General features: G+C 42.1%; 2 protein-coding genes across 3 annotated transcripts; one reads left to right on the forward strand and one right to left on the reverse strand.

Annotated features, from left to right (window-relative positions):
* Window positions 1-22,314: 22,314 nt before the first annotated feature.
* On the forward strand, window positions 22,315-145,561 carry PGBD5 (piggyBac transposable element derived 5). Of its 2 annotated transcripts, XR_009762328.1 has the most exons (8): window positions 22,315-23,023; window positions 98,056-98,483; window positions 112,090-112,224; window positions 121,927-122,107; window positions 126,333-126,530; window positions 126,841-126,946; window positions 132,791-138,038; window positions 143,658-145,561. XR_009762328.1 is itself a non-coding variant. In XM_061624474.1 (7 exons), exons 1-7 carry the CDS (start codon window positions 22,372-22,374, stop codon window positions 132,984-132,986), a joined length of 1,896 nt encoding a protein of 631 aa, XP_061480458.1. In that variant the 5' UTR covers window positions 22,315-22,371; the 3' UTR covers window positions 132,987-140,501. The 2 variants fall into 2 exon arrangements, 1 of the variants encoding a protein (XP_061480458.1); XM_061624474.1 differs by lacking the exon at window positions 143,658-145,561 and having other exon boundaries at window positions 132,791-140,501.
* Window positions 145,562-150,965: 5,404 nt separating this feature from the next.
* On the reverse strand, window positions 150,966-232,315 carry GALNT2 (polypeptide N-acetylgalactosaminyltransferase 2). The gene is made up of 16 exons (XM_061624475.1): window positions 232,100-232,315; window positions 195,894-195,987; window positions 189,717-189,870; window positions 187,304-187,402; window positions 187,132-187,199; window positions 186,660-186,725; window positions 183,059-183,180; window positions 180,265-180,352; window positions 171,146-171,233; window positions 168,617-168,720; window positions 167,400-167,526; window positions 165,831-165,923; window positions 165,566-165,649; window positions 164,227-164,353; window positions 160,488-160,607; window positions 150,966-153,822 (listed from the first exon to the last, which is right to left on the reverse strand). The coding sequence occupies exons 1-16, from the start codon at window positions 232,208-232,210 to the stop codon at window positions 153,667-153,669; spliced, it is 1,701 nt and encodes a 566-aa protein (XP_061480459.1). The 5' UTR covers window positions 232,211-232,315; the 3' UTR covers window positions 150,966-153,666.
* Between the last annotated feature and the right edge of the window lie 56,043 nt (window positions 232,316-288,358).

The raw sequence follows: 288,358 nt of genomic DNA on the forward strand, positions 1-288,358 counted from the left end.
TTGTTCTCTGTTGCTCTAGAAGGCAGGATTAGAACTGATGGGTGGAAGTTTCAGGGAAGCAGATTTTGGATAAGGATTAGGAGAAATTTGATGATCCATGGAACAGTCTCTGGGCCCCTCCAGACATCCTTTTTATTTTATGTGCATGATGATTTGTGCTCATGATGTTATTGGGATGGTCATATGCAATCCTGGTTTCAATACTGTTTGTGCATTCAAACATTTTGGCGTGGTCACCAGGTCTGATGCCAGTAGGCGACCATGTTGGGCACTGGCCAAGGGCCCCTGGGCTGGGTGGGCATAGTTCTTGCTCTGTGACTGGTGCTAGCATTGGATCACAGAGCGTGTGCTCTGTGACCCGATGCTTGTACTGATTGTGGAGTGGGAACCACCCTCCCAAGGCTGGCTGTGACAATTCCTGCATTGTCATGTCAGCAAGCTGTGTGCACATAGATGGATGATGACAGGCGTGGATGCACAGTGCACTAATGAGGCCAGGCCTATTTACGTCCCTGGCAGTGGTAGCGGCAGCGGCAGCCCCCACCTTCAAGTACCCTCTGCAGTCTGGTACCAGCCCTGGTGGTCAAACACTTCATTTCCAATCAGAGCATATCTCCAAACTTCCTGCTGAAATCCTGTAACTTTTTATACCATGTATGTTCTGGTTTATTTTTGTTCAACTTTTGTTACGCTATGGCCCCTCTGTGGTAGCATTGGGGAAGCATCGCAGCACAAACTGCAGCAGAATAAATCCACCACTAATGCACTATAATTGTGTGTGGAGAACATGTTGCAGAGTAAACCCCCAATAAAACACCAGTCTGGAGGGACCCTCTATTGACAGAAATTCTGTCTGGAGTGGGGCAAAGTACTCCCACCTTGCTCCCACCTCTCCTGACCTCCCTTTGCCTCTCTCCTCCCCTCTGAACAACAACCATTTTGCTAGTATATGATGAAGTATGAATGACACCCAGTGTGTTTATCAGAGAGAATAGAGGAGGGATGTTAAAAGACCTTGTGACTCAATTTACCATGCAAACATATGTGATGGACTGCATTGCTAACTTAACCAGGAACACGTGAGCCATTGGAGAGGAAGGGTTATCTTTCTGAATGTTACCGAAAGACTCTTAATATTTCAGCTGGTCTTAAAAAAAACCCTCCCACTGTGCATATAATTGGGAATTTTTCAAATACTCATCATGACTCTCACACACATTTATCCCTGAAACACTCAAAAGCAGTGTTTGTCAAATTCGAAATTGTTTTCCTCTCCAGTTTCTCACTAGAACTGTTAAAAAAAATTCAAAAGTATACTTCTATAGTAGAGATGTATTTTTTCCATATGTCTCAGATTGACAAACTCCTTTTTCTTTAACCATATATTTCCAAAAGCAGCATAGTAACATGTGCAGGATGTGTCTGAAAAAAATTTGGAGAATGCATGCATTAGAACTACAGTTGGCTTGAGTTCCAATATTTATTATTTATTTTATTATTACATTTATATGCCACCTTCCCTCCAAGGAGCTCAAGGTGGCATACACACTTCTCTCTCTCCCCCTTACAACTAGAGATGTGAAGGCCCAGGAAAAAATGGGAAAAAATGGGGGGAAATTCCAGAAAAAAAACTTAGAAACAATTTCCCTGCCCCCAATATTTCCAGGTTCTTCCTCTGCATTCACATCTCTACTTGCAGTAACTCTGTGAGGCAGATTAGGCTGAAAGATTATGACTGTCCCAAGGTCACCAAGTGAGCTTCATAGCCAAATAGAGATTTGAACCCTGGTCTCCCAGGTCCCAGTCTGACACTCTAACCACTATACCACACTGGCTGTCCTACATGCTTTCCATGTGTGCCTCCTGTCCACGTGTTATGCTGTTTGTTGGGAGGCAGGGTGCAATGGTCAGTATCTGGGAAAAGCACAAGGAAGAACAGACTCTAGCCCACATCATCCCAGCAGAGGAGAAAATGTTTTACTTTGTTCTTGGAAGACTTTACAGAGTAGTGGCAGTGGGCTGGCTAGGAGGCAAACACCCAACCTAAGATTTTATTTATTTATTTATTTATTTATTTATTTATTATATTTCTATACCGCCCAATAGCCGTAGCTCTCTGGGCGGTGCACAACATAAAAACATCCAATATACAAGTAAAAACATATATCAACAACTTAAAAACAATATACCAAAAGTAGTAGAACATAATTAAACATAGAAACAACTACAACACAAGCCTAAAAATATTAAAACGTATTAAATCAGTTAAAAGTATTAAGATGTTAAGATGTTAAGTAATTAAAATTACTAAAATATTAAGAGCGTAAGTGCAAATGTAGGTGTTACAATAGATGTTAAAAATGTTGTTAAAATGTTGTTAAAAAGCCTGGGAGAACAAAAAGGGTTTTACCTGGTGCCGGAAGGACAGCAATGTTGGCGCCAGGCGTACCTCATCAGGGAGAGAGTTCCATAGTTCGGGGGCCACCACAGAGAAAGCCCGTTTTCTTGTTGTCACCTTCCGGGCTTCTCTCTGGGTGGGCCCCCGAAGGAGGCCCTTCGATGTTGAACGCAGAGTACGGGTAGGTTCATATCGGGAGAGGCGTTCCACCAGGTATTGTGGTCCCAAGCCGTGTCCCAAGATGATGATGATGATGATGATTTATTGGATTTCTTACCCACCCTTCATCATGGGGTCCCAGGGCAGGGTACAACCCTTTAAAATACAATATTAACAGTCAAAACAGATTTGAGTTTATTTGTATGCCATCTTTCCACAGCACACTGAGACCAAAGCGGCTCACAACGAATATTCAAAATATCAAAATGCAAAGCATTGGGGCAGGGGAGAGAAGTGAGTTTGCAGAATTACACTCAGGAGGATGGGGGGGGGGATCTTAAAATATATATCTCAGGGGTCAAAGACAAGATGACTCAGACCTTTAAGAAGCAAGGTGAGGCAGAAGGATGAGGATATGCACTCAGATTAAACGATAGTGAATCCAAATGAAAACCTCAATGAAACACCTCTTAGGACAACTTCTTAAACTGAATATTACAATTAGACATATTTAATAAAAAGTAATATATAAGCTATGGCTGAGTTGAAAAGAGGATACCCTTCCAAGTTTTCTCAGACTGTGAAAAGCCCAAGCCCTTTTGGTGATTTTTGCACATTCACTCTATATGGTTGTCAAGGAAGGGCATGCAAGCTGGCCAATGTTCCTTTTTGCTGTGCTGTGGCAATGAAACCTCCACAGTGCAATGTCACAGAGTGCTGGCCTGACTCCTTTGGGAATGGGCATGCAGTCTCTGTCCCACCCCCACCCCCTTCAAAGTGATGTGTTTGGTTTTATTTACCTTTGACCTGCGACATCACATAGCTGAATCTGATTAGTTCCATGGGGTCATGACATCATTATTGGCCGGGATCATGTAATGAAGTAGAAAGAAGATTCCAAATGCTGTGTTAAACGAACAGCAATACATCCGGGCTGTGAGATGCTTGAAAAACATGAGTTGTCACAAAAGTCAGGCTTTGGAGACAACTTTTAGCTCACTTCAAATGCAGTCTTAACCAAGCCATAAGAAAAATGATTGGGCAAAAATGGAGCCCTTGGGATCACATGGTATCACAGGAAGACAATCTGGTAACACTAAAAACAATAATGTTGTGTTTACCTTCTATAGCCACCCTCCTATTTATCATTCATTTAGCATCAATACTGTGCAAGGCATTGAAAAAGCCACAGATCTGACACTGTCTTTACTCATGCAGTGTCTACTTCATACATTACTTAGGTGCATGGAGTAAGAAGGAATAAATGAAGTGTCTGAATCAGCCCATAGTCTTTATTCATTCTTATCAGGAACTATCTACTGCAGGTGTTCTCAGCTTTTTGTGGACCACAGCTCCCATCATCCCTGATCATTAGCCATGTCGGCTGAGGCAGATGGAGTCCAACAACATCTGGAGGTTCTCAGCTTCCCCGTCCCTGATCTAGGGCCAGCCTGGCATTAGGAAGGGTAGAGCAGTTGTCTCAGGCAACTGAATCTGAGTATCATGAAAGGACAGCAAGTTGTTACTTTTTAATGTATCATAACTGTATTTCTGCTGCCAGAGAGAAAGAGGGAGGTGCTTGTGGGATTTTTCTATCTCAATACCACAATACACTGCCCTGATGTTTTGCAAGGGGGTGGTATATAAATAAATAAATAAATAAATTTGGTACAGTCTGCATCATCCTTGGAATTGTTTTTAAATACGTTTTTGAGATGTTTTAAATACATTTTTTATTGTTTTATCATTAGTTTGCCATCTTGGACTCCTTGGGAGAAAGGGCAGGGTATACTGTAAATGTTAACAACAGCCTGACTAGTCTTGAGTACTCTGCACCATGACTGGAGGGGGTTCCATTTGCTGCTTCACATCAGGTAACAAAATGTTTTGGGCTGGCCCTGTTCTTATCTGTTATTGTTGTTGTTGTTATCTGCCTCCAAGATGACTACGACTTATGGCGACCCTATGAATCAGCGACCTCCAAGAGCATCTGTCAGGAACCACCCTGTTCAGATCTTGTAAGTTCAGGTCTGTGGCTTCTTTTAAGGAATCAATCCATCTCTTTTTTGACCTTCCTCTTTTTCTACTCCCTTCTGTTTTCCCCAGCATTATTATCTTTTCTAATGAATCATGCCTTCTCATTATGTGTCCAAAGTATGATAACCTCAGTTTCATCATTTTAGCTTCTAGTGATAGTTCTGGTTTAATTTGTTCTAACACCCAATTATTTGTCTTTTTTGCAGTCCATGGTATACGCAAACCTCTCCTCCAACACCACATTTCAAACGAGTTAATTTTTCTCTTATCAGCTTTTTTCACTGTCCAACTTTCACATCCATACATAGAGATCGGAAATACCATGGTCTGAATGATCCTGACTTTAGTGTTCATCGATACATGTTTACATTTGAGGACCTTTTCTAGTTCTCTCACAGCTGCCCTCGCCAGTCCTAGCCTTCTTCTGATTTCTTGACTATTGTCTCCATTTTGGTTAATGATTGTGCCAAGGTATTGATAATCCTTGACAAGTTCAATGTCCTCATTGTCAACTTTAAAGTTACATGATCCTGCTTTTACATAGTTCTGCTTTTGTGCTTTCCTAACTTTCATGAGCATTCGTTTCAAATCATTACTGGTTTCTGCTAGTAGTATGGTATTGTCTGCATATCTTAAATTATTGATATTTCTCCCTCCAATTTTCGCAACTCCTTCATCTTGGTCCAATCATGTTTTCCGTATGATATATTCTGCGTACAGATTAAATAAACATGGTGATAAAATACACCCGTCTCACACCCTTTCCGATTGGGAACCAATCGGTTTCTCCATATTCTGTCCTTACAGTAGCCTCTTGTCCAGAGTATAGGTTTCGCATCAGGACAATCAGATGCTGTGGCACCCCCATTTCTTTTAAAGCATTCCATAGTTGCTCCTGATCTACACAGTCAAAGGCTTTGCTGTAATCTATAAAGCACAGGGTGATTTTCTTCTGGAATTCCTTGGTCCGTTCCATTATCCAACGTATGTTTGCAATATGATCTCTGGTACCTCTTCTCTTTCTAAATCCAGCTTGGACATCTGGCATTTCTCGCTCCATATATGGCAAGAGCCTTTGTTGTAGAATCTTGAGCATTACTTTATGTGCATGGGATATTAAGGCAATAGTTCGATAATTACTACATTCCCTGGGATCCCCTTTCTTTGGAATTGGGATGTATATGGAACGCTTCCAGTCTGTGGGCCATTGTTTAGTTTTCCATATTTCTTGACATATTTTAGTCAAAATTTGGACTGATTCAGTCTCAGTAGCTTGTAGCAGCTCTATTGATATGCCATCTATTCCTGGTGATTTGTTTCTTCCAAGTATTTTAAGAGCAGCTTTCACCTCGTATTCTAAAATTTCTGGTTCTTCATCATACGGTTCCTCCATGAATGAATCTGCCATCCTGGCATCTCTTTTATAGAGTTCTTCAGTGTATTGCTTCCCTTTTATTTCATCCCAGTCAGTCAGTGTGTTCTCCTGTGGATTATTCAACTATGTGGTGCATATTGTTCACTCAGTTTGTTGCCTGGATTTTGTAGTTGTAAATTAATCTGCAGGGAACTGACAAATGGAGGATCCTGACTGAAGCACTACACTTGAGGATTTTCTTCAGCCTTTCAGTCCTGTAATCCTATTCTGTTCCATTTGTAGTCAACAGACTTTCTATTAATGAAGTGGAATCTGGATCCCATTGCGGGACAGTGGAGGAGGATTTGAGTCCTAACTCAGTATGGTCTATCTAGTTGAATCTCATCCTATCCCTAGTATCTTGCTGGGATAAAGAAATTCTCAGCATGTGTTTTGTTTTTAATGGGAGGAGGGTTTTAAAAAAAACACGGATAGCATATCACAGCTAAACTGCTAGATGTTTACTGCAGGAATTGAAAGTTGTGGGTTAACATGCTCTTTGATCCAGGAAATCCAACCTGAATCCTACTTGATCTAAGGGTGAAGAATATAAAGGGGGATGCTTTATGTTTGGGAAAGTTAAAAGGTCTACTTCAGGTTGCCATGGATACAATATTCTATTCACTGTTTCAGATCTTGCCTGACTATCCAAACATAGGTATAATAATTATCATGAAAGCAGGATGTGATATGCAATCATCCATTAGATTAAGACAGATTTAGGTTTAGCTGAATTGCAGTGGTATGGTTACTTGCCTTTGGAATGCTGACTTCAGTAATGTTACTCAATAAATTGTATATGGTCTGTACTTTCTAAATTCATAGATAACAGCTTTCTGTTTTCTTTTTAAACTCTAGCCAAATAATTAGCTTGAGGGCTAAAACTAATTTCCCTTTATGTTTACAGACCTGAACATCAGTTTTAAGTACACTTACAACAACCTAAATTAAATAAGTTGCCATCCCTTCATTCTATATAGCGCCTCTCCTTATTTAGGCATTATGCCAGAATAGGACATGTAAACACAAGTAGGAGATGTTGTTGGCCCCTGCATGCTCCACCCCAGCCTTCCAATCATGTGGAGGTTTCTGCATGTTCAGTCAAATGCACTTAGAAGTCCCCTTTACTGGAATAGGATTATTCAGACTTTTGCTTCCATACATAAAACATCAAAAGAATGAGCATAATTAGGCTGCAATCCTATACCCATTTCCCTGGAAGTGCCACGGAACCGAATGAGTACTACTTCTGAGTAGACATATTTTTATTTATTTATTTATTTATTTATTTTCATTTCTAGACCGCCCATAGCTAATAGCTCTCTGGGTGGTGTACAAAACGAGATTAAAATACAATATAGAATAAAATCAGTAACAAAGAGGAACACATTAAACTAAAACATTAAACATAAAACATTAAACATTAAAATGTATAGGATTGCACAGTTAATCTCTTACATTTGTCTTTAACTATCCTAATGGTAGCTACAAAAGAGGTAAGTAGTCTGCATTAAAGAATATTAACTATTCAAAATCAGGTTGTAGGCTGTGGATGCAATTGTTATACTGCAGGCCACTAACTCTATTGTAGCCCTATTAAAATTACATTGAAGAATACACTGTCCTAGGGCACCTCTAGAATAAGTTGTTTGAAAATGTTGCCAGGCACAATAGGTGTGTTTATCTCACTGATTTCACCTTGGAAAAATTCCAGTAAAAGTGGAATATTTTTCTGGAGTATACGTGGAAACAGAAGTACTCCATTTACTTTTTTGGAATCTGCTAGACCTCCAAACATAGACTTACATCAGGTACTTACTTTATTTATTGCATTTATAAACCACCCTTCATCCCCTAGGATTCCAGTGTGGTGAATACACATAATAAAACAATACACATACAAGAATTAATTTAATCCAATAAAAACAGTTCAAAAGCAGTATCAAAAATAGTCACACCCACTCACAGACCTCTCCCAAATGCCCAAGTGAACAGACATGTTTTAAGCTGTTGTAAAAAAAAAAAAACTTCAGTGAAGGTGACAGCCTTGCCTCTGTAAGAACGGAGTTCTACAAATGGGGGGCCACCACAGAGAAGGTCCTATTGCATGTTATCAAATAGCAACCAGAGCTTGGAAAAGTTACTTTTTTGAACTACAACTCCCATCAACCCAATCCAGTGGTCATGCTGGCTGGAGCTGATGGGAGCTGTAGTTCAAAAAAGTAACTTTTCTAAGCTTTGACAACCCATGGTTATGAATGGGACCATGAGACCTCCCCTGCAGATCACAGGGCCCAATCTATTTATTTATTTATTTATTTATTAGATTTCTTAGTCGCCCATCTGGCTGGTTGTCCAGTCACTCTGAGCGACATACAGAAAAAGCATACAAATACATTAAAACAGAAAAATCTAGCAGTTAAGGGACAGGCACTCTATCAATTACATAAGAACATAAGAAGACCCGGCTGGATCAGGCCAGTGGCCCATCTAGTCCAGCATCCTGTTCTCACAGTGGCCAACCAGGTGCCTGGGGGAAGCCCGCAAGCAGGACCTGAGTGCAAGAACACTCTCCCCTCCTGAGGCTTCCGGCAACTGGTTTTCAGAAGCATGCTGCCTCTGACTAGGGTGGCAGAGCACAGCCATCATGGCTAGTAGCCACTGATAGCCCTGTCCTCCATGAATTTGTCTAATCTTCTTTTAAAGCCATCCAAGCTGGTGGCCATTACTGCATCTTGTGGGAGCAAATTCCATAGTTTAACTATGCGCTGAGTAAAGAAGTACTTCCTTTTGTCTGTCCTGAATCTTCCAACATTCAGCTTCTTTGAATGTCCACAAGTTCTAGTATTATGAGAAAAGGGAGAAAAACTTTTCTCTATCCACTTTCTCAATGCCATGCATAATTTTATACACTTCTATCATGTCTCCTCTGACCCGCCTTTTCTCTAAACTAAAAAGCCCCAAATGCTGCAACCTTTCCTCATAAGGGAGTCGCTCCATCCCCTTGATCATTCTGGTTGCCCTCCTCTGAACCTTCTCCAACTCTATAATATCCTTTTTGAGATGAAGCGACCAGAACTGTGCACAGTATTCCAAATGTGGCAGCACCATAGATTTATACAACGGCATTATGATATTGGCTGTTTTATTTTCAATATCTTTCCTAATTATCCCTAGCATGGAATTTGCCTTTTTCACAGCTGCCGCACACTGGGTCGACATTTTCATCGTGCTGTCCACTACAACCCCGAGGTCTCTCTCCTGGTCGGTCACCGCCAGTTCAGACCCCATGAGCGTATATGTGAAATTCAGATTTTTTGCTCCAATATGCATAATTTTACACTTGTTTATATTGAATTGCATTTGCCATTTTTCTGCCCATTCACTCAGTTTGGAGAGGTCCTTTTGGAGCTCTTCACAATCCCTTTTTATTTTAACAACCCTGAACAATTTAGTGTCATCAGCAAACTTGGCCACTTCACTGCTTACTCCCAATTCTAGGCCATTAATGAACAAGTTGAAAAGTACAGGTCCCAATACCGATCCTTGAGGGACTCCACTTTCTACAGCCCTCCATTGGGAGAACTGTCCATTTATTCCTACTCTCTGCTTTCTGCTTCTTAACCAATTCCTTATCCACAAGAGGACCTCTCCTCTTATTCCATGACTGCTAAGCTTCCTCAGAAGTCTTTGGTGAGGTACCTTGTCAAACGCTTTTTGAAAGTCTAAGTACACTATGTCCACTGGATCACCTCTATCTATATGCTTGTTGACACTCTCAAAGAATTCTAATAGGTTACTGAGACAGGACTTTCCCTTGCAGAAGCCATGCTGGCTCTGCTTCAGCAAGTAGTTGGACCCTAAGTCATTTTGGGGTTTATATGTTATTCAACACCTTGGGAATTAGGCCTGGTAACAAATGAACAGCCCAGTTTGTGTGGGATCAATGTTATATGATCTCTTCTTGTTGCACCACTCAAAACTGGTGCTGCTGCATTATACTTTACTGGAATGTACCAGCGCCTAGAGGCATCTGAACATACTAGTGTGTCGCACATCATAGGTTAGGGCCTTGGGAAGTGGGAGACTGGCCTGGTCCAAGGTGAACTGTGCCATCCTTTATTCACCACAGAAGTTCTGAATGCTTCTCTGTGTGCATATGATGTAGATGTGGGTACGGAGCCTCATGGAAACTGCAGGTCTTTGTAGGCCCATAAATACTAGGAGATGTATGGAATGAAACAGACCTTGCAACAGATCAACAGTAAGTCATCCCTTATATCTTTGGGCTGGATGCGCATTTAGAATTTCTGATTGTATCAATGTTGTGAGCTTTATGGGAAGTTTGTGACATATTCTGTTTTGTTATGGCCAGAATTGTATTTGTAATTGTGTAAACAGATTAAAAATAAACATTTTAAATAAAACAAACTTGGAAATTTATTTTATTTATTTATTATCATTATTTTTACCCCGCCCTTTTTCCAGAACTGGAACTCATGGCGGCTTCCAGATAAAAGAACACATATAATTAAAAACATACAATAGATTAAAATAGAATTTAACTATTTACAGTATTAAAACCATTCATACATACAGTTAAAATAATTCAAACTCAGTTTAAAATAATACAATTAGACAATAGCAATGCAGCACCCTTCGAGCCCTGTCCTTAACAGCCTTCAGTTCCAAAGGCTTCTTGGAATAAAACTGCAAGGAGGGGGCCATTCTTGCCTCCCTAGGAAGGGAATTCCAAAGCCTCGGGGCAGCCACTGAAAAGGCCCTATCTCGCGTCCCCACTAGTCGTTTCCCCATGTCCTTCCTTGAGTAAAGTCAGAAATCTGAGGTCACAAAGTCAATGCCTATCAGGCTATGTACATCCCACACCAGCATTGCCCTTTCCAGGAGTTGAGGTAATGCTGGCATAGGAATGAAGATAATTGTATAACACAGCCATTAAAAAAAAGAAGCCTGACTTCTGAATACTTTGGAACCTAGACTTATTTTCCTAACCTTGGCAAGTTCTAGAACTGGTGATAAAGAGCAACCCTTCCCCTCTTTGCAGTCTTTTCCAGACACTATAAAGTGTGCTCTTATGATGCACATGAAAGTGACTTGAAGACTTTCATGACAGTCGAGCGCAACACACCTGGTTGCAGATGCTATTTGAGATGAAGAGTATGTGGTGGGATGCTTATTATTGCCAGCCAATTGCGGCACACCACAGTTCTTGCAGAAAGGCATGCGATTTTTCCTGATTCTTTTCCGGCTCTGGTCCTGCCGGGTCCTGCCGCGTGTTGTCTTTCCATTCGGACCATGTGCCACATCTGTTTGTTATCGGTGGGGAGCTCGCAGGGCGCTGTCAGTTTGAGATGCCTTTCATTCCAGACGTCTTGTGGACGTCTTCCATAGATTGGTGGGCTTCAGCACCAGAGCTGCTGGACAGCTCCCGCGAGCAGAGTAAAGAGGAAGGAAACGGAATACCCCACACGGAACTTTGGAAGGGGTGGCGGCCGGAGGCATCGAGTCGAGGTTACGCCCAGCGCGTCATTTAGTTATAAGAACATAAGAACATAAGAAAAGCCTGCTGGATCAGGCCAGTGGCCCATCTAGTCCAGCATCCTGTTCTCACAGTGGCCAACCAGGTGCCTGGGGGAAGCCCGCAAGCACGACCCGGGTGCAAGAACACTCTCCCCTCCTGAGGCTTCCGGCAACTGGTTTTCAGAAGCATGCTGCCTCTGACTAGGGTGGCACAGCACAGCCATCATGGCTAGTAGCCATTGATAGCCCTGTCCTCCATGAATTTGTCTAATCTTCTTTTAAAGCCATCCAAGCTGGTGGCCATTACTGTATCTTGTGGGAGCAAATTCCATAGTTTAACTATGCGCTGAGTAAAGAAGTACTTCCTTTTGTCTGTCCTGAATCTTCCAACATTCAGCTTCTTTGAATGTCCACGAGTTCTAGTATTATGAGAGAGGGAGAAGAACTTTTCTCTATCCACTTTCTCAATGCCATGCATAATTTTATACACTTCTATCATGTCTCCTCTGACCCGCCTTTTCTCTAAACTAAAAAGCCCCAAATGCTGCAACCTTTCCTCATAAGGGAGTCGCTCCATCCCCTTGATCATTCTGGTTGCCCTCCTCTGAACCTTCTCCAACTCTATAATATCCTTTTTGAGATGAAGCGACCAGAACTGTGCACAGTATTCCAAATGTGGCAGCACCATAGATTTATACAACGGCATTATGATATTGGCTGTTTTATTTTCAATATCTTTCCTAATTATCCCTAGCATGGAATTTGCCTTTTTCACAGCTGCCGCACACTGGGTCGACATTTTCATCGTGCTGTCCACTACAACCCCGAGGTCTCTCTCCTGGTCGGTCACCGCCAGTTCAGACCCCATGAGCGTATATGTGAAATTCAGATTTTTTGCTCCAATATGCATAATTTTACACTTGTTTATATTGAATTGCATTTGCCATTTTTCTGCCCATTCACTCAGTTTGGAGAGGTCCTTATGGAGCTCTTCACAATCCCTTTTTGTTTTAACAACCCTGAACAATTTAGTGTCATCAGCAAACTTGGCCACTTCACTGCTTACTCCCAATTCTAGGCCATTAATGAACAAGTTGAAAAGTACAGGTCCCAATACCGATCCTTGAGGGACTCCACTTTCTACAGCCCTCCATTGGGAGAACTGTCCATTTATTCCTACTCTCTGCTTTCTGCTTCTTAACCAATTCCTTATCCACAAGAGGACCTCTCCTCTTATTCCATGACTGCTAAGCTTCCTCAGAAGTCTTTGGTGAGGTACCTTGTCAAACGCTTTTTGAAAGTCTAAGTACACTATGTCCACTGGATCACCTCTATCTATATGCTTGTTGACACTCTCAAAGAATTCTAATAGGTTACTGAGACAGGACTTTCCCTTGCAGAAGCCATGCTGGCTCTGCTTCAGCAAGTAGTTGGACCCTAAGTCATTTTGGGGTTTATATGTTATTCAACACCTTGGGAATTAGGCCTGGTAACAAATGAACAGCCCAGTTTGTGTGGGATCAATGTTATATGATCTCTTCTTGTTGCACCACTCAAAACTGGTGCTGCTGCATTATACTTTACTGGAATGTACCAGCGCCTAGAGGCATCTGAACATACTAGTGTGTCGCACATCATAGGTTAGGGCCTTGGGAAGTGGGAGACTGGCCTGGTCCAAGGTGAACTGTGCCATCCTTTATTCACCACAGAAGTTCTGAATGCTTCTCTGTGTGCATATGATGTAGATGTGGGTACGGAGCCTCATGGAAACTGCAGGTCTTTGTAGGCCCATAAATACTAGGAGATGTATGGAATGAAACAGACCTTGCAACAGATCAACAGTAAGTCATCCCTTATATCTTTGGGCTGGATGCGCATTTAGAATTTCTGATTGTACCAATGTTGTGAGCTTTATGGGAAGTTTGTGACATATTCTGTTTTGTTATGGCCAGAATTGTATTTGTAATTGTGTAAACAGATTAAAAATAAACATTTTAAATAAAACAAACTTGGAAATTTATTTTATTTATTTATTATCATTATTTTTACCCCGCCCTTTTTCCAGAACTGGAACTCATGGCGGCTTCCAGATAAAAGAACACATATAATTAAAAACATACAATAGATTAAAATAGAATTTAACTATTTACAGTATTAAAACCATTCATACATACAGTTAAAATAATTCAAACTCAGTTTAAAATAATACAATTAGACAATAGCAATGCAGCACCCTTCGAGCCCTGTCCTTAACAGCCTTCAGTTCCAAAGGCTTCTTGGAATAAAACTGCAAGGAGGGGGCCATTCTTGCCTCCCTAGGAAGGGAATTCCAAAGCCTCGGGGCAGCCACTGAAAAGGCCCTATCTCGCGTCCCCACTAGTCGTTTCCCCATGTCCTTCCTTGAGTAAAGTCAGAAATCTGAGGTCACAAAGTCAATGCCTATCAGGCTATGTACATCCCACACCAGCATTGCCCTTTCCAGGAGTTGAGGTAATGCTGGCATAGGAATGAAGATAATTGTATAACACAGCCATTAAAAAAAAGAAGCCTGACTTCTGAATACTTTGGAACCTAGACTTATTTTCCTAACCTTGGCAAGTTCTAGAACTGGTGATAAAGAGCAACCCTTCCCCTCTTTGCAGTCTTTTCCAGACACTATAAAGTGTGCTCTTATGATGCACATGAAAGTGACTTGAAGACTTTCATGACAGTCGAGCGTAACACACCTGGTTGCAGATGCTATTTGAGATGAAGAGTATGTGGTGGGATGCTTATTATTGCCAGCCAATTGCGGCATACCACAGTTCTTGCAGAAAGGCATGCGATTTTTCCTGATTCTTTTCCGGCTCTGGTCCTGCCGGGTCCTGCCGCGTGTTGTCTTTCCATTCGGACCATGTGCCACATCTGTTTGTTATCGGTGGGGAGCTCGCAGGGCGCTGTCAGTTTGAGATGCCTTTCATTCCAGACGTCTTGTGGACGTCTTCCATAGATTGGTGGGCTTCAGCACCAGAGCTGCTGGACAGCTCCCGCGAGCAGAGTAAAGAGGAAGGAAACGGAATACCCCACACGGAACTTTGGAAGGGGTGGCGGCCGGAGGCATCGAGTCGAGGTTACGCCCAGCGCGTCGTTTAGTTATAAGAACATAAGAACATAAGAAAAGCCTGCTGGATCAGGCCAGTGGCCCATCTAGTCCAGCATCCTGTTCTCACAGTGGCCAACCAGGTGCCTGGGGGAAGCCCGCAAGCACGACCCGGGTGCAAGAACACTCTCCCCTCCTGAGGCTTCCGGCAACTGGTTTTCAGAAGCATGCTGCCTCTGACTAGGGTGGCACAGCACAGCCATCATGGCTAGTAGCCATTGATAGCCCTGTCCTCCATGAATTTGTCTAATCTTCTTTTAAAGCCATCCAAGCTGGTGGCCATTACTGTATCTTGTGGGAGCAAATTCCATAGTTTAACTATGCGCTGAGTAAAGAAGTACTTCCTTTTGTCTGTCCTGAATCTTCCAACATTCAGCTTCTTTGAATGTCCACGAGTTCTAGTATTATGAGAGAGGGAGAAGAACTTTTCTCTATCCACTTTCTCAATGCCATGCATAATTTTATACACTTCTATCATGTCTCCTCTGACCCGCCTTTTCTCTAAACTAAAAAGCCCCAAATGCTGCAACCTTTCCTCATAAGGGAGTCGCTCCATCCCCTTGATCATTCTGGTTGCCCTCCTCTGAACCTTCTCCAACTCTATAATATCCTTTTTGAGATGAAGCGACCAGAACTGTGCACAGTATTCCAAATGTGGCAGCACCATAGATTTATACAACGGCATTATGATATTGGCTGTTTTATTTTCAATATCTTTCCTAATTATCCCTAGCATGGAATTTGCCTTTTTCACAGCTGCCGCACACTGGGTCGACATTTTCATCGTGCTGTCCACTACAACCCCGAGGTCTCTCTCCTGGTCGGTCACCGCCAGTTCAGACCCCATGAGCGTATATGTGAAATTCAGATTTTTTGCTCCAATATGCATAATTTTACACTTGTTTATATTGAATTGCATTTGCCATTTTTCTGCCCATTCACTCAGTTTGGAGAGGTCCTTTTGGAGCTCTTCACAATCCCTTTTTATTTTAACAACCCTGAACAATTTAGTGTCATCAGCAAACTTGGCCACTTCACTGCTTACTCCCAATTCTAGGCCATTAATGAACAAGCTGAAAAGTACAGGTCCCAATACCGATCCTTGAGGGACTCCACTTTCTACAGCCCTCCATTGGGAGAACTGTCCATTTATTCCTACTCTCTGCTTTCTGCTTCTTAACCAATTCCTTATCCACAAGAGGACCTCTCCTCTTATTCCATGACTGCTAAGCTTCCTCAGAAGTCTTTGGTGAGGTACCTTGTCAAACGCTTTTTGAAAGTCTAAGTACACTATGTCCACTGGATCACCTCTATCTATATGCTTGTTGACACTCTCAAAGAATTCTAATAGGTTACTGAGACAGGACTTTCCCTTGCAGAAGCCATGCTGGCTCTGCTTCAGCAAGTAGTTGGACCCTAAGTCATTTTGGGGTTTATATGTTATTCAACACCTTGGGAATTAGGCCTGGTAACAAATGAACAGCCCAGTTTGTGTGGGATCAATGTTATATGATCTCTTCTTGTTGCACCACTCAAAACTGGTGCTGCTGCATTATACTTTACTGGAATGTACCAGCGCCTAGAGGCATCTGAACATACTAGTGTGTCGCACATCATAGGTTAGGGCCTTGGGAAGTGGGAGACTGGCCTGGTCCAAGGTGAACTGTGCCATCCTTTATTCACCACAGAAGTTCTGAATGCTTCTCTGTGTGCATATGATGTAGATGTGGGTACGGAGCCTCATGGAAACTGCAGGTCTTTGTAGGCCCATAAATACTAGGAGATGTATGGAATGAAACAGACCTTGCAACAGATCAACAGTAAGTCATCCCTTATATCTTTGGGCTGGATGCGCATTTAGAATTTCTGATTGTACCAATGTTGTGAGCTTTATGGGAAGTTTGTGACATATTCTGTTTTGTTATGGCCAGAATTGTATTTGTAATTGTGTAAACAGATTAAAAATAAACATTTTAAATAAAACAAACTTGGAAATTTATTTTATTTATTTATTATCATTATTTTTACCCCGCCCTTTTTCCAGAACTGGAACTCATGGCGGCTTCCAGATAAAAGAACACATATAATTAAAAACATACAATAGATTAAAATAGAATTTAACTATTTACAGTATTAAAACCATTCATACATACAGTTAAAATAATTCAAACTCAGTTTAAAATAATACAATTAGACAATAGCAATGCAGCACCCTTCGAGCCCTGTCCTTAACAGCCTTCAGTTCCAAAGGCTTCTTGGAATAAAACTGCAAGGAGGGGGCCATTCTTGCCTCCCTAGGAAGGGAATTCCAAAGCCTCGGGGCAGCCACTGAAAAGGCCCTATCTCGCGTCCCCACTAGTCGTTTCCCCATGTCCTTCCTTGAGTAAAGTCAGAAATCTGAGGTCACAAAGTCAATGCCTATCAGGCTATGTACATCCCACACCAGCATTGCCCTTTCCAGGAGTTGAGGTAATGCTGGCATAGGAATGAAGATAATTGTATAACACAGCCATTAAAAAAAAGAAGCCTGACTTCTGAATACTTTGGAACCTAGACTTATTTTCCTAACCTTGGCAAGTTCTAGAACTGGTGATAAAGAGCAACCCTTCCCCTCTTTGCAGTCTTTTCCAGACACTATAAAGTGTGCTCTTATGATGCACATGAAAGTGACTTGAAGACTTTCATGACAGTCGAGCGTAACACACCTGGTTGCAGATGCTATTTGAGATGAAGAGTATGTGGTGGGATGCTTATTATTGCCAGCCAATTGCGGCACACCACAGTTCTTGCAGAAAGGCATGCGATTGTTCCTGATTCTTTTCCGGCTCTGGTCCTGCCGGGTCCTGCCGCGTGTTGTCTTTCCATTCGGACCATGTGCCACATCTGTTTGTTATCGGTGGGGAGCTCGCAGGGCGCTGTCAGTTTGAGATGCCTTTCGTTCCAGACGTCTTGTGGACGTCTTCCATAGATTGGTGGGCTTCAGCACCAGAGCTGCTGGACAGCTCCCGCGAGCAGAGTAAAGAGGAAGGAAACGGAATACCCCACACGGAACTTTGGAAGGGGTGGCGGCCGGAGGCATCGAGTCGAGGTTACGCCCAGCGCGTCGTTTAGTTATAAGAACATAAGAACATAAGAAAAGCCTGCTGGATCAGGCCAGTGGCCCATCTAGTCCAGCATCCTGTTCTCACAGTGGCCAACCAGGTGCCTGGGGGAAGCCCACAAGCACGACCCGGGTGCAAGAACACTCTCCCCTCCTGAGGCTTCCGGCAACTGGTTTTCAGAAGCATGCTGCCTCTGACTAGGGTGGCACAGCACAGCCATCATGGCTAGTAGCCATTGATAGCTCTGTCCTCCATGAATTTGTCTAATCTTCTTTTAAAGCCATCCAAGCTGGTGGCCATTACTGCATCTTGTGGGAGCAAATTCCATAGTTTAACTATGCGCTGAGTAAAGAAGTACTTCCTTTTGTCTGTCCTGAATCTTCCAACATTCAGCTTCTTTGAATGTCCACGAGTTCTAGTATTATGAGAGAGGGAGAAGAACTTTTCTCTATCCACTTTCTCAATGCCATGCATAATTTTATACACTTCTATCATGTCTCCTCTGACCCGCCTTTTCTCTAAACTAAAAAGCCCCAAATGCTGCAACCTTGCCTCGTAAGGGAGTCGCTCCATCCCCTTGATCATTCTGGTTGCCCTCTTCTGAACCTTTTCCAACTCTAGAATATCCTTTTTGAGATGAGGCGACCAGAACTGTACACAGTATTCCAAATGCGGCCGCACCATAGATTTATACAACGGCATTATGATATCGGCTGTTTTATTTTCAATACCTTTCCTAATTATTGCTAGCATGGAATTTGCCTTTTTCACAGCTGCCGCACACTCGGTCGACATTTTCATCGTGCTGTCCACTACAACCCCGAGGTCTCTCTCCTGGTCGGTCACCGCCAGTTCAGACCCCATGAGCGTATATGTGAAATTCAGATTTTTTGCTCCAATATGCATAATTTTACACTTGTTTATATTGAATTGCATTTGCCATTTTTCCGCCCATTCACTCAGTTTGGAGAGGTCTTTTTGGAGCTCTTCGCAATCCCTTTTTGTTTTAACAACCCTGAACAATTTAGTGTCGTCAGCAAACTTGGCCACTTCACTGCTCACTCCTAATTCTAGGTCATTAATGAACAAGTTGAAAAGTACAGGTCCCAATACCGATCCTTGAGGGACTCCACCTTCTACAGCCCTCCATTGGGAGAACTGTCCGTTTATTCCTACTCTCTGCTTTCTGCTTCTTAACCAATTCCTTATCCACAAGAGGACCTCTCCTCTTATTCCATGACTGCTAAGCTTCCTCAGAAGCCTTTGGTGAGGTACCTTGTCAAACGCTTTTTGAAAGTCTAAGTACACTATGTCCACTGGATCACCTCTATCTATATGCTTGTTGACACTCTCAAAGAATTCTAATAGGTTACTGAGACAGGACTTTCCCTTGCAGAAGCCATGCTGGCTCTGCTTCAGCAAGGCTTGTTCTTCTATGTGCTTAGTTAATCTAGCTTTAATAATACTTTCTACCAGTTTTCCAGGGACAGAAGTTAAGCTAACTGGCCTGTAATTTCCGGGATCCCCTCTGGATCCCTTTTTGAAGATTGGCGTTACATTTGCCACTTTCCAGTCCTCACGCACGGAGGAGGACCCGAGGGACAAGTTACATATTTTAGTTAGCAGATCAGCAATTTCACCTTTGAGTTCTTTGAGAACTCTCGGGTGGATGCCAACCGAGCCCGGTGATTTGTCAGTTTTTATATTGTCCATTAAGCTTAGAACTTCCTCTCTCGTTACCACTATTTGTCTTAGTTCCTCAGAATCCCTTCCTGCAAATGTTAGTTCAGGTTCAGGGATCTGCCCTATATCTTCCACTGTGAAGACAGATGCAAAGAATTAATTTAGCTTCTCTGCAATCTCCTTATCGTTCTTTAGGACACCTTTGACTCCCTTATCATCCAAGGGTCCAATTGTCTCCCTAGATGGTCTCCTGCTTTGAATGTATTTATAGAATTTTTTGTTGTTGGTTTTTATGTTCTTAGCAATGTGCTCCTCAAATTCTTTTTTAGCATCCCTTATTGTCTTCTTGCATTTCTTTTGCCAGAGTTTGTGTTCTTTTTTATTTTCTTCATTCGGACAAGACTTCCATTTTCTGAAGGAAGACTTTTTGCCTCTAAGAGCTTCCTTGACTTTGCTCGTTAACCATGCTAGCATCTTCTTGGCCGTGGCGGTACCTTTTCTGATCTGCGGTATGCACTCCAGTTGAGCTTCTAATATAGTGTTTTTAAACAACTTCCAAGCATTTTCGAGTGATGTGACCCTCTGGACTTTGTTTTTCAGCTTTCTTTTTACCAATCCCCTCATTTTTGTGAAGTTTCCTCTTTTGAAGTCAAATGTGACCGTGTTGGATTTTCTTGGCAATTGGCCAGTTACATGTATGTTTAATTTAATAGCACTGTGGTCACTGCTCCCAATCGGTTCAACAACACTTACATCTCGCACCAGGTCCCGGTCCCCACTGAGGATTAAGTCCAGGGTTGCCATCCCTCTGGTCGGTTCCATGACCAACTGGTCTAGGGAATAGTCATTTAGAATATCTAGAAACTTTGCTTCTTTGTCATGACTGGAACACATATGCAGCCAGTCTATGTCCGGGTAGTTGAAGTCACCTTTTCTACCACCTTTCCTAGTTTGGATGCTTCCTCAATTTCATATCTCATCTCAAGGTCTCCCTGAGCATTTTGATCAGGGGGACGATAGATCGTTCCCAGTATTAAGTCCCTCCTGGGGCACGGTATCACCACCCACAACGATTCTGTGGAGGAGTCTGCCTCTTTTGGGGTTTCGAGCTTGCTGGATTCAATGCCTTCTTTCACGTATAGAGCGACTCCGCCACCAATACATCCTTCCCTGTCCTTCCGATATAGTTTATATCCAGGGATAACCGTATCCCACTGGTTTTCTCCATTCCACCAGGTCTCGGTTATGCTCACTATATCAATGCTCTTCTCTAAGACCAAGCACTCCAGTTCTCCCATCTTGGTTCGGAGGCTCCTAGCATTAGCGTACAGGCACTTGTAAGCAGTGTCTCTCTTCAAGTGTCTTTGGCACTTGTGGTTAGGCCTGTGGTAATTTTGCTCTTCTGAATTTATATCCTGTGCCCCTGCTCTCACAATGCCTACTTCTAGGCCTACCCCTTTTAACATTTCATCATTTCTTTGGTTTTTATCCCAGGGGGGAGGTTTATTCCGAACCGGACCTTTCTCAGCTCCTGTCGGGTTTCCCCCCTCAGTCAGTTTAAAAGCTGCTCTGCTACCTTTTTAATTTTAAGTGCCAGCAGTCTGGTTCCATTCTGGTTCAAGTGGAGCCCGTCCCTTTTGTACAGGCCCAGCTTGTCCCAAAATGTTCCCCAGTGCCTAACAAATCCGAACCCTTCCACCCGACACCATCGTCTCATCCACGCATTGAGACTGCGAAGCTGGGCCTGTCTGGCTGGTCCTGCGCGTGGAACTGGTAGCATTTCAGAGAAAGCCACCTTGGAGGTCCTGGCTTTCAGCATCCTACCTAGCAACCTAAATTTTGCTTCCAGGAACTCACGGCTGCATTTCCCCATGTCGTTGGTGCCAACGTGCACCACGACCACTGACTCCTTCCCAGCACTGTCTACCAAACTATCTAAACAACGGGCGATATCCGCAACCTTAGCACCAGGCAGGCAAAACACCTTGCGGTCTACACGCCCATCACACACCCCACTGTCTATGTTCCTAATGATCGAATCACCCACTACAAGGATCCCTCCACCCCCTGGAGATATATCCTCGGCACGAGAGGATAGCTGCTCATCCCCCAAGGAATGGGTCCCTTCTAAGGGATCGTTTCCCTCTTCCTCAGCTGGATGCTCTCCTTCCCCGAGACCATCGTTCTCCATGATAGCAGGAGAGCTATCATCCTTGGAGTGGGACACAGCTATATCGTCCCTGAAGGCCTCCTCCACACACCTCTCTGCCTCTCTCAGCTTTTCCAGGTCCGCCACCTTGGCCTCAAGGAAATGAAGTCGTTCCCGGAGAGCCAGGAGCTCATTGCACCGAGAGCACACCCACGACTTCTGTCCAACAGGCAGATAGTCGTACATGCTGCAGGCGGTGCAAAACACTGGAAAGCCCCCACACCCCTGCTGGCTTCTCACCTGCATAGTTTTGTTTAAGGTTTATTACGTCAATGGGTTGGAGACTGCGGTTTAGTTGAGGTCAGGGAACAGACGGGCAGAGTGGGGGGCCCTGGCCTCCTCGCCCTGCTGCCGAACTCGCTCTGCTGCTTAACTCGCCTTGACGCTTTGTCAGCTGGGGCCTTGACGCTTCGTCAGCTGGGGCCTTGACGCTTCATCAGCTGGGGCTCCCTCTAGCTCGTGGAGCAGGCCACTTATCGTTCGCCGCTTATCGTTTCCTCTCGCTGGGTGGTTGCGCTTTGCGCAGCATCTGGGCTTTCTCAAAACCAAGCCTGTGATTTTAAGCGGGCGGAGACCCTCCCCCTTAGGGGGTGGGGAATGGGTGGGCCCAGGGCGTCCGGAGCGCTCATAAAACCCCACCTCTCGTTTTAGGACTGCGGCTATAATTGGCTAGATGAGGCTCCGGGAGAGATGTTGAGCTGGCTGCTTCCACCCATGGCTCTGCACACACACAGGGGCGGGTTGTGCCGGGGAGAACGGGAGGCTGGGCTCCGCGGTGGCGGAGGCGGTGGAGGAGGAGAAAGCGGCGGCGCTTCCCCAGCCTGCCTGCCTCCTTCGGTGACCGAGCCGCTCCTGCTGCTGGGTTGCTGCCTGCGGCCGGAAGACCCGGCCGAGCGCGGACTGCTGCTGACGCCGACGGGCGAGATGATGGCGGCGGGCGGCGGCGGGGGGCAGCGGCTCAAGGGGCTCTCCCTGCTGGAGGCGGCCCGCTGCCGCTACGAGAGCCTGCAGATCTCCGACGACGTCTTCGGGGAATCGGGCCAGGACAGCAGTGGAAACCCCTTTTACAGCACTACGGCCGAGTCCCGCTCTGCCTCTGAGGAGGATGAGGAGGAACGCGAAGCCCGGGAGGGAGGACGCAGCCACCGGGGCAAGGCTGGGGCGCGCCGCGGCCCCAAGGCGGCGGCGGAGCAACAGCAGCGAGCGCCGGGCGGCTCGGAGGCGGCTTGCCCTGCTGCCGGAGAGCAACAGCAGCAGCAGGAAGAGGAGGAGGAGGACGAGAAGCGCGGCTGGAGCCAGCGCCTGAGAAACACCCCGACTCCTTCGTTCAAGGATAGCAGCGGTAAATTGCCTCGGGTGTGCGTGAATGATGGGTGAGCCTAGGCGACTCAAAATGCGTGGGTCTCTCTCTCTCTCTCTCTCTCTCTCTCTCTCTCTCTCTCTGTGTGTGTGTGTGTGTGTGTGTTCGTGGCGAGGGGCGAGAGAAAAAGAGAAGCGACCTTTCCCCAGCCATTCTGGGGATTCTGTCAAGTGGTGGTGGAGTTGGGTGGCTGGAAGCGGGGACTTCCCCGGCGCAGCCCTTTGCCTTTCCTCTGGCACCGACGTCTTAGGAGGACTTCCAGAATCCCGTCCTGCTTAGAAAAGAGCCGCGAGGTTAGGGAAAGCCGGCCGGGACTGGCTCCCTAATAGACTGCTTCCTCCACTTTGTGTTGGCCGAGTCTCTTGGAAGGGGCGGCCCCGGTTGAAAGGGTAGCATCCTTTGGATTCCCAAAGACGGCCGCCGCGTCCAGTGTGCCGCCCCGCGTGGCTTGCTGAGATCCCGTGGTTGGATGGTCCGCTGTTGCGTGAGGCAGGACTGTGGGGCTCTCTGGCTAGGAAAGGGTCAGAGGTGTGTGTGTGTGTATGGGTTTTAGAAATGGAAAACAGTGGTGCTCTTGTATCATCAAATGGCTTTTATTCTAGCAAAACATTCCCTTGTGGGTGGTGGGAGAAGAACTCCCCCTTCTTTCAGGCACCTTAAGGGGGAAGAAGGGCAGCCCTGCCTGAACAGAGTCATCTTCTGGGTAAGCTTGAGCAAGGGGAGGAAAGAAGCAGATCTTGCCAGTGCCAGACTGCAGGCACCACTGCTGCCTAAATAGGGAGGAGAGGGGAAAAGCTGAAAGGCTCCTCACTATGGTGGAGAATATAGGAAGCTCTCTTATACTGAGTCGGATCGTTGGTCCATCTAGCTCAGTACTGTCGACACTCGCTGGGATTTCAGACAGAAGCCTTTTCCCAGCTCTTCCCGGAGATGCCAGGGTTTGAACCCGGGACCTTCTGAGTGCAAAGCAGATGCTCCACAACTGAGCAACAGACCTTTTCCGTTATTATTCTCTTGAATATAATGCAGAAGAAGAGTGGGAAACTGATTTTAAAGTACTGTATTTTAGTATTGCTGTAACACTTCCGGGGACCTTATGATGAGGGGTGTGGAAGAAATCTAATAAAGAATAATAAATACTGATAAACATAAGGGTGATAATGCAGGCTGCATCCCACCCCCATCAGTTTGGAGGGCAAATCCTCAGAGTCTCAGCAAATCTCATCTGAGTTTGTTCTATGACAATTTCCAGCCCCGGCCTGGCTGTGTGGTTGGGTTTGTAGAGTTTGAGGAAGCTGCGGTGCATTTCAACTCAAGGCACCTATACAATAAAACAATGATCATTTCAAATAACAGCGTTTTGGAAATGCTGCTCTTGGAACCCCCTCGCCATGCTGACTGATGGCAGCCCTGACCGGGTGTTTAACTGTTGAGCCCAGCCGACTTGAATGAGGCAGCAGCTGTAAATTAGCTGACTATTTGCAGGGGTCTGCAAGGACTGCTGGATCCCTAGAGCTAGTGCGACAGCTCAGCCCTGAATGTCTGCCTCCATTCTGGCCTCAGTAAAAGACTAGCTTGTAGGGCAGACTCCACTTCGCCATGTCTGTTAGTCATGAGGGGAATGAGCCTTTTTTGGGCTGAGAAATCAACTGTACACTAGCAGTAGGGAGTGAGATGGCTGTTTGGCCATTTGCCTTCTTTCATGAATGCACATACGGAGGCTCCTGGGCCGAGCTTAAGTTTTCTCTCATTTCACTCTTATTGAGTATAGATTTACATGCTGGTCAGGAATCTCGAAAGCTTAGTCACTGGGAGGGAGGGGGTGGCCAGTTTTGAAAAAATGACAAGCAAGTTGCCTTTGCTTATTGTTTATTTATTTATTTATTACCATTATCTATATTCCGCCTTTTAGGATGCAAATTATGTTAAAGTGCTTCCAAGTAACCTTTAAATGATATTTTTTAAATAAAAAAAAACACAATAGCAATAGGAAAGTATTTAAAAGTCATCAGGATACTTTCCATATGGCAGTTGCTGGTAGAAAGGCCCAATGGTGGCAGATGGAGATAGTCTAGCTGGAGGTGGCCTTTGCCTCATTCTTTTCTCTCCTGGAATCCCAGGATTCAGGAGGGGCAGGGATTAGGATGATCACAAGCATTTGTCATTGCCCTTCTCCTTTGATTTCAAGAGGGAGTTCACACTAGGTGACTGCAACATCGATGACTTGTCTGTACAAAATGGTAATGCATCATGCATCACAAAATTGACGTTTCTGTTGCTCAAACACAATATTTTTTGCCCCATAGAGACAGTTCATATCTTCTGCTAAGAGTTGCTGAGTGCTGAGTACTGTGTGATCTTTGTGCAAGTGTGAACTGGCCCTATGGAGATAAGAGAACAACAGAGTGCATGATATTGTGCTGTCTGGTATTCTGCAGGTTTTTTTCCCTAGCATAATACACATACCTTCTTGTTTTCATTTAGGCTGTGGAATCATAGAATCAATATCTAGGCCAGAGATAGGGAGCCTGTAGCTCTCCAGATGTTGGACTTAAACTCTTGTCATCTCTGCCCATGTTGGATGGGGGTGATGAAAGGTACAGTCCAACAACATTTGGAGGGCCACAGGTTCCTTACCATAGCTCTAGGCAGACATGTGGTGGGTTTTTGATTGTTGACTATGTCAGATGCGATTCCTAGTGACACTGGCTAGGAAATTCAAAGCTCGAGCAAAAGCCTTTGCTTAGCAGAGTATGCTAACACGTACCTCTTAAAAATGCAAAATACCAGATTTTATACATACATTATTATGAGAAATGCTGGCTTTAGCAGGCAATATTTTGTTCTATCATTTTGCCATTTTCTTAATGAAGAACCTCACGGCTATGCTGGATGCATTCGCCGGCTTAATTGTGAAAGCTGGGCAGCAGTTGTATGCCACAGTTCTGTAGCAAACGGTTGCAAATAGGAATGGGTTTTGCTCCATTTGGAATTGGTTTGGAATTGTTTATCAGAATTTGTGTGTGTATTTATGCTCCTCTGCTTTCTGAAAGTTCTTGTCTGGTGCATAATAATAATAATAATAATAATAATAATAAAATAGAGCTGAAATATTGCATCAGGGAGCAAAAATTCCATTCAAACAAATAGCTTGGTGAAATAAGAACATCTTTTCAGCTAGCTAAAATACCAAAAAGGGGGGGGTCAGTAAGGCTTCTAGATGAAGTGAGTTCCACAGTTTAGATGCTGCAATAAAAAAAATGGCTTGGGCCACATGTCAGACAGCCATGCCTCACACGATGACAGAAAGCTGCCTAATCTCCAGTCAGACCATTGGTCCACCTAGCATAGTACTATAGATACTGACTTGCAGAGGCTCTTCAGGATTTCAGGCCAGGATCTTTTCCTAGTGCCAGGGATTGAACCTGGGACCCTCTGCAGAAGCAGCTGCTCTACCACTTAGCTATTTACTAACAGGCAAAAAAAGAGAGGCACATGATACCAAATTCTTCCAAGCTACACAGCAAGTGGATTGGACTGTGAAAACCAACCCAAATTGTGTTTACATTTTGACAAATTTGAAGGGCAGTAAAACATCTCAGAGAGGAGGTCAGGTTTCCTGCTTCCCTGGTGCATTCACTATAGCTGCCCAATTTCCCTGCTTTTTGAAGTTTGATAGAAATATCTGTGGGCTATAGGTACATTCTTTAACAGCAAGATTTTTTGCCTATTAGTGTATTTCTCTGCTTTTTAATCCGGGAGGTAAGAATTGGGATCCTGTGCAAGCTTGCCGAGAATGGATTGATCATTTGCATGCTTATTGAATTCAGTGGGATTTACTCCCTGCAATCATGCTTACGATAGGTGAAACTGACCACAGAGGATGGGGAGGGGGGAGGAGGAGGAAGGGGAGGAAGGGTAGAGGGGAGGAGGGGGATGAGAGCAGGAAGCAGGAAGGAGGGGGAGGGGAGGAGAAGGACAGGTTTGATCATTTGCATGTTTATTGAGTTCAGTGGGATTTACTCCTGTGCAGTCATGCTTAGGATAGGTAAAACTGACGGGGGGAGGGAGGGATGGCTGGAATGGGCAGGGAAGGAGGAAGAAGGAAGAGGGGAGGGAGGAGGAAGGGAGAGGAGAGGGGGGAGGAAGGGAGAGGAGAGGGGAAGGAGGAGAAAGGCAGGTCTGATCATTTGCATGCTTATTGATTTCAATGGGACTTCAATGTAATCATAGTTAGGATAGGTAAAACTGACCATGGGGGATGAGCAGGGGGAGGGGAGAGGAGAGGGAAGGAGAAAGGGAGGAGAGAGGGGAGAGGAAGGAGGGGGAGGGGAAAGGAGGGGATTAGAGGGGATTAGAGGGGGAGGGGTAAAGGAAGGGATGGGGAGGGCAGGTTTGATCATTTGCATGCTTATTGAGTTTAATGGAATTTACTCCCATGCAATCATGCTTAAGATAGGTAAAACTGACAATGGGGAGGGGCAAGAGGGAGGGGATAGGAGGGAGAAGAAGGGAGGGTGGGTTTGATCAGTTGCATACTTTGTGAGTTCAATGGGATTTATTTCTGTGCAATCATGTTTGAAAATGGAAATGGACTGCTTTCAAGTCGATCCCAACTTATGGCTACCCTATGAATAGGGTTTTCATGGTGAACAGTATTCAGAGGTGGTTTTACCATGGCCTTCCTCTGAGGCTGAGAGGGAGTGACTGGCCCAAGGTCACCCAGTGAGGTTCATGGCTGTGTGGGGATTCGAAGCCTGGTCTACCTGGTCATAGTCCAACACTGACCTGGGGGAGGGGCATGGAGGGTAGGAGGAGGGGGAGGGGAGATTGGGTGGGTGGGCACTGGGCAGAGGGGAAGCCCCTTTCTTTTCCAAAAGGAAAACATGAACAGTATCATTGCTTTTCAGGGTTTTCCCCAACTTTTTATTCTACAACAGGCACTTGTAGCCTCCCACCCAAATTTAAACCAAGGCTGTCCCTGGCCACATCCACACCAGACCTTTATTTCACCTTAGACAGTCATGGCTTCTCCCAAAGAATCCTGGAAGTGTTGTTAGTGAAAGGTACTGAGAGTTGCTAGGAGATGCCCTGTTCCCCTCACAGGGCTTCAATCAGAGCGGCTGATGGTTAAACCATTCTGGGCACTGGACCTCTGTCAGGAGAATAGGAGTCTCCTCTCAGCACCTTTCACAGACTACACTTCCCAGGATTCTCTGAGGGAAGCCATGACTGTCTCATGTGAAATCAAAGTCTGGTGTGGGTGTGGCCCCCTGATTAGCCAAGCCCAGCAGCTGTGAGTCTGGCTTTTAGAACACTGACAGTTGGTTCTTACTGAGCATGCCCGACATCATTCGGTTCAATGCAAAATTTATTAAATTAATTAAAAATCAGCCAGGTATTTTTTTAACGTTTAAACTGCAGAAGATGAAGGTCAGAGTATGAGCAAGGTCAGTAATAGGATTACAGGTACTCTGTGAACATAGTTGATTTTTAATGAATTTCAACAGATTATGAGAACTCTGACAGAAAAAAGTCCAAAAGGGGCCTGGGTTTTTTCCCACTCTCTTTAGACTTTGAACTCTCGATTCTCTCTGATTGTTTTGTGTATCGCCATGAAAACTGAGAGGGTTGGTAAGCAAGCGTTTCTGAGTTCAGGACTATAGGTTTTGTAAGGTTTTGTTTTGACATGAGCTTATGGAAAGCATCAGAATTGCATGGGGGGTATTTTCAATTAACATTGTGGAATGTGAAAAATCCACCTTGGCTATAATATACAGCCACTCCCGTGGCTGTATAATACTCCTCTCTGTTAAGCTCATAGGCAACAGGGCATGGGCTGGGGCCATATTATCTCCCCGACCAAAACTCTGTCGGTTCTCTTAAGAAGGTGCGGAGGGAGCCAGAGGAGAAAATATTATAGTGATGGATGATAACTATTTCCATATTTGCTTAGGAAAAGCACATTAAGATGCCAACCAAGAGACAAAATTTCCTTAGAACAGTTAGTCATAGAGCCATTCTTTCCATAAAAATGGCATCAGTCATTCCCTTTCCAGAGAAGTGCTTAAAATAAACTGATTAGAGGAGAAAAAAAGTCAGGTGGATTTTAAAACTGGGCACTAATTGGGCTTGGTGAATCTGTTGTAACTGCCTTCCAGTGAATCAGAGAGACCACCTGTTTGAGAGATAATATAAGTTCTATAATATATCTAACATATAAACCTTTTCACATTCAGTGTAAAGAAGCATGGCCTTTCTTTTCTAGTCTATTTATTTAAAGTTTGTTATCTCTTAACATTATAAGTCGCCTGAGTTTTTTTTTTAAAAAAATCTAGCGGTGCATGATTTCTGTATTGCAGGGTAATTGTCTGGTACTTTTGAGTTACATTTGGTTCTTAATTGCAGAATAGATAATGAAACACAATGTTATTCATTTTTCTTAAGGGACACATGTATACAGCACTTGAGAGATGAAGGAATCTGAGCATATAATCAATATGCAGACCCTAAGGGTGTTTTGGTCTTTCCTTTGCATCTGTCAAATTCTTCAAGGGGCAGTTACAATTAAGAAATATTTATCAAGAGTATTATGATTTTTCTAGAAGGGAGTTAATCTGTCTCATGCGGTTTCTTGCTTTGTTGATCTGTGCTTTAAAAAATATTATTCAGTTCAGTGATAACCAAATAGTGTTTTGACTATAACAAATTTAAGGTGCATTTTTGCATTTTATAAACCAGGCTGGGGAACCCGTCGCCCTCCTAATGTTGTTGGACTACAGTTTCCATAATTCCTAACCCAGGGATAGCCAAAGTGGTACCCTCCAGATGTTGTTGGATTCCAGCTCCCATCAGCCCCAGCTAGCCAGTGGTCAGGGAAGATGCACATTGCAGTCCAGTAACATCTGGAGGGCACCACATTGGTGACCCCTGCCCTAACCATTGGCTGTGATGGCTGGGGCTTCTGGGAGCTGACGTCCAGCTACATCTGGGGGGCTAAAGGTACTCTAGCCCTGTGGCTGGGACCCAAACCACAATGTATGGCGACTTCGAGTGAGAGCTGCTATAGCACAAAGGCTGAGGCAGCAGTTCTAGACTCACTTGCACGCACGCACGCACGCATAGATGCACAATTAAGGTGGGCAGAATCTTTGCCCCTCAGAAGCCCTCCAAAGTTGGAAGATCCTCTGGAGCAGAACCTTGTGAGGAACAATGTGCTGCCACCAGAAGGAAATTTTGCCCCTCCCCATTAGCATGTAAAAGTAGTGCAGGCTGGACCATTAGCGCAAATGGGTCAGTGCCCCACCAACCTCAGCCTGGCTTCTTACTTAACCAGTCCAGGATGTGGTGCTGTGTGTCATCTTCCTCCTCCTTCATCTCCATGTTGCCCTTGTACATCTCAGAAGGGAGGAGAATGGGGACAAAAATAGAATTATCTCACATCCATACCACGCATTTAAAGCACATGGTTTCCCCCAAAAGCACGTGGTTGCCCCCAAAGAATCCTGAGATCTATAGTTTGCTAAGGGTGCTGGGAAATGTAGTTATGTGTGGGGTAAACTGCAGTTCCCAGGGGAAGCGGTTTGGATTCTGTCCCCTCTGATGTGTCAAAAGGCTTATCTATCATAGATTCTACTGGTGATGGGCCATCTCTGGCTCAGAACACACTGGACATTTTGAACTTTATTGTCACTACGAAATTTGAATAAATCTGCTCTTGCACTTGTCAATGGATTGTCCCAAGAGCAGTGCAGCACACTTGCTGGAATATTACAAATAAGGAAAATCTAAACACATCTAGGAAGACACCAGTGTGATTCATGAGCACTTTCAAGGAAGTCGAAAAGGCCAAGGAGGCTTCCTTTTTTAAAAAGTAGAAGACTTGCACCAAAGCAGGAAATAAATAGGATCACAAACTCTTGAAAAACAAATTGCCACCCTGAGCTCCTGCTGGGAGGAAGGGCGGGATATAAATAAATAAATAAACAAACAAATAAATGTAAGCTGATGACAAATTAATTTTAAAGGCATTAAAATGGCCAGTCTCTTTAAATACACCAGAAACAGGAAACCAGCCAGGAAAAGAGTGGGACTGCTAGATGACTGACTGCTAGAGGAACAGAATGGACGTGGAGTGTCTGGAGGCCTGAGCAGAAGCACTTCACACTGCAATATTTTGTTGTAGAGCTGTACTTGTCCGCTTTATCAAGGTTTTGGCAATATGGGAAAGATAAGCCTGTGGTCCCACTATATTGAGTGGTTGCTATATCAGTGTTGTTTCAGTGCAATGTTACTTATTTATTTGTTAAATTTCTCTCCCGCATTTCCTCCCAAAGTTGCTCACGGCATCAAACAATAAAACAGCAAATAAATAAATACATAAATATTTAAAAACAATCAAACATCCTTATCGTTAAATAAGTTCGAGCTTGCTAGCAGCAGCACTATATATCAGCTATCAAACGTTCAGTGAACAGGAATGTTTTAAAACTCTGCCTAAATTTTAATAATGAGGGAGACAGATGCACCTCAGCAGGGAGGGCATTCTAGTTAGTGGGGAACTGCAAACTGGAAGGCCCTGGTAGGGGTCAGCTCCAGCAGGGCAGCAGCACCACCTGCAGGACCTTCCCTGCTGAGCATGAGATGGTTGATCTGAGGGGAGATACGATCACACTCTTTAAGTACTTGAAAGGTTGTCACACAGAGGAGGACTGGGATCTCTTCTCGATTGTTCCAGAGTGCAGGGCACGGAATAATTAGCTCTAGTTACAGGAAGCCAGATTTCGACTGAACATCAAGAATAACGTCCTAACTGTTAGAGTGGTACAACAATGGAACCATTTACCTAGGGAGGTGGGGGGTTCTCCAGCACTGGAGGCATTCAAGACAGCCACCTGTCAAGACAGCTGGATTCCTGCATTGAGCAGGGAGTTGGACTTGATGGCCTTATAGGCCCCTTCCAACTCTACTGTTCTATTATTCTATGATCTTGGGGGAGGTGATCTTCTAGTACTTGGGTCCCAAGCCATTTAGGGCTTTGTACGCTGGTACTAAAACCTTGAATTGAGCCTGGTAGCTCATTGGCAGTGAGTGCAATGCTTTCAGGTCCAATGAGACTTGGTCCTGTCAGGCTGTATCACTCATCAACCTGGCAGTCATCTTCTGTACTAGCTGCAGCTTCCAGAGCACACTGCAGTACCTTGGACGGGAGGAATCCTATCCTTGTGGCTAACCTAAGTACAGGATCACACTGCTAAATAGTTAACAGATGAATCAGTGACATGACGATGTATCAACTAAACTTCTTGAATCTGGTGACACCCATAAATTTAGTTCAGCACTTTAAAGAGTTAAGTATTATGTGGTAGTTTTATGCATTTGAACCAGTGGGAAATGTCTGTGTCTAATCCTTCTGTGCTATGGTAGATCGGTTTGTTAGAGAGAAATCTTGTCTAGAATGATGTGTTCCCATCTTCCCTACAGCCTTGGGGAGGTACACTTGCACTCTGAAGCAGCCTAAGAATATAGGAAGCAGCCTTATAACTGGGCCAGACCATTGGTCCATCTGCCTCAGTATTGTTGACAGTGACTGGTATTGACCCTCCATGGTATCAAGCAGGAGTCTCTGCCAGCCCTACCTGGAAACACCCGGGATAGAACTGGAGTCCTTCAGAATGCAAAGCATGTGTTCCAGTACTGTGCCACATTCTTTCTCTCTGCACCATTGCCCTGCTCGGTATAGAACTGATCAGCCCCTCATTGCCTTGCAGGAGCCTTCTGCTACTCACCTGCACTGTTACAATCAGCTGTGCCCTCAAAACTTCCATCAAATCATAGGTTACCTCTGTGTCCACTTCTAGCACTCGTCATCCTAATTTCCTAAAGACCTTGGAAACCTCCAGTACGTGTTCAGTCTTCACTGGAAAGTGTTTGGATCCATATTTGTAGGAAACTAAGTCTGCAAGCTGCTATATTACCTTTAGGTATAATCTCCTGGGAAGTTATCTGTGCAAAACCCTCTTTGAAAAGGATGGGAACTGTACAAGGGAACAAAATCATCCCCTTTTACTAAAAGAATGACATTGGGCTCCCCTACCAAAAAAAAAAAATGTAAAAAATCTCTGCTGGAGAGATTGTAATCAGGCCCACATGCCTTGCTGTAGCTAGGGTTGCCATCTTCCACTTCCACAAATCCAGGCAGGCTAGTTTGCAGCCCATCTGCTCCCACGGGTGATACATGCTCTGGTCTCCTCTTGCTTAGACTACTGCAATGCGCTCTATGTGGGGCTACCCTTGAAAACGGTCCAGATATTACAACTGATACAGAATGCGGCAGCTCGGTTGCTCATGAATAGCCATCGCCGTGATCATATTACTCCAGTGTTAGTAGATCTACACTGGTTACCAGTTGTTTACCGGGCCCAATTCAAGGTGTTGGTGTTGACCTTTAAAGCCCTATACAGTTTCGGCCCAGTTTATCTGAAGGAGCGCCTCCAGCATCACCAATTATGCCGCCTGACGAGATCAGCCACACAAGACCTTCTCTCGGTTCCACCAGTTAAAACAGCGAGACTGGTGCGGACCAGAGAGAGGGCATTTTCGATTGTGGCCCCCACCCTCTGGAATTCCCTTCCTTTCGATCTTCGCCATGCCCCCTCCCTAATAGGTTTCCGCCGGGCCTTGAAAACCTGGCTATTCAGGCAGGCCTATGGGATCTCTGGGGCGGGTTAGTTATTAATGTTGTTGTTACTAGGAAGAGTGGTGCTTAGATGAATGATGGTCTTATTGATTGTATATTGTATTTTATTGTATTAATGTACGTCGCCTAGAGTGGCCGTTAATTCGGCCAGATAGGCGACTCACAAATAAATTATTATTATTATTATTATTATTATTATTATTATTATTATTATTATTATTATTATTATTATGTAGGTTAAGTATATTAATGGTTGCATTGTCCAGTTGTTTTGTTTTTGTGCCTAGTAATTACCACCCAAAACTGGGGGAGGATATGAGGAATCTTTTTTTAAACCTTACATTTTCAGCCTTAAATGCCTAGTTTCCAATACTATGGAATATTTATTTATTAAGAGGATTTATATCCTGCCCTTCCACTGTTAAAACAAGTCAAAATTCAGATAATAATTTTAGAAATACTATAAGATAAGTTCTAGATCTAAATCCAATGTGCTACTGGTCCAACTTTGTAAATAATATTTCCCTGCTGATTTTGTTCCTTACAGTTCTTTAACGTTGGTTGTAGTTTACTAATTCTGTATTGCAATCATTCATTCATTGGCGATCACTCGTGGCCGAGTAAGATTGTCTTCCAGGGTAAGGTCTTTAACAGTGGGTGATGTTGGTCTGTACAGAAATGTACAGACTGTATGAAATGGTCTGTATGAAATATCTCTCACTGACTTGTGAAACTTTACATTGAACATCTATGCTAAATGAGGCAGGCAGAATAGCCTTAACTGGGAACAATAACAATATATTCCAAGGCTATGGGAAATTCTGATCATATCCTCAGTATGAGGTAGTGAAAGAAAATAAACAATATCTATTTTAATTACTCCACATCTCTCTCTTTTTTAAAATATATACATAGAAAATCTAACAAACATAAAAAATAATTAAGGCTGCAATCCAATACACACTTACCTGGGAGTAAATCTCATTGAACCCAATGGAGCTTACTTGAGTAGACATGTATCGGATTGCACTGTAAATGATACAAGTTTACTAGTCTCAAAAAGCACATCTAAAGTACATTTAGAAGTACATCTAAAGAGACAATCTGATCATATATTCTACTACAGTAATCAACACATTTATTATGTTTCTCTAAAAAGATATATTTTGTCCCTCTACATTTAATATTTACTCCTCATCTTTTTAGTTCCGTTTAAAAAAACCTATAGGATAACACAGGGGCACACAATGCCCTTACATTGATCCCTTTGAGTTGAACATTGCCTGGGACTCAGGAGCTGCCATTTTCCCCCCTCCGTCAGGCCCACAGCACAACTCGGCTCATGCGCAAGAAACACCATCCCCTGGACTCACCATAGCAACCTGACCAAGCAAAGGGCAGCTGCAGTAACAACAAAAAACTACTCGCGGGCAGCACGTGCGCCTGGCAAAGCTCTAAAACAAAAAGGAAGGAAGTGACGTAGGCTTATGGGCTTTATGGATGGAGACTGGCATCACTGTAAAGCCCTGATCATCTCTATGGTGAAAACTCTAAATACTTTGCATTGGAAGTCTGGGCAAAATGGGCAGAAAACTGCCTCCACGTTTTGCTTTCTATCTCTGGATCCACAAGGGCTAGAGACTAGCTTTTTTTTTTAAAAAAAATGGAAGCTGAGAATCCGGGCCACCTAATGGACTAAGCAGGTACCAGGTGGCATGAATACAATCTGGGTAAAACCCAGGTAACCAGGCAATATGGCAACCCTAGCTGTAGCACAATCTAGACATTTATGCCAGGAAATGAGGAGATAACTTGATTAATGCAAGGAATGGGACCTGTTGTTTGGGAGCTAGCCAGGGCCATATTTGCAGGTTCTGCAGTGCATTGCTGAACAAACAGAGTGGAGAGCATTAAAAGTTTTAGTTTAAAGACTCCCCCCCCCCTAATAATGTATTAAAGAGCAGAAAAACATAACAAATGTGTGGAAAGGATTATTTCCTGGTGTGCCATAGAATCACTTTATTCTGTTTCAATACAGTATTCATATGGGCCTTGTCTTTTTCTCAGTTAAAATATTCTGAGTGGTAGTAGAAGTGCGCTGAGCAAGCATATGGGACGTGCATGCAGTGTCCTTGATTATGCATGGAACTTCGGCTTTCATTCATCAAATATTTCCCTGGGGAAATGTTAAGAAGGTGAAATTGGTTGTCTCGAAAAGATGGGTTGGATCAAAGCTTCAGTGCAGTGCTCCTCAACTACATTATTTGGGGCCAGCCAGTTTGTTACCTTGATCTGTCTTCTTTTCCACATATGTGGCACACATATGTATATAGCTTAAAGGAACAGAATAGGGGCTAGGATTTGAGTTGTTGTAACCTCTATGTGCAGCATTGAAAACTACAGCGGCAGTTAAGTAGGGATGCAATGATTAATCATTTGGAGTAATTGATTTTAAATCATTGATCAATTTAAAAAGATCAGTTTATTGGAAAGCAGATTTTAAATATATTATCGAAAAAGTGAGAGGCTGATTAGAAAAGACATTTACCATTCATTCCCTCTCATATAGGAGAGAATGCCTGTTCAAAGATAGTGTGTGCTATTATGTGAGTGCGTCTACTTCAAATATCAACAGGGTTTTTTTTCTTCACAGTGAGTGTGTTTATGCATGTGTAGCGTTTTTTAAAAAAAAGATTTAATTGATTAAATAATGTGTAGTTGCTTTCAGCACTCGCAAACAGGATGGTCCAGCGGATAATAGATCTTAATCCTGTCAATTTAATGGGCTACTAAAAGTAATAACCAAATCAACATGACTTGATAGATTCTTCTTTGAATTGCCCCATGCCCTCCTCAAAACTCACTTTTTTTGCTTCTGATATTTCTCAACAAAAATCTATTAATAATTCTAATGTTCTTCCCTCACCCAATAAGAAACATTATGCCAACGCCCCGCCCTCGGCCCTAACATCGGCCCCCCAGTGGCTCCGCTCTAGACATCTAGATCCAGAAGAATTGGGAAATTATTCTACCAAGGTGCCCCCTCCTGAGCCTAAGCACTCAATGGGGGGTGAGTTGACGAGGGGGACTGGCTCTGTATTCATAGATGAGAAGGGAGAACTAGATCAGATCATCTCCTCAGACTGACAAATTCCGATTTGTATAACCTCCCCTGCTGCTCTTCTATCCGAACATCATGCTGCCCCTTTGAGGATTGCTCAAGGGAAGGAAGCTAGTTCAAATTATTCACTTAAAATCCTTTCTTGGAATATTGCCGTCTGGGCCTCAAAAAAATCCTCTCCGGGTTTTTTGGACTTTCTTGGCAATTATGACGTGGTCTGTCTCCAAGAAACATGGTCTAACAATAACATTCAATTGCATGGCTTCTCTTCATTCGATCTACTAGCTGTGCCCCCAAAAGAAAGAGGCAGACCTAAAGCAGGTTTATCGATCTTGATCTCTACTTCGCTTTGGTCAAATTTCACAGCTCTGGGCACATACACCAATATTGCCCTGGCGGGTTTACTGCAACTTTCATCTATATCCTTCCTGCTGGTCAATATCTATGTTCCTCCTGTGGTCTCCAAGAGGACTACAGAATTGACTTGGGACAAGCTTGAAAGATTTATATTGGACTTGATGTCTTCCCATTCCAGGGCACATCTCATTATTCTTGGCGACTTCAACGCAAGAATTGGCGCCAATACTAAAGCTCTTCTCTCTTCTCCCCTGTGGGGTGAGATTGACCCAGTAAATTACATCCCTTGCTATGAAACGACCTCTAAAGATCCAAAGATAAACTTTGCTGGGATATGTCTACTGCAATTGGTCTCCCGTTTAAATCTGGTGATTCTGAACGGCCATCCAAAGTTAGATAATAGCGATGAATTTACGTATGCGTCCACCCAAGGCAGCAGTGTGATTGATTATACCTTACTCTCATACCCTCTTTTTTTACAGACTTTAAACTTTGCTATAGTTGATAAACATGAAAGTGATCACTTTCCTTTGAATTTCACATTGACCCTCGAGGCCTATACCCATTTGACTTCTTACGTGCAATATGCAGATGGAGATCCCAGTTCTAGCTATAAGAGGCCCCATTGGACCATTCAGTCTTCTAATAAGGTTGCCCGATTCCTCGCCTCTTCCCGAGGTATGCTTCTTAGATCTAAAATCACAAATGTTCGTTCGGAGATCATCACTGATGCCTCTGACATTCTAGATGCCTACTCTTGCCTATCCACTGCTTTATACGAACTCTTAAGACCTAAGTCGCACCTTTGCAGTTCTTTTTCTAGTTCCCGCCCCTCTTATTGGTTTGATAGGGACTGCCTTGAGACTAAGAAACAACTGAGAACGATCTATAATCTCTATCGGAATAATAATGCCCAGGTATTACCATCTGAATACTTTGCTATTAAAAAGAAATATAAGCAATTAATTTCTACTAAAAAGAAAATAGCATTCCAAAATCAATGGAAGGCCTTGATAGGGGCCTCCCTAAATAAGAACTCAAAACTCTTCTGGGCTTTAGTAACAGATGCCTTAGGCTCGTCAAATCCCTCCCAATGCAATATTCCACCTATAACTTGGGAACGTCATTTTGTTGAGCTGTTCTCGGACGATGAGAGCCGATCGCCTGATCCTCTACCTTGTGTGGATCTCTCTCCTCCTATCTGGCCTTTAGTAATGCCAACGGAAATAGCGGCATTGATAAGTAACTTAAAATCTGGCAAGGCGCCGGGTATAGATGCCTTACCAGCTGAACTGGTAAGTGCATACCGCAGATCAGAAAAGGTACCGCCAGGGCCAAGAAGATGCCAGCATGGTTAACGAGCAAAGTCAAGGAAGCTCTTAGAGGCAAAAAGTCTTCCTTCAGAAAATGGAAGTCTTGTCCAAATGAAGAAAATAAAAAAGAACACAAACTCTGGCAAAAGAAATGCAAGAAGACAATAAGGGATGCTAAAAAAGAATTTGAGGAGCACATTGCTAAGAACATAAAAACCAACAACAAAAAATTCTATAAATACATTCAAAGCAGGAGACCATCTAGGGAGACAATTGGACCCTTGGATGATAAGGGAGTCAAAGGTGTCCTAAAGAACGATAAGGAGATTGCAGAGAAGCTAAATGAATTCTTTGCATCTGTCTTCACAGTGGAAGATATAGGGCAGATCCCTGAACCTGAACTAACATTTGCAGGAAGGGATTCTGAGGAACTAAGACAAATAGTGGTAACGAGAGAGGAAGTTCTAAGCTTAATGGACAATATAAAAACTGACAAATCACCGGGCCCAGATGGCATCCACCCGAGAGTTCTCAAAGAACTCAAAGGTGAAATTGCTGATCTGCTAACTAAAATATGTAACTTGTCCCTCGGGTCCTCCTCCGTGCCTGAGGACTGGAAAGTGGCAAATGTAACACCAATCTTCAAAAAGGGATCCAGAGGGGATCCCGGAAATTACAGGCCAGTTAGCTTAACTTCTGTCCCTGGAAAACTGGTAGAAAGTATTATTAAAGCTAGATTAACTAAGCACATAGAAGAACAAGCCTTGCTGAAGCAGAGCCAGCATGGCTTCTGCAAGGGAAAGTCCTGTCTCAGTAACCTATTAGAATTCTTTGAGAGTGTCAACAAGCATATAGATAGAGGTGATCCAGTGGACATAGTGTACTTAGACTTTCAAAAAGCGTTTGACAAGGTACCTCACCAAAGGCTTCTGAGGAAGCTTAGCAGTCATGGAATAAGAGGAGAGGTCCTCTTGTGGATAAGGAATTGGTTAAGAAGCAGAAAACAGAGAGTAGGAATAAACGGACAGTTCTCCCAATGGAGGGCTGTAGAAAGTGGAGTCCCTCAAGGATCGGTATTGGGACCTGTACTTTTCAACTTGTTCATTAATGACCTAGAATTAGGAGTGAGCAGTGAAGTGGCCAAGTTTGCTGACAACACTAAATTGTTCAGGGTTGTTAAAACAAAAAGGGATTGCGAAGAGCTCCAAACTGAGTGAATGGGCGGAAAAATGGCAAATGCAATTCAATATAAACAAGTGTAAAATTATGCATATTGGAGCAAAAAATCTGAATTTCACATATACGCTCATGGGGACTGAACTGGCGGTGACCGACCAGGAGAGAGACCTCGGGGTTGTGGTGGACAGCACGATGAAAATGTCGACCCAGTGTGCAGCAGCTGTGAAAAAGGCAAATTCCATGCTAGCAATAATTAGGAAAGGTATTGAAAATAAAACAGCCGATACCATAATGCCATTGTATAAATCTATGGTGCGGCCGCATTTGGAATACTGTGTACAGTTCTGGTCGCCTCATCTCAGAAAGGATATTATAGAGTTGGAAAAGGTTCAGAAGAGGGCAACCAGAATGATCAAGGGGATGGAGCGACTCCCTTACGAGGAAAGGTTGCAGCATTTGGGGCTTTTTAGTTTAGAGAAAAGGCGGGTCAGAGGAGACATGATAGAAGTGTATAAAATTATGCATGGCATTGAGAAAGTGGATAGAGAAAAGTTCTTCTCCCTCTCTCATAATACTAGAACTCATGGACATTCAAAGAAGCTGAATGTTGGAAGATTCAGGACAGACAAAAGGAAGTACTTCTTTACTCAGCGCATAGTTAAACTATGGAATTTGCTCCCACAAGATGCAGTAATGGCCACCAGCTTGGATGGCTTTAAAAGAAGATTAGACAAATTCATGGAGGACAGGGCTATCAATGGCTACTAGCCATGATGGCTGTGCTGTGCCACCCTAGTCAGAGGCAGCATGCTTCTGAAAACCAGTTGCCGGAAGCCTCAGGAGGGGAGAGTGTTCTTGCACTCGGGTCCTGCTTGCGGGCTTCCCCCAGGCACCTGGTAGGCCACTGTGAGAACAGGATGCTGGACTAGATGGGCCACTGGCCTGATCCAGCAGGCTCTTCTTATGTTCTTATGTTCTTAACTGCTAAAGTCCCATATTGACTGGTGGGCCCCTCTACTGGCCAGTCTGTTTTCCCATATTAACCATACCGGGCAATTTCCTACATCTTGGCTGGAGGCAGTTATCATTCCAGTCTTTAAGAAGGGCGATAGGGGTGACCCCACTAATTACAGGCCTATCAGTCTTCTGTCAGTCATGGGCAAACTCTATGCTAGCTTCCTCAATGCCAAGCTGCTCTCTTGGATCGAGGAAGAAAACATTCTGGGCCGAGAGCAAGCAGGTTTTAGAAAGGGAAAATCCCCCTTGGACCATTGTCTAATATTATTTCACCTAGCAGAGAAATATACCTCTTCCCACAGCAATGGGCTTGCAGTTGCCTTTATGGACCTTAAAGCGGCCTTTGACTCTGTCTCAAGAACTAAGTTATGTCGCTCCACAATTGACAAGAGACTACTTTTTCTTATAAAACACCTATATCAACGCACTACCCTTCGCATTCGTTGTGGAGTGAATGGCAGCCTGACCAGTTCCATCCTAGCCTCCAAGGGGGTCCGTCAGGGCTGTGTTCTAGCCCCTACCTTATTTAACCTCTTTCTTACTGACCTGAAACATTGCTGTTCTTCTCCAAATTTCCACTCGCCTAAACTGGCTGGATCTGATTGTCCCCTCCTTCTATATGCGGACGACGCTGTTTTAATGTCCCTATTGAATGTGGACTTAAAACTTGTTTTAAGCACCTTTTTGAACTATTGTTCTGAGAACTCGTTAACTATCAATATTAACAAGTCTAAGATTCTAGTTTTTTCTCGTCGTCGGTCTGTCCATCCATGGAAGATTAAGGGTCAGACAATCGAACAAGTCAAGCAGTTTAGATATCTGGGGGTGTTATTCCAGTCAACCCTTTCTTGGTCCTCTCATATTTGCTCTGCGATCCAATCTGCTCTCAATTCAGTTAAGGCAATAATCCTTTTTTTCTTTACTAAGGGCGGGCTATACGTATCTGCCACGATTCAAGTGTTTAAACTCAAAACTCTTTCCCAACTTTTCTATGGGGTCCCATTATGGGCCCTGAGCTTTAACGCCAAGGTTGAATCTGTTCTTTCTTCTTTCCTCAGAACAATCTTTGGCATCCCTCGCTGTGCATCCGCTGCAGGCCTCCGTTTGGAGGCTGGGCTTTGCTCAGTTGAATGCACTGCTTGGCTACTGGCCTTTAGATTCTGGCTTAAAGTGGCCTATGCCAATCCTGACATGGGCTATTTACATCTACTATGGAAAGATGCTCATATATTAGCTCATGGTCAAAGAGTTTCCAGGACAAACTAAAGCTGCTTGGCCTTTCAATAGCCTTAGTGTCCTCACTAGATGCCAGTTTAGCAAATCACATTATTGAGCAACGTATTAATGATATTGATGCTCAATATTCCAGATCTAGGGCTTGCAATACTTGCTCCCCTATGTTTTTTTATCTCCAATTCTCATTTCCTGCCCGTGCATCCTATTTGATAAATCTATCTATTCCGAAATATCGTATACTCTTTTCAAGAGCGAGATTCAACTGTTTCCCCCCCGTGATTTTAGACGGCCATTTTAAAGGCATTCCCTATGCAAACCGCATCTGCCCATGCTCAAACTCTGAAGTCGAATCATTGGTTCACACTTTTCTTTTTTGCAACCTTTATCATGCTGAATGGCTTAGATTTATTTCTCCCATAATTAATCGCTTTCCTGGAAGATCAAATAACTGGTATGTCCAGCTCCTCTTATCCGGTGCTGATAAGCTATGGACAGAAATGGTTGTCAAATTCTTAAACTTAATCCAGTTAAGACGAAAGAATTCTTCCTTTTAAACTGTGTTTTTATAGGATTATACTGTTATATTAATATATTATGTTTTTATTTTTTATGTATTTTGTTGTATTTTTTGTGCGACGGGTCTGTGACCGTATAATAAAATTCATTCATTCATAATAACCAAATCAATAAAATAAGAAAATGCAGGTAATTCCATAAGTACTTTGTGATATTCACACTCGTCCGTCCTAGGTGTGAGGTTCAACTATTGTATGAATGTTTTTTAGGCCAATATTGTATGAGTGTTCATTAGAGTAAACGAGGTTTTTCTGAAAGTCTTGTAGTCACCTTTGGAAAGTAATAAATTCACCTCCAGGCAATTGTGCAAGAAGAGGCTTGAGACTTCTACTCTGCACTCTCTCATCATGGTCAAACATGTCAGCATTGTTTTTTCTATAGCTTTTGTGGGGGAGAGTGTTCTTGCACTCGGGTCCTGCTTGCGGGCTTCCCCCAGGCACCTGGTTGGCCACTGTGAGAACAGGATGCTGGACTAGATGGGCCACTGGCCTGATCCAGCAGGCTCTTCTTATGTTCTTATGTTCTTATGACTTATTTACCAAAGCCGTCTGAAATAAGATAAATTCATGTGGCTCTTAATCAACTCTGTGTGTTGTGTGCGTGTGTGCGTGCACACATGAACACGCACCACATAGGGATGGGGGAGAAATTCAATTAAGTTCTCAAAGAAGCCAAATTTATCAAATTCACACTTTCTGAAACAATATGAGAACCGAAACACTGCCATCTTTGAAATTCATACTTATCACAACTTTGCAGTGCAGTTCTCCAACTAGACAGTGTTTACAAAAATGCATATATTAGGGGAAAATGTGTATAAGAAAGAATATATTAGCGAAAATAATATACAAAACTGTGTTATATTGGGAGATATTGCTTGGAAAAAATGTGTGCAGTGGTCGATACTGCATACCAAAAAATGTGTTTATTGGGAGAAATTCACTCTATAATACTGAAGAATTTTCATGAGGATGATTTTTTTTGGGGGGGGGAATCACAAATTGCTGGAGAAACCTGGAGAACTGAATTTAAGATTGGGAAAATGAGAAATGGAGAGAACCGAAACTGACAGATTCTTCCATCCCCAGTACCACATATTAATAATTAACTCAGTACTCTGAATACCTGTCCTTATGTAGCCAAAACAGTGCTATCCAATCACAAGAAGGAGATATCAGCAGGCTGGGGGGAATCCCAAAGGGTGAAAAGGGGAAACTTTTTAAATGAAAAACAAAAAGGCAAGGGGGAAGCACTCTCCCCCCACATCAGTCCAATGTGGGCTGAGCATGCTTAGTGTGCTTGGAATGCTGAGTGACTTTCAGTGGTGGAGAAGAATATAAAAAACCAGAAGAGAAGGAGAATGAAATGGAATATCCTCAACAGGAGCACTCCACCTTGCAACACTTGTGATGAAATAAAGTAGCATGGTCAATGAAACCATACACCCTGTACTCTAGTGTGTGTTTAGGAATTGCACAAAATAACAGTGGGGTAGAGAATTTTAAAAAATGGTTAAAAAGTTTATTTTATCGGAGGAATAGGTTCCATGCCAGATAGAGATACACACAGAAAGGAGAAGAAACTCCCTCCAATGTGTGAAAATCTGAAAAAAAAAGAAAGTATCCACAATCCATGAAGGTTAGCTGGTATGGCACAGTGGGGAGGCGAGCCTGGCTGGGAGTCCAGAGTCTGTGAGTTCAAATCCCTGCTCGTGTCTCGTGGGTGTAAAGGGCCAGCTAAAGATCACCCCCACAGTGAGTGGCTCAGGGGTTACGTGCCCTGCCACCTGTGCAGCCATGGGCAAGCTGCATAGTCCCAAGGAGCCCAGTTGCCCCCCAGTTGGCAGTTGCAGACAAGGAAGGGGCTGGCTTGTGCAGCTCTGACAAGCTGAGCAGGCCCTAGCCATCTGGGGAGGACTAGCCTCAGAGGGAGGCAATGGGAAACCCCCTCTGAATACCGCATACCATGAAAACCCTATTCATAGGGTAGCCATAAGTCGTGATCAACTTGAAGGCAGTCCATTTCCATTTAGCAGAGCCACAGCAGAAACTAGATTTGCAGTGTTGAAGGCCATTTTGATAGACACAGATACATGGGAATAGTGATGGGGGATTTTGTAGTTCGTTGGACTGGGGGTCCTTCAGTAAAATCGAAGAACACAGGCTTGCAGCAAAAAGGTAGGCCTTTATTGGATGACAAGCGTATGCTTGGTCAGTCTCCCCCTGAGTGAGTGGAGAACTGCAACATGACACTGGTTGCCTGGGGTTTTTATACATTTCGGGACAAAGACATCTACCAATCAGGAGGTTACACATCAGTATGACATAGGCATTGCTCAGGTATTGCTCAGCCATTGCATAGGTACTGTACTTTCTGCATCATGTTCTGGTGAATTTGGTAATGTTCAGTACTTCACATAAAAGTACATTTTCACTGTGAGCTAAGCATTCCAGCTAATGCAATCCTTTCTGCGTCTTGGAGAGCACAAGAATGTTCAGAGATGTTCAGTGTCTATTCAGTGTTATCATAATTGTTTAGAGTTCTAGCTGTTCCATACAAACCAAAACAGTCAAGGAAGACAGCTCCAAGAAGAAAAGGGTTCTGGGTGGCTGCTAAACTTATTAAACTAAACTATTAAAAAGTTATAAACCTTTATAGCTTTATAAAAGAATATGTTTTGCTTATTGTTTGTATATAAAGAATTTCCCCAACATTAGCAAAATCCTATGTCAATGTAAGCCATTCAGTTAAACATATGGAAGTACTGTTGTGTACCGTAAGTTGCTTTTCTATTAAAATTACATTCAGAGTGACATACAATATATTAAAAATACTGTCAGTTCATACCAGAAAGGTAAAACAGCAGCATAATCAACATTTCAGTATAAATAAGTTAGTATAAATAAGTTAGTCAATGCCAGAGAAGACTCTTTGCTCTTCAGCAGATGGAGACAGTTTTAGATTAATGGAGATAAGTTGCCAGATACACTTTCCTGAACTGAGGAGTTCCAGAATAGGGACCATCAGGGAGAAAGCTCTTTTCATTGCCCTAGCAGACCGAAAAAAATGCAGAGGTACGGGATTGTGGAGAGTGTGGATTTGACCAAGTCTGAACTCAAGAGGTCCCAGGCTATGGTTTGAAGGCACCTGAGGCCAGCACCCTGCTCAGGTCTGATCAGTGCCTGAATGGGAGACCGCCTGGGAACCATATGTAAGCTGCCTTGAGGTCCTATTATGAAAAGAAAGGCGGGGTATAAATATAATAAATAAACATTAAATTTGCATGCCTGTATGTCTGAAGCAGAATTTGGGGCCCAAATTAGTTTAGTTTTAGTCTAACATTTGTAACCCTGGTTTTCTGCCCAAAGTGGTCGGTGCAGCTTATAAATCAAAACAAAACACATCAAAGCAATTTTTTGTAAAAAAAACCCAAACGAAAAACAAATTAATAAACAGCATTAGGACATTAAATCCAATCATAAGGCATTAAAACAACAAAAACAAAGAAGCAGGAAAAGCAAACAGCCGTAAGAAGCCGTTATAAACAGGTTGAAATGCAGACTGTCCTTAAAAAGCAGACTGGATAAAAGAAGGGGTTTCACTAACACTCTGAACAGAGACCATGAGAAATCCCTGTGGATCGTGAGGGAAAGAGTTCCACAACCTTGGAGCCACACTGAAAAAAGAACCTTGACTCCCATGGCTGCCTGTCTCACCTCCCAAATGGAAATTACTTCTGAGGCTGACTGTTACGACTGAGCAAGCTGGTATGGGAGTAGGCACTAAGGTTAATCTATTCCAAAGCAGGTAAAAAGGTGTAATGGCTTCAGAGGGCTTCTCTGTCTCTCACTGGAGTTTTAAGGGCTGTAAAATGACTTCCAAATGTGAATTGTCCATAGATATTTTACAGATGCATATGCACTCCAGCAAACAGAAGCTCTTTAGGGTTGATAGGTGATTAACAAATTCAATAAATAAATAAATAAAAATATTGAAAGGCATAATTGACATTGATAATAAGACTTATCATTCGTGTGACTCGCTGTGCTATAGTTTCAGAATGTGAACATCCAATTTAGCAAAAGCCTCCTATCATCTTTTATTATTTTCAATTTATATACCGCCCTTAGCAGAATAGCTCTCAGGGCGGTGAACAAACAAGATAAAATACAATATATCATAATAAAAAATCACAAAAACATGTACAAACAAACAACAGAAAGCACAACAAAAACGAAATAGAACACAAATTAAGAAGGATACATGTTAAAAGTAGAAAGATTAAGAAAATTAAAAGATTAATTTTAATTGTGAAATTAGAACATGCATTTCACATTTCCCCTCCCATGACTATCTAGCTACTTTCAAAATAAAATGTGCAGTTATTTAACAGTTTGATTTCTCTCTGCAAAATCTGCATTATTCACTTAGCACAAATTCAGTGACAAAAGGCTGAGTCTGGAGACTTAAGCAGGCATGGAAACCAGTTTTTCTGCTTTGAGAACTACAGTCAATGTTACTTTGGACAGTAAACAAAAGTCAACAAACGCTGCAGTTTAATCTCTCTAAACGGATCTGTTGCTTTATGTGGAACAGTAATGGAAAGAGCCTTGATTTTCACAAGATGACTGTTCCTTAATTAATGCTGGGGTCCTTGAAAAGATGTGGAGAAGGAAGTCACATACCCATAAGACAAGCACAGATCACAGAGCTCATTTTTCTGCAGATCTCTCCTTATCATTCTGCCCTTTGGGGGATCCTTTGGTCCCTCCAGACTGGTGTTTTTTTGTGGGTGTATTCTGCAACATGTCATTGATGCAATAGTCGTGTATTAAGATTGGATTTATAATGGACCATCCACACATCATTCTGCTTTGGTCATTACTCTGTGATGCTTCCACAGTATTACTGTCTGGAGGGGCACTCTTGCAGTACAGTGTAACGAAAGCACTCTTCCCCCCCCCGAACATTGGTGGTATAAAGGTTATAGGATTTCAGCAGGAAGTTACAGGACATACACTGATTGGAAATGAAACAGTACGACCACCCTCAAGCCTTTGCAGGTGCAAACAGTATTGACAGCAGGATCATGTATAACCACCCCATGCCATTGTGAGCATTAATAGTCATAAATGCATAATAAATGCACAATAAACAGGATGTCTGGAGGGGCGCCTATCACAAAAGACTGGAATACCATAAGCCGTGAACTGAAATCACGTTCCTTGCAGTTCTGTGTTATGCATATTTACTCAAAAGGCACTTGAGTTGAATGGGATTTAAGGCCCTTCCAGACTGGTGTTTTATTGTGGGTTTATTCTGCAATATGTTCTTGACCCAATAATAGTGCATTAGTGGTAGATTTATTCTGCTGTCATTTGTTCTGCAATGCTTCCCTGGTGCTACCACATTCTTGCTGTCTCAAAGGGCTGCAGCACAACAAAAGCAGGACAAAAATAAACCAGAACATTCATGAGATTACAGGTTACAGGATTTCAGCAGGAAGTTATGGGATATACACTGATTGGAAACAGCATTGAAAGTGGGATTACCTGTGACCACCCCGATAGCATCATGAGCAGAAAATGTAATGAATGCACAGTAAAAAGGACCTCTAGAGGGGCCCTTACTTAAGAGAAAATCTTCCCCAGCACACCTTGTTGTCACATTTCTTCCCATTCTAGCTTGTCCCTAGTTGTCATTCTGTTATTCCTTCTGTTTGTCCCATAGGGAAAACACGCATCCTCTTGAGGCAGTGGCTCAAGGTTGTTCATTTAAATGATGCTGAGTATGTACGATTTGTGCACTTAAAGCACACACCAAATCATTATGATGTGGTGTGTTGGGGGGAAAAGGTATACCTTGAGAAATGTTACCATGGGATTGTGGGGTGACTAGGGGCTGTGCATAGTCAGAAACAGACCCCTACAAACACACACAAATGAAAGACATCACAGTCTGGCAAACGTGGTGCAAAATCACAATTTAAAGAATTCCCTCCCCTACGATCTTCGACATGCCTCCTCCCTGATGAGTTTTCGATGAGCGTTAAAGACCTGGCTCTTCAGGCAGGCCTACAGGAACTTTGAGCTAGATTAGTTTGTAATGTTTTAACTGATGTTTTGATGTTAGTTTTAATTGATGAATATGGGTGTATTTATTGTATTGTACATTGTACTTGTTGCTGCTGTAAGTCGCCTAGAGTGTCCAAAAATTGGACAGATAGGCGACTAACAAATTAAAGTTTATTATTTATTATTATTATTAAAGGGGAACCTTTGGCCTTCCAGATGTTGCTGAAGTATAGCTCACATCAGCCCCAGCAAGCAGAGCCAATGGCCCGGATGATGGGAGTGGTAGCTTGGTAACATCTGGAGGGCCAAAGCTTCCCCACATCTCAATAAGGGAAAGAGGGTGGGATGGTGGGTTGAGGAATGGCACAAGGTATTTTTCTAAACAGGAGCAAGGTACATCATTGCAGGAAGTTGATTACTTGTATATGGCATCTCTAATAGAAAGGAGAAACAGGAAGTGGAGTACTAATTGTAACAGAAAGTAGCTTCTCCCTCCTCTGCATGCCTGTTGTTTTTGTTCTTGTACAGGCAGCTGAACTGAGTTCTATGGCCAGGAGAAGGAATAAGGGGATATCTTTTTTTCTGAATCAACAAGTCTGTTGGTAACTGTGGGAAAATTATGAAAAAAGGGAACATGATTACAAAAGGAGTACTGCATGCATTGACAGCTGTATGTTTTTACAAAGCAGCTCTGAAAGTCAAAGAGAAAGCAAGGAGTTCCAGGTAATATCTGAACAGTGCAGATATTATGACCCTGTAGACTGTATGTCCAGAAGATGGAGTGGGCTTATGCCTTCTACCTCCACCCATCCCTTACAATTACATCAATTCAGTGTAACGTCTCCACTTAGAACATAGACCCTCTGTGTAAGAGCAGCCTTGATCCCAATTCAGGGATGGGATCCATTGGCTGCTGCTGGTTTGAAAGCAATCCGTTGACCTACGAGGCTGGCATCGATTTGAGTTTGTTCTTTGCTGCTTTTACCAATTTGTTTTCTTCTCCCCTTGGAAAAATATTAATATTGATATTCTGAAATATCAATATTTTGAAAGGAGAGGTCAATAAATTAAAATAAATATTAATAAATTGAAGAAAACCTCATAAAAATAATAAAAATCCATTTCAGGAAATAGCAGTGGAAAATCACTAGATAAAAATCTGATCTGCAATAATAGTGAATAAGCAAATTAATGGAAAATTCAGTACCAAATCCAAACTGGATGGAATTCTAGCACATCCCTAGATCCCATGTTCAAAGCCTACACAAATACAGCTTGTACACATGTAGGCTCTGACCAGATATTGCGCTAAATATGTGTGTGGGGGGGGGAGAGTGGACATTATTCCACTCCCCCCCTGTGTATGGCTGTTGTATCTGCATAGTTCTGTTGTCTGACCAATGTCCAGCCATTTTGCCCCATCTCACACTCTCTACCTCAGGAATGGGGGATTTGTGGCTCTCCAAATGTTGTTGGCCTGCAGCTCCCATGATCTGTGACAATTGGCCATGCTGATGGGAGTTGGAGTCCAACAACATCTGGAAGGCATCCAGTGTTCAAGCCACTTGAACATCTTCAACACCAAGTATGATTCAGTGGACAGACAACTGGGCTTGGTCTAAGACAGGGGCGGGGAACCATATTTAAGCCGAAGGGCTGCATTCTCTTCTGGGCAACCTTCTGGGGGCCACATGCTTGGCCGGGCCGGAGGCAAAAGTGAATGAAGCTATGGATGCACATTTTACCTTTGTATAGTAGACTAGTGTCTGCACACACTCACACACCACTCTGTATCCTCCAGCAAGAGACATGATCAGAGTTCAAGGACACATTCCAGCCTGGCAAAAACACACAAGATTCTAGAGGAAACCCACCTTCAGATTCCTTCCTAAGTATGAGACTTACTGAGTAACCTTCAGCAAGTCACTATCTTTCAACCTCATTAGAGCCAGAAGGTGAGCAATGGAAAGATTCCACACACGCAATTCTATGCTGCAAGATAGAAAATCTGTGTCCAGTTATAAACATTTCACAATACGTGGGGTTGGATCCAGACTTGCTGGGAATGAAATTCCACTAACTGGACACTCCAATGGATGGAAGAGGGGAGATAATTTTTGCTGATTTCTCTTTCCCCCTGCAGCCCCTTTTGTCCCTCAAAAATCTGCTCTAGAGGGCAAGAGCAACTTCTGCAAATGAAAGCATCCCTTTAATTAAAGTAAGATGGCGGCTTAGGCAGAGGAGCCTGCATTTGAAGCTCCTGCTGTTTGTCTTTTTAACATCTTTTTAACATCTTTAACTGAGACTAGAGAAGTTACCTGGTTACCATCTACCATCTACTACCTACCTTGCTGTTGTCGTGCTTGCTTCTCCTTCCGTGGCTTTGTTTTCTGCGGCTTGGGCTCGTTGCTCGGCCTTCGCGTTGCCCAGCCGCCGCCGCCGCCGTTGTGTGTGTGTGCGTTGTTGCGGCCTTCGGTTTGGGCCCTGCTGCCGGGTGGTGTTGTGTCGCTGCCATTGTTTGTTGCCTGCCTGCTTGCCCGCTCGTGTTGTTGCCCGTCGTTGTCATCGTCGGCCCGCTTGCATGCGGGCGTTGTCGCTGCCGGGGGGCGTGCCGCTGCTGGAGACTCAGCTGCCGCGGCCCGTGTCACCGCCGTTGCCGCCGCCTGCCTGCTTGCATGCGGACGTTGTCACTGCTGCTGTGGGGCGTGCTGCTGTGGGGCGTGCCGCTGCTGGGGACTCTGTTGCCGCGGCCCGTGCCACCACCGTTGCCGCCGCCTGCCCGCTTGCGTGCGGGGCGTTTTCATTGCTGCCAGGACCGTGTGTCTGCCGAGGACCTCGTCGCTGCGGCCCGTGTTGCCGCCGTCGCCGCCGCTGGTTGCGGGCGTTTTCATCGTCGCCGAGGGCCGTGCCGCTGTCCAGGATACTACCACTACGGCTTATATCTCCACTGCCTTTGCCGTTTCTCTGCTCGTGTGTGGGCGCTGTTGTTGCTGCTTGGGGCTGTGGTGCCATCCTGGTGCCATTGCTGCGGCTCGTTTTTGGCTGGGAGGCCCGAGACTGCCATTGCTGCTGAAGAGGACTAACTAATTTTAACGGTGTTTGTTGGGTGTGTGTGTGCGTTATTGTCAGGTGAATGATCTGTATGATTGTTTGTCTGTGTGAATTTGTGTATTTTTAACATGTGCCTGGGAGAAAAGATTCCATCCTTCGTGGGGGGGCTTTCGGGGGCCCCAATCAACGTAGTGACGGGTAATGGGAGGTATGGTGTTAGGAGGAGAACATGCCAGGTAAGGGGAACTCGTCCCAGACAAATTGTGTCTGTGCCTTGTTCCGGTTCTCCTCATATCCACAGGATTGTTGGTGGTCCTATCAGCCAGCTCTCGGATCTCCAAGTGCTGCTTTTGATTGCCAGGTCGGTACATAACAAAACCTCCCTTGTCCATGATTTAATTCTGGAGGAGGGTGCCGACCTGGCATGTATAACTGAGACCTGGGTGGCTGATCAGGGAGGAGTTGCTCTTTCCCAGCTTTGTCCACCCGGGTATTTGGTTCAGCACTGTGGTAAATCTGAGGGCCGGGGAGGGGGGGTCGCTGTGGTCTATCGGAGTTCTTTCCCTCTCACCAGGCACCCTGTCCAGACGGCGACTGGTCTGGAATGTCTCCACCTTGTATTGGGCCAGGGAGACAGACTAGGAATACTGTTGGTGTACTGTCCACCTTGCTGCCCAACAGCTTCCTTAGCTGAGCTGACAGAGGTAGTCTCAGAGGTGCTGTTGAGATCCCCTAGACTTTTGGTACTGGGGGATTTCAACGTCCATGCTGAGGCTGTCCTATCTGGCGCAGCTCAGGACTTCATTGCCTCCATGACAACAATGGGGCTGTCTCAATTTTCTACCGGCCCAACGCATGTGTCGGGACATACTCTTGATTTGATCTTCGCCACTGGACATGGAGACGGTGATCTGGTGGTGGGGTGTTTTTCATCTACCCCATTGTCATGGACAGATCACCGCTTGTTGAGATTTAGACTTACAGCAGCTCTTTCCCTCCGCAAGGGTGGAGGATCTATTAAGTTGATCCGCTCCCGGAGCCGGATGGATCCCGTAGGTTTTCAGAGGGCTCTAGGAGATTTTCCGGCTGATAGGACCGATGCTCCTGTCGAGTCCCCGGTCGCACTGTGGAATACGGAAATGACCCGGGCTATTGACGTGATCGCTCCGGCTCGCCCCCTCCGGTGTAGAGCTCATACAGCTCCGTGGTATACCCCGGAGTTGAGAGCGATGAAACATGAGAGGAGGAGGCTGGAGTGCAGATGGAGGAAAACTCCCAGTGGATACAATTATGCTTTGGTAAGTGCCACCAATAAGTTGTATACAAAAGCGGTAAGGACAGCAAAGAAGCTTTATTTTGCTGCCTCTATTAGATCATCTCTATGCCGCCCAGCGGAGCTTTTCAAAGTCATGCGTGGGCTTTTACACTCTGGCCCCCACGATACTATGGAAACATCTGAAGCCCGCTGCAACGAAATTGCTGGACACTTTCAAGATAAGATCGCATGTATCCGCAGGGATCTTGACTCTGATGTTGTGACAGATGAATCTATTGAAGTGTCCGGAGCACGGCCTTGTCCTTCTTTATTGGATGAGTTTCAGTTGGTGCAGCTTGAGGAAGTGGACAAGGTGCTTGGAATGGTTCGGGCAACCACGTCTGTTCTGGATCCTTGCCCATCTTGGCTAGTGAAAGCTAGCAGGGCTGGGACCACTGGTTGGGCCAAGGACATGGTTAATGCCTCCTTGAGGGAGGGAGTAGTCCCTGGTAGCCTCAAGGAGGCAGTAGTGAGACCTCTTTTAAAGAAACCCTCCTTAGACCCAGATAATTTGAACAACTATAGACCGGTGGCGAATGTACCTTATTTGGGCAAGGTTTTGGAACGGGTGGTTGCCAGCCAGCTCCAGGCACTCTTGGATGAAACCGATTATCTAGATCCGTTTCAATCCGGTTTTAGACCCGGTTTTGGCACTGAAACAGCCTTGGTCGCCCTGTATGATGACCTTTGTCGGGAGAGGGACAGGGGGAGTGTGACTCTGTTGATTCTCCTTGATCTCTCAGCGGCGTTTGATACCATCGACCATGGTATCCTTCTGGGGAGACTCGTGGAGTTGGGTGTCGGGGGCACTGCTTGGCAGTGGTTCCGCTCCTATTTCGCGGATCGTCACCAGAAGGTAGTGCTTGGGGAACATCACTCAACACCATGGACTCTCCATTGTGGAGTCCCCCAAGGGTCGGTCTTGTCCCCCATGCTTTTCAACATCTACATGCAGCCGCTGGGTGCGGTCATCAGGAGTTTTGGAGTGTGTTGCCATCAATATGCTGATGACACGCAGCTCTATTTCTCCTTTTCATCTTCTTCAGGTGAGTCTGTTGATGTGCTGAACCGTTGCCTGACCGCCATAATGGACTGGATGAGAGCTAATAAACTGAGACTCAATCCAGACAAGACCGAGACACTGTTGGTGAGCGCCTTCCCTGCTCAGATGGTGGATGTTCACCCTGTTCTGGATGGGGTTACACTCCCCCTGAAAGAACAGGTACGTAGTTTGGGGGTTCTTTTCGACTCTTCCTTGTCTCTTGAGGCCCAAGTGGCCTCGGTGGCATGGAATGCATTTTACCATCTTCGTCTGGTAGCCCAACTACGCCCCTATCTGGACAGGGACGACCTCGCCTCCGTTGTTCATGCTCTGGTAACTTCAAGATTAGATTACTGTAATGCGCTCTATGTAGGGCTGCCCTTGAAGACAGTTCGGAAGCTTCAGCTGGTGCAGAATGCGGCTGCCAGACTATTGACGAGGACAGTCGGTCTTCGCATATAACACCTATTCTGGCGCATCTGCACTGGCTTCCTATTTGCTTCCGGGCGAGATTCAAGGTGCTGGTTTTGACCTATAAAGCCTTACACGGCGTGGGACCTCAATACCTTGTGGAACGCCTCTCTCGCTACGAACCTACCCATTCACTTCGTTCAGAATCTAAGGCCCTCCTCCGGGTACCAACCCATCGGGAAGCCCGGAGGGTGGTCACCAGATCTAGGGCCTTTTATGTGGTGGCCCCTGAGTTGTGGAACAGCCTCCCCGAAGAGGTACGCCTGGCGCCTACACTTCTATCTTTTCGGCCCCAGGTAAAGACCTTTTTATGCTCCCAGGCATTTTAATCTTTTAATCTTCTTAACCTTTCTAATCTTTTAATCTGTATTTTTTTAAATTTGTGCTGTATTTTGTTTTTGTCGTGTTTTTTGTTGTTTGTTTGTATATGTTTTTGTGGTTTTTTATTATGATATATTGTATTTTACTTTGTTTGTTCACCACCCTGAGAGCTATTTTTGCTAAGGGCGGTATATAAATCGAAATAATAAATAAATATAAATAAATAAATAAAATTCACCAAATTCCAAGACTGGATCCACCTCATAAGGCGCATCTTATTTGCTGTTATTTGAGTCATGCTTTGTATATGTTAATTACCATCTGATTATGAATCTAATACTGCAAAAGCATGTAAGAGTGGAGGTCGAAAGTCCAGTCTGCTGAAGCCTGGGTCATACCCCACCCACCCAATTACCTCTGGGAGGATGCAGAGCTCCAACCAAGCTGGGGTGTTATGGAGGCACCGATTGTATGAAGTGATGGGAGAAAAGGTGCACCAGTCAGGCAGGCATCAAATGTAGAAGTTGACTACATGAACAAGCATCTCCCTCAGATGGATGAGGGATACGTTGCTGCCATGATTTCTGCAACATGTGGCACTGGCATGTCCCTGTGAAGGAGGTCATGGGTCATACAGTTGACTTCTGCATATGACCTGCCTCGTTCAGAGCTTGCTCATGACTCTTGTTCTGTTGGAGGCCATTGCAGCAATTATGGGACCAGCAGCTATATGACCTGGCCCTAGGATGGCATGTTTCACTTGAACTGGATCATTTACTACTTGAAATATTCTGTATAGATAAAGCTTCTTCCACAGTCGTTTTCCTCAGATGGTTCCTTTCATCTTTCCATATCAGTTAATAAATCAATCAATTTCTGCGTATTCTGCCCCATTTGAAAATTACTGACTTGGAAGAATAAATCCCCTTGATTCCCTCTGGGACTCGAGGCCTTTGTTCCATTCCATATGACCAAACATTTTCACCAGTGTTCTTTTCTTAAAAAAACACCTTGCAGTAGGTAGGCACTGTGATTCTTTCCTGTTCACTGGGGAAAAAAGAAGAAAAGATACAAGTCCCAATCACTTAAGGTTGTGTGTGTGCGCCACATAAATAAAAAGTGGTGTTTTCAGCAGAAGAGTCGCCCCTTATTTTCTCTGGGCACTGATTCATTTGGGTGGTACCTTCAGCAATAATCAGAAATTTTGGAATGCCACTTTTTTCCTCCTGTGATTCCATCTTTGCTAATACTTTGAATGGAAGATCGAAATGTATTAATGACTACACCTTAACTGGATTGGTTACAATGCTGCTTCCTTGTACTTCTCTTGGAGAGGAAATCCTTATCCTTTTAGGAAATGCGTAGATGGGTGGGGTGGCCAGTCCAGTGGCTCAACCACAATAGGGAAACTGAGGTAATTGGCTATCAAAGTCTTCTCAGGCTGCATATACACAATACATTTAAAGCACACACCCCAAGAATCCTGGCAACTGCAATCTGTCAAGGGTGCTGGGAATTGTAGCTATGTGAGGGGTAGATTACAGCTCTCAAGATTCCTTTTTTGGGGTGCTTTAAATGTATGGGGTGTACGCAGCCTCAGTTTTCTTTCATGATAGCCTGTTGTTTTGCTTCTTCCAAGCCTTGCAGCCTCCAACTGAGCACTTCCAGTCCTGCACATGTTCTACTCAAAAGTCCAGCTAAATACAGTGGGCTTATTCCCAAGCAAGTGTGCATAGGTTTTCAGCCTAAGGTAGTTAATTGCCAGGAGACAATGCCCTGTCCCTGCAAGTTGACCAGTTTTCTTAGCTACTGGATTACAGAGGCTCAGAGTCCTTCTTATAGCAAGGAACAATGCAACTAAATTAGAATTAGCGAAAACAGAAAAGTAGCCTCCTTGTACATCCCTAGTACCACTGCCCAAGTAGAACCATAAATGGGATGAATCCCAGTTCTTGGAGAGCAACTTTGCAATAACCTCTACCCTCAAAATAAAAGGAGCTGCTTTCTAATAAAGATGTGCTGGGAGGGCAGGACTTAGATGCAATTGTTCCCAAAACAAGAACACCGTTAATGTTGATTTGAGCAAAGCTGATTTCAGTGGGAAAACAACCTGGCTTATTAGACTTATTTGCTGGAACTCCGCCATACTGGCATGCCTCACTCCACAGGATGTCACTTTGACAGCAGCAAAACAAACCCAGCCAGAACAAAACCCACACACGAGAATTAAGGCTTAATATGTGTAACTGCAGTTCTGTGTCTTCAGTCCCTCTTACCTTTGCTTCACCCTTTCCTGCTTCCTCTTTGCTTCTCCAGGGTCCTCAAGATATAGATGATAAGCTCCTCAGAGCAGGAACATAATATATTATGTACGCTAATAGCACCAATAATACCAAACAACTTTGTTGCTCCAAATGACCATGTTATTTTACAGCTTAAATCATCTTTCCAGCCCAACTTGAGTACCTTGGCTTCCTTGCTTGCTTGAGTGTTCTGGATCTGCAGGCCAGTACTTTGCTGCTCTCTGTGTCATAACTGTAGCCTGGATTCTGTAGCTGATTTATGCAAGGCTGGGGGTGGATGGTTGTGACATTTTGAACAGGGGATCAAATTAGTTCCCTCTAGAAACTGTGTGCCATACTTTTGGACCAGCTGATATGTGTGGCAGCACTGCTGAATTTCCTATCAGGTTTGTAGGTGTGCACAGTCACATAGAAGTATGCATAAACTAAGTGTACACCGTTATATGGACACATGGGTGATTCCAGTTTATACAGAATTCCCTCCATGTTTGAAGATGTCCATATAAAGTCATGTGTAGAGATTCAGTTCACCTTTAAAGATGAACCTACATAATGTGCACTTTCCAAAACAATACATGAACTAAAAACACAGTCATCCTTCAAAATTTGCACTTCTCTGAATTTTGCAATGCAGGTCTCCAATCAAACAATGTGTACAAGCTCACATATGCTCATGTAAAGTGAGCATAAAGATGCATATATTCAGGGGGGGGGAAACCCATTCAAAAAGCATCATATTAGGGAAAATTGCTTTGCAAAAATGTGTATATTAGGAGAAATTTGCACTAAAAGGCTGATGAATTTGCATTATGACTTTTTTTAAAAAAAACCTCAGACTGATGTGGAAATGTGGAGAACTCAATTTAAGACTGAAAAAATGAGAAGTTGAGAGGAGCTGAAATGGACATATTCACCCATCCTTAATTATGTGGTGGCAAAGTGTGAATTAGTCCTCATGGCAGTAAGAAAAATAACATCTTTGAGTGTTCCCAGTGAAAGGCATATTTGCTGGCTTTCTTTGCTGGGAGATTTCATTTCCGAACAGTACTAAAGAGTGGTGTGTTTACTCTTTGAGCCGTTGTTATTGACTACCTCTTCTCTTTTGTTTTGTTTTAAAATGGAAAATTTGTGCCGCTGCTCTTAACATAAAAAGGCCCCTGCCAGATCAGACCAAAAGTGTATGCCATCCAATGGCCAACCAGTGCCTTTGGGAAGGTTACAAGCAGGACACGAGTAGCCCTCTCTTACTGTTGTTCTCCAGCAACTGGAATTAAAAGAATACTGTCTCTCATCTTGGAGGCAGCAATATAACCATCATGACTAGTAGCCTTTGATAGCCTTATCCTCCATGAATTTGTCTAATCTGCTTTGAGCATCTATTCACATTACACACCTTGCTCATTTTGTTTTTGTTTAGATTCTGCAGAAAGAAATTAATGTGGCTGCTTCACAATTCCCCTTGATGTTATTCCTCACACTGCCTCAAATCTATTTGGGTCTGTATGGATTCATGGATAGAATTGGCTAAAGGCAGCATTGGTTAAGAAAAGCAATTAACTTTTCTAATCTAAATTATATAATGCCACTGACTTAAATTAAAATGCAGGGGTTTGTCTGTAGCACTTGGGTATTTTGTTTCGAATATTCAAATGGTTTGAACAGTGTACTTGGTTCAAAAAATTAATCGGATGAGCAGAAGCCTCACCTGATATATTTGTTGTCGGATGGCCCCATTTTAGAATGCAGGTGAGGAACTGATTATTTGAATCAGTGTTGCCATTGGGGCAGAACGCTGGGACAGACCATCATGGCTCCACTCAGCAAAATGAGCAGCAAGACTGGCCTAACACATTTTAAAATATAATATACATTATATATAGAATATATAAGAGAGAATTATATAGTATATATAATATACAAATACAAGAGAGAATTCCCCCATAAAACCATTAAATCCAGAGTCTAAAATTACCTAATGGCACCATTGGTATTATTACAAGAAAAAACTCAGTGTGGACACAGTGTTAGCTTAGCCTTTTTCCTGACATGCTACTTTGTATGCATTGATAGTATGGCAGGCAAGTATTTGTACATCTGTTTCCACCCTCTGCAGTCTGAAATGCTACATCCCAGCAACAGATATATCGGGGGGTGGGGGGATTTAAGTAAATCTGGTGTAGAACCTTTGCCTGTTTGCTCTTATTTAACATTCATGGTTGAAAACAATTCACTGGGAAACATTTGCATCACCTTTGCACCTGTGAGCTGACCTTTAAAATGTTGTGGCTAGGGATGGGGGAGAAATAGGCTTCAGTTAGCACTTCCAGCTGAATCTATCAAATTTGCACTTTCCAAAACAATATGAGAATGGAAACATAGCCATCCTTCAAAATTCGCAACTAACTGATTTTGCAGTGCAGTTCTCCAACCAAACTGTGTTTGTAAAAATGCATATATTAGGGAGAAACTTATGTAAAAATATATATTAGTGAAAATAGCATAGAAAAATGCATTGGAAAAATTGCTTGGGAAGATGTGTAAATAGGTCAAAACTGCATACAAGAATGTATTTATTAGACGAAATTTGCACTAAAATGCTGAAGAATTTTCCATGAGGATTTTTTTTAAAAAAATTGCAAATTTCTGCAGAATTGAATTTAATATTTGGAGAAATGAGAAACCGAGAGAACTGAAATGGACATATCCTTCCATCCCTAGATGTGGTTGATTGGCTGGTGCCTTGGACTTCAAAAGATACGGGCTGTAATAGTTGCTATTGCCAAGAATAAAAACAGGGACAATAATGGCATTACTATTGACCTGCTTGACTCACAAGGCCACTGAAATAAATGAGTATAAAGTGCTTTTATATCTGCTAATGAGCAAACGCTTTAATGAAACATAGTCCGTTACTGTGGCTGGTGTTCGTGTTGTAAGTCTTGTGTCTTAGCCCAAACTGCAGAAAAGGATAGTGAACTTTTTTTTTATTTAAAGGCAAGTTGCCCCAAAGCTGCTTGTTGATTGTGATTTATGAGTCTCACTCGTAATTGTTGTATTGACAGACAGTATTTGACATATTGCAATTGTTTTTTTTCCTTTCAGTTACTATGAGATACATAGCTAGCTCCTCCAAACAACCTGTTAACTGAGCACTCATCCTGACTTGCTTGCACAAAGCTTACATGGAGGTTAGACTATGTCTGGTCTTTATTAAGCATTCATTATGATTTCTTTGGAGGGAGGTTATACAACAATTAGCATGCATCCTGATTTGCTTGTGCAGTGGTTATATGCCTTACCATTACTCTTTGTTCATCCCACACTTTTCTGTGCATTTCCCTATCATTCTCTTAACTGCAAAAACTCCATGTACCCGCCTCCACTTAACAGAATCCTAAATGACGAAGCTAAATCATGCTAAAAATAATCCTTCCTCTACTTAAGTCCCTCCTGCACCCTGTGTGAATTTTCAAAAGCTATTAGGTCAAGTTTAAGGTTCTTGTATTGATATATAAAACAATGGACAACTTGGGTCCAGGATAACTTAAGGACCACCTGAGCCCTTATATCCCAGCTCAGTCATTGAGACCATTGGAAGGAGTGCTGTTAATTGTTCCTAGGGATGGAAAGATCTGTCATTTTTTGTTTTCTCAGTGTCTCATTTCTCCAGTCTTAAATTTAGTTCTCCACAAATTCAGTTCTGCAGCAATTTCTGATTTTTAAAAAAGAATTCATGAAAACTCTCCAGCATTTCAGTGCACATTTCTCCTAATAAACATTTTTAGGCAGTTTTTATTGATGCATACATTTTTGCAAGCAATTTTCTTGCCATATAGTGCATTTTTGTATGTTATTTTTACTCCTGTTTTCATTTTTATGCACACTTTCCCCTAATACATGCATTATTATAAACACTGTTTGGTTGGTGAACTGCACTGCAAAATTCAAATAAGTGTGAATTTCAAAGGACGGCTGTGTTTCAGTACTCATTGTTTTGGAAAGTGCAAATTTGATAGATTTGGCTTGAAATATGAACTGAATCAAATCCTTTGCCCATCCCTAGTTCTCTGTATTACAGAAGCCCAATGGGCATTTTGTGTGGCCAGTCCATTTCTGTGGAATGCTCTTCCAGCAGAGATTTGGCAGGCATCCTCGCTACTAATTTTCAGATGTTTCTTGCAGCCCTTTTAATGTCAACAGTTCAGCTGTTTAAACTTTTTCAAGATGAGCCAGTTGTTTTTATGTTGATATTGAGCTGGTTTTCATGGCATTCTATCTTTTACTGTACATGCAAATTTTGTTGTATATTGCCCTGAGGGGGACCATATGAGGGCACTGTCTAGAAATATTTTTTGTAAATAAAATAAAAAATGAAGCATTGCTAAGTACTTAGAGTAAAACGTGGCACTGAAAGTATTAAAGTATGAAAGCTAGGCAGAGAAATGAACTTTAAAAAGTCCAGAACCAAAGGTTTCATTGAAATAAAGTTCATTAATCTTAAAACAATTAAAAATGCTAAAAAGCATGTCAAAAGTTTAAAATGCTGAAAATTACTTAAAAGGCTAAAAAGCACTGGGAAAGGTTAAAAATATTGAAATAAGTGTAGAAATGTAAAAGGGCACTTGTATTGAAGGCAGACCCAATTCTGTTCTGAGATGGGCTGCCGGGGTCCCCTGTGGGAGGCCCAGCAATTGTCTCAAAAAATGTTCTGAATGGATTCAAGTTTAGTTCTGGCCACGTTTCCCCAAAGTTCGACTCCATATAGAATTTTGGGGAGTATTTTTGCTTTAAATATTTTAATCAGCGGGGGAATAAGTTGGCCCCCTCGTGTGAAAAAGAACTTTTTAGCTGAACCTAGAGCTCGGGACCCAACTAGGGCCGCTGCCTTGATTTGTAAAGTCCAGGATAATCTATTGGAAAGGTGTACACCCAGATATTTAAAGGTGGGAACTTGTTCAAGAGTGACCCCATTTAAAGGCCAGCTATTTTTAACTTTCATAAATTTCCCACAGATCATAACTTTTGATTTAGAGTGGTTGATAGTAAGGTTTTGGGCATCACAATACTCTTTCAATTTGTAAATCATGCGTCCGAGCCCAATTTTTGTTTGAGAGCAGAGTACCACGTCATCAGCGTACAAGAGGACATTGATCTTTTTGTCACCAATAGAAGGGGGGGAAAAGGCAGGTGAGGTAAGTGTATCTACAAGATCATTTATGAAAAAAATGAAAAGAAAAGGAGCCAGTAGACAGCCTTGTTTAACCCCCCTTAGGACTGGGATTTTTGTTGACAAGGAGCCCGTGCTATTTTGGCGTACCTGGGCTACGTTGGATTGGTGGAGAGCCCTAATCAGCCAGTACAATCTTTTATCTATATTTGAATTGGCCAGTTTTTCCCATAGGAGCCCCCTGTCCACTGAGTCAAAGGCCGCGCTGAAGTCAACGAAGGCTAGGTATAAAGAAGGGTTTGCTTTAGATCGTGTTTTCTTCATAAGGTGGTATAGTGTGAAAACCTGATCGATTGTACTTTTATTTGGTCTAAAGCCTGCTTGTTCTTCACATATTATATGATTTGTCTGGTCCCACTCTTTGAGCTTGTTTAGAAGTAAACGACTATACAGCTTCAATGAAATATCGAGTAAGGATATGGGGCGGTAGTTTGAAGGTATGGTGGGATCTCCTTTTTTAAAAATAGGAACCACAATGCTAGTTCGCCAACATTGTGGAATTCTGCCTGTGGTGTTTATGTAAGTAAATAGGGCAGCGAGTAAAGGAGCCCACCAAGATGAATCTTGAATTAAGAAATCTGGAGGTATCATATCCTCCCCGGGGGCTTTCCCTGCTTTCAGGGAGGATATAAGCTCTCTGACTTCCTCAGAAGTAATTGGTGCCAAGCCGAAAGGCCGGCCAGCTCTTCTGTTATCACCACGGGGCTTGAGGGGAGTGGACTGCCAAAAATGGAACTGAAATGAGCAACCCAAATCTCTTGGGTAATTGGAGAAAAATATGTGTGAGGCGTTGGGTCAAAATTTCCATGCAAAAGTCTCCAGAATTCTGGCTCGTTTTTATCATGGGCCGCTTTTGCTAGGGCCAACCAATTTGCCTGGAGAAAAGCTTGTTTTTTATTTTTGAGTAGGGTTTTATAGGCCCTTCTCAGTGTTATTAATTGATGAACGATAATAGGATTATTGTTGGCCCGGAATAATTTGATTAATTTGATAAGATGTTTCTTAAGGCCTGCATTCTTTGTCGAACCAGGTTCTGGGGTGTAAAGAGGCTGGACGTATCATTAGGGCTATTATCTGTGGTCTGAGTTCAGTTATGATGTCTTCATATATGTTAATGTTGTTCTGGGGATCTGAAATTGCTGTTTGACGTAACAAGGGAAGGGGGCTTAATTGGAGGATGCTGTGGGCCCTTGTCCCTATGTCTTGTGACCATTTACGGCGTTTAGGACCAACCAAGAACTCAGGGCGGGAAAGCTTTATAGGAAGCGAGGTACAATTTTTTGGGACCATAAAAGATACAAAATGCCTTCAATACAAGCACGTATAGATCTAGCAATACTAAGATTCTGGCTTCATCTTAATGACATGGACGGAGCCTCTTTGGCCAAGCAGTGTTGGCAAGAACAAATGCAGTCTGTCGAAGCTACCAAAGAGTGGCTGTCCATTTTTTCCAAATACGACCTCTCCCCTGCTAAGCTAGTGGAGCTCAGTAACACTGCTCTTCACAACTGGATTTTCAACCATGATGCAGCTCAGGATCGAGCATCCATTGAGTTGGCCTCCTTTTCCAGATGGTATCCTACCATCAAACTTAACCACTACATGTCAAATTATTTAATAGCCATAGATAGACCCTTCATTAGAAGAGCCTTTACGTCTCTCCGTTTTCAAACCATGCCTACAGCCTATCTTGAGGGACGGTTTCGGGGTATTCCAGTAATCCAGCGCCAGTGTATATATGGCTGCAATGACATTGAAGGGATCGTTCATTACTTACTTTACTGTCCACTCTTCGACGACCCTAGACAGAAATTTCTTTTTCCCATTTTAAATCTCTTAAGACCTTGTTCTGACAGAGAAATGATATTTGTGCTCTTATCTGATGATTACAATTTTGTGACCATTGCGGCCGCTAATTTTGCAGTTGCAGCTCTCAAACTAAGAGAGTCCTTCACTGAAAAGACAAATGCCCAGCCAAGCTCTATATGATTTGTTATGTCATGTTTTGTAAATTTTATATATGTATATACCTTGTATTTTATTCTTGTTTGTATCTTGCATATGGCCTATGGCTAATTCTGCAATAAAGTACCTACCTACCTAAAAGGGCACTTTAAAAAAACAAAAACTGGAGCTGTGTTAAATGGAAGCAAACCACTAGTGTCATTGTCTCTCTGTTCCAGATGATTCCAATTGTTCCATTCAGAAAATGTTCAGGAGTTCCTCCAAAGGCAGAAATGAGACTAAATTTGGAAGTCAGCTACCTAAATTTCTCTGAGTTGTGATTTTTTCTAAGTCTAACAGTCAGCTAAAATATGTGTCCCCAAAACGTTTGCAGGTGCAAACAGTATTGAAAGTGGGATTCCATGTGAGTGACCTGATAGCATCATGAGTACAAATCATGATTGCACAATAAAAACAATGTCTGGAGGGGCCCTCAATCTCCATTTCCTGGTTTTTTATACTTCTATTCTGCTCAAAGCAGGGGCCACCATGGTGAGATGACACCACGATGTAGTAGAGAAGTAGCTTCCACTTGTCCCAATCACCTTACATTTTGCTATGGGAATATCTAGCCCCTGTCCTTGTACTGTCCTTTTTAAGTCCATTTGACACTCCTCTGAAGCTCTCAACACCTGGACATTGTGACTAGTATTCTCCATACATTTTATATGAACTTTTTCTCATGTACACATCTTCTGGGAATGTGGGACACATTTGTAGAATTACTGCTCTTTGATAAAGAATCAATGATAGCAGAGTCAGAGCGTTCTTTTATCACTGCAGATGCTGCTTTGTGCACTAGTAAGCAAGGGCCTTCTCTCATCTAACTGGGGATCCTCTCAGGAGTCTTAATGAAGTTATTTGATAGTTTTAGAACAAGGTGAACAGTATTAATTAATCTGTTCAGTACTGGATTTACACCTTTTAATGCATAAAAATGAAGGAGGCTAATATTGTGCTCGCACAGAGTTCCTCTCATTTGATTGAAGGTGGAAGTCCTTGTACTCATGGAAATTTGTTTTGCACATCGAAATCTTATTTCTTCTAAGAGCCACAGGAAAATGGCGACAGATCTTATGGAAACATGGAGAAGAAAGCCATAAATTCCTGCTGTTGCGAATGGTCACTTGGCATATCTCAAGTTTCACATAAATTATCACTGGTTTTACTTATTTCATTTGATTTCCATTTGATCCTATTAATTCCCTCCCAATACATATAATGCATATATATGTTAAATAAATAAATACATACATAAAGATAAACTACCAACTTGGGGGCACCTGCCAACAATCCTATATATGATGGACCTTAGTCCATAAAAGCTTAAGCAACAATAAATCTTATCATCCTTAAGATATACTAAGATTGATATTTTTACTCAAGCAGACCAGTAAAGCTACCCCTCAGGTAGGAATGCACAAGGATTTTGTTTATTTTGCATTTTTAAATGATCCAATTGCTGTTGTCATTTGGGGAAATTTCATTCTGTATAAAACAATCTGTGCAAGAGGCTTTTCTGTGAGCCACAAATTCAGTCAAACCCACTGGCACCTCTTATGCTGCACTCCTAAGTCCACATAGATGTCTCACAATTCTCCATGGAGCTATGCTCCAAATACATGTGTTCAGAAATGGAACAGCAGAAAGTGGAAAATGGAAAATGGAACAACCTGCTTTGCTGCTGCTGCTGCTTGGTCAACATCTCTGCTCTCTCCTTCTTGGGTTCCTGCTCTGCACGTGGGCACCTCGCAGGACCAGGCTCCAGGTACTCAGCCAGCTGTGCCTGATACTGTTCCACCTGTCCCTTCTCTGGAAGGGATATATAAGGCTGAGGGGGCTTGGGAGATCCAGTGCCTGCAAGGGAAGAGGACCATCACCGCCCAGGGAGGGAGAGCCATCTGCCTGCTTTGCTGCTGCTGCTTTGCTGCTGCTGCTTTGCTGCTGCTGCTTTGCTGCTGCTGCTTTGCTGCTGCTGCTTTGCTGCTGCTGCTTTGCTGCTGCTTTGCTGCTGCTTTGCTGCTGCTTTGCTGCTGCTTTGCTGCTGCTTGGCCAACATCTGTGCTCTCTCCTTGTTGGGCTCCTGCTCTGCATGTGGGCACCTTGCAGGACCAGGCTCCAGGTACTCAGCCAGCTGTGCCTGATACTGTTCCACCTGTCCCTTCTCTGGAAGGGATATATAAGCCGGCTGGCTGAGGGGGCTTGGGAGATCCAGTGCCTGCAAGGGAAGAGGACCATCACCGCCCAGGGAGGGAGAGCCATCTGCCTGCTTTGCTGCTTGGCCAACATCTCTGCTCTCTCCTTGGGCTCCTGCTCTGCACGTGGGCACCTCACAGGACCAGGCTCCAGGTACTCAGCCAGCTGTGCCTGATACTGTTCCACCTGTCCCTTCTCTGGAAGGGATATATAAGCCGGCTGGCTGAGGGGGCTTGGGAGATCCAGTGCCTGCAAGGGAAGAGGACCATCACCGCCCAGGGAGGGAGAGCCATCTGCCTGCTTTGCTGCTGCTGCTTGGCCAACATCTCTGCTCTCTCCTTCTTGGGCTTCTGCTCTGCACGTGGGCACCTTGCAGGACCAGGCTCCAGGTACTCAGCCAGCTGTGCCTGATACTGTTCCACCTGTCCCTTCTCTGGAAGGGATATATAAGCCGGCTGGCTGAGGGGGCTTGGGAGATCCAGTGCCTGCAAGGGAAGAGGACCATCACTGCCCAGGGAGGGAGAGCCATCTGCCTGCTTTGCTGCTGCTGCTGCTGCTGCTTGGCCAACATCTCTGCTCTCTCCTTCTTGGGCTCCTGCTCTGCACGTGGGCACCTTGCAGGACCAGGCCCCAGGTGGCGCTTTTCCCAGGAAGAAGAACGGTTTGAGAGCTGCGTTGGTGCGCATGGAGCACGGGACTGTGGTTGTTGTGTAGACCTGAATGGAATGAGTGGATGTTTGTATGACTGTATGTTGTGAGTGTGTGTGTATTTTTATTTTATTTTATTTTTATTTTATTTTATTATGTGCCTGGGCGGGAGGATAGGGTATTGGGAGGGGGGACCAGAGGGGGCCCCTGTTAGCGTAGTGACGGGTAATGGGAGGTATGGCGTTGTGAGGAGGACATGCCGGTTGAGGGGAACTCGGCCCAGACAATTGGTGGCTGTACCGTGTTCCGGTCCTCCCCACATCCACAGGATTGCTGGTAGTTCTATCAGCCAACTCTCGGATCTCCAGTTGCTGCTTCTTAATGCCAGATCGGTAAATAATAAAGCTTCCCTCATCCATGATTTAATTGTGGATGAGGCGGCCGATCTGGCGTTTATTACTGAGACATGGGTGAGCGATCTGGGAGGCATTAATCTCTCCCAGCTGTGCCCACCTGGGTACTCGGTTCAGCATCTGGATAGATCCGAGGGTCGGGGAGGGGGAATCGCTGTGGTCTATAGAAGTTCCATCCCTCTCATTAGGCACCCTATCCAGGTAGCTAATGGTCTGGAGTGTCTCCATATTACGTTGGGTCAGCGAGACAGACTGGGAATACTGTTGGTGTACCGTCCACCCTGCTGCCCAACAGCCTCCCTAACTGAGCTGACGGAGGTGGTCTCGGGTTTGGTGTTGCGATCCCCCAAATTTATGGTATTGGGGGATCTCAACATTCATGCCGAGACCGCTTTGTCTGGGGCGGCTCAGGACTTCATGGCCTCCATGACAGCCATGGGGCTGTCTCAATTTGTTACTGGCCCTACGCATATTTCGGGGCACACTCTAGACTTAATTTTTGCTACTGGAGCAGGGGATGGTGATCTGGGAGTGAGGGATTTTACATCTATTCCTCTGTCATGGACAGATCATCGCCTATTGAGGTGTAGGCTCACAATGTTTTCTCCCCTCTGCAAGGGTGGAGGACCAATTAAGATGGTCCGCCCCCGGAGACTAATGAATCCTGAAGGTTTTCAGAAGGCTCTGGGGAGTTTTCCGGCTGATAAAACTGACGCTCCTGTCGAAACCCTGGTCAATCTGTGGAATACGGAAATGACCCGGGCAGTTGACACGATCGCCCTGGTGCGCCCTCTCCTCTGCAGAGCTCAATTGGCTCCGTGGTTTACCCCGGAGCTAAGAGTGATGAAGCAAGAAAGGAGACGGCTTGAGTGCAAATGGAGACGAACTCCCGACGGCTGTGGTCTTGCACTTGTGAAGATCTCTACCAAGCTCTATGTGAAGGCGGTGAGGGCAGCGAAGAAGCAGTACTTTGCTGCCTCCATTCAGTCATCTTCTAACCGCCCAGCGGAACTTTATAAGGTTGTTCGGGGACTTTTACACTCTGGTCCTCAGAACGCAATAATACCATCAATAGCCCGCTGTAATGAGTTTGCGAGACACTTCCAAGATAAGATCACAAACATCCGCCGGGACCTTGACTCCAATATTGTAGCAGTTGAGCCTAATGAGGTGTCCGGAGCACAGTCTTGTCCTGTTTTATTGGATGAATTTCAGTTGGTTCAGCTCGAGGACGTGGACAAGGTGCTTGGACAGGTGCGGGCGACCACTTCGGCTCTGGATCCTTGCCCCTCATGGCTAATAAAAGCTAGCAGGAACGGAACAGCCGGATGGGCCAAGGAGGTGATCAATGCCTCTTTACGAGAGGGAGTGGTACCACCCTGCCTGAAACAGGCGGTGGTGAGACCGCTCCTAAAGAAACCTTCCTTGGACCCTGAAAATCTTGACAACTATAGACCGGTAGCAAATGTTCCGTTCCTGGGCAAGGTTTTAGAGCGTGTGGTCGCTCACCAGGTCCAGGCTCTCTTGGATGAAACTGATTATCTGGATCCATGTCAATCGGGCTTTCGGCCGGGGTTTGGTACAGAAACAGCCTTGGTCGCCCTGTATGATGACCTCTGTCGGGAGAAAGACAGAGGGAGTGTAACTCTGTTGGTTCTCCTTGATCTCTCAGCGGCTTTTGATACCATCGACCATGGTATCCTTCTGGGGCGACTTGCGGACTTGGGAGTTGGAGGCACTGCTTGGCAGTGGCTGTGCTCCTACCTCGAGAATCGTCTCCAGAAGGTGGTGCTTGGGGAGCATTACTCGAGTCCCTGGGTACTCCAATATGGGGTCCCACAGGGTTCAGTTCTGTCCCCCATGCTCTTTAATATCTATATGAAGCCGCTGGGCGAGGTCATTAGGAGATTTGGAGTGCGTTTCCAGCAATATGCTGATGATACGCAGCTCTACTTCTCCTTTTCATCTTCTTCAGGTGAGGCTGTTAATGTACTAAACCACTGCCTGACCGCGATAATGGACTGGATGAGAGCTAATAAACTGAGACTCAATCCTGACAAGACTGAGATGCTGTTGGTGGGGGGGCTCTCTGCCCAGATGGTTGATGTCCGACCTGCCCTAGATGGGGTTACACTCCCCCTAAAGGAGCAGGTCCGTAGTTTGGGGGTCTTATTAGATCCGCTCCTGTCACTGGAGGCTCAAGTAGCCTCGGTGGCACGGAATGCGTTCTACCAGCTTCGGCTGGTAGCCCAACTACGACCCTATCTGGATAAGGAGAACCTTGCCACAGTTATCCATGCTCTGGTAACCTCTAGATTGGACTACTGTAATGCACTCTACGTAGGGTTACCTCTGAAGACGGTTCAGAAACTTCAGCTGGTGCAGAATGCTGCGGCCAGAGTTCTTACTGGGACAGAAAAATTTGATCATATAACACCTGTCCTGGCCCAGCTGCACTGGCTACCAATATGTTTCCGGGCCAGATTCAAAGTGTTGGTTCTTACCTATAAAGCCCTTAACGGCATCGGACCGCGATACCTGGCGGAACGCCTCTCCCGCTATGTACCTACCCAGTCGCTGCGCTCGACGTCGAAGGCCCTTCTCCGTGTCCCAACGCATAGGGAGGCACGGAGAACGATAACTAGAGCTAGGGCCTTCTCAGTGGTGGCCCCCGAACTATGGAACGCCCTCCCTGATGAGATACGCCTGGCGCCTTCTTTGTTATCTTTTCGGTGCCAGGTAAAGACCTACCTCTTCGCCCAGGCATTTTAAAAAAAATTTAAAATTTGAATTTAAAATTGAAAATTTTTAATTATGTTTTATTGTGTATTGTATTTACATCCACTTGTATTTTAACCTGTTTTATTATGCTGTACAACGCCCTGGGAGCTTATTGCTATAGGGCGGTCTAAAAATGTAATAAAATAAATAAATAAATAAACAAAGCACAAAGACACAATGGAGATGTGGATAACTGAAGAAGTGTATGGCGTGGGAGTGGAGGGGGGGAAGCAAGATTCATTGTGAAAAATGAAAGGAAGATCTTATATAATCTATACAGGGGTGTGTGTGGGGAAGTAGTCAGTTTAGAGTCATTGAAATGAAGGCAAATTTAATTCTGCAAAGTTCACATATACAGTGGGGTAGATCCAGAGTGTTCCTTCTGCAAAGCAAGCTCCTCCCCATTGCATAAGCACAGGAGAGAAATTTAATTTGTTACGCATTTAAAGCCAAATTTATCAGATTCACAACCAATACAGAAATGCATATATTAGGGGAAAGTGTGCCTATAAATGAATATATTAGTGAAAATGCTTCAATTCTATTGAGACATTGTGTGCAAAAGTGTGTACGTTAATCAAAACTGCATACAAGGAGAAATTTGTATTAAAATGCAGAAGAATTTTCATGAGGATTTTATTTTTTAAAAAATTGCAGATTGCTGTAGAAATGTGAGGAACTGAACTTCAGATTGGAAAAATGAGAATCGGAGAGGAGTGAAATGGGCAGATCTTTCCATCCCATCTCTTGCAGTTCCACACTGTTCCATAGGGCCCCTCTGCCCTCCAGAGCAGAGCTGCAGGGGGAAGCAGAATTGCTAGAGATAATCTCCCTCCTCTTCCTCATATGGATATAAGGTCAGAAGAGAGATGTGATGTTATGTGTAGTCTCTGCATTCATCTCTCTAGGATTGCTTGATGCAATAGAGGATAGGACTGTTGCGCCTTTGTTAGTTGTGAACAAAATTGGACTTTTGGCTAGTGCGTAGCAGTATGGAGGGATAAAGGAAGCTAGAGCACCCAAACTCCCTCCTTATTGTAGACCTTCCACCTTCTGTTGCATTGGTTCTTAAGCATGTAAGAAGAGTCCCGCTGGATCAGGGCAAGGGCCCATCTAGCGTAGCATCCTGTTCCCACAGTGGCATCCAGGTGCCCATGGAAAGCCCACAATCAGAACCTGAGCACAACAGCACTGTCCCCAACCCTAGCCAGCCTTCCTCTTTAGGTGGGGCAGCAACATTTCTAGATGAGACATTTGGGGGTAGAGAGGCACATAGTACCAGCCAATCCCCCCCTTCACTGGTGGAGAGGATGTGAGGGCCAGGCCAGTGGAAGGGAAAGGCAGTTGCCTTCCTCCTTACTTCTCCTTTCCATCCAGAAACTTACATGAATTAATTACCTTACATGAGTGGAATTTAATCTGTTGTATTGTCTGACCCTTTTTTGAGAGATCCCCAAACATGGAAGACTCAAAAGCTTGACTTTACCTATAGCTATAGTCCTCTTTCACCTGTGGTCTGATTCTTCATGAACTGAATTACTTTGGTAATGGCAGTGAACTTCTTAGCTTGGCTTTGATGCTGCATTAGATATCTCGGTTTTAGAATCCACCTGAAAAACAAACTTGGCCATATTACAAGTTTAGGGAAGGGCAGAGAGAAAATAAATACTGTAGGATGTTTTCTTTCTTGAGAGTCCCTCCTTCTAGTCTTGTTCCTGACCTTTAAATTTTCCTTCCTGTTGCAATGGAAAAAAATTTAACTGGCTGCTACATAAAGGACTAGCTAAGCAATTTGAAACTAATTGTGGAAAGTAATTGGAATTTTTTTTACTGGTTGCTGGGTTGATTTTTCTGTCCAGAAACCTGAAAGGCCTCATGCTGAGTTGCACACATTGGAAAAATTGGAAATTTGGCCTGAATTACAGCCTAGGTGGCCAGCCAGCCAGCCAGCTAACTGTAGTGTATACAGCAGCAGAAAAAGGGCTGTTTTCAACCTTTGCCATCAAGTATTCAAGAAAAAGAAGAAAAAATAGACACTATGATTGTGAGTATAGCAAGTGCTTTAAAAAAGTAAAGAGTATCTTAGGATAGCCATTTTTTCAGATCATTTAAAGTTATCTCTTTATGTAGCCTTTTAGCAATAAGCAACCAATCCTGCATTAGATATTATAATAACTGCACAATAAGCAAACTCTCACTTCTTCCTGCAGGCAAACAAACATGCTTATTTATTGCTGGCTGGGTAGAGAACACAACTGAAGCTGAAACGGAAAAGCAGAGCAAAGCAAAGCAAAAGACCAAGGGGTGGAGTCTAACTCTAGCCTATATTGCAAAGTTCTAATATTTAACTCTTCAAGTTCCTATCCAAGTTCATTTTTTTTCAGGATCACTTGAGTAATTATAGGATGATTGTGATCATGAAAAATCCACCCTCAGTCAGGGAAAGTCTTGAGTGAGCAGACATTTGGGGGCTCTTCCAGGTGAGGCTTGTTGTTGTGCACTTGCCCTGCCTTATTCACTGAATTTTTCAGAAGGTCCTGTTCTGAAGTTGATCCTGTTCTTAAAACAAGCTATCATTCTTTAAATGGAGGTTGTCATTGTCTGTCATGTCACATATTAAGAAGGCAATTTCCCAGAAAAAAAATCCTGGGGTGTGTGTGAAGCACAGCTCTAAAGGAGGTGGTGCCCCTATCCAGCCTCCGGCTACAAGTTTCTCTCCACCTGCAATTCCCAGCAACTGGTATTCAGAGGCATACTGCTTCCAACAGTGGAGGTAGAACTTCTTCCTTGGTAAAAAGCCCCCTTGTAACTTGAAGAGCTGAGTGTGGTAATCCAAAAGTACCCAAAGGATACAAAGCCCAGTCCTAAAATGGAGACTGCTACAGCCATTGCCTAGCTTGAAAGAAACGGCATTACCGATGGAGGCCATTTCATTGTAAGCAAGCAGAAAACTCCCGTCAAAGCTGAGAATGTTGAATGAAGACAGCAGTGCTGAGGTGCTGCTTGTTAGTTTATTTTGGGGAATAATGGTCCGCAATATATGGCTTAGTTGAGAACATTCTTGCTTAACCAAGAAATTTCTTTGAGTATCATACGAAGAAGCTCAAGGGAAAAGGGAGAACATAAAAGAAGAAAAAAGTCAATACTATGAAAAGAAGCACCAAACTCCCATGTGGCAGGCTGATTTCTTGTTACCTGTGATAATTTCCTTGCTATGCTATTCCTGTAAAGGTTGCCTTGGGCTGGGGCAAGACTAACATGCACAGCCTTGGATCTTTACTGTCTTCAAATTGTGTGGTTCCTTTGTTCAAAAAAGTATAAAAAAAACTAATTCGTTGAGAAGAAAAAAGTTCAAAATAAAGCTAATTACTTTAGGTGTAATTCTCATTGCACAGCCAGTTGCTTACAGTCACATCCACACCATACATTTAAAGCACATTAAAATCACATTGTTTCCCCAAAGAATCCTGGGAGTTGTAGTTTGTTAAGGATTCTGGGAATTGTAGCTCCCTGAGAGGAGAATAAATTACTATGAACAGACGTGTTGTCAGCAACATCTGGGGGGAAAAGGGCAGGCTGGATCCTTTCCATTAGAAGTAGGGGGTATGGCAATAGATGTCACCCAGAAAAATGTCACCATGTATGTAGAACACCTGCCCATACAACGTGTCTCAGTGCATCCACAGTCAGATGCAATTTTATATTGCATTTTCTTCCCTTACTGGATTATCCACAGATTGTGAAAATCCACATTTAGCAGGGGAGAAAGTATGGGCTGCCACTTGCATGAGGAGGGTATTGTGTGGATGCCACACACAAAAAGTGAGACACAAGCAGCTTCAAAGCTACATTAAATTCCAGTGTGGATGAGCTCCCTCTCTTTCCATACTTCTGCTTATTCTTCTGCTTATTCTGTGTGAGTCATGTTAGAGGCTTGAATTATGGGGAGGAAAGGTCCTTAATGAAGACCACAAGTCCCACTCAGTGACTCCTCTCTTGTTTTAGCTAAAAGGTGCTGTCCCTTGAACCTTCTAGAAAACAGTAGCATGGGCTGACTACAAAAGGTGGGGGCAGAGGTCCCATCTGACTTCCCTGTGATTTGAGCACTGCAAAGGCCTAGCCTAGATGCCCACACCCCAGAATGAGATGGTAGAATCCTGAGACACTAAAATAGTAGAGTGGTCTGTACCAATTTAGACCCCAAGTGGGAGTTGTCATTTTTGAATGATCTCCTATGTGCTCTTCAAGTAATGATAACAAATGTAATACATCAGTATGACTATATGAGCCTCTGAATAATGTTGACACATCTCACTTCTCAAAGATAATGAAATATTACCTTTATTATGTTGGACATTAACACAACATCCTGAAGAGGTCCATTGACAATGTGGGAGACTATAATTTTGCAGACATTTTTAAGGTATTATAAATAGCAAGATCTGATACAGCATTTGCCTCCAGAAGCATAAATAATATTGAGCTGAGTGATGAATGGTAACATTCAGTTAAAATCTGGCCAACAGGACACTTTATTTAACTGTATTCCTCTGACTCAGCATAAAATTTGCAGAATCAGCTGTACCTCCTTTGAAATGCTTTTTCCTACTCCCTCTCTTTTACTGCTGTGAGCCCATCTGAAGAAGTCCAAATTTTCCTTAGGAAATGGGAGGTCCTGCATTGGGGTGGCCTTGTTTTGATAAACAGGGCAAATGTGGAGGAGAGAACAGATGGGCAAGGAAGATGTGGCAGTACAAATACAATCCCATAAAGATGCAGACTAAATAAGAATCAGAATAGGAGGTGAGAGAACAGAGACATGAGGAAGGTGGGTGGCTGAAAGAAGCACAAAAGCTGAATGGGATTTCGTGACTCTTTTTTCTTTTATTTATTTCATTTTTTAATCCCACACTTCCTGGAACAAGCTCAAGTTTGACTGTACATGATTCTCCCCTTGGCCTCATCCACCCATTTTACCCTCACAACAACCTTCTTACACATATTTATCAGTGCATTAAGGCCTTTCTGTCAAATTTATTATCTGTTTACACAAGCAAATAGATCTTTAGGAGCTACAGAGAACCGAAATTGAGTGAAAGAAACCCTTATTAATTAGGGGCTTGACTTATTTCTGTGTTGTTTCTGAATGGCCATCTTGAGATTGAGCAGAGATGGTTGGTGTTTAGAATTCCATGGAAATAGGGATCTAAGCTCATGAATAAAGACTTCTAGATAAAACACTTTTATGTTCTTTGCTGGAATAAACACAAGATGTTTTCTTTAGGAAAGCAACCTCAAGTCAGTAACTTCAAGGAGCTCCAGGAGTAACAAACATTCTATACAAAAGAGGTTAGGTTTTATTATCATTTCTTTAAAAATATATTTTAGTGAATTTTCCAGATTTAAACAATAGCAAGTAACCCACTCTTCCCCTCCCCAGAGGAATGGACACAAGAACAAACATCTTTAACCAATAGCAGCGACCCAAAGCTATTCATGTGTTAGTGGAGGAGTCCAGTTCTATCTGTTCTCAGATGCATAAGTTATAAGTGGCTACCATATCTCCAAAAAGTCATCTTTACTGTGATGATCATTCAAAGAACTTAGTTGTTTAGTTAGCTTATCCATCAAAGCACGAGTCCACACTTTTTGTCTTATGATAATTATAATGGTGCCATCTTTTAAGTGGCATTGAATTAATCAGAAACTAATGATACACCTCCTCTAGGATGCACACCTTAACATGGTGAGTGGGTTTGAGAGTGTCGAAGAAGCTGAGATCAATGCCATCAGGAGTCTAGACCAAGAGGCTAGACTCTTACCAGGGTCACCCAAGGTGGAATGGTCAAAGCTGAGACATCAGACTAAGATGCATCAAGACTCAGAGGAAGGCAATGGTAAACCACCTCTGAATACCTCTTACCATGAAAACCCCATGAACAGAGTATCCAAAATGCAACACAAGATAGTGCTGGAAGATGAGACCCCCTGGTCAGATGGCACTCAATGAGCTACTGGGGAAGAACAACGGACAAGTACGAGTAGCACTGGGACTAATGACGCCACTGGGTCAAAGCGGAATGGAAGCCCAGAGGCTGATGTGCACAGATGTGAAAGGAGAGTTCGGAGTTGTACAATGTACACAATAGGAACATGGAATGTGAGAAGTATGAACCAGGGTAAGTTAGAAATTGTCAAGCAAGAAATGGAACACATCAACATTACAATGCTTAGCGTGAGCGAATTAACATGGACAGGAATGGGACACTTTCAATCAGGCAACTACAAAATATTTTATGCAGGAAATGAGAAATTAAGAAGAAATAGGGTTGCTTTAATAGTGAGAAGTGATGCAGCAAAAGCAATTAGGAACAATAATGCAAGGTCTGAGCGAGTTATATCCTTGAGATTTAACGAGAAACTTATTAACATAACCATCATCCAAGTCTATGCTCCAACGGCAAACACAGAAGAGGAGGAATTGGAAAGATTTTACACAGACATGCAGGGAGAAATTGATCACACACCAAAACAAGATGTTCCAATAATCATGGGGGACTAGAATGCAAAATTAGGGAACAGAAGAACTAGAAATTGTGGGAAAATGGGGTTTAGGAGATAGAAATGAAGCAGGAGAAAGACTTACTGAATTCTGTGAAGCCAATAATTTGTTTCTTGCAAACACATTTTTTGAGCAACCGAAAAGATGACTGTACATGTGGACATCACCAAATGGTCAATATAGGAACTAAATTGGTTATATAACTGGTAGCAGAAGATGGAGAAGTTCCATATTTTCTGCAAAAACAAGACCAGGAGTAGACTGCAGTATAGATCATGAACTGGTAATATCGAAAATCAGAGTAAAGCTAAAGAAAAACAACAAAGCAAACATAATGCCAAAATACAATTTAAATAACATCCCAGAGGAATATAAAGATCAAATAAGGAACAGATTTGAGGCTTTAAACTTAGTTGATAGAGAACCAGAAGAACTATGGATTGAAGTCAGAGACATTATCAAGGAAGAATGCAAAAAGACAATACCTCTCATTAAAAAGAGAGAAAGACCTCAATGGATGACTGAAGAAACTCTTCAAATGGTTAAAGAGAGAAGGAAAGCAAAAGCAAAAGGAGACAGAAACACAATCAGAACCCTAAATGCAATAATACAGCTATTAGTACGTAGGGACAAAGAGAACTATTACAATAGTTAATGTAAAGAAATAGAAGAGGACAACAAAAAGGGTAGAACAAGAGCCCTATTTCAAAAGATTAGAGAAATGAAAAGGGAATTTAAACCAAGAGTAGGGATGAATAATCAACAGGGGAAAACACTGACTGACCAAGATAAAATAAAAGGAAGATGAAAGCAATACATTGAAGAACTCTATAGACGAGATGCAAGGATGACATATTCATTCATGGAAGAACCGTATGATGAAGAACCAGACATTTTAGAATGTGAGGTGAAAGCTGCTCTTAAAATACTTGGAAGAAACAAATCACCAGGAACGGATGGCATACCAATAGAGTTGCTACAAGTTACTGAGACTGAATCTGTCCAAATTTTGATAAAAAATTGTCAACAGATATGGAGAAGAAAACAATGGCCCACAGACTGGAAGTGTTCAATATACATCCCAATTCCAAAGAAAGGGGATCTCAAGGAATACAGTAATTATCGAGCTATTGCCTTAATATCCCGTGCAAGTAAAGTAATGCTCAAGATTTTACAACAAAGGGACTTCCGGGAAGGGTGACTTCACTTGTGCCTGCTTTTGAGACGGGCTCCCGCCTCAAAAGAAGCTTATTCAGATATAAATCAGTCAGAACATTTTTTTTTTTGACTGATGAAATTTCTCCCAGGCAGGGAGAAACATAGAGATCAACCTCAAAAGCCTGTTTTTGTTGGGAGGACTGGATTTCATTAATTTATGAGAAAAGGTCCAGCCAGCAATGCCGGACGGACTTCCGAACAAGCTCTATCTGTTTAATGCGATACGTTTATCTTTTCTTCAAAGAGAAAACAGACTAACAGGCAAGCACCCTTCTTTCTATTATTTTTTTTACTTGGTTTAAATTGTTGCAGCAAAAAGAGATTTGTCAAATGAATCAGCTTTAAAGAACTTCTGGATGGGCTATAACTCTTCTCTGTTACTCACGAAATTAACAGCTTATCTCTGTTTCTGTCGCAAAAAGCTGTCCTGGAAGTGCATTCTAAAGTTATAAACAGAAGAGGGATTTCTATTCCGAGGAACATTATATTGTCTGGGACTATTCTCTTTTTGGTCTATTTTATTTTGACGAATCTGCTTCTTCACGACGCCACTAACTGTTTTGATGCTGGGAACTAAATTTGTTTTGTATTTTTGAACATAGAGAGATAAGGCAGGCTGCTCTGTTTATACTGTGATGTCATCAAGCCTGGAATATTAACCCAATTGTTGCTGAAATAAGAAGTGGTTCTTCTTTATTTTTGTTTTGTTTTGTTTTTGTGGTTTTAAAAATGGCAATCAAGGAAGTGGCTGAGAATCTGGAAGTAATTATGTTTCAGAAAATAATGGATGAGATTGAGATAACGAAACAAACCCTGCGACAGGGCAGTAAGGAGCTGAAAATTGAACTGAGCAAAATGACGCAGGAGCTTAAAGAAATAGGGGATCCTGTGAGAGAGGAGAATGAGATCAGAGATGAGAAAAGAAAAAATAAAGGGAAGATACAAGCCCTGGAGATTGGAACAAATGTGGAATTGGAAAAAGATCTGGAGTTTATGGATATTAGAAATAAAATCTACTGTTTGGAATTTAACGTTATCTCTGAAGAAATTAATGAAGATATTAGAGATAAAGTTATCAATGGCTTGGATAATCTTCTGGACTGGAATGACGTGATGGAGTTTGATATAGAGAAAATCTATGGAATTAACTGCAGCCATGTGACAATGGAAAAACTCTCAAGAGATGAGCCAGTGCATTTTGTAAAAAAGAAGAACAGAGATATGACTTTACAACAATATTTCAGCAACTTATTCAGAATTGATGGGAAGAAAATATTTGGGATAGAGGAAATTCCCATCAGACTCTTATTATATGACTATGGTTATGACAGCAAGATTATTATGGAATACTGATAATGGAAGATTGGACACTGAAATTACTGGACTTAACAGGACTATTGAAGATGGAAGATGGAATTAATATGGATAATGGAATAATGGCTATTGAAATTATTGGACCTAACAGATTTTGATGAGATGGATTAATCGATATGTTTATTTGGACTATGGTTATGACAATAAGATTATTATTATTATTGAGATGGATTAATCGACATGTTTATTAGGAGAAAAATTGATAGATATATTTCTTAAAGAATTGAAACCTCTCTTTGACTTTTTGTGGAAAGAATAAAGTAATGTTTATGAGATTTGATGATTAATTAAGATAACTACTGGAGGAAAGTGATTTTATAATATAATTTAAGAGACAGGATTGTTATATATTGTAGACCTATAACTGATTTGATCTGCGACAAATGGGAAGTCAACATTTTATTTTTTTGTTTAATCATTTTTGTTTTGTTTTGTTTTTTGTCTTTGAATGTTTTATGATTTTGTTTTGTATGTTTTATGAAAATTTGAATAAAAATTATTGTAAAAAAAAAAAAAGATTTTACAACAAAGGCTCTTACCATATATGGAGCGAAATATGCCAGATGTCCAAGCTGGATTTAGAGATGTACCAGAGATCATATCATATCATTAGCAGTCATTAACCAAAATGGAGACAATAGTCAAGAAATCAGAAGAAGGCTAGGACTGGGGAGGGCAGCGATGAGAGAACTAGAATAGGTCCCCAAATGTAAAGATGTATCATTGAACACTAAAGTCAGGATCATCCAGACCATGGCTTTCCCAATATCTATGTATGGATGTGAAAGTTGGATATTGAAAAAAGCGGATAAGAGAAAAATCAACTCATTTGAAATGTGGTGTTTGAGGAGAGCTTTGTGCATACCATGGACCACAAGAAAAACCCAAATAATTGGGTGTTAGAACAAATTAAACCAGAACTATCACTAGAAGTTAAAATGATGAAACTGAGGTTATCATACTTTGGACACATCATGAGAAGACATGATTCACTAGAAAAGACAATAATGCTGGGGAGAACAGAAGGGAGTAGAAAAAGAAGGCCAAACAAGAGATAGATTGATTCCATAAAGGAAGCCACAGACCTGAATTTACAAGATCTGAACAGGGTGGTTTATAACAGATGCTATTGAAGGTAGTTGATTCACAGGGTCGCCAGAAGTTGTAATCGACTTGAAGGCACATAACAACAACAATACACCTAGTATGATTTGCATTTTAACTTCTTTACTATGTTGAGATTTACTTTTCTACTCTTGGGAACTTTGCATGACAGCATCAGAGATTGGAAGAAGCCAATTTTGGTTCTAAAACATCCTTCAGTGTTGCTTGAAAGGAAAGACCTCCACCTGTACACATTGCTGTCACCAGGTTTTGGGATGTCGTGGGCTCAGGCAGGATTCCTTTGGTAGGTTCCCCTCTTCCTCCCTTCCACCACCCACTTCATCTCCACTGCCATCTACAGCATTAGTCTTAAGCTGACGCATTGGAACCTGCGATCGGGTCCTGGTGGCTTGTAAGAGCAGTGCTACCACCATACAAATATATGGCAAAAAAAATGAAGAAATGGGCTCCCAAATCCATGTTTGGGTTAAAGGTGTGACCTGGATCAGACAAGGTTGAATACCACTGATCTAGAGGGAAAGGGAAGGCAGGAATGTGGGCAACTGCAACTGTTGCTGCTCCTCTTTGCGCCTGGTGTTTGCTTGTACGTTTCCCTGTGGCCGGAGAGAAAGAGGAACAATTGCAAACAGAAGGGCAGCAAGGCCAGGAGTTTGAATAATCAGCAATGGACCCCCAGCCTAAGCGTGGCCCTTGGCAGGTGCCCAACAGTGCTGATCCTCAGTGATGGTGTTGTTGCCTGCCTGCACAGTATAGTGACATTTGTCTACCATTTGTGAGCCCAGACTAGTCTCCAGGTATGTCCCCATCCTCTTTTATTCCTGCAACAAGCTGTGGACAGCAGTCCTGAATTGCTGACAGTTATGTCTTCATAGGTGCTGTTCCATTATGTCTCCTACATGCAGTTGTTGGAGAGGAGTTTGCAGAGGTGATATTCTGCCCCGGAGAGACTCTAATACAGGCATACCCCACTTAACGTCACTTCACTTAATGTCGCCTCGCTATAACGTACATGCTCCATATGCCTGTATTTCTCCAGAAAGCAGCGGAGTAGCAGAGGCTTTAGCACGTGGGGGTGGAAATAGACGTGATCGCACCACCGCAAATCAGCTAGGAGGCGCGATCGTGATCAGCTGGGAGGCGCGGCAGCATAGCAGCAGAGGCTTTAGCGCAGGGCTTCGAGACTCTGCATGAAGGAGAGGTAAAAAAAGTTTTAAAAGGTAGTGCTTCACTTTAAGGACATTTTCGGTTTACGTACTCGCTCTGGTCCCATTGAGTACATTAATGCGAGGTATTACTGTACTGTTCCTAGAGTCTGTTCTGGCTACATCAGATTGTTGCTTGCTGGTGTGTGTTGCCGCTACCCTCTTTTGCAGATGTCTAAAAACGTCTTCCCCCAAATCCAGCTATTCAGACATCTGTGCATTGCCCTAAATGCTTTTTAAAAAATCTGCTTGTCCTTCTATATATCAGCTGCCCAAGTGTGGGACATTTTACAAACTGAGCCAAGAATTCCAAACTAAAACTGTCCCCCTCTGCCCATTTTATCCCTGCTTACTACTTGCCAGCATAAATACGTTCTTGCAGCACTTCTTCAAAATACTCCATAGTAAACAATCCCATAATCACTCTCTCATCCTCTCATCTTGAGCACATGACATACAGATTGAATTATTTAAGGGGTGGGAATCCTCAGGCCTGGGGCCCAGATTATGGCTCTCCAGACCTCTTTATCTGACCTTCAGGATTCTAACCAGGCCACACACCATTGTGAACCTCCTGATGGGAGTTGCAGTGCAAAACATCTGGAAGAGGGCATCAGGTTGGGAAAGACTGCACTAGATCAGAGATAGCCAATATGGTGCCCTCCGGATGTTGCTGGGCTACAGTTCCCAGAACCTCAGATCCAGTGGTGGCTGGTGGCTTCATGTCAGTGGGGCAGTGGAATTTGCTCCGGGTTTTTGTCTGAACTTTCAAGGACCTGTGCAAGGTGCTTCAGCCATACTGATCATATTGATGGAAGCTGAAGTCCAACATCTGGAGGGTACTGTGTTGGCTGTCTTGCACTAGAGAAAGCCAAAGCTAGGTTAGTTCTGTGCTCCTGGAACTTCTCACCACTCAGGGAAATGGGGCATACATAACAGCTTTATAGCAAGATGTGCTTCCTTCTCTCCTCCTGAGTTCCTTGGAGGAGGAGCAGAATGCAAATCTGATTGAAGAGAAATTTCATACACTGTATTGGTCAGATGTTACTTTCTCCAGATGGCTATTTGCCCAGAGCTGTTCAGCTTGCAGCAATAGACAAACATAGGAAAAAGAAATACTTCCTCCTAAAATATTTACATTTCTCTGATGAAGACAAAAGTCATACTGGGGTGAAATGCATTAGATCACTGTGGAGGTTTTTTGTTGTTGTTGTTGTTTTTAAAGATATTATATTGCTCCTTTATTGCCCTTTCTATTTTCTTAGAAAGTTAGGAACCTTGACTTGAAGTTAATGTGCTCCAGAATGTCTGGATTCCCCTCTCCTCCAATGCTTTTTTTTTTTTTTTAAAGAACCCTTTAGGATCCTTGCACTGAGTTAAAAATCGATTGATGAATAAAGTCCTTCATGCAGGTCTCTCTGGAGATTCACTAACAAAGCAAAAAGCTCATTTCCCTGAGGCCTGTGCTTTTTGCATACAAAGTACACATTAACCTCAATGCTTTCAGCAGTGTTATATGGGTCACTCAACTGATGACTTCTGTTTCTTTTTCTTTTTTTTATCATTAATTTTTATTCAAATTTTCAAAGACAAAAAACAAAACAAAACAAAAACAATTAAACAATAAAATAAAATGTTGACTTCCAATTTGTCGCAGATCAGTTATAGGTCTACAATATATAACAATCCTGTCTCTAAAATTATATTATAAAATCACTTTCCTCCAGTAGTTATCTTAATTAATCATCAAATCTCATAAACATTACTTTATTCTTTCCACAAAAAGTCAAAGAGAGGTTTCAATTCCTTGAGAGATATATCTTTCAATTTTTCTCCAAATAAACATGTCGCTTAATCCATCTGATTCAAATCTGTTAGGCCCAATAATTTCAATAGCCATTCTTCCATTATCTGTATTAATTCCATCTTCCATCTTCAATAATCCTGTTAAGTCCAGTAATTTCAGTAGCCATTCTTCCATTATCAGTATCCCATAATAATCTTGTTGTCATAGCCATAGTCCAAATAAACATATTGATTAATCCATCTCGTCAAATCTGTTAGGTCCAATAATTTCCATAACCATTCTTCCATTATCAATATTAATTCCATCTTCCATCTTCAATAGTCCTGTTAAATCCAGTGGTTTCAGTATCCATTCATCCATTATCAGTATCCCATGATGATCTTGCTGTCATAGCCATAGTCATATAACAAGAGTCTGATGGGAATTTCCCCCATCACAAATATGTCCTTGCCATCAATTCTGAATATGTTACTGAAATATTGTTGTAAAGTCACATCTCTGCTCTTCTTTTTTACAAAATGCACTGGCTCATCTCTTAAAAGTTTTTCCATTGTCACATATTTGTAGTTAATTCCATAAATTTTTTCTATGTCAAGCCCCATCACATCATTCCAGTCAAGAATTCTGAATATGTTGCTGAAATATTGCTGCAAAGTGATATCTCTGTTCTTCTTTTTTACAAAATGCACTGGCTCATCTCTTAAGAGTTTCTCCACTGTCACATATCTGTAGCCAACTCCATAGATTTTTTCTATGTCAAGCTCCATCACATCATTCCAGTCCAGAAAATTATCCAAGACATTGATAACTTTACCACCAAAATCTTCATTAATTTCTTCAGAGACAACGTTGAATTCCAAACAGTAAACTTTATTTCTAACATCCATAAACTCCAAATCTTTTTCCAATTTCACATTTGTTCCAATCTCCAGGGCTTGTAGCTTCCCTTTAATTTTTCTTTTCTCATCTCTAATCTCATCAAACACCTCTCTCACAGAATCTCCTATTTCTTTAAGCTCCTGCGTCTTTTTGTTAAATTCAATTTTCATCTCCTGTCTACCCTGTCTCAGGGTTTGTTTCGTTATCTCAATCTCACCCATTATTTTCTGAAACATAATTTCTTCCATGGTCTCAATCACTTTCCTGGTTGTCATTCTTAAAACCACAGAAACAAAAATTATTTCAGCCACAATTGGGTTAATATTACAGGCTTGCTGACATCAGTGTAGACAATACAGCCTGCCTTATCTTTTATGTGTTCAGGAATACAAAACAAACTTAGTTCCCAACATCAAAACAATTAGTGGCGTCATGAACAAGCAGATTCGTCAAAATGAAATAGACTCAAAAAAAATTAATTGTTTCCCCCCCCCTCGAAATAGAAATCCCTCTTCCGTTGGTATCTTTAGAATGCACCTCCAGGACAGCTTTTTGCAATAAAAACAAATATAAGCTTTTTCGATTTCTTTCCTCCTTAATTTCGTGAGTGAAAGAGAAAAGCCATAACTCACCCAGAAGTTCTTCACAGCTGATTCATTGACAAATCTCTTTTTTGCTGCAACAATTTAAACCAAGTGAAAAAAGAAAATAGAGAGAAGGATGCTTATCTGCCTGTTAAAGTCCGTTTTTCTTTGAAGAAAAGATAAACGTGTCACTGTAATCAGCTAGAGCTTGATGAAAGTCCGTCCGGCATTGCAGTTTGAACCTTCTCTCATAAATAAATGAAATCCAGTCCTCCCCACAAAAACAGGCTTTGTGGTTAATCTCTATGTTTCTCCCTGTCTGGGAGAAAATCTTTACCAGTCAAAAAGAACGTTTTGACTGATTTTAAAGCTGAAAAAACTTCTTCTGAGACGAGAGCTCGACTCAGAGGCAGCACAGGCAAAGCAACCCTTCCCGGAAGTCCGATGACTTCTGTTTCATGAACTACTTTTATTTTGGTATCCTGACCCTTGATACAGAATCATGCAATTGTGATTGTTTCTTTGTATAATTAAATAGCTGGGGATGACTGTAGGAGCAGGTTCTTTTTTAAAAATAGTTATGGGAAATAAGATGTTACACCTGTAAATGGGTCTGACTTAACGAGCAACAGGAAATGTTTACCCATTGATTCATACTTTCTCCCGATACCCTTTCCCTCTAGATCAGTGGTGATCAACATTGTCTGATCCAGGTCACCTCCTTTCACTCTGATTGGCTCCAATCAGCAGGAAAGGACAAGGAAGCAAGTTAAAGGACTCTTCTCAGTGGCTAACACACTTTTTCTTCATGCTGATTGGCTCATTGGACACTGGAGGCATAGGGATCCTATTGAGACTTGGTTCTCAAAAAAGTAAGGGGTCTAGGACACCCCCCTCCCCCGAGATACTGGAGGGCTATACCCTGAGAACATGTAATTTTGCTTTTATGGTATAAGGATTTATTGGCTTGTACCTTTATTTTAATAGTCATGACTTATGGGCCTGACAAATAAATTCCTTGAGCTGAAAGTGTCATGGCTTATCATGGGGCTCTGACATATATGTGGAGGCTTTATTTTAAATTTTGAATTTCAAGATGAACATAGTTGCAGTCAATCAAAGGTGCCCTACTCCAGGATACTCCATTTCGTTTCTCCTCATTCCCAGTTTGCCTCCCTTCCAAAAGTCAGCATTCTGTGGTCATGGAACTCAGTCCTCACTGGGCACTTTTTGGGGAGCCCTCAAATGGCTTTTTCCCCTTAAGATTTGTTATATTTCTGTAAAACTTGGGTTTTCCCAGGCCTACTGATATCAACATATATTGTGGTGCCATTTTGGTTACTTAAGGAATGACACTTATGCCTGAACATAGGAAGAAGAGAGAATGACTAGCAGACAGCACAGCAGCAAAAAGTTGAGGATCAGGACTGAAGTAGTAAATATACCTCCCCTCCCAATTTCCCCATTCTCCCAACCAGATGATAATTGTGCAAGTTGTGGCCCTTTAAATGATTGATTTGATGGCCCTTTAAATGATTGATTTGAAAAGTGTTATGTGGCTTCCAGCTTCACACTCCTATCCATAAGGCACCAGCACAAAATGTGGGAGGCGAGCGTCTGTTTGGGTGCCAGTAATACTGATTGGCACAATTCACAATAGAAGCCAGCTGCACATATAATTTATTGGTAGAAATACAGTCAATTGTGAGTCTCTTTCTCTCCCTCCCTCCCCCCCCCCCAAGTAACTGGTCACAGTATGAAATTTTAGTTTGTTACATAAACATAGGGAAATGTAATGAAATTCAGTTTCGGTCTTAAATCCAGAAGAGAAACTGTTATAGAAGGCTGCCATGCCCGCATATGAGCTTAGTGAAGAAGCAGCCTTATCTTTTATATGCCATCATACCTCAGTCTGCAATGCTGTTTTTATGACATCAGGGAGATAAGAATTGAAATGTTTAGCCTTTGGAACAGAGCTACAGGTTGTGAGACAGTGCTAGGTATCAGGCCCTGAGCATGCAGGTTTGCAGTCAGCCTTTGCCCATGCAAGGTGACTGTAAATTAATGGATAGTCCCTGAGATGCCATATGTGGATCACTTTACTGCCAGCACAGTAAAAGATATGATCAAGTTTGATGTTGGTGGGCAAAAGAGAACCAATTCACTGAGATATTCTTTAAACCTTCTTCATGGCATGTAGATGAGGAAATTGAAAGTGCAAACCTCTGGCAGGTAGACTGTCGAGTCACCGGATCCTCAAGAATCACCTGAAAACTAATTTTAAACTATGGCATGACTATGATGGCAGCAGCGTTTTGACCTTTTCCAGTAGATTTTATGAATATAATAAATAAAATAAAAGTAAAATCAATATAATAGTTTATGTACTTTTGGGTATTTGTGCTTTATATTGTGGTAGAGACATTTACGTTGGTTAACAGCTATACACAGTGTTACAAAAATATTTATTTAATGGTTGTTCAGCTTTCTAAATCAAGACGGGTCAGAGGAGACATGATAGAAGTGTATAAAATTATGCATGGCATTGAGACAGTGGATAGAGAAAAGTTTTTCTCCCTCTCTCATAATACTAGAACTCGTGGACATTCAAAGAAGCTGAATGTTGGAAGATTCAGGACAGACAAAAGGAAGTACTTCTTTACTCAGCGCATAGTTAAACTATGGAATTTGCTCCCACAAGATGCAGTAATGGCCACCAGCTTGGATGGCTTTAAAAGAAGATTGGACAAATTCATGGAGGACAGGGCTATCAATGGCTACTAGCCATGATGGCTGTGCTGTGCCACCCTAGTCAGAGGCAGCATGCTTCTGAAAACCAGTTGCCGGAAGCCTCAGGAGGGGAGAGTGTTCTTGCACTCAGGTCCTGCTTGTGGGCTTCCTCCAGGCACCTGGTTGGCCACTGTGAGAACAGGATGCTGGACTAGATGGGCCACTGGCCTGATCCAGCAGGCTCTTCTTATGTTCTTATGACCCCATTTAAGCAACATGGGACCCACCTGTATGTTGGCGTGTGTGCGTTGTTGCGTGAAACAGCATACATTACGTTGGAGTTAAGTTGAGCAAGAAACTTCTTCAGAGCATTAGAGCATGTTAAGAGTCTTTATTAAGACATTAAGGCTTTTCAGCAGTTTCCCCCCCCCCTAGCTCTACAGCACATTTCTCTTCAAAAGCAAAAGTAAGACAGCCTCTCAGTTCAGAGGCATGGTGCAGAAGGGCAGCCTCACAGATCAGAGGCATAAAGCAGAAGAACAGAAGAACCAACAACTGGCTGTTACAACTTTCCCAGCTGTTATCTCCCATTACCATGACAACCTGTCTGACCAAGTCTGCTCTCTCAGGCCAGACATGGCAGATAAGACTGCTTCTCAAAACACATGCTTGTAACTTTCCAGACCTGATGAAAACATCCTTTGGCAGTACGGCCTAATGCCAGCACTGTAATGATTCTCTTTAGTGGCTATTAGCCACAATGGCTCTGATCTGCCTCCATAGTTGGAGGCAGGGCCAGCTCCAAAGGGCAGCCAGGTGGGGCCCTGGCTGAGGGCCCCATGGCCCACAGGGGCCCCTCGTTATAGTGGGGGAGTAGTGCTCCTCTTCCTGCTGCAGATCACAGGGAGGGAGCTGCCCATCCCCTCACTCGCCCTCCCCTGCCCCCTCACTTGCACTCCCCCTCACCCCCTTCCCCTCCCCCTGCCTGCTCACTCACCCGCTCCCCCACTCACTCCCCCTTCCCCCACCGCTCACTTGCTTGCCCACCCTTGCTATGGTGGGAGAGTAATGCTCCCCACCTGCAGCAGGGAGGATTGCAGGGAGGGAGCTGCCTGTCAGCTTGCCGGCACACCCCCACTCCCTTGCTCACCCTCCCCCCACCCCCTTGCTCGCTCGCCCTCTCCTCCCACTCACTCGCCTTCCCCCCACCCCCACCCTCATTGTGGTGGAGGAGTATTGCTCCCTTTCCGTGGCAAGCTTCCTGCCATGGATCACAGGGAGGGAGCTGCCCATCCATGCCTGCTTGCTCTCCCCCTGCCCCACACTCTCGCTCGCTTGCCTGCCCCCCCACCTGCCTGGTAGGTAGGTAGGTAGGTAGGTGGGGCATGCGTGCGGGTGCCAGGGTGGGGCCGGCCCTGGTCACAGGTACTGTGTTTTCGAATACTAGTTGCTGGAAACCACAGGAAGGGAGAGTATTTTTGTACTCAGGTCCTGCTTACAGGCTTCCCTTGGGCATCTGGTTGGCTACTGTGAGAACAGGATGTTGGACTAGATGGGCTCCTGGCCCGATCCAGAAGGCTTTTCTTGTGTTCTTGTGTTGTTAAACCTTCCCTTTTGTTTTTCTTTCCTATATTTTTCTAGATCTGCATAGCCCTGAACTTCTCTTTCTTATTAATTTTCTCATTTTTGTCTGTCTTTGTCATCTCCTCAGCATCTGCAGGTACAGCTGGAAAATGCCTCTTATCTCAAACCTTAGAAAGCTGTTGCCAGTCAGCATAGATCTGCCTTTGCCAACCTAGTGTCCTCAAGATGTTTTGGATAACTCCTGTCAGCCCGAGTCAGCATGGGCTGTGCTGGCTGGGGCGGGTGGGAGTTGTTGTGCAACACATCTCTCAAGGGCACCAGGTTGTCAAAGGCTGTCATAGATACAGTACTGAGCTAGATGAATCAAAGGTCTGAATCAGTATCAGTCAGACTTCTTTGCCATTCTTTCTGCTGCTAAGGCTTTCTTTTCTCTCCAAAAGATGGTTGTGATGACAGCAGTGTAATAATGCATATATACTGCTGGGGCAACCCACTGGTTGAAGACCAATGTAAATGTTGGGTGTCCTTCCTTATATATTGATTATCAGTTGTCCACACTAGGGATATCCAGTGTTGGCTTGAGTGGCAGTTACTGTTGCTCTTTCCTTTCCTTTGCCAAACCCTTTGCCTCGGGACTAGGAATGCATGCTAGACTGCAGGTGAATTGCAGCTATTGAGCCATGTTCTTCTGCTTGGGTGCCTCTGATTCTCTGCTGAGAATGCACCCATTAGAAAAACACAACTTACACCTTGAGCATCTGTCATGTTTCAACTATGTTGTAGGACTTATTTTCTTCTGCCCTATACAGTAGACCCATAGGAAAACATCCATTATTTTGGAACATTATTTTGGTCCACCCTGCATTGTATTGTCTATTCAGCAGTCATTAAGGATCTTGCATAGCTCCTAATCTGTCTTTTACAGCTGTAAACACATTAACAAATTGTTCCTGTAGCTTCACTGTTGTGTTAAACCACCCAAAGGTCCTATGAAGCATATTGTGTAGGGTTGCTTTTAATTGCTAGTCAGTGGAGCTATTACTACAGGGAATAATCTGATGGCCTATCAAATGAGTGTGAACCATGGTGAGGTTTTTACATGGACAAAGTAAAGTTCTCTGTGGTTGATAGCCTCCCCCTATGTACCCACCAATTCTTTTTGGACAAAGACTACTGTCATTGCAAGGATATTTGAATGAGGTCTCATAGAAAATATTTGTTGGAAATCTAGGCTAGGTTTTATTTCTTTATCTTATGGCAAAAAGGGACGGGAGGAGGGTTGTATTAAATCCATAGGGTCTCAATGACCATGCTACAGATTTAGCATGTTCAGCTTTAGCTAAGCGTATTTTCACAGCTAATGTTAAGAAAGTCTTTTAGCATCCTTTGAAACACCTATGTGCATTTGTGGATTGTCAAAATGGGACTTAACCATAACAAGCTACCAAGGTAGACCAGTAGTGCATCTAGCTCAGTATTGTCAATACTGGCAGCAGTTCTCTAGGGTTTCAGGCAGGAGTGTCTCCCAGCCCTACCTGCAGATACCAAGGATTGAAACTGGGACCTTCTGCACACAAAACATACACTCTGCCACTGAGCTATGGACCTTCCCTATGTAAGAGCCCCACTGCAAAAATCATGTTTAACCTTGAAGCACTTTTTTTTTTTACCTGTAGGAATGGTCTTCAGCCTGCATTCAGCTGTGAATGAAACAGCCAGCTCTGCCAATCTAAGGCTGGAGGACAGATTATAGCCTTTTCAGATTGTTGAAGGTTGTGTGAGAAAGATATTTTTGCCTGTGATGTATACACTTCCTTCTGATAAACAGGTTTTGGTAGTGTTAGAAAAACCTGTTTGACTTGAGATCACAGTAGGGATTGGGAAAAAGTAATGTGTGGGTACATCATGGGCTTCTGCCATATTATTTTCAAATCATCGTCAGTCTTGCATCTTCATAAGTAATTTGCTCAAGGAACTTGTGGCTGAATAAGCTTCTTGGCTCTAGGGCATTTCTGAATCAAACTGAATAAAAAAGGAATGCCCTACAGCCAAGAATTATTCAGATTGCCCCTGAAGAAGGAAAACTTCCAAAATTAGTACGTTTTTAATGCATTTTAGAGAATAATTTATTATTGCCTTTTTGAGGGGTAGAAGTGGGGAATGCTACAGTGGGAGTATTCAAATGGGGCAGGGGGTGACTTTCTGGAGATGAAATTGAAAAACTGGTTTCTGTATTATTGGCCTAAGAATTTACAATATTGTGTATCTAGGTACAATCTAGAAATACTTTGGTGTGTCTAAACCCTGCTGAAATCAATGGGATTTTAACATGCCCATCTTTTTATTCTGTAATAGAAGTTATGGCCTGACTCTGGCTTTCTCTGGAGTCAGCCCAATAAAATTAAGAGTTTGACACTCTTCACTGACATTTATTTTTATTCTGAAATTGTTCCCCTTTGGTATAAGAAATACGATTTTGTCCTTAACCTTTCTCAGTCTTATCAGGTATTTAGCATGTTTTCATCCTTTTTCCAAGCTTATCATTGCAACAATGAAGGCTGGATTAAAAAATAATAATCTGAGTATCTCTGGTACTCTTACGTTTTAAGAAGAACCTGATCAACCAAAGCAGTAGTGCAAAATAATTAACTAATTTGCAGGACCATAATTTGCAGAACGGAGCTGTTGCAGCGTTTGGTTGATCATGATTTGGGAATATGCATCCTTCTAAGCTGCCTATGACGCACTGACTTTTTTTAAAACTGTAATGTTAGTTGGCAGATTGGATGTGTGGTTTCCTCTCTCTCTCTCTCTCTGCTTCAGGATGCTGGATTCCACAGAACTGTTGCTGTAAGCAGTCGTGCTTATCAGAGCCAGAACACAGTGTACAGAGTACAGGCATACTAGATTCCTGCCATGTCTGTTTTGGAATGTAAATCACAAGAGACTTTAATAGCAAGTGGCCTAATCCTGACCACAACTGGGTGGGGTTTTTTTTGTTGGAATGATGTGCATGTGTTTGTTTGAGGACTCCGCACCCTGTTGAATAGGTTGGAGAAAAATAATTGCTTCACTTCCATGTTCCAAATGCCTTTAAAAAAGGTAAGATTAGTCCAACAGGTTCAGCAATATATGAAACAACTGAATACAGTTTTACAGCCATCCCCAACCTGGTGCCCTCCAAATGTTTTGAACTACAGCTCCATTGCATGTGACCACACTTGCTGGGCTTGATGACAGTTATCCAAAACATCTGGAGGGCAAGAAAAAATGTATATGCGCACATGGACACATGCAGGTTGTACAAAACTGGCCATAACTCAGAAGAGAAGGCACACCTTTCATCTAGCCACCTACTTGTCCCTTTCTTCTTCAGGACCCCAGCCTGTAAGTTACTTGTGGAATAACTTGCAGGCCAGTATCCTGGGTAGGTGGAGGCTGGTGAATGGTTCGCGTTGCTTCCTGCTGTTCAAGGCTGAAGGAGGAGGAAAAGAAAAGACCTATGTCAATAGCCTGCTATGAATCAAGCTTAGGGTTGCCAGATCAGAAGCATCCCAAACCCTGAGATTTCAGGGGCAGGTCCTAGTGATGTCATGGGGGCAGACCCTAGTGATGTCATAGTGGGTGGCCCTAGTGATATCATAGGGGCGGGGCCCTAGTGACATCATTAAGCATGATACATTAAGAATCAACCACAGTTGCTTGGAGCATACTACTCAAACAAAAAAAAATTCTCTGATTGGAAATTTAAGATAGATGAAGGTGTTTCCAGGTCCAGCTGAAGTGACGGAATTATTCCTTCTCGCCTGCTTAGAGAGCTTGGGTAAGAAACATTTAATCTACCCTACCTGCTTCTGGCAAGAAGGTTTAAGTGCCCTAAGGCTGGGCCAGTCACCAGAAAGCCATTGTAGAAAGAAGGGAGCCTAATGTTGTGAAGATGGTAGTTGTGAGCACTCAGGAGTAGAGATGTAAAATTTCCGGAAATTCTGAAGCAATGGAAAAAACTTTTTTTCCTGGTTTTTTTCAGAAAAATTGAAAAATGCAATATTAGCACTTTTTACAGATTGAACGTCACTTTGTTACTTCAGGAACATAAAATGTAGTTATGTGCAAGCTGGTTTTCCATATAATTATCACATTTTGTATATTAAAAGTACATTTTATTCAAGCCATTATTACCAATTGAATTTACTTTTTTAAATTTTCCTTTTTTTTGGTAACAAATGAATCTACAAGATCCTGAACTGTAAGGAACACCTGAACTGTAAGGAACCTCTTTTGTTTTGCCAGTTTATGGGGAGCAGGCAAAAAACAATTTAAAAAACCCAGAAGAAACCATCAACATTAATAACAAAGAAAATTATTTATGTCCCCGCTAGCCCTTCACAGTGTCAAGCAGAAGATATTATGTTTTTTATATCTGTTTTTAACTCATTGTTGGTTGTATTATTTTGAATGTTTTAAATACCTGTCTTTAACTGTTTTTGCCAATAATTTTATTGTTTTAATTCTTTCTATAAACCGTTTTGAGGTTTTTTACAGTATATAAATGTTGTAAATAAAATAAATAATTTTGCAGTCATTGTGGCCCTTGAATCTCTTTCCTCTTTTGTACTGAGTCAGGCCATTTGGTACCATCTAGCTCAGTACTGATGACATGGACTAGCATTGGCTCTCCAGGATTCTAGGCAATAGTCTCTTCCAGATATTGAATTTTGGACCTTTGCATGCAAAGCATGTGCCCTACCACTGAGCTACAGCCCTGTTTAACAAAGTATCTTTTAAAATTATTTTCAATTCACTAATGACTGCACATCATTCATTTAAAGTACATTCAACATACATTTGATGCACATGAATCCCACTACAGAATCCTGGAAACTGTAGTTTGTTAAGGGTGGTGGGAACTATAACTGTGAGGGGGAAACTACACTTCCCAGGATTCTTTAGGGGAAGTCATGTGCTTTAAATGTGAGTTGGATGTGCTTTAAATGTGGATCTGCATTACTTCATAAACTTTGCCTACGTGTAAGTCATTTTAATTAAATTTTAAAATGGAATTAAATTAATTGAATTAATTAAAATTTAAAATGGGAATAAGCGACAAAGTGTGCTGGGTGACCATGGGCTACGCACCATCTCTCAGTTTAATCTGTCCCTCAGGGTGAAAACAACAGAGGGGGACCATGACCACCCCAAGGAAGAATGGCATGCTTAAAATGTAGAGGAAGTAATCATTTGTAAATGATAATTTACAACCATTGTGTGAAATGAGACACATATCAAGATATAATATGAAGAAATATTTATGTAAGTGTGAATGTCAAAGATGTTTATTATTTACACAACCTGTAAATATATTTATAGTGCAATCCCATGCATGCTTACTCAGTAGTAAGTCCCAATGTATTCAGTGGGGCTTACTCAGACAGGGAAGCACACACAGGACTGCAGTTCAATGATAAGGAATTTCACTCACCCAATCCAAAATTCAGAATCATGCTACTTTAAGTTGTTTTGCAACTGTTTTATATTTGTTTTACAGTTACTGGATTTTAAATGGCTTTATTTCTTGTTGTGAGCTGCCTTGGTTTCTAGCCCTACCTCACAGGGTTGTTGGAAATATTCCAGATACACACACAGTAGAGATGTAAAATACATACACCCCATGTAATAGTTTATTGTCAAAACCAGTTGGCCATTGTAGAACATTTTTTTAAAGATAAGTATTAGTTCTCTGCCAAGTAAAAGCAGTGACACCTAAGTAAGCCCTGCCTTACTGCTTAAAAAAAAAAAAGATCAGAGGGGGAGAGAAAGATATACAATACAATCCTTTTCTGTGTTCACTCAAAAGTCCCATTGATTTTCAGCACAATCCTAACCATGTCTACTCAAAAGTAAGTCCTACTGAATTCAGTGGGGTTAGCTCCCAGGTATGTGGAATTAGCATTGCAGCTTTACTCCCAGAAAAATTTCATATTAGGAAGGTTTTTAAAACAGGTTATGAATAAGACAAATAAGCTGAGTTTTTCAACAGTCTAGTAAAATTTAAACTTGTTTGACTCCTTAATTTGAAAAGTATAACACTGCAGCATGTACACTTTTAAAAACTTCTGTTCAAAAATTATTTAAAAGATAAAAAGTATAATATACCATTTTTGCAAGTAATTAAAAAAAACCCTGCATGTACACTTTTGTGCCTACCAAGATCCTTCTGTGATCTTCTGTTGTAGTGCAATCCTATGCATGTTTACTCAGAAGCAAGTCCCAATCCTGTACAGAGAAAGTTTATGCTGCTGAATGCTATATATTTACTGAATTCCTGATATGAGACAAGCAGGAAAAGGATACTGTTCTCAGAATCTGAAATGAAGTTTAGCTCTTGCTATTGTCAATCACAACACTGACTTCACTTATTGGCTAAAAACCTGAAAGGGCAGGGATTAGAGCAGCCAGTACTAACAGAAGTTGTGGAAGGGGTGGCTGACATTTTGGTTTCTATCTTTTGGACCAGATCACCTAGACACTTAATTTTTTTTAAAAATGAAAGCTAAGAGTCCAGAGATTAAGGTTAGTCACCTGGAGACCCAGAGAGGACCCCACAAAACTGGAGTCTCTGGACGAAGACCCGATATCTGGCAACCCTAGTCAAGCTGTACCTGTACCTGTGCCTGGATGGATTAGGGCTGTATATTTTATTGCATAAGAAACAAATCTTTTTGAGCATTAATGCAGACACATAGAAATGATTGCACTCAGGAAACACATCTGTTGAGTAAATAAGTACCATTTTAACATCATCACATCTCCAAAAAGGAACGCCAGCTATTGGAAATATAATTGTGCAAAAAATCATCATAATAGAAGATTCTATACTTCCCACTATCAACCTCGTTTTCTGAAGCATCTATTATGTACATGGCTTTTTAAAAACTCATTTTCTTTTGTTAGGTACTGTGCCTTATGAATACAAAAGTTTGCACATATGCAAATGTATACATTATTGGTATCATTTAAATGGAAATAGTTGGGAAGGACAGGGCTTATTTTGTGATAGCACTCACTGGTACAGACTACTGGCACCTCTTTTTTTGATCCCCATGGCAGCCATTTTGTGCTGGCATCCAGGGCCCTTTTATGAAGACACTGGGGAAGACTGTGACCTGTGGGGAAGATTGTGAGTTTGCTGCCCACCTGCTAACTGTTCATGGTTTCTCCCTTCTTCCCTTTATCTTTAAATTAGGCTGGGACCAGACAGCCCTTCAAAGAGACAACTCTTTCCAATAAAGGATTGTCCTTTGACAGCCCTTCAAATAGAGAACTGCCTTCTCTATAAAGAGCACCACATGGCCACACTAGGTCAGGGGTTGTAAGGGGTCACCTGTCTAAAAGTAAAAGGAATGGTACAAACAAAGAGAGAGACAGAGAGACAGAAAAAGGTGGCCTCAGCGTCCACCAGCAGCATGTGGCCCCTGACAGATCACCTCCAAGGGAGTGTGAAAACTGTGCATATTTTATGGGGGGTGTGTGTGTGTTTTTTAAAGATCCCTACTCCTTTGCCAAACCAAGACTGGATTGTAGACAGGGCTTTGATTACACAGGTTTGCAGAGCATGTAGCATTGGACATGTAATCCAGATTCCTTGGAATACCAGCTCTTTGCAAAGCAGGTTTCTAGTCCTTGTGGCTGGAAAGATATAGATGAAAGTGGATAGGAATGTGGGCTGAAATCTCAGAAGTGAAAGGGGTGGTCAAAACAGGTTCCAATCCTAAACCATCTTACTACAGAATAGGTCTTGTTGAATTTAGTGGAACTAACTTCTGAGTACAAGCTGTAGAATTGTGTTTTATTCGGATTTTTAAAAAATCCTTCTTCAGATTTACTATTGCTTCTGTTGTTATTTATTCTGCTGTAAACTACCCTAGGAACCAATAGGTTAAAGGGTGGTATATAAATACACAAAATAAACAGAAAATGTGAACAGTGATTGTTCTGCACAATTTCCATGGTTTGGGGAGGGGCTCCTATGCTCCGTGTAGTTTCACCCCATCCAATATGTAGCAAAACCAGAACATGGAAGATAAAGTTTGTGAAGGATAAGGCTATTGATGCCTATGAGTCATGAAGGCTATATATTTTCTCCAGTATCAGAAGCAGTGTTTCTCTGTATATCAGTTGCTGTGCTTCTTGAGCAGGAGAGTGCTGTTACACTCAGGTCCTGCTTGCGGGCTTTCCGTAGTCACCTGGCTGGCCACTGTGAGACCAGAATGCAGGACTAGACAGACCTTTGGTCTGATCCAGGAAGGAAATTCTTATGTTTATGTTCAGAACAGATGATGCAAAATAAGAGCATGTGGACTAAATTAGGCAAAATGAGATTAACTGCGATGCTAATATGCCAGAGTCACATCATTTGTATAGGCCACAAAACCCAGCTTTTCCTGGCACAAAATTTGGATTACCCTGGTACATAACTTTTTACTTTTTCTTTTGGATAGGGTATATCATAGCTCTGGTTACGGTATGTGCTGTAGGAAAGCATCCATGAATTTGAGTGTCCATGGACCAGATGGCCGAACTCATTATGTTTCTTTTCGTTTTCCAGGCCCAAATCGCAAAATGCCACCAACTGCCAGTGCCATGGACTTCTTCCAACTTTTTGTCCCTGACAACATACTAAAGAACATGGTAGTACAAACAAATATGTATGCCAAGAAGTACCAGGAGCGATTTGGAAGTGATGATGCCTGGATGGATGTCACCCTGACAGAAATCAAGGCTTTTCTTGCATACATGATATCCACCAGCACTCACCACTGCGAGTCTGTACTCAGCATCTGGAGTAGTGGTTTCTATAGCAACAAGAGCATAGCACTCATCATGACTCAGCCAAGATTTGAGAAGATCCTCAAGTACTTCCATATTGTGGCCTTCCGTTCCAGTCAGACTACACATGGCCTCTACAAAATCCAGCCCTTTCTGGACTTTCTGCAACATAGCTTTGACTCTGCTTTTAAGCCTTCCCAAACCCAGGTGAGATTTGGTTTCTTGGTTGTGGAAATATTTCACTTATGGATCAGGCCATCAGTCACAAACTGGGAGAAGTGAGGACATACTACTGGCACGTGTCCTTTCACTACTCAAGTTCTGCTCAGAGTAGGCCCATTGAAATCAATGGACTTAAGTTATGTCTAGGGATGGAAAGATCTGTCAGTTTCAGTTCTCTTCGTTTCTCATTTTTCCAATTTTAAATAAGTTTATGCAGCAATTTGCAATTTTCTTTTTTTTTTTAAAAAAAATCCTCATGAAAATTCTTCAGCATTTTAGTGCGAAGTTCTCCTATTAAACACATTTTTGTATGCAGTTTTGATTAATGTACACATTTTTGCAAGCAATTTCTCCTAATGCATTTTGTATGCAATTTTCACTAATATATTTATTTGTATGCACATTTCCCCCTAATATATTTATTTATTTATTTATTTATTATTTTATTTATGTCCCGCCCTTCCTCCCAGCAGGAGCCCAGTGCATTGTTTGGTTGGAGAACTACATTGCAAAATTTGGATAAGTGAAAGATTGTTTTGGAAATTGGAAATTTGGTTTTAAATGTGAACCAAATAAAATTTCTCCTCTATCCCTAGTTATGTCCATTACTTTTAATAGGTGTACTGTAAGTATGACTAATGTTGGATATAATCCAATCTCTCCAGTGTTTTCCATAGCTGTCTTTAAGCAGTGTATTATCTTTAATGTGTGTTACTGGAAATGATTTGCTCAGCTATGTGCCTTTATGCGCGGTGTGGTACATCATGATAAGCATGTGCAGATCCACCCTGAGCTAAGGCAGATGCTTGGTTCAATTACAAAATATGCCAGAGTATTAAGGTTTAACGTTCTTATGTGATGTTTCTTTTCAGTAAATTGGTTGGCTTGGTTGTAACATAATTAAGATGAAACCAGTCACCAATAAATCAAAATAGTAAGAGATCCAGATTCTAATTTTGGAAGGGTATGAATCAGTGGGATAAATTAATTCAACTTGTGTCTTCTAATTATATTATTTCTCTTTATCACTAATTGTTTAATTGAATTAAAGATGGGAACTCTAGCATCAAATGATATGCTCTTTCCAAAATGAAGGTACAAAGTACTTGTTAAATGAAGAGTATTCCCTGAAGGCTGCTAGTGAAATCTGGGAGGATATTCTGCTGACTGAGGCATCATTCTTTTTATCCCACTTGATAACTCAATATCAGGGGATGACTAGCATGTGAGAATTAGCCACCAGAGATATGCTAATACAGACAGATGTTTTCATATTAACTTATTTCACCTAAAATTTTAAGCATGTCTAGGTGCCAAAATAGATGTGATGTTATTCACATAATCTGCAGTTGCATGTTTTTTTAAAAAATCTAAAAAGCGTGGGAGGGGTGCAAACCTGGATTGGTGCAGTAGTGGGGTAGGGTAGAGGGGCTCTAACTGTTTGATCCTGCAACAGTCCTAATCTGGATCGAGCCCTCTCCAACTGCTGTTTACATTGGGAAGAAAGCTCCCATGAGTACCATAGAGAGCTTTTCTCCAGATGCGGATAGCTGCGGCAATGTGTGTGTGATCCAGGTCTGGTGCAAGAGATTGCACTGCCTGACCTGACATGCCCCTGTTCCCCCTCCTCTTTCTTCCTTGCTGCCCCCCCATTCCTGCTCCTTTCCCCCCACTTACTTTCTTTTCTCTTTGCTTTGCCACTCTGTTAGCAGTGGCAGTCTCTTCCCCTCCTCCTTGCCTCAGCCTGAGGATAGGTCCAAGGGATCCTTTGTCAGAGTGAGGCATTCTGGACAAGATGGCTGGGAACGTGTCCAGGTTGCTCCCTCCACCTCCACAATATCTAGAAATGCTGCTTAAACTTAGGAAGGAGTTTACTTTATTCCCTCAATAAAAATAGCATTTCTAGCCATTGTGGCAAACCCCAGCCACTCTCCTGGCCACCTTTTCCAGAATTCCTCTCTCCGAGGAAGGACCACCACCCCGGCCCTTCTTCAGAGAGTACAGCAAGGGCGGGCAACTACTTTTAGCCTATGGGGCAAATCCAGATGTGGCCAACCCTCCACAGACAGTATCAGGTCCCCCTCCTCCCCGACTGGCGCAGCGTGGCTTGCATTTGGCACCATATTTAAACAGGGCTGAAAGCAAACTCTGCTTGCAAAGGGAATAATCTGGTGCCTTTGAAGGGGTGCAAGTTATGCTGCTGGGAGTAGATCCACTTGGGAGCCTGCAAGTGGATGTGATGTCTGCTGAAAAGCAGTGCAGTTTGCATTCAGTGCAAAATGTAAACAAAGCCTAATGCAAGGTGTGCCTTCAAAGGAACAACCAGGAGTATGCTCTAAGGCTCCCAATTGCTTATTTGCAGCCACAGTTTTACCAATTCCATACCTGGCATCCCCCCCATCTCTATTAGATTTATATCCTGCCTTTCATCCCAGGAGGAGCCCAGGGAGTCCTATGACATTAGGTGAGTAGCAGGTGGGCATGGCTGGGGAGAAATGGCCTCGTGGGCCTAGTTAGGAGGTCTAGCGGGCCTAATTAGACCCATGGGCTGGAGGTTTCCCACACGTGGGCGAGAGCGAGGCAGCAAGGAGGTGGGAGGGGCAGCAGAGAATCTTGTCAGATGGCTGGACATCCAGTGGCAATAATGAAGAAAGTGAGAGGAAGGGGTTGGACTCAGTGGCCTTACAGGCCCCTTCGAACTCTACTGTTCTGTGATTCTAGGGTCTGGAAAGTGTCAATGTACTGCTTTGCTACATCCGTTGCCCAAGACATTTGTCTCAGGTTGGCTCATTATTGCTTAGCTGCACCCCCCCATCAGCCCTGTTGTGACTCTAATCAAGACCATGATGGGGACAAAGTGTTACAGCCCCCCATCAGGCCATGCTTCAGCACAACATAATATCACATCTGGTTTGGCCCTAGAACTAACTTAAAATTATTGATTTAAATTAGTCATGATGGCTTAGGTCATATTCCCATTGCTTGCAGTGGGATTTAGTCACAGCTTGTCACACAATTCACACATTCAGATACCAATCATCCAGTGGATGTTATCAAGAGCTGAAAAGTCAAGTCGCATACACATATATGAACTGGCCTTTAAATGCATTCAATATCAAAGGCTGAAAAGCTTAATCATACCAACTGCTGTAATTCTGAATTCTGTTTAATCTTCTGTGTCTCTCCCCATTTCCAAGTCCTTTTCCTAAGAATACTTTGCCTGTTTGGAATCCTCACACAGTTTGAATCAGCCTTACGTCATGCAGAACATCTGGCTCTGTTTGGCCCTACCTGGAAGATTGCTACAGCAAATTAAATGGCCTTTGTCTTTTTGGCCCACCTCTCTTCCGTATTAATGGAAGAGCACAGATTTTAGATTGGCAGATGGTGAAATAGCAGCTTTTGCTGTGGTTTAACACAGCCTTCAAAATGAATTATTCAGAGATCTTTAGATTTGGCACCTTGTCCACTTGACAGGGTTTTGGTAATTGAATTTATTTTGTAATGTGCCAAAGTTAACAATGTACAAACAGTGGTGTATAAAATAGCGGGGGGGGAAGGGGATACCTCAGGTTGCTCCTGATTTTAGGATGGCTGTTACTGGCTATTGAAAGACTGGGAATCCCTTAGTTTGAACCTTGTGAGGGGGACCCTCAACATTTTACTAAAGAAAGTAGTTTCATTACTTTCTTTATCTGTATAACTTCCTATCCTAGAAATTGTTGCCAGATTATTGTTTTCATTATCATCACTGTTAAAGTGCATGTGTTGCCTCCACTGAAGCCTCAAGGCGGCTTACAAAATACAAAATAGAAAATACAATTTAAAATCCATAAATGCTACTACATACAGATATCAGTAACCTCCTTTATACACATATATATGAAAAACTTCTCCATCCAAAACAACAAAAACAACTACCCCAATAAATAATGTTAAAATGATCAGCAGAAGGAAGACGTTAACTCTAAAACCTTAAAAGCTGTGCCACTGCTAAAACCAATAAAATTGCTATAATTACTAAAAAGCTTGGGGAAAAAGAAACATCTTTGTCAAAAACTGAAAACACAAAAGGTGAGTTTCCATATGTGAGGACCCACCACCGAAAAGGCCCTTTCTCTCATCACCACTCTTCATAACTCTAATGGAGGGGGCATCCTAAGGAGGGCCTTGGTAGATGACATTAAGGTCAAGGGAAGTTCATACAGGAAGAAGCATTCCTTCAGATACTGGAGTCCCAAACCGTATAAGGCTTTATGGGTTAATATTAGCACCTTCAGTTATTAGCCTTTTAATTTCATTTTCTACAACACTTGTGATTGTTCTCTTAACTACTCCCAAATAAGCAGTTTAATGGTTGGATGTCGCTTCAGGAGCAAATTAAACATGACCGCTGCAGATCCATCTGCTTGGGAAATGGTGTAATTTTAAGGTGCTGAGGTGGCAGCGGGGGGAGTGCTGAATCATCCATTTACTTCCATGCGCCTCTGCTACCAGGTGCATTTCTCTCACTTAAGCTCACTTCTAGTATTCACCTGAGGGGAAAAGATGCCTGGAGGAGAACGGCTAGAGTCTGCGGGGAAGTATGATGAAAGTCCCTTATACCAGTCAGAACATTGGTCTATTTAGCCCACTTTTGTCTACTCTGACTTAGTGATCCTTGAGGAATTCTAATGTATGGATCCTTCAGACATCTCACTTCTCCAAATTTTGCGATATAATTCTCTGCACAATTTTTTCCCAAGTACCACAATGCATTGAAAATGGGCCTTTTAGGAGAAATCGCATTTAGAAAGGTTTACACAGGGAGAAAATACATTTAGAAGGGCATATGTTGGGATAAAATATGAGTTTAAATATGTATTTTAATATTTATTTATTTATTTATTTATTTTATTTTATTTATAGACCGCCCATAGCGAATAGCTCTCTGGGCAGTGAACAGCAGAGTTAAAATACAAAGTTACAATAAAACATACAAGGTCACAACAAGGTAGAGTAAAAAACATTGAATATAAAACATGAACGTTAAAATGCCTGGGAGTATAACCAGGTCTTAACCTGGCGCCTAAAAGAAAATACCGTAGATTAGATTTTTCTAATCTAGAGTCCCAAATATCACAGATAAAGTGTTGTAGAAACTTGAGAATTCTGAAGACCTTTATCAAAAGCACCTTTTTCCAGACTGATACCCTTTTTTCAGACAGAGCAATAGAAATGAATACATATTTCCATAAATTATACAGCCATTAGAGTAGCTGCATACTATAGCCAGCATGGATTTTTCACATTCTGCCATGTTAAATGGAAAATATCCACTGTGCCGTTCTGCTCCTTCCCATAAGCTCATTTTAAAACAAAATCTTACAAAACCTGAACTCAGAAATGCCTGCTTAACAACCCCTCTAAGTTTTCATGGCAAAACACTCAGAGAGAATTGAGAGTTCAAAGTCTAAAACAAGAGGCAAAACACACACTACCATCACTACCCCAGCTTGCCTCACCTAGCAGCATCACGCAACTTGTGAACACTTCTTCACAGGCACGTACCTGAGCAGAAACCTTCACAGATAACATGATGCTTTGAAAAATATTATATAGTAAGATTTCTGGCAGCTGAGGACAATATTTCTTGCATCTGATGACATGGACTCTAATCCACAAAAGTTTTAAGTGTTAATAAATTTCTTATTTAATGTGCTACAAGGCTCCCTTGTTTTTTATCAGCAAAAATGAGGAACATCAAGCCCACATAAAAATCAGAACCTCTCCCAGCTTTCATTGTAGACAGCACTATGGTGACAAGAGTTGTGGGAACCAGAAGAGCGGTTTCTAAGGCAATGTTCATAGCCTGTCTCTGAAGAGAAGTGCAAAACTGAGAGAGGCCTTATTTATTTATTAAATGTGTATCCTGCCCTTCCTCCCAAAGGAGCCAGAGCCCAGCAAGCGGAATCTGAAATCACAGATAGGGACAGAGTACGTCAAATTTCAGAGAATCAGGAAAAAAAACAAGAGTTATTTCCTAGCCAACTCAAGCCTATGTGAAAGTTAGGACAGAGGAGAAAAGAAGTGATGCTCCAGCTTTTTTTTCTCTTTAGGAAAAAAAACACCTTCCATAGGGCAAGAAACAACAGCCTCTGTTCTGTCGAATTCTATTGCAGTCCACTGGATAGAAATTTATATTTAAATATCTAGCCAGCCTTTCTAAATGAAGTACTCAAGAAAGCTGCATGTTTGAGTGAGAGACTTGTTTTATGTATGACTAAGGATGTACAGGGCTTTCACTTCCGGGAAGGGTGACTTCGCTTGTGCCTGCTTTTGAGACGGGCTCCCGCCTCAAAAGAAGCTTATTCAGATATAAATCAGTCAGAACATTTTTTTTTTTGACTGATGAAATTTCTCCCGGGCAGGGAGAAATGTAGAGATCAACCTCAAAAGCCTGTTTTTGTTGGGAGGACTGGATTTCATTAATTTATGAGAAAAGGTCCAGCCAGCAATGCCGGACGGACTTCCGAACAAGCTCTATCTGATTAATGCGATACGTTTATCTTTTCTTCAAAGAGAAAACGGACTAACAGGCAAGCACCCTTCTTTCTATTATTTTTTTTTACTTGGTTTAAATTGTTGCAGCAAAAAGAGATTTGTCAAATGAATCAGCTTTAAAGAACTTCTGGGTGAGCTATAACTCTTCTCTGTTATTCACGAAATTAACAGCTTATCTCTGTTTCTATTGCAAAAAGCTGTCCTGGAAGTGCATTCTAAAGATATAAACAGAAGAGGGATTTCTATTCCGAGGAACATTATATTGTCTGGGACTATTCTCTTTTTGGTCTATTTTATTTTGACGAATCTGCTTCTTCACGACGCCACTAACTGTTTTGATGCTGGGAACTAAATTTGTTTTGTATTCTTGAACATAGAGAGATAAGGCAGGCTGCTCTGTTTATACTGTGATGTCATCAAATATAATTGGGGGGGCAGATTAAAAGAAAACCCCACATTAATCAAGCAATGGCACAGAAAGGACTTTTGCATGAATACATGACAAATTGACATGGACCAATAATAGATCGATATGTCTCTTCCTTCTGTGGCTGGCAGTGGCACTGCAGGAGCTCAGGCTGAGGTCGTTTATAGCCCTGCTAGCTGGAGATGTGGGGGACTGAGCTGGGAACTTTCTGCATGCAGAGCATGTGCTCTAGTGCTGTGCTCTGCCCTCTTCTCATAGCTGTTAGATCAAATTCAGCCCAAAGCCCTTTCAAGCTGCCATAATCTTTCTTGGAAACCTATGTCCTCACTGTGGGAGGCTGTGTGGATCTAGGATCGGCCTCCACAGTCACTAATGGACCTACCATTAAAGACCTTATTTTGGAAAACAGTCTTACTTGGTCATGGGTGATCACCAAGCAATCCTTCTTGAAGAGAGCAAACCAGCCAAAGGGCCCTCTACCCGTCTCCTTGTACTTATAGTTATTTGGGGAGCCACATACAGTGGAATATGGGGAAAATATGCCATTGGTGCTCAGGATATCTGCTCGCCTAGAGACGTTATTCTTTAGGATATCAAACAGAGTTTGCACAGCTTCCCACATGCACCTCTTATTTTTTGCGTCTAATCCGTACATTTTGCCACGGTGCTTTCAGATGAGGCTGTGAATCATTTATGAGCCATTAAGGGCTTGTATAAATGAAGACATGCAGCAGCTCCAAAGCTTTTAAAAGTGTAGACTTAAGGATGTTGGTGAGAAACTTATGTTATAACAATATCCAAGCTTGAAGGCAGACATCTCTGGATTTGAAACCTTCCATATCAAAACCTGCCTGAGCTGTACTTGTCCTCATCTTTCAGATTATACCGCCACAGGGAAGCTCAAGTGCTGGTGGTGGCCAGGACAGGAGTGCTCTTTGCCAGCTTTGGCTGGAATACAATCTATCTGGAATGGATGGCCCTTGCCTCTATTATCCATGCAGTAGCAATACGCAGGCTAGGCTATCGTCATGCATTCTATATGAGCATGTTTTCTTGCCTGAGTACTGGTGTGAACCAAGTGGTCATATATTGGACCAGTTGCCAGCAGTGGCAGCTGGTGGCTCCATGTCAATGGGGCACTGAAGTCCACTCTGGACTTGAGTCTGAACTTTCAAGGAGCTGTTCAAAGTGCTGAAACCTGTTCCCATCACCACAAGCAGGGGTAGCCCTAGACTAGCTGCCAGTAACTGGTGCCCCAGGCAAACCATGCAGTCAGCCAGCCACTCCCAAACCCCAAGGGCAAATCTAGGCTGAGGTTTTTGGTAAACTGGGAAACATATTGCCCCATATCCTGTTAATGTCTGTCCAACCAATGTTTCTGAGATCAGATAAAATACACAAAACATTCAGAATTATACAGCTACGAGAGTGGCTGCATACTATAGTCAGCATAGATTTTTTTGCATTCCACAGTGTTAAACCGAAAATACACCCCCATGCCATTCTGATGCTTCCCATAAGCTCATTACAAAACAAAACCTTACCAAACCTATAGTCCTGAACTGAGAAACACTTGCTTAACAACCCTCTAAATTTTCATGGCGATACACAAAACAGTCAGAGAGAATTGAGAGTTCAAAGTGTAAAAAGAGAAACAGAAAAAAAACAGACCCCTTTTGGACTTTTTTCTATCAGTGTTCTCATAATACGTTGAAATTAATTAAAAATCAGCCATGTTCACAAAGTGCCTGTACCCCTACTACTGACCTTGCCCCATACTCTGACCTTCATCTTCTGCAGTTTAAAAGTTAAAAAAATGCCTAGCTGATTTTTAATTAATTTAAAAAATTTAACATTGAACTCAATAATAATGTCGGGCATGCTCAGTAAGAACCAACTGTCAGTGTTCTAAAAGCCAGACTCCCTGCTGCTTGGCTTGCCTAATCAGGGGCCACACCCACACCAGACTTTGATTTCATGTGAGACAATCATGGCTTCCCTCAGAGAATCCTGGTAGTGTAGATTGTGAAGGGTGCTGAGAGGAGACTCCTATTCCCCTGACAGAGGTCCTGTGGCCAGAGTGGTTTAATAGTTAGCCACTCTGATTGAAGCTCTGTGAGGCGTTCAGGGCATCTCCTCGCAACTCTTAGCAACCTTCACTAACTACATTTCGTTGGGATAAGTTATGACTATCTAAAGGGAAATAAAGGTCTGGTATGGATGTGGCCAGTGACAGCTTTGGTTTCAATTTGGGTGGGAGGCTACATGTGCATGCTGTAGAATAAAAAGGTGGGGGAAACCCTGAAAAAGAATGATACTGTTCCCAATGTACCTATCCTAAGCATGATTGCACAGGAGTAAATTCCACTGAACTCAAAAAGCATGCAAATGATCAAACCTGCCCTCCCCTCCTCCTCCCTCCTATACACTCCCTCTTGCCCCTCCCCTCCCCCTTCACCCTTCCCTTCCCCTCCCCATCCCTTTCAAATCCCCTTCTTCCCTTTCCTTCTTCTTCCTGCGCCCTGACCCTCTTCCTCCCCCACGGTCAGTTTTACCTATCCTAGGATTACGACCTGGGAGACCAGAGTTCGAATCCCCACACAACCATGAAGCTCACTGGGTGACCTTGGGCCAGTCACTGCCTCTCAGCCTCAGAGAAAGGCAATGGTGAACCATCTCTGAATACCGCTTACCATGAAAACCCTATTCATAGGGTCGCCATTAGTCAGGATCGACTTGAGGGCAGTCCATTTCCATTTCCATACTTTTAAATAACTATCTGCCATTAAGCATCTTTTTCCTAAGCTAAATAGATCCCACTTTTCCTCATATGCTTTACCTTCTATATCCGATATCATCTTTGCAGCTCTGTTCTAAATCTATTCCACCCTATCTATTCCAATCTATTATCGTCAGTAACCTTCTCTAACTGTAGTGCCTCAAACTGAGGGAAATAATTTCCTGTCCGATTAGAACTATTCTCTTAGTTCTTATTAGTGTTGTCATTGGAGAAGAAAGAGAACAGTTTTAACTGGTCTCTCTTCTCTCTCCTGGTAGTGTCCTTTTCTATTCCTTTTCTGATTCTGTGGCCAACTGTAATGAGAAAAGGCCTAAGACAACTGTGTGAGTGAGAGTGAAGAAAAGCTGGTGGCCATTATAATTTATAATTGTGCAATGAAGGGAGCAGAGTCCCTGGAGGGTACTCTGGTTGGTCTCTGTGAGCACAGTGGTGCTTTCAGGCTCTGCACTGAGGACCCTGGGCCTGTAGTGTATGTGGGATCACTGTAGTGTAGTGGTTAGAGTGTTGGACTGGGGAAACACAGGTTCTAGTCCCTGCTTGGCCATGAAGCTCAATAGGAGACTTTGGGCCAGTCACTGACTCTCAGCCTAACCTGCCTCACAAATTGTTGTGAGGATAAAATGGAAAGGAGGAGGAAGATTGTGTAAGCCGCCTTGGGTTCCTTGGAGGAAAAAAGGCAACACATAATTTTTTTTTTTTTAAGTCTGACTGTAGTTGGCCTGCATTGCTACTATTAGCCCTGCCTGTGGCTGAAACCATCTTGCCCAGGCTGTCATGACAAAAGGATAATACCACCAGTCAGAGTTTGGAAGTAATTAGTTACAAAAAATGAATCACTTGTAATTTATTGCTTTTTTGAGGAATGAGTGCGTAATTTCTTTACTTTGTAATAGAACGAGGAGTAATTTTATTACTTTTGAGGTGCAATTGTAATGTCTCTAGCATTACTTTTGGTCTTTACTCGTGGGGGCAGGGGAAGTTTTCTGCTCCTCTGACTCGTGGATGAAATTTATGTGCCTCAAACTGGGCTTCTGTGCAGCTTTGCTCTTCCCTCATGCTCTATGGGTGTTTAGGAGGCAAGGACGGAGGGGGTGGAGAGCAAGCCGGGGGGTGGAGTAGAGGAAACAAATGTTTAAAAAATGGATGGTGGTGGAGAAGAATGGAGTAGAGGGAGAAAGGAGCCAGAGTGCAAGGACATGGATGAAAGTGGTAGGAGGCAGCAGTGGAATGGAGATAAAGAACTGTGGAGGTGAGAGATGATAACGGGTGTGTGTTAATACTGTGTTTGCACTGGTGAGTGAAGCAGCCTCCACTGTCCTTCCTGACTACTTTCCTGCATTTGCAGTGTTTTTCCAGGGGAAAATGTTTACTTGAGTGGGTGTGCCTTAGTTGTTGGCAGAGAAGGGTCCCAGAGATAGTTGAGTGAGAGATGGTGTTTGCTGGCTGAGAGGGTGTGTGTGAGGAATTGCACTTGGTTTGACACGCAAAGATCTGAGTGGCATCCTCTACCTCCCTCCCCACCTCCCTTACTAGCGAAGAGATCATCATTGCTATGTTGTGGATAAAAAGAATGATTCTACTACCTCTGTGTGTGTGTGTTTATTTTTAATGTTGTTTTAGGCTATTTAGGTGTGCAGCAGCCAAGGCCAACACCTCGTAGGCACTCTAGTTTACTTAATTGTAATAGTAGTGATTACTTTTGAGTACGATAAAGTAATCAATTCCTTTGAGAACAATTGTGAATGTAATGGTAATTTATTCCTCTTGGGGACTATGTAACAGTAATTGTAATTTATTCCTTTTAAAAGTAATCTCTCAAGCTCCGCCATCAGTAGAGTTTGTTTTGTGATTTTTTCCCCATTAGGTTTGTGGTGCTAAAGTTAGTGGGATTCTGAAAGGAAAGAGTTGGCAACAATGTAGCAATGCCATCGTTCATGTGCTCCCCTCCATGTGTGAAGCCCCCTTCATATGTGAAGCCCAGGGCAATTGCCCTATGTGCCCCCCCCCAGAGGCCCAATTCATATTCCTGCTGTACGTGCATAGGAATTGAAATAATGACAAATTCAACTAACCGTCCCACTAGCACAAACCATTGCCAAGATTTCCACTAGTGGAACATGGCTTCCTCCCCTTGTGCGCCCCCATTGGCCCCATAGCACACAGTGGGAGGTGAGGGGAGATCACTCCGTCAGGCAAGCAGAAATGTTTGCGTTGACAGAATGCTCTCATTAGTACTACATAGAATTGGAAGAAAGACATCTTCATTATTTTATTTGTAATTTTTATTTGTATTTTTCCCTTGAATTTGACACACACCCCTTAACTTGGCACCCTAGCCAACTGCCTAGTTCATCTGTATGGATGGGCCAAATAAGTACAGGAAAGGGGTGGCACTACGGTCAATAGACAACAGACTAAGGTCTGGATTATTCTGCCAAAAAAATGGAAATAATCCACGTTTCTCAAATAATTTCCATGTGGGCTGTGAGGATCCTCTCAACACTATCTTTAAGAGATGTTGTCAACCCCAGTTCCTTGAGCTGACTGGAGCAAGATTAATAAGTTTTTAAAAATCTATATCAATTTGTGGCTTTAAACTTTGCTGTCTTCTATTCATATTTTTAATAATAATTGCACGGCTGAGCCTTGTGATGGCTAGTTGCCATGAAAGATGCTTTTCAAAACAGATCTATGTTTTGAATGTGAGGCCTTTTTATTTTAAAACAATCTCATTTGATTGCTTCATGCTATTGGGTAGCTGGAGAAGCAGAACATGGCTGGCAAGAAGCAACATGAACTTGGCCAAAGATTAACGTTCTGGAGGGAATTAAAATTACCAAGGCAAAACTCTCAGGAGGGAACAACAAATTCATTATAAACAAGCTATTCTTTGCACCACTTCAGTCTGGCTTATGTCGTCTGAACCTGGCCTCGTGGCTTGTTTTCCCCAAATAAACAGTAAGTGGCAAGCCAGGAACAAACCTTGGTTACCACTTATGGCATCTTTGTTTTGTCTGCAGCATGGCAGGATCAGGGGAGAAATGCCATAGGAACTTTTGACCAGTGTGTACCGTCATGCTGCCTATCACACTAAACCATGGTTTGTGTGAACTAGGCCAGTGTGGACTGTTCAGATACGATGATGACTGATTTTTATTTTTATTTTGCTAGTATTAGTATTCAATCATCCCCTGAAGAAATTTAAACCTACATGTACTGCAGTTTTGATACTTTGAAGTTTTGCATAATACATTTTCTAAATATTGATCACAGCTATCTTGATTCTATACCATAGACTGGGGGGGGGGAGAGAGCGCATTTTTATTTAATTAATCACATCCGTGGCCTGCCTTTCCCCTCCAAAGAGTTCCTTTTCAAATACTCCTTCCTCTTCCTTTCTGTGCCCCTCCTTTTTCCCTAGATGCTGTTTCCACTGACTACCCACCTTCCAGTTCATGTCCAGCTTTTAACCCTTCCATGGCTCCTTCAGTGGCCTGTGTCTGTGTCCACCACAGTCCCTTCCCACCACTGCCTTGGGTTTTCCTTCCAAGTCTTGCTCTGCCTCTGGACCCCACTTCTGGCTGGCTTTCTCAGCCCATGTCTCACAGTGGGGTAAGCCCTTTCTATTTTCACAACAACCCAGTGAGGTATATTCGGCTCAGAGATAGCAACTTGATTAAGGCCTCCTGGTAAGCTTCACGGCTGAATGGGGATTGGATGAAGTCCAACACTCGGTCTATTCTGCCATACTTGCTTCAGAGAAACTCAAAACACCGCTTCCCTACCCAGGACAGAATGACATGACCTTATTGTGATTATAGGTGCTCCATGAACCTCTGATTGATGAAGATCCCGTTTTCATTGCCACCTGCACAGAGCGAGAGTTACGCAAGAGGAAAAAGCGGAAATTCAGTCTCTGGGTACGGCAGTGCTCATCAACTGGTTTTATCTGCCAGGTAAGAGCCAGTGGAATTGGCCTAAATCCAAGATCAAGCTTCCAGATAGAAAAGTGTCTTAATTTGGCTTTGAGTCAGTTTCCAGCGGGCTGCAAAATGGAGCCAGCCTCTGTCCTGTGTAGAAAAAGTCCTTTGTCCCAACACTGTCTGTGCACAGAGGAGACTGGTGCCTCCAATGTCAGTGTGGCCATGAATCCGCTCTGGGTTTTAGTCAGAACTTTTAAGGAGCTGTCCAAGGTGCTGAAAGCATGACATCCAGAAAATCAATAAAGTTTTTCTTCCTCTCTCATAAGACCAGAACTTGTGGACATGTAATGAAGCCAAATGTTGGAAGATTCAGGATAGACAAAAGAAAATACTTCACACAGCGTATAGTCAAACTCTGCTGTTTGTTCCAACAGGAGGCAGTGATGGCCACCAACTTGGGTGGCTTTAAAAGAGGCTTGGACAAATACATGGAGGATAAGGCCATCAATAGCTACTAGGCATGATGGCTCTGTTCTGCCTCCACAGTCAGAGGCAGCATGTTTCTGAATACCAGTTGCTGGAAACCGCAGGAGGGGAGAATGCTGTTGTGCTCAGGTCCTGCTTGCAGGCTTCCCACTGACATCAGGTTGGCCATAGTGAGAACAGGATGGTGGACTAGATGGGCCATTGGTTTGATCCAGCAGTGGCTCTTCTTATGTTCTTATGAAGACTTCCTGTGGATGCCATTTGCATGGTTCGGGAGATAGAAGGGATATAGCAGGGAGGGCTAGATGACAGTGATGGCAGTAAAGCCATTTCAGATTGGGTCCAAATTTCAGAGGGGGTTGGACTTAGCTTCTAATAGATTGTGGATTTCTGAGGTGACAATGTTCGTATTTTGAATAAATAAATTCATATTTTGAAACCACCATTTCTAAAATTTGCCATAATCACCAATTACTTCCCATGCCAGCATTGCTGTGCTACCTACTAGCAGAGGAAGTAGCTGTATCTTCAACTCCATCACAATCTCAGGATCCTTCTGTCACTGGAGCGTCATGGGAAGAAGCCATGCTGTGACACTTCCCATGCCACTAATATAAGAGGAGGCTTTTCATTTGACCTGCGTGGATCTTGGCATTGGAGAATAAGAGGTATAGGGAAAGGCCTATAGATCATATAGCAAATCTGTTAAGAATGGAGATGTGCTGGACAGATTCCAGCTATACTGCGCTACAAAGATGATTTATTTTCTGCCCTCAGTTCATGTCCATTAACATACATCTTCAAACTGCCAAAGTCAATGCAAACAGATGACACTCAAACATGTCACAGGATCAAGCTCAGCAGCCTGAGTAAAATAATGAAATTGACACTTGTGTTTGACGCGCATCCAAATACTTTCCAAAATAATCTCAAGCGATGTTGACTGTGTTCATCTTGATAGCCCTTCTTTCATATTCAAAAGGGTCAGGTGAGAGAGGATTTGAAGAAGTTGTGAAAATGAACACTTCAAAAGTGTGAACCCATCAATATCGCTGGCTTGCAAGAACAGATGTGATGTTCCCCCCTCCCCCCAGTCACGAGAGACTTAAATACCACATGCAGCTTTATGCTGACGACCTTTCCAGTACATTTATACAAAGGCCATGTGGAATGCAACCACTTATTTGGAGAATGCCTGCTGTTCTGTGAAGGAGGTAAACAATAATTTGGTCAATGTACCAAAAAGAGGCTTTGGTTGAGTTTAAATGATTAGTTCCTGTAATGAGATAATTGATCTGAATTAGGAGCAATGGTCGCTATCTGTACAAAACCATTTCTACAAATGTAGGGATCCAAAAGAGCTTTCATTCTATTCTATCCTATTCTATTTATAATATCTCTATACCATTTACATTGAAAGAAAACTCAAAGCAATTCACCGTAATCAAAGTACAAATGAAAACAATTTATAACAGAAAAACCAAATCTGATGTGCCCAGCAGCTTGGGCATGTCCAGTGGAGTTTTTGACTTTTGAATAGCAGATGCCTATAGAATATCAAAAGCATTTTACCATAGGGTCTTCAGGAGGGGAGCCCTGTTAAGAAGTCTAGAGTCATTTATATTTTATTTATTTATTTAATTTGTATCTCGCCCTTCCTCCCAGCAGGAGCCCAGGGCAGCAAGCAAAGCACCAAAAAACGTCTAAAACTTCATAAAAATAGATCTTAAAATACATTAATACAAAACAGCATTAAAAACAATTAAAAAAACAATCTTAAAAAAGGGTTAAAAACATTATTAAAAAACATATTAAACAATTCTGACACAGATGCAGACTGGGATAGGTCTCAACTTAAAAGGCTTGTTGAAAGAGGAAAGTCTTCAAAAGGTGCCAAAAAGATAGCACAGATGGAGCCTGCTTAATATTCAAAGGGAGGGAATTCCACAGGGTAGATGCCGCCACACTAAAGGTCCGTTTCCTGTATTGTGCAGAACGAACCTCCTGATAAGATGGTGTCTGCAGGAGGCCCTCACCAGCAGAGCGCAGTGATCGACTGGGCATACAAGGGGTAAGACGGTCTTTCAGGTATCCTGGTCCCGAGCTGTATAGGGCTTTGTATGCCAAAACTAGAACCTTGAACTTGGCCCAGTAGCAAATGGGCAGCCAGTGCAATTCTTTCAGCAGTGGGGTAACATGTTGGCGATACCCTGCTCCAGTGAGCAGTCTCGCCGCCACATTTTGCACCAGCTGCAGCTTCCGGACCAACCTCAAGGGCAGCCCCACATAGAGCGCATTACAGTAATCCAGCCTAGAGGTTACCAGTGCATGGACAACAGTGGTCAGGCTATCCCGGTCCAGAAACAGCCACAGCTGTCTCACCAGCCGAAGCTGGTAAAAGGCACTCCTAGCCACTGAGGTCACCTGGGCCTCTAGCGACAAAGATGGATCCAGGAGCACCCCCAGGCTACGGACCTGCTCTTGCAGAGGGAGTAGGACCCCATCCAAAGCAGGCAAATGACCAATTATCCGAACTCAGGAAACATCAACCCACAGTGCCTCCATCTTGCTAGGATTCAGACTCAGTTTATTGGCCTTCATCCAGTCCACCATCGAGTCCAGGCAGCGGTCCAGGGCTTGAACGGCCTCTCCCGATTCAGATGTTATGAACAAATAGAGCTGGGTATCATCAGCATACTGCTGATACCTCGCCCCAAAGCTCCTGATGACTGCTCCCAAGGGCTTCATATAGATGTTAAACAGTATGGGGGACAAGATGGTACCCTGTGGCATCCCACAGCACAGCTGCCAGGGGGTCGAAAGACAGTCACCCAATGCTATTCTCTGAGAACGACCCTGGAGATAGGATCATAACCACTGTAAAACAGTGCCTCCAATACCCTTCTCACCAAGTCGGTCAATGGTATCCAAAGCCGCTGAGAGAACGGGTCACACTCCCCCTGTCCTTCTCCCGATAAAGGTCATCCATCAGGGCGACCAAGGCTGATTCAGTCCCATAACCAGGCCTGAACCCAGACTGGGATGGGTCAAGATAATCTGTTTCATCCAAGAGTACTTGCAGCTGCAGCGCCACAACCCTCTCAATCACCTTCCCTAAGAAGGGGGTATTTGCAACCGGTCGGTAGTTGTCACAAACCAACGGGTCCAGGGTGGGCTTTTTCAGGAGTGGTTGAATCACTGCCTCTTTCAAGGTGGCTGGAACCACTCCCTCTTGCAATGATGCATTGACCATACCCTGGATCCACTCGGTCAGACCCCCTCAGCAAGCTTTAATAAGCCAAGAAGGGCAAGGGTTGAGAGGACATGTTGCTGGCCGCATCATCGCAAGCACCTTGTCCACATCATCAGGCCGCATCAACTGAAACCATTCCCAAGAAGTTGCAGCAGACATTGCAGACATTTTATGGGACCAGTTGCACAGCTATTGGGGGGGGGAGATAGGGTTGAACTGTAGCCTTTTATAAAGTAGCTTCAACAGGTGTGCTTGTCTCCTGTACACTCTCAGCAGCCATGGAATTTGCAAAGAATTTATTATTGTGCTATATCAGAGGTTTCCAAACTGTGGTCAATGGACAACGAGTGGTGCACAAGCTTCATTCAGATGGTTCACAGAGTGTCTGTAAAAATACAATTAAAAATCATAATAGCAACTAACGCAGTGCATTTTAATTGCAACAACAGGCAGAAAAATCATTAAGTGGTTCATCAAGACCCTCCGTGGCGCAGAGAGGTAAGTGGCGATAACGCAGCTGAAGCTCTGCTCACGGCCGGAGTTCGATTCCAACGGAAGGAGGAAGGGGTCGAGGTCCACTCAGCCTTCCATCCATCCGTGGTCGGTAAAATTAGTACCCGGCAAATGCTGGGGGGTAAAGAAAGGCCGGGGAAGGAACTGGCAATCCCACCCCATATACGGTCTGCCTAGTAAACGTCGCAAGACGTCACCCTAAGAGTCGGAAACGACTCGCACCATAAGTGCAGGGACACCTTTACCTTTACCAAGACCTTCAGAATTTTCAAGTGGTCTGTGGGGGTAAAAAACAATGGGAACCACTGTGCTATACCAATCAAAGCAAGACATATGGACCTTATGCTGATTTGAACATTCATTATGGGGTCCTCTCCAGTACCAGTCACCATAACCAAACTTCCCTCTAGACCTAAAAACGTCTGCCAGCCATGCAGTCAGTGAAACAGTTCTCCAAGTCAAGGCCAAACTAAACGTGATATTAAATGCATCTTTGCGTTTAACATACAAGTTTTAAATATGCAAATAGCACCAGTTGAGGAGGACTGATAATTATCAGAATTGCAGAAAGTGTGGACAGAGAGTGCAACACTTTCCTCCCCTGCTGTGCTCCTTAGGAAAGTTTCTTCTTCAGAGGGGGCTCTTTGCATCAGGAGGAAATCCCCCATTGATAGGTCCAAGCAGAATTTGGCATTCAGGGCCACATAAATGTGGCACAGGAGTGTCAGTCCAGAGGCATGGTCAGTCACAGGCCTGCCAAGAAGTCCACTTAAGGATGGATAGAACAGAAATTCAAGGGAACAAGCAAGCATAAAAGCTAGAAGACTGGGAGGAAGCAGGCAGGCAGTGAGACCAGTGGATGGATGAACAGGTGGCTGAGCAGGATTGCAAGAAGAAAACCAGACATACAAGCTGTTGCCTAGGCAAAAACCCACTGCAGACCTAGAAGGATTAATAGTCACAGCAGGTCAGGAAGAATCAGACGGTTGCCTTGGAAATGGAGCAGTGGTAGGAATCATGAGGGATAATGTTGCCCTGTTTTCCTTCATTTCTACCCTGAACACACCCAATCTCGTCTGATCTCGGAAACTAAGCAGGGTCAGGCGTAGTTAGTACTTGGATGGGGGACCGCCTGGGAATACCGGGTGCCATAGGCTTAGAGGAAGGCAATGGTAAACCACCTCTGAATGCCTCTTACCATGAACACCCTATGAATACATCAAAAAAAGATTTATAGGGTCACCATAAGTCGTAATCGACTTGAAGGCATATAACAACAACAAATGCACCCTCAAATGGCTCACCAGAAGAGGTACCACAGCACAGACCAGGCGACTCCTAGGCAGATCTTGACAAATTTTCCCTCTTCGAGCAGGAATCATAGAGCTTGGGAAATGAACATTGCCACAGATGTGGTATTGGGAGGGGACTGCAGGAAAGAGTGGCCAGCAGAGGATGAGTTGAGCATCCCCAGTGCACCTTCTACTTCTCAGCCTCTCCTTTGCTACACGTGGAATTCATTCCCATCCTAGCTGGATTACAGCTCTTTGGTAAAACCTATGTTCTGTATATTGTGTTCATTAGAATCTCCTGATACTCTTGTCCTATTCGGGTCTTAGTCTCCACCTGAAAGGGGCAGGAAAGCCATGTGCACTGCCATTGTGCCCTCCCACCATTGCACCCCCTTCCCCTGCCCCCACCCACTGTGCATGGCATTGTGGAAAGGCCTGCAGGAGGGTGGGAAACCTGCAGAATGTCCATAGGATGATCCTGTAGGCTGGAACTCTTAGCATGCAGGCTTCTAGCTCATGGGCCCATTCAGCAGGCCTAGCCCAGTCAGATCTTCCTCCAGTACCTGGATAACATGGGAGTAGGGGCAGTGCAGGATGTAAACATAGTGTTAGAGATTCCACATAGTCCGAGTAGGATTTAATCAGGAAATGAGAGCATAATGGCAGAAGAAGCAATAACCAGGCAGGCACCCCTATTCCATACTGGCCATTTGGCTTGGGACCCAGCTACCTGAAGGCATGCCTCTTCCCACGTCAACATGCCTATAGACTGAAGCCAGCAAGTGAGCCCCTCCTTTGTGTATCCCCACCGTCTGAGGTGGATAGCAACCACAGAAAAGGAAGCACCACTTTCCTAGAACTCCCTTCCCAGAGAGACTCACCCGGCACCTATGTTGCAAGGCATAGACCCTGCCTTTTAAGCTCTGTGTTTGAAATGTTTCAATCTGCTGCTTTTAATTGCTGGTCCTTTCCACCCGCTGTTGAATGGCTGATTTTGGATTGTTTTTATTGTTGCTTATCTTGATGTTAACTTGTGCCTACCAGCTTTGTTGTTCTCACACGCAGGCAGCAAGGAGGGTTTTGGCTGCTAATCTCTGATTTTTCCTGGCTGGTATACTTTTAAATAGAGAGCCAGTGTGGTGTAGTGGTTAGAGTGTTGGACTATGACCTGGGAGAGCAGGGTTCAAATCCCCACACAGCCATGAAGCTTCCTGGGTGACCTTGGGCCAGTCACTGCCTTTCCGCCTCAGAGGAAGGCAATGGTACACCACTTCTGAACACCGCTTACCATGAAAACCCTGTTCATAGGGTCGTGGCTTACACGGAATCAGATATATTGAAATATTCAACACTACCACATGCCAAATATTAGACACAGCTCTACTTAAGAACATGGATCGGGTCAATGGCTTATCTAGATTTCAGTACTTTTTAAAAAAAAAATTTTTAAGTGTTTTTAAATTTGTATATTTGTATATTTGTTTTTAATTGTTGTAAACCACCCAGAGAGCTTCGGCTATGGGGCGGTGTACAAATGTAATAAATAATAATAATAAGTCAGGATTGACTTGAAGGCAGTCCATTTCCATTTCCATACTTTTAAATAACTATCTGCCTTTAGGCATCTTTTCCCTAAGCTAAATAGATCCCACTTTTCCTCATAGGCTTTACCTTCTATATCCGATATCATCTTTGCAGCTCTGTTCTAAATCTATTCCACCCTATCTATTCCAATCTATTATCGTCAGTAACCTTCTCTAACTGTAGTGCCTCAAACTGAGGGAAATAATTTCCAGATGATAAACTGGAATAATAATTTTCCAGTCCCAATGCCACTTGACTGCACTTCATGTTTCCAGTTTCATTAAGTTACGCCACTCCCCTCCAGGTGTCCTTTTTATGGTGATTCAGGAGAGTTTTCAGTATCAAAGTGGTCACACACGCTCCCACATTCCAGTTGATTTGCTCCCTGAAAATGTTTGGGACGATCATATGGCATAAGTAGGAATCTATGTGTGTTCTGTACTGTTGCGGCTGGTGGCTCCATTTCAGTGGGGCAATGGAATCTGCTGCAGGTTTTAGTCTGAACTTTCAAGGTTCTAATGCACCTTGGACAGCTCCTTGGAAGCTGAAACTAAAACTCAGAGTGGATTCCACTGTCCCACTGGCATGGAGCCACTAGCTGCCACTGGGCTGTAGCTTCCAGCAAATATCCAGACATTTTTCATACCTGAAATGTTCCAGTGTAGTTTTTACTACTGCTTTTGATGAGCTGTGGTGCCATGGCAATGTGCAGAACTGAACTGCTTCGTCATGAGGCAGCCACTCCCACAGACTTCCTGCTGAGGCCATTTTTGTGGAACAGAGCGAAGGTTTAGCTCAGCAATCACAGCCTGAAGAGGAACACTGCAAAAATGAAAGCAAGGTGCTGCCGTGGTGTCACAGTGCAAATAGCTTATGCTTAAATTAGAGAAGGGGGATGGTGGTAAAATTGCTACATGCCCCCTCTGTTTTATTGCTTGGCTCCAGTTGTGGCAGCTTTGCCTGTAGCAGGAGAGTTAAGGGGAAGCTTTGCAGCTCGCTGAGCCTCTGAGGATTTTGCTTTGCTTAGGGACGGGTGTTTACGTGAAAGCGAAGGAAGCCCAAAAGGAAGATACATGCACACAGGCAGTGAGACGGTGTCAGTGGGGGCACAGAGGCAACTGAGTAGCAGGGACCAGGTGGGCCTTTTCCTTCCTCTCTCCCTCCTTTCCTCCTCTCTTCCCTCTGGGGGCTGCATCTTTGCCTGGCTGCAGGGTGCAGGGAGGGACAAGAGACTCGATTTCACGCTGCAGGCAAAAGGTAGAGAAAAGCAGCAAATGTGCTGCTGCTAATGTCATCTGCAAGGGCTAGAGGAAAGAACAGGGTGACCTGGCAGCATGACATCGTAGCGCAACTGGCTTCTGCTGCTGGAAAAAAATGGGGGGAAGGGCAAATAGCGGGGATGGAAACAATGGGTGGAGTGAAAAGAGGTCAGGGTGGAGTCAATAATGTGGGAGCGTTGAAGAACATTTATATAGTGGGAGGAGGGGCAGATGTTCCAGTACCAATCCATTACAAATCCACAATGAAAGCGTAAAATGCTTGTTGTGGCATACACCTACAAGGAGACAGCCCTCTGGAGGTGCTCATAGAGAAGCGGAGATAGATCATCTCATGGCTCTGCCATGCAAATGGCAGCTTCCCAATGGAAACAGGAAGTGAGAGCTATGACCCAGTCTGGTCTTTTCTTTATGTTTCCAGCGATGTTGAGTAGGGCTAACTTCTTGAATCTTGCAAATAGCCATCTTTCTAGAATCTTAAAATTTGCTTATGTTGATCCAATCTACAATGGGCCACCTTGTGTATGCACCTGAATGGGTTGGAGTTTTCCATCTTTCTTTCCTTTCTCCCCACTGTCTCCTCTCATTAACCTTCTAACATGAATTTTACATTCCTGATAAACCAATGGCAGTTACAAAGAGAGAACAACAGAATGTCAGCACTGTGCAAAATGGTGAGGAAACTGGGATGTCTTTCGCTGTCCTCACGTTATGCATAAACTTATTTGGTGTCGCATTAAGACCTAATTGATTTACTCATTCTGCTTTGAGAGAGCAACATATAAGCCTGGGATGAATTTCCTTTTCAAGGGCAACATTGCAGGAGGTTCAGCCACCTGTCTCTTTCAGTCATGGAGCATCACAGCACTATTCGATCCCGATTATATTTACATTTTGTAAATTGGGGTATCTGTATTTGACAAACGCCTTTCTCATCTATGAAATGACAAAGCTTGTTGTACAAATAAAACCTGATTGGTTGCATTGTTCATGTTTTTGTGACTGGCTCCAACACTCCCTTCCACAGCATCCCAGAAAGTATATTTCATTTCACTCTTTTAAATAACACTTCCTTGACTGTTGTCTCTGCTCTAAGCCTCTGAGAAATCCATTCCCAAGTATTAATTAAAACATGGCTTAAAGAATATCCATTCATGATGGTCATGTGGGGGAAACCTTCCCTGTCCAGCAGAAGGGTTAAAGGACTGATGAGGTCTTGGCATTAATTAGGTATCTACTTGTGATATTAGGCTCATTTCCCAGAAGGACCAGAGTATTGCCATTGGCCTTTTTGCACATTGACTTTTCTCCCACTTGCTTGCTTGTTAAGATCTATGTCCATCTGAAAGAAGGAAGTGGGACTGAAGGCTTGGATGCTTTGAAGAACAAAACCCAGCTCCACAGCATGGTGGCCAAGAGCCTTTGTCAGAACGCTGCAGGGAAGAACTACATCATTTTTACTGGCCCCAGCATTACCAGCCTGAATCTCTTTGAAGAGTTTGAGAAGCAAGGTTTGTGTGGGGCTACATATTGACCTGTGGGGGTGGCCTCCAGTTCACAAAACCTTGTTTGGTTTGCCTTTAAGGTGCACAGAATTCTCTTGTTTTCTTTCTGCTATGACAGATTAACTAACAACAGACTCACGTGGCTTTTGTGGAAGAATCCTGTGGAATATGGACCTCACATTTCCATTCTATGAAGTTTGAAAGGAGAAAATTTAATTCATTAGTGTTTCATTGCTGTGATACTTTAGGGGTAGCAGAGAGTAGTGCTGTACTGAAAATTTCTCCTGCTTTCCTCCACCCCACCCATTCTCCAGCAATTATGGGGAAAGAAATTGTATTTGAAAATTATCAAAGAGGAGAGGAAATGTTGGTGAAATTTTCATGGGTTTTTCTTGCACTTACTTAATTTTCAAGGTGGCCGAGGGGTGCTTGTGAACGTCCTTTCATTCTACAAATCATCTCTCCTGTGGTCTGCAGTGGTCTTCTTGGGTGCCCGTGTTTCCTGAAAACCTCAAGGCATTCTCAGCTAGGCTGTCTTGTAAGCACAGGAAAGTGGCAAGACTGCCTACTGTGTGCCTGACAGCTGTTTGATTATTTTTAAAGGTTTTGTTTAGTGAAGAAATTGTAAAGTCTCCTGAGAATGAAGCACAAAAAGTGGAAGTCTCTTTTGCAGGGAAAAAAGAGTTTTGAGACACAGGGGAAGAGGCTTTGGCACAACACTGGCAGAAAGTGGCAAAACCGTGACTGAGATGGCATCTCTGGGGAATGGAAATGCAATACAGCAAAGGTGTCTCCCCCTTGCTCCTGTGCTACAGCTGGCATGTTGCTAGTTCCACCCCTACCTGGTATAACATAGACAGTCACATTCATATCATACATTTAAAGCACTCTTATACCACTTTAAAAGTCATGACTTCCCCCTAGAGAATCCTGGGAATTGTAGTTTGTTAAGGGTACTGGGAATTGTAGCCGTGAGGGGTCTCCCAACAATTCTCAGCATCCTTAACTGTTTACAGTTCCCAGGATTCTTTGGGGGAAGCCATGACTGTTAAAGTGGTATAAGAATGATTTAAAAGTATGATGTTGGTGGCCTACGGTTTTGGCTGTACACCACCATAAGTGCCCAAGGGAGGCAGATAAGCAGACAGCTGTAGCCTAAGCTGTATGTAGGGGGGTATTTGTTACTTTTGCTCATTTCTTCATATGAGCAAATAAAGGTGTATCCCTGTACTTAGGACGAAAACAGATGTGGCCTAGGAGAATGCAATTTCCAACTTTTCATTTTCACTTTAACATAGCTGTGGGGTCCAAATCTAAATCCTATACCGCTATACAGACATTAAAGCCAGGGGAGACTGGTGGCTCCGATGTCAGTGGAGCAGCAAATCTGCTCCAGCTTTTAGTCTGAACTTTCAAGGAGCTATCCGAGGTGATAGTTCTTTAGATAGCTCCTTGGAAGTTCAGACTAAAACCCGGAGCAGATTCGCTACCCCGCTGACATTGGAGCCACCAGTCTCCACTGACTAAAGCTACTACTTGTCCCAAATACAGGTACCTGTCTTGGGGGGGGTGTAGCTTGAGGTTTGTGCCATATAGATCACAGAAATGCCTCATTCTGATTTCTTGAAACTTTTCTTCCCCTGTGAAAGAGGCTTCCATTTTTCTGCTTCATTCTCAGGAGACTTTAGAATTTCTTCATAAAAAAACCTTCACTAAAAAAAATGTTGTTAGGTACATTGTAGACAGTCTCCTGCTGTTCCCATGAAAATAGAACAAACATTGTTTTTTCACCCTTTAAGCTCCTTGCTAGCATGAAATGGACAGAAGAGGTCCTGGGCTAAGTGTCTGTAGACATGACAAGCAGTCTAGAACTTTGAACAGCATTTTGCAGGGTCACCTGTACCCCTAGCGCCTTATGTGCACAGTTTTCCAATTCTCTTCATGATGGGTTCATAAACCACTAGAGCCCTTCAAATAACGTTTTGTATGGTAGGTTACACACACACATACACACGATCAGATCAATCATATGTCAGTAGCAAGTATCATTAGATTCAATAGGGTTTTCTTCCATGTAATCCTGCAGAAGGTTGCAAGCTGAGTTGTGTACCTTTGCCTCCATCTTTCCAGGATGGAAAAGGAGGACAGGGTGCCAAATAGGCCCTACCTCTCACCATGTGCTCTCTCTGGGAAGGGAAAGGAAAATATGCTACTGCAGCACCTAATTCTCCCCCTGCTCCCCCGGCCCAAATCAGGTCCTCAGTTGCTGTGGTTCTTTTTGCAAAGATGCCATTTGATATTTGCTTCAGCAGCAGGCTCTCTAATGGTGGTTGCTGGCTGATAAATGACAAATGGCTTCTTTGCAAAGATGAGCACAACATGATGGACTGATGCAGAGAGGTCCTTTTTCTTCCTGAACAGAGCATAAGACAGACAAAGGTTATGCTCCTATGCACAGGAAAATGGGCTAAGCCCCACTGAACTCAGTAGGGCTTGCTTCTGAGTAGCCTCACAGGCAACTGAGCTGTGACAAAGTCTCTGGCTCTGTTCTGCTCCTCTGACTTCCAGGCTCACTTCTGTGCTGTTGGTGTCAAGGCTTCACCCCCACAAGCAAAAAAGCTATGTAAGGAGGCACTTGCTATTCAGATTTAACAAAACAGAACAGATCAATTGATCCAGATGGATTTAATTTTTATTGCACTCTACCCTAGCAACTGTGAGTTTCAGTTACGTATTTATTTATTTTAATCCTTGTTAGTTCCATGTGCCAAGTGGTGGCACTAAATCTACTGCTACTGTTAAAACAGTTGCTTTTCTCTGTAATAAATCTGGGATGCCTCATTTATTCTCTTGCTTTGGAGGAGTATATATGACTTCTTGATATATGGCTCCCATTACCCTTTGTAAGGTATAGTCCCTATGCAAGTTCTCTGTCTGTACTAAAAGAAAGATTATGTTTAATTTCCTCTGACCTTTTTTGTGTAAGCTTTTGAATGAAAGGCCCTCTTAGTAAACAGGGTAGTGTTGATTTCACACTACTGGAGAAAATGAGACCTCTGCAGTGGGCCTTAATGGCTTCTGAGTATGGTGGGCAAACTGATAGACAAAAGGCTGAAGGGGAGAACAGCATTGCACCTGCTGGTCTAGTGTTGCAGTTGTGCTGGCCATGCTATCTATGTATTAAGGGAATATTGGAGAGAGGAGCCTCCTCTTTGTGCATAGGCACCCCCCTATGTTCATTATGTGAAGTGAATGCATGAATTGAGCTCATCTTAGATTGCACTCCTATCTTGAGTGGTTGCAACTGAACTCAGTGAGGCTTATTTCTGAGTAGACATGCATAAAAGTTGTACTGATAGTCCCGTTGAAGCAATTGGATACCATCAAAATTTTCTACTCCCAGTTATAGTAGCCACCTAGTGTTTACCAGTTGGTGCTGCACATGAGATTAGGCTCAATGGTGTATCCAGCTGCTCCAACCATCATAGTTGTTTCTCTCATTTCCTAAGAGCCCCAGAACTAAAATGTGAATCTTTGTGTTCAGATCCTGCTAGCATTACTGCTGGATGTCCTTCTACTTACTCAAAGTCACTAATGCAAACAAATCCAATTTTTCCTTCTTGGCTCCTTCACCCCCCCCCCTTTCAAGATTCCATTGGAGCTTAAGAAAAGTTGGATTTTTGAATAGGACAACACTATGCTACCAAAAAGACCTGGAATGCAAGCCACAAATGCAAGGTGGTGTTTGTTGGATAGTAATGTTCTAGACTAGAGGTGGTGAACCTGTTGCTGGACTACAACTCCTATCACCCCTAGCCAGCATAGACAATGGGTGAGGATGATGGGAGTTATAGTCCAACAACATCTGGAGGACCACAGGTTCTTCATCTCTGCTCTAGACATTGAGGACATTACTGTCATGACCTATGGTGCAACTAAGCAGATCCACCTTCTTTGATGTTCCCATTTCTAGTAAGTACTTGCCTCTGGAAATATGTTAATGTCTCATATATATAGCAGATAATTCACCAGACCATTCATCTGAGCTTCAGTATTATGTGGCATGCTTTACTGAGACAAGGATTTCCTTATGAAAACTAAGTCATTGACCCACCTATTAGGGCAGCTTTTTTCCCCTTCAGTCTTGTAGGTCAGTAGATGATTCTGTTCTGTTCAATTCTGGAACCACAAGGTAGTTTGCTAATAGAAATGTCTTATCTTCCATTTGCAGAGATTTATTGTTGTGGGTTATTAAGTGCAAGAAAAAGTGACTGCACAGGCCTGCCTCCATCTATGCTAAATAACCCAGATGCTCCTCAGTCTCGAGGACAATACAGGATAAAGATGAAAGGAAACATGTCCTTGATCTGCTGGTATAATAAAGGATATTTTCGGTTTTTGACCAATGCTTATTCTCCAGTTCAACAAGGTGAGGGTTCCAAGAAACTATTGTACTAAAAAGTTGGAGGTGATGGGACCTTCACTCCAAATGGAAAAATGTAAAACGGGTTACAATTTTAGGGCAATTAAGGGTCAAGCTAGACATGACATTAGGCATTTCTTTGCATCTAACGTGCAATTTTTAAAATGTTTATTTTTCTACAAAAATGTGAAGAGCATGCTTGGGGGAATGAATGGGGCTGAAAATAGGATCAGAGCATGCTGTGTGTTAACTACTGTGAGAATGGTTAACTAAAAGTGACAACAACAGTGTTTTTATTTATTTTTTATTGAAACAGGCGTTATCATTAAGAGGAAAAGTGGAGAGATCCCTTGCCCATTGGCAGTAGAAGCTTTCGCAGCTCACCTTAGTTATATCTGCAAATATGATGACAAATACAGCAAGTAAGCAAAACGGTGGGTTGGTGGGGGCTTGTGGATGAGCTTCATACTATTGGAAGAATGGTATTTCTCTCAGATTTTCACCAGAAACTTGGTACCTGGTTTTGTCTTCCCTGGATCCAGCATTAACAGCAAAGAGCTGTGCTGCCAGCTTGCCTGGAGATTGTCTGTGTGAACTAGACAGGGGGAGAAAAAGATGTTTTTCAAGCAGCTAAAATCCACATACAACCGCTGTCCCTTGTGAGTTAACCCCTGAGCTTCAATGCGTATTTGCTTCAGATTTATCGCAACGAGTATTGTATTCTACCATGTAGAAGCAGCATATTCTAACATGCAGAAATGGCATGTAGTGTCTGTTTCCATGTCGTAGTCCTTCCTGAGTTGTACCACTTCACACTGCAGGTGAGGACCGGCATGTTCTGACAGTTTTCCTCATGTGAAAAGCTCCTTGCATTTGGAAAACTATCATGTCAGGGAGTTTTACCCTTTTTGCACCTTTTTCTTTTAAACTCTTTTTAAACTCCAAGGTGCATTTGCACAGGGGTAAAAACACTCTGGTGTGAATCAAGACATGCTGTAGAAGATCCATGATTGGCTTTCCTAATTTTTATTCCCACTAAAGCAGCTGTGGGGGACTCTGAATTTCGATTGGAGCGGGGGGGGGGGAGGACAGGGTGTGTTTAACCCTTTCACCCATGCTGCAGTTCTGCCAGAAACCTCGCCCCCAAGTTGCTATTTGTCTTGGGATGGAAGCTTCCATTGGTGCCAATAGCAGCTTCCCTTAAGAGGCTAATTGCAACTGTTAGTGGTGAAGATTTTTGTCAAGACTGTAACATCTAGGGAAAGGGTTAAAAAGCCTCTTCCTCCCCCCCAATGGTCCCAATCCTGCTTCCCACCACAGCTGCTGTTGTTAAAGCAGACATGGGGAAAACAGGGCTTCTAGGCTGGTAAGTGGGGCAGCTTGATGGGACCACGTGTCACCGGTCCTGAAAGCACTGCACTGGCTGCCAGTGAGCTACTGGGCCAAATTAAAGGTGTTAGCACTACAATACAAAGCCCTAAATGGCATGGGATCCAAGTACCTAAAAGAGTGCCTTCCCCAGTTTCAACCATCATGAATCCTCCACTCATCAGGTGAGACCTTGTGGTGGTGCCACTGCTGGGGGGTTCCTAGTTAGTGTTGACCCATGACAGGGCGTTTTCAGTGGTGGTTCCCTGTTTGTGGAATGCATTCTCTGGTGAGGTGTGTCTGTCTCCCTCATAGGCTTTCAGGAGAAATTTAAAAACATTCCTGTTACCATGTATTTCATGGGTGAAAGACACTGTTCATGGCAATCCTGAGATCACTGTTTATAGATATATTTTTTTTAAAAAAATGTTTTATCATTGTGTCTGCAACCCTGGGTTCCATTGGGAGGAAAGACAGGATATAATTCAAATAATTATTGTTGTTGTTGTTAAATGGATTCATGCATTGAAGCCATGACTGTCTTGGTCCGAAGATTTAGGCACCAAGTTGGGCTGTAGAAGACCTACCTGGTACAAAAGTCCTTTCAGACTGTGACAAGATGGCTTCAGCCACATGGACTCTAGGTTTTGGAATAGCTTCAGCCCAACCTTGTCACTGCAAGAAGGTCTCAGATAGAATGCACAAAAAAGAAACAGATAACCTTTTGGCTCATCTCTTAAAAAACAACCCTGTTTCAAGTGAGCAAAGAGTGTCTACCACCATCAGTATGACAAGTCAGAACCAGGGGTTGTAAAAAGCCTAACAGAACTGGGCAAAGCTATAAATCACCCCAGAGCTTGGCAAACACATCTCTGCCTGGCAACAACCCAATTAGCATTTCTGTTGGGAATTCCGGGAAAGGAAAGGCAAGCTGACCAGAATTCACAGTGGTGCTCCTTGGCTGTAACAAAGATAATTAAACCAAGGAAATGCTATGTACAGATGTTAGCAGAACTGGCTGCTTTGCAAGGTTTGCTGACTCCCAAAACTGGGCTTAGGCACTGTAAAAGGGCAGCAGCCATGTCAAGCAAAGTCAGGATCATCACAGTTCGAGAGAGTAGTTTTATTTATTAATAGATTTCTCTTCTGGTCTTCAACTTCAGTTTCCATATCAGTTTACAAAAAGACTTACCCTATCCTTTTCTCCCTTCCAACTGATAGCTGTGTTAGTCTGTTGAGGCAATGAAAGGACCCTAAAGGAGGAATAGCCAACATGGTGTTGTCTGATTATTTCTTAAATAATTTTTGAATATTTTATTTAAACTATTTTTAACCCACTCTTCATCACATAGCGATAACACGGTGAGATACAATAGGGTGAATAAAAAAAATCAATTACAAAGCATAAACAAGCAATCACTATAGGAGCAGATATAAAAAAAAACAGAGTTAGTAACAACAGTATCAAAATCCCATGAAAGCCTGATGGAACATGTGGGGTGGTATGCAGTGCTAGTCCTACCTAGAGTAGACTCATTGAAGTTAATGGGCATGACTAAGGTTCATTTCTGAGTCTACTCGAGTAGGACTTAGTTGAATACAACCTGTGATCTTTTGAGGATATGACATCCTACAAGTTCTTCTAAGGTATTTACAGCTTTGTATAGATGACACAGATTTATACATGTCATTAACTTAGACAGCAACCAATCATGACAGTATGGCATCCTTGATGTCATCCCCTGGTCAAGCTTCTGAGCCTCCCCCTAACTACTCCCTTGGTCACAAGTTATAGAGAGTGATTACTTTTTCTCTGTTGAAAAGTACATAAAACTGAAGGAGGAAGTTGAAAGTGTGGCACTCTTTCCTACTTCCTCTTTCAGCTATGTGCTTTTCAAGGCTCGGATTAATTCTACAGGACCTTTCACCCGGATCCCTTGGAAAAGCAAATGTGTGCTTTCTCTCATTCTCTCTCTCTCTCTCTCCCTCTGTGTGTGTGTGTATAGGGGGATAAACTGTTGGAAGGGGAAGAGAAGTGCCCATGACATTCACTCAAAAATCCAAATATAATTTAAAATTATTTTTAATAATAATAATAATAATCCACGTGTCCACAAACCTAAAAAGGTGCCCCCGCTACTGTGTGAGTGGGTTCATAAATATGGATGTGGCAATTATAACTAAAGCTGACATCTTACATGCGTTTAATAATTGTTATTAATAATTAATAATTATTGTTAATAATTGTTATATGCAGAGATAGTTAATTGTGAGAATTATAATTCCAAGATGACACTAAACACAAGATGTTCACAATGCTTTTAATATACTTTTGTAACAAAGAGATAGACTGTTAATTATATTTAACTTTTTTCTCCTACAAATGATATCTTTGTGGTTGAGGGTATACAAAAATGTATCAAGTTTGTGCTTTCGTTATTTTATTTAGTATTGTACGTTATGTTTTCAAATTTTAAAAATGTGATTTCTTCACCTGCATTCTAAAGTGATATATTCCCCAAAGAGCAACACAGTGTCTGCTTTTCAGATAGTTGAATTAGTTCCTTGATGTATTTGGGACAGTTGAGTACAGCCTTTGTACTCAGAGGCTATCTTGAATCAAACAAAATGTCATGGTGATCAGTTTCCAAATACAGAAGCTTCCCGTATTATGGAGTAAAGAGAAAGGAAAGTGTCTCCCCAGCCTTTTTTGGCAGAATTTCTGCCTTGATTTATTTGTCACACAAAAAACAAAAGAGCTTTTTGCTTTGTAGAACTTAGCTGAAAAAAGGACACAAATAGTGACATCATGGCAATGAAAGGCAACCGCCGGAACCAGAAATTCTGTAGGCAGAATAGGATTGTAGGCTGGGAAGTGGGGCAGGAGGGTTGGCATTTGGCCTCTGCAGGAAAAGGAAAGGATTTGGCAAAAACAAGTTTGGGTATCCTTTCTTTAGGCCACTTCTTTGAGAGACGTTATACAAATCTCTTAGGAACTGAACACCAAAAAATTTATACTGTGGCCACTTGATTTGCCCAACTCAGGAGGTGCATTCTTCACACCAAAACACTGTTCTGGAATATGCAAGCAGTAGAAAAGTGAGTAAGTTCTCTTGTGCGGAGTTTGCCGTTTTATTTGCACTAATCATCAACATGCCCTAAATGGCCTCTTAGAAATAGGGATAGGTTATCATCCAAAGCGAGATCATATACTTCTTATAAATGGGCCACTTCAGCAGAAGTAAATCTAAAGGTATTGTAAAGGCATCAGATCAAAGCCTTCACAGATTTCTGTTTCAGGCCCATTATAAGCAGCTTGGTGAAGGCTTTCCCCAGCAAATGGAGGTCCCATATCATGCAATTGAAGACTAAATCTGTGGACTTGTTTATGTTTCTAAAGCATTTCCCAGAAGCATTTTTATTATTATTAAAACACCTTAGGTTCTCAGTGGAAGAACAAGAGTATAAGCAGCCCTTTAAAACAGTTAATGGTACTCCATTGCACTCAGACTTAAAAGCTAGTAGTGGATCTGCACAAATTAGGAAGCAAATAGTAGAACAGTGTATGGGTCATCCTTTAAATTGAATAAAAAGAGAGCAGGGCTTGGGTCCAATGCAGCAGGTGCTACTGATACTTAGTCATTTTAAATAAACATAACAGCTTTTATTTGATGGTGAGGAGGGAGATGGTCTTACACAACAGGTGGAGAGTCTGTTTCCTCCATCTCACTCAATTAAAACTGGAAAGAATCAAATTTCCAGTGGGGAGATTGCACATGCATGCACACACACATACACTTTGCCTTTGAGCAACATCTGCAACAGAAATCATTTAAACCTTCTGATTCGTTCAGTTATTCATTCATTATTTAAAATGGCTCTCTCCCCAGCAGATCAGAGCAGCTCACAACATCAACCGGGCAACCAGCATACAACATCTCCATTTATTTCACTCAAGATTTCTTCAGTTGACCATGAAAGGGTCCCTAGCCAGACATGACATAGGAAGCTATTGCTTTTAGATTACCTTTTGAGGCATGGCTGACTTAGTCGAGCTGCAGTTTCAGAACTGGTAGCCCCTTCACATGACCAAATTCCACATGGAGCTTGTTGAAAGGGGATTGACAAACTGTTTGTACTGAGAGAGAAAGATGTCATGGCTCTCATAGAGAGATGTCATTGTTTCCACATTCCATAATTTAAAAGAAAATATCATATTTTAATATTTGACAGGATATTGATTTATTTTACTCCCCCAAGTTGCAGCACAAAATTAAGGTAACAAGCTGGCGTTGCTTAATTGCATTGCCTTTCTTTGGGACATTTAAATAATCTCCCAGGTTGGCACTTAAATGTTTTTGCCATTGATGTTTTATAAGCAATGCAAATGTGACAGGTTTGCCCTGGCTTTCATAGATGCATAATTCAAAGCAGTGGAGACTGGTGGCTCTGATGTCGGTGGAGTAGTGAATCCACTCTGGGTTTTAGTTTGAACTTTCAAGGAGCTGTCCAAGGTGCTGGGCCTATTTTTAGTCAGATTCAGCACCCTGGACAGTTCCTTGAAAGTTTGGACTAAAACCCAGAGCAGATTCACTGCCCCACTGACATCAGAGCCACCAGTCTCCACTTATTCAAAGTACTGCTCTTGAACAGCAGGACCTCTCTCCCAGTTTGCCAGCTCTAAATGCTTGCAATGAAATTAGCAAGAATTTTTTTAAAAAAAGGTGTATACCACTGCATGTCATTCTTTGCCAGTTTTCTTAATGTATGATGTAGACAGTCAGAACATTCTGACTTGAATCTGGATTCTGTAGTATTTAGGGCACAAACCATCTCATCTTAGAAACATTTTAATGACTGTTGGATTTCCTCCCCTTCTGTTTTTTTGTACTTTCTAGGTATTTCATCTCCCATAAACCAAACAAGACCTGGCAGCAAGTGTTCTGGTTTGCCATCAGCATTGCCATAAACAATGCCTACATCCTGTACAAAATGTCAGACACCTATCACATGAAAAAGTACAGCCGAGTGCAGTTTGGTGAGAGACTTGTGAAAGAGCTGCTGGGATTGGAGGATACGTCACCTTGTCATTGATGGGTCATTCCATTGTTTAGGTCAGGAGCAAAGAAGCCAAGATGAGGAGGACTACAACTCTGGAATGCCAAAGTGAGGAACTTGCAATCACACCAACCATGCTGTTACCCTATGTGACAAAGTGACCAAGGGAAGCCATTAACATGGTGGGGAGTTTTGATGACAGCCCATTGGTATTCATAGGGGCCTAAAGAGAGCTGCACATGTGAATGTTGCCATGGGCACTTACGCATCAGAAGCAAATTTAAGTCAGCAGCTATTTCTTAATACTATTTGTCAAACAGGGTGTTATCACATGAGCCCCTTTCCCTGTCCTCTCCCAAACTAAAGTGGCTCAACTGTTCAAACCGCGCATTACGATAAACCACATTTATTTTTTGTGTGATTCAAACACAGTGTAAAGACAATGCTCAGTGCCTGGGGAGGGGTCATGAAGAGGTCACTAAGAGAGATACTGAAAAATGTATAAATCTATTTTGCAAGCTTAGGCAATGACAACAGAGGCTTAGTGGACAGATAAAGATTTTATTTTCTTGCAATGCTTTTGGATTGTAGGAGTAAATATAATTTAGGGAGAAATAAAAACAATTTTTATAGCCAGAAATTGGAGGGTTCACCACTCAAAAGTAAAGTAATTTTGCCTTGAAGTCAACGTGAGGTTTGAGGCTAATGTCAGTGATGCCATAACATAAGTGTGAGAGATTTGGTTTGATTATAACCACAGGATTTTCCCCAGCATCAAAGCGCACTAATACAAAATATCATCTAACCTCCTTCACTTCAGTGTCTTCTGAATGTTGCATATACAATCAGGGCTCAATCCAGGGATCACCCTACAAGTATAGTAGGGGTGTTGTGTGCAAACCTACACAGCACAAGCAAAAAAAATAAATAGAGCCAGTGGGTTGTATTCAACCCCTACTCGTGGACCCATTGAAATTAATGACCCTAAGTTAGTCATAACTATTAATGTCAATGAATCTACTTTGAGTAGGACTAGCATTGAATACCACCCGGAGGCTAGTTCTCTGCATACACTGCAGAATGCCATATGGTGACTCTACAAGATAGACACAGTGCAGAGGACAGTGGGGCTTTCTCTTGCTTCCTCTGTCAGTGCAGATGCAAATATATATCTACGCCCCATGTCTGAGTTGTCCATGCATATACTACTAATGACACATAATGCATTGTTGTGTGAGAGCATGTTTGGATTTGGACCATAATGTAATGTGCATTCCCCCTTTCCTTTCCACGCTCCCCCCCCCTGTCAATACTGTTTTAGTGTACATTTTTAGTTAAGATTTGCACAAACTTGGCAGAAAAGAATAGTCCACCAACAAAACAATGGGGGGGGGGAGTTGCTTGTGTATTAGCATGCTCAGGGCTTTCTATAGGACTTCTTCAAAGTGGAGACTTCCCATAATAGTTATGCATTTACAAAACTACACATCAATCCAAATAACGTATTAAGGTGTTTTTTTAAAAAACAACAACAACACCCCACTAAACCCAAGCTGACACCCATCAACATCACAAGGGCAACATGAAAAAATGTGTTGTATGTGAGTAAGGAGACCATTTTGAATTTATGGCAATGTTGGCCAAAAGATGCAAGATTCCATGATAAAATGTTTTCATCAAGGCAGGGATGGGGGACTTGGGCTGTCTGTGTTTTTGGACTGTCAGCATGGCAAACAGGCAGGGATGATGGGAACTCTAGCACAATGGCATCTGGAGGGCCACAGTTTCCCCATTCCTGCATTAACCATGGACAAAATCACAAATTGAATGTACTATTATTTTTATCTGCACCACATCATTAAACAACAGCTTGGGGCACCTATGTTATTCTCTCCCCCCAAGATCACTGCAGCTAGCAGCTGAATCTGTAAAACTACTATCAGGGACCATTGCCTCTTATCACATGAGGAAATAAGAAATATTTCTGTCTCTTAATTGTACATTTGAACTGATCTTTAAAACACAAAACAAAAATGGAAACAGTCTCTTTTACAAAACATGTTTGTTGACAAGTGGTTGACATCCCACTAGAAAAAAATGTAATCCCTTATAGTTTGATCCTGACCCATGAATGGATATTGACAGGGCCAGGCAAATGTCGATGTCTCCTAAAACCAGAGCATGTAGAGAAGTTTAAAGAAAGTTCACTGGAATAGAATTGAACGTTTGACAGGCCATTTATGAAACTGCCCATTCAGGCACATTTTATTTGGAAACATATCATTTATATTTACTCCCCAAAAAGAACTTGCCCAAAGACGTGTCATTTTTAGATATGCTGAGAAATATTAAAATAGATCTATATCTAAGGATTGACCTGGACTACATGCACATCACCACCACGTTTGAATAGCAGATGCAACACTGGTGGTGAACACTGCTGTCGAAAGTTGTTTTTCATTCCTCCTTGTCCAGTTGCCAGCTCTCTTTCACAGTGGCAAACTCCAAGAGAGAAGCCTGTAAGTCTGTTGTTGTAAGAAAAGGTAGTAATCTGGTGTCATTGTAAAGACAATCCAGTTTATTGCAGTATAAGGTTTAGTGAGCTGAAGCCAGCTTCCCCAGCTGTTCCCCCCCAATGTTTTCTTCATTAAGACCCCCATTATTTCAGGCCAGCCTGCTGCTTTGCTATAGGAAACAGTTTACAGTAACATGGACCTCTTAGAGCTTATCTACACGGTGGTTTCATGTGTGTTTGGTGCCACTCACATCCCCTTTTAATTTGCATGGTTCACCCGACGTTACTGGCAAACGAAAGCGATCACACAGTTTCCCCATGTACATCCATACTCACCCAATCTTCTGATAATCTGAAAAGGGAAGGAAAAAATGTCTCCACTCCATATCTCTAGTGCTTGCAGATGCTGTGCTCCGATGCTTTTAGGCGGGTGTGTCAATTGTTTCCCTCTCCACGCCCACTCCCTCCTCCTCCCTTCGTTCATTTCATTTCCTGTGGGCTGACAAACAACTGCGCTCTCCCATTCTGCAAGCTTTTTTTATGTTGCTGCAAACTGTGCCTTATTTTTCTTTTCCCCTAACTTGTGCACAAAAGCATAATGCTGCTCAAAGAAAAATTTGTATTTCAGCTGTATTGTTCCAGTGAAAATACAAATAATCACACTTCCGGGTTGTTGTTGTTTTAGATTGAAACTAACTGGTAGACCAAACTGAGCATGCTCAATTGCCAATTAACCAGAGAGAGTGGAAATGTTAAATTAGAGGGCGTGGCCATTAGGAAACGGAGTGATTGTTCCTTCCCCTCAGTGTGACTAGAAAACACCGTGTTTGCAGAAGGTATTGAGCCCTTACTGTGGATGGTGCAAATAGAAAATAGAGGTAAAAACAGTGTCTTTAGTATGAAGTAATGCTCCCATGTGGATAAGCCCTATGATATAAAATATTGGGTTGCATCCAACTGGCACACACAGAGTTGGGCTCGTACAATGGGACTTCCCCTTCCTAACATCTCCCCAAGCACCTGGGGGGGGGGAGGCTGCAGGGGAGAGGAGGGGAAAGTTCCATTGGATAAGTGGAAGTCTGCACCAGTGAAACAGGAGCAATTGAGACAATCCTTTCTAATTACTAGTCCATTTCACAACTGAATGCTTTATTAGCCATCAACAAGGCACCCTGAGAACTTCCATTTCACATTCAAAATAGCACAATGCTGCAGAATGTCACATGGTCACCAGCCATATCCTGGCATGAAGAATTTGTGCATAACAAAAAATACGCAAATTGGCTGTGGCTCATTTCGAATGTGCTGGAAGTGATGCCCACTTATAGAGTGAGGCATCACACAAAGATAGAAAACAGGAATGGGGACTCTATGGCCAACCAGATCTTGTTGAAGTACAACTACCATCAGCCCCTGCCAACATGGTCACCCTATCTCAGAGCACATTCTCAGTGCAAACATCTTCCATGCAATGGTCTGCAGAACCAGATCTCTGGGAAAGTATTGTTGTGGCCTTTCTGACCATTGTTGTTATGTGCCTTCAAGTCGATCACGACTTATGGCGACCCTATGAATCAGCGACTTCCAATAGCATCTGTCATGAACCACCCTGTTCAGATCTTGTAAGTTCAGGTCTATGGCTTCCTTTATGGAATCAACCCAACTCATTTGGTCTTCCTCTTTTTCTACTCCCTTCCGTTTTCCCCAACATTATTGTCTTTTGTAGTGAATCATGTCTTCTCATAATGTGTCCAAAGTATGATAACCTCAGTTTCATCATTTTAGCTTCTAGTGATAGTTTTGGTTTCTAACACCCAATTATTCTTCTTTTTCACAGTCCACTATATCCACAAAGCTCTCCCCAACACCACATTTCAAATGAGTTGATTTTTCTCTTATCAGCTTTTTTCACTGTCCAACTTTCACATCCATATATAAGGATTGGGAATACCATGGTCTGAATGATCCTGACTTTAGTGTTCAGTGATACATCTTTGCATTTGAGGACCTTTTCTAGTTCTCTCATAGCTGCCCTCCCCAGTCCTAGCCTTCTTCTGATTTCTTGACTATTGAAATCTGACCATTACCTGATTTTTTTCACACTCACTGATGCGAAGGGTCACCTGGCTAAGGGTCAACTGACAGCCAGGAAAAGGTATCTTATTTTATCCAAAACGCATCCTGTAGAGACCATGATCATAGATCAAGGATTGCCGAGCTGGCTTACAACTCTTTCCAAAGGGAAAAGTGATCCTGGGCTATGGAGCATTCTTTCCCCTCTCCTTCAAAGAAAGAGAATGCTGACAGGGTGTTGTTCTTGCTGTCTCTTAACACTTTAAGATCAGATAGCATACACCTGCAGATAATTTTCCCTTCAGAAAATAGCCTTGTAGGTAGGTTGTGCTTGCTGTTTTTTCAGCATCCTCAGTGAATTTCTCAGTGAATGAGGCTCTGCATCTCAGCGGTATCTGATGCTAGGGCAATTACCGGTTCTCCCCATTTTCCCACCCACTGGAGTCTTACAAGGTACTTAGAAGTACCAACCTGAAAGGTGATCAACTGAAATAAGGCAGGTTAGTATCTACTAATGTCTGTATAGTTGTGAATTCATACTTTGGCAACACCTGCCTTTCCCAACTGAACAGCATTTCATACAGATGTTGGACTGTAAGGTTGCCCTCTTTTTTTGTTGTTCCATAGGAGTTTAGCATAGGCATACTTACCTGGGACAAGGTTTCACTGAGCTGTGGCACTTACTTCAGAGTAAACATGCACAAGATTTGGCTGTTATCTACTTGCAGTTTTCTCTGGATATAACAGTTAACTATGTTGATCTACTACATTAGTAAACGTCCCCAGTCAGCAAGCATCTTTGCCATTGTCATATCTGGGAGCTATTCAACAAAGGGAGGCAGAAGTGGAGGTAACAACAAGCTTATCTCATATTGAGTGCCATGAAAAGTGAAGTTCACCAAAAAGAAGGAGGAGAGCAAAAAGGCAGTCTTATTTAGGTGACTGGTTTTCATCTGCTGAGCAATCTGTTGCCCAAATCCAGAAAGGGACATGCATGCATGGAAGCAACCTACTGCATATATATAACTGATACAGATGGACATATTTCCATCCGTTGTGATGTGTATTCATATCCCACTGATATGGCTAGATGCATCTTTATCTCCAGATGTGCAACCCCCCTTCCCCAGTCCAGAGCCACCAGTTGTTACACACAACATGATGTGCAGGAGAACTAGCATTAGATCAGGGCTTTGGTTGTTGCCGCTCTGCTATGCAACATGAAACGGTTGTCAAGGCAATGTAATATATAAGCCACACTCCAGGCACAATAAATTACCCTCCCATGTATTGTGCTGCAATGCACCGTTAAGTTGTCTTTATACAATTGTTTATTACAGATGATATAACATTTTTCTGCTCACTAAAGGTAAGTAGTAGTGCAAAATGAGTTTTGCACAGCCGTCTGCTCAATTTTTGAAAACGATTATGAATGCTCACAGGGATACTGACTCCCGTTCCTTTCTCTGTCCCCTATTTACGTGTTTGATAATTAAAGGGGGTGAGTTAAAACAGAAATCTGCCTTCCCTTTTCACTCTGCTTAGCCATCCCTTCTAGTCACTATTTTTTTAAAAAAACAAATCCTTGTTCTACATGCAGTTCTCTTGCGTCACTTAATAATTTATTTGGGGATATTGTGGTTTTACTTTCTTGTATGTTTAATTTATGACATTAGACCTTTCCAGCATTCTGCAAAAAGGCAGTGACTCAAAAAGCAGACGCTTTAGCACCTTTGATTGATGCTTCCATATTGCAGAAGGCTTTGTTCGCTTAACAATTGCTTAGTAGAATCTTGTCTGACCTGTCAGCTAATGAGACCTTTCCTAGCTTATTCTTGTGCTTCTTCAGCTACCGACTGCCAGCGCTGGTGCTGATTTCAGCAATGATTCAGGATTAGGCAGCACCATTTCAGCATTTTGTATTCTGATAATACCTTCCATCCATAGAGATCAAGAAAGTGTTTTTAAAAATGCACTAATGAACTTCTTGCTGCAATACATATGAAAAGAAAATAGACTTTCCTATTATATAGAGCAAAAAAAGTTAAACAAGAACTGTATAAGAAAAGTATTGCTTGGGTTAGCCAATCATGAATCCACACTTGAATATTGGGGCGGCTTTATTGCAGCCTTTCCCAACCTTTGGGGATGTTGTGGGACTATTGTTTCCATAATTCGTGACCATTGGTCATGCTGGCTGGGACTGATGGGAGTTGTAGTCCAGCAACATCTGGGAACCCAAAGGTTGGGAAAGGATGACATTGTACGTGACATTGCCCCAGTGCCCAAAATGCAGCTTACTAGTAGTTGTTTCCATCAGTCCTCTGATGGGATCTGGTGGCATTGCTGACTGCTTGACAATTCATTTTGCATTGGAAATCACATGCCATGCCAAAGACCACAGCACCTCTTGTCATAATGGCATACATATTTATCATTCAGAAGATTGCACTACTTCTCTACTGCCTCTTACTACCAATATATGAGATGGAGGGGTTTTTGTGAGCATTTCCTACTTGAAGCCTGGTAACATGAAAGGCTGCCTGTTGTGCAGCTAGATGCCCATTACATGTTGAAATTCATATTAACTTCTCATGAGCTTATAAAATTGTGCGATTCCCATAACATTTCACAAATACAGTGAGTCTGAAGTGGTTCTGCAACACTATTTTCAAAATGGTCCATGCTCTATAGGTTGCAGTTCTACAGAGTCCTTAAATTAAGGCTCATCATAAATGGCTGTGGTAGAGATTCTCAGTGTTGCCCACTGCAATAGGACAGAATGCATATATTCGTAAAAACAACATACAAAAATGTGTTATAGATGGGGATGATGCTTGCAAAAATGTGTGTTAGGCAAGATTGCATACAAGAACATAAGAACATAAGAAGAGCCTGCTGGATCAGGCCAGTGGCCCATCTAGTCCAGCATCCTGTTCTCACAGTGGCCAACCAGGTGCCTGGGGGAAGCCCGCAAGCAGGACCCGAGTGCAAGAACACTCTCCCCTCCTGAGGCTTCCAGCAACTGGTTTTCAGAAGCATGCTGCCTCTGACTAGGGTGGCAGAGCACAGCCATCACAGCTAGTAGCCATTGATAGCCCTGTCCTCCATGAATTTGTCTAATCTTCTTTTAAAGCCATCCAAGCTGGTGGCCATTACTGCATCTTGTGGGAGCAAATTCCATAGTTTAACTATGCGCTGAGTAAAGAAGTACTTCCTTTTGTCTGTCCTGAATCTTCCAACATTCAGCTTCTTTGAATGTTCACGAGTTCTAGTATTATGAGAGAGGGAGAACTTTTCTCTATCCACTTTCTCAATGCCATGCATAATTTTATACGCTTCTATCATGTCTCCTCTGACCCGCCTTTTCTCTAAACTAAAAAGCCCCAAATGCTGCAACCTTTCCTCGTAAGGGAGTCGCTCCATCCCCTTGATCATTCTGGTTGCCCTCTTCTGAACCTTTTCCAACTCTATAATATCCTTTTTGAGATGAGGCAACCAGAACTCTACACAGTATTCCAAATGCGGCTGCACCATAGATTTATACAACGGCATTATGATATCGGCTGTTTTATTTTCAGTACCTTTCCTAATTATCGCTAGCATGGAATTTGCCTTTTTCACAGCTGCCGCACACTGGGTCGACATTTTCATCGTGCTGTCCACTACAACCCCGAGGTCTCTCTCCTGGTCGGTCACCGCCAGTTCAGACCCCATGCGCGTATATGTGAAATTAAGATTTTTTGCTCCAATATGCATAATTTTACACTTGTTTATATTGAATTGCATTTGCCATTTTTCCGCCCATTCACTCAGTTTGGAGAGGTCTTTTTGGAGCTCTTCTCAATCCCATTTTGTTTTAACAACCCTGAACAATTTAGTGTCATCAGCAAACTTGGCCACTTCACTGCTCACTCCTAATTCTAGGTCATTAATGAACAAGTTGAAAAGTACAGGTCCCAATACCGATCCTTGAGGGACTCCACTTTCTACAGCCCTCCATTGGGAGAACTGTCCGTTTATTCCTACTCTCTGCTTTCTGCTTCTTAACCAATTCCTTATCCACAAGAGGACCTCTCCTCTTATTCCATGACTGCTAAGCTTCCTCAGAAGCCTTTGGTGAGGTACCTTGTCAAACGCTTTTTGAAAGTCTAAGTACACTATGTCCACTGGATCACCTCTATCTATATGCTTGTTGACACTCTCAAAGAATTCTAATAGGTTACTGAGACAGGACTTTCCCTTGCAGAAGCCATGCTGGCTCTGCTTCAGCAAGGCTTGTTCTTCTATGTGCTTAGTTAATCTAGCTTTAATAATACTTTCTACCAGTTTTCCAGGGACAGAAGTTAAGCTAACTGGCCTGTAATTTCTGGGATCCCCTCTGGATCCCTTTTTGAAGATTGGCGTTACATTTGCCACTTTCCAGTCCTCAGGCACGGAGGAGGACCCGAGGGACAAGTTACATATTTTAGTTAGCAGATCAGCAATTTCACCTTTGAGTTCTTTGAGAACTCTCGGGTGGATGCCATCTGGGCCCGGTGATTTGTCAATTTTTATATTGTCCATTAAGCTTAGAACTTCCTCTCTCGTTACCACTATTTGTCTCAGTTCCTCAGAAACCCTTCCTGCAAATGTTAGTTCAGGTTCAGGGATCTGCCCTATATCTTCCACTGTGAAGACAGATGCAAAGAATTCATTTAGCTTCTCTGCAATCTCCTTATCATTCTTTAGTACACCTTTGACTCCCTTATCATCCAAGGGTCCAATCGTCTCCCTAGATGGTCTCCTGCTTTGAATGTATTTATAGAATTTTTTGTTGTTGGTTTTTATGTTCTTAGCAATGTGCTCCTCAAATTCTTTTTTAGCATCCCTTATTGTCTTCAAAAATGTGTATGTTAAGATGCACACTAAAGCGCTGACTAATTTTCATGACGACCTTTAAAAAAAGGTTTGCAAACTGATGCAGAAATGAGCTGAACTGAATTTAAGATGGGAAAAATAAGAAATGGAGAAACCCAAATGGACCTGTCCTTAGGCTTCAACCACTACCAGAGGAAGATATGTGGCTTAACAGCAGCTAAACACACTCAGTAAGCAGAAACCTTTCAGTTGTGAGCCCGAATATTGCTGTTCAGCAAGGTGCATATGAGAGATATTAGAAGTAACACCTTACTGAATTATAACAAACTATTGGTAGGTCTAGATTTGAAAGACTCCTTTCGTCTTTCTTTAATTCTGTCTTCTCATACTCTGGTAAAGTCACCATATGATGTTGTGGTACATCATTTTTTGCCACAAGTCTAATAATCCATAGTAAAACTGTTTGCTGTCTTTAGGAACCAGAAGTTAATGACTAGGAGATATGAGCTTACCAGAGCATGCATGATATGTCTTGAGCATCAAAACTCACCACCAGTTAGCTACAAATGTCATCCTGTGGCAATGACAGCTTCTCCCAAACAAGAAAACAATACCAGTTCTCTGCAAAAGCATGAGGAAAATGCACAAAATGTGCTGTGGAAGCTATGACAGCCCCCCACGCTTATCAAATTGGTATAAGCCTGCCTTTGAAGGGAATTTACTTAGTTTAAAAGTGTAGCATCCAGTTCAAATGCACCCAAACTTGTTGATTTCAAGCAATTTAATTTTCTTATTAAATATTTTAATTTCATTTTTTTACACATTCTGTACTAAGATTCCTAGTTAACACGTATGTGCCAGAGTCTTGCTTTTCATACCATTGCTGGGTCTTAAAACAAATTTTCAGCTTTGAGACTTACAGCCTTTTCCCAACTATTTGCACATTCCCATAAGTGCTTTCGGTGGGATGTACCAACTCATGTTATACCAGTGCAAGTAGGAAAACACGAATTAGTTTTGAACATTGAATTTCGGCGTTTAGTTATGTGGGCATGAATGTAAATTTCATCCAAATCAAGACAGGGTATATTCATGGCAATCACTGTGACAGTGGGCCCCCACTAGGGCAATCTAATGTGGTTATATGGGTCCATGGCAAAGATATCAGAGGTATCACACCACCACGCTTTTTATGGCATGCTGAATTTTTTTGTAACTCTTATTGTGCTTAATGAGATCTTGGTATGCTTTTTTTAAAGTTGCACATGGCATCAGCTGCTCTTCTGAGACACATTGGACATCGCTATATCTGCGTATCACTATTAAGTTGAACTGTATTAGATATAAGTGGTGTGTAAAAAATGTCACTCTCCTCAGCTATTCACCCGTTACTGCAAACATGGATATTGACCATCATGTGTGTATGTATATTGGAATGGATTAACCTAATTTGAAAAGGAGGCTAGTCCAATTTCTTGATAATCTGCTAATGACTTATTGGGGCAGGATGTTGGGCGAGATGAAGACTGCTATCTGATTTGGAGAACTTAGCAAGCCTATATTACTAGGCATAGATGCTAAAATATAGCAAACTCCTCTTTCTTCTGAGCAGGCTGGGAATTGCAAAAATTGAGAAGCAGCGCAAAATGCTTTTCTCCCATCTCTCAGAGCAAGGAAAGGGCCATGCCACAGCTTGGATGCGAAGGAGAAGAGAGCACACTTATGCATCTATCATCAGATGGGGGAATTACTAGCGAGCCTGTCTTTCTCACCTCTAATCAGAGCATTTAGTGCCGTTTATGGAGAACCCCAAAAAGAAGAAACCAGGAGACACAGGATAGATGCCAATCATTCCAGGAGTTGCCTAAATCAGGCCTCGTGTTCTCAGAATAATTTTTTTAGCAATGTTTACAAATTAATCTGTATCAAAGTGTACAATTAACAAAGACTTCACACTTCACCACAAACATGGAATGATGCTATTTATGCAATTGGTGTGGGAATGGAAGGAGATAGAAATAACTGGATATTCAATTCAGAAAGTTGCCACTATAAACTTTACAGCGTGACTTGTGTTTCATGTACTCTGACTGTCTAGCCAATTTTTAATCCAGCACGGAGAGGTTTATTTATGAAATCTGTAAACTGGAAAGCAAATGTGAAACTGAGAGAAGAAAAATACTTTGTTGGCCAAGCTAAACTGAGTTAGCAATTATAGTATGACAGCTGAGATGGTCTCAAAAAACAAAAACAAAAAACTAGAACTGCTGCAAAATCTAAAAGGATAGGTTTCGTTTGAATAATTTCCCCCCACCTCCAGTATGAAAGGAGCTTGAAATTCTAGCTGTTCTTGTTTAGGAATCCCTTGTTTCCTGGTTATTGAGACATCTTTTTAAAAAGCTACCAGTACAAGAGGTCTTTGATACAACCAGCCTTTGTAATTACCCATTTAGTCCGCTCCATCCATGTATGCTAGAATGTTATGACTGCCACATCACCACTCGTAAACACTAAAGGAAGATCTCAGGATTTGATGTCAGACAAAGGCAGCATAGAGCAGATAACTCCATATTCTGAAAAGAAGCCCTATGAGCTACAATTTTTTACTATTATTTCATCTCTGCAACTTACATTCCATCAAATGAAATGACTGTACAAAACACCTGTAGTGCTGTTGTTGTGAAAAGTGCATTTAACTACACTTGTTTTATCAGGCTGTACTCAACACAAAAAAAGGTTGCAGTTCAGTTGCAAGCTTCCATTTTCTTCCCAAAAATGTGTTAAAACAAGAAGTTATGTTCAATAATGTCAATGATAGATTTAAATATGTGGTGCTGTTTTGTTTACCATTTGGGCTGAAACTTTTAAGATCAATTTTATATATATGTGTTTGTTCAGGAAATGCATGTGTGGGAACCTTACAGATGTGTAAGGTTCCTAGCTGTATTCCTGGCTCTTTCGTTCAAGTAAGGACCTAACTTTTGTGATTATGGTTTTTGCTCTACACAAAGGCACGCTTGCAATAAAATTTTTACAAGTTTTCTACACCATAAGCTAAATTCTGAGTTCCAAATTGTGAAGTGTGGTAACAACAAAACAACTGAATGGATTTATAGTATCACTCTGATATCTTGTCATGTGATTCCCCTTCCCAACAAAGTTTGTTTACAATCAACAACTTTGAAATACAGTCAAATATAGATTACATTTCTTCTCTTGTCTCATTTTTGCTGGGGGACGGGTCTGGGGGCATGAGCTGGACCATCTGTAATTAAACATCTAAAGCAGGGATGACAAACCTGTGACGCTGCAACTGTTGTTGGACATCAGCTCCGAGTATCTCTGACCAATGGCTATGCTGGATGGGGCTCAGGGGAGCTGCAGTGCAAACACATCTGGAGGGCCCAGGTTCTCCATCCCTGATATGAAGAACCCCATCAACCACTAAGGACCAGCCTCAGAGAAGCACGAATTTGACAACATGGATAAACAGCCAACATGCATCTTGTTACTAGGCAGGATTTAATAGCTGATGGTGTTTAGTATTTTGACAGTATGTAATAATTGACATACAGTTGTTTGAGAGAAAAACTGACAGGATTTGAAAGCTGTCAGCTTATAGCATTTGATACCTATGGAACATGATTTCCAAGAAGATGGAAGCACTCAAATTTCAAATTTATACCCACACTTGAGTGTCAAATTTTGATTAGATTTTTCAATTCGCTTTTTTCAAAATGTCCAGAATATTGCTTCAACAGATACAAGTCAAGAACAAAGTTCCATCTTACCTGAACTAGGATATTCATTACATGCTGGGTTTGCATGTTTATTTCAATTTTTTAAAAAACTCTTATAAAGTTAAGTATATAGATGCCACTTGCAACCCACAAGATCAAATGCATTTGAAACTAGGAACTGGTTGCTTGCACTGCTATGCTGGGAAGGCAAATTTCTGGTTCATGCTATCCAGTTAAAAATATCTGAACACATAGCTGAACGTATTATGTGTCCCTATCACTGGCACAGTCAATAGTAATAACATTAGATTTGAGAGTTCAGCATTTGAGTTTTAATTGGAAGAAAGCTAATTTTCAAGGCATCACACATACTCAACCAGTTAGGCGAGCATTATTTACAATTATTGCAAACAGATTGGATTGTATCCAAAGGTGGCTTTGTGCTAGCGGAAAGCACTTCTGCTTACATAATACAGGGGCAATTGCAAAAAAATGGGTTCCCCACATTAAGCACACAGAAGCCACTACTGGGTACCATCTATTGTCCTCTCTAATTCAATTACTCTCTCCCCCCCCTCCGATGGCAATCGTAATTATGACCTTACATCTGTTAAGTTGCATGTTGTAACATTAGGGATGAAAAACCTTAATTTCAGCAGTACTTATGTGCAGGAACAGGATTTCCTTACTAAATCAGGGATGGGGAACCTGTGCCCCCCCAAAAAAGAATAGTGGGAGCTATAGCACAGCATCTGGGGACAAAGGTTTCCCATCCCTGCAGAGTAGTGCTGTGCCAAAATCTGTCATCCAGTTTCGAAAAAGAGGTTTATATTTTTGTCCCATTACAAAATCTTTAGAACTGTGATAGGTGCAGGGTTTTGAATTAACCTTATCACTGTAAGGTGGCTGTGATGTTCCTGCTTATAGTGTAAATATGGTAAGTGCTGTTTATATAGAAGACATATGGTAAGTGGAGTGAAAGAGGAGGGGGGAGTACATGAGCAGTAGAACGCTGGATGATTGGCTGAGCGTTTGAATGGCTGGGAGTATAAATGGAAGAATGACAGTTGAATCTGGGTGGATGTTAGTAGGGTGGAGAAGAAGGTGTTTGGTGGTGGATGTTAGTAGGGTGGAGAAGAAGGTGTTTGAGGGTGGATGTTGGGAGTGTGGAGAAAGAGGTGTTTGAGGGTGGATGTTGGGAGTGTGGAGAAAGAGGTGTTTGAGGGTGGAGGTCAGGAGTGTGGAGAAAGAGGGAGTTAGAGTTCTGATTAATAATAAGTCAAGTACAAAACAGGAATAGATGAAACCATACGCTTGTGAAACATTCTAAAACTAATCTTGTTATTTCTGATATTTAATAAATACTTATTTGGTTTACCAAAGGCCTGATCCTTGGCTGGGGGATATACATACCAGAAGGGAGGGCAAGGTAATTACCAAGGCTGAACAGAAACAGTATCTAATGGTGGCAGCGGTGAAGGGAGGATTAATAACAATTCAAGTATCCAGAGCAACCCAGAGTTGTATGCGTTATCTATAAAGATACAAGGGGGTTGGGAACAGCATAAGCACGCAGTCACAAAAGTAACCAGCTAGAGAGAGACTCAAAGTCTCTGGAAGTATTAGTTATAGGACGTGACTGGTGGTGCTGCCTAGCAGGGGGATCTAGTGAGATCTGTGCTAGAGCGGAGTGAGAAACCATATAAAGGACGGTCCGGACTGGTGGTATCCCTGGTGGTGGCTAGTGAAAGGCTGTAGCCACAAGCAGGTGGGAACCTGACAGGGAGAACCAGGGAAGGACGTCACAGTGGCCAAGGGTGATTCCCCCCCCCCCATTTCCAGTAAAGTTTTCTCCAACACAGCAGCCTCCCTGGTTTCCATGCCTCCTGTGTCTTCCCCTGGGCTTTAACTGAAACATGGTCACCGAGAAAGGCTATGGAGTTCAGACCATTTGTAGAAAGCAAGCCAGGACATTCCAAAACACACCTTGGCCACCTCAAAGCCAAGGTGCGGGCATCAAAAACAATGCACCCCACCCATGATAGTTTCACAATATGTTTCTCCCCCCATTGCATTCAAGACTTACCATCTCGTAACTTCAGCATACTACTATGCTAAGTTAAGGCGATATTCAGGTTTAACACTCTCAGAGCTGTTTTCCCCAATCTCAGACTCGAAAGGCTAGTTCTTATTTCTTAGCAAAAGCCACGCTTTTCTGCACATAGTTGAAATTTAATACCAAGACCAGGTTCCTGGACTGATCCTTAGTGAGCTCTGGGTTTTTGAAAAGGCCTACCTGCTTCTTTCTTTCACTTGATACTAACAATTTTATTTGGCAGTGCTAACTGCAGCATAGTAAATGGAAATCCTTTTGAGTCCTGCTTTAGGAATACAGAAAGAGCTATGGTATGGTTCAAATAGTGTTTTTGTGTGCAATGTTAGCTTAGTGGTTCAACTTCAAAAAAGGGTGGCATCAACTCTTGGTCCATGCTTGGACTTCAAACAGCCAAAAGCTGCAGAAATTTAAGACCTAAGATAAGAATTCTGTTATGTATCAAGACACACAAGGGGGTGGTGGTGCTAAAAAGGATTTTCATCTTTAGTGATAGGCTGAATTAAATATTTGAGTCTATTCTGCTCCTTGCTGAGCAAGAGATATAAAACATTTTGAAATACAGAAAACTTAGAGAATACCAATGTAGTTTCATTTATAAGTATTATTGCCTCCTGTTTTTCGTAGCTATTTGATGATGTAGGATTCAACCAAAGAGGGTTTTTTTTAAATGCTTTAGGAACTCTCTATAATTGAGAGAAAATTGTGTGTCCTTTATGTCATGTTTGCAGATCAAGGTTTCTATCATTCTCAATTCCCTCACCTTGTACTCCAGTAAATTAATCCTCATATAAAGTTAAAATGAAAGGCATGATTGCAATTTCTAATTTAGTTCCATATGTGATGCTACAAACATGGCATAAAAGTCCCTCCACTATGCAACCCTGCAACTTTTACAGGCGGAGAGTGTACTCTCTGGATTGTACCTAACATTAGAGGATCCCCAGAGCAGATTTAGGGTGTGCAAGGGGGAGAAGACAGTGGTCCATTCCACTTGTGCAAGGACACCCTTGAATACAACCCTCTCTTTCTGGTATTTAAGTCCCTGCATGAGACAGGGGGAGATTATGGGTTTTCACAGCAGACAATGATAATCAACAGCATGAATGTGGCACAGTTTCACAAGTAGGGAGGTGTGAATAGGCGTAAAAAAGGAATAGATAATAATACTGACAATCTTCTATCTGGCACACCTACTATTGCTTAGCAATCCCCTCACTTAGCTAGATATTGATTTTAATTGTCCATCCCACCTCCAGGGAGTTGCAACAGCGTTTCTAACATTATATAGGCTTTTAATAATATAAATAGTTTATTTGCTGGGGCTTGATGTGGAAGTTAAGTTTCTGGAACCTAGGTTGTCCTGAAAAAAGAAAGGCAAATTCACACAAGCACTTATACAGCATCAAATCTGATTCAAAGTTGTGATTAATTGTTATTATAGATAGTAGTACTATATCGCTAAGAACGGCAAGAAATTACAGATTCAACAATATCTTCTAGTGGCCATTGAAGAAGCCTTCTATCTTCAACAACTAAAAACATACTTGAAGTGGGATCCAAAGCACGATGAACTAATCAATTCCAAGCTTCCATGGTTGAAATTATTGTGGGTCAGGGCCGGCTCCAGGCATGCGGGGGCCCTTGGGCATCAGTGCATGCCCGCGGCCCCCCTACATGTCTAGCCTTTACCATTGCCCTTAATGAAGATGGCGGCTGCAGTTTCCCTAAGGGGAACGAAGCCTCCGCCGCCATCTTTGTTGATGGCACACGTGCGTGCTACGCACGCACATCTCTGCCATCAACTAAGATGGCGGCAGCGGCTTCAGTACCTTAGGGAAGCTGCGGCTGCCATCTTCATTAAGGGCAATGCTAAAAAGCCAGCTGACAGGTAAGTGGGGGGTGTTGGGGGTCGCAGATCGCGGAAGGGGAGCAGAGGGCCCCTCAGGGGCTCCTGTAGTTCTGGGGCCCTTGGGCCAGTGCCCAACCTGGCCACCCTTTAGAACTGGCCCTGTTGTGGGTAGTTTTTTCTTCAAACATCACCCCCTGTCCCCAATGACAAAGTCTTTGGAAAAGGAGTTTGAAAAGCAGTTTCTGATATAGCGTGAAGGTCTGTTGTTCAAAGTAAAAATGAAATTAGGAATAGCCAACTGGTTGGGTGCACTCAAGTAGTTCTTTGGACCTGTAAAATTAGTTTACAGAAATGTAGGCCTGCTTCGCAAATTGTATTAAGCTATTCTTTTAAATAAAACGATGGTTGAATGTGAATGAGCAGCATACTGGTGCAAAGGTTCCCACAATAGTCCTCCCTTGTGCCTTCTTCCTTTGCATAGAACAAACAAACCAGAGAAACAAACAAGGAGCTGGCTTTCTGTCATATGCAAAACTGTGCTTGTGGTTCATTACTTACACAACAAAACACAAACTTTATCATCATGGTTTGTTATGAGAGAAATAAACCACAAGTACTGGTTCAAATGTAAAGGCAAGCCAGCCTCTTGGTTTCCTCCATTTGGGGAAGGAAGAAAGGAGTGCCACACATATTCATTTTAAACTATAGTTTAATTTAATCTATGGCTTAAAGTAATGTGCAAAGCAGGTCACTGTAAGAAAACTGGCTAGCCAAGATAAAGAGGTCTTAGCTGAAGTTCATGTACTCTGACCAGATCCTGGCTGTATGGTGTATACACAAACGTAACAACAGCAAACCTTGCTATCTTATCTATAAAGTATTTATTTTCTTAAGTTAAACAAACAGTTTTTTTCAAGGATGGTTTCCATCTATAAAATGAACAAAGTACAAGCGCTGTACAGCAGATTTTAAAGATCCAACTGAAATGACAGTTCCCAAACTATACCTAATTTGCAAAATGAAATTCACATGTACCACCATAATTTTTGCTTTGAAGAAGCTAAGGTAAGGTTAGACAGAGATGACATTGCAATTTGTTTCCAAGTTTCCTAGTAATTTATTATAAAAGAAGCTGGGGTGAGTGGTGGGTGGGGGAGGGTTTGGCTATTTCTATCACTGCTTGCAACTGCACACCCTCAATTTCAAAGGATCTGTACAGTGCTCCTTAGTACACCCACTGACAGAGGATCTGTGCAATAGCAGTCCTTGGTGCATAGCACCTGAAATCCATAGACCTTAAAAAGGATGAAGTCACAGTAAATAACTTTGGCACACTGTGTCATGTAAACATAGCTAACATCACATTACCATATTCCTGTTCCCCTCCATCACCCACAATTTACAGTCTCAATATGGAGATACTGTCTGTACAGGATCTCTAGAATTTGTATTCCATTTTACAATACATAGCTGACATAAGCATTTCTTGATTGGGGAGACATCAAGAAATCTTACTATCAAATCTGATTTGGTAACAGTAAAGACAGCACTCTCCCACAACTCCACAAAACAGCATTTGGGTTGCCTGCTAGCTTCTGAATTACAAGAAAAAAAGGTTAAATTTTAACTTGCTTACCCCGACCCCCACAAGTTCTTTCCCAAGAAGCACTGGATTATAACCAGTTGGCTGTATAGTTGAATGCATATTCCCAAATATTAAAGTGTTTTAGTATCGCTATCTTCATCTTTACCAATTTTCTTCATCTTAAGCCTTGGGTTGCTGAAAACAAATCTTGGAACATACAAACCCAATGTTTCTCTATTTCTGCTGCCAAGTTCCTATGTAAATAGGCTGTACATGGGAAGTTTTAGTAGGGAGGAGAGAAATTTGGGCTGGAAGAGGATTATATGCACAAATCCCCATCCAAGGAAAAAGCACTGTAGGTTTAAACCATATAGCCTTCACAGGACATCCCAAATAGTACCTGCAGAGATCACAAATGTGCCATATAAATCCAAATGTTCATTGGCCTATTTAACTACTGCAAAACCAAAGCCTTTATATGAATGGAAAGATGTCTACATTTTGCAGCAAATACTGTAGCTATAAGGGAAGATGCAGTTTATGGAATACTTTCAAACTTATAATAGCTAGAAGAGAACACTGTCAAGACATGATTGTATAATAATTTGCCTTTGTAATCGCAGCTTATGAATGCTGCTTTCACTTTACTTTTTAAATCTTACATAAGCTGTATTTTAATAAGTCGACGCACCAAAAAAAAACACCCAGGCAAAGATGTCAAGAGTCATCTCTGACATTATTTTGATATAAAAATAGCAGTCAGATTTAAATGGCTGCTTCTAACGTACTCAGAATATTTTCCTACAGCCCTGTTTGAAACACCAGTTTTTTTAAAAAAGGACAGAAAAGAGAAAACCCAAACCATGATACCCCAAGAGCTAATGCGTAACAGCTTCAGTGCTGATATTTATTAGGTAGCTGCTCATGCTTCCATAAGAAGGCTATTGTGATCTTGTGTTATCTGTCAGACAACTTTTTAAGAGGAGAAAAAGAAAACAGAATTGATAAGAATACAACCTAAAGACTAAACCCTCACAGCTGCATTATTTTAAAAAGGCCAAACTATTTTTAAGACAAGGTAGTCTAAAATTGCCCAACACAAATACCAAGGTTACAGATATCCAGAGCACATGGCATGAATTCCCCAACTGGAGGTGATAACGCTGGTGAGATGAAGCGTGCGAGCTCCTTTCTGCCATTTCATCACCCTCCTCTACAGAGGTCCGACATTTCCCAGGAGGAAGAAGTGCAAAAAAGAGGGCACACTTTACAAAGCAGAAACATCCAGTGTTTGCATGAACACAACTCAGCAGCACAAACCTGCATCTTCGCAAAGTTTTGTTCTTCCACCAACTGTCCAGTCCATTTCCCAGTAAAGCGTTAAATTGCTTTGTTGATAAATTACAGGATGATGAAAAACCGATAGAAAGTTGAAAATTTTGACAATATATATTTTATATATATATTTATATATATAAACATATATAATGTTTATATTTAGAGTCTTGTCATAGAAAAGTCCATGGTGAAATATACCAAGTACACATGGCTAAACCTTCAAAATGATGCTTTGATTTTTGGAAACCACAAACACTGATTTCTATGTAAAATGGAGATTGCCAATGATCTTCTCCAAGCAATTTACTTCATTCCCAACTATTCCCTCCCTACCAAAAGGAGTTTTCTACTGTACATCTGTTGTTCATAGAGATGGTATTCATCTGCTGTGTAAGTAATAGCTTGATGCTGGAAAGGAACTGGCAAGCCTTTACGTTAGAAGGGAGTGAGCTGTGCAGCAGCTATATTCGATCAGACAACGGCAGGGTCCCCAGTTCACTTGCTTCCATTTTCTTCACTTTAGTTGTTGTCACCTACTTTCAGACAAAGATGAAATACTGAGGTATATAAAGTATCAGTAATGCGATCAAAATGTTGCCCAAGGTTTAGGAAATGGGACAGTACTTCTGTGCAAGCCCTACTACTGTTGTAGATTAAGTGTGAACTTCCACTGCTGAGATAGCGAAGGATTGCAAACTTCAACCGTCAGACCACCATTTTTGGCATTTCGGCTGTCTAAACACAGGTTACTGCCCACATGCCTCAGTTTGGCATTGCTTTCAATTTGTTCCCATTTCTACAAGAAAAAAAATAAAAGTTATTCAGATTATATAAATGTTGACTTAAAGGTCAGTATTTTCTAGGGCTATTGTATTCTACAAGTTTCTATCTAGCATGTAATATGGACTCCTGAGTTTCAGCTTTCCATATGAGCCACTGCTAAATCAGTAAACAAGCTGTGGAAGTCATTTTTCATTTGGCATCATCCATGAAAAAGTTTGATTGTCCCGAAATGGAAGTAGCTAAAAGTCCCTAGTATAGTGGAGTGGGAGATTAAATGTTGGGAATTTATTGAAAAGGTTGAAGCTGATGTATTATTTAAATTTTAGGCAAGGAAGAAATCAGAGGGCTGAAGGTTGAAATTCAATTAACAGATTTCTTTAATATTGTGTTAAGATAGCTTCTGGTAAATAAATGGACGGAGTTTTTTTAAAAAGGGTATGAATGATTTTGTAATAGTAATCGGTATTGATGATTATTTATTTATTTATTATTTATTACATTTATACCCCACCTTTCTTTTCATGACTGAAACCCAAGGCAGCTTACATATGGTTCCCAAGCGGTCTCCCACCCAGGCACTGACCAGACCTGACCCTGCTTAGCTTCAGCAGGGAGCTGGCCTTATGTGCCTTCAGACCATGATGTATAAATGTAGAGTGAATAATAAGAGTGTATTAACTGTATAGGTCGATAAAGCAATAAAAAGTTTCAACTTTTGTTTAAAGGAAAACAAGTTTCATAACCTCAAGGTTTTGGAAAGATGTTTGAAAATGCAGTGCCTGCAAAAGAAACTGTGCAAAGGGACACTGCTCCTCCTTTTCCACACACATAGAAACTTTTAGTTCTAAATCCATTGACATTTTTCCATACTTCGCCAAGAAAAAAGACAAAATAAGTTGCAAGAACCTGCCAGGATACTTACAAAAAAAAAACCCACTGTGACATTTTAGAAAACACAAGAACTGACTCAGGGGTTGGCAACAGTACATGGGGCTACATAAGAGAGCAGAGGAGAAAGGTTCAACTGCTGGGTAAAGTTCTCTGCATTGCCAACTTGTCTGCCTCCTTTCTGGAACCTGGGCACTGACTTAAGTTTCAGGCCTTCTTTTTCCAGCATCACTCAACAGGCAAAAGTTGAAACTGGACTAAAAACAAATCAAATATTGTTTTATGATTATTAAATGTTAAGCCATCTCGAGCATTGCAAAAAGAAGGTAATATTCTATCTGTAACAGAAAATGAGTATCTTGAAATAAAGTGAGAAAGAATGGGAACGGTGAGATGGTTGTGTAAAGTTTTAGATGTCATAAAGCAGTTAGGATAGCTCAGACGGCTGTTGTGTAAATGAATAATATGAATGGAACATGGTGAGAAGTATATATATGGGGTAGGTGTGACTCTGAATGCTAGGGGCTCAATTCCTGAGAGGCTAGCTTAAGTAGCAGGGGATTTACTTCTTCAGAAAGAACACAGAAAGGACAGTTTCTTCTCTCCCAAATATTTCACAAGACAAATCTACCAAAGATGGCTGTACTCCACTGAAGAAATCTTCAAGAAACTAACTTTTCAAAATCCACATATGAATTATTTGCCAAGGGTCTGCAACCAACTACATACAGCTGTATGGGAGAACATGATTACAGGCTTATCAAAAGGGTGTGATCACAGACAACTCTGGAAATGCTGCCTCACTTGCACAGGGCACTGGAGGGGCTTTGCAGTGATAATGCAATATTTCATTTTAAAAAGGTTGGAGCTGCAGACAATAGTATGGATTTTGCAAGTTTACTTCCAGAAATGATACTCTGATATATTGGGCAGTTCTGAAAAGAATAAAATAAGCAAGATCCACCTTCTCCTCCCCCGAGACTCAAACTGTCAAATTTCAAGCATCAGTGAAATAGAATTGGTTCCTTGAATCAAATGACTTACCGTATATTCCGGCGTATAAGACGACTTTTTAACCCCGGAAAATCTTCTCCAAAGTCGGGGGTCGTCTTATACGCCGGGTGTTGTCTACCATCCTTATTACCCCACCTTACTTGTGTCGAGAGTGCGGGTGTGTGTGGTTGCTACTGGCTTGGGGTGCCGCATTCTTTTTGCTTGTGTGTCAATTTCCTTGTTAATTTCTCCTCCTTGCTGGGTGTGTGTGTGCGGTCTCTCGCCTCAGCGGGAGACGCGGCTTGGCCAGGAGCTGCGGCTGCAGCCTCCGACCCCCTTTTTCTCTACCGATCCTCCCTTTGTGCCCTGACGATCGGGAGCCTGAGGCTGCGGCTCCCTTCGTCTTTGATTTTTACGGGCGGCGCTTTACCCCACCTTACTTGTGTCGAGAGTGCGGGTGTGTGTGGTTGCTGCTGGCTTGGGATGCCGCGTTCTTTTTGCTTGTGTGTCAATTTCCTTGTTAATTTCTCCTCCTTGCTGGGTGTGTGTGTGCGGTCTCTCGCCTCAGCGGCGGACGCGGCTTGGCCAGGAGCTGCGGCTGCAGCCTCCGACCCCCTTTTTCTCTACCGATCCTCCCTTTGTGCCCTGACGATCGGGAGCCTGAGGCTGCAGCTCCCTTCGTCTTTGATTTTTACGGGCGGCGCTTTAGTTCCCCGTCTGGAGCCTGTGTCTGCGGCTCTTTGCCTTCCCCTTTTGGCGGCTCCTCTTGCTTGGGCTGCCTTGCTCCTTGTCCGCGGCACTTTGTTTCTGCCCTAGACAGTCCTCTCAGCCCGCGGCTGCGCTTTGCCTGTTGGTCGATTTTCTTCGGCTACGGGAGTTTACAGGCTGTACTGCCTCCTTTACGGAGTTTTTTCTAGCATATTTCCACCAGCCGCGATTAAGTTGTTCAGTCCTGCGGCCGTATTCTACCGTGGCGGCTCTCTCTAATTTTACAGTTAAAATTTCAGATGCCATTATTTTCTGCCCGCCATTGCTCATTACGTTTTTTAACAGTTGTTGCTGGGCAAAATAAACGTCATTCTTGTTCGATTTTCCCGCTTTTTCTACGGGCGCCATTTTAATGGCCGTTTTTTCCCGTTCTCTCTGAGAGCCCATTAGCATTGCAAAGGGGAGGGTTTTTCTCTCTCACGGGCTGGGGTTAGCGGGACCCAGGTTTTTGTCAAGCTACCTGTGTGTAATCAGCTCCCTGTGTATGTGCTGCAGATAGGAAGTACTTCACTAACCCAATCTCTGTGACTGACCCTGGCAACTATTCAGGTACTGCGCTTATCTGCACCAGTATAAAGACTCTTTTTGCTGCAACACTGCTGATACTTCACTGACTGTACACCAGGTCAACTGATAGTGTGTCAGACTGTTGACTACATACAAAGCTATTTGGCTATATATCCTCCAAAGCTTTTGATACTGTGCAATCCTGTGCAATATTACCTTTTACGCCAAGTGTACATTCTGCCCCATCGTGACAGTGTACATCAGCCAGTGCATTCTGCCCCAGTCGTGTGCCGTGTACTGCGCCTGTTCTAAGACCAGTATCTGTACCTGTTCATACAGTATAGCACCAGTACATACAGTACAGTATACAAATGCCCAACAGTCAAAACCCCATCATGGCTCCACCAGCAAGAAGAAAGAAATATGAAGCCAGTTTCAAACTTAAAGTTGTAAACTTTGCCATGGAACATAATAACTGCGCTGCTGCAAGACAATATGGAGTAACAGAAAAGATGGTTCGGGACTGGAAAGCAAATGAAAAAGCATTAAAGAGTATGCCAAGGGGTAAGTGTGCATTAAGAAGAGGCACCCCACATTGGCCAGAACTTGAAAAACATGTAGCAGACATGGTGAATGAGCATCGCCAAAACGGTTATGTAGTGACACGAAATAAAATACGTTTGTTTGTACTTCAGTGGGCCAAATCTAACCCAGATCACAGCAACAGATTTAAGGACACTGTATCCTGGTGTACTAGATTCATGGGAAGGCATAATTTGGTACTGAGGCAAAAGACGAAAGTTGCCCAAAAATTACCTGCAGATCTTGATAGCAAAGTAAATAGTTTCCATCGATACGTAATACAACAGCGCACTAAACATGGCTATGCGTTAAGTAGTATTGGAAATATGGATGAGACTCCAATGAATTTTGATATGGTTGGAAATAAAACTGTCCATCAAAAAAGTGAAAAAACAATTTTAATTAAAACAACAGGACATGAGAAGTCCAGTTTTACAGTGGTACTAGGATGCACAGCTGATGGCACCAAACTGAGACCAATGATTATTTTTAAAAGAAAAACAATGCCAAAACTCAAGTTCCCTGTTGGTTGTTTTGTACATGTGAATGAAAAAGGCTGGATGGATGAAGAAGGGGTAAAGCTATGGCTTGATAATGTATGGAGCAGGCGACCAGGTGGACTTATTCAAAAACGTAGTCTACTGGTGTGGGATATGTTCAGGGCTCATTTAACTCCCAGCACCAAGCAAAGGCTTGCAAGACTAAACACAGATGCGGCAGTTATTCCTGCAGGATTGACATCGTTGGTACAGCCACTGGATGTGTGCCTAAAAAGCCATTTAAAGATCGCATTCGAGAACAATGGAATGAATGGATGGTTAGTGGCGAAAAGTCATTCACAAAAGGAGGAAACATGCGTGCTCCACAGTTGGATGTTTTGTGCAAGTTTGTCATAAAAGCCTGGAATGATATTGATGCAGAAACAGTAATCAAGTCTTTCAAGAAGTGTGGCATATCAAATTCATTAGATGGTATGGAGGACGACTACTTGTGGCAAGATGAAGAGGAAGCCGAAGCTGAGACCACACCATCTGATACGGAATTTGATCCATACGATGACTGCCTTACAAATGTATCACAAGATGTCATTGATGTACTTATGATATCAGATGACGAACAGGAGGATTTTGAAGGCTTTCAAAGGGAAACTGTTTGGTTGTCAGCTTAGAAAACAAACAGCATGGCAGCTCCCATGGGTTTATTGTCTTATCCTTCCTTTCAGCTTTAGAGTGAATTAGGAAAAGTTTAATCCACTTGCACTGTTTTATGTTTACATGTTTGATGACAAACAGCCTTATGTTTGTAAGTGAGTTTTCCTGCTAAGTACCTGCATGTCATAAGCATTTGAATTAAAATTACCATACTGAAATCAAATCTGATGTTTTTTTAATTTTTATTTGGTGTGCGTTGGAAGAGGGGTAGTCTTATACGGTGAGTATATCCCAAACTCTATATTTTAACTGGAAAAGTTGGGGGTCGTCTTATACGCCCAGTCGTCTTATACGCCGGAATATACGGTACTTCTAAAGAATAAATCTGAGAACTGGGAAAAACTTTTACTTATTAGAATGAATGTGGACAATACCTCTTAAGATCTATCCTACTACTACTGCCTCTGTCCTAGATTTCACTATTTTACATTGAGCTTTGGGCTGAAAACATTAATTGCTCAATGGTGCATTTTTAAAGTATCGATTAAATGAAATTGTCACTTGCCTTGCATTTTGCAGGGCCCTTCTTGTTGCTGGAAATGCCATTGCACATTGCTGGGAAAAATGACTAACATGGTATGCTACACAAGTTTCTGAAAAAGTTTCTAACATTGGGCTTCCTCACCTCACTCTAGCTGTAGTTTCACATTCAAAAGCTTAAAAAGCATCTCAACATGCAGTATGGGGAAATATGAAGAGAGGTGACACGACGTTGGCTCAAGGGGAGAGAACAGGAAAGGGAAAAGGGCTCCACCACATATGCCAGTTTATGTTCACTAATGAACAGACTGTCTGATGGAATGAGTTAATTTCCTCAGCATATGTTGGCGGTGGTCCAATAATTTTGAAGCTTTAAAATAGGGTAGCAGGGTAATTTTCAGTTATTGGGCAAGCTCCAGTTCAGGGATGGAGAACCTTTTTCAGCCTGCGAGCCACATTCTGTTATGGCCAGCCTTCTTGCACAGGGGTGCATACCTGTGGTGGGTGGGGCAGATGCAAAAGTGGGCAAAGGAAGGGATGCAACTCTTATCTTTGTACAGTAGGTTACATTCCGGCCATGCAAAATGCAGAGGTTTACTCACACACACGCTTTTCTCCATCCTCCTTCCAGAGGCAAGCAAGAGGCACCATCACAGTTTAAGGACGCATTCCAGCCAGAGAAAAGCACGCAAGGAAGGTGTGGCCAGGGAGAGTCTCAAGGGCCAAATACAGAGGTCTGGAGGATCACATTTGGTCCAAGGTCCTAACAGTCCCCATCTCTGCCCTAGTTCATGCAGAGAGGTCTAATATTCTTTCAGTTCAATGACTTTGCATTTTAGATATAAGATTGAAAATTTAAAGAGGAAGTTTACACTTGGTAATTACAGGGAGGTTATCAATTAATCACTTCTGTAGTTTAAACAAAATGTGAATAGGCATATCAGTATTAGAATATAGGAAAATTAAGACAGCTTGCTACAAGAGGCCATCTATCATTTCTTTTGCTCCAACGCATCTCGCTATAGCCAGCCCAATGGGCAAAGCCATTCAATCACACAACCCGACACTTTTCCACTGCCCGAAATCCAGCAGACATATCATAACCTGTAGAACGGCAGGCGGCAGAATAGAGCTTGTAGAAGTCACAGCAGGGTACAAGGGTACTGGGGGGAAAAAAAACTATAGGGCATGCATAATATTGGTGTGCTCCTCAGAACTATTTCTGCATGCCTATATTCTGGGTACTGACCTGTCTACCATCGTTTTCTCTACAGCCCTGAAGTTTTATGAGTGAGCCAGGTGCTCGGTCTACAACAGTAAGGCACAAATCCATATGTTTCACTGACTTGTCCTTTGTTAAGGCCCATTCCTGGAACATAAAGGAAATGACACACAGTTACACCCATGCTCACAACTCTTGCAAAGCATTTAATTCACCTGACTGCTAAAAAATTTTTTTATATATATGGGGAAAGGCTCTAAAACAGAGACATGCTTTAGAAACAAATGTGTGATATGAGATGCAAATTGCTGGTATTTCCTACTCTGTTTACTTAGGGGAAAACATTTGAGAACCTTACCACAACCTCTTTTTTATTATCCTTTAGAATTCAATATTAACTTTGGAATTGTTAAATTTGAATCTGCATCAGTATTTTAAGATGAACTGGAGACAGTTGTCCTGTAGTACCCTCTGCTGGGCCTACAGCAAAACAGCATCTAACTAGCTGAAAACAGCATTCAATTGATCATACATTCTGGCACTACATAAAACCATCAGATTTAAAATAAGCACTGTTTGAAAGAATTCTTACATTTTGCTTCATCCATAATAAACTAAGAAACAGAAAAGGCATGGAGACAACTTTTGATCTGCTTGTGATATTTTATATCAATCTCTTATAAAATCTGTATTTCACCACATGTACCAAGCCATTTCTGATTAACACACACAGTATATTGAGAGTCTCATCCTATCTCCAACTTGTCCTGAAATGCAATTGGAGAGGACCAGGATCCACTTATCTGCTAATTACATTGTAATCACTCCACTCTTCCATGAAGATGGCAAACATGCGGCTGCCCAAGGGGTAGCATCACTTCACTTTCAAAAAATATGCATCACTTAATATGGTGTTGGCTGACCCAATTTGCATATACTACCTGTATACAGCTATGTCTTGCCTGTGATTATACCTAGGAAATCTTACCTGCCTGGATATTATTATTATTATTAAGAGAGAGAGAGATGTTGTGAAGCTCACTTCTGACAGGTGGCACCCAAATGAAATGTGATTGTATGAAGCTAGGCCAAAGGCACTCAAATGAAATGTGATTGTATGAGACTAGGCCAAAGGCACCCCAGAGCAGTTCTGAGAGTAACATAACTAATGCAGTTTGGCAAATAAACCACTTGCTAACAGTGCTATAAAATGATTATTGCCCAAAGCCAGTTCCTGGATGTAATTTATATAAAAAAAACCAGCATGAAGCTTGAGATGTTGAAGAGTATTACAAGCAAGATCTTGTCCCTAAATATAAAGTTGTACATTTAAAAAACATTTATTATTTGGTTTTCATTCCATCAACTCAGTCTTATTTGAACATTCTTTTACAGTGAGATCATGTGGGAACCATGCAGGATACAGAGCTGTTTATTAAAACTGAAATTCTCTTTTCAGTGTTTTTTCTGAATGTCCACTGAGTGCAGCAATAATAAGCTATTGGTTAAATCAGATTATATTCTTTAAAATAATAAGTACCCAAATTTACTCTGGATAATTGGACCTTTTATTTTTTAACCTGTTTTATCATCATTTCCATACCCTTAATAAGTTATGACACATTTTCTAAGACTAAAGTTTTTTTAAAAAAAACTTTTTGCAAAAAAAAGTTGCGTCTAACAAAATGAACTCCAATCAATAAATGCTCTTTCTCCAGTGGGCACCAGGACACCCCCAAGTGGGTATTGTCTTCCTCTCCTGTTGCTTGAGGCAGGAAAGAGTTAACACAAGACTTCTTGTTTGAAAAAATCCACATGGATAAATCTGGAAAGCAAAAACGCTGAGAAGGTGCAACAAACATATGATTAAAAACTCTGCAGTACATAGAAAAAGCAACCGAAGATGCAGCTTCAGTTATTGAGCAGAAATTGGAATTTGCAATACAAGGACAATCTTACTGTAACTCTGTTGAAGGAGAAGATTATTGCAGTTACTTATTGCATTCCTTGTAGTGTGTAATTTACAAGAATCTAACATATTTTATCTCAATTCCATTTGGAGCACACCCCACTTCTACTTCAACCTACCAAATTTCTGCTTCTGTATCCATGTCAGATATTTTATTTCCTTTCACTCAGTCAAATTATCCTCCATATACTGCATTAGTGATATGTAATGAACATACTGTTTATTTCCATGATCTCATTGTGGACAGAGGATACTATATTCACAAAGGAGATGCACTGAAGCAAGAAAGCATGAATTGGTAACTTGAAAAATGTCAGCTCTTTAATATAAATGCTTTGTGTTCCCTCATTTACAATAGCATTTCATCAGCAGCTGGTGTTCAGTTATGTTTAACCTTGAAGTCTAAGTCAACATATACGCTCATGGGGTCTGAACTGGTGGTGACCGACCAGGAGAGAGACCTCTGGGTTGTAGTGGACAGCACGATGAAAATGTCGACCCAGTGTGCGGCAGCTGTGAAAAAGGCAAATTCCATGCTAGCGATAATTAGGAAAGGTATTGAAAATAAAACAGCCGATATCATAATGCCGTTGTATAAATCTATGGTGCGGCCGCATTTGGAATACTGTGTACAGTTCTGGTCGCCTCATCTCAAAAAGGATATTCTAGAGTTGGAAAAGGTTCAGAAGAGGGCAACCGGAATGATCAAGGGGATGGAGCGACTCCCTTATGAGGAAAGGTTGCAGCATTTGGGGCTTTTTAGTTTAGAGAAAAGGCGGGTCAGAGGAGACATGATAGAAGTGTATAAAATTATGCATGGCATTGAGAAAGTGGATAGAGAAAAGTTCTTCTCCCTCTCTCATAATACTAGAACTCGTGGACATTCAAAGAAGCTGAATGTTGGAAGATTCAGGACAGACAAAAGGAAGTACTTCTTTACTCAGCGCATAGTTAAACTATGGAATTTGCTCCCACAAGATGCAGTAATGGCCACCAGCTTGGACGGCTTTAAAAGAAGATTAGACAAATTCATGGAGGACAGGGCTATCAATGGCTACTAGCCGTGATGGCTGTGCTGTGCCACCCTAGTCAGAGGCAGCATGCTTCTGAAAACCAGTTGCCGGAAGCCTCAGGAGGGGAGAGTGTTCTTGCACTCGGGTCCTGCTTGCGGGCTTCCCCCAGGCACCTGGTTGGCCACTGTGAGAACAGGATGCTGGACTAGATGGGCCACTGGCCTGATCCAGCAGGCTCTTCTTATGTTCTTATGTTCTTAACAGAAATCCCTATTCAGCTTCTCTCTCTCTCTCTCTCTCTCTCTCTCTCTCCCCCTCTCTCCCTCCCTCCCTCCCTCTCTCCATTTGCTTACCTACCCATCCTCAACATGAACAAACACTTGCAGGTCAAGTCCAAGGAGGATTAAGTAATACTTCAAATGACTATATGTTAAGATTATTGCAGTCTGTATTTTAACCAACAGTGAAACAATTAAGCCTATTTACAGGCTGCCAAGACATATGCAGAAATTAAATTATCCTGTATCCTTTCATTTGTCATATGTCACATCTCCTTAACACAAAAGTAAATCCACAAAGCCACATATGGCAAACTTCAGAAAGATCAAAACACAATTTTACAATGGAAGTTCCAAATAGCCAGGATTGAAAGATTAAACAGAGACTGTAGTAACAAACCTACTTTCTTTGGGGTGATAAAGAATTTAAAATGTGATTGTACCATCAGACTAATTTCTCATGTGTAATATAATTAATTGCCATTTATGAACTAGTGATTACTAACCTGGTTTCCCCCAGCATTATGACATTCATAAACGCCAACAACGCCATCTGCAAAATGGCCTAAAGTGTCAAGGCAATTGGTTCCTTGTTGCAAGGCCCCAAAAGCTATATCTTGGTGATCGGGTACCCTGAGAAACAAAACACCACAAAATGTTTTTGAGTTCCAACCACCTTTCAATATTAAAAAATATATTGACTGCAACTCAAGAGGTGCACACATGTAACACAATGTTATTTGTTTCCAGAGCTTCCCTACTGGTAGTTCTCTCAGCTAACCCCCAAACTGCATTTTAAATTATCCTGGATTTAAAGTTCAATGACATAAGAGCAGCTAACTGCGCCACAGGAAGCTTCGTAATCAGCTGGTCATCAAATACAGCTATAGAAGAAGGAATTTACTTTATGGGGCTGTGTTATGGGGGCACAGCAGCTAGTAAGAAAATGCTTGAGGTAACTCAGATGTGCTGCACATGTCTCAGCCTTGTATCCTTTAATTTTAGTATGCACGTTACTCTTCCAAGCCCCACTTTCTCCCCATAACACTCTTGATGATGAAGCTAAAGTGCAATTAACAAGAGATGACAAATTATTTGGCACTGATCTAGTTAGAAGTATTTTCTGAAAACATAAAAATAAGACAAGAATTACAAGCTCAAGACTGACTCCCAACATAACTTAAGCATGAGTTACGCACAACTGGCAAAATAGGGATTTTATCTACTTTAGTCATTACAAGTATGGAAAAAGATAGCAATTCTTCCAGATTACAGCTGGACTGCAAAGATGTGATTTCATTAAGCGATATTTCCCTAGAAGTAACCATGCGCAGAACATAAGTTTCTCCACTTTTAGATTGTATTGGAAATCCATGATCGGGACCTACCCTAGTAAGCTATCCGAAAGTATATATTCAGATCTTGGGCCCCACTTTAGATGCAGATGGGAATGTGGGCACTAAATGTTAGCTTTTGTGATTGGCAAGCATCAGTAGGGTCTACTACTCCAGAAATTTAGGCTAGACTAAATTCAAGAAAAAACACAAGCCTGCTTTCTGTCCTGGCCAGCAGCACAGAACGCCACCTTGTGCTCTTTAGAGGAATGATGGAACATAAATTTAATAAAAAAATTTAAAATGTATGGGCTACTTATTATCTATAGATTTTACTAATACAACAAACCTACTCCTACCAACACTGTTTGTTACTCAATATACATACCAAGTTTTGAAAGTATTCCAACAGACAGACAAAAGTCATGGATTAAAATAAAGCGTAAAGACATAGATCAGTTGACCAAAACTGAAAAGCAACAACAATGCTCACATACAACAAGAGACTCACCTTAGCTCAGGGTATACATTTTCAAGGTACCACTTGAATGGTTTACAGTTAAGTTTCTTTCTCAACTCCATTCGGCTTTGAATACTAGAAAGAGAAAGTGTTTATCAACTATATTTAAACTGACACGATCTAAAAACTGTATTTCTATGGACAAAGATACTTTTAACATTAATGTATTATTTAACATTAATTTTTATAATATGACTATATATCCCTGGTAATATAACTGCCTTAACAGGGCAGTCTCAAAATGTGTTACACTTACTTGCCATAAGGTACATTTCTGGCTGAAGGCACTGCTGCATAATAGAAATTTTTGAATTCATCCATCCAGACTTCTGCTGCTCTACGTGTATTTCTGGAAATAATTCAAGATGTTTTTATTATTTTTGCTCTTATCAATGAGGCAGTAATCTTTCTTTACTACTTATTCATTAAGGATGCTGCAGGAACCCAACAGACAAGCTTCCTTCCTTCCCGCAGATATTTATTGGTCATGATCTTCTTCATGAATATAAAAGATTCTCCATTGACCAAGAGTTTGTAGAACAACTGATTTCTATGCTGTTGTCAGTAAGATTTATTCTGTGGTCAATATTCTGTGGTCACAATTAGCATTACATGTTCCTTTCCAACTTGTCTTTTTATTGTTCCCAGTAACATTGTTTGAGGATTCATTTCTATCTTGTACCCTACTATACTTCTGATACACTTAATATCTGACCAGTATTGGTTAACCCAAAGTCATTGCCATTATGAAGTTGCAAGTTGAGAAACAAAAGATTTAAGCTTAGTAATACTACTTATCTAGTTTCAATTTTTTACCTCTCTTGCTATTTGAATCCTGCTGCATTTATTCCTAATGCTTTTACTGACCTTTATTTCTCCCAGATTTTTAATATTGTTTTTCAAATGTCATTTTGAGTAAGCAAGTTTTTGCTCTTGGTGACTAACCCATATCCAATCTAGTAACAGTGTATCTATTCCTATCTGTTCCATTAGCTGGGGTGGAGTATACAGAAGAAATCAGTGAACTAAAGTGTCCCAATTCTGAAAGATAATAAAAATGTTGCAAAGCCAGAACAGGAACACCAAATGCATAAACCAAGCTTAAATCCTGAGATATTTATATATTAATTGTTAACTGAAATTTATTCAGAACTATCTATGGTATCTTAACAGGCAATAAAAGAAACAGAAATATTATTTGTGGGCATATTTCCATTTTTGTGGACTGCTATCCTTCCTAACCGTGAAATTGGCAGCTTGACCTATCTAGCTATGCCCAGTTTTGCTTTCTCTTAATACTGGCATGAAATTATCTTCTAAAACATTTACCATTATCTTCTAAAACACTGAAATATATTCCCAAACACTTAAATAAAGTATGCCTCTAATTACATTTAGAACTTGTCAGGCTTTAAATGTTGTTTTTGTTGTTTATGCTGATCACCCATATTGATGGGTAATATCTCTGATTTCCCTAAATTTATTTTATGTTCTGACACTTTTATAAAATGTGGCTATTTTCTCCAACAAAACTTTGAATAATAGTATGGGTCCTGATGGAGAAAAACCACACCACCAGTGTATTGCATAATTTTTGCCTCATACCAGTTACTTTTTATGCCTTTAAATTTGCTAAAGGCTAACTCATTTGGTTATTTTGACAGCAGTTAAAACCAGAGCTGAACTATGTTAAAGATTTTCTAAAAACCTAACCAAAAGCAGTGACTTGCAAGCTTTTGCTCTTTAACAAAGAGTCCTACATGCCATTATAAAGGACTCCATCTCTGGTTTTATTATTTTATTTGAAGCGGTCTCTTGAAATTACCTTGCAAAAACAGTACCACTTCCTCCTGGGAAGGTATAAGGATGTTGCTTCCGGAACACGTGGCCAACCCTGCTGCATGGGATTATTTCTAGGCTCCCACCACACTGCCATACACGGAATGAAATCTCTGTCATTGGAAAACAAGCAATAAATCAAAAAGAAAAGAACACAGCAATAGTTCTCTTCCTCTATTCACTCCTACCCCCAAAGTTAAGTTTTCCTGCCTCTCAGCAATACAAAGGGTAGTATTCAATGCTTGTCCGACTCAGAGTAGGCCCAATGAAATTAACGGACATGACTAACTCATTAATGTCAGTGGGTCTACTCCAAGCAGGGCTTAGTTGAATACAACTCATAATGTTTTTTAAAAAACACTGCAAAGTTCCCTGGAGTTCCTGGCTTATTTCCAGGAAAAGGGAGCTGGAAAGTTCTTATGTGTTTGACAAAAATAATTACCACTGTTGGAAATGGAAGAGACTCTGTGTGCATACACAGGTGCAGCAACATTTGAATCAAAATTTTGAATTTATTTTCATTTCATTTCTGCTCTTTAATGTAGGTTTGTATGCTATGGAAGCAGTGTGGTTGCTGGTCCCCCGAGGCTTCCACTAAGAAACACTCTTTGAACTTGCAGTTATGCAACTAAATTCAACTGGCTGCCCTGAACACCTCAAAATAAGGACCAATAATGAAAGTGGCAGCATGGAAAAAAAATCTTAGGTACTATAACAGAACTATAAAATTGCAGTCTCTCTTATACTAAGGTGCCAAGTATCTACTAGGAACAATCATCAAAATTATTTAGCTCATCCCTCAAATGGCTATTTTACAAGTATTCAAACAAGATAATTAAGCCCATGAACTGTGTGGCCTATTTTAAGAATTTAAAAGTGTGGAACATTTTAAAAAACCTGTTAGATGACAACATTTTAACTAACACAGAATGGTATGTTCAAGTTATGCATGACTTCTCAAAGGGCTAAAATCCCTTGTTTGTTTCTCTCTTGTACAAAGAAAACCTGCTTCAGTTCTTATTTTTCAACAAAAAATTCAGAATGCAGCCCTATTGTAGCTGAATTGTTGCCAATAATCCACTTAAAGCTGTGTCATTTTAATCCACTCCAGAGAGAAATCTAAAGTCCATGAGCTCCCAAAAATTAGGTTACATTATAATTTGCTTTTTTTCAAAGAACAAATACATGAGGAAAGAGTCATACCTAGATTTTCTCCACCCCATACATCCATCATCATGTCATACTTTCCTAACTCTTCAAAATCAAGTTTGTCCATCACAAAGAGTCCACCAGCTATCATTGGTGTTCTAAACAGACAGAAGGAATAAGAGCAGAAACTGAACATTATATACTTGCACAGGACATTCAGATGTGATGATTCTTCAGCCAAGCATTTTCTATTCATACCTTAAGTAAAACCATTCTGCTGAATTCTAGCTAGCCACACATGCCGCCACCCTGAAAGATTCTATCACATAATACAGCCAAGACAGATTCCTGGATAACCACTTCTCAGATTTCTTACAAGCAGAAGTGGGTATTTCTTAGAACTCTGCAACAGTTATCTAAATTTGTTGGGAAACTGACCATAGGTAGGGATAAATCAGGATGCCTAATCCAGATGTTCAGCAAGCTGACATTCAGTGAACTCTACTAAAGCCCTCCTTCTTACTGCATGGGAGAAGGAGAGGGAAATAGCCCAAGGCTTGTTATGGCTCTTTCCTGCTCTTCCTGATTTTGCTAAATCATAGTTTAGTATGATATACCCTAGAATAAGCCAGCAGTTTAATAAATCTGAACAAATAATTCCTTGCCCTCTGAAGTTCTTGAAGCACTTTACAAATCAACATACAAATCTATCCCTATTATCTATTCAAAATCAGGATTGTACACATTCTGTGTTAAATGTTCTGTACCCTGTTAGCTATGTACGTTTGTATGCATTTGATTATTCTGCTTCTTTTATTCATGAAGAGAGATAAAGACTTACAGGGCACACAGGTCCCATACCTCTGAGCACTGTAGTCATACCAGATCCCCTGCCAACTTCTGAGATTTCACACACTTTTCAGCTTACCTTTTTAAAAGGGGTAAGCAATTTACATTAATTTTAAGTGTGAGCAGATATTCTTGGGAAGCAGAGTTCTGTGCCCAGTACTAAATTTAGTACTTGCCTGGAACATACACAGTTTATATAGTTTAAAACACCCTTTTTAACCTTTTTTAGCCCAAGGGCTGTATTTGCTTTTGGCCGTCCCTGAGGGCTATGTTCCAGCGTGTGGCCAGAGTGGGCATGGCCACACCTCCCTCCCTCCCTCTCTCCCTCCCTCCCTCCCTCCCTCTCCCTCTCTCATCCCCACCCCCCAAATCTACACCACACATTCCTGCAAACTATATCATACAGTGACACAAACAAAACAAAAACTGAAGGTATCTGGCACAAACTGAGGTGGAAGGGGAGTCAACTTGGGAGAACTAACACCTTGTATGGAAGAAATCAATGGAGCAACCACATGGACTGCATGGCACCCTTGCCTTTTTAGGGCTTTTTCTTGACTCAGAGAAGATGCAAAGTGCAGCTGAGTTCCATCTCAGCAGCCTGGCTCCATCCCCATTCCATACTTGCATCTACTCTTCCTCTCTGCGAGCGGTGGGAAGGAGGAAGTTGATTCCCACCATACTAGTCATCAGATCATCCCACCTTAGCCTATGTTAGATTTTGTTTGCTTCAGAGTTTGCTACTCCCTTCTGGGGAGGGGAAGCTGCTGACAATGGAAAAGGAAGGGAAGGGAAGGATGCTGCATATCCATCTCAAGAGCCACAAAAAAATCAATGAAACACAAGGAATGTTTGATTTTATTTTTGTAAGCCGCCCTGAGTGCCCTATTATAGGGTAGAAGGGCGGGATAGAAATATTTTAAATAAATAAATAAGATAAATAAGGAATGGAGCACTGCCATTTTTAAAAAAACACAAACAAATGCCACTGCCGCCAAAATTTGAGGAGGGCTCTGTGAGCCACCACTGGAAGGCCAGAAATGCTCCACAGGTCAGCCACCTTTGGTTTAAAAGTTCAGTAGCAATAAAAATCAAACTGTACACAATAATAATTTGTGTGCTCACTTTATGTTCCAATAGTTAGCCATTATTCCTGATAAATAGCTATTACATTCTGATAGTTAGCTATTATTATAGTTAGCAGCAAATTAAAGTGAATTAAAGTAGTTCTCTATCCACTTTAGTGAAACACCACTGATTAGGGAGTTTGCTGTACTACTTTTCCTGGTATGTTGTGCACACTAGAAAAGCATTCCAATCACTAAGGTTCATATAACAGGATTAAATTCCTCACAAACTGTGCAAGCACTATGTTTTCCTTTTTGTAGGTGGCTCAGCTTCACCTTACACGTAATGTAATACCTTTTATGTTTTGCAATTATCAGTCTCATATGATAAAAAATACGATAATGGTAACAATTAGAGTTACTACCACAGCAAGTTTCTATTTAACACAAGGATACAAGTTAGCAATCTCTGACTTCAAGTACCAGCCTGCAATATTATCAAATTAAGCCAACACTTAATTTGAACGTTTCCCCTGCATTTAGTTTCACAATGTGCAAGGTAATACACCAACAGTCTGCCAACGATAACCTGGGAGATGGTAACTCAAACTTGCACTAAGAACAGCAACATTGTTTCTTGAGGGGAAGGGTGGTGGCAGGAACATACTTTATGGGGGCAACTGGGTTCCCTTGCCGTGCTCTTCTTTGCTCAGGTGTCATGTAATCCCACTTGAATACCAAATTCCAATCAAAGCCTAAGAGACAGGGTGGAGGTAAGAGAGAAAGAATCACAATAGAGCACAGCAGATTACATATACATCTTACTCTTTGACTAAAATTCCCTCTTCCAAAGTGCAGAGTGAACCATTAGCAGAAATTCTCAACAAATGTGATTAGACTGCACACTTATAAAACTTGTGTTACCCTTTGCTATTATAGTTTAATTTCAGGTACTAAGTGTAGCTAGAGATGTGAGGGTAGCTCCATTGTTTCTCTGGATGTTATCAATGCTAAGAAAGATTTTTCTTCCAACATGGACAAGGTATGGTAACCCTATATTTGCTTCCATTTCACAGTTCCTACCAGTGAACAGGTTTATGTGATCAGGACAGGTGGTACACTGCACAATGACAACCCAAATCCTATGCCAAGAAAACCCAATTGCACATATGTAGCACAGATTTATTTGGATATGAAGATCTATATGAAATCTGTATATTTTATTAAATGAGTTTTTATAACTGTTTAACTCATTTTATGCAAGGAGGAAGACAAAAGATGATTCCTTGTGTAGGTGTTGGGTACCGGCAATAAATGAACAGGAAATATCACTGAAACCTCAAGGACAGGACGTGTTTTATGTTTCTTGCCTTCCCTGCCCAGTATCTCTTCTCACCTGCACTCCCAAAAATTGCCATTTTAGCTCCTTCCCTCTAACAACAGCCTCTACCTGGCTGCATCTGACAGAGACACAACAAGGCCCTCTCTATCAGCTCAGCTAGGACAAATACTCTCTCTCCCACAACAGTCTCTAACAGCAACCATTGCACCTGATTATTATATAACTTCATATAAAAAAATCCATACTTAGGTTTATCTTTATTTTCTTCCTCCCTTCCCATTTCTTTTTATTTCATACCACGTCTTTTACATCATAAAGCATTATTTTAAACTGCTTTAAGTATTTTGGCAGAAAGGTGACATAAAAATATCTTCCTGCTTACATGCTAAGCCTCTTCAGCAACTAGCAGAAAGAACCTCGTGTCATCATTTCCTAAAACTTCTACAAGTAGTTCATATTTATATTCATTTTTTCAAAGACAAGGTCAGATTACTTGATTGTACCCTTAGCATTTTAGCAAGAACACGTCTCTTAAAATGTACGGGCATCCAGTTGTTGTTGGACTCTCAACTCCCATTAGCCCTAACCAGAAGAGACAATGCTCAGGGATGATGGGAGACACGGCCACAGGTTCCTCATCCCTGTGATAGGCATTCAACAGATATATGCTCTCTGGAATGCACATCTGGTTCAAAGATACACAGATGAATTTTGAATATACCAAAGTGCCCCAAAGTCGACTCTCTGCATGCGCATAGAGCCAAAGACAAACTTGCAGAGGAAAGCAGTTAAAGTGAATTTATCCCAAGAACGGCATTCCAGAACTCCCAAACTGAAGCGCTCAGCTACACAGGCCTATAGTCTATGGTATGGTGCTTCTTTTTAGTATTTATAGAGAGGTCAAGCCCATCTTGAAAGCCTGCCTCAGGCTGTGGTTATGGTACAGACAATCTTTTTAGACAGTTGAAACTACTATTGTAGAATAACCACTATAGTGTGTTGCAGTGTTTGTAGGTTCATATAGCACTATGTTTTACCAGAGAAATGCTTAACATAGATCCCAGAAGTATGATCTGCACTGCTGCAACAGAAAAGTTTTCCTAAAGACAGCCAGTGGTGTCAAGGTTACAGTGTAGGACTAGGATTGTGAAAATCCAACTTCAAATCCCCAGGCACGAAGTGCACCGGTTGACCTTGGGCCAGTCACTCTCTTTCAACCTAACCTATTTCAAAAGGCTTTAGTGAAGATAAGGGTGGGGGAGGAAAAGAACCATATTCATGACCTTGATCTCCTGGGAGGAAAGCACAATATAGTGTAATAGATGACAGATATACTTGTTATCCCAAATGGTTGTAGTAAGTTATGTTCTCCATGTGCCAAAACAGTGTCATTTATAATCATTCTATGATTTATGTCAGATGTTTGACTCCCAAAAATGTATGTGATGATGAATTTGCAAAGTTTCCTTCAATGAAGAATAATTTTATTTTTCCCAGAAGACAAAAGCAGCATCCTTTTGAAATATGCATTACCCAACACTGCCCAGAAGCATTTTTATGCTCTCTATAACTTGAGATGCTGTTCAAGGAGCCATTTCCCCCCCTAAGGCTAAGGGACTCAGTTGTGTTTGTCTTGCTAGATTACACAAAAGGGCAAGGGAAATTGGTTAGAAGTGTCAGAATAATTTACTGAATTTCAACTGAAAATGAAGTTCAGTGGCAAAGTTACATCACAAGGATGTGTGTATACAAATAGGCTTTAATCAATATGACAGGAGAACAAAATTAAGTCTCTACTATTTCTTCTGCATGTGCACACAAGCATTGTTCTTATAATCCCTCCTTTGCTTAGCAGATCTGTATGCTATTGGAAGCAATATATCAATTAAGATACAACCTTGACTTAGTTGCATTGTACTTCGATTTTTCATCTCAAAAGCATTTTGTATACTACTTTTATACTGCAATATGAAGTGGGCAACGTGCTGCAATCACTAAAATGCCTTTGAAAATAGCAAACTATGTATTTCATGGCATAAAATATATTTAATCCAAATATGAGGACAAAGGCAAATGTTTCACAGTCATTATTGAACCAAAAGTGGTATACACTAGAATAAACATTAGGGGGCTCTTCTGGAACACAAATTAGAAACAGCAACAGATATCCTGAAGTGCTCAGTAGGATTAAAGAAAGTAATCCAACATTAATGCATCAGATAATTTGTACAGTTCAAACATAGAGTACAGTAAAGATGTTGGTTTAAGTCATCATCACCTGTTTTAAAGCGAATCTAAAAAATGTAACATGAACATCGACAACTGGGAAGTCTTGGCCCATAAACATCCCAAATGGAGGTCGGCTATTATCAAAGGTGCTGTGGACTTTGAAGAAGCACAAATACAGGGCGAACGGGACAAACGAGCTAAGCAGAAGGCACGTCAAACAAATCCTCATCGCGACCATCTTCCATCTGGAAACCTATGTCCTCACTGTGGGAGGCTGTGTGGATCCAGAATGGGCCTCCACAGTCACTTATGGACCCACTGTTAAAGACCTTATCTTGAAAGACATTCTTACTCGGCCACAAGTGATCACCAATGAAAATGGAATGGTTATCTAAAACTACAAAACATGAATGGATTTCAGCTTCTCCTCATACAACCAATTCATATCTACTTTTAATCCCAAATGTGATCATGAATGGAAATATGTGGAGAAAGGTAACATGTGAGCCGGCAGTTCTCAGATATGCACACTAGGGATTCCAATGGTCACACCAACTTAAAAGGGTACTGCTGTCATCACAGAAGCCATCAAGGATCCATGAAGCAACCGCACACTATTGATTCACACCATGAAGCAAATACACACTATTGAATCACACATTACTTTTCTGTATGTAATAGGGTATCCAGGAAAAGTAAGTGGTGATTATGCAAAGCAAATGCACATGTGAACTTGCCTTCATAATCTTTGCTGCTATACATCTTAAGAACAGTGCCCTGTCCCAGATTTTTCCCTTTGTAAGATTCAAATGGAGGAATCAAACAGTACAAATTTTTTATTTTGTAATCTTGGTTTTCCAAATTTACTATACTTTACACAAGACAAAAAGCGAAGTATTTCAGATGCAGCTTGTAAAAAAGTGTAACCCTTAAATTCAAGAATTGGTCCCGCACAGTTTTCATTTCTTATATTTCCTTAACTTACATCTGATTCACACAACAAGGGCCGCTGTTCCTTCACATCTAAGAGTTTAGGCAACATGCAAGATTAGCCGACAGAGCCATGGTATCACTGCCTGTCAGGGAACATCACATTGTAGTGGTTTTGTTTCTATCAGGCAGAGGCACTTTAGAAGATGGTGTTTGAGAGACTTCTGCTCCCGCCCAGCAGTATGTATGTATGTATGTATGTATGTATGTATGTATGTATTACATTTATATACCGCCCCATAGCCAAAGCTCTCTGGACGGTTTACAGCAATTAAAAACATTAAAAACAAACATACAAATTTAAAAACACAAAAAACAATTTAAAAACACAATTTAATTTTTTTTAAAAACAATGTAAAAACACATGCTAAAATGCCTAGGAGAAGAGGAAAGTCTTGACCTGGCACTGAAAAGATAACAATGTTGGCGCCGGACACACCTCGTCAAGCAGATCATTCCATAATTTGGGGGTCACCACTGAGAAGGCCCTCTCCCTTGTTGCCAGACTCCCAGCTTCCCTCCAAGTAGGCACCTGGAGGAGGGCCTTTGATGTTGAGCGTAGTGTACGGGTGGGTTCATGTCAGGAGAGGCGTTCCATCAGGTATTGTGGTCCTAAGCTGTGTAAGGCTTTATAGGTTAAAACCAGCACCTTGAATCGAGCTCAGAAACATAGAGCCAGCCACTGCAAGCGGGCTGGGTATTATATAAGGTGCCCCAAGGTTCTATCTGCACAAACCTGCTGGGGAAGTCATCCAGAGGTTTGAAATGAGATGTCATTATGCTGACAGCAGTCAACTTTTATTTCTCCTTTTCATCTAATCCAAGTGAAGTAGTAGACAAACAGATGTTTGTGGTCAGTAATTGCCTGGAGAATACTAACACACCTAGTCCAGACAGGAATGAGGAATTTATTTATTTGATTTATATCCCACTCCTTCTCCCAGTAGGAGCCCAGGGCGGCAAACAAAAGCACTAAAAACACTTTAAAACTTCATGAAAACAGACTTCAAAATATATTAAAACACAGCAACCATTAAAACATATTACAATAAAACATTTTTAAAAACTTTTTTTAAAAAACTTAAAACATTTTAAAAAGGAAGTTTAAAAATATTTTAAAAAGCAATTCCAACACAGATGCAGACTGCGATAAGGTCTCAACTTAAAAGGCTTGTTGAAAGAGGAAGGCCTTCACTAGGCGCCAAAAAGATAACAGAGATGGTGCCTGTCTAATATTTAAGGGGAGGGAATTCCAAAGGGTAGGTGCTGCCACACTAAAGGTCCACTTCCTATGTTGTGTGGAACGGACCTCCTGTTAAAATGGTATCTGCAGGAAGCCCTCACCTGCAGAGCACAGTGATCAATTGGGTATATAAGGGGTAAGACGGTCTTTCAGGTATCCTGGTCCCAACCTGTATAGAGCTTTATACACCAAAACTAGAACCTTGCACTTAGCCTAGTAGCTAATAGGTAGCCAGTGCAAAAGTAGAGGAGTGATATGTTGGTGATAACTTGCTCCAGTGAGCAGTCACGTGGCTGCATTTTGCATCGGCTGCAGCTTCTGGACCAACCGAAGAGTAGCCCCATATAGAGCGCATTACAGTAATCCAATCTGGAGGTTACCAGTGCATGGACAACAGTGGTCAGGCTATCCCTGTCCACAAATGGCCATATCTGTCTTACCATCTGAAGCTGTTGAAAGGCACTCCTAGTCACGGAGGTCACCTGGGCCTCTAGCGACAAAGATGGATCCAGGAGCATCTCCAGACTATGGACCTGCTCTTTCAGAGGGAGTACGACCCCATCCAAAGCAGACAACTGACCAATTATCTGAACTTGGGAACCACTAACCCACAGCGTCTTCATCTTGCTAGGATTCAGACTCAGTTTATTGCCCTCAACCAGCCCACCACAAAGTCCAGGCAGCGGTCTAAGGCTTGAACGGCCTCTTCTGATTCAGATATTACGGAGAAATAGAGCTGGGTATTGTCAGTGTACTGCTGACATCTCACCCCAAATCTACTGATGACTGCTCCCAAGGGCTTCATATAGATGTTAAACAGCATGGGGGACAAGATGGCGCCCTGCGGCACCAGGGGGCTGAAACACAATTGCCCAATGCTATTCTCTGAAAACAACTCTGGCGATAGGATCAGAACCACTGTAAAACAGTGCATCCAATACCCATCTCACCAAGTCAGTCCAGAAGGATACCATGGTCAATGGTATCAAAAGCCGTTGAAAGATCAAGTAAGAATAACAGGGTCACACTCCCCCTGTCCTTCTCCCAAAAATCATCATCCATCAGGGCGACCAAGGCCTATTCAGTCCCATAACCAGGCCTGAATCCAGACTGGAATGGGTTAAGATAATCTGTTTCATTCAAGAGTACTTGCAATTGCTGTGCCGCAACCCTCTCCATCACCTTCCCTAAGAAGGGGGTATTTGCGACCAGGCAGTAGTTGTCACAAACCAATGGGTCCAGGATGGGCTTCTTCACGAGCAGTGGAATCACCACCTCTTTCAGAGAGGCTGGAACCACTCCCTCCTGCAAAGATGCACTGATCACACCCTGGATCTACTCGGTCAACCCCCCTCTGCAAGCTTTAATAAGCCAAGAAGGGCAAGGGTCGAGAAGATACGTTGCTGGCTGCATCATCGCAAGCACCTTGTCCACGTCATCAGGCCGCGTCAACTGAAACTATTCCCACGAAGTTGCAGCAAACATTGCACTGGACACCTCATTGGAGACTACAGTAGATGTAGATGGGGCATCAAGACTGCTACGGAGGCAAGCAACTTTACCCTCAAAGTGCCTTGCAAACAATTCACAGCGGGCCTCCGAAGGGTCTAAAACTCCATTGCCTGGAGTTGATGTCAACAAACACCTGAGAATACGGAAAAGCTCTATCTGACGGCTACTTGAGGATGCAATGGTGGCAGAGAAGTGGGCCTTCTTCATCACCCTCATCTCCACACAGTAGGCGAGGTTATGTTTTACTCGTGCCCAATCAGCCTCACAGAACGTCTTTCATCATTTGCACTCTAGCCGTTGTCCAACCTGTTTCATTGTCCTTGGCTCACTGATGTACCAGGGTGCAAACTGGGCTCCGCAATGCCAGAGAGGGCCCTCAAGGGCAACTGTGTCAATAGCCTGACGTGCCTCTCTGTTCCACAGCATGACAAGGGCTTCAACAGGGTCACCTGCTCTGTCTACTAGGAACTCCCCCAGGGCATTCAGGAATCCAGTGGATTCCATTAGTCTCTGGGGGTGGACCATCTTAATCTGTCCATCACTCCTGCAGGGGAGGATCAGAGCCATAAGTCTAAACTTCACCAGAAAGAGGTCTGACCATGACAATGGGGTGACATCCACCCCCCTATCTCCAGACCACCCCTTCCTCCATCTGGAGCAAAAACCAAGTTGAGAGAGTGCTCTGCCCTATGCGTCAGGCTGGTGACAACTTGAGACGGCCCCATGGTCGTCATGGACGCCATGAAGTCCCAAGCCAGAACACTAGAGGCAGCCTCAGCATAGACACTGAAATCACCCAGGCCTATCGTTCTGGGCTCCTCCAATACCACAGCCAAGACCGCCTCCACCAGCACAGTCAGAGCATCTGCTGGGCAGCCGGGTGGATGGTACGCCAGCAGCAACCCTAGTTTACTGTCTCCTTGGCTCAACACCAGGTGCAGGCCCTCACAACCAGCTCCAAGACAGAGTGGTTTCCTGGTGACAGAGATGGAAGTTCTGTAGACTGCAGCAACTCCTCCCCCGGTCCCTGAAGCATGTGCTAGTGTTGCACCGACTATCCAGGTGGGCAAAACTGGGTTAGATCCTCCCAGCTCACCCACCCAGGTCTTGGTAATGCACACCAAATCGGCAACTTCATCCATGATCAAATCATTGATGAGTGTGGTCTTATTGTGTACCAATCTGGTGTTAAACAACAGCACACACAGGCCAGCGGGCACAGCAGATGAGCAATGAGGAACCCATCCATGAGAGGAGTGGGAGCGAGGAACAAGGCACAGATAGCTTTGCCCTCGTCTTCTATGGTAGTTTACCACCTCCCCATGGCTATACCTTCCTCTGCCCATGATCACTAAAATTGGGGTGGCATCACCCATGTTCTTCCTTACTAAGACTCCTCCTAAACACCTGATATGGACCCAACGAGAGCCCATCAACAAAACCTACTTGAACCAATTATCCCAGTAGGTGGACAATTGATGGTAGACAGTTAAATTGATCCTTTAATTGATTTTGTCCTGTTCTTGATGGAGTGCATTTCTCCTTAAGGATCAGGTTCACAGCTTTGGTGAGCTACTGCCTCTAATTCTGCTCCTGGATGGTCGGATGGTGTTTATCATTATTACTTGCTAGTCACCAGCTCCTTGAACAACACAGGGTTGTTTCAGAAATAAGAAAAAATATACCTTTTTTTTAACCACTCTCCAGAATCAGTTACTCTCACAATCTACGTACTATAAAATGGTCAGGTTCAGACCTGGCAGGCCCAAACCTCAGCCCTCTACCACTATAGGAGACAGCAAAGGAAGGTCTTAAGGATACGGGAAAATAAAAAAGAAAGTATGTCCTATTCCCCTTTCCCTCTCTTGAAATCCACCCCACCCCTTGCAAAGCCTGATCCGTAATAAGATTCCTGTTTCCGGCTTACAGGAGCACTGAACATTTTGCTGCAGATTACTGCTGTTCTTAAAGACTTTCTACAAAAATTTCTTAAAGCTACTTACAGCTATAAAATTCTCAGAAATGTTGTTCATACAAATATAAAAGGAGTTACCACAGTAAAAGCGATTCGGGTGAACCTTGCAGCATACACTGTTTCTTTAAGTGGTACTCTGAGATATATGGACTTAAATTTGAGACAGCCACAATACTTAACAATCCCTGAACATTTTTGTTCTCTTAGTGCTTAAGTAATGCCTTACATTTTTGTTTAGTTATTATAAGAGATCTTCCATTTCTATATGAATTTCCAATTCAGACAGGGTTTTTTCATTTTAAAACAGCTTTGTTATTAGCTTAAAAGGCATTCATTTTGAACTATGCCACAAAAGCCCTGATTCAACTAGAGCACTCTGTTGCTTAGGATTTCAGCAGTTTGAGACAGGAATATCAAAACAATTGTGTGTTCAGGTGTTCTGAAGCATTCACATTTAGAAGCTGTGGAATGATTCTATATGGTACAGGTACATACCGCCTTTTAAATCAGCTGATGCTCCCACATACTGGAAGTTGTCCATATTAATTACATCAATTATAGGAGACACAACTCTGGTCCTGTCCTAAAATAAATATTGGGGGGGGGGAGAGGGATATCAGTGTAAAATATTCAGAGAAGGTTGTTGAACTTTTTGCTATGCATGTGAAGTGTCACAAAATCCATGCAAAGGCATTTTACTTTTCTTGTTATGTTTCCCCTTCAAATGTATTTGCAGGAAAAATATCCCTCTATCTATGTTTTTCTTATTTCTTCAACCCCCTATACTTGATTTATACAGTATCATACTATTTTAGTTGCTGCGAAAAGTAGACCTGGATCTTGAAGGCACTATTCACATGTCAAGAAGTAATAATTTCTACAGGCTCAGACCTGAAATTGTCTCAGAGCTGAACTCTATAGCTCCTGCTATTGAAGTCATCAAATTATAATATCCAATGGAGACGCTATGAGCACTACCAGCACTATACTAATATTAAATTGCCATGCTTAAAAAAGAAAGTGGACTACTGATTTAGACTGTAGAAAAAGTAGTAGATAAATTCGTATCGGATACAGAGTGTTTAATCTCAAAATGCATCTAATGGAGATAGACTAAATAAATCAGCTGTTTAAGGATCATCAAGTGAGCCTTGTGGCTAAACAGGGATTTGAAAGTTTCCTCACAGAGGGAGACAACACTGAATAAAATGGGTCAGGGGATGAGGAAAGGGGCAGTCCAACTTGTTTGGGTGTGCTCTGGAAAGTGGAAAGAGGAGGGGCTTGACATTATTTCTGGGCCCCTACAGCTGTTCCTCAAGCAGACATCTGCCAGGAAGATTAGAAGGCAACCAAGAGGAATCCCCAGCAAGCTGTGGGACACAGGGAACACTGTGACAAAGAGTGAGGACTTACTCCTGTCCATTTAAGACAGGCAAGAAAAAGCAAGAAGGTGTTAAAGGATGCCCCACACAACTGTTCGCTTCTAGCTCTAGCTTCTCTTTCCCCTTCTGCCCCTCCATTTCTAGCTTTGGCTTCCATTTCTTGCCTGCTCTTTTTTCTTCTTTGCTCCATTGCCCTCTTCTTCCATTTCCTTCTTGTCACTTTTCCTCACTTGCCTCTCTACCCCATATCTCTGCCTGTCCTTTCCATTTCAGTCTTCTGTTCTCTTCCTTCCTCCCCTCCTCGCACACATAGCCAAGAACCAGCACAGCCATTTGACCTTACTGGTCAAAATGCAGCACTTGCTGTGGGCAGGCAGTGTCGCCCACCCTCACCTCCATGTTTATTCCCTATTCCTTCCTCCATTCACATGTGCACTTCTCTCTCTCTCTCTCTCTCTCTCTCTCTCTCTCTCTCTCTCTCTCTCTCTCTCTCTCTGTGTGTGTGTGTGTGTCTGTGGAGGTGGTTACCCCCTTCTGCTTTTTGATGAAGATGTTTTGTACTTGTGCTTACCTCGGGGTTCCCCCGAGTCTGCCAAAACCTCCCTCTTATGCATGAGTGGTGCCTTTGTGGCTACATAAGTAATATCACTTTTCTCTGAAGACTGGAAACAGGGAGAATGGTGATTACAAGAAGATCAGGCTTACTACTGTGACTTTTATTTTATTGTCTAACAAGTTTATCCTTTGCCAGCATCACTGTCAGTTTAAGTAAACCATTTCTAAATTGTCTGTGACAATAGCTGAATATTACATAGAAATTTCCTGGAGTTAAAAGAAACTCCAAAACAGAAGTGACAAAACATGCTTGTAGTTAAAGCAATCAGCTTCACAACAATGCATAGCATGAATTTATGAAAATTAGCTACCTATTCTTGTTGAGAAGCTCCAAGACCTTGATCATTATGGTTGCCCTTTCCACAATTTCCTAATCGTTATCTTATCTATTTTGATATGCATATCCAAGTGTAACTTCATTTTGATCTATATGTTGTTGTTATGTGCCTTGAAGTCGACTACGACTTATGGCGACCCTATGAATCAGCTACCTCCAAGAGCATCTGTCATGAACCACCCTGTTCAGATCTTGCAAGTTCAGGTCTGTGGCTTCCTTGATGGAATCAATCCATCTCTTGTTTGGCCTTCCTCTTTTTCTACTCCCTTCTGTTTTTCCCACCATTATTGTCTTTTTTAATGAATCTTGTCTTCTCATTATGTGTCCAAAGTAGGATAACCTCAGGTTCATCATTTTAGCTTCTAGTGATAGTTCTGGTTTAATCTGTTCTGACACCCAATTTTTTGTCTTTTTCACAGTCCATGGTATCCACAAAGCTCTCCTCCAACACATCTCAAATGAGTTGGTTTTTCTCTTACCCACTTTTTTACTGTCCATCTTTCATGTCCATAGAGATCGTGAATACCACGGTCTGAATGATCCTGATTTTAGCATTCAGTGAAACATTTTTGCATTTGGGGACCTTTTCTAGTTCTCTCATAGCTGCCCTCCCCAGTCCTAGCCTTCTTCTAATTTCTTGACCATTGTCTCCATTTTGGTTAATGACTGTGCCAAGGTATTGATAATCCTTCTGAATGATTTCATAAATTTCATTTCATTCATTTATTTGATTAATTTACAGACTGCCCTTCACAATACAACAATAAAAATACTATCAATATAACCAGGAATTTACAATTCTTCACATCAAGTTGGTATTCTAGTTAGCAAACTGGGAATTTTGGAAGAACTTTTTGAAATTAGATGAGGATTGAATACCACCATTACAAATTCTTTTAAGCACCAGAGAAAAACAAAGCTTACAGATCAGTAATCTATGCTTCTCTTAACAAACCTCAGCTACTCTCTCTAGAAGAGGTTCCAGCCAGTGTTCGTTGCATTCACAATGACTATCCAAGAATGTCAGTACTTTAGCCTGTGCTGCATCTGCCCCTCGGACACGAGACCGCATCAAACCTGAAAGTCAAGAGCACACATTAGCCAATTGCTTGTTAGCTCACCCTTTAATAAGTTTAGTGTCACAGACAAAACAAGATTGCCTATCATCCTGCTACTTATATCCTCTGCAGCATATAGCATTGGCTATTGTTGGGAGGCAAGATACTGGGTTAGACGACTATTTGGATCAAATGCTAATAAATATATCTCAAGTAATATAATCACACTACGCTTTCCTGTAATGTTGCTGGAACTTATAATTGTTTGGTGTGAAACATGAATATGGTGCGCTTGTAGACTGCGCCAGTATGCCAAACAGGGCCAATGTCCTCACTCCGCCCTACCCCACCCTCCATGCGTATCACCAGGCTGCAGCGACATAAAGGAGGTCTCTCCTCCTCACATCATGGTGCCTGGAAGCTAGAATGCTGTTGCAGGAAGTTCCAAGGCTCTAAGGATGCTATAAAATGTAGTTTTCCTAGCATTCTTGGTGCCTGGGAAGTTGCTGAAGCAGCAATTTAAATATCAAGCATCATGAAAGAAGGAGCAGACCTCCCTTCTCCCATGTCCTTAGCACTGCTGCTGAAGGAGAAGCTACAGTTGCCATAGTAAGGGGGCTGGAGGTATCAGGGTTTCAAATAATGCTGAACTCCCAATAATGTCAATAGGAGCACAACAAAGCTCCAACTGAGCTCTGAATTAATAGAACTATTAGTTTGCTTGCGGAAAATAGCTTATTTCCTGAGCTCAGTTTTAAATTAACCTGAAGTGAAATGCTCCCCTTTGCTACTTTCCTAGGAGCTACTAACTTAGGCTGCTGTAGATGAGGGGAAGGGAGAAAACTTTAAACAAGCACATAAGCCTTGGCATCTCACACTTTATTTCCATTTTTACATTCATTCAGAGTCTGTGACAGCTTTGCAAGCATTACACAGAAGTTACACATTACAGTGTGCATTTGTAATTTGTGTATTTCTTTCTACAACTTCTTGTGCTTTGTTCATCTAATGAGCTACTCATATGTGTATCACTTCATATTAAGACTGAAAAGACTATCAACTTCCACGATGCAGTAACTGGGTGTAATCACACATGCTAGTGCAATCCTCATTACCTTCTACCTCTAATTCTTATGTGTTAAGCAGATTGTCTCTGCTATAAAACTTGAGAATAGAAGGAACACTTTAGAAGAATTTATGTTGAGATATTCAAAACCTTAACCTTATTAACCCCTTTGGGAACAACACTACTAATGAGCTATTCACATTATATAGAGCCCACAGTTTAAACAAATCCAAGGAGATTTTTTTTAAAACTAACTTCATTTTAAAGTATTTTCAATGTGGTATTTTAAAGTACAAGATTACAACAACTATACAGGGAAGGTATCAAGGGTCAGTAACAACACAGCATTAACAGACCACCAGGCACTCTAGGTCAAACCAACTATCATGTTTCAGGAAGGGGGATGGCACCGAACAAAAACTTGATTAAAAATTGATAGAATTTACCTTTTCTGTCATTTAAAGTTACTTGTGCATTACACTGACAACATATCCCTTTGAAACCACTCTCCTGGAAGTACTACCTACTGACTTTCCCAACTCTTTCCCTCACCAGCAGTTTTGGTTTCATTTCTCCATTGGGGGACCCTCCTTTTGTTCACAGTCAGACCCCCTGAACTTTTGTTTGATACTGCTTTTGGAGATGCTATTGTTGGGTTCAAATGCAAGCGCTCCCCCTCCCTGCTGCAGGGGCGAGCCAGCGCTTCCCTCAGCCTGGGTAGGAGCGCAAGCTTGACACTTTATTTACCTGTTTTCAGTGGCCCAGCCAGATACCAAAAGTAAAGCAGACACACATACAATTACTGCTTGATCAAGAAGGGGTCTCTCTGCCCTGTCAGACCAATGATTAACTATATGTACTGAAAACTGTCTCCTTAACTTTAGCAGCTATTGTCATTCTTATGAGAGTCTAGCACTACAGTGCCTTCACACCATCTACCGCAAGTGGTCTGAAAATCTTACTGCCCTTTCTATGTTTGAACATATAGCTTACAACAGTCAATCTCATTTGGATACCAATATGGGCTGCCTATATTGAGCTATACACTTCTCAGAATGCTGGAATACTTTTATTGTTAATGTTAGTTGATTATGTTCCCTGTTTTTCCTTTTATATTTGCAATATTTATTTATTTTAAGGTAGTGGCCAGCCATTGTCATATCCTGCTCTGAATGATAGGTTAATGACTTTGTAACTCTATATGTTTGCACACTAGGTTTTTTTTTTTTGGTATATTTTTAGCTGGCTTGAAATGAAATGATCACATACTTTTTCTGTTTTAATATCTTACAATCCTATGCATGTCTAAAAAAACCCTGTGCATTTTTTCAACTCAAAACTCCATACAGGTGTGATCAATACTGAAAGGTTATTACTTCTTTACCTAAAGTATACCATACACTTTCCTAAAGCTACTTTGTGAGCAATCTATACAATTTCATACTTCAAAACAAAACAAAACGCTTAAGTTCTTCAGGGTAGAAACTATCTTTAAGCTCCATGTAATAAAAGAGACTAGGATTATGTCACTGAATGAAGAATTTATTCAAGTTTCAAAACAGAAGTTTATGCAAATACAACTATGTCATTTTTACATAACTATTGACTATGAACTATAAACACCTTCAATAGTTCCACTGCTACCTCAAGTATATGCTGCATGGTTACAGGAATTTTGCAGACGATTAAATTTCACACTTTATAACTACTGTAATTAATTAATTTTTATATCCTGCCCTTCCTCCCAAAGGAGCCCAGGACAGCAAACATGGTCTATTCATCCACAGAGAATGAATTAAACTCTGAAGCTTTCCTTAATGCTGGAATAATACTGAAGGTATTATTCCTGTTAGTATTAAAAGTCAGAAACCTTCTCTCTTCCAACAATACTTGTTACAGCACAAACAAAGCAAGATTTAATAATCATCTACTACCATTTTAAGGAGAAAATACAAGCGTAATTCATACATTTTTGAATAAACTGCTTGTGCTTTACAATCTTTTGCAGATACCTAGGATACCAGGGATTCTAACTACTTCTAATCTAATCAGTAGTTTTTCATAAAAAGCACCTACGATGTAGTTCAGCTGAACAACAGATAAGCATTCCAACTGACGGCAGTATAAGAAAACAATAAGACCCACAACTTTCCATGTCTAACTTCTAAAGCTTCTATGCTCAGGAAGCAGTTCATTTAGGAGGGGCTCCAGGCCTCTAGTACTATGAAAAGAGAGCATTTACAAAGTGAGCCAGATGACAGAATAATAAAGGCTATCGATTAAATAGCTGCCTCTTTTGTGCAATTCATTGTATTTCATTTCTTTCACACACAGTACCTTCAGCAAGTGAATACTGTTCCTGTTGTTAACAACAGTAATTCTGCCTTGATTTCAGTCTCTGTAATTTTTCCAGTACTAAACAAAATGCTCACCTTCCCGACGATCATTTCGAAGTGTCCGCACTTTCTCAATTTTACCAAGGAGAGCACCATCCTCAGCTGGCGAAAAAGGGATCATTGGTTAATCACTTGTTCATCTTGGCTCAAGAAAAACATGTGAAATGTTTTTGTCTTTTGCCAAACACCTACAACTATCAGGTTTTGGCGCTATGGAGCCGCTGCTTTACAGGACCACTATCTTCAGATATGGGTGAGAATTTCAGCTGAATACTACTTAGAATGATGGAAGAGACACTCAGTTCAAGTGCCTTAACAGTCTGGATCACAATCAATCAATCAATTTCATTCATGACATCAGAAAGCAAGTGCTAGCTTTGAAAGCTACAAGCAAGGTAAGACTTTGATAAATATGTGCCAACCCCAACCAAAGGAGAGAAATCCACTAGAAAATCAACAAATCTTTTAATGCATTATTTTAATCACTTAATCCTGTGTCAGTACTCACAATCATTACTGTAGTCATCTACCAATATGATTTCCTTGATAAGATGTGATGGACTTTTTTTGAGAACACTGGAAAAAAAAGGACCCAATAAATTCATTTAATATTAGTTAAATTCATATAGCGCCACAGTAAAGTGGTTCTATGTAAGTGAAAAAATGATTATCAGGAATACCTGACAACTGTTCGAAGCAAAGCTGATCGTGCCTCATTGTGAAAGGTGATTACTACACTCGTAGCTGGCAAATCAATCCGCCACTGCTTCCGCTGACACCTTCACAGAACGACAAAGTTTCAAATGTTAGACCTCTTATGTTTAGCGGTGCCATCTAGCAAAGATCTCTATTAAAAGATTTACAACATGCTTCCATATTCTAGGATCTTCTATCTAACAATAGCAGAATGTTTGAAGAATAATTGGCATTGTATTAAATAAAGTTATGCCATATGCTAAAATCACCACCAAAAAGTTGGCAAAGATTCGAAAGATTTGGTTTACACCAGGGCACAATTTTGGGGAGGTCTGGGGCTATTCTGTGTGGCCAGGTGTTTTGTGTGTGTTTGTGTGTGGCATTCTGAGCATTGCTGGCATTTGGGTACATGGTGGGGAGTACCATTTATCATATAGGTCTCTAGCAATGTTATCCTTATATCACAAGACGTGTTTTTGAAGCACTCCCTTTCACAGGTGCAAGGTCTGCTTCTGATCCTGGCACCATGGATAGCATACCAACTTTTGTTACCATTCAAAACTCTTGCATCATCTTTGCCCACTTGGGATCTGTGCTACACTAACTTTTATCATTTCTTTGAGGGCTGGCATTTTGCCAAGGCAGACGCAAAGTTCAAGACCCTGCCAAGGGGGAGCTCATCCTATATAGCTGTTACTCCTTGACCACATGTAAGTTAGGCTGCAAGTCACCTGCACTATGGCACCTCATTAAAACAGATTATTATACTAACTATAATCACAAAATAGTTGCAGTTTAAGAGCTTTGCAGTGCACCAGTTATGTTTAAGTCTAATCATACCAATATTAGTAGAATATTCTGTCTAATATGATTCATTTGATCATCTTTAATAGCATAAGTTGAATCTAGGTCTTCTAAAGTGAATTATACCCACAAATATTTATAAAGGGCCCATATAAAATTAAGCAGCTTAAAAGTCTCACTGGCAATAGGACTGAAATGCCTTGTTAATCCTTTGTTTATTCCACTCTAGAATTAATCAGAGCAGGTAGACACTTCAAACATTACTGGACCTCTTCTAAACACATGGCAGGGGAGCACAGAATCATAGAATAGTAGAGCTGGAAGGGCCCTATAAGGCCATAGAGTCCAATCCCTTGCTCAATGCAGGAATCCAACTCAAAGAATATCCAACAGGTGGCTGTCCAGCTGCCTCCTGAATGCCGCCAGTGTTGGAGAGCCCACCATCTCCCTAAGTAATTGGTTATATTGTCGTACTGCTCTAACAGTTAAGATTTTTTTTCTGATGTTCAGTCAAAATCAGGCTTCCTGTAATTGGAGCCCATTATTCCGTGACCTGCGTTCTGGGATGATTGAGAAGAGAGTCTGGCCCTCCTCAGTGTGACAGCCTTCAAGTACTTGGAGAGTGCTATCGTATCTCCCCTCAGTCTTCTCTTCTGAAGGCTAAACATGCCCAGTTCTTTGTCTCTCCTCATAGGGCTTTGTTTCCAGTCCTCTTACCATCCTTATTGCCCTCCTCTTAACCTGTTCAGGTTTATCTGTATCCTTCTTAAAGTGCAGTGTCCAGAACTTGACACAGTACAGTATTCAAGATGAGGCCAAACCAGTGCCAAATAGAGGGGAACTAGTACTGTACAATATATGGAAACTAATTCTATTGATGCAGCCTAAAATAGCATTTGCCTTTTTTGCAGCTACACTGCACTGTTGGCTCATTTTCAGCTTGTGGTCAACAACAATCCCAAGATCCTTCTTGCATGTAGTGTTGCTGAGCCAAGTATCCCCCATCTTATAACTATGTATTTGGTTTCTTTTTCCTACGTGTAGAACTTTGAACTGATCCTTATTAAATTCCATTCTGTTGTTTTCAGCCCAATGCTCCAGCCTATGAAGATCACTTTGAATTTTGTTTCTGTCCTCCAGGGTATTAGCTACCCCACCCAATTTTTTATCATCTGCAAATGTGGTAAGCATTCCCTGCACCTCCTTATCCAAGTCATTAATACAAATGTTGAAGAGCACTGGGCCCTGGACTAAGTCCTGCGGTACCTCGCTCACTACCTCCCCCCAGTTTGAGAAGGAACCACTGATAAATACTCTGAGTATGATTCATTAGCCAACTGTAGATCCACCCGACAGAGAAAGGAGAAGCAAACAGACACACACTCATACTACACTGGATCTCATCCTATGAATAAATGTAACTCAATAGTGAATTATAGGATGGAAGTATATTGACAGGGCACAAGCATTCATGTGATAGCCAAGTCTGAAATTTTGACAGCTGCAGCTGAGCTGTTCTGTATTAATTATTTGATTCAGCTTATGGACTATACGCTATAAGAAACCTATTCAAACAGCAAATTTGGTACTTACTGATCATGTCTAGTATCTGGTACACTTCTGTCCATTTGCAGTTTATCACTTTCTACTTGATTGAACTTATTACGGGCATATGGGTCTTGACCAGCTTTGACCATAGTAACTCCAACATAAGCTTCCTGGTCAAAGTCTTGCCACCTAACTTTCCCTGAAAAGACAAAAAACTGGTGTTAACAGATTCAAACACAAAATTCTAGTTTTGTATAAACATGTACTTAACAGACAAGTGCAGCAAAGCTTCCAAATCCCAGAAAGGCAGGTGACATCTTTCATTCAAACGCAACAGGTTTTTTGTCCAGTCACACAATGGACTTGTTTGAATGACCAAATCTCGGCTGATGATCCAAACCGTGCAGACAGTTCAGACACCCACATGAAGCCACCTGCTCCTCCCTTTGTTCACTGAATCTTGTACTCTTGCATGAACCAGCCAAAAACAGACAGTTAACCATAGCTTCTCTGTTCCACCCAAACCAGGAGCTATAGTGAGTGTATTCCAAACAAGCCAGAATATGGAACATGGTTTCAAAGTTGGCTTCCATATCCTGGCTTGTTCATAGCTAACAGGAAGGTATGGTTAACTGTAGCTTCCTGACTTGTGTGTTTATTCACTCACATGAAGGGAGAAACAAAATGGCTGCATGTGGGTGTCTGAAGCTCATGCATATCTTGGTTTTGAACATCCGAGCATGGCCAAATAGTGTTCCATGCCAGCACTCAAGTTCTGGATAGTATTAGCTTCCATTACTCAGCCTGTGCCACATACTTTGTTCTCAGGAAAGCTGCTCAGATCTAATGCCTAATGCAGTGTTCAAAAAGCTGAAAACGGGGCAAAACTACATGTTACATGAAACGCATTACTGAATTTAACATGGCTCAGTTTTTAAACTAACATAAGTCAGGGCCAGCCGTACCTTTAGGCAGGGTGAGGATGCCACCTTAGGTGGCAGATGCAGAGGGGTGTTTGAGGACATGGCTGTGTGCACCCACATGTCCACACTCCCTTAAGCTAGCTTGCTGTCCTCAGGTGCAGTGGATACTGCTGCCATGTTCTCCTCAGGCAGCAAGGCTTTGGTCTGGCCCTTAACTGCAGAAGAACCAATCAGGACAATGGCGGGCTGAGGGAGAGGTTTAACCCTTTGCTCTTGCCCAATTAAAGTCCAAACATCCTCCAAGTTACACTGGCTCCAATGGCAATCTCCCTCAAGTGACAAACAGCAGCTTAAATGGGAAAGTGTGTGAATGTAAGGGTTAAGCTTTCTTTCCTCCTGCAGCAGTCCCAATCTTGCCCCTGTCCTGGCAGTGTTGCTATTGTTTAAAACCCAGTCACATTAAATGCAATCACTATGCATTTATTGCAATTATTATGCAGTCTGGTTGCCTCACCTCAAAAAGAATACTGTAGAGCTGGAAATTATATATATGGTATGTATATATAATAGCATGATGGACTAGATGGACCATTGGGCTGCTCCAACATGCTCTTAATGTAACATGTATTTTCATCCTTAAGAGGGTTCTGTACTACAGTATCTTTATTTACTATTGGTTTATCCACAAACCACCGAAGACGAAGCAGTATGATCTAGATCCAGCTAAGTCAGTTGATTTTGATGGGTCTAAATCTGCTTAAATCCAACTACTTTAGCCGTAAAAGTTAATGAACTGAATGCAAGTAAGCAGAGCAAAGCATGATGAACTACTTATACTAACTACGCAAGATCTCCCTCTCTCATTTTGAGAGGAGGAATGCATTCTCATAAAAAACATATAAGCATGAAAAGATATGAAACATGAGTAAGGCTAAACTGTCTACATTTCAGGCTCAGGAATGGCTTGTTAACAGATGCCCTTGAACTACTGAATTCATCAGGACCTCTTGGGATGCAAGTCATCCAGTTACACATAGCACTTAAAAATGCTCCAAATGTATAAAAGCTTGTGTTGTGCTGCAACTTTACTCTAAAAGGACAAATTTCCAGATCTTATGTCAACTCTACTATTCTAACATTCCAATAGAATAGGAAATTTCCTAACTTCTTAAGCAACTTTACAGCTCTTCTACACTTCAGTGTTTATACCTTGCTTTTCCTTCTCAAAAGGAAGCCCAAAGCACCTAACATATCAAATGCAATATTATAAAAAACAAAAACATTATTTAGCAATAAAAATACTACAAAAATTTTCTCAATTAAAAGAAATTCAACTCAATCCATAAAGGAAAAACAATTCAATTAAACAATATAAAGTTCATAAACATTTAAGCTCTTTGGATGCCTGGTCAATTTCTGAAATTCCTGCTGCCAGCTTGACAGAACACTTTTCAATCAGAAGGAATATTATACAGCCCTTTCCCTACAGCCAGGTTCGCCAGGTTCGGATCCAAGGACTATGCTTGCAACTTTCCAAATTTCAGAGCGGCTAGAATGTTTGAAGCAGCAGCTGCATCTAGAAAAGCACACACCCCAAAGCAGTGCCTGGTGCACAGCCCCCCAATCTGAAATTCCTCTACACCTCTGAATTATACTATGAGTGAATAATATTGAGACTGCTGATGCATAGAGGCTTGGCTGGTGAAGCAACAGTATATATCTAACCTGTCCTAGTAAAATGCCATTGATGCAAAAGAGAAGGGAGCGGCATGACCTGGAAGTTCCAATATTTTCCGTTAACAGTTATGCAATTGAAACCAGCACGTGTATTCATATTTGACATATGCCTGACAACATCAGATTCCTGGAAGAATCCCACCCAAAATAGGCTGTATCCTATGACAAGGCAAAAGAGGCTCAGCTTCTCCTTAAATACTAGATTAAACAGAAGCTACCATGGGACCTGAAAAAAAACACAGGTCCAAATCAGAGGAAGCTGTGGCCTGCATTTAATATTAGCCCTGATAATATTAGCAGTTACATGTAAATCTTGTGCATTCTGAAGAAGGCTGGTAACTCATTAAATATTCAACAAAAATGTATTAGTATTCCATAAAGCTTAGCTTTGGCTACATCCATGTTTACAAGTTATAGTACACTTCCTGACAGATCTGTTTTAAGGTAGTTCTGCTGCTAATGCAAACATTTAAGAATTTAGGTTCAAGAATTTAAGACTTACACCGTTAATACTACTGGTGAATTACTTCAGTAGTATATTAGGAAGCACCATAATAGCAAATTATGACATGAACTAAGTAATATGCCATTTTATCACACAATCAGGGAGAGCTGCATTTGTTTTCTAAGCATCTGCTGGACTGTCTTTTAAAGGTTATAGCAATCCAGATAAGCCCCATAGTATAAATTTGAAATACTCTGCTTAACAGTGACATTTCTTTGCCAAGACATTGCAAAACATACACGCTTCATCAGAAAAAATAAGTTCTACTTCCAGAGAACATCTTTTGAGTGCAATATAACATTTACATTTCACAGTAAAGTGTGATTTAGGGAGCATTTATCCTTTTGCAGTCTCTGAGCAAATTACTTAGAAGCACTTCTATCAACAGAAAGTTTTATTCTGGAGACCTCCAAAGAAGCCGAGGTCCTCTACTGAATCCAGTGCAATTGTAAACCTAAAAAATGCCTATTAACCTGATTTCCCAGGTCATTAGATAATTTTTTTTAACTGAAAAATTAACACCAGCAGGCAAAAAAGTGGTCTGGAAAATAAATGTCATTTACTCAAATGTTTCTTATGTATGTAATACATGTAAGGACAGTTTATATAAAACCAACTGCAATAAAATAAACTCTCTCATCAATGCTAACATAGCAACATGATCTGTTGTTCCAGCTTGGATTTGGAGTCGTTCCACAACTGCTATGGATGTGAGCTCAGCAAGAATGAGAATGTAATTACGGCTTTAATACAACAGGGAGCTACACGGAGTCACATTGCTTCAGGCACAGAGCATCTAGTTAACTGTGCCTAGGGAGACTCAAACCTGTGATTCATCCCTGAATTCAGGCTGACACATTTAAAAAGAATTTGGGACAGTTTTTGCTAGCTGCTGTTTATGGCAGCAAAGCGACATTATAAACTCCTGCGAGAAAAGGAGGCGTATTTGTTCATTTTGAAGAGCATGCTACTGGGGAAAGGTGAGAAAGAGATAATGAAGTGTTTTAGGACCATGTATTAACTCTGGGTTGTATTCAACTGTGCCCCTCCCCTGATGGGATGGAGCCTTCCATGACCAGAACAAGTACAATGTTTGTTAATCCCCCTTTCCCTCTGCAGTACTCTGTGCCCCAAAATCTGCTTGAGAGAGCCAGGAGACATTTGGAACAAGATGGGAGGTAGCATAAGGGGGAGGGATGCAAGAGAAAGGGGGAATCTGCAAACGTCACCTCCTCCCACTCTACTGACTGAAGCATCTACTGGATTATCTAGCTTTCCATCAGCAGAAAAACCCAACTGGATGTAACTCTCCCCCACATAATTTCTACTATTGCGCTTTGCTTCCATCAAGTCCTTCCCTATATTTCGGATCTAGAACATGGGTCAAAGCAGCCTGTCTCAGGTTAGACATCAACAGAAAACAGATTCAGAACAGAAGGAAGAAAAGCTATAGGCCACAATAAGGTAACCAATACAAAGAAGTACTGATTAAATTCTTTATCATGAGGATATAAATGGAATAGCCAATGCTGGGAAAGTAGTCAAACAGGAGATATTAGTTTTAAAGGCTGCTTGGGTTTATTTAACCTTTGTTAGTCCCAGCCTTGGTTTTATGAATATTGTCACTGCAAAATTAATAGAAAGATTAAAGGATATTAATTATTACTTTTTTAAAAAGGTCAATTGCAAGCCTTTAATTACAAAATGTGTGGTCACAAATTGTTGGTACAATTTAAAAATGATAGTAACACATGTGGGCTGGGACAAATTAATTCACAAGAGGCAAGTTCAGGTTTTTATCTCCTGCATAAGCCGACACTGCTTAATTCAGTGAGCTATAACCCTCAATACTTTATTAACATCAATGAGGACATCAAGTTTTGCAGGATTCAGAAAGTTCTGCTTTGAGTTTTGAAACTTAGCAAGTCTATTTCAAACTTAATGGCTTGCAGTAGCCAATATTCTTTTTCTACTGTTTTGTGATCTTAAAGGATCAAGTCAGTACACAGAACTCTCAATAGACAAAAAGCCACACAGGCTGGATGTTCCAGTTCGTCCACAGCGGGGACAAAAGGGCACAATGGTCAACACTTGGAGACCAATTTACATGCCAAAATGATCCTCTGAGAGACTTCATCACCAAGATTGTAGTAGTAAGAGTAGCAAGCATGTATGTTTTCCATCAAAGATTCTTCATTCTTTTACAAACCCTTTGTTAGCTGCAAAGTGTCATTCTAACAGCTTGATAGCCTGCAAAAGTACCTGGTGGACCTGCAGCTACCAGGGTATTCAGGAATTAGTCTCTGGGGGTAGACCATCTTAATCTGTCCACCGCCCCTGCAGGGGAGGACCGGAGGCTTAACTCTAAACTTGTTGTTCAATGGTCCAGCCTGCTGTTATGGATCTTGCCTCCCTGGGTGGGAAATGGGAGGGGAGTGGGATGTTATAAGATCTTCTCTCTCCCACCAGGTTCTAGTTGTTACAGTGTGGGGTTGGTGAATATTTTGTCTGCTGGCTGCACTCAGAAAACTTGTTTCTGCCCTAGGGCGAGACCTTACTGATGAAGCCTGTCCGCCCCTGGGGATTGCTTGTTTATTTTTTTGCTGTAGGGTTGATTGGTGTTCTTGGCATATAACTAGTATGACAGATTCATATTTTGTGATTTATACTGTTTTGATTCATTTACAGTACTTTTTGTATCTTTGCTGTATATTTCTGTATTAAATGATGTTGTACTTTGCTAATACTTTATTGTTGTTCTGGGCTACTTTGAGTTCAGCTTGGTTGTTGGAAGCATGACATACAATTATTAAATCAAATTTAAAAACCCCAAATCTTAAACATGTCTACTATAGAGTTCATGAGGCTTACTCCCAAGAGAACATAGGATTAGACTCTCTAGTTTTTTACATTTTGTTGTTCAGTTGTATACATGATGCCTTATCAAAACTTTCCTTTCTCCTTCTTCATACTCATACTGAGCATATTTTCTATTGTTGCTATTAGATGCTGATTTTCATTACCAGCCTATACCCTAAAAGAAAGAAATATTAATACCTGGAGGTAAGGTCTCGATGCTTTGTGACTTTTCATCTCCATGATTACTGTGCTGATCTTTCTTTTTTAATGCATTAATATTATTTGGGTCATCCTGGGGAGGAAAAAAAACAGATTTGTTACTAAATTCACACTTGACAAAGTTTTCCGAGGAGAGAAATAACTACTTTTACTTCTTGGAAACACTAAAATGTTAATACAAACTAAAGTGACAACCTCAATTAACAAGAAGTATTACTGAGCAATGAAACATACATTCACTGATTTCAGGCATTCATTGTATGTGGAGTAAGCAGGTATCTACAGGCATACCCCACTTTAGCATACACAACGGGACCGGAGCGTGTATGTAAAGTGAAAATGTACTTAAAGTGAAGCAATTATCGATGCATGTACTGCACTGCAATCGCCACTAGATGGCAGTGGCGTCATGCCATTAAGTGTCCATAATTGTGAAGCGCGCGTACGTTAAGAGGGGTATGGTGGCGTATGGAGCATGTACGTTATAGCGAGGCGACGTTAAGTGAAGCAACGTTAAACGGGGTATGCCTGTATTGTTGATGCTACCATAAAAGGTTCTTACAACCCCACCCCACTGCTCAATCATTAGAAAACAATGTAAAGTATCCAGTGACATTGCAACATGTAGCTATACAACTAATGTACTGTGGCTGGTCCAAAATCATTAAATATCCAATAGTCGGAAATCTGCCTGCCATGCAATATGTTAAAATATATGCTGGGTAATCAGACCACATTATCAGAACCAACCACCACAAGAACTGGGAAATGCCACATATCTAGAGCAAGTTATTTCTACCACCTGTCTACATTTTAGTAGGTTCTGTTGCAACGTTCTCCTCCATGTGGAAGTTAATCAATGATATATTAACTTTTCTGATCAAGCATCTGTTTCTTATTCTGTTGTTGTTGTGTGCCTTCAAGTCAACTACGACTTATCGCAACCCTATGAATCAGCGACCTCCAACAGCATCTGTCATGAACCACCCTGTTCAGATCTTGTAAGTTCAGGTCTGTGGCTTCCTTGATGAAATCAATCCATCTCTTGTTTGGCCTTCCTCTTTTTCTACTCCCTTCTGTTTTTCCCACCGTTATTGTCTTTTCTAATGAATCGTGTCTTCTCATTATGTGTCCAAAGTAGGATAACCTCAGGTTCATCACTTTAGCTTCTAGTGATAGTTCTAGTTTAATTTGTTCTAACACCCAATTATTTGTCTTTTTCGCAGTCCATGGTATGTGCAAAGCTCTCCAATACCACATTTCAAATGAGCTGATTTTTCTCCTATCCACTTTTTTCACTGTCCAACTTTCACATCCATACACAGAGATTGGGAATACCATGGTCTGAATGATCCTGACTTTAGTGTTCAGTGATACATCTTTGCATTTGAGGACCTTTTCTAGTTCTCTCACAGCTGCCCTCCCCAGTCCTAGCCGCCTTCTGATTTCTTGACTATTGTCTCCATTTTGGTTAATGCCTGTGCCAAGGTATTGATAATCCTTGACAAGTTCAATGTCCTCATTGTCAACTTTAAAGTTACATAAATCTTCTTTGTCATTACTTTAGTCTTTTCGACGTTCAGCTGTAGTCCTACTTTTGTGCTTTCCTCTTTAACTTTCATCAGCATTCGTTTCAAATCATTACTGGTTTCTGCTAGTTTCTTATTCTGTACACTATGAAAATTTGAAAGTATTCTGTGAATCACTCCTTCCTCCTACCAGGGATGAAATAAACAGTTTTAAGAATTGAGAAATTTCAAGATGCAGGGTTTGTAACATGGGCTTGTTTCTGTATCATAGTAGTTTGATTTGCTACAGAAGAGATTACGCAATTAGCCATAGAATAGCTTAGTGTTAAAATGTTAACAGACAAAATCATTTCTGTGTTCTCCCAGAACCAAGCACTAGGTCCTCACCACCAGAAATTTCCCCTCTAAGTCACTGCTTTATGGCAACGCAGTCAGCTGCCACTACAACAGACTGGTGCAGGATGATTAGATTTGAATGTTCTTCCTAATCTTGATTATTCTCCCAGGTTCTTATTTACTCTGTTCTACCTTCCTACAGAATTCAGTTATTAACCAAATAAAAATAAATCTGAGCCCTCTTCAGGCATTGGCTAAGAACATGTGAACAGCTCTTATGCATGAGAAGGTTAGTGCACACACTCACAGGGACCAACACAAGATTGGTATGCCTCTGGAGTAACCCTGGTCAGCCCTCTTCAGACTTCCACATTACAAATAATATTGCCTACACAGAACTAACGCGGCCACTACTTTGGCTTGCTGATGGTCCCTTTCTCCCCTATAGTATTTCCCTCGAGATATTTGAGTGGAGAAAGCAGCCAAGCAGAGGACAATGTCCATTACCATGACTCAGTGGTCTCTGTTATTTATTTATTTATTTATTTATTTGTTTGTTTATTTATTTATTTATTTATTTATTCAATTTATATACCGCCCCATAGCCGAAGCTCTCTGGGCGGTTCACAACAAGTAAAACATCTGATATACAATTAAAACCACATATCAAGCAATTTAAACATACATTACTAATATCAAAAAGATTAAAAACATGTATACACATACAAATGCATATTAAATATTAAAAAGCTGAAATACTAAAAATACTAAGATGCTAAAAAGCTAAAAGCTGAAACTAAAATGCCTGGGAGAAGAGGAAGGTTTTTACCTGGCGCCGAAAAGATAGTAATGTTGGTGCCAGGCATACCTCATCAGGAAGAATATTCCATAGTTTGGGGGCCACCACTGAGAAGGCCCTTTTTCTTGTTATCACCTTCCGGGCTTCTCTCTTAGTAGGCACCCAGAGGAGGGCCTTCGATGTGGAGCGGAGTGTACGGGTAGGTTCGTATCGGGAGAGACGTTCCATCAGATATTGTGGCCCCGTGCCGTGCAAGGCTTTATAGGTTAAAACCAACACCTTGAATCAAGCCCGGAAACATATAGGCAACCAGTGCAAGCGGGCCAGAATCGGTGTTATATGTTCGGACCGCCTGGTCCCAGTTATCAGTCTGGCCGCTGCATTCTGCACGAGCTGTAGTTTCCGAACTGTCTTCAAGGGCAGCCCCACGTAGAGTGCATTGCAGTAGTCTAATTTAGAGGTTACCAGAGCATGAACAACTGAAGCAAGGTTTTTCCTGTCCAGCCGAAGTTGATAAAAAGCACTCCGTGCCACCGAGGCTACCTGTTAGCTAGAGATATCTTCAGGGATCTTACAGAGTTAGGGATACCAAGCTGAAAAAAGAATTTTCAATGGCAATCAAGAAAGGGGCAACAATTTGTTTATTTGTTTTTAAAAGAATGTGCTCTCATCTTTGAGAGATATGTCAATTAGTGCACTAGAGCCACAAACAACTGAAGCCAAATAATTCTCAATTTATTTTATTTGCCCAGTAATCTAATGCTTTCAGTAACTGAAATCTTTGGGACAGAAAAAAAACCACCTGGTGATCTGGGTTCCTAAAAACTGAAGTTGATTTTAATCTAAACGTAGGATGTTCAAAGAGCAAGAAGATTTTATTATCATTAAGTTTCTTATATAAAAAGTCAAAGTAGTACTTCAGTGTCCTGGAGTGGGGAGAAGAGAATGAAAACAGAGTAAGAATCTACTAGTGACAGTAAATCTTCCCAGCTGATGGGTATGAACACTAGCCTTATAAAACTAACTCAGCACGTAAGGAAAAAGATGGGTCGGATATGGTTCCAAACAGCCAGCACTTTGGAAGAATCTCAAGTTGAGATATAATCTAGAAAATATGGAATCATATAAAAACCTTTTGAATGGCTAGCAAAAGTTTAGTGAACTGTAAAATACATCAGTACTTAACTATTGTCACTCTTTCCTGACCCAACATTATGTTTTGGAGTTTAATGCAGAAAGGTTTTCAACTGAAGGTTAAAAAATTCACTCTATGATTGTATCTAAAATGAGAGTTATCCCATATCTGAGCAACTATAACAGAGAGCTGGCCGGATGCTAGGTTTCCTTGGCTGAATTTTTCCAGACTGCATGGAATATCAATTTATACTTTTAAGACTGACTTTTGTAAAATAATGTATTCCAAGCTGTTACCATTATTCTGCATAATGTCTAGCATTTTGGTTTTAGAAAAAATATTCCTAATGGATTATTAAAATGGACAATGCATGACGTTTGGAGGCATTAGACAGCAAGTTATTTGCACAACAAAACCATTCACCAAAAAAAGTTATTTAATAAAATCCAAGCATACAATTCAAGTTCAAGTGAACAAGTTTCTACACCCACAATTTAAGGGCCAAATAGCATATTTCAGTCACTAACATGCTCCCCTTCCCCAGACCTAGCAAAAAGGAGAGGTTAAGTTGCAATCTATTCATCAATTTTGTTTCTGGAAGGCGAGAGTTCCCTCTGTGCGCTTTAGGAAACATTAAAATGAACTCTGCCCAGAAAGGACACAATGAAGAGAGCTCCAAAAGAAATCTAAGAAAGAAAACAAACCAAGCACTATGAAATGATCCAAGCAAATTAACAGAAAAACCAGGTGGGTAAGAGAAGGAGCTATTCTATTCGACTAACGCTCCATAAAAGACACGATATACACCCCACAACTGCTAGAAGCAAATCTTGCACTTGCATACTTCCCTTGATACTGTGGGAGAGTAAGCCCAACTGTAGAGAGCAGCACGTTTTTGTAATCCACATAGAGGACCACCTCTTCCTATATGTACCAACCTGGACCCTGCACTCAGTATCAGAGGCCCTTCTTCATGTACCCCCTCGGAAGGAGGTGTGGAGAGTGGCAACTGAAGAACGGGCCTTCTCAGTGGTGGTCCCCCATTTGTGGAATGCTCTCCCTAGGGAGGTAACACCTGGCATCATCATTATTCGTCTTTAGGAACCAGGCAAAAAACATTTCTCTTCTCCCAGACGTTTGCTTCTTAACTTTGCAAAGCTTTTGGAGGGCTTCTGTTGTGTAGCATTCCTAATAAGGGTTGTTCCATCACCTTATTGAGAATTCCAAAGTGTCAGTACCACAACACTGAAGGTCCGCTTCCTATGTAGTGTGGAACTGACCTCCTGATAAGATGGTATCTACAGGACGCCCTCACCTGCAGAGCACAGTGAACGACCAGGTATCCTGGTCCCAAGCTGCATATGGCTTTGTACACCAAAACCAGAACCTTGACCTTGGCCCAGTAGCTAATGGGCAGCCAGTGCAATTTTCAGCACTGTGGTTAGCGATACCCTGCTCCAGTGACCAGTCACACTGCCACATTTTGCACCAGCTGCAGCTTCCAGACCAACCTCAAAGGCAGCCCCACATAGAGTGCATTACAGGAATCCAAGCTGGAGGTTACCAATGCATCGACAACAGTGGTCAGGCCCTGGAAATAGGATTGGAACAACTGTAGAACAGTGCCACCAATACCCAACTTAGTGAGAGGCTCAGAAGGATACCATGATCAATGGTATCAAATGTCGCTGAGAGATCAACTAAGAACAACAGGGTTGTACTCCCCCGTTCGTGTCCCGATAAAGGCCATCCATAAGGGTGACCTAGGCTGATTCAGTCCCATAACCAGGCCTGAACCCAGATTGGAATGGGTCAAGATCTGTTTCATCCAAGAATGTCTGCAACTGCTGCGCCACAATGCTCTCAATCACCTTCTCTAAAAAAAAACTAGACACTGCCCTGGTTCACACAACACAGTAAGCTAAAATGTACCTTACTGGACTGTGCAAACATGCCAGCTTCCAGAAAAGAGCTTACACCTGCTTTGCCCCTCCCTGACTTTGTTAGCTCAGGTCAGTGTGACACAGTAGATAAACCATAGTCTGGCTTAGGATGTTGTCCAAACCTGGGCTCACAGTTAAACTCTCTCCTCCTTAACCTCAAGCTGTACCCAAGAACAAACCTTGGCTACAGCTTGTGGTTAAAAAGGAGAGAGTTTAACCATGAGCCTGGACTCCAAAGAGACACTAAGCTGAATCTTGGCTTAGCTGCCACACCATGTTGAACTAAAAGGGACAGGGAGGATCAAAGCAGTCCCCCACAAAGAAGCCCACATTTTTTGTGGCAAGCTATGGTTTCCTGCACCCTCTAGGATGCACACCTTAATGTGTTGAGGGGGTTTGAGAGTGCTGAAGAAGCTGAAAGCAATGCCGTCAGGAGTCTAGACAAAGAGGCTAGACTCCTAGCAGGGACACCCAAGGCAGAATGGTCAAAGCTGAGACACCAGACTAAGATGCATCCAAACTCAGAGGAAGGCAATGGTAAACCACCTCTGAATACCTCTTACCACGAAAACCCTATGAACAGAGTATCCCAAATGCAACACGAGATAGTGCTAGAAGATGAGACCCCCAGGTCAGAAGGCACTCACCGAGCTACTGGGGAAGAACAAAGGACAAGTACAAGTAACGCTGTGACTAATGACGTAGCTGGGTCAAAGCTGAAAGGAAGCCCAGAGGCTGATGTACACAGATGCGAAAGGAGAGTCTGGAGCTGTATGACGCACACAATAGGAACATGGAATATGAGAAGCATGAACCAGGGAAAGTCAGAAATTGTCAAGCAAGAAATGGAATGTATCAACATTACAATTGCTGAGCAGGCCTTAGCCAGCTGGGGAGGACTAACCTCAGAGGAAGACAATGGTAAAACCCCTCTGAATGCTGCTTACCATGAAATCCCTATTTATAGAGTAGACATAAGTCAGGATCGACTTGAAGGCAGTCCATTTCCACTTGGCATGAGAGAATTAAAATGGATGGGAATGGCACGTTTTCAATCAGGCAACTACAAAATATTTTATGCAGAAAATGAGAAATTAAGAAGAAACGGGGTTGCTTTAATAGTGAGAAATAATGTAGCAAAAACAATTAAGAGCTATAATGCAAGGTCTGAGTGAGTTATATCAATGAGATTTAACAGGAAACCTATTAACATAACCATCATCCAACTCTATGCTGCAATGGCAAATGCAGAAGAAGAGGAATTGGAGATATTTTATGAGGAAGTACAAGAAGAAATTGATCGCACATCAAAACAAGATGTGCTGATAATCATGGGGGACTGGAATGCAAAAATAGGGAACAGAGAAGAAATAGGAATTGTAAGAAAACGGGGCTAGGAGATAGAAATGAAGCAGGAAAACAACTTATTGAATTCTGTGAAGCCAATAATTTGTTTCTCGCAAACACATTTTTGAACAACCGAAAAGAGGACTGTACAGGTGGACATCACCAAATGGTCAATATAGGAATCAAATTGGTTATATAATTGGTAGCAGAAGATGGAGAAGTTCCATACTTTCTGCAAAAACAAGACCAGGAGCAGACTGTGGCACAGATCATGAACTGGTCATATCAAAAATCAGAGTAAAGCTAAAGAAGACCAACAAAGCAATCATAATGCTAAAATACAATTTAAATAACATCCCAGAAGAATGTAAGATCAAATAAGGAACAGATTTGAGGCTTTAAACTTAGTTGACAGAGAACCAGAAGAACTATGGACTGAAGTCAGGGACATTATCAGGGAGGAATGCAAAAAGACAATACCTCTTGTTAAAAAGAGAGAAAGACCTCAATGGATGACTGAAAAAACTCTTAAAATGGTTAAAGAGAGAAGGAAAGCAAAAGCAAAAGGAGATAGAAACACGGTCAGAACCCTAAATGCAACTATACAACAATTAGTATGTAGGGACAAAGAAAACTATTACAATAGTTACTGTATAGAAATAGAAAAGGACAACAAAATGGGAAGTACAAGAGCCCTATTCCAAAAGATTAGAGAAATGAAAGGGAAATTTAAACCACGAGTAGGGATGTTGAATAATCAACAGGGGAACACACTGACTGACCGAAATGAAATAAAAGGAAGATGGAAGCAATACACTGAAGAACTGTATAAAAGAGATGCAAAGATGACAGATTCATTCATGGAGGAAACATATGATGAAGAACCAGAAATTTTAGACTGTGAGGTGAACGCTACTCAAAATACTCGGAAGAAACAAATCACCAGGAACAGATGGCATACCAATAGAGTTGCTACAAGTTACTGAGACTGAATCTGTCCAAATTTTGACAAGAATTTGTCAAGAAATATGGAAAACTAAACAATGGCCCACAGATTGGAAGCATTCAATATATATCCCAATTCCAAAGAAAGGGCATCCCAGGGAATGCAGTAATAATCAAACTATTGCCTTAATATCCCATGCAAGTAATGCTCAAGATTCTACAACAAAGGCTCTTACCACATATGGAGCGAGAAATGTCAGATGTCCAAGCTAGATTTAGAAAGGGAAAAGGGACCAGAGATCATATTGTAAACATACACTGGATAATGGAACGGACCAAGGAATTCCAGAAGGAAATCACCCTGTGCTTTATAGATTAGATTGTGTAGATCATGGAAAACTAAGGAATGCTTTAAAAGAAACAGAGGTGCCACAGCATCTGACTGTCCTGATGCGCAACCTATACTGTGGACAAGAGGCTTCTGTAAGGACAGAATATGGAGAAACCAATTGGTTCCCCATCTGAAAGGGTGTGAGACAGGGGTGTATTTTTATCATCCTATTTATTTAATCTATATGCAGAACATATCATACGGAAAGCGAGAATGGACCAAGATGAAGGAAGTGTGAAAATTGGAGGGAGAAATATCAACAATTTAAGATATGCAGACAATACCATACTCTTAGCAGAAACCAGTAATGATTTGAAATGATGCTGATGAAAGTTAAAGAGGAAAGCACAAAAGCAGGACTACAGCTGAACTTCAAGAAGACTAAAGTAATGACAAAGAAGATTTATGTAACTTTAAAGTTGACAATGAGGACATTGAACTTGTCAAGGATTATCAATACCTTGGCACAGGCATTAACCAAAATGGAGACAGAAGAAGGCTAGGACTGGGGAGGGCAGCTATGAGAGAACTAGAAAAGGTCCTCAAATGTAAATATGTATCACTGAACACTAAAGTCAGGATCATTCAGACCATGGTATTCCCGATCTCTACGTATGGATGTGAAAGTTGGACAGTGAAAAAGGTGGATAGGAGAAAAATCAACTCATTTGAAATGTGGTGTTGGAGAGCTTTGCGCATACCATGGACTGCAAAAAAAACCAAATAATTGGGTGTTAGAACAAATTAATAATAATAATAATAATAATAATTTAATTTGTGGGTCGCCTATCTGGCCAATGGCCACTCTAGGCGACGTACAATTTAACAACAATACATTACATCATAATAAAATACATCATAAAATACAATATAACAATAAAACAATAAAACAGTTCCAGTACAGAGTAGTAGGCTATTCGTCGTAAAAATTTAACCCTCCCCGTAAGTCCCAAAGGCCTGTCTGAAGAGCCAGATCTTCAAAGCTTGGCGGAATACATTCAGGGAAGGGGCATGTCGAAGGTCATACGGGAGGGAGTTCCATAGAGTGGGGGCCGCCACTGAAAATGCCCTCTCTCTTGTCTCCGCCAACCTAGCTGTTTTAGTTGGCGGGATTGAGAGAAGGTCCTGTGTGGCTGATCTTGTTGGGCGGCATGGTTGGTGGCGCTGGAGGCGCTCCATCAGATAAACTGGGCCGAGACCGTATAGGGATTTAAAGGTTAATACCAACACCTTGAATTGGGCCCGGAAAATAACTGGAAGCCAGTGTAGGTCGAACAACACTAGAACAACAAATTAAACTAGAACTATCACTAGAAGCTAAAATGATGAACCTGAGATTATCATACTTTGGACACATAATGAGAAGACACGATTCATTAGAAAAGACAATAATGCTGGGAAAAACAGAAGGGAGTAGAAAATGAGGAAGGCCAAACAAGATCAAGGAAGCCACAGACCTGAACTTACAAGATCTGAACAGGGTGGTTCACTACAGATGCTATTAGAGGTCGCTGATTCATAGGGTCGTCATAAGTCGTAATAGACTTGAAGGCACATAACAACAACAAGGCTTCCTGAGTGTTAGGTGCAAACATGGTCACTACCTGTAGGATAGAATCAACCCAAGTCACCAAGCTATCACTTCAATAAGATTCAGCAACCTAATGTAAAATGTGATGCAATCTTGTGAAAGTCGTGAATAGTCCAGTGTTCGTACAAGCATCGGTATTCTATCAGCATACCCCGTCAAGTCTTTCTTCAGTCAGTTCTTTCTTCTAAAGCCAAGTAGTTTTCAAATAAACACCCTGTAAATATACATGCAGTGCCACCGAAACAGAAGTCAAAGGTTATATCTTAGGATCCATAAAGATTCTCAGCTGAATGACCTTATGTTTTATAATGATGGGAAAAGACAAAAAGAAAGTATTCAGTGAGTTAGGGTATCTGTGAAATTTAGTGTTCCTGAAAATCACTACAAAAACAGTAGCTCAGTTATTGATTAAAGAATGGAAGAACAACTAAAAACTAAAACATCACATGCTAGCATAGGAGGAAAACAAATGTCCTGCATATCTAACAAACACCACTCTGAACGTCTAAATAAAGACAAACATACTGAAAAACTGAAACCAATGTGGACAAATTTAAAAGCTATTTTACCTTCTCTAACCTGCTATAAAATAATGAAAACCTATGTTGCATGTTTACTTCATAAAAGGTTCCTAGTAGAAAGGGGGAGGGGAAACAGTAGAAAATAAGGAAGAGGAAAATTGTAGACAACTTGTTTAAGTCACTGGCAGGATGTTGTTGCAACATAAGCCTCCAAATGTCTATGCTGAATAGATATGATTTTGCTATCTGAAGGTTTGTCTCTGCTATAAAAAAACAGTGGGTCAGATTCACAGATTCTGTGAAGAGAACTCCATTTACAGAAGGACTAGGAAGGCAGTTTTCCCTAGTTTCCACTTCCCCCAGCTTCATCTCACCCCCCAAAATCTGCTCTGGGGGGTTGGAAGGTCCAGAACCATAACACTAGCCCTTCGGCAGGTTGAAATGCTTCTCAAGTTCCAAAGCACTGTTTATACTAGGCTAACATGCCATTAATTAACTTTCTGGAAAATTCAGAATGTATTGTTTAACGCAGACACAAGAACAGACTGGGATGAGTTGGAAGAGAAAAGTGAGACACAAGCTAACAGCTAAGTTTTCCACTTATCCTGAAATAGCCATCTGTCTGTGTTCTCTCATGTCCACTTTCCATTTGTAAATATATGCAATTTCTTTGCATGACAGTGTTTGAGCACTTAACACATTCAGTTCAAGAGCAAATTCATATTAATAGAGTATAATCATTGTATGCCATGGTTAGAAGATGGCCATTTTGAAAGATTTATTATTAAAATGATTTGTATATTACTTCTCCCTACAAGGCCCCCAGACATGCTGCTGCCTCTAGAGTGCAGGCATGTGCAAAGTAATTTTTAAATTAAAAAAAAAATCTATTTACCCAGAGAAAAAGAGAAGTATTACACAAATACAGTTGACACATTTGTTTCTTCAATAGAAGTGAATACCTTTCAGCTACTTCTCACTATCTAAACTCTCTTACATTTTAGAGCTGACTCAATCCTGGCTCAAGCAGTTTCCATCTGCTAAATGTGCTTCGATTCTTAATTAACACAAATGTGTTCAGAACAAAACACTATTAAGAAAGCTGAAAAAAATGATGAAGTGGCTTGAAAAGCCTTTATACATAAATATGCAAAATAAATTCTGGGAATTGAAGCAGGGGAGTAGCTATCAAGTGGGGGCTTGTCATGTGAGGTCTTGGCCACCTGAAGCCTTTTTCTGAAATATCAGATTAATAAGAAAGAGTAAGGCTCTGATCCTTGGAGATTAGAACCATGTAGGTTGCCAACTGCTCACTAACAAGAACTTGCTTCCTCCTAACAGTGCTCTGGCTTAGGAATACAATGTTACTTGAATTGCCAACAAGCTTCAACTTTTCTAGTTCTATTAACATTTAATAACTTAAATAACTAAACATATTATACCACAAATATCAGATTATTGGATGTTACTTGTCATTTTTCTCTAAGAGACCAATTTTTGGCTTATGGCTTGATTTGTGTTTTATATTAGTTGATTATTTTAAAAATTAAGTTTCACATCCACTTATGATGCCCCCTGCAACCAAGATACCTTTACATCCCATCTTTATCACTCAATTTCTGGCTCAGAATCTTAAGAACTCTTATAAAGTCTGGAATTATATATGGAACTTTAAAATAAAAGTAAACCTTATGCATGACAAAGAGTTGTTATATAATGATAACCAAATAGTACAACATTTTTGTAAAAAAGGCAGTCCCAATGGGTTTCAGATACATTGAAAAGTTTTGTACATGCTCACAACTGGAAGTTGACTACGAGTAGTCAAATGGTTATGCATGTTAGGGGAAAGACCTTTGCCCGAGGCTCTGGACTGCTGATGCCAGAAGAAATACTACTAACTCTGGCTCAGTACAAGGGAGAACCATATAGCTCAAGTTATGGAATTTGCTTATGATCATGCATGGTGATGACAATTACAATTGTTTTAAGAGCAAGCACAAGTTGCTCTGTGGGAGGTAAATGGTTGAACTGAGACTCTCAAAGCAGACCACACATTATCAATTTCCAGCCCTCCAGTCAACTGCACATGTGTGCCTAATCCAAAGTTATTAGTTAAAGGCTAATGTCTTGTTTAAATAAATCCCACTCTCAAGAAAGGATAGGTCATTCTTTTTTTGAAGCCACTTGTGCAATCACTGGAAAAGTGGAGACAACCAGATACAAACAGACTGTAGGCAATAAATGGGAGCCAGGTTGCCACTTGTGCTGACATGACCTAAAAACTTAATTTTAAATTTCACTAACTGGGGACAAAAATATATGCTGTACTGGTCATAGGTCTGTGACAATTTTGAAAGGTTCACATATTGTAGCATAAGCTTTCAAGGCTAGGACCAACTTCAATGGATACAACTATGCAAACAGGGTTGATTTGATTGAAATCAAATTGATTTCAATCATGATTTCAATTGCTTCCCTGAAGGACTCTATTTCAATTATTTAAATCACGGTTTAAATCACTAGTGAGGAAGATTCTATTTAAACATCATTTTTTAGTAGAAGTACATATAAACCTTAATACATATTCAGAGATGTAGGTTTCATTAGAAGGTAGGTACACACTAAGCAATTATTCTGAATTGTTTTCAGATGAATTTTCATCAAAAATGGGATAACTAAGTCATTTTAGTACTAAAGCAGAATAGTGAAGTCATTCAGGAGATGAATCTGTTCCAATTGTGAAGTCATTCAGGAGATGAACCTGCTCCAACTATTCAATTAATGATGATGCAACTGATTAATATCTGGACATTCAACATGGGTGAAAGTAAGCTTGGCAGTGTGCCCTGTTTAACCTAGTTTACATCCTTTCAGTAGCTGTGTGCAGGCGATGGAACTTCCTCCCAAAGATACAGCTGAAGAACTCAGCAACCATCAGTGCTCTTAGCTGACAAGCCCTTGGTATATTGCAATCTCATCCATATGACATTTGTTTAGCACTGCTTAGTTTTCTGTAGTCATTTGAAACTGTCATAGCTGTAATATATGAAACTATGACAGCAGCATGAGCTCAATTCCTGTGCTTCTAGGAATACAAATTCAGAATCAGCACACCAAGATGTATCCAAGGATGTATATATGGTATTTGGAAGAACCTAAAACATCACTATACGGACTGTAAATGGAGACTTTTTTACTTTCTACAAACACTAGCAAAGAAAGCAACCCATCAGCTAGAACAGTCTCTATTTACATGTATAATTACAAGAGCACAGCATATTAAAAAATGACAGAGCAGCTAAGTAAAACTTGGGGATTGGCAAGCATTTTCACATTCTCAGCTTTTGGGGCTTTTCAGGGAAGGCTTGAAAGGATGTGTAATTGTTTGCAGGGGGAAGAGGGAACCAATCCCTGTTGCATAGCAAGAGGGCCCTATGTTTTCCATTTTGCCATGATATGGCAATGAAACCACCATAATATAGCAAAACAGAAGGGTAGCCTGGGTACATATCCAAATGTACATTAAAATGCTATCCACATTATATTACTCTCAACAAGATGTGCACCTTAATTCAATTAGATCTGGACCGGATCTTTAGTTTGAGGGCAATGCCACTTTGTTTGCCTTGCATAGTCACATAGCCTAATCCAACTGGGCCTCTAATGTCATTACATTTACAATGCAATTCATGACTAGTTGGAATCATGTAGTACAATAGAAAAGAATAAGCCCTGTTAAGTACAACAATGGAGTGGCAACAGGTCAGGGAAACCAAGAATGTGTACCAGTGTAGGAACAGCTCAAAAAGTGGTAATACAGAGGTCCCAAAATGAATGGGGCTACAAGAAAATATACAGTAGTAGGAAATCTGTTTCTGTTGTTATAGAACAGCATAGGGAACCTCAGGCACAGGGGCCAAACAGACCTCCAGGCCTCTCTATTTGGCCACCGGGACTCTCTCCAAGCCACACCATCATCGAGTGCTTTTATCTGTCTGGAATGTCCCCATGAACTACCATAATGGCTGTTGGTTGCTTGGAAGGAGGATGAAGAGTTGTGTGGTGTGGGGGTGAGTAGAAACGTCTGATTTTGCATGACTAGAATGTAGTCTATTGTACAACGGCAAGAGTCACATCTATTGCTCTACCTATTTTTACATCTGGCCCCACCTATCTCTGGTATTTGGCCCCAGGAAGGTTACCCACAAGGAAATGAGGACATGAGTTGAAACAGGATCCCCAACCCTGCAACAGGGTAGTAAGCCTCTTTTTCTTGTTCTCTTATTACCATGACTTTTCATGATTCATAGAATAATATAATCTTGGGATGGGGTTAGACTGTTTATTACATTTTGTAAAAAGTTAGTACTCATATTCATATAAGAACCAGATTCTACACATTTTGACCACTGCAAGGTTGTTATATGCCAAAGCATGGAAAAGGACATGTAAACCAACAAAGCAAATATCATCAGAAAAATATGGGAACTGAACTTGATTAAAATGAGAGCAGTGTTAAAGAACGGAGTTAAATATCAAGAAAAATTAAATAACTGGAGTCAGTTCTAACAGCTTGCGTAAAAAGGAAATTGACTATTTCAGGTGTTAGTGTGGAATAACATGTGTTATAAAGAAAATTTAGTTCAAGAAAAGGATAGCTATGAATGCAAAATACAAGCGAAAATGTTACTGACATTTGAAATGTATGTGAGATTAATTTATAAAAAGGATGAATTTCCTCTTTATTACTATATACATTTAATTAGTTAATAACATTTATTTAATTTAAAATATAATCTTTGTTTCTTTAATTAAACAAAGGAGGCCCCCATCCTGAGTGTTTTGCATTTTCATAATGAAAATGTTTGTGGACAATTTAGTGCAGCTCCTGAGAACTCTTAACCAAGTCCAGATTTTGAGAACTCCTCCCACACACACACACAACCCCCCCCCCATGCTGGTATTTGTTTGTTCATGTTTATTTTAAAACATTTTCAAAAATGGCTCTGTGGCACATAATAGTGGCTCTTTTTGCTTTGGGAGAAAGTTCCATAGCCTGCGCACAGCTACTGAAAAGATGTAAACTAGGTTAAACAAGGCACACTACTAAACTCACTTAGTGTTGACTGTCCAGTGTTCAGATACTAATCAGTTCCATTAGCTTGTTAATATTTCCAGCCATTTGAAATATTATTTAACACTTCCTGCAGCAGTGCATGACACAGTCTTCAGTGTCAGTTTTAGGTTTAGTTTAATGATGAATGAATTCAAGGGAGAGGGATAGGCTATCTATAGGAGTATTAGTGAACTCAAGTAGCAAGTAGCAGAGGCGAAAAGACATATTGTATTGTTTAGGAAGCATTATCCAAGATAATGGAGGTGATAATGATAAAAATAGTATCTACAAACCAAAGGCATGATTGCATTCATGTTATTAGAGAGCATGCAAACGTACTTTTCACCCTGGTAAATCAGCCTAGACCTTAAGGGAATTTACATTTGTAGAGGAAGATTTGCTTCACAGGCAGAGGAAAGCTTGGTAAAATACTGAAGCAGAAGAAAGCAGGAACAGAAAAACCTCAAGTCTACAATCAAGTGACTTCCGGGAAGGGTGACTTCGCTTGTGCCTGCTTTTGGGACGGGCTCCCGCCTCAAAAGAAGCTTATTCAGATATAAATCAGTCAGAACATTTTTTTTTGACTGATGAAATTTCTCCCGGGCAGGGAGAAACGTAGAGATCAACCTCAAAAGCCTGTTTTTGTTGGGAGGACTGGATTTCATTAATTTATGAGATAAGGTCCAGCCAACAATGCCGGACGGACTTCCGAACAAGCTCTATCTGTTTAAGCGATACGTTTATCTTTTCTTTAAAGAGAGAACGGACTAACAGGCAAGCACCCTTCTTTCTATTATTTTTTTTACTTGGTTTAAATTGTTGCAGCAAAAGGAGATTTGTCAGATTGATCGGCTTTGGACAACTTCTGGGTGAGCTATAACTCTTCTCTGTTATTCACGAAATTAACAGCTTATCTCTGTTTCTGTCGCAAAAAGCTGTCCTGGAAGTGCATTCTAAAGATATAAACAGAAGAGGGATTTCTATTCCTGATTTCTATTCCGAGGAATATTATATTGTCTGGGACTATTCTCTTTTTGGTCTATTTTATTTTGACGAATCTGCTTCTTCACGACGCCACTAACTGTTTTGATGCTGGGAACTAAATTTGTTTTGCATTCTTGAACATAGAGAGATAAGGCAGGCTGCTCTGTCTATACTGTGATGTCATCAAGCCTGGAATATTAACCCAATTGTTGCTGAAATAAGAAGTGGTTCTTCTTTATTTTTGTTTTGTTTTGTTTTCGTGGTTTTAAAAATGGCAATCAAGAAAGTGGCTGAGGATCTGGAAGTAACTATGTTTCAGAAAATAATGGATGAGATTGAGATAACAAAACAAACCCTGCGACAGGGTAGTAAGGAGTTGAAAATTGAACTGAGCAAAATGACGCAGGAGCTTAAAGAAATAGGGGATCCTGTGAGAGAGGAGAATGAGATCAGAGATGAGAAAAGAAAAAATAAAGGGAAGATACAAGCCCTGGAGATTGGAACAAATGTGGAATTGGAAAAAGATCTGGAGTTTATGGATTTTAGAAATAAAATCTACTGTTTGGAATTTAACGTTATCTCTGAAGAAATTAATGAAGATATTAGATATAAAGTTATCAATGGCTTGGATAATCTTTTGGACTGGAATGACGTGATGGAGTTTGATATAGAGAAAATCTATGGAATTAACTGCAGCCATGTGACAATGGAAAAACTCTCAAGAGATGAGCCAGTGCATTTTGTAAAAAAGAAGAACAGATATATGACTTTACAACAGTATTTCAGCAACTTATTCAGAATCGATGGCAAGAAAATATTTGGGATAGAGGAAATTCCCATCAGACTCTTATTATATGACTATGGCTACGACAGCAAGATTATTATGGAATACTGATAATGGAAGATTGGACACTGAAATTACTGGACTTAACAGGACTATTGAAGATGGAAGATGGAACTAATATGGATAATGGAATAATGGCTATTGAAATTATTGAACCTAACAGATTTTGATGAGATGGATTAATCGAAATGTTTATTTGGACTATGGTTATGACAATAAGATTATTATAATTATTAACGAGATGGATTAATCGACATGTTTATTTGGAGAAAAATTGATAGATATATTTCTTAAAGAATTGAAACCTCTCTTTGACTTTTTGTGGAAAGAATAAAGTAATGTTTATGAGATTTGATGATTAATTAAGATAACTACTGGAGGAAAGTGATTTTATAATATGATTTAAGAGACAGGATTGTTATATATTGTAGACCTATAACTGATTTGATCTGTGACAAATGGGAAGTCAATATTTTATTTTATTTTGTTTAATTATTTTTGTTTTGTTTTGTTTTTTGTTTTTGAATGTTTTATGATTTTGTTTTGTATGTTTTATGAAAATTTGAATAAAAATTATTGTAAAAAAAAAAAAGTCTACAATCAAGTGAGCTTTAAAGGTCATGAAGCAAAAACAAGTTGAAGTAAGTTACAAACTGAAGCCCTGAAGTTAGCAGAAGAGACATGTTACAGTATACTATTTGTTTCGGTAAGATTTCAATGTACCATTAAAGCAAATCACACAGAAGAAACTCTGTCTCCAGCAAACAGATACCAGCACAGGTCATTTCATGATACACATGCTATCAAGAACATTAGATAATGATGAATCTCTATCAGGCAACACTAACATCTGCAGCCAAACACTGCATCCTTTACTGAAGAAGCACAAGACCAATCTCAAATCCTCTTCTCCACATAAATCCAAGTGCAGGTCAATAAACACTGTTAAGTTTTAAACAAGCCAGACAAGGGCAATAATGCCTTGGTGAATTAAAAATTTCTTCGTTTAAGGCAATACATAATCCAAACAAAAGTTTTATTTCTAACTACATGGATGTTTAAATTTTAGTTATTCCCTCCTATAGGAAGGGAAAGAAAAGGGCTTTTATTATGAAGCATCTTGCAAGTCTTCAACTTATCTCAAGTCCTCAAATATATTTTTATTTCTTATGAAGTGCATGCTCCAGTTCTTGCCAGATACTTATTTAAATGTTCTCTGTTTCACATTTTTAGTTGAGGCTCAAAAACAATTCATGAAGCTTTTATGAGTTATCAAAGCATAACTCATAGGTAGAGTCATTTTTCTTCCTTTCACAGTTTTAATCAGTAGGTAAGACCATTCTTTTCCACTAAGCCTTAAAGGGAAAAGACTGTTTTACTCCCTACTGCTTTTTAAAAAAAGCCTCCAGTTTGTTTGTTTTGCTTAGTGATGTGTTTTTATGTTGTCTTTTTGTTATGGTTTTGAGGAGGTTGGGAGTTCTTTATCTGTACATCACATCATTATTTTTGATGGAAAAGCATTATAAAAATGTTATTAAACAAATATAAATATAATAAAATAGCTCCCTGAAGAACATCTTACTGTAAACATCCATTTGCCAGTTGTGTAATACAAGTCCTTCCTCTCCAAAGCAGAAGGTAGTACTTTTTAGAAATAGACTCTATTCGGGGGGGGAATCACTGCATTAGAACAGTTACCAAGCATGGTGTTTCCAGTTGTAGTGGTGCCCCAAATCAACTGGAAAAAATCAAGGTGAAGGCAATAAGTACCAAAAAGTAGGTGGTTTGAAGTGGTTCTCAGCTACCCTTTAAAAATACTGGGTGGCACAACAATAGAACCCCATGGAGCAGTTCTGTCAGAAAAACTAAGCTGATCTGGCCCTATACCGCCTGGCTGGGATGTTGCCTACACTGCATATTATGTTGCTTTGACCTTCTTGAAGTGAAGGTATGCGGAATAAGTTACACTCCTCCCACTGCTACAGTCTTCAGCAAGACCCTGTTCCAAATGGCATCTTTATATGAAGTGACCCTCGAAGAAGTATCCAAAAACATAAACAGTTTTGAGTTTCTGAAGGATTAATGATTCCTTGTTGTTTCAGCCGCAAACTGATCAGATCATAGTCCAGTATCAGAAGTTGATTGCTGACAAGGCAGTTCATTGAGAAGAAATTCTATTAGCAAAATTCTGGGTAATGCACACTCAGTGAAGACACAGAAACTACCTTACATTCTCAAACATCCATTGGCCCTTTATTTAAAAGTATGGACGCAGAGAGACTTTCCTAAGCCCAGCAGCAAGTGAGTTACTAAAGCAAAGCCTCCCTGGAAGAGTTTGAAGCCTGGCATTCCTTCTTTGGCAGAAACTGAAGGACTAAGGACTCCAATTGGGAGAAGAGAACAAATAAAGTAAAGCCTTAACATGGGGAACAGCGAGGTGCAAATTGCCTGGTCTGAGAGCTTCCACTGAAGTACATACACACACTGTAACAGATGGCAAAAATGTAAAATTATAGGGGTGGAGTGCACCTTGCCCAGAAAGTATTGTATATAGACGACAGTGTAAAGATTTAGTTACTCTATTTTCCAAGATTAAAAATGCTTATTATGATCAGTGTTATTCTGTGCTTCATTTCGTTGAGGGCTATAACCAATAAATCATACTCAGGGTAAACTTGGTGACCCCAATGGGCTTAAATTAGCCATGTCTACTAATTTCAATGGGTCTACTCCAAGTACAATTTAGTTGGCTATAGTCTATAGATCCAGAAATAAGCTTATCACACTTTTTTCCCCCAGACAGGCTCTGAACCAGATTCAGTATGAAATAGGGAGAGAAGCTGGTATTCAAAGACTGGAAACACTATACAGTACTTCAAAATAAATATAGAAGGAACCTTTGCTTTCTGCAAAACAGGACTGTTTCAGGAGTGCCACCTTAATTTCTTTTCTGAAAACAGTAGACCTGTAGGTAATAAACACAGATTCTATATTCTACATTGCTTCCTCAGCAAAAAGTTACCAGAGGAGCAGGAGAAGAACCTTCTGTTACAAATTAGTTCTTTTAGCATACAATTGCGATTTCTCCAGTTGTTCCTATGCTTTACCTTTTCTCTCAAAAGTCTATAAATATTTGTGTGAGAGTTATTAAGCTATTAAACAATACAGTCAACCTAAAATAAGTGTGATGGCATCCATGACACATGGAAAAGTTGTACTAGAGTGCGCTTCAGAGGAAGGATTTCATTTCTTCAGGTGAACAGGTGCTATCCTATGAATAATGCAAACAGCTGTTGGCCATGCTTTTCTTATTCAAGATTAACAGAAAGGTGTTCTCCAACCATATTCTTAACAACAGATTTAATTTTAAGTTTTAATAATACACTTGTGAAGAAAAAGATACCACGTTATCGGCGACATCTTGGCTTAATAACCTGAGATAGCAATGAGCCTTGTGCCCTCACAGGCAGCCACTTCCCTCCTCTCTTCACATTATGCCTGAATGCAATGCCGAAGTCTTCAATTTACCATAGTTTCCCATTCCATCCAAACGGAGGAACTGTTTACCCAGCTGTGGGGAAAGCAAGGATCTTACACCAACTTCAAATCATTGGTAAAGAAGAAGGAAGTAGACACAAGGCTCATTCATATATTAGCTAATTAAGCCAAGATATGATTGCCCAAACGAGGCCGCTGAGTATTCTTTCAAAATAGAAGTTAATTAAGACCTTACAGGAAGAAAAATATGAGCATGTTGTTTTTTACAGAAATATTTCCCGCCTTGAGCCAATGTTGTTAAACCTTAAGCCCCACAATAAATTGCTTTATAAAATACCATACAAAATCCAAAGAAAGGCAGGGATGGAAGAGACTTTGAGAGTCAGCAAGACCTGCCACCTGCTGTCCACTTAGATTATTGACAGGTAAGACCACAAACAATTATATCCTTCTGGAAAGCCTTTCTGGGCCGAGAACACTCATTTATGGTAGTTCTGCTGCCTTCTGGACGGTATATTCCAGATATGGTACTACTGAGACTATTGTTCCATGTGAAAGTTGTCCTATAGAATTAAGTTGTGTCTCCCATGCTTTTAACAGCTAAATAAAACCATTGAGAGAAGTTATCATGGGGTTCTGGGGTTCAATATCATTACTATACTAAGCTCAATTTAAGATCCTAAAAGGGGAATTCTCATAGCAACTGCTTGAACACCCTCTTTAACCCAGTAGTGGTGCTGCTTAACTGGCTTCCCAACACTGCACATCACTGCCAATTACCAAGAGGGGGAGGGGCAGAGTAATGCAAGCATCGGGGCAGTTGATTGGCTCTGCTGCGCTACCCACTGCCTTGACTCTTCCCTTTTTGCCAACCCCAGAAAGTGATCTGCAGCATCAGGAACCTAGATAAGTACCACCACCCTGCTCCATCTCAGTGACCGCTATTGATTTAACACTTGAAAAGTACGACAACGGAAGAAGGGGAAGGAAAAGGGATTTCCAGGACAACTGCTTGAGTAGTACATTCAATCCCCATGGCTGCAGCCCAATAGAAACTGCACATTGTACCTGTTTGTCCACCAATACAAGTCTTTCCTTACAATGCTTTGGGAAACCCCAGGCTTCCACGGAAGAGTTTGAGAAATGCTGACCTAAGTGACAAACAGTATGTATAACATTAAAAAGAAGAGTTATTATCTTATAAGAGCTATTTCATTCTAGTAATTGCAAAATTGTTACTCTAATAATTGTGCAACCATGAAGATCATCTAATATTTGCAGATATGGCTGCATAACTACTTTTCCTTAACTTCACCATCTACTTCAGTGTCAGCACTCAGATGCTGAAGGCAAAGAAGTGGAAGACTGGAAAGACAGACCACCTCCCCTTGCCGAAAAATAGCAGAGGGGTCCTTCTGACCTCTTCCCTCACCCCGCAACTGCTAGAAGCAAATCTTGCACTTGCATACTTCCCTTGATACTGTGGGAGAGTAAGCCCAACTGTAGAGAGCAGCACGTTTTTGTAATCCACATAGAGGACCACCTCTTCCTATATGTACCAACCTGGACCCTGCACTCAGTATCAGAGGCCCTTCTTCATGTACCCCCTCGGAAGGTGTGGAGAGTGGCAACTGAAGAACAGGCCTTCTCAGTGGTGGTCCCCCATTTGTGGAATGCTCTCCCTAGGGAGGTAACACCTGGCATCATCATTATTCGTCTTTAGGAACCAGGCAAAAAACATTTCTCTTCTCCCAGACATTTGCTTCTTAACTTTGCAAGGCTTTTGGAGGGCTTCTGTTGTGTAGCGTTCCTAATAAGGGTTGTTCCATCACCTTATTGTTTTTAATTTTTTATATTTTTAAATCTTTTACTTTTGTTATTATTTTAATATTTTATTAAGTGTAAGTTGCTTGAATGCACATGTGTAAAAAAGTGTGTAACAAATTTAATAAATAATAAAATTAATAAATTTACAATCAAGCAATATACAAATTTTGTTAAATAAAAATAAATGGGCTAGTCAGCTGAGGCAGAGGTTGCTCTCAATTCTCTATCCCTATCTACTGTGATCACTCTGAGGTGAGAGGGGCACTAAAGCAATTAGCTGGGGGAGGAATAGCAGGGGTTAAAATGTTCCCCCCTCTAGACAGTTCTGCCTCCTCCACCTCCTCTAATCACCTTCCACTGGTGAGCAGAAGGGAAGGCTTGGGCCTGCATGGAATCTTCTCTGAGCCAAATCTCTCCCATTCAACTGTCCCTTGCAATGACTGTTTTTTCAAAGGAAAAATAATTTGCAGATTCCCACATTAGTTTTACAATAAGTACCCAACTAGAAAAACAGCTCTGATGAAATTACTATAGAGAGTTTATTAAACTCTACAGCTATACTATAGCTGTAGAGTTTATTAAAATGTGCAACGTTCCTGCCTACCTTGAGTAATAAGACTTCTATCAGGACTTGGGACTGCTTCCCCCTGAAACATGCCAATGGTTTAAAGTTGAGCACTGAGGCCCTTCACATGTTTGTTCCTTCTGCTAACTACAAGTTGAAAAATATGGGGGTGGATCGAGAAGAGGCAGACTACACAATTTAATGCTACAGCCTTTGCTCTACCATTCAGCCTCCAACAGACTAGTGAATGGGTAGGATCCGATGAAACCCCAGGTGATAACGCAGTTCATTAAAATGAAACCCTGCCATTAATTTTCAAGTCCCTTTCATCCCAACTTGTCAAAATTGTTCTCAGCACACAGGTTTACCTTTGTCTTCTTCTTGGATGTCCCATAGAGCAGTTGGCCTTTTGCCTAGCTTTTCTTCTGTGCTTTTGGCAGTCAAAATAAAGCAATACAAATAATGAAACAGGAAGGATGAAAACTAAGAAAATGACAGGGTATCTTACTAACCATGTGTTACTTTGTCTTCTTTCCTTCTTATGTTACTCTTTAGTAAATATTCTGCACGGGAATAACCCTGTCTCATGCAAGTTCAAATGCAAGTTGTGATTGTCCCTTGCCCTACCATCAAGGAAGATCCCAGCATGAGAAATAACCAGGCCATCAGCCTCTTCAACATAACTTTACTGTCATAATGCTACCAGAATGTGAAGGAGTAGTAAACGCATCATTCTTATAATGTAAAAATCAATGGGCTTAGAAGAAATTAGTGCAGCACAATGCCTGCGGCCATGTTCACCTAACATTTAGTGTGGCATGCACAAGCCAGAACACACTTTAGGCTCACATGGAGGTCAGAAGCTTTTGCTTCTGCTTTTAGTTAACTGTGGTTTGTTGAGTTGTACTGGGTGAGAATGTCTAATTAATAGTAATGATAGCTGGTTAAAACAAGCTAACTTCAAGCCGCAATTACTAATAACCATAGTAACTAACCATAGCTAAGGTTAAGTGCAGTTCTGGGCCTGAAGTGAACGGTTCTGACTGGAGCTCCTGAGTGGAACCAATTCCAGTGAAAAGCAGTACAGTTTACATTTGGAGCTAAATTTAAACACCTAATGTAAGTTGCAGCTGCCAAAAAAGTGGGATTATATTCTGAAGGCTCCCAATTGCTCCTTTGCAGCTGCAGCTTTACCTGTCCCATAAACACATATGATGCCACGTGCATGACAGATGGCCATGGCATGCCCAAAACAGCTTCATGGGTCAGGCTGAGAGGCCTAAGGGTCTAATTAGGCCCACAGACTGAGAGCTCTCCAGTGCTGGTATAGTGTGATGTACAAGCCAGATAAATAGCCACCTTAAGGCACTGCAAGAGGAGAAACAAGGAACACACAAATTTCATACCCTTCAAACAGGCATGAAGGGACAAGGGGAAGTTCACATTCACTCCTAGTGCCTTAACATCTTAAAGTTCCTTAAGAAGTGTGTCAGCAATGACACTTCCATTTCTTTAAGATTTAAGTAAATCTGATACATGGATCTGGGAGCTGTTGCACATGGCAGTCCAGGAGATGCAATTCTGGAACGATTTTTTGTCAGCTTAACTGGGGGTCAAATTTTAATCTGTTATTAGAGTTTGTTAATTGCCCCAATTCATCAATTATTAAAGGCTTGCAAGCAGTATCTTTCAGAGTAATCTTAATACTATTGATGGTAGCCAATTTACTAGCTGATCTCTAGCACACCTTTGTATCTGTGGACCTCCAGATGTTATGGGATTACAACTGCCATCCCTGACCACTGACAACATTGGTTGAGGCTGATGGGAGTACATTTCCTTCCAACACAGGACATTTCTCTTTCACAATAGCCATTTCACACAGACAACTCCCCATGTGAAAAAAAGGGGCAAAGCATGCAAAGTTTTTAGCATGCCAAGAATAAACATGTTGAGGAGCCATATGCCCATTTCACATTTACAAGGAATGACCAAGAAGAATGCTACATTTTTATGAGTAGTAGTTCATTAAAAGATACACCAAAACTTTGTATACAATGTAGGAACTACTCAGCATTACTGATGAGCAGATTCCTCTCAGCTAAATTCACAATTAGATCAGTCTAATTTCAATAGCTCTTTGGAACTAATCAGTTCAGATCTCTGGCATTGTTGAATGTGGCCCTGCCCATGCCAGCATGGAATGCCCAACAGATCATCCCCAAGGTAATGTAGCCCTCAACAGAAAAGATTCCCCACTGCTGGTTTACAGTGAGATTTTTTATTCTTCATTTAGAACTTAGGCAAATTCTTAGTATAACCAAGAAACTGGGACCATCAGCAACATCACTACCCAGAACACTTTTTAAAATGAAACCAAGTACGTACACACACTAGTTACATATTTGGATATGCTACTAGACAGCTGGATGATTGCACAGGGCTAAAAGCAATGAAGATTCAGTGCCCAGAAATGCAACCAATCATCATAGCTTCTAAACAGATTGCAATATTTGAAGCCAGAGAATATAATCTACTTGCCATTCATTCTGGAATCACACCCTGCTTAATTATAGAAGACCACCTTTTTCAACTCCAGAGTGCAAACTCCAGAGGCTTTAGAGATTAAATTGTAACTTCAGAGACCATAAATATGTTGCATCATAGCACATAATACACAGAGTTCAGAGCAGATCACACATTAGTTAGATGCTCAGCAAAACATACCTCTGTTGCCTACCATATCCTTGGGTTGCATCATTGCATCTTTCTAGGGTGTGAACTGCTAACTACCAGTAACCATAGTGCCATGGTGGGAAAAAAAAACATACTGACATTTGGGAAGGGTCCCCCACTGAATGACAATAAAAAAGCAGCCCAGGAGCAAAATATGTAGGGCTATGGGCTTGAATGTGGAAAAGCCATACCTATGACTATCCCCAAAAAACCCCACTCTCTTTGACCATATTAGAGTATGTCCCACACAGAAAAGGATGATGGTATCAGATATACCACGGGCAATGGTTTTACAGTTGTTTAAGGAAGATATTTTCCAAAAGTAAAGCAAAGAGTGACATGTTTAAAAAATGGGGAAATCATCTCACTCATTTTTCAATAACATGAATACTAACTTGTATGGCTAATATTTTTCACTACTAGCAGATATATAGGACATTGATCCCTGGGTGGAACTATTACAACTGATCAGCACTACAGAAGTATAGGCATTTCGCTATGCACCTTATGACTGAAGTGTAATAGACCCGATTTACCTTGTGCCAAATTTGGACCAAGGATCTCTGCTTTTTGACTCAGAGATGCAAGAAATGAAGAGCACCTCTACATTAGTAGCAGCCTAGAAACAGCCAGTGACCTAGAGCAACCTTGGCCATGAATATACACATCCTTCCTAGTTAGAAAAGGTAGGGCAGATCAACTTTTTATATGTACCAACCCTCTACGTTTACTCATGATATGCACCTACCCTCTGCTTTATAATTAGTTTGTGGCTCCAATGAACCATTGTAACGTTTTTTATACCATGACTAACTTGGCTTTCACAGATTCTGACATGGGAGCTCAAAAGCTTTTTGCAAGTCCATTATCTGTCACTGATACAAAACCAAATTTGAGTTAAGCTCCTCATCAATAAAAAAGAGGTAATGAACCTGTCAACTGTGCCAGCTAATTCTCTAGCTGTACCGCTTAGACCTTCATTTAGCAACATTCTTTTAAACGCGCCAGCTTGTCACAGACAGAACTGCAAACTCTTATTTTTGTCCATTGTTTCTAGCGAGGATTCATCAGCTTGCAGCCTATATAACCAAAAGTTCTTCAGGTGGAATAGAGTTTCTTGCAACAAAACCAATCTGACTCTGCTAGCACAGCAAACACTGCAGCAGACAGAGTTCCCTTCCATATATACACACAGATTTATTGAACTGTTAAGCTACTACAACTTTCCCTCCTACTGCAAAACTGTAGTGTTTATCTGAAGGCTGTCGGTATGATAGGTATGACAGAGGATAGGTACCGACTCTCATGCCAAACCTGGTCTGGCAGTGCAAATCTCAACTACAACTCTGCCATATGCACGATTCTCTTGGGGAAGCAATGTGCATTAATTGCCTCCACCAGGGGACACTGAATGGATAACTGCACTAAGGAGAGAAGGCATGCTCTCCCAATCCTGGGTAGTCTGGCTTCTCCCTTCACAGTCAACTCTCTGTGGGGAAGATAGCCGGAGTAAAGACAATGCTTTCAGATGCAGGCAATGGGGCTGCATCCTCTGCCAAGGAACCATAACTGGCTGATGGAATTATCCAATAATACTGTCAAATATGGGCAAACAAATGTTGCTATTTGATCATAAGGTACTGCCTCTATGTATGACATAGGCACACAAAAAATATAAATGGCAGAAGTTGGGCTACCTATGACTATTTCTGACAAGAATACAAGCTGTTTTAATATATCTTTTTGAAGAAAAGCTGCTACTAAAACAACATGCTAAATATTACACACAGTTCTGATTTCTCACAGCGGGTTATTTACTGTATTTTTTACAATTATTTTGTCATTCAGTTATAACCTAGAGAGAACATCAAAAGAAAGTCCGATGGTTTACTAATGGAACTGAAGAAAATGTTTAGTAATTAAAGCTTCAAAAAAGTATTATTTAACTACTCACTCTGCATATGGCTTTAACAGCTGTCTAAACCCAGGAAGATCAGTAGCCAATTTGTTAAAACCATACTTTAAAAGCCATATCTCAGTGGTATTTTTCATAACAATGTCAATCACTCAGTGTCTACATTTTTGTTAAGAGGCAATGAAGAATTTTCAGCATAACAGAACAGTGTTTCAGTAATTAAGCAATCAATGATGCAGCAGGGTAAAGAACATCTATTGTCAAGATTCCACTGAAATTATGAATACTGACGATCCTATTTTAAAAGCCACACAACAATATATAGCTGCTTCCTGGTCTGGCAATATAAATCTCAACTACAACTCTGTTTGCATGATTCTCAAACTTTTTACTAATCTGATGAACTCCCTCCAGCAACTTTAACTAAAGCACTGCATGCAGCAGTGGTTTCATATAGCCATGCAGCCAAAGTTGCCATTATGTGATTAAACACTTTCAGCTAAATCAAACTGGTTTGGTTTACCATTAGTATATTTTTCATCTCCTGACAAAGCACTGAGGCCAACAGCCAGCAGGCATGAAATGTAAACGACACTAACTGGAATTCGTTTTATGCAATTCGCAAGACAGGAAGAACAGAACTTGTCACTTTCCTAGATACTCTAAGCAAATCTGTACAAAAACAATTTAACTGTATTTGCAAAAGAGCAAATATGTTTTTGCCAGTACTAAAGTTTCACATGTACTACTTACCATCAGATAACATCAGAATACACTTACTTTGGACGAACTCTTTAAGCTGTTACTTATTCTTCAATGTGGCATTCCTTCAGAAAACTTCCCTCAAACTGTGATAATTTAACCACAACATAGATTTGCTCCAGACCCAGAAAACAGGAAATGTTTGAAAATATAGATCTTCCCTCCCCCCTGCCCCCAATTCCAGAGTAACTATCACTCCCTGGTTCTCTTTCATAACCTAAATCTGAGTTCTCCTTCCACAGATTAGCATACATTGGAGCCGTGGAAAGTAAATCAACCACTTTACTACTTTTTAATTACCCTAACAGTACGTATAGAATAATGTTGGCAAAGAAAGAGTGCCTGAATGTATTTTTCCACAGCAGAGTTACAAGGCCAAGAAGCACAGAGTCCGTGCAGATCTCAAGGACAAGTAGCCAAGGCAACCAGCTGGCCTTATCTATAAGACTTAGCAGATCTGGCCAGTCGGTGTGGGGGTCGAGGAGTTTGTATAGAGAGAGCTTGTGATATATTGTCAGTAAAGTAACTCTTAAAACTTATTACTTGTCTGGCTCATTGCTTCAACTGGCATCTAGCCTGTCACTATACTGTTCTGCATCCTGGGCATCTGCTTGCGCCAGATACAACATCCAACAAATAATGTTAACAGTGAATAACTAGACTGCAATAGGTGATCTGGAAGCTACTCTTAAGTACCCAAAGCTCCTGAACCAGCTTCCTGAGTAAGACAGTGGCTCATCAACACTTTTTCTGTGGAATAGCTTCTGCATGTGTGTACTTACAAGTCATGTATGACTCTAGTGACCCTAGCCTAACATAGCTTAAACCATTGCTAAACACTTGCTCATTAGCAAATTATAAACCAGGTGCAAAAGGAAGATGTAATTGGGGGGGCAAGACAAACACCAGACATGACAGAGGTACTTTTACTTTACATATTCCACACAGAGATGGCTCACTGGGAAAATCACTTTAAAAACTTTCAAGTTGTTAAGATAACCTTAAAAAGAGCCTAAACTACAATCATATTTAACAATTCAAGTTAGAAGTGGGTTTTCCCTGAGACCACATCATGTTTTAAAGTATTTTGGGGGGGAAAGCTGAAAAAAAGGAGGGGGAATAATTCAACAGCTTTTGCAGGTCGCTGGAAACCTGCCAAGACTGCCTCACTCAATAAGCCACTGTTCACCTGCCTGGCAAACATCCATATACGAGAGCAACATAAGTCACCAGCATGCAACAGTAATGGCAAGTTATTCATCTTCAGTTAATTAATATTTTGCCTAAAAAGATACTCTAATTTGCAACATGTCAAGTTAGGTATTTTTAACATCACATTTAGTGAGAGCTGTCTATTCGATAAGCGGGGGAGACACTATTTCCATTTTGTGAGAAGTTCAATAAGAATTCATGAGTGTATTGTAGTATATACAATTCCATGCCCTTCAAAAAGGAGAATATACCTAGTATGCCAAAGTATTTATTTAATACATTTATAGGTCACCTTTCATCAAAGAAGCTCACAGTAGCATAAAAGATTCTTTCCCCTTCCATTTTATCCTCACAACAACCCTATAAGGTAAGTTAGGCTGAGAGATACTAACTGACCCCATTGCTGAACAGGGATTTGAACCCAGATCTCCCCAGCCCTAGTCTGCAGTGACATTATAGCTGGGGGGTTTTCATTATATGATTCAACCTTCATCTCCCATGTGGGAAAATACTACTGATTTATTGGCCCTTTCCAACACCACTATTCTATGATTCTATAAGGTTGTTGTGTAAGGACAACTGTGAAACCCACTGAACACTCAAACACTAGAGGAGGTCTCACTTTCTCAAGGCTCTGCTAATCTTGTCTCCAGAACTCTCCAAGTCCTGTGTTCCACTGAGACCCCACAACATTTGGGAAAGGCAGTGATACTGAAAGCCATTTGAAACCTGTTTTTAAGTTTAAAGTTTCAAAAGAAGAGAATTAAGAACTGAAGTTTCTTGCCCAAAGCAGAAAAATATGTGCGATACAGTAATGCTGTGGAATCACTGTTCTGTCTGCCGACCGCAGATTCCTTGAATAAGACAGATGTAATTTTTCCTGTCACCACAAAATATTCCATATGGTGCAAGATTCCCCTGCTTTCATGGTTATGGAAAGGAGTTAGGTAGGGACAGCAGCATTTAATCTACCTATAATGCTTTCTTATTTCTGTATAGGAAACTAGTATCCAAGGACAAAACTCATCTTTTTCATTTTGTATAAAATGTCAGGTAATAATATAAACAAGTGAAATATATCATTTAAAATATTTTATAATGGTATATTAATATGACAATATTCACAATCACAGTCTGTATCAAAGGACTGAAATTAGAAGAGAAACTATGACAGCAAGTTGTCTACACTGGAAAAATGTGAAATGCCTAGACATCTCAGTTAACTTTAAATAACACCCAAGAAAGAACACTCTTCACCTTGCAAAATCTAAATTCAGTTTAGCAAGTTTGGCTTGGTGAAAAGTGTTGTATAGTGGTTACAGCATTGATGCTAGAACCTGCAAGGCCAGAGTTTTGATATCCTCACTTAGGTGTTGAACCTTACTGGGTGATCTAGGGACAATCAGTATCTCATAGTATAACCTACAACAATGGATTGTTGTGAGGATAATAAGGGAAAGGAGATGCCCATGAACACTGCCCTCAGCTTCTTAGAGAAAGATGGGAAATAAATATAATAAATATACTACCACTTCTGTTTTGTACTGCTAACTAGAGCCCTATAGGCTGATCCCCTGCCTCTTTCTCCCTCCAAAATCTCTTACCTTTTCTCTACTATTCCCACTAGCTACCAATGGGCCAGATTCCATATATACTTGTAATACTATATAGACACAATATCATAAGAAAACAGTGACCAGAACCGAGGCAACAGCAGGGTAGGTGACATCACTGGAAAGGGGGTGAGAGAATCCGTAGAGAGGGATAAGAGACAAAAACTGGCTGAAATTAGTAATTTAATGGACAATCACTTGAGTACACTGTAAACTAAACAGTCCAAATTTCAATATACTCAATCTGATATTTTAAAGTTGAAATGATTTGTTCTGCAAGTAATTAAAGCAATAGTAAGATCCAGTGAAATTCCTGGTTTCACAACAGCAGGATTTCTATTCATAAAACACACACAGCACTTCAAGTTTTATTTCAGGGTCTGACATCCCACATTAAGGAGCCTTTTACAACAATTTCAAAAGCTATTACATTTACGCACCTCTTCCTCTGCTTACAATTACTAAGTCATTCTAAAGGTTGGAATTAAATGTTATGCTTCACTGAGAGAAAATAGAATCCTAAATCGCCAATCCATGTATAATTGTTTATTTTCCCTTTTGTGGTCACAGACCTTCAGCCCCACTGGGCCATTGATTTAGACCAGCGATTCCCAACGTGGGCGGTAGCATTGGCATGACTACAAACTTTAGGGGGGTGTTTAGGTTCATTAGGGGGGCGTTGACATTTGGTGGTCTGATGCGACAGTTGAAGCATTTAAGTTTAATTTTATTTAATACAAAAATCATTAATTTTAAAACTGTTTTGTCCCCAGTTAGAATGTATTTAATAGTCTCAATTCATGGAAATAACACTATAAATAGTGTGTGCTCTTTAGTAAAGAAATTCTGAATAGCGGCCAGTGTCATATCAAGGAATAGGGATATTAGCCACGCCCCGGCACTAGGTAATGTTCCGATGCTGTCTTGAGGGATGTTGGAACCAATCACGAGAGAGTGTTTATAAGCTGGGTGTATTGGTGGAGGGCGCATTCTTCCAACGGATGAGTGCCGTGTGCAAACGGGTGATGCAGACAGTCAGTTATTCGCTGGTTTTCTTCAGGAATGGGACATACTTGCTACCCGTTGTTTCTGTGATGTTTACTTTTCTATAACTATGTATGTATATTAATAAATCATACTAAGAATTCAATGTGTAATCTAAGTGCAATAAAAAGGCATGATAAAAACAATCAGTAAGCATTGAAAATACCTTTTATGCATTACTCATATTTTAAGGGAATAGGAAGCATTGGCATATGCTTAATCTGAGGGGAGCGTTGGGCACAAAAAGATTTTGCAAAGGGGCATTGGGTCGAAAAAGTTTGGGTAATGCTGCTTTAGACTATCTCCACTTTAGCTCTATGTTAAGTTCCTAGCTTACTTCTGTAAACCTAGTATTTTACATTTCACAGCTCCTAAAATGGCAGATCATATTCTAAACTTTGCATATATTAATCATAAGACCCAATATAACAGCTTTGTTAATTGTACTATTGTGTTTAGAACAGCGTTCATGGACACAAGGCAACAAGTCATTTATTAACATCTCTGGGCCACTACTGTGACTAATATAGTCATTGGTTTGTGGGGAGGAGAGCCTGGCTGCGAGTCCACAGTCTGTGAGTTCAAACCCCCACTCGTGACTCCTGGGTGTAAAGGGCCAGCTAAAGTTCATCCCCACAGTGAGTGGCTCAGGGGTTACACGCCCTGCCACCTGTGCAGCCGTGGGCAAGCTGCAGAGTCCCAAGGAGCCCAGTTGCCCCCAAGCTGGCAGTTGCGGACAAGGAAGGGGCTGGCTTGTGCAGCTGTGACAAACTCAGCACGCCCTAGCCAGCTGGGGAGGACTAGCCTCAGAGGGAGGCAATGGTAAACCCCCCTCTGAATACTGCTTACCTTGAAAACCCTATTCATAGGGTAGCCATAAGTCGGGATCGACTTGAAGGCAGTCCATTTCCATTTCTCAAAGAAATTCAAGATTACAGTCAACACCATTATTTGGCACACATGACCAAATAGCTTCGCCAGAGAATCAAGTTAAATACTAGTAACTATTTACTAGATCCTCCATGGCGCAGAGTGGTAAGCAGCGGTAACGCAGCCGAAGCTCTGCTCATGGCCAGAGTTCGATTCCAATGGAAGCAGGAAGTCGAATCTCCGGTAAAAGGGGTCAAGGTCCACTCAGCCTTCCATCCATCCGTGGTCGGTAAAATGAGTACCCGGCATATGCTGGGGGGTAAAGAAAGGCCGGGGAAGGAACTGGAAATCCCACCCCATATATACGGTCTGCCTAGTAAACATCACAAGATGTCACCTTAAGAGTCGGAAACGACTCGCACTATAAGTGCAGGGACACCTTTACCTTTATTTACTAGTATTTTGTGCTAGTAAATGTGCTAGAAACTATTTGTGCTTCTATAATCAGTTTATTAATGTTTGGAATCAGTTGTGACAATTTATTACATAAATATTTGTGGCCCCATGCTGTTTCCAATACACAAAATATCATACTAATATTTGCCTAATCAAAAAATTAATATTAAAGTGAGTACTTAGAATCTCCTGTATATTCCAGCAACTGACAATATATGACAGAGGAATCCCTGGATTTTAGAATCATGCACACTTTTATTTAGAGCAAGTTAATTCTATTATACTGTTCCATTATAAAAATAGATTGTCAAACCACTGAACTGAACTCTCATGTACATATGACTATGCATTACTGGACTAAGGAAAAATTAACTTTAGGACAGGGGGTGGCTCACTTATGGATCTCCAGATGCTGCTCAACTACAACTCCCAGCAGCCCCAGCCAATACATCATGGATCAGCAACATCTGGAGCATCATGGGTTAGTTCCACTACTCTAGGAAGGCCTCCTGTGATCTACATATATTGCCAGAAATATTGCCTGTTCAATGAACTGTCATGATGGACCACAGAAAAGACTGAACAGCTCAGTGGACATACAATGAGCAACCATTTCTGCACTTCAAAAATTCAGCACTGTCCAAATATTTACAGAAATATTTCAAAAAGTACAAGCCAAAGAATTGGTATCAGAAAAGAGGCCTCCAAAGATCTGAAAATTAACCCACTGGACCCAATTATAGTTAAAAAAGCAAAACTAAAGAAATTCTGTGAAAAACAGCTAATGATGTGGAAAAATTAACATATGATTCAACAAAACATGTATTCTCAATGTGGGAGGGGAGGGGACCCAAACTACATTACTTCCCCATGGAGAGAAAAGGTAATAAAAGTATTTCCAAATATCAGGCAAGGTAAAAGCAAATGCAGAAGAGAGGCTTGCCATCCCACAAATAACGAATTCATTCAGAGAAGGGAGAATCCAGAGCAATTCCTAGCAACTTCTCCCATTCCCCTAAACACCCTCCCTCCCACGCTAATTTCCCCCACGGCCTACGACGTGGCTCATTTCTGTTGGCTGGGAAGTGACTCGTGCAATGACGAGCTGGAAACCAGGCTGAAGTCCACAAAGAAACCATCTGCCTTTCTGAAAGGGGGTAGAAGAAGAAAAACGCGCTTAGCAGACAGAGGCAAGCGAGTTGCTGTGTTCCTTTCCTCTCCAGTAAAGAAGAAACAGAAGGTAGCGCAGCCCTCGCGTTTGGAGAGGGAACTCCTTCTAATCCGCTCTAGAGGGCGAGGAAGGAACCGCCTCACCTCGTGCCGATTTCTGGATGGGGTGGAGACGGAAAGCGGAAGAGTAACACGGGACGGGGGAGGGAACAGGGACCCCCGCTACAAAACACACACACACGTCCATAGAGTATAATGAGGAGATGGCTTCGCCTTCTCTTCCCTCCCTAGACAGACAGAGGCAGGCAGTCTTCCTTCCTCTGGAAAACGATCCCTGAGACCAAAGAGCCTTCTCACGCTCACTCGCCCTTCCCCTCAAGGAAGAAGCCCCCTCGCTCGCATCCTCGCCCCGAATTTCAGGGGGAGCGGGCAGTTGCGGGGCCAGCTGCCCCAGGCATATTTTGGAAAATGGAAATGGACTGCCTTCAAGTCCATCCCGACTTACGGCTACCGAAACGCGAAAAGGGAGCAACGCTGCCGTACGGTCAAGACTCAATTCGCGGAGGCTCCTCGCTGTGGAGGGAGAGAGGGAAAATGACCAGAACGAGCTTGCCTTCTTCACAGTTTAGGGAGAAACCTCTGTTTTCCCACAGTTTAGGGAAAATAAGGGGTGCGAGAGAGACATCAGAGGGCAGCCGAGGTGGAAATGGGAGCTCATTCCCGCCCGCCTTAGTAACCAACGACGTGAGGAGAAAGAAGCAGGCGGCCCCCTACAGTAAAGAAAAGGAGGCAGAAGAAAGAGTCGGGGGCGGTTCTATGGGTGACGGGACAGTCAGGGCGAGCGGCTGAGGTGCGCCGCGGAGAAGAGGCGAAGGGAACGCAGGGAGGCGGCGCGGCAAGTATAGCCACTGCTTGGGCGGAAACGCCGGGGCCAGGATTAATCTCTGAACCTCCGCACCACCACCACGGAATGGGGAGAAGGGAACCGAAAAGGAAGGGCGGCTGGCCAGAGAGAGCCGCTCGTTCTGCTTACCTTTCTGCCGCCTCCGGCGAGCGCGGCGCTGCCCCCCGAGTACATGTAGTAGGCGATGCCCAGCACCCAGAGGAAAGCGAAGCACAGCATCAGCCGAGACCTGCGCCGCATTCTCCCTCCCGCCCAGTGCTGCAGTAGCGGCACCAGCCGCCGCCAGGCCAGCAGGAAACGGGCAGCAAGCGCTGCCGCTACCGCCGCCGCCGCCGCCGCGCAGGGTCAGGGGGCAGAGGGCGAGTGCCCACCCCCTGGCCAATCGTGAGCCGCCCAGCCCCGGGCGGGGCGGGGCTAGGTGCGTCGCCATGGTTGCAGCACGCTAAGCCTCTTGGGGTCCCTCCCAGATTGTCACCGCGGATTTGCTTGTTGCGAGGGAATCCTCGCTCTGCTTCCCGGCTGAGTTGATAAGGAGGCAGACCGAAGCTCTTGCTGCCAACGCTACCAGCAAGGAGGCAGAGCGGTTCTCGCCTCTTCCCTAAGCGTCGCTGCTGCTGCTGCTTGTCGCTTTTAGTATAAACCCCTTTCACTGTCGTTGGTTTGCAAATAACGAATTGCAACTGAGACAAAGGAACGCGTCTGGGGTCCGAAGGATGATCTCGGCAAACTGGTCGCTGCAAGCTTCAGGTCACATTTGGTGGAAGCTCTCCGTGTGAGATCTGTAAATAGTGACCAGTCTTTCCAGGAGAGGTTTCGAGAGGAGGGACGAGAAATTATGTACAGCGCAATCCAGTGCATATTTAAATTCAACGGGATTTACTTCCATGTAACTGGGGTTAGGATTGCTACCTGAGGTTGATCTCTCATGTTCACTTACTTGGGTGTAAGTTGCATTGGACTCCGTGGCACTTCCAAGTAAATTGCACATGGCACAGATGGGAAAGTGTGTACCACTCGGGGAGAGGGGAGAAAACTAATGTTCACGCTGCAGTATTAATAGCCCATTCCTGAGCAGAGTTAATTTCAAAAGGCTTCTGTCTATGTACGGGTGGGGGGTCTTTGTCCAATCTGCCTCATAACTGGCAATGGTGGCATATTTGAATAACAGAATGCCCAAGGTTTTAATGCCGCTTGGATTGAAAATACCAGTGTTAAAAGCTGGAAAAAAGCAACTGATTTGCCCATTAAAAATGAAAATGAACAGGGAGAAAATGAAATTGGGCCCATTTTCATTAATGACTTGGATGAGGAGATGCAGGAAATGCTTACCAACTTTGCAGATGATGCAAAATTGGGAGGGATAGCTAATTCCCTGGAGGGCAGAAACACAATTCAAAGGGACCTTGATAGGCTGGAGCATTGGGCAGAAAACAACAGAATTAAATTCAACAGGGATAACTGCAAAGTTCTACACCTAGGAAAAAGAAACCAAATGCACAGTTATAAGATACTTAGCTCAGCAATACCACATGCAAGAAGGATCTTGGAACTGTTGTTGATCACAAGCTGAATATGAGCCAACTGTGCAATGTGGCTGCAAAAAAAGGCAAAAGCTACTTTAGGCTGCATTAACAAAAGTATAGTTTCCAAATTGTGTGAAGTACTAGTTCCACTCTATTCGGCACTGGTTAGACCTCATCTTGAGTACTGTGCCCAGTTCTGGGCATTACACTTTAAGAAGGATGCAGACAAACTGGAATGGTTTTAGAGGAGGGCAACAAGGGTGATTGGGGGACTGGAAACAAAGCCCTAAGAAGAGAGACTGAATGAATTGAGCATGTTTAGCCTTGAAGAGAGAAGACTGAGGAGAGATATTATAGCATTCTTCAAGTACTTGAAAGGTTGCCACACAGAGGAGGGCCAGGATGTCTTCTTGATCGTCCCAGAGTGCAGGACACGGAATAATGGGCTCAACTGTAATCTGTAAACCAGATTTCAGCTGAACATCAGGAAAAACTTCCTGACAGAGCAGTACGACAATGGAACCAATTATCTAGGGAGGTGGTGGGCTCTCCAACACTGGAGGCATTCAAGAGGCAGTCATCAAATGCCTGAATCAACAGGAAAGTGTTAAATTCCTCCTGGCAACCTGAAGATCACTTATGAAAGAATTTTTTATGCTTCTTTACAATATTTTTAACTGTTTGTAATGTGTTTTTCTTTTTCTTGTTAAATTGTTTTGTTTATGTTTGCCCCCTGTGCTCTTTCGGAAGGGTAGGATATAAATTCAATACTAATACTAATAATAATACTAGAGGGCATTCTATCAGGGAGGGCATTCCACAAACAGAGAACTGTCACTGCAAAGACCCTGTCATGGGTCAATGCCAGCCAGGCAGCTCCTGAAGGTGGCACCACCAACAAGGCCTCACCAGCTGATCGTAGGGTCTGACATGGTTGATACTGGGGAAGGTGCTGTTTTAGGGACTTGAGTCCCAAGCAATGGCAGAAAAATGTTTTTCTGTTTAGGTGTTTATTTATTTTTGCAGAGAAGGGATCCAGGGCCACTCTATTAGCACAGCTAAAAGACCAGTAACTTTTGGCACCTACTCTCCCAGTTGGCCATTAGAAAAAAATGTAATTAAGAACGTGAATCTGAGTTTGCTTATTTTGCTTATTTCCTCCTCCCTCCCAATCCATTGCCCTTTTGTGTCTTTTAAGATTGTAAGCCTGAGGACAGGTATTGTCTCTCTTTTTTTAGTGATTGTAAGCTACTCTGGGAGCCTAGTGTGGCTGAAGAACAGGATTTTAAAAAACTTTAAGTGAATAAATAAACCCTCTACAGGCTCTCGTCTCTATCATGAAAGACGTGACACATGAATGATTTAGAATTTCATCCATTAGCACGCCTAGTTTCTGAAAATGTCTGTTTACAGGAGAGAAAGGGTAGGAGAATGTTTTTGACCTTGGCTAACAGACATATAGTTTGTGCTATGTTATGGGGATTAACTACCTAGAGCTATTATTTCCATAGCAGAACTCAAACTTCTCTTTCAGGAAATTTTAAAGTGTCCATGTAGGGTTTTCCCCCCATAGCATCATGTAGAAAGAGAGTGGGCATGGTCTCTCTCTCTCTCTCTCTCTCTCTCTCTCTCTCTCTCTGGCTGCTTAGCTGTGCATTGTTTATTTATTTATTTATTTATTTATTTACATCCTGCCCTTCCTCCCAGTAGGGCCTCAGGGTGGCTGTATATGGATACATAAACAAGATGAGAGGGGGGACTGGATTGGATGACATTATGGGATTGTTTGCAGTCACTGTGCGTTGACTGGTGCCTCTTGCATATGGATAGTGTGGGGACATTGACACACAATTTGTTATGGAAGAAGAGGTTTCATTCCCTTAATTCATGTCCAGTGTGGAACACTAAATGTACATTTCCCAAATCAAACATGGAGCTGGAGCAACCCTACATTCATGGGGCTGCCTAAATGCACCATGGCCCCATGGGATTTTGGATAACAGCCCATAAACTACATTAAAGGCAGGGAACCTAAATCCCATAGCTTTACCCAATTATGTCTCCCTCCTTGCAGTTCCTCCCCGCACTTTATTGTTGTTGTTGTTATGTGCCTTCAAGTCAATTATGACTTATGGCAACCCTATGAATCCGTGACCTCCAACAGCATCTGTCATGAACTACCCTGTTCAGATCTTGTAAGTTCAGGTCTGTGGTTTCCTTTATGGAATCAATCCATCTCTTGTTTGGCCTTCCTCTTTTTCTTCTCCCTTCTGTTTTTCCCAGCATTATTCTTTTCTAGTGAATCATGTCTTCTCATGATGTGTCCAAAGTATAACCTCAGTTTCATCATTTTAGCTTCTTGTGACAGTTCTGGTTTAATTTATTCTAACACCCAATTATTTGTCTTTTTCGCAGTCCATGGTATGTGCAAAGCTCTCCTCCAACACCACATTTCAAATGAGTTGATTTTTCTCTTATCTACTTTTTTCACTGTCCAATTTTCACATCCATACATAGAGATTGGGAATACCATGGTCTGAATGATCCTGGCTTTAGTGTTCAGTGATACATCTTTGTATTTGAGGACCTTTTCTAGTTCTCTCATAGCTGCCCTTGCCAGTCCTAGCCTTCTTCTGATTTCTTGACTATTGTCTCCATTTTGGTTAATGACTGTGCTGAGGTATTGATAATCCTTGACAAGTTCAATGGCTTCATTGTCAGCTTTAAAGTTACATAAATCTTCTGTTGTCGTTACTCTAGTTTTCTTGACATTCAGCTGTAGTTCTGCTTTTGTGCTTTCCTCTTTAACTTTCATCAGCATTCATTTCAAATCATTACTGGTTTCTGCTAAGAGTATGTTATCATCTGCATATCTTAAATTATTGATATTTCTCCCTCCAATTTTCACACCTCCTTCATCTTGGTCCAATCCTGCTTTCCATATGGTATGTTCTTCGTATAGATTAGACCAGCCTTTCCCAACCTTTGGGTCCCCAGATGTTGCTGGACTATAATTCCCATCATTCCTGACCATTGGCCTTGCTGGCTGGGGCTTGTGGGAGTTGTAGTCCAACAACATCTGGGGACCCAAAGGTTGGGAAAGGCTGGATTAGACAAATAGGGTGATAAAATGCACCCCGTCTCACACCCTTTCCGATTGGGAATGAATTGGTTTCTCTTTTTTTTTTCAATTAATTTTTATTCAAATTTTCAAAATCAAGACAATACAAAAAGAAAAACACAAATTAAAACTAATACAAGAAAAAGAAACAAAAAAAAACTATTGACTTCCGATTTGTCGTAGTTCAGCTATAGGTCTATAATATATAACAAACCTGTCTCTTGATAAATTATAAAATCACCTTCCTCCAGCAGTTATCTTAGTTGGTATCAAATCTCATTAACATCATATCATTTTATTCTTCTACAAAAAGTCAAAGAGAAGTTTCCAATCCTTGAGATATATGTCCATCAATTTTTTTCTAGATAGACATGTCAATTAATCCAACTCTTCAAGTCTATTAAATCCAGTAATTTCAAATCGCTCTTCTTCCTTTATCCGTGTTGATTCCATCTTCCATCTTCCATCTTTACGCACCCAATAATCTTGCTGTCATAGTCATATAATAAGAGTCTGATAGGGATTCCCTTCATCACAAATATTTTCTTGCCATCATTTCCGAACGTATCACTGAGATATTGTTGCAGAACCGCATCTCTGTTCCTCTTTTTTACAGAATGCACTAGCACATCTCTTGAAGGGTTTTTCATTGTCACAAAACAGGAATTAATTCTGTAAACTTTCTCCATTTCAAGTTCCATCAAATCCTTCCAGTCCATGAATTTTTTCGAACCGATGATATCTTTATCTCCAATCTCTTCACCAATTCCTTCAGGGATAGCGCTGAATTCCAAACAGTAATATTTGTCTCCAGGATCCATCACAGCCAGGAAATCCAAATCTTTTTCCAAGACCATATTTAATCCAATCTCCAGGGCTTGAACCTTCCCTTTAATTTTTCTTTCATCCTTTTTTAATTTTCCAAATTTATCTTTGTTCTCCTTTCTCATAGAATCCTGAATTTCTTTCAGCTCCTGTCTCATTTCGCCAAATTCACTTATCATCACTTGTCTGTTATGTCTGAGTTCTTGTTTTGTTAACTTAATCTCATTCATTATTTTCTGAAACATATCTAAAGAGAAAGTCCCTTCTTGTACATCCATGATCTCAACCACCTTCTTGATTGTCATTCTTAAAACCAAAAAAAACACACTCCCTTCAATTTCCAATGTCCCAAGCAAAGAACAGTTTATTTCTTTATCCAGTTACAAAGGAGTTAATCTTTCAAGCCAGCTGACGTCACCCTCTAGACAAGACGAACTGCCTTATCTCTTGTATGCCCAAAAGTGCCAAAACGACTTTAATTCACAGCATCCAAATAATTAGTAGCAGGAAGAATGAGCAGATTCGTCAAAAAAAAAAAAAGTAAACCGGAAAATAGTCCCAGACATATATTACTCAAAAGTCTTATAAATCAAAAAAAAAAATTTCTCTTTAAATTAGAAACCCCTCAGCCGTTTGTAATCTTTATAATGCTGAATTCCATGCCAGCTTTTTGCAATAAAAATAAAGATAAACTATTTCTATTTTCTTCCCCTTAGCTCCGTAAATAAAAGAGAAAACTATGACTCACCCAGGGTTTCTTCATTGCTGGTTCTTTGACAAATCTCTTTAGCTATATTGATAACAAAATAATGAGAAAAGACAGGAGAATGCTTGCCTGTTAATCCGTTTTTCTTTGAAGAAAAAAAATGGCTCACTTAATCAGTTGAGCTGGTTGGAAATCCTAGCTCCGTCCGAGCTGCTGGAAGACCTTCTTTCGCAGAATTCCAGCCTCCAACAAACACAACAAAGCTCTGTGGAAAATCTCTACGTTTCTTCCTTATCCGGAAGAAATTTTCCCCAGTCAAAAAGCCCTTCTGACTGGTTTTAAAACTGAAAAAGTTTCCACCAAGACGGGAGCCCGTCCCAGAGGCAGCACAGGCGGAGCGATCCTCCTGGGAAGTCGGGAATGAATTGGTTTCTCCATATTCTGTCCTTACAGAAGCCTCTTGTCCACAGTATAGGCTGCGCATCAGGACAATCCAATGCTGTGGCACCCCCATTTCCTTTAAAAGCATTCTATAGTTTTTTATGATCTACGCAGTCAAGGGCTTTGCTGTAGTCTATAAAGCACAGGGTGATTTTCTTCTGAAATTCCTTGGTCCGTTCGATTATCCAACGTATGTTTGCGATATAATCTCTGGTGCCTCTTCCCTTTCTAAATCCAGCTTGGACGTCTGGCATTTCTCGCTCCATATATAGTAAGAGCCTTTGTTGTAGAATCTTGAGCATTACTTTACTTGCATGGGATATTAAGGCAATAGTTTGATAATTACTGCATTCCCTGGGGTCCCCTTTCTTTGGAATTGGGATGGATATGGAACTCTTCCAGTCTGTGGGCCATTGTTTAGTTTTCCATATTTCTTGACAAATAAAAATTTGGACAGATTCATTCTCAGTAGCTTGTAGCAACTCTGTTGGTATGCCATCTGTTCCTGGTGATTTGTTTCTTCCAAGTATTTTAAGAGCAGCTTTCACCTCACAAATAATTTGGTCATATCATTCTTTTTTCTCACCTCAGGCCAGTCTTCACATGTCATACCAGCCAAGGAGATCATGTCAAGGAGACGTGATCGTGTCTTCCAAGGAGATTGCCCTCCACAGATCATATCAGCCAAGATGTCTGTAAATAGTGTGTTTTCCTGGGTGGAAGGGCTGTGTCGCAGTGGAAGAGCATCTGGTTTGAATGCAGGTCATAGGTTTAATCCCCAGCATTTCCAGGTAAGGCTGGGAGAGACTCCTGCCTGAAACCCTGTAGAGCTGCTGCCAGACAGTGCAAACAATACAGAGCTAGATAGATAAATGGTCTGACTCAGTATAAGACAGCTTAATATGTTTCTATAGTTTTCTCCATTTTGTCATCACTAGAGCTATTCCACATTTTTACTTGTGAATATTCTTTAACTGGAAGAGAGGCTTGGAGGCATAAAATGATCCCCAAAATTCCCAAATGTACTTTAATTTTTGTATTTGTGGCTCTCTGCAGCCACAGTATTGCCTCTCTGTGTTATTTCTTTAGCACCTCTATTTTAAATTAATAGTTCCTTGTTCCTTGCCATCTAGGGATCACATGAGCATAATGACATCATAGAGCCACATAGGCAATCAAATTTGCTACATGGTGGCATCATTAAAAACAAATGAGGCCCTCATTATCTTTACTCTGAAGGGAGTGAGGAACCTTATCCTTGTTGGTGAGACAACTGGCCAATACTCTCTCTTTTGCTATGCTGTACTTGTGGGCAATTAAATCACCTGGGCAGTGTGGCAGTCAGACAACATCAGCCCTATTTATTTGTTTGATTGATTGATTTTTATCCCACCCTTCCTCCCAATAGGAGCCCAAGGCAGCAAACAAAAGCACTAAAAACACTCTAAAACATCATAAAAACAGAATTAAAATGTATTAAAACAAAACATCCTTAAAAACATAAACAAAACTTTAAAAACATTTTTTAAAAAGCTTTAAAAACAACTTTAAAAAAAGCTTTTAAAATGCATTAAAAAGCAATTCCAGCACAGACGCAAACTGGGATAAGGTCTCTACTTAAAAGGCTTGTTGAAAGAGGAAAGTCTTCAGTAGGTGCTGAAAATATAACAGAGATGGTGCCTACCTAATATTTAAGGGGAGGGAATTCCAAAGGATGGGTGCCACTACACTAAAGGTCCACTTCCCATGTTGTGTGTGATAAGATGGTATCTGCAGGAGGCCCTCACCTGCAGAGCACAGTGATCAACTGGGTATATAAGGAGTAAGATGATTTTTGAGGTATTCTGGTCCCAAGCTGTATAGGGCTTTGTAGACCAAAACCAGCAGCTTAAACTTAACCTGGTAGCTAATAGGTAGCCAGTGCAATTCTTTCAGCAGCGGGATGGCATGTTGGCAATACCCTGCCCCAGTGAGCAGTCTCACTGCTGCATTTTGCACTAGCTGCAGCTTCTAGGCCAACCTCAAGGGCAGCCCCATGTACAGTACATTACACTCATCCAGATTGGAAATTACCAGTGCATGGACAACAGTGGTCAGGTTATCCCGGTCCAGAAAGAGCCGCAGCTGTCTTACCAGCCAAAGCTGGTAAAAGGCACTCCTAGTCACAGAGGTCACCTGGGCCTCTAGCGACAAAGATGAATCCACCAGGAGCACCCCTAGACTACGGACCTGTTCTTTCAGAGGGAGTACAACCCCATCCAAAGCAGGCAACTGACCAATTATCCCACAGCGTCTCCATCTTACTTGATTCAGACTAAATTTATTGACCTTCATCCAGCCCACCACTGAGTCCAGGCAGCAGTCCAGGGCTTGCATGGCCTCTCCCGATGCAGATGTTACACAGAAATAGAGCTGGGTATCATTAGCATACTGCTGACACCTCACCCCAAATCTCCTGATGACTGCTCCCAAGGGCTTCATATAGATGTTAAACAGCATGGGGGAGAAGATGGTACCCCACGGCATCCCACAGTACAACTGCCAGGGGGCTGAAAGACAATCACTCAATGCTATTCTCTGAAAATGACCCTGGAGATAGGATAGGAACCACTGTAAAACAGTGCCTCCAATACCTATCTCACCAAGTTGGCCCAGAAGGATACCACTCCCTCCTGCAACGATGCGTTGGCCACACCTGGATCCACTCAGTCAACGCCTCTCGGCAAGCTTTAAGAAGGGCAAGGGTCGAGAGGAGACATTGCTGGCCACATCATCGCAAGCACCTTGTCCACGTCATCAGGCCGCATCAATTGAAACCATTCCCACGAAGTTGCAGCAGACGTTGCACTGGACACCTCATTGAGGACTACAGTAGATGTAGATGGGGCATCAAGACTGCTACGGAGGCAAGCAACTTTACCCTTAAAGTGCCTTGCAAACAATTCACAGTGGGCCTCCAAAGGGTCTAAAACTCCATTTCCTGGAGTTGATGTCAACAGACCCCTGACAATATGGAAAAGCTCCACTGGATGGCTACTTGAGGATGTGTTGGTGGCAGAGAAGTGGGCCTTCTTCACTGCCCTCGCTGCCACACAGTAGGCACGGTGGTGATGGTTTACTCGTGCCCGATCAGCCTCACAGCACATCTTTTGCCACTTGCGCTCTAGCCGTTGTCCAATTTCTCAAGCAAAAACTGGAGAAACCCTAAAGCTCCCTATTCAGTGCACTGCACTGCAGTACCTCATTATGGTTAAACACATTCCTTTTTAAGGGATTAGAGTGTGAATTGGGATAAGACATGAACATCAGGCAGGCAACACTCCTATACAGGAACAATCCTCTCTCACTCTCACTCTCCCCTCCCTATTCTATATACCGAATCTGTTTAGACTGACAGTTGAATTTTAATTCAGCCCTGGCAATGGGTCGACATCCTCCCCCATAGCTAAGAGCAGCAAGCCTAGCTTAGTGGGTGCAGAGCAGGCCAGCTCAGGAGACTAGGGGCGGGGGGAGCTGCTCCTGGCTGCAGCCTGAGCCTCTCTCATACACACACACGCACACCAGCTCTGGAGAAGGGACAAAGGGATGCTTCTGTTGCCACTTCGTGTAACTTGCCAGTCCTCCAACAGGACATCTCATTAGTTGTCAGAATTAGTGCATTATGTGGAAGGGGGTAATTGCATTTGTATTTTTCCTTTTAAATGAATACAGGCTTAAATCATGATGGTACACATCCTGAGACTCCGTAACAATGACAGAAAGGCCCTAGCAACTCAGGTAATGAAGGAGGGGGGTAGGGGGTCTGATTTAAACAGCAAAAGAGATGTAGGGCCCCCAATCATGTCTTACCTGCCTACTCTCATCCTGTGAGGTGATTTTCTTCTGGCCAAGCTCAGTTCCTTTACTGGAGTCCAATTGGCAGAAATCAGTTTGGGAGTGAGGGGAAGATAAGCTTTGAAGAAGAGAGGGAGGATCCCATTAGGGATGGAAAGATCTGTCAATTTTGGTTCTCTTGAGTTTCTCACTCTTCTAATGCTCAATTCAGTTCTCTACATTTCTGCAGCAATCTGTGATTATTATTTTAACTCCTCATGAAAATTCTCCACCATTTTAGTGCAAATTTCTCCAAACAAACACATTTTTGCAGGCAGTTTTGACAAAGGCACACATTTTTGCAAGCCATTTCTCATTATATCATGCCTTTTTGCATGTTACTTTCACTCATATTCATTTTTATGCACACTTCCCCTAATATATGCATTTTTATAAATATTGTTTAGTTGGCGAACTGCATCCCAAAATTCTGATGTGAATTTTGAAGGATGGCTGTGTTTCGCTTCTCATATTGTTTCGGAAAATGCAAATCTGATAAATTCTGCTTGAAATGCAAACTGAAGAAATTCTCACCCATCCCTAGATCCCATACACCTCAGCTGTGCACCTCTTTTGCTCCTTAAATCAGACCTCCCCCACTGCCGCCTTTTTATATGATTGGAGCAGATCTTGGCTTAAATTTAGAGAGCTACTGTCATGCCCTGTTAGTTTAAAACATAATGTTTAGAAAAGAATGAGCCAGTGTAGAAAGGAATGATCCATTTTCTGCAGTTAGCAATCCTGGATTTTTATATTTTCATAACAATAGGCCGTGCCTTGGACTGATGCCTCTGAAAGTCAATGCCATGTCCTGAATAGTAGATCACGTTACTATTCCCCCCTCCCAGTCATTTAGTAGTTTTTAACTCACCATTCTTCTTCATAGTGGAAACTGTCCCTAGACCAATTGTAGCACTGAAACTTATAACTCCAATAGGTCTCTAGCACAAGATGTTAATTAAAAAGAAACAAAACACTTTCAGCCAGACCAGAGTTTTGGTGAGTGAGATCACAGCACTCATTGCTGGACTGCTGCAGCGTTTCTTTCATTTTTCTTTTTTTTAAAACAGTATTTTTTTCTTGGCTTGGTTGCCTGTAAGCATGTCATGTTCTTTAGCTGACAATAACAAAAAAAAAGGGGGGGGAGGTATGGAAATGAAACAGATTGGGTAATGAATTAATCAGAATCTAAAAGCCCAGGGCTTTACCTAGCATCAGAATGCCAGTCTTGTGACCCAGCACTAAGGGTCACAAGTTCACTGAGATCATCTGAGGGATCACTATTAGCAGTCCGCCATGGACCAGAAGCATGATTCATGTGTCAACCAAGCAGTAGTGTAGTGGCAAATTCAGAGGTGTAGGGTTCCTTCATGACACAACCCTTTCTCCTTTTTTTTGCTGCTGGTTGAGAATGAGATCCTTGTTAATGCCTTCTCCCACAACAACAGACATCCCTAGGAGCCAATAAGCATGAAAGAGGAGAGTGTTAGCTACTGAAAAGAACCTTCTCAGTGGCTGACTCACCTCCTTTCAATCTGATTGGTCTCCAATCAGCAGGAAAGGACAAGGGAGCATGCAAGAAGACTCTTCCCAGTGGCTAATACACTCCCTTTTCATGCTGATTGGTTCTTTGGATGCTGGAGACCAGGGCTGGTGCCAGAAGGTGGCCAGGTTGGGCTCTGGCTGAGGGCCCCTACACCCCAGAGGGGCTCCTCCTTGAGGTGGGAGGGTGGCACTCTAATTCCATGATCTGCGGCAGCAGTGGGTCCTACAACCTGACCTTGCTGCGGATCGTGGAGAGGGAGCTCCCAGGCACCCCCCCAATACAGACAGTGCAGGCTTCAATAAGCCTGCATGCACGCCCCACCTTCCTCTCTCGTCAGTGTGAATGCCTTGCATGCTGTGTACATATGCCTGCCATCACCCAAGATGGCAGTGGGGGCTTCCCTAAGGGGAAGACGCCTCCACCGCAATCTTGGATGATGGCAGGCATGTGCACTATGTGTGCATGTCATTTGCATGACATAAGAGGTTGGTGGGGTACATGGGCAGGCTTATTAGCCCCATGCAGCCTGTATAGGGGGTGTTGTGCTATGGAACTGCGTGCCCAGGGCAGGCTGGTACGGAAGGGCCCAGTCATTCCCGGCACCAGCCCTGCTGGAAACATAGGGACCCTTCTAGGACCCTGCTCCCAAAAAAGTAAGGGGTCTAAGACCCCCTGAGATCCTGGATGACTACACCACTGCAACCAAGAGTTGTGCCTTCAGTGTAGTATGCCCAACTCTGTAGAACTTCCTCCCAGTAGAAACCAGGCAGGCACCATCCTTGCTAACTTTCAGATGCCTGGTTAAAACTATTTTATTCCAGGAAGAATTTGCACCATGAATGCTGCACTGCTATTTTAATCTCTGGTATTTAATTCATGTTTTAAATTTTGTATATTGAATGTTTTTATTTTGTAAGCCACTTTTCGACCCAGAGGGTGAAAACTAGATGTCTTGGGTCTAGTTTTACTCACGCTACTAGACCCATTGAAATTAATGAACACAACTAACTTAGGTTCATTAATTTCAAAGGTCTGATCTGAGTAAAGCTAGCACTGGTGAAAACCCTTGCTCCCCAGGGTAGCTGTAGATTGGGGCTAGTTGTTAATTTTTAACACTAAGGGAGCACATGACATGCTCCTGCCCCAGATTCTTTTCCATAGGCAGTCCACTTCTGGTATTGGAGCCATGCTGGTTGGAAAGTCTCAAAGTTCTGGATTCCTAGTAAGTAAGCTGGGTGAGAGGTAGGGATGAAAGGATCTGTCCGTTTTGGTTCTTTCAGTTTCTCAATTTTTTCAATCTTAAATTCAGTTCTGCAGCAGATTTTTTTTTTAAAAAAGAACATACTTCAGCATTTTAGTGCGATTTTCTCGTAATAAATACATTTTTGTACGCAGCTTTGAATAATGAACATATTTTTGCAAGTGATTTTTCCTAATAGAATGCCTTTTTGTATGATATTTACATTAATATATTCATTTTTATAAACATTTCCCCTAATATATGCATTTTTGTAAACTTTCGTTGAAGAACTGCATAGCAAAATTCAGATAAGTGCGAATTTCAAAGGATTGCTATGTTTTTGGTTTTCACCTAGTTTTGGAAAGTGTGAACTTGATAGATTTGGCTTTAAATGCAAACTGAATCTAATTTCTCCCCCATCCCCTCCACCCACTATTTTTAGTGTGAAAAGTTAACCCACACTTAATAGCTGAACAAAAAGCACATGCTTAATAAACTTGCACACGAGTCTGGTTTGGCCCTAACAATCCTAACAGAAACAATTGTCCTATTGTGGTTTATCTGTATGACCAGTATCATTTCCCCAGCATATCTTCAGCGCCCCCGGGGAGTCATATACCAGGCTGAGCAACAACCATCCTTTTCATACTAAAGAGATCAATATAATCAGTTGCTCAAATCCTGCATTTTGTTTGTGTAACCTGAGTAGAGATTTGTTTAAATGTTGGAATTGTAGCACTTGATAGCAATCTACATTAACCCCTTGAAGCTTGGCAGCGAGTTGCTCCAGAGGCATCCATTGGCCCTTTAGGAGAGCATTAACAAAGCAAAAAAACCCATTTTCCCTTTAGGTAATAAAAGTGGAAGAACTTCCATCCTTTTTCTTAAATCAGTCTAGATGATCTATAAATGCCACTAATGGCAATGATGATGGTGCTAACTGTGGAATCCACCAATTCCACATTTTCATGCTGGCTAATTTAAAGGATTAGATAAAATTTTAGTTGATGTTTATCATCTGTATAATCCAGAGGTCCAGATGTTGTTGAGCTCCAGCTCCCATCAGATTCAGCCAGCATGGCCAATGGTCAGCTGATGGGATTGATATTCTAACAACATCTAGATGGCACCACATTGGGAATCCCTGATTAATGATTTTGCAGAAGTGAAAGCAAGGAAAATAAATTTTTGAGAATAAATATATAATTTCTTATATTTGTATTATTTTTATTTTAATCCAAACGTAATTGCCCGTCAACAAAGCAGCCAGACCTTAGCCTCATATGTAAATATTATAATTATATATAATTACATATATTCGTAAATAAAATCTCTGTCTCTCTCTCTATATAATATAAATATATATATAATATATAGAGAGAAAGAATGTGGGGGGCCCCCAACTATGCTTTTGCCCCGGGCCCCAGACATGCTAAGGGCGGGCCTGATTGCTGGTATGATCTGCAGACAAAATAACTTCTGTTGTTTCTTTTGTTCTGTTGCTCTGCGGGCTTTTTTTTTAATGTCTTGACACATTTTTCACTTTGATGTTTGTGGAAAAATGAGCCCGATTTCTGTCAGTTTGTCTTCAGTTGGGTTTTGTCAAGCAGAATTAAGTGCTATCTAAAAACAGTTACCTTGACAGGCTTGTAGGCTCCTTTTGCTTTTATAATAGCAGTATGAATTTCCCACCAAAGAGTCTCAACTTGACCTCTGCTGAAAGATGTTAAGCCTTTGTCATCTTTGAAGAGTTTCAGATATACCCTTGAAAATGGATGGAAAATAATAGATCACCAGTATCCCTGATAAACTGGTCATGCGCGGTGGTTCCATCCTCCAGCCCTGCCTCGGGACCATTGCTGCAGTCCTTTCACCTACACAACTCCAAACTGCACACTCATAGATTCAGCAGATCTGGTACAGATACTGATGAAAGACCCCTGAACTTTCTAAATTACATAGCCTGCCAAATTAATCCCCAGATTTCTCTACTCCAGTAAGTAACACAGAACACAGAATTAACTTGTGTAAGTGTGCATGTGTGTGCAAGCACATGCACTTATTTATTTATTATTTACTTATATGTACACATACACACACACACACAGCCTCTTCTCTAACACTGCCCACCCTATCTTGCCCATGTCCAAAAAGAAGGGACTAGAACTGTTCACAGTATCCAGTGAAGATAGATCAGTAACCCATGTGTTTACCCCAGGGATGGGAAACCTGTGGCTCTCCAGATATTATTGGACTCCAGTTCCCACCAGCTCCAGCCAGCATGGCCAGGGATGATGGGAGCTATAGTCCAACAACATCCGGAAGAACACAGATCCCCCATCCGTGGTTCAAACTATAAGGAAGATAACGTTTAATTTAAATAATCCAGAGAAGCTCAGCAATTAAAAAAAGCCACCTTGAATGTTCATGATAAGGGAAATTTTAAATAAAAATAAATAATAAAGGAATAGTAGAATTCGGCTTGTAATTTATACCCAGCAGAGGCTCCATATAACGCAAAGTGGATGTGTAAAAGGTTTTGAATACCAGTAAGTGTTGTCTGTATTGTTCTGCAGATATCTTTGGTTTGAACTGCACAGCACAAATGCTGCCATTTGACAAGTCTGGAAATACAGATGTTACATCTCTGTGCTTGAGTTATGCAATTGCTTGGGAGATGGAGACGTTACTAGTACACAGATAAACAAACTGACTTTCCCAAGGGGCCCTTCTATAGTACTGGCCCTAATGCTTCACTAAAAATATTTCTTGGAGAACTTCAAAATGTTTGGGTGCTTTCTTGATAGAAAATTACTTAAGACATTGTTGTAAAAAATGTATGCCCTGTTTGTGAAAAAGCTGGGCGGAGGGGATCCAAGTATGAAAATGGTGTCATCTTTTATGGTTTGGGAGAATATCAGCTCCCCAATAGTTCCAAATCTTATTTATCTGTTCCAAAGTTGATGGTAATTATACTAGATAAACAACTCCAAAAATGGCAAGCACTTTTTAACAATTGTGCACTGAATGAGAGACAAACAATCTATAGGTAGAGAAAAGGAAGGGGGCTTGGGGATTCTGAATTTCTGCTGTGAAGTCAGTCACTGTTGTGAATGGCTGTGTTATTGCTCAAATATCAGATCATACAAACGCTACCAATAATGGTGGTGCATCTAAAATCTATTCTGTGTTTGCCTAGTGCTCTTAGAAAATTGCACCATGAGAAGTGCAACTTAAGTGCTGGGAAGCACAATGTCTGAAAGGATAGCAAAATCTGCTTGCTTTATTAGGCTGGAGATTGGCAGAACTTCTGCACCTCCATCATTTGGAATGTTTACATGGCTCCGGCGTTGATGTGTCCAAAGGCCCTTTTACATACCTGACCAATCGGGGTGCTAGTACAATAGATTACATGCTAGCATCTAATGCCCTGCTTCTGGATATACTTAGGTTTGAGGCTGGCAACAGAGTGGAAAGTGATCACTTTCCACTTTTACTGTCTTTGAGAACCTTGCAACCTATGCCCCCTCAACCACTAGTAATCCTTGATGAGACCCAAGTCGCGGAACGGAAAATGTGTTGGTCAAGTGACCTGTACTTCTCCATTTTGCAACTTCTTGCTAGTAACACCCTTCAAGCACTCCGCCAAGGAGTCATGAACTCCGATTTAGATGACCTTGAGGCCTTTCAATCTATTTTGCGCATCCTAAGGCCAATGTTGGATCAGAAAAAACAACTTAAGGACAATAGGCATTTGGGCAAAAGGTGGTTTGACCAAGAGTGTAGAATGGCCAGGAAAATGACGATGAATTACTCAAGGCTGGCCATTAGAAACCCAGCGAATTATTCGCACAATCATTTAGTATACTTGAGATCTTCTTATAAGTCACTCCTAAAGTTAAAGAAGGAAACATATGCTAAATCTCAATGGCAACCACTGGGTTTAGCTGTGATGGAAAGAAAGGAGAGTCAGTTTTGGGATCTTGTCGCCAAAGGTATGGAATCTGCCAGACCTTTTACTGTTGATCAAATATCATCTGCCTGGCTGTCGTGCCCGGGTTGGGACTCAAGAACAGAATCACTTGATGAAAGCAAATCAGTTTTTATTAGAGTAATTTCCAGACATAGGCTTCTTCACCTCATGAACTCTTAACATGAACCAAAACCCACGACATGGAAGAGAGTTGATAGAACAGAGTATCAAACATTCCCTGTCCCTTATCAAGGGGGCTTTCGGGCGCGAATTCTCTCGCTCTGCCTCAAACTGCCCACATCTACGCCCCTTCCCTCCTCTTTTCTTTGGCGCCTTTTTAAATGTCTTCGGGTGCGGGGTGATGGGGGGGCGGCTACCTCCTCCCCTTCTGATTCGGAAAGGATGGTAGGGAGTGGGGGGGTTGGCCCAACACTTCAGGCGATTTCTCTCTACCCTTCTCTGCAGCCGAAGGGCCTTGGTCTCCCTCCTCCTCCCTCTCGGTCTGTAACTGCTTCACATTCCTAGGGAGGGAGTGCGTGGGAAACAAGTCTGTTGCCTGTTCAAGGTTTTCCCCTCTATCTGGGAAGCCTCCTCCTCCCCTCCAGACGACTCAGCCCAACTGCCCCCCTCTCCTAGCTCATTCTCAGAAACATCAGAATCCCAACCGTACATCCTGACATCATCCCCTTCTCCATGCTGTGCTCCCTCCCACCCTGTTGGTTTGGGACGATGAGGGAATTTCTCATGAAAGTCTCTCACTAAAATGGGGGCGTGAACGTCTTCTGCTTTTCCCAGGATCTGTCGGCTGGCCCATAATTCTTCCAATGAATTAGATATTGCAGCTGATTTCTCCTCCTGGAGTCCAGGATCTGTTCCACTTCAAACTCTGTTTGTTCCCCCACCAATATCGGTGCCCCTGGAGATTCTATCGGCCTCAACTCACTGGGGGGGGGCGGCCTTCGTTAGCAAGGAACGATGGAATACTGGGTGCATTTTAAAAGTCTCTGGCAACTTTAAACGAAAAGCCACTGGATTTATTTGAGCCTGGATCTCGAAGGGTCCCACTCTCCTATCCTGCAACTTCCTGCACTTACCCGGCATGTTAAAAAAGCGGGTTGACAGCCATACTTGATCGCCCACCTGGAGGGGGACCCCCTCACACCGACGTTGATCAGCAACTCTTTTGTATTCCCTTTTGGCTTCGTCTAATTGTTGTTTCAACACTTGCTGTGCTGCCTGTAATTCCTGGAGGAATTCCTCTGCCGCTGGCACAGGCCCGCCACCTGAGCGGCTGGGAAAAGCTTTGGGATGAAATCCATAATTAGCAAAGAAGGGTGTTTGCCCCATGCTGGTGTGCACGGAGTTATTGTAGGCGAATTCTGCAACATGTAAATAGGAAATCCAGTCATTTTGCTGGTAAGATACGTAACAACGCAGGTACCTCTCTAAAACTGCGTTAAGTTTCTCAGTTTGCCCATCAGTCTGAGGGTGGTGAGAGGAGGAGAGCCTTAGCTCCGTTTTCAACTGCTTCCAAACAGCCTTCCAAAACTTAGCTGTGAACTGGGTGCCTCAATCCGAGACGAGGCTGTCTGGCAACCCATGCAATCTGTAAATCTCGTTGATGAACACCTTTGCCGTTTCTTTGGCGTCCAAGGCACCAGAGCAAGGGAGGAAGTGGGCCATTTTAGTCAATGAATCCACGATCACCAAAATAGCAGTCATTCCTTGTGACCTTGGTAGATCGGTTATAAAATCCATGGAGAGGTCCTGCCACGGCCCCTTCGGAGTGGCTAGAGGTTCCAACAACCCTGCAGGCCTTCCTGTGCTTGCCTTCGCCCTTAAACACACGGTGCAGGATTTTACATAGTTCTCAACATCTCTGCGCATTTGAGGCCACCAAAAATCCTTAGCTACATTTTGAATGGTTTTAAAAATGCCGAAGTGCCCAGCTGTGACATTGTCATGGCATTGACGCAATACTCTTGAGTCTGAAGTCCCCTTTTGGCACATATCTGGCAGTTTTAAACCACAACAACCCATCCCTCCAGTGGAAACTTACTTCTGAGTCCGTGCTCTGCTCCATTTCCTGGATGTAATGTTGTATGTCTGGATCCCCCTGCTGGGCCCTCTTGAGCTCTTCTTCCCAGGACGGCTGACAGGCTCCTAACGTGAGTTTTTCCGGTGGGATGATGTGTTGGAGGGGGGTGTCAGCCTTTTCGTCTTTGTATTGGGGTTGTCTGGACAGGGCATCCGCCCTCTGATTTTTTGTATGGAAGTGGTACTTTATTTTGAAGTTAAACCTGGCGAAAAACTGCGACCAGCGTATCTGTCTCTGGTTCAATTTCTGAGCGGTCTGTAGGCTCTCGAGGTTCTTATGATCGGATCGTACTTCTATCTGATGTTGAGCCCCCTCCAAATATTGCCTCCAGTTTTTGAATGCGTCTTTGATAGCTAAAAGCTCCTTTTCCCACACAGTATAATTTTTTTCAGCATCTTTGAGCTTTCGAGAGTAGTATGCACACAGGTGTAGTTCCTTCCCACCCCTGTCAGGCTGCAAAAGAACCCCCCCGATCGCCTGGTCCGAGGCGTCAGCTTCCACGACGAAAGGCCGGGTCGGGTCAGCAAAGCGTAGAATAGGTTCAGAGGCGAATTTCTCTTTCAGGTCTTCAAACGCTCTTGTTGCCTGGTCTGTCCATTGAAACTTCCCTTTTCCCCTTAAACAGTCTGTGAGGGGGGCGGTTAGTTTGGAGAAGCCCGGGATGAATTTTCTGTAGTAGTTGGCGAAGCCCAAGAAACAGTGCACGTCTTTCTTGGTGGTCGGTTGTCCCCAATCCAACACACAGCTCACCTTTCCGGGATCCATCTCCACTCCCCCTGCTGAAATTCGGTATCCAAGGAAGTCCAGGGAAGACAGGTCGAAGCCACACTTTTCCAGCTTGGCATATAGGTGATTCTCTCTCAGCCTTCTCAGCACAGTTCTCACGTGTTGGTCATGCTCTGACTGGCTCCTTGAAAATATCAGGATGTCATCCAGATAACAAACCACGTACTGGTCCAAGAGGTCCCTAAACACTTCGTTCATGAACTTCTGGAACACGCCTGGACTGCCACTTAATCCAAACGGCATGACCAGGTACTCAAATTGACCATAAGAGGTGTTGAAACTCGTCTTCCATTCATGTCCCTCCTTCATTCGAATCAAATTATATGCCCCCCGCAGATCCAACTTTGTGAAAATCGTGGCAGAACGCAGTTGATCTAATAACTCTGGAATTAGGGGCAGGGGGTAGCTGTTCGGGATGGTAATTTGGTTGACGGCTCGATAATCATTGCAAGGTCGTAGCTCACCTCCTTTATTCTTCACGAAGAGTAGGGGGGCTCCTGCAGGCGACTGCGAGGGACGAATAAATCCCCGCTTCAAGTTCTTTTCCAAAAATTCTTTCAGAGCTACTCTCTCTTGTTCTGTGAGGGAGTAGATTTTGCCTGCTGGAATGCTCGCTCCTGGCACCAAATCGATAGCGCAGTCATACGGCCGATGGGGGGGTAAAGTCTCAGCTTCAGTTTCACTAAACACATCCTCAAAGTCCAGGTATTTCGAGGGGAGGGTCACCTCCTTGACCTCCTGCACAGCTCCTGCTAGGGCTTTTATTGCTTTCTCTGGCTGACAATTTTCGTGGCAATACTGGGACGTAAACCACACGACTGCTTCTCTCCAGGCTATTTTTGGGTCATGCTTTATCAACCATGGCATTCCCAGAATCACCTCAAAATTAGACAGGTCCGATACACACAAGGAAATGAACTCTTCGTGCCCCGGGATTTCTAGCTTCAAATCCTCAGTGGCTCTAGTGACTCCCCCGGACTTTAGTGGTCTGCCATCTATCGTCTCCACTGATAAGGGGGCTTCTAGTTTCCAATGTGGGATGTGGTGGCGTTTGACTAGGGCGGTATCGATGAAGTTTGTAGAGGCTCCACTGTCGATCAACGCTGTTGAGTTGAACTGCACTCCTGTGGAAGTTGTAATCCTAATGGGTAATACCAGAACCCCTTTTAGGGGGGGATGAGTTAACGGAGGCCCTTTGCACAGCGCTGCCCCCAGTTCTCTGGCCTGCACTAGGACTGGGTGCTTCCGTTTCCCGACGACCCTGTTTTGTCTCCTTTCAGTTCACAGTCCCTAGCTAGATGGCCTGGCTTGGAACAAATAAAGCAGAGACGTTCTCTGTGACGTCTGTCTCTTTCCTCCTCCGACAGCTTCGTCCGCGCCCCTCCAGAGCCGTCCCCCGCGTTGCCTGACATCCCGGGGGTCGAAGGGATTTTACTGCGGGATACTGAGGCTGAATATTTTTGCACCTCTTGTTTTCTCTCTAAACGTCTTCCTTCCAGTCGGTGATCAATTTGTAGGCACAGCTGGATTAGTCCAGACAAATCAGTTGGAGGTGCGACTCTGGCCAGCTCATCCAATATCTCAGCATTCAGTCCACTTCGGTACATAAACATCAGTGCTGAGTCATTGTATCCAGTCTCTTGAGATAAGATCTTAAAGGCATTGGTATATTCCAACACAGCTCCTTTTCCCTGCTTCAGGGCACTCAATTGCCTAGCCACCGTCTCGGCTCTTTGGGGATACTGAAACATTTCAGTCAGGGCTTGTATAAATCCTCCATACCTGCCCAGGATGGCATCCTTTCTGATTAGATAGGGGGTGACCCACTTGGCAGCTTCCCCTTCCAATAGACTGATCACAAAGGCCACTTTGGCAGCATCATTGGGGAATTCTGCATCCTTAATGTCCAGGTACATCTCACATTGGGCCACGAAAGTGGAGAGCTGGTCGCTCTGTCCCGCATACTTGGGTGATAGTCCAATTGGGATCTTGGCCACGGCGGCTGCAGGGGCTGCCCGCATCAAGAACAAGTGGGGCTATACTTAAATTTTCCCGCTCAACCGGTGGCAATTTAATTGACCCTGCTTTAAAAATCTTCCGGAGCAAAGTTCTTCCTCAGATCTTATATGGTGCAGCAGTCTGGGGTTGGGAAGACACTCAGTTAGCAAGTCTAGAGGTAGTCCAAAACAGCTTTCTGAAAAGACTTCTGTTTTTACCCTCTGGTACTCCTGCCTCTTTGCTCCGTGCAGAAACTGGCTTGCCCTCTATCAGAGCTTGTGTCCATTTTGCCCTGATTAATTTTTGGAGAATTCTAAAAGACACTCCAAATAAGATAATACTTAAATTATGTGACAATTATTGGTCTTCAACAATAAATACTATTTACCATCTGTACCATATTTCCCCACAGGAACCTTCCCCTTTAAACACCAGAGGGAGGCTCCATGATGCCATCTTTCGCCATAGCACCTACTTAGATAGGCTGGCAATTATTAATTCAAAATTCTCTAAATGGTACAGGCTATATAAGCATGACCATTTCAGAGCATCTTATTTGGTCCGGCCCCTATCTTTAAAACTTCAGCAGGCCTTCACGGCGCTTCGATTTCAAACCATGCCAAATGCTGTGTTAGATGGACGTTATTTAAGGTCCCCTTGGCCACAGTGCCTTTGTATATGTGGAGCCTTGGAAGTTGAAGATTTGCCTCACTACTTGCTGTCCTGCCCCTTGTACTCATATCCTCGAGCCAAATTTTTGAAAAGCCTGTTGGTGTGTTCACTCTTGGTCCACGAAGACAACAAGATTTCTTATCTTATGTTGGATACGGACCCCTCTGTAACATATAGGGTTTCCCTTTTTGCATTGGCAGCACAAAAGATTCGTGCCAAATTTATTTCAGACCATGGGATTGATTGCCAGGGGGATACCTTATGGTAATAACTCATTTACGCAGGCCCCTGCCTAGGTAGTTTTCTTTGGGTCTATATGAGAACCCCATGGTTACCTTGTGCAATAGTTTTGCTATTGGATTTCAGGTTTTAACCAAAATATTGTAATTGTATTGCATTATAATTTTCCTTTTTTAACCCTATTGGTTTTACTGTTTTATATTTATGAATGATGTTTGATATGCGATGGCCTATGGCTAAGCAATAAAGTTATGACTGACTGGCTGCTTGCTTTATTGCTTCTTGTCCTTGACATTTACCCAGAGAACGAGTCCACAAAATTATTCACATATGTGGTTAAACAGGTTTTCAAAAGCATACATTCAAAATAGTTATTTTACCTAGGCCTATAAACAGATGTATGTAAGTTTCTCTAGCTTCACTCATTAGACCAGTTTGTATGTTATTCATCTCAAGTGCAAGCCCTGGGGAAAATCTTTGCTAAAGCCAAGCACTGTACATTATATGCAGTCCTCAGTACCTGTAGCATTTGCATGCCAGCATTGCTGCGAAAGAAACATGAAACACTGAGATGTCCATGGGCTTGAGGCTGCAAAGAAAGTCAGCTCTACATGTTATGTTCCTTGCGTATAGCCTCAGTGCAACTAAGGGCTTTCCTGCAGCCAGCATATCTAATACTGATGACATTAAATGGGTGTGAGAAAAATAACGGAGGATAAAGCTACCAATGCCTAGCATCAGGGTGACCAAATGCACCATGTCTCTGGATACCAGTTACTGGGAAACAACAGTGGTAGCAGCTACTGGCCTCAAGTTCTGTTTGTGGGCTTCCCATAAGCATCTGGTTGTCCATTGTGGAAAACAGGATGCTGGATGAGACAGGCTTTTGGACTGATCTGGCAGGGTTCTTCATACCATCTAAACCAGGGTTGGGAAACTTCTTCAGCCTGAGGGCTGCATTCCCTTCAGGGAAATCTTCCAGGGGCCAAATGTCAATCATGGGTGGGGCCTAGGGTTGCCAGGTTCCTGGCCTGAGACTGATCCTGCCCAGCCCGGCCTCCTAGAGGTCTTCTGCATCTTTAAAAGTTGTGCAGGCCTTCCAGATGTTGGCCTTCCAACAACTCCCTCCATCCCTGGTAATTGGCAATGTTTGCTGAGGCTGATGGGATTTGTAGTTCAACAACATCTGGAGCGCCAAAGGTTCCCCGCACCTGGTCTAGTCCAACTGGCAGCCAATCTTCAGAGTCCCAGCCACAGTTTGTTTCCCCTTAACCTGCTAGCTGAGATCCTTTTAGCTAGAGATGCTGGGGAGTGAACCTGAGACTTTCTGCGTGCAAAATATGTGCTCTACCACTGAGCTATGGCACTTTCCCAAATGTTATAGTTGAAGAAATATTAAAGAAAGAAATGACAGCAATGAAAGCTGTATAGGGCTCAGTGAAACCCATTGGTTGCTCATGGCACCTGACCTTTGCTGAACTAGTAGTCTGGGTTCCTGGACTGAGACCCTCTGGTCTTAAAATAGGACAACCCCTCCCTAGATCCTCCTCTTCATGCATTCAGAGGAGGCTTTTCTGAGTATTCCACCATAAAGAGCATAAGAAGAACCCTGCTGGATCTTGTTCCTTTTCTCCCAGTGGCCAAACCCATGGGAAGCCCACAGGTAGGACCTGAGCACAAAAGCACTCTCTCCACCTGCAATGCTCAGCAACCACTATTCAGAGGCATACTGTCCTCAACAGTGGAGGAAGAATATAACCATTGGGGCTAATAGCCATCCTTAAGTAAGTCGCCTGATTTTGCCACATGGGAGAGAGGCTTCGCCATGGTGTTGCCATATTTGTGGAATGCCCTTCCATTAGAAGTGCACCTGGTGCCAACATTACTATCTTTTCTGGGCCACATTGTGGAATATTTGTTTGCCCAGGTATTTTAGATGTGAATCGAGTCAATTTGTTTTAGCATAACCTAGTCTTTCTTTTATCTGTTCCTACTACGTGTTGATGATTTAAGTATTTTTTTATATATTTTATGTGTTGTACCCTGCCTTGGTATCTATATAGATGAAGGGCAGGTGAAAAGTATTTTTAAAAATAACTAAATTAATAAATGCCCAGTAGAGTCTTAGTATGTGTCAGCCAGCCAGCCAGCCACTGGGGGTCCTCAAGCAGGCCAACTTTTTGCTTTTTCTGATGTTCCCCCGCCCCCAGCAACTGTTAAGCAACCTGGGCAGATCTACTGGAGATTTCTGTTCCCCTTAGAATGGGCTCCACAAACCTTGTCACCCCCTAATAGGATGTGTATTGACCTGCCTTATAGAATCACTGTACCATCACATGCTTCAAGACCTTTCATATTCTAGAACTCTATGGAAATATCAAACATCAGAAATGAAAAGACCCTGTGCCTGTATAGAATCCTGGCCAGATTTTCCCTAATTTGAGACTTCTGAAGGCATTGCTTGCATGTTTTTAAGCATTAGTCTGGAGTTGAAATGATATGGATGCTCCCTTGATCAGCAGGCAGTCAGTTATTCTGACACAACTTGGGCTATAAACTTCCTATTGGAAAACAAAAACAAAAGATGACACAATTTTAATTAAACACCGGTGTTCTGCTTTGGAGAGCCAGATTCCATTCTCCTGTGCGCACTTGCTAAGATGCAGATTTCTAGTGTTATCTCTGGCAATAAATGACTCAGTTACTATTGGCTGCTAATCAAGATTGGTTTTGCCATTGTGAAAGTTGACTGCATTAGTCAACAGAGAGAAAAGGGCATGTTTTTCAGACGTTTCCCGCTTACATGTTAATAGTGCAAATATTTTTAGTGCAGTGCATGCCTTGAATGTTGCGTATTAACTGTATCTGTTTTGTGTGGCTTCGTGAATACTGTCTTCAACCACAGCCCTTGCACTTATACAAGGGAGGAAGACAGTTCAAGGTAAAGATCTCATCTTCACCACCCTCACAGGTAAACCATTCAGTTCTGTGGGTGGCCTTGAATAAAACCACTCATTCTTAGCTTTAATGTTTCATATCCAGGAATGGTTTTGAGATGACAACCACTATGCACACTGGGAATGCTTCCACCTGGCAGATATAGTGGACTCAGTGCCATGCGTGCATGCAAGTTTTGTACACACGATGCTGTCCTCATGAAAATGCCATCCCATATTCCATCTCCAATTAACCCAGATTTACTGTTTTTGTGGGGTGGGGGAGGGGTGTTGCTCATTGGATTTTCTACAGACATGGTAAATCCGGATTAAATGGGGGGGGAAGGGATGGCATTTTCATGAGGATAACATTGTGGGAAAGCTCCACAAAACTTGCATACATGAGCAACACTGAGCCCAAAATAAACTGCCTTGTGGAAGCACCCTGGCACCCTGATTCTAAACATCATCCTAAATACATACTAGATCTCAAGGAGCCCAGCTGGTACTTACAAAGACCATGCTCTGCATATGAATTATGAGATAATTAGTTGTGATGTAAGAGATGCATGAATGCATCTTTTAAATTTTGTTTTGCTAAAATTAGGATTGAGGCTGTCGCATAGCCAGTTAGCCTTTCCCCACCCTGCCATGGCTGCAATCAGGGCTGGCTCCAGACATGACTGGTCCCTTGGGCACCAGCTTGCAGTAGTCCCATGACTCCTTCCTGATACAGGCGGTGTAGGGCTAATAAGCCCACACACATATCTCACCTACCTCTCATGTCAGTGTGCATGATGTGCACACTCAGCGGACATGGCTGCAATCAATCAAGTTGGCAGTGGGGGCGTCAATCCCTTAGGGAAGCTCCCACTGCCATCAGGTATATGGGTGCAAGTAGGTGGGGCAAGTGGGCAATCTTATTGAAGCCAACGCTGCCTATATGGGACGGTGCCTGGGAGCTCCATCAGGTTGCAGGAACAAAGCTGCCATGGATTAAGGAATGGGAGCACCATCTTCCCATCCTAAAGAGGGGCCCTTCAGGGCCACTCTGGGCTGCAGGGGCCCTCAGCCAGGGCCCAACCTGGCCACACACTGGTGCCATGCCTGGCTCCAATCCTGCCTGATTATTATTGACTTGTGTTAACACAGAGGTGGGCTTTTTCACTGGTAACACCAATGTTGTGGAATGCCCTCCCTGCTGAAATGCAAGAGGGCCTATCCATATTGCTATTGAGGCCTGAGGATGGGGACAATAAGCTTCTGGCTGTCCATCCAACCACTTGCCCTCTTGACCCATGTCCATCCTAGTTTGTTTGTGCAAGTCAGGGGAGGGCTGATCAAGTGGATCTGGGGGGTGGTTAATGCATTCTTGCATGAGGACATTGTCAGAACTGGAGCTTAATAACCCCCCTTTTGGGTAAGGTGCTGGAGAGGGTGGTGGCAGTTCAGCTGCAAGCATTTCTGGAGGAAACAGATTGTCGGGACCCATTCCAGTCTAAGTTCAGACCTGGGCCTGGCACAGAATCAGCCCTGGTGGCCCTCACAGATGACCTCCTTTGAGGGATTAATAGGGGGAATGCAACCCTATTGTTGGATCTCTCAGCAGCTTTTGATAGCATTGACCATGGTATCCTCTGTGGGTTGGGAATTGGACATACTGCTATATGGTGGTTCCCCTTCTACCTACATCACCAGTACCACAGAATTGTATTGGAGACTGCATGTCTATATCTTGGCAGCTTACCTGTGGGATGCTATAAGGCACTATTTTGTTCCCAATGTTATTTAACATCTATATGGAAAGACTGGGAGCAATCATCAAGACATTTGGGGATAGTGCCATCAGTATGCTGATGACACTCAGCTCTACTTTTCTATTAATTCTGACACAGAATTGGTCCTGGTCACCCTGAGAGATGACCTCCTTTGAGCTATAAGCCTGCATGCATTGGTGGAGTGGATGAAGGTCAATAGACTGAAGCTGAATCCTCCTAAGACAGAGACATTGTGGGTAAGTGGTTCCCAGGTCCAAGAATTGGGGAGTGTTCCAGTTCTAGAAAGGGTTGCACTCTCTCTGAAGGAACAGGTATGCAGTTTAGGGGTCCTCTTGAAAACACCTTTGTCCACAGAGGCCCAGGTGGCCTCTATGGTGAAGAACACCTATCACCAGGTACATCAGCTGGTGCATCAACTGCATCGTTTCCTGGACAGGGATGATTTGGCCCCAGTGACACAGGTGTTGGTAACCTCATGTCTGGACTATTGTAATGTTGTCTAAGTGGGGCTTCCCCTGCAGCTGGTGCAGAGTGCTGCAGCCCTGGTGGTGAGTGCTCCTAACTGGGCACATATTATGCCAGTGTTGAGGGATCTGCACTGGCTGCCTATTAGCCAGCGAGCTGATATTAAGGTTCTGCTACTAACATACAAAGCTCTAAATAACTCTGGACCAGGTTACCTCAGAAACTATTATCTGCTCCATTGGCTGGTAAGGGCATTACATTCAGCAAATGGAACCTGGTTAATTTTAGTTATTATTTATTTATTTATTAAATGTATGTCCCGTCTGTCCTCCAAGAAGGAGCCCAGGGTGGCAACCAAAAACACTAAAAGTACTTTAAAACATATTAAAACAAAACATCTTAAAAACTTATTAAAAAAAAGCAATTCCAGCACAGAGACTGGGATTAGGTCTTTACTTAAAAGGCTTGTTGAAAAAGGAAGGCTTCAACAGACACCGCAAAGATAGCTTGTCTAATATTCAAGGGGAGGGAATTCCAAAGGGTTGGTGCCACAACACTATATATCAGCTTCCTGTGCAGAACAGACCTCCTGATAAGATGGTATCTGCAGGAGGCCCTCACCTACAGAGAGCGGTGATTGACTGGGTATATAAGGGGTAAGACGATCTTTCAGATCTTTCAGTGTTGTCATGGCCTGATGATTATTGGCTTGCGGTAACACAGAGGCGGGCTTTTTCACTGGTGGCACGAATATTGTGGAATCCCTTCCCTGCTGAAATATGAGAGGCTTTATAAGTATTGGCATTCCACTGGCTCCTGAAGGGCACTTGTTCAGGCAAGCATTCCCCTAAACTTGAACTTCTCTTTTTATTAACTAATTTTTTTTAAAAAACGAAGAACAAAAAAAACCCCACTGTTCTGTCATTTTTTTTTTACTGGTTTGTTTTATTGTATATTTGAATTAAGGATGTTTTAATGTTCTGATGGATTTGTAATTTTGTATTTTAATTACTTATGTATTTTAAAATTGAATTTATAGTTGGAAACTGCTTAGAAGCCATTTGGGCATATAAGCAGTATATAAATCTAACAACAACAACAACAATATTGGCATTCTGCTGGATCTCTTTTTTTTTTTTTTTTTCAATAATTTTTATTCAGATTTTCATAAAACATACAAGACAAAATCATAAAACATTCAAAGACAAAAAACAAAATCAAAAATAGTTAAACAAAAAGAAAAAAAGAAAAAAAAAAAACAAAAATAAAAAAATAAAGAGTAAAATATTGACTTCCCATTTGTCAAAGATCAAATCAGTTATAAGTCTATAATATATAACAATCCTGTCTCTTAAGTCATATTATAAAATCACTTTCCTCCAGTAGTTATCTTACTTAATCATCAAATCTCATAAACATTACTTTATTCTTTCCACAAAAAGTCAAAGAGAGGTTTCAATTCTTTAAGAAATATATCTATCAATTTTTTTTTCCAGATAAGCATATCGATTAATCCATCTCATTACTAATTATGATAATCTTATTGTCATAACCATAGTCAAAATAAACATTTCAATTAATCCATCACATCAGAATCTGTTAGGTTCAATAATTTCAGTAGCCATTGTTCTATTATCTCTATTAGTTCCATTTTCCATCTTCCATCTTCAGTAGTCTTGTTAAGTCCAGTAATTTCAATATCCAATCTTCCATTATCAGTATTCCATAATAATCTTGCTGTCAAAGCCATAGTCATATAGTAAGAGTCTGATGGGAATTACCTCTATCCCAAATATTTTCTTGCCATCCATTCTGAATAGGTTGCTGAAATACTGCTGTAAAATCATATCTCTGTTCTTTTTTTCAAAATACACTGGGTCATCTCTTAAAAGTTTTTCCATTGTCACATGGCTGCAGTTAATTCCATAGATTTTCTCTATATTGGGCTCCATCACATCATTCCAGTCCAGAAGATTATCTATGCCATTGATAACTTTATCTCTAAAATCTTCATTCATTTCTTCAGAGATAACATTGAGTTCCAAACAATAGATTTTATTTCTAAAGTCCATAGACTCCAAATCTTGTTCCTGTTCCACGTTGGTTCCAATCTCCGGGATCTCCTCTCTCACAGGGACCCCTATTCCAGTCTCCAGGGTCTCCTCTCTCACAGGGACCCCTGTTCCAATCTCCGGGGTCACCTCTCTCACAGGGACCCCTTCCAGGGTCACCTCTCTCACAGGGACCCTTATATCTTTAATCTCCTGCTTCATTTTACTCAATTCAATTTTCATTATCTCAATCTCATCCATTATTTTCTGAAACATAGTTATTTCCAGATTTTCAGCCACTTTCTTAATTGCCATTTTAAAAGAAAAATATAGGAAAACCACTTCTTATTTCAGCAACAATTGGGTTAATACTCCAAACTTGGTGACATCACAGTATAAACAGAGCAGACAGCCTTATCTCTCCAATAGTTAAGTAAACAAAATGCAGTTCCCAGGATCGAAACAATTAATGGCAATCGTCAAGAAACAGATTCGTCAAAATAAAATAGACCAAAAAGAGAGTAGTCTCAAAACAGTATAATATTTTTCAAAATAAAAATCTGGAATAGAAATCCCTCTTCTGTGTATATCTTTAGAATGCAAATCCAGGACAGCTTTTTGCAACAAAAACAGAGATAAGCTATTAATTAGTGCGTAGCAGAGAGAAGTTATGGCTCCCCAGTGAGATGTCAAAAACTGATCAATCTGGCAAATCTCTTTTAAACAGCAACAATTTAAGTCAAGTAAAAGAAAAATATAGAAAGAAGGGTGCTTGCCTGTTAGTGCGTTCTCTCTTAGAAGATAAGATGAACGTTCGCTTTAACAGATAGAGCTTGCTGTTGAAAATCCGTCCCACCTTCGTCGGCTGGACCTCGTCCCATAAATTAATGAGATCTGGTCGTCCCAACAAAAATAGGCTTTGAGGTTAATCTCTTCGTTTCTCCCTACCCGGGAGAAGTTTAATCAGTCAAAAAAAAAAGAAAAAACTGACTGATATATCTGAATAAGCTTCTTTTGAGGCAGGAGCCCGTCTCAAAAGCAGGCACAGGCTAAGTCACCCTTCCCGGAAGTCGGCATTCTGCTGGATCTCAACACACTTGTTTAGGCAAACGTCCCGCTTAATTTGAACTTTCTGATTCAACTGTTTTAACTGCTCTTTTAAATGTTTTAGTTGTTATGCTTTTTAATGGGCTTGTTTTATTGCATATTTTAAATATGGGTGTTTTCAATGTTTTAATGAAATTGTTTTATAAGATCTTATAATTGATTGTATACTTGTAAACAACTTAGAAACCATTCAGGCATGTAAATATAATCTAAATGAAACCATCATCATCCAAATCAGATTGTCATTCAAGCTGCTATTTGTTGCAGAGGGAACACCATACAGGCACCTGTTGTGCCTCCATGTTGTCTCCTTCATGGTTGATAGGAGCTTGGGACAATATGGATCAGGTGTTTGGGAGGGAAAGGTTTAACCCCCTCTCCCCATGATGCTGCACCAATCCAAATCAGTATACACATTCTCATAGCTGCTTTTAGCAAAGAGAAGAAAGTAGAGACATCAAAGATGCATCCACATGTCTCCAGCATCACATCTAGTTTGGCTCTGAGAGAGAGAATGACATCATGGTCACCCCGCAGACTTCATGGCTGATTGATTGCGTACCTCTTTAGATTTAGGACACGTAGCCCCAGTTTCTACATCAGTGATCAGCAATTAGATTGGTTGTGGAAAGGTGTCCATCTAGAACTAAAAACTGAAATGGCTGGTCAGTGAGCCAACTGCAGAGTCTTCATAAACTGTTTTTGTTGCTGACTTAAAGAAAAACTGAAATGGTGAAGAGCAGTAAAAATGTAGCAGTCAAAATTAATTCTACAGGGTTTCAACAAGCTGGTTATGTTTTTTGTCCTCTTGCAGGACTAAGCTAGCAGGGCTAAGCTCCTCTTGCAGCCTGCTTTCAGCTACCATGAGCCATAATCTTCAGCAACCATAAAGTATCAATATTGCATGCAGAAGCGCTAGGTCTTAGGTGATTTCTCCTCTACACTGCACGGAACTGAGCTCACTTGCTGTGCTTAATAAATAAATAAATCACCACCACGACTACCTAAAGGACAAGCAAAAAGAATGAGGATACAGAATCACACATGAAATTCCCACATCTCATTAGTTAAAGGCAGGGATCACCAACATGGTGTCTTGCAGATGTTGTGGACTCCAACTCCCATCAGGCCTAGCCAGTATGGTCACTGGTTCAGGTCAGATGATGGGAGCTATACTCCACAACATTCACAGGGCACCATGTTGGGCACCCCTGGTCAAAGGCATTGCTTTCCAAAACACAGAAATGTCCATGACCCTCAACTGCACAACAAGGAAAATGGTGTTTATATTATAATACATGGCATTTAGGGCCTTAAAAAAAACCCACTGAAACAAGGGCAGACAAAATTACAGTATATCATAAATTATCCTTGAGGTGGCATTACCCAGGCCTATAAAGGAGATCAGAAATGCTCTAGGAATTGTGACTGGGCCATAAACATTTCTGAATTGACCCTTGTTATCCCCCCCCCATCTCATGTGCCTGTCAAGGTTGTCTACAATGCATCATTTATTAGCAGGATGGAGTTTGGGGGCGTTGGTCATGTCAGAAGAAAATAAAGGGCAATGTGAGTGTAAATGAAGCAAAGGCTTCTCTCTGCATGCCTTTGGCTGTCTAAATCTCTCCAAATGTATGTATCTTATTAGCATGAGTTCCAGACCAGCAGCTACGGTTCATGGATAGAGCTCCACTGAACACATGGGCTTTGTGCAAGCAAAGGTGGGCTGCTCCATTCACTTCAGTGGCCTATTAGTGTGCTGCTTTGAAGGACTTAAACCTAGCCTGAATCTCAACTGAGACCAGTTCAAAGCTTTTACTATTACTTCCCCCTACCCAGAGCAAAACCTAAAGTACTATCAGAAAGTCTCATCTGAACCTGAACCAGAATGTGTGTGGGGGTAAACCTGGAAAGAAAAAGGTAATTGGTTTAGGTGGCTAACCTGAAGCCCTCCAGATGATGTTGGACTACGACTCCCATCATCCCCGGCTACTGTCCATGCTAGCTGCCTGGGGCTGTTAGACGTTGGAGTCCTACATGAAGGGCCATAGCTCAGTGGCAGAACATCTGCCTTGCAAGTAGAAGGTCCCAGATTCAATCTCCAGGTAGGGCTGGGAGAGAACCATTCTGGAACCCTGGAGAGCCACTGTCAGTCAGTGAAGACAACACTGAGCTAGATGGACCAATGGTATGATTCAGTATAAGGCAGCTTCCTACATTCCTATCATATGGAGGGCCGCAGATTAACCATCTCTGGTTTAGAATAAGGGTTCAGCTTTAAAAAGTGATGTTAATGGCCATAATCTGAATGAACAATGAGGATAGCCCTTCATGTCTTCATATGCTTTTCTAGTATAAAATGAACACACCAGGAGGGGAGGTGGAGCAGCATCACAGTAACAGGCTCTACTCCTGCTGTGTGTGCTCATTTTACCCTAGATCAGAAGCGGACCTGTGGGTCTCCCCATGTTGTTGGACTGAAACTCCCAATAGCCTCCGCCAGCAGGGCCAATGGTCAGAGACAGAGCTTGGAAAAGTTACTTTTTTGAACTACAACTCCCATCAGCCCAATCCATTGGCCATGCTGGCTGGGGCTGATGGGAGTTGTAGTTCAAAAAAGTAACTTTTCCAAGCTCTGGTCAGAGATGATGGAAATTGAAGTCCAGCAACATCTGGAGGGCCACAGGTCCCCCATCCCTGCCCTAGGTGAACATATGAAAAACATTACTGTAAACCTTATGACTGGGAGGTGTATTTTGGGGGGATGGGATTACACATTTTGGGTTTGTTGTTGCATCTGTCACCTTAGAAAATAGGATGCTGCCTATGGACCATTTGTCCATCCAGTATTGCCTACCCTGACTACCAGCATCTCAGGAGCGGATCTTTCCTATCAGCGCCTACTCATTGTGAGCTGACAATCCCAGATAATAAACCTGGGGCCTTCTGCATGCAAAGCATGTGCTGGGAAACAGGAGGAAAGACAGAGGGCGGCATTGTACTAGTGCAGCCTTTCCCAACTAGTGGGCCACCAGATGTTGTTGGACCACAATTCCCATCTTTCCTGACTATTGGCAATGCTGGCTGAGGCTGATGGGAGTTGTGGTCCAACAACATCTGGTGGCCCACTAGTTGGGAAAGATTGTACTAGTGCAAGTCGTGCTGGTGCAATGGCTAGCACTAGCGCAACGGGATTTCCCCTCCCCTCCTTCCCACCTGCTCCACAGCATCCCCAAACCTGCTTTGGAGGGTTTGGGCCCCCCCAAACAGATTTAGGGGGTGCCTGAGGCAGGAGAATGGGGGTTCGTTCCATTGCACAAGGAGAAATCCTTGCACTGACAGAACAAGCTGCTTAGTGTTCCATTGAATACAACCTGGAGAGGCCTGCTCCTTCACAACATTAAGGTTGGAATCCACTGTGGATTTTAAATACTGCCTATTAAAACACATTACAAATTTATTTAATATTGACTGTTCTAATTCTTTTTATTTCATACTTCCTGCATAATAGTTACCACTGCCTGGCTGACACTTAAGTTATATTGTTAGACCCATATAACTTACTTCATTTTTTTAAAAATCATCACTCTAGTCTCAAACATATTTTTAGGTTTCTCCAAATGAAATGGAACTGAACAGGTTTCAGTAGGGTGTTGAACTGGCTAGTGGAATTTGATCGGCTTGAACCAGAACCAAACTGGAATGACTTCAATTACAGAACATAGTCTGGAACTGAGTTTTTAAAAATGAATGGCTTGATTTCCTGGCTGCCTGTCAGGTCCTCCATCATCAAACATTTTGTGTTTCCAAAAGGATCTCTACAGTTTGATGTTACTATTATTACTATTCCTGGATGCAACACTTCCTCTGCTAATTAGATCAAATAATGTTTACCTAGAAAGAGCTGCTTATTATGTCAGGAACTATTTTAGCAATTATCATAATCATCCACACCGAAGATTAGTGGAAGGTCAAACATATCCTGAGAATTTAGAAGTGACTATGATCTCTCTCCTCTTGAAGGATTTTGAGAATCATAGTCCTGGTACGACAGAGATAACCAAACTGGTGCCCTCCGGATGTTGCTGGACTACAACCAGGAGGGGTGGAGCTGCAATGCTACTTTCCCAGCACATGAGTCACCATTGCTTACCAGGCAAGACTGAGAGGTCAGTGTGATGCAGATCCACCACTGAAGCCAATCTGGCACTCCTGCTGGTATCTCTGCACTGTGTCAGCCTCCCTGCCACCTGGCCCTTCTCCCTCACAGTAAACAAGTAAACCTCCCAGGAAGCTAGCATAGTGGCTCCACTCTGCCTGGCAAGACACTTTTGACTACAGTTCCCATCATCCCTGGCCATAGGTAATGCTGACTGGACTGATGTAAGCTGGAGTCCAACAACATCTGGAGGGTACCACATTATCTCCCCTTTTGGTAAGAAATTAAACGCACTTTAAACCAATCAGATTGACACCATGGGCAGCAGAAGAACAGAAAGAAACTCGTCCTGTGGCTTCGGTATATAATAGGTCCACACCATACATTTAAAGCACATCCAATGCACATTTAAACACATGATGTCCCCCAAAGAATCATGGCAACTGCAGTTTGTTAAGGGTGCTGGGAATTTGTAGCTTTGTGAGGGGAAAACTACAGTTCGCAGGCTTCCTTGGGGGAAGCCATGTGCTTTAAATGTGCATTCCATGTGCTTTACGGTGTGGATCTTGGAACAAAATACATGAAATTTCTCTCCTGGCCACCATCTGCAGGGGCAGGAGGGAGTTCTTTCTCTGCTTTCAGATTTTTGCCTGTTTGTCTACACAAATATTCCTCTCTCACCTCTCCATTTTTTCTGCCACCTCTCGCTCAGCCCTTTTATACACATTTATAGCAATGTGTTATCATAAAACTGCTGGCAGCTTTTTCTTCAAACCTCATATTGGCTTTAACTATAGGTTCTGTTTCTTTAAACTGCATTCTTCAGCAGAACTGAATGTTCAGGGGGATTGGTAATGGAATACGGAGGTTCATTGGCTTTCACTCTCTCATTGCTTCGTAATGACCAAAAATTGTTACTGTCTGACAGTAACTGGCGTTTCGCAGTCTATTCAGGATTGCTCATCCAGAGTAAAATACCGTTGTGACACTATTCATCCTATTAACATGTCATTTCATTGTAGATATTTCAAAGCCTCTTTTTGGCTACTTTGGAGTTGCCAAAGAGATAAGAGGTGCACATTTTAAAACAGAACACCTATTTATTTATTTATTTATTGTGACATTATGCTGCTTTTCTTATACAATGGCTACAGTAATGCAAATGGCAGGTGTGAGAACTGTAGGCCTTTGTCTTTTCTGCCTGTGTTCCTAGTCTGGTGGCTCTGGTGTCAGTTGGGCAGTGAAACCGCTCCAGGTTTTAGTCCAAACTTTCAAGGAGCTGTGCAACATGCTTCCAGCACCCTGGACAGCTCCTTGAATGGTCAGACTAAAACCTGGAGCAGGTTCACTGCCCCCCTGGCATCGGAGCCACCAGTCTCCACTCCCTAGTGGCCTGCCATGGTGTGTGCTCTTCCCCATCCACCCCCATCATTCTGTTAGGGGAAGGGCTGTGGCCGAACGCCCCAGGTTCAGTCCTCGGCATCTCCAGGTAGGGCTGGGAGCAACCCCCTATCTCAAACCCTGCAGAGCCGCTACCACTCAGTATAGACAATACTGTGCCAAATGGACCGATGGCCTGCCTTCCAGAATAAGGCAGCTTCCCATGTTGCTATGACCCTGCTTCCCCTTACTCTATTCCCCATTTTAACATTGCTCCAGCCTGTTCCTTATCAAGAGCCATATAGATGCATGGTACTGCTAAAATGATGATGACAGAAACATAAGAATGACGGAGGAGAGGAGGAGGAGGAGGAGAAGGTCACCATCAACAATAACAACAGCAACAACAACCAGGGTGGGTGCCAGGAGGAAACAGGTTGTCTCCTTATCTAATTTGGCTAGGAACCAAACTACATGTTATATGAGAGATCCATGATTGGTTCTCCCAACTTTTAGAAAACTGAAATGCAGCAGAAGGCTCCACTTGCATTGCTTTCAGTTCTCCCTGCCTAGTTCCTCAACTTTGCCCTGTAGTGCTGCACCTCACTTCCAGTGCTCAAATGACAGAGGGGCTCTCCTTCCCCCCCCCCAAGTCTTTGTGGTTGTTATGTGCCTTCAAGTCAACTACGACTTATGGAAACCCTATGAATCAGCTATCTCCAATGGCATCTGTCATGAACCACCCTGTTCAGATCTTGTAAGTTCAGGTCTGTGGCTTCCTTTATGGAATCAATCCATCTCTTGTTTGACCTTCCTCTTTTTCTACTCCCTTCTGTTTTTCCCAGCATTATTGTCTTTTCTAATGAATCATGTCTTCTCATTATGTGTCCAAAGTATGATAACCTCAGTTTCATCATTTTAGCTTCTAGTGATAGTTCTGGTTTAATTTGTTCTAACACCCAATTATTTGTCTTTTTCGAGGTCCATGGTATGCGCAAAGCTCTCCTCCAACACCACATTACAAATGAGTTGATTTTTCTCTTATCTACTTTTTTCACTGTCCAATTTTCACATCCATACATAGAGATCGGGAATACCATAGTGTGAATGATCCTGACTTTAGTGTTCAGTGATACATCTTTGTATTTGAGGACCTTTTCTAGTTCTCTCATAGCTGCCCACAGAGAAGGAGGGTTTGTAGGTTTCATTAGAGACTCCCCCTTCACAATAGAAATAACAGATGAATGTACCTACATCATGAATGTTGATTCAATTGTCCTGCCTCTCCCCCTTGGCTTCAGGTTGTTAAAGCATGACCACATTTATTAATTCAAACACTGATTCATTGCCTTGTTTATTTTAAAGAAAAGCACAATAGTGTGGTTTTGGGTTTTGCTTGTATTTCACAACTGTTCCAGGGAAAGGGAAGGAGGTCAGTTTGAGAAGTTCGAGAGATGCCAGCCCATCGGCACTTTTATTCCCAGACAGTTTTTCCCTGAGCTCAAGAATGGAGAAAAAGTTGTTTGTTTGAATACAAATAGTGACTGTGCTTTAGGGATGGAAAGATCTGTCAATTTTGGTTCTCTCAGTTTCTCATTTTTCTAGTCTTAAATTCAGTTCTCCACATTTCTGCAGCAATTTAAAAAAAAATTGTTTAGTGTGAATAAACACATTTTTGCAGGCAGTTTTTACTAAAGTACACATTTTTGCAAGCAATTTCTCGCCACATACATGCATTTTATTTCCCTCATATATTCATTTTTATGCCCACTTTCCCCTAACACATGAATTTTTGTAAACACTGTTTGGTTGGTGTAGTGCATTGCAAAATTCAAATAAGTGCGAATTTTGAAGGATGGCTGTGTGTCAGTTCTCAAATTGTTTCAAAAAGTGCAGATTTGATAGATATGGCTTGAAATGCGAACTGAATGGAATTTCTCTCCCCTCTCTACTGCGCTTGCAAAGCAGCTCCACTGCTGGTCAAACAATGTTACATATTCTGTATGGAATGAAAATTCTGTCCTTTGGTTTCACAATTTCATTAAAGCCTTTCAGGAATTACTCTAGACCACTGTTCTGGTACCCTTCCACTGTTTTGGACTACAGCTGCCATGAACCCCAGCAGGTATGCTTAGATGTTTCTTACAGTCAAGTGGTATATAAATTTTGTTAAATAAATAAATAAAATAATATATTCCATCTGTGGAGCTGGTGGGAGTGGTAGTCCAAAACAGCTAGAGAACACCAGGTTGGACAACACTGGTCTAGTCATGCCAGCCAGCATCATGCAGTGAATGGTGTATTGCAGTAGGCAGGGGTTCAAATGACTGATTATTATGCTTACTAGATGACCTTAAGCCAGTCTCTATCACAGGGCTGTTTTGAGGGTAAAATGGGCTAACCGTTGATGCCACCCCTGAACTCAAAGGAAGGCTGGAGTGCAAAGGCATCATCATGAACATCACCATCGCCACCATCATTGTCAACATCTCCTCTGCTCTCTCACTGGCTCCACAATCATCTCCTTGACTTGGCTCTATTCTAACCCATTTCTACAATTATCAGCCCTTGATCTCTTCTCTGAACCTGGCTTGACTACCAAATTGTGAGCCCTCTGCACAGAGCCCATACTTTTTGTTTTGTTTAGCTCCTAGCGTTAAACAACGTTAAACAATAAAGACACCTTGGGGGCTTTTTCCAGGGCCAAGCAGCACCAGATAAATGTTTTTATACATTATTATTATTTGAAACATTTGTATACCGCTTAATCATTTACACTTCTAAGCGGCGTACAGAAAAACAAACCATACAGAGAATAAATAATAGAACAATAAGATCATCATAAAACCAAACATTATGTCAAAATGTGTGCTGGAACAAGAAGGTTTTAGTCATACACCTGACAGTGCATGTCTAACCTCAGTTGGAAGGGAGTTCCACAAAGTTGGGCCCACAACACTGAAAGCACAGCTTCTAGTCCTTACAAGCTGTGCACCTGAGCCATGGGGAACCACCAACAGAGACTCCCCCAAAGATCTCAATGATCAGGCCAGAATATAACACCCTTAAGATATCCTGGACCCAAGTTTTTAAGAGCCTTGTAAATTAATACAAGAACCCTGAACCTAGCCTGGTAACATACAGGCAGCCCGTGCAAGCTTTTAAACACTGGAGTTATATGCTGGCAGCAATCTGTCCCTATCACCAGTCTAGCCACAGCATTTTGCACCAGCTGGAGCTTCTGGATCAGGCACAAGGGTAGCCTCACACAGAGAGCATTGCAATAATCAAGCCTTGCTATTACCAATTCATGAATCACTGCAACTTGTCCAAGGATGGCCATCGTTGGCGCACCAGCTGTAGCTGGTAAAAAGGACTTCTGGTCACCAAGGCCACATGAGCCTTAAGATGGATCCAGGAGCATAACCCAAACTATGCACCTGTTCTTTCAAAGGAAGGGTAACCCCATTCAGAACAGGCAAATGGTCAATCTCCTAGACTCTGGAACCACCCACCCACAGTACCTGTGTCTTCCCACGGCTCAAGCTCAGTTTATTAGCCCTCATCCATTCCACAACTGCATCTAGACCATTCCAGACCATGCTCATACAGGAAGGTACTGCATTGGACGCCTTGTCTGGACTTGCAAAAATGCTGAGTCGAAAGGCACAGTGTAGCTGAGCGATTTTATCCTCAAAGTGCCATGTAAACTGCTAGGGCTGTGCACCAGATTCAGCTGAGGCTCAAGGCCCAAGCCAAATTCAGGAGTTTCAGAGCCTCAGCTGAGTCGGGTTCGGACAGCCACGGATTGCTATGAGTTGGATTTGATGATCCAGAGTGACCCGGATGTGTCACAGGCTGGGCATCAGACAGGAAGAAGAGTCAGCTGTGAGTCTCCTTCCTGCATGATGACCAGAGGCAGTGATCCTCAAGGGCTGTGTATGCTGTTTGGTAAGGGACTTTTCTGCAGGAGAGCCCTTTGCACGACAGCAGTGCAAAGTATCACTCCCACCACCCCACAGTTGGGAAGAACAATGCTGGGGGATTCTATTTCCCTCTCCATTGTATGTTTAATTAAGGAATTTTTACCCTAATTAAACATAAGCTTCACCCCTGAACTTATTCTACTCCAAGGGTGATGTGCCCCCCCCCAGGATTGGAGCCATGGGATGGATAGGGAATCTGTGCACAGACCTACGAAATGTTCTAGAGGGCCATCCACCACTTCGGGTACAGTTAATCTCCAGAACATTTGAAATAGCTCTGCTAGACTATACATCAAGGATGCAATGCTGGCAGCAAAGTAATTCTTCACTGCCCTCACCACCACGTGGTAGCCAGAATTGTGTTACCTAACAAGTATTTGGTGAGCTTTGGGGCAAGTTTTCCACCATTTGCACTCCAGTTTTAGGCTGTGAACACACTAGTCGCCTACAGCAAAGTGTTTCCATTAGCCACCCCTGGAGGGAGAACAGGTTGATCTGCCAATCAGTTACGAAATCTCTTTGAAGCACATTAAGGGGAAAAAACCTCACTCAAGCTGATCCCACCAGGTTTTACAGTAAAAAGGGGCAGGGGTTGACTAGCATGGTGTGCCCCGGTTTTCAAGAAAGAGAAGTTGAGATACACTGGAACTGGCAGAACAGTGAGTGTGTTTCTACCCTTAATTTTATATATACGCTCACGGGGTCTGAACTGGCAGTGACTGATCTGGAACAAGACCTTATTTATTATTATTTATTACTAGCATTTATTAGTCGCTTTTTTTCAACAATAGAACTCAAAGCGACTTACAAAAAGGAAGCAAGAACACAATAATTGAAATAGCTTGCAACAAAAGCAAACAATTACAAAACAATTTCAAACAAAATAATACAACCATAATAGAAAAAATAACAAATAGCAAATATTACAACAATACTAAAACTATTTCCACACTATAAATATAACATATTATAGAAGGCCACATTACACATCCAATCAATACTGCAAGAGTAGAAGAAAAATTAAAGCAGTTTCAACTTAGCTACTAGAGCACCCTAACCATGATGTTATATGCAGTCTCATTCTTTCTAACAACAGAAAGCCCCTTTAATCTCCACCAGTCTCCATCAGCCGCCACCCTAGCTCTTCCCAGTGGCCTGATCTCAAGCAGCAGCATCAAGTGGCATAGAGTGGCCGACGGCGCCTGCATGTCTCCAGGGGAGTCCTACTCGCAGATCCACCAAAGCAGAGGAGCTCCTCAGTGGCGCCAGGCAACAGGCAACGAAGACGAGCTTGGGGGGCAGGCCGAGAACTGCCACCACTGTCACTATCTCCCCTCATGTGTTGGAACGGCGTACCTGTTGAGGTTGCAGTTGACAGCTTGACTCAGTAAGCTGTAAACAAAGCAAATTCCATGCTAGGGATCATTAGGAAAAGTACTGAAAATAAATCTGCCGATATCATAATGCTCTTATACAAATCTATGATGCAACTGCCTTTGAAATATTGTGTACATTTCTAGTTGCTTCACCTCAGAAAGGATATTGTAGAGTTGGAAAAGTTTCAAAAAAGTCCAACCAGAATGATCAAGGGGATGGAGCGACTTCCCTAAGAGGAAAGGTTGCAGCATTTGGGGCTTTTAAGTTTGGGGAAAAGGAGAGTAAGAGATGATATGATAAAATTATGCAGGGCATGGAGAGAATGGATAGAGAGAAGTTTTCCTCCCTCTCTCATAACACTCGAAGTCATGGACGTCCTGTGAAGCTGAATGATAGCAGATTCAGGACAGATAAATGAATGTACTTCTTCACACAACACATAGTTAAGCTATGGAACTCGCTCCACAAAGAAGGCAGTGATCGCCACCAACTTGGAAAGATTTAAAAAAGGATTAGACAAAGTCATGGAGGATAACGATATCAAAGGCTACAAGCCACGATGTCTATGCTCTGCCCCCACAATCAGGAGTATGCTTCAAAATACCAGTTGCTGGAAACCGCAAGAGGGGAGAGTGCTTTTGTGCTCAGGTCCTGCTTGCAGGCTTCCCATGGGCATCTGGTTGGCTACTGTGAGAACAGGATGCAGGACTAGATGGACCATGGGTCTGCTCCAGCAGGCTGTTCTTATGTTCATTCACCTCCCAGCCTGCTTCATTGCCTGCAATTCCTCAGTAAAAGAGAATTCACATATTTGGAAGTGTGGCTGCAATTGTTCCCAAGCTGCTGCATGTGAAGGTAGACCAAACCATGTGTGTTTTCTTTCTGTCAATTATTACTCACTGGAATTGGGTTGGCTGTCAAAGTGAGTTTATAGCAGCCCACAGGGGAGACAGAAAGGGTAGAAAATCTTCTTACTCTTACTCATTTCTCAGACCTCTTTCTGAAGTGAAGGGTCAAATCTGTAAAGAAGTTTGGAGCAGCCATGTTAAAAGATAAGGGCAGGGAATTCCAGGCAGGGGGTTGCCAACCCTACTTGGATATAGATATCTTTGCAGAGGATCCCTAGTCAAGCTTTACCAACAGCACAATGGGGCTTAGTCCCTTAGTAAGTGTGTTTAGAATTGAAGCCTTCAGGGGCATCCATCTTTACTCCCAAATGCTCCCATCTAATATCTCCACAACACTAGGCTCCTTTCTTCCTACAATGGCCTTCTGGTGACTGGCCTGGCCAGGTGGCACTTAAACCCTTCTTGCCGAAAGCAAATAGGCTAGATTAAATGTTCCTTACCCAGGCTCCATCTTTTAGCTAAGATTTCTATCTTAATTTCCAATCAGACATATTTTTTTTAATTGTATGCTCCAAGCAACTGTGATTGATGCTTAATGTATCATGCTTAATGACATCACTAGGACCCGTCCCATGACATCACTCAGGCCTACCCCCCTGACATCACTAGGGCCTGCCCCTGAAATCTCAGGTTTTGGGATGCTTCTGACCTGGCAACCCTACACCAGATACAACCTCAACCAGCTCAGTCAGGGAGGCTGTTGGGCAGCAGGGTGAGTGGTGGCCCCATGTCAGATGCAGGCCGTTTAGACCAGCTCCTAAGTGGAGAGGTTTCCTGGTGGGAGAGAATGTGCTCCTATAAACTATGACAGCCCCCCTCCCAATCCCTCTAGTCCAGGTTGGTGTTGCACTGAGTACCCATCTCCCCAACCCAAGTCCTGGTTATGCACCAATAATAAATAAATGGTGGCTATAGCTCAGTTTCTGCAGGGCCCTGAGAATTTATTTCCATATTTTTTGAAGGGGAAGGAATATTTTGCAAAGTCTGTCAGAGTCCACACTAGTTCATAAATTATAAATGTTAGGGGGAAAAACATTTTGTCAGGGCAGGCTGCAAATGCGCAGCAACGGACTGTTAATTTTATAGCACTTGTTTAGTAATGGATTGCTGCTTCCTTTTGGAAAAAAATGTATGAGAAATGCACATTATCCGGAAGCTCATTATCTCTCCTACCACATTTAGAGCTTAGGTACTTTCTTGATACGTCAAGGTTGAGGTCCCATTTTTTTAAATAGGTTTTGATGCTTCAGAAAACAAAATAGCTCAGACAAGGTTTGGGAATTACAGCTAATCAGGTAGCAATTTCACTGAGACAATGGTTGATGCCAATGTTTCCATTATATAAACCACAATTTAGAAGGGTTTATGTGACACAGCTATTCCGACAGATTCCAAGTAGAACCCTGCTTTACAAGATCTGGAAAGAAAAGGCAATTTAAAGTTACATCTTGGTTACCTTTTCTGAGTAATATTTTTACACTTGCACCCATAGAGGTATACCTGACACTGATTGCAGAATCAGGTCCTTGGGAGTTTTGGCCAATGGGGGATGAGGTATGTGAAGCAATAGATGACAAAGTGTTTTTTGTTGTATATATATTTAATTACTATGGGTTGTAATCTGACTTGAGTACAGTAATGTAATACAGGAAGGCAGTGTAATTTTTTTCCTGGTCCCAGACTTTCCATCTGTGTTATACACTTTGCCCTTGGAGCAAAGACACATGTAATAGATACATGTAATATTTTAATATTGGTCACAAAGAGTCCTTCATGTTCATGCCTTCAGTTTGTACACATTTATGCAAAAGAGTTGCAAAACTGCTCTGGGAGGTGGGAAGACCATAGGCACTAGCCCAGAGGTGAGGAACCTGTGGCCCTCCTGATGTTGTTGGACTCCAGTTCCCATCAGTCCCAGCCAATGTGCCCAGGGTTGATGGGATTCATCAGCCAAATGATATGGGTCCTGCTCACACCAGCATCACTTAGCTTCCCAGGAAGAGCCTCTGGCAAATCCAATGGATCCTTTACATCACTATGTTAGTGAGGCTCATGAGGTTGACCGTGCCTTGACTAGATAACAGAGAATTAGCTTCCTGTTGTTCTTCAGGCCCTTGACTTGGTAGGTCTCCCAACTGCTCTGTGAGCCCCATTCCCTCTGCATGTAGCCTTCCCTCTTCTGGACAAACTTTCTGGTGATGACATCTTGCCTGACTTAGAGATTTTCTATTATTAGCTATGAGTTTGATCTGCGGACCCAGATATCCTCTCCAGCAGAGATTTGTCACATTTCCAAAAGCCTGGAAGCATTTCCTTGCGAGGTTAGAGTCCCATGTGACCATTACCATCCCTTTCTCAGTGATGCAACACCTAATTTTAAGAGGGATTGCTACTTCTCGTGTGTAATGGGTACATCCCTTCCAATTTCATATCAGCGCAACAGGTTTTTTATGTGTATATTTATATATATTCCTTCAGGTCATTTGTATGACCTGCTTGAATGGAAGGAACAGTGGATCAAAAGAAATGGGCATGTAAACTTGTTGGAAGCTGATTCTCACTTACACCATTTTCAGTATTCTGCAGGAGTAAAAAATGAAAGAGTTTGGTTGGCTGACTTTGGCTGGCATTAGGCTTTTAAGGGGATGAATTGTAAGTAAAACTCAATAATGTGAGCCAATGTGAGACAATGGATGAACTAGAGTGGATGAAGTTGGACAGGGAATACCTGATTTCACGTCTCCATTCAGCTTTGAAAGTCACTCGCAGTGCAGTCCTTGTCTACTCAGAAGGAAGTCCCACTGAATTCAATGGAATTTACTCCCAGGTAAATTTATATAGGATGCAACCTAAATTGCCTTTGGCCACAGTCTAATTGCATGGAGTTATTGGGAAGAAAAAATTCAATGTGCCAATGAAGAAATCATGAGCATTTTTAGTTGTATCTGCTACTGAGAACATTTGTCTGCCTTGAAGTTTTCTATCTCTAGTTTTGCACATTTTAGCAAAATGATTAAGTTTGCCACATCTTCCGCATTCCTTCCCATATGCAGGACAAGCATTTATGTCATGATGACTGATACCACACTTGTAGCAGGCCTTTGCTGCTTCTACAGGCCTCTGTGGCATTTCCTTTTCTTGGGGGCTAGTAGTAGTGCCAGGGCTTCATTTGCTCTGAGGCTGGCTTACTTTTGGCTTTTCAAAGGTACTTTTGCCCTATAAGGCATCCATTTGTTTTTCTGTTGCCCCAAAATCTTTCATCTGTTTTGCAGCCACTTCTTCTGCTCTGCATATATTCACTGCACACTCAAGGGTTAAATCACTATCTCTCAGTAACTTGGCTCTCAATCTGTCTTTCTGAATGTCACACACTATGTGATCCTTAATAAGAGAATCATACAGCTCCCCAAATTCACAGGTCTGAGCCAAAAGCTTCAAATCAGTCACATATTGGTCTATACTTTCTCTTTCACTCTGTATTGTAGTGAAGAACCTGTGCCTTTCATAAGTAACATTTCTTCTGGGCACACAATATGCTTCAAACTTATTCATCAAAACTTGAATTTTATATTTATCTGCATCATCATCAAACTGAAAGTATTAAATACCTCTCTTGCTTCTTCACCTGCCACATGCAGAAATAATGCTGACTGGAGTCTCCAACTTTCTTATCTGCTCTACTTGCAATGCAGTACAATTCAAACTAGGGTTGCCAGGTCAGAAGCATCCCAAAACCTGAGATTTTAGGGGTGGGTCCGCATGATGTCACGGGGTGGGCCCAAGTGATGTCACGGGGCAGGCCCAAGTGATGTCATTAAGTATGATACATTAAGCATCAATCACAGTTGCTTGGAGCGTACAATTAAAAAAAATATCTGACTGGAAATTAAGCTAGACATCTTAGCTAAAAGATGGAGCCTGGGTAGGGAACATTTAATCTAGCCTACTTGCTTTCGGCAAGAAGGGTTTAAGTGCCTTCAGGCCAGGCCAGTCACCAGAAGGCCACTGTAGGAAGAAAGGAACCTAGTGTTGTGGAGATGTTAGATAGGAGCATTCAGGAGTAAAGATGGATGCCCCTGAAGGCTGCAATTCTAAACACACTTACTAAGAGACTAAGCCCCCATAGAACTCAACAGGACTTACTTCTGAGTAGATATAGTTTGGATTGTGCTGTCGGTAAAGCTTGACTAGGGATCCTCTGCAAAGACATCCATATCCAAGCAGGGTTGGCAACCCCCTGCCTGGAATGCCTTGCCCTTATCTTATATGTAGCTGCTCCAAACTTCTTCACAGATTTGACCCTTCACTTCAGAAAGAGGTCTTTCTGTCTGCATAGATGCCCTCATCCTTCCCCTGTGCCCAGCAGAAGCTCTGGGCCAGGCGGGATGCAGTGGCATCTCATAGAGGACACCCTCCCATTTCATGGGGTGTATGATCTGTCCTGGCCCAGAGCAGATTTTGGGGTGGGCACCCCCAATTACTTATTTTTCCCGTATGTCTTTTTCTGCTTTGATTTTGTATAGATGTCCTCTTCTGTACCCTGCGCCCAGCAGAAGCTCTGGGCCAGGCGGGACACAATGGCATCTCATAGAGGACACCCTCCCCTTTCCTGGGGTATATGATTTGTGCTGTCCCAGAACAGATTTCGGGGTGGGTACCCCCAGTTACTTATTTTTTTCTATGTGTTTTGTCCATTTTGATTTTGCATTGATGCACCCGTGCGTGCCCGGTGCCCAGCAGAAGCTCTGGGCCAGACAGAATGCACTGGCATCTCGTAGAGGACACCCTCCCCTTTCCTGGGGTATATGATTTGTCCTGTCTCAGAGCAGATTTTGGGGTGGGCACCCCCAGTTACTTATTTTTTATGATTTTATGACATCATTATGTATTTATGATAATATCAGAAGCCTGATGATTTTGATTGCATAAATGTATTGTTATGCTTCATGGGGAGAGTCCCCCGATCACAGTGATATATCATACAGGGTACCCCAACATATATTCTGGGGTTCAGAGACATGTTAAGTTTGGTTTGAAGTTGCTGTAGTTGTCAACTCTTCTTTTTTAGTGTTTTGAACTTTCAAGCAAATAAGGAACTGGGAACTAGGAACCAACTTCAGTGTTGTATCAGTTAAATAGATTAAACAGTCACGGGGGGGCTGAAGTTTTGGTGAATATCTCGGGAAGCAGACCACCTAGAAACTTAATATTTTTTTTAAATTGAAGCTGAGAGTCCTGAGATTAAGGGGCGCTAGCCAGAGAGCCGGAGGGCCCCCCCAAAAACCGGAGGGCCCCCCAAAGACCAGAGACTCCAGCCAAAAAACGGAGACCTGGTAACGCTAATTCAAACCCTTGCTTCCGTCTTCTCCAGTTCCCTGCTGCATTTCCTTCAAACACCAACTTTCCTGGAGGCTTCAGCAGGTCCATTTTTCACTGCCTTATGTTTTTAGGTAGTCTTCTGACACCATGTAATATTTACAAGATTTGAAATGAACTGCAAATACTGGTTAGAAGGAACAAACTTTACTTAACAGAGTGTTGCAGCAGAACCAAGAGCTGTAATACCCTAACCCAGACAGAGAGCTCTTCTTTCCTTTTCCTGCTGGTCCCACCCCCAACTGATTCCCCCATACAACTATTTCTAATTCACTTGAGTTCCTACTCACATTACAGGGAAAGGCAGGTTTGATCATTTGCATGCTTACTGAGTTCAATGGGATTTACTTCCATGCAATCATGCTTAGGATAGGTAAAACTGTCCATAGGGGAGGGGGAGAGCAGAGGGGAGAGGAAGGAGGAGGGGGGAAGGAGGGGATTGGAAGGGGATGGAAAGGGGAAGGGAGGAGTGAAGGAAGGGGAGAGGCAAGAGGGAGGGCATAGGAGGGAGGAGGAGGAGATAGCAGGTTTGATTATTTGCATGCTTTTTGAGTTCAGTGGGATTTACTCCTGTGCAATCATGCTTATGATAGGTGAAACTGACCTGGGGGAGGGGCAGGGAGGGGAGGGGAGGAGACTGGATGGGTGGCCACTGGGCAGAGGGGAAGCCCCTTTCCTTTCCAAAAGGAAAAGATTATGAACAGTATCATTCTTTTTCAGGGTTTCCCCCACCTTTTTATTCTACAGCAGGCACATGTAGCCTCCCACCCAAATTGAAACCAAAGCTGTCCCTGACTACATCCACACCAGATTTTTATTTCACTTTACACAGTCATGGCTTCTCCCAAAGAATCCTGGGAAGTGTAGTTAGTGAAGGGTGCTGAGAGTTGCTAGGAGATGCCTTGGTCCCGTCACAGAGCTTCAGTCAGAGCAGCCTGACGTTAAATCACTCTGGCCACTGGAGCACTGTCAGGGGAATGGGAGTCTCCTCTAAGCACCCTTCACAAACTACACTTCCCAGGATTCTTTGGGGGAAGCCATGACTGTCTAAAGTGAACTAAAGGTCTGGTGTGGATGTGGCCCCCTGATTAGCCAAGCCCAGCAGCTGTGAGTCTGGCTTTTAGAACACTGACAGTTGGTTCTTACTGAGCATGCCTGGGCTTATCATTGACTCCAATGCTAAATTTCTTAAATTAATTAAAAATCAGCCAGGTATTTTTTTTAACTTTTAAACTGCAGAAGATGAAGGTCAGAGTATGGGGCAAGGTCAGTAATAGGATTACAGGTACTGTGTGAACCCAGCTGATTTCTAATTAATTTCAATAAATTATGAGAACTCTTGACAGAAAAAATCTTTTTCTCTCTCTCTTTTTACACTTTGAACTCTCAATTCTCTCTGACTGTTTTGTGGATCGCCATGAAAACTTAGAAGGTTGTTAAGCAAGCGTTTCTGAGTTCAGGACTATACGTTTTGTAAGGTTTTGTTTTGAAATGAGCTTATGGGAAGAATCAGAATGGCATGGGGGGTATTTTCAATTTAACATTACGGAATGTGAAAAATCCATGCTGACTATAGTATACACTCTCGTGGTTGTATAATTTGGACATAACCTTTTATGATGAGCATCTAACAGGCAGGGCAGTTGTGTGATTTCTCCTGACTTGCCAAGTTTAGAATGCCTGCTTAGCTGCATCAGCACAAGTCACTCTGAGGGATGGTTGCAGCTCTCTGGATATGTATAATAGGGGTGCTCTGAAGACAGTATTATCAGCATTGTTAAATACAGCTATAATTGACTTGCACACAATGAATTTGACAATTACATTTGTCAATGTAAATGAATAAAGAAAGCCCAGAGAACGTTGTTTACTTGCTTCACTAATTTGGCAAGCTTTGAAATGAGAACATGGGGGGGGAATCATCTCTCTCTTCTTGACATTGTTAATTGCCGTGCGTGTAGGGGGGATGGGGGGGGTTTCAGACAACCTGTTTATTGAGCATTCATCCTGATTTCTTTGAAGGGAGATTAGACTACATTGGATATTTAATGAGCATTCATCCTGATTGTTTGTGGAGAGCAAGTGTTAGTTGACCTGTCCCTTGACATTTTCCCTCCACTTTCCTTATTGCAAAAAGCCCAGTCTTTGGGGAAAACAGGTTTGTTGTGCAAGAACTCCCTGTCAACTATAATTGTGTAACCTGGATTTGCCAGTATGTGATTGAGTGCCACCTGAAAATAGTGTCAGTCTGGAAGCGCCCTTACTATCAGGTTCAATTCCCCATTTATCAGTTCATGAAACTGGATGGGTGACCTTGAAAAGTGCTTCTCTTGCAAGCCACACTACTCCAGACAGTAACTTGTCTAAGAACTGTAAAGCACATTGTACACCAATTAGAGGATTTTTTTTAAAAAAATCAATAGGACAGTTTTGCTGGGTTAAACCTACTGACATGTTCAGTCCAGTGGATAAGTTTTAATATGAGTCAATGTAACTCTACCACAGGGGTGAAATGCATTTTTTTATTTCAGTCCCAGACCAGCCATCTACCACAGGGGTGGCTAGTCTGTGGCCTTTCAGATGTTGTTGGCCATGTTGGCTAAATCTGATGGGATTTCGTTCAACAGGTTAGCCGCCCCAACTTTAGAGCCAGTGCTTAGTGCCAAGGTTCCATCTTAGTCGATGAGAATAATAATAAATAAATGGGTATTTCTGGCCATGTACAGAATGGAACTTTTTAATTGTACTATTGCTCCTCAAGAACAATCCTGCAAGCTGGTGTGATTTCTCTCACATACCCAGGGGTGTAGTCATCCAGGGTCTCAGGGGATCTTAGACCCATTCCTTGTTGGGTGCAGGCTCCCAGCAGGATCCCTATGCCTTCAGCATCTTACGGGCCAATCAGAGTGAAAAGAGGTGAGTCAGCCACTATGAAGACTCTTTTCAATAGCTAACACTCTCCCCTTTCATGCTTATTGGCTCCTACGGACGTCTGTTGTTGTGGGAGAAGGCATTAACAAGGATCTCATTCTCAACCCAGCAGTAAAAAAGGGGGAGGGGTGTGGCTGTGACTATCATGAAGTGACCCTGCACTTCTGAATTTGCCACTGCACTACTGCACATACTGCATTCAAATTGTCAGTTTCCCAATGGGAGTGAAGCACCCACCCTTGCAAGCTTAGCTGCTCTGCTTCTATGGGACATGGAGCATTTCCTCTCCATGGCATTCTACTAGCATAGAAAGGGTGAAGAGACTGCAGCTGCTTTGCACCCCCTCATCACTTCTCCCAGCTGTCTGGCTCAGCTCCAGTTAGCTATGGGGAGACTGTGAGGGCTAGGCTCACAGGGGCCAGAAGACTGCAGTAGGGGAAGGAAGAGGGCATAAGAGGGAGAAATGGGAAGCAGAGTTCCAGGGAGAGGCTTTGGGTTTGGGTGAGATAAACACGTGGCTAGTAACTGGCTGGGAAAAGATGGAAGAATTAAGGGGATTTGGGGAGCTGGAAACTCTGCAGGACAGAAGGAGCTGCATTTTGAGAGAGGGTGCTAATTAGATAAGACTAATAGTGGAGGTAGAGAGAGCATAAGAACATAAGAAGAGCCCTACTGGATCGAGCCAATCGTGTTCTCCCAGTGGCCAACCAGGTGTCCATGGGAAGCCCGCAAGCAGGACCTGAGAATAAAGAGCACTCTCCTCTCCGGTGGTTTCCAGCAACTGGTATTTGGAAGCATACGGCCTCCACCTATGAAGGCAGAGTATAGCCATTATGGCTAGTAGTCAGTTATAGCCTTATCCTCCATGAATCTGTCTAATCCTCTATTAAAGCCCTCCAAGTTGGAGATCACTGCCTCTTGTGGGAGCGAATTCCACCGTTCAACTATGTGCTGCGTGAAGAAGATACACTTTCCATTTATCCCTTGGACCCCACCCACTTTCCCCATCCACCCTTCTGATCTCTGCATGCAGAGTCCAAACTGAGGCACCTCTCTCTCTCTCTGGAGTCTGGAGATAGGTGGCTTGCATACTGCTGCCACACCAAGCCCACTGGGGCTGGGAATTTCCTGGCCCCAAGAGGTTGGGCGCAACAGCGTTTCTTCACACAAATGGCTTGCACAGAGGCCCCACGCATAGCATGAGCCAACAAGGACACTGGTGACTTTCCACTCCAGCAAGCTCGGTGCTGTGATGGTACCTGTTCCTTCTGAGAGTTAATGCCACAAGCCTGCTCAAGCAAGGGCATGCTTGGTGTAAGTTCTCATGCCTCTTCTCCACCAAGGAGAAGGCAGGCAAAGAGGTGGAATTGTAAGACAGGGCAATACTAGTAGCCTGCCTGCCTTCCTCAGTCCAATAGGCCACCTATCTCTTTAGAAAGCTGTTGCCTAGGGGTGGGGAATCTCAGCCCCAGGACCTGGATACAGCTTCCCAAGGCTTTCTGTCTGGCTCTCGGGGCTCTCCCTAGGCCATGCCCCTCCTGAGACCACACCCCTCAATGGCCCTGCTCTACACCTTCCTCAAAGGCTTTTGCCTGGCTGGAATGTGTCCTTGAGCTGTGATCATACCTATTGCTTGCCTGGATGGAGGATGCAAGTTGTGTGTGTGTGTTCTGTCACTCCCTTGCATTTGCCGGACAGGGGACAGATGTTCTTTTATATTGAATTCAAATAAGCAATCAAGTTTGACCCCAGCTGTGCTAAGTAAGTGGATTTATTAGTTACATAGCAGAATAATCAAAGCAACTGCATAAGATATAAGCATGACTCTTCAGAACAGACAGATAATACAACCTGAGCTCAGCTAAAGGGGAGACTCTCTTCCCTAAAACTTAACTTTAACAGGCGTTGAGTACACACACTTCCTCCTGTTGGGTCATAATCAATCAGTTGATGGTATAATGTTGGAGTCTCTCTCCCCTATACTCATCCCCTGCTCTGATCTTACATACGGCAACAAGATGAGTTGCATGTCTGCCACCTTCCGGGGGTGACACCCTGTGTATATGCCACCCATGGCACAGGCAGATGACAGCATGAGTCAGGTGACTCCATCTACTTCAAAGGGCTTTCAGCCTGAGTCACCTTGTTCCCAAGCTTAACCACATCAAAGAGCCACTGAGACGGTGTGACCAGCTGGATATCTGGCACTGCCCGGTAGCCCCTACTTCTCTCTTATGACATTCTGTGGCATACTTCATTCTTACACAGAACTGCTCCTACTTTCTAGCATATTATTAAGCAGTTTCAGACCCCAAAACAGGCTCAGATAGGGCATCAAAGGGACAAATGGCTGGATTCCACACATTAACACACAATGCAATGCCTTTTTACAATATAGTCTGTGTGCAATTCAGTGTGCTGTGATGGTGACTGTTCCCTGTGAAGTTGCACCAAAGCAAAGTGCAAGAAATAACGCAAGATTTTGGTCTCTGTCAGATTTTCATGATCCTAATAAGCTGAAATATGCATTGTTCTTCATCAACAGAAGTTGTGAGTGTAAATGCTATCATCTTATCTCCTGAGACCAAAATATCTATGGCCTTTGATTCTAAAGGTCCACTAAGACTTTGTTGTGATGTTGCATGGACATTCTTATACAAGTACACATATTTTAGAAATTGCAAGATTTAAAGAGAAGGTTCAATCATCTGTACACTTTTTTATCTTTCCCCTCATCCAAAGACTATGTTTTCTCCTTACATATGAGACAATGGCACTTAGCAGATATCCCTCACTGTATGACTTCAATCGCAACAGCATCAGGTTATTGTAGGGCAGTGATAGCCATCACGGTACCCTTCAGATGTTGTTGGATTCTAACTCCCATCAGCCCCTCCCAGCATGGCCAGTGGTCAGGGAAGATGAGAGTTGTAGTCCAACATCTGAAAGGCACAACATTAACTAACCCTGTTACAGGGCATTAATTTCAATGTAATTCATTACAGGGCAGTTTCTTGATGCTCTGTAACTAATCTCTCAGGCATTTGCACAACAAACTGTCCATATTTTGCTTCATATCCAATAGTAAATTATGGCATTCGGGGAACCTGTTGTACATAGCAATTCTGAAGCCATTTCAGCTCTGAAGTTTAGACAGATTACAGGGTTACAATCCATAAAGCTCTGTTTTTAGATCCATTCCAAATGAAGTCATCCTCAACCAATCTGAGATTAAATCAACAATCATGTTGATGAGTGCAGCAAAGGAAAAACGTTTGGGGAGGGCTCTGTTTTTCACTCCATCACCATTGCCATCACACACACAAATGCACGCACAGCCCTACTCATGCACTGTGTTTCTGACCACATGTGATTTCATGTGCATTTATATCTCTAGCAGTAGATATACTAGATCAGAACTTGCCAACCATTTTAGGCCCTTGGACACATTTTGATTTTTGAGTGAGTGCTGTGGGCACCACCCCCTCTGGTCATTTCTTCCCGCTCCCTGGATCACATCTCCCCTCCAAGAGAGAGAGAGAGAGAACCCACACTTCACTTTTCCAAGGGATCTGGGGTAAAAGTTGGATGCAGTAGAATAAATTAGTGCCTTGAAAAACACAACGTCGTCCTCCAGCTCTATGTTCTTTTCAAGCGAGAAAAAGGCAACCACCCTTATCACCTCATGACCAAGGGGCTAGTGAGTGGGGGCCTCTCAAGGGTGCCACTGTGTCCACAGGCACCATGTTGGTGACTCCTGTATTAGATACACATGCCAACAGCAGAAATCCCTTTGCTAGGGAATATTGACACAATTCAATATAATAAGTATATTTTCTAATATTTAGTATTCTTACAATGCAAGCCTATGCATGTCTATTCAGAAGTAAGTTCAATGGGAATAATTCCCAGGTATGTGTGTATAAGAGTACAGCCAAAATACGTCATTTTTGTTACCTTTTCTGGTGCTCCTGAAAAAGGCAATATGCTGAAACTCAATGGGCATATTGTACTTTCTGATAACTTTCTCTTTTTCAAGCATCATTGGGTGGCTTTGCCTCTTTTTCTGGATTCCCCTTTCTGATGTTGCCCCCTCTTTTTCTTGCTCTAATAAAAAGTGCCTATCAATAACTTACTGTAGGAATTGTGTGGTATGGTTCTAGGAACGGCAGATCAATTGCATGTGTTCATTCATAACTCCATCCCATCATGTTTCCACATTAATTGATGTTTTTTTTTAAAAATGCACACAAAAATTAGTGTTTAAGGATGTCTTTTTGAACCCATTTTCTTACAAAATAACATTTCTTAAAATTTATTTATCTTGAAATAATGCATCAACATGTATTTTGATACTCTTTTTAAACAGGAACGGTCTCACAAAATTCAGAGAAGTGTAAAATCCAAAGGATAATGGCATCCAAAGTATAGTGGCTCCGAAACGCCCTCTCCCCCGAATAAGACTCAGACGGCACCGTGGTATACTCCACGGCTGCGAACTCTGAGGCGGGAGGTGAGACGGCTAGAACACCGGTGGCGGAAATCTTGTTCTGATGACGACCGGACACGGGTCAGAGCAGCTGCAGCAGCCTACCATGTGGCAATAAGGGCAGCAAAAAAGGATTTTTTTTGCTGTCTCTATTGCGTCCGCTGAGTGCTGTCCCAGGAGGCTGTTCCAAGTAGTCCGAAGCCTGGTCGGTCCAGTTGCTTTGGAACCAATGGGCATTCTAAGACCTCCTGTGATGAGTTTGCAAAGCACTTTGCGGATAAAATCGATTGTCTAAAGAGTTCGATTCCGCACGCCATGGATGCAGTGAGTAAGCCAAAGATGGCCAGTGGTTCTCCGGTGATGTGGAATCAGTTCCAGCTTCTTCCTTCTGATGAAGTGGACA

The sequence above is a fragment of the Rhineura floridana genome, chromosome 4, assembly GCF_030035675.1.
Source record: "Rhineura floridana isolate rRhiFlo1 chromosome 4, rRhiFlo1.hap2, whole genome shotgun sequence".
NCBI lineage: Eukaryota > Metazoa > Chordata > Lepidosauria > Squamata > Rhineuridae > Rhineura > Rhineura floridana.

Bases quoted from the DNA above. Each gene is read 5' to 3' on its own strand.
- PGBD5 (XM_061624474.1), top strand. From the start codon at position 22,372: ATGTTGAGCTGGCTGCTTCCACCCATGGCTCTGCACACACACAGGGGC. The intron at 126,531-126,840 runs GTGAGGGTTCCA...TTATTGAAACAG, and splicing joins TTATTCTCCAGTTCAACAAG to GCGTTATCATTAAGAGGAAA. The intron at 126,947-132,790 runs GTAAGCAAAACG...TGTACTTTCTAG, and splicing joins TATGATGACAAATACAGCAA to GTATTTCATCTCCCATAAAC.
- GALNT2 (XM_061624475.1), bottom strand. From the start codon at position 232,210: ATGCGGCGCAGGTCTCGGCTGATGCTGTGCTTCGCTTTCCTCTGGGTG. The intron at 195,988-232,099 runs GTAAGCAGAACG...TTTCCTCCCCAG, and splicing joins TCGCCGGAGGCGGCAGAAAG to GATGACCCAAATAATATTAA. The intron at 180,353-183,058 runs GTTTGTTAAGAG...TATTTATTTTAG, and splicing joins TTCTAGAGAGAGTAGCTGAG to GACAGGACCAGAGTTGTGTC.